The sequence below is a fragment of the Eubalaena glacialis genome, chromosome 4, assembly GCF_028564815.1.
Source record: "Eubalaena glacialis isolate mEubGla1 chromosome 4, mEubGla1.1.hap2.+ XY, whole genome shotgun sequence".
Taxonomy (NCBI): Eukaryota; Metazoa; Chordata; class Mammalia; order Artiodactyla; family Balaenidae; genus Eubalaena; species Eubalaena glacialis.
Window position 1 is genome coordinate 118,112,692 of NC_083719.1, and position 282,960 is coordinate 118,395,651.

At 41.2% G+C, this 282,960-nt stretch overlaps 16 protein-coding genes and 2 non-coding genes across 33 annotated transcripts; 9 read left to right on the forward strand and 9 right to left on the reverse strand.

Annotated features, from left to right (window-relative positions):
• The first annotated feature begins 4,408 nt into the window (after positions 1-4,408).
• Positions 4,409-125,139, forward strand: ANKHD1 (ankyrin repeat and KH domain containing 1). Of its 10 annotated transcripts, none has more exons than XM_061189683.1 (37): positions 4,410-4,836; positions 28,071-28,224; positions 32,262-32,418; positions 33,140-33,287; positions 34,024-34,171; positions 35,552-35,785; positions 38,299-38,393; positions 49,478-49,715; positions 49,943-50,134; positions 54,356-54,465; positions 65,035-65,091; positions 73,428-73,515; positions 76,223-76,350; positions 76,556-76,699; positions 78,371-78,473; positions 85,723-86,481; positions 92,329-92,474; positions 92,976-93,087; positions 93,574-93,719; positions 94,220-94,362; positions 94,802-95,015; positions 96,817-96,992; positions 97,211-97,373; positions 99,300-99,395; positions 99,860-99,976; positions 104,602-104,776; positions 105,570-106,026; positions 106,798-106,944; positions 108,841-108,990; positions 109,158-110,770; positions 113,724-113,900; positions 115,280-115,531; positions 116,088-116,236; positions 116,964-117,128; positions 120,203-120,312; positions 124,473-124,640; positions 124,797-125,139. In XM_061189683.1, coding segments are annotated over exons 1-37 (7,917 nt in total). In that variant the 5' UTR covers positions 4,410-4,551; the 3' UTR covers positions 124,798-125,139. The 10 variants fall into 10 exon arrangements, with proteins under 10 accessions (XP_061045675.1, XP_061045666.1, XP_061045667.1 ...); XM_061189684.1 differs by having other exon boundaries at positions 115,331-115,531; XM_061189685.1 differs by lacking the exon at positions 65,035-65,091.
• Positions 103,802-103,911, reverse strand: LOC133091577 (U6 spliceosomal RNA). Its single transcript, XR_009700918.1, has one exon. It is a non-coding gene; the product is annotated as a U6 spliceosomal RNA (small nuclear RNA).
• A 922-nt stretch (positions 125,140-126,061) lies between the features above and the next one.
• On the reverse strand, positions 126,062-131,907 carry SRA1 (steroid receptor RNA activator 1). The gene is made up of 5 exons (XM_061188250.1): positions 131,838-131,907; positions 131,587-131,712; positions 127,756-127,961; positions 126,683-126,791; positions 126,062-126,528 (listed from the first exon to the last, which is right to left on the reverse strand). The coding sequence occupies exons 1-5, from the start codon at positions 131,860-131,862 to the stop codon at positions 126,317-126,319; spliced, it is 678 nt and encodes a 225-aa protein (XP_061044233.1). The 5' UTR covers positions 131,863-131,907; the 3' UTR covers positions 126,062-126,316.
• A 552-nt stretch (positions 131,908-132,459) lies between these two features.
• APBB3 (amyloid beta precursor protein binding family B member 3) lies at positions 132,460-138,787 on the reverse strand. Of its 2 annotated transcripts, none has more exons than XM_061188251.1 (12): positions 138,237-138,787; positions 137,941-138,104; positions 137,782-137,858; positions 137,139-137,199; positions 136,789-136,935; positions 136,539-136,666; positions 135,998-136,112; positions 135,774-135,858; positions 135,445-135,528; positions 135,062-135,177; positions 134,732-134,923; positions 132,460-133,199 (listed from the first exon to the last, which is right to left on the reverse strand). In XM_061188251.1, the coding sequence occupies exons 1-12, from the start codon at positions 138,727-138,729 to the stop codon at positions 132,963-132,965; spliced, it is 1,899 nt and encodes a 632-aa protein (XP_061044234.1). In that variant the 5' UTR covers positions 138,730-138,787; the 3' UTR covers positions 132,460-132,962. The 2 variants fall into 2 exon arrangements, with proteins under 2 accessions (XP_061044234.1, XP_061044236.1); XM_061188253.1 differs by having other exon boundaries at positions 138,392-138,539.
• Positions 138,788-138,929: 142 nt separating this feature from the next.
• LOC133090979 (SLC35A4 upstream open reading frame protein) lies at positions 138,930-140,889 on the forward strand. The gene is made up of 3 exons (XM_061189701.1): positions 138,930-139,018; positions 139,995-140,093; positions 140,692-140,889. Exons 1-3 carry the CDS (start codon positions 139,004-139,006, stop codon positions 140,887-140,889), a joined length of 312 nt encoding a protein of 103 aa, XP_061045684.1. The 5' UTR covers positions 138,930-139,003.
• Positions 140,890-141,252: 363 nt separating this feature from the next.
• SLC35A4 (solute carrier family 35 member A4) lies at positions 141,253-142,294 on the forward strand. Its single transcript, XM_061189697.1, has one exon. It carries the CDS (start codon positions 141,308-141,310, stop codon positions 142,280-142,282), a length of 975 nt encoding a protein of 324 aa, XP_061045680.1. The 5' UTR covers positions 141,253-141,307; the 3' UTR covers positions 142,283-142,294.
• Positions 142,295-144,105: 1,811 nt separating this feature from the next.
• On the reverse strand, positions 144,106-154,974 carry LOC133090570 (uncharacterized). Its single transcript, XM_061188974.1, has 12 exons — positions 154,891-154,974; positions 154,231-154,308; positions 153,881-153,963; positions 153,261-153,347; positions 149,720-149,853; positions 147,735-147,943; positions 147,579-147,662; positions 146,421-146,472; positions 146,278-146,348; positions 145,671-145,835; positions 144,430-144,588; positions 144,106-144,351 (listed from the first exon to the last, which is right to left on the reverse strand). Exons 1-12 carry the CDS (start codon positions 154,972-154,974, stop codon positions 144,106-144,108), a joined length of 1,452 nt encoding a protein of 483 aa, XP_061044957.1.
• TRNAA-CGC (transfer RNA alanine (anticodon CGC)) lies at positions 151,407-151,479 on the forward strand. The gene has a single exon. It is a non-coding gene; the product is annotated as a tRNA-Ala (tRNA).
• A 1,432-nt stretch (positions 154,975-156,406) lies between the features above and the next one.
• On the forward strand, positions 156,407-184,887 carry TMCO6 (transmembrane and coiled-coil domains 6). Of its 3 annotated transcripts, none has more exons than XM_061189695.1 (12): positions 156,407-156,480; positions 179,742-179,854; positions 181,378-181,493; positions 181,600-181,783; positions 182,042-182,146; positions 182,323-182,408; positions 182,641-182,757; positions 182,974-183,085; positions 183,200-183,386; positions 183,530-183,624; positions 184,036-184,203; positions 184,454-184,887. In XM_061189695.1, exons 2-12 carry the CDS (start codon positions 179,834-179,836, stop codon positions 184,565-184,567), a joined length of 1,305 nt encoding a protein of 434 aa, XP_061045678.1. In that variant the 5' UTR covers positions 156,407-156,480; positions 179,742-179,833; the 3' UTR covers positions 184,568-184,887. The 3 variants fall into 3 exon arrangements, with proteins under 3 accessions (XP_061045678.1, XP_061045677.1, XP_061045676.1); XM_061189694.1 differs by lacking the exon at positions 156,407-156,480 and adding an exon at positions 163,987-164,677; XM_061189693.1 differs by lacking the exon at positions 156,407-156,480 and adding an exon at positions 179,427-179,607.
• CD14 (CD14 molecule) lies at positions 161,916-164,886 on the reverse strand. Its single transcript, XM_061189696.1, has 2 exons — positions 164,670-164,886; positions 161,916-164,580 (listed from the first exon to the last, which is right to left on the reverse strand). Exons 1-2 carry the CDS (start codon positions 164,670-164,672, stop codon positions 163,465-163,467), a joined length of 1,119 nt encoding a protein of 372 aa, XP_061045679.1. The 5' UTR covers positions 164,673-164,886; the 3' UTR covers positions 161,916-163,464.
• Positions 184,888-184,959: 72 nt separating the features above from the next.
• On the reverse strand, positions 184,960-186,739 carry NDUFA2 (NADH:ubiquinone oxidoreductase subunit A2). 2 transcript variants are annotated; one of them, XM_061189699.1, is made up of 3 exons: positions 186,607-186,739; positions 186,378-186,484; positions 184,960-185,160 (listed from the first exon to the last, which is right to left on the reverse strand). In XM_061189699.1, exons 1-3 carry the CDS (start codon positions 186,705-186,707, stop codon positions 185,069-185,071), a joined length of 300 nt encoding a protein of 99 aa, XP_061045682.1. In that variant the 5' UTR covers positions 186,708-186,739; the 3' UTR covers positions 184,960-185,068. The 2 variants fall into 2 exon arrangements, with proteins under 2 accessions (XP_061045682.1, XP_061045681.1); XM_061189698.1 differs by lacking the exon at positions 184,960-185,160 and adding an exon at positions 185,735-185,856.
• Positions 186,740-186,908: 169 nt separating this feature from the next.
• IK (IK cytokine) lies at positions 186,909-201,597 on the forward strand. Of its 2 annotated transcripts, XM_061188254.1 has the most exons (20): positions 186,909-187,028; positions 187,589-187,655; positions 191,551-191,643; positions 192,376-192,435; positions 193,260-193,427; positions 193,607-193,721; positions 194,194-194,264; positions 194,356-194,402; positions 195,293-195,456; positions 197,541-197,649; positions 197,997-198,036; positions 198,198-198,411; positions 198,661-198,679; positions 199,148-199,226; positions 199,486-199,566; positions 199,824-199,881; positions 200,718-200,806; positions 201,009-201,117; positions 201,293-201,327; positions 201,412-201,597. In XM_061188254.1, exons 1-20 carry the CDS (start codon positions 187,013-187,015, stop codon positions 201,437-201,439), a joined length of 1,662 nt encoding a protein of 553 aa, XP_061044237.1. In that variant the 5' UTR covers positions 186,909-187,012; the 3' UTR covers positions 201,440-201,597. The 2 variants fall into 2 exon arrangements, with proteins under 2 accessions (XP_061044237.1, XP_061044238.1); XM_061188255.1 differs by lacking the exons at positions 186,909-187,028; positions 187,589-187,655 and having other exon boundaries at positions 191,554-191,643; positions 192,376-192,434; positions 193,258-193,427.
• Positions 201,598-203,337: 1,740 nt separating this feature from the next.
• WDR55 (WD repeat domain 55) lies at positions 203,338-208,974 on the forward strand. Its single transcript, XM_061188256.1, has 7 exons — positions 203,338-203,619; positions 207,176-207,276; positions 207,370-207,457; positions 207,561-207,740; positions 207,837-207,936; positions 208,026-208,195; positions 208,277-208,974. Exons 1-7 carry the CDS (start codon positions 203,429-203,431, stop codon positions 208,596-208,598), a joined length of 1,152 nt encoding a protein of 383 aa, XP_061044239.1. The 5' UTR covers positions 203,338-203,428; the 3' UTR covers positions 208,599-208,974.
• DND1 (DND microRNA-mediated repression inhibitor 1) lies at positions 208,787-211,607 on the reverse strand. The gene is given in 5 exon segments (XM_061188257.1): positions 208,787-209,368; positions 209,371-209,760; positions 210,447-210,908; positions 211,295-211,412; positions 211,515-211,607. Coding segments are annotated over 5 exon segments (1,062 nt in total). The 5' UTR covers positions 211,539-211,607; the 3' UTR covers positions 208,787-209,300.
• Positions 211,608-211,952: 345 nt separating this feature from the next.
• HARS1 (histidyl-tRNA synthetase 1) lies at positions 211,953-225,011 on the reverse strand. The gene is made up of 13 exons (XM_061188258.1): positions 224,843-225,011; positions 224,474-224,563; positions 219,433-219,552; positions 217,148-217,243; positions 216,382-216,507; positions 215,648-215,755; positions 215,398-215,496; positions 215,075-215,168; positions 214,730-214,857; positions 214,395-214,637; positions 213,030-213,146; positions 212,683-212,829; positions 211,953-212,336 (listed from the first exon to the last, which is right to left on the reverse strand). The coding sequence occupies exons 1-13, from the start codon at positions 224,930-224,932 to the stop codon at positions 212,265-212,267; spliced, it is 1,530 nt and encodes a 509-aa protein (XP_061044241.1). The 5' UTR covers positions 224,933-225,011; the 3' UTR covers positions 211,953-212,264.
• Positions 225,012-225,089: 78 nt separating this feature from the next.
• On the forward strand, positions 225,090-232,826 carry LOC133090010 (histidine--tRNA ligase, mitochondrial). 2 transcript variants are annotated; one of them, XM_061188259.1, is made up of 13 exons: positions 225,090-225,379; positions 226,578-226,652; positions 227,051-227,170; positions 227,282-227,377; positions 228,072-228,197; positions 228,303-228,410; positions 228,670-228,768; positions 229,089-229,182; positions 229,510-229,637; positions 229,730-229,972; positions 230,131-230,247; positions 231,445-231,591; positions 232,006-232,826. In XM_061188259.1, the coding sequence occupies exons 1-13, from the start codon at positions 225,161-225,163 to the stop codon at positions 232,063-232,065; spliced, it is 1,632 nt and encodes a 543-aa protein (XP_061044242.1). In that variant the 5' UTR covers positions 225,090-225,160; the 3' UTR covers positions 232,066-232,826. The 2 variants fall into 2 exon arrangements, with proteins under 2 accessions (XP_061044242.1, XP_061044245.1); XM_061188262.1 differs by having other exon boundaries at positions 231,445-231,532.
• An 819-nt stretch (positions 232,827-233,645) lies between these two features.
• ZMAT2 (zinc finger matrin-type 2) lies at positions 233,646-238,601 on the forward strand. Its single transcript, XM_061188263.1, has 6 exons — positions 233,646-233,701; positions 234,032-234,125; positions 235,509-235,632; positions 236,878-236,951; positions 237,399-237,544; positions 238,183-238,601. The coding sequence occupies exons 1-6, from the start codon at positions 233,684-233,686 to the stop codon at positions 238,324-238,326; spliced, it is 600 nt and encodes a 199-aa protein (XP_061044246.1). The 5' UTR covers positions 233,646-233,683; the 3' UTR covers positions 238,327-238,601.
• A 37,256-nt stretch (positions 238,602-275,857) lies between these two features.
• On the reverse strand, positions 275,858-276,410 carry LOC133090013 (small ribosomal subunit protein eS19-like). The gene has a single exon (XM_061188264.1). It carries the CDS (start codon positions 276,347-276,349, stop codon positions 275,912-275,914), a length of 438 nt encoding a protein of 145 aa, XP_061044247.1. The 5' UTR covers positions 276,350-276,410; the 3' UTR covers positions 275,858-275,911.
• Between the last annotated feature and the right edge of the window lie 6,550 nt (positions 276,411-282,960).

The window sequence follows — 282,960 nt, forward strand, 5'->3', positions numbered from 1 at the left end:
CTTTCCTCTCTCCATTGTTGAGAACCTGAGTGATTCTACCACAAGAGGTATTTATATACTTGTTAGTTTTAGAAGTTTTATATATATATATATATATATATATATATATATATATACATACACTTTTCCCATTTTCAGGTAGGCTCAGTAAATTTTCTGAATAATTTGGTATAATTTTCTTAGGCTATGTGGTGGGGTAGTCCAGCTGCAGGCATAGCTCCTTGTTTTTTAAAACATGCCCACTTCCTACATCTTGCAGGTATATTCAAGTATAGCTCAAATAAGTGGTAGCCTTCAGCCTGGTTGCAATTTTATGGTTTTTCAATTGAACTAAGTTGTGCCCAGAACTTCCTGGAGGATAGAGAGTAGGTTAGAAAGTTAGACATCTGTAGCACTGTTTGTTTTACAAAAAAAAAAAACTGAAACAATCTAAATGTTCAACATTATAGTACTGGATAAATAAATTATAGTATGCCTGGTTAACAGAATACTATGAAGGAGTAAACAAGAATTACAGAGCTCTTTATATACTGACATGGAATATCTCTAGAATATATTAGGTGAAAAAAGCAAGATACAGAAATGTGTATAGTATGCTGCCATTTGTGTTAAAAAGGGAAAAAGTAGACAGGTACGAAATTGCTTATATATGTATAAACATTCCTAGAAGGAGACTTAGAAACCTGATAACGTGGTTTGCTTGTAAGAGCGGATCTGGGTGTTTAATGGACAAAGTAAAAGGACTACTTTCATCATATTTTTAAAATTCTTTTTGAAATGTGAACCATGTGAATATATTAACTATTCAGATTTTTTAATGTGAAATTACATGGTCTAAGAAACTAACAATATAGTTGGAGAAACCAGGAGATAAGTTTTAAGTTAAATGTTTCCAACTGTTACAAAAGACAGAGAGATCAAATTTGGTGGCAGTCAGGGATAATTTACCTAGAGTCCTAATTAGCAGGTTTATAAAGATATAATGGTTGAAGTATTATATCAGTTTACCTGATTGATTAAATTCCTCTACCTTTGAGGGTACCATGGAATCAACGTGATATAGTGGGAAGAGCATGGGTTTTGGGATCAGGCAGAAATAAATTCAAATCCTAGCCTTTTAATATACTGGCCTTATATGTTTGGGCAAGTTATATAACCTTTTTGGAGTTTCAATTTCCTTATCTGTAAAATGGGTGAAATCTTGATAGGGCTATTATAAAGGTTAAATGACATAACATCCAAGTGCAACAAATTTGTTGGTTTACTTATCCTTCTTTCCTTATACAGATGGGCTGAACTGAGATGGACTGACATGCAGAAATTAAATGTCTTGAGAAAATGCAGGTTGCGTGTAAAAGAACTACATGTAGCTAAAGTCCCTGTATCTACAATTTAGTTGTCAATCTCATATTTCTTATGAGGAATAAAGCCTTTTATTACCCCAAAGTTTAAAAAATCCTTGGACTATACAGTTTCCCTTTTTCCTTCCCTGTCTGAAAGATGATCAAAAGGAAGAGAGTGCTTTGAAACATGTTAAATTAGACCCTAATAAATATTCCCACTGGTTTTCTGTGGGAAAACATTTTATTCTAATGTTAATTTCCAACAAATATACTTTTAAGAGGGATTTTGTGCTCCACTACTTATTCAGCCTTTGAAAAATCAGTGTATTACTTTTCTTTCAGTAGTAAATACCATCTTAATATTTAATATATCAAAACCAAGGTTACCCACTAAATCACATTAGTACTTATTGATATTTTACACTGAATACATTGAGTATGACTTTATATATTCATCAAATGTATTACTTGATATGATGATTTCTCAATTAGTTTTCACATTTGTAAAACCACATGAATGTGGCATATATGGAAATATTAAATTATATTTAACATACAATCTATATAGCAGTCACCAAAATCTAGGAGATTGAGAGTTCCTAACTCCAATACTGACTGTCAAACTACTGAAAACAAGTGTCTTAGGTAAAGGTCCTGGTGAAACAAAGATCACTGCTTGATCATTATACTCCCAGTTATACTCAGGGTTGGTTGCTAGGGACTGAGTAGAGAGTGTATTTTTCTCTCTCAAATATACTGGGGGAAACGTATATATCCAGATTTCCTTTCTCTCTGTCCTTGAGATTCACGTAATGAATTTAAAGAGTTTGTTCAGGTAGCTGCATCAGAAATTATTTTTGTGATAGTGGTAGAAATGACAAGCAGTTCCTTTGTAATGTTGCACCAGTCAATACCTGTTTTTGCCTAAGGATGTAGCCATACCAATTCTGGATAATCCAGCTCTGAAGTGGGTTGGGCAGTGCTGGGTTTCTTTTGTTGGCGCTATTAGTTTGAGTTGTGACCTAGTCACACATGCCTACTGAAGATATGAGCTAATTAAGTTCCACAAATTCTAACTAAAGCCAGTGTACATGGCATTGACATCAAAGTAGTTTTCTAGAAAAGGTACTTTCCCCGCATTTTCTACAATGTATTATCTAGAAAGAACATTTACCTAAAATGTTCTGCTCATAGAAAACTGTCTCTTTTTGACATGTGAAATGCCAAAATGAGCATTTACCAAGCCAAAGAAATGTTCACAATCTTCGAATTGCTCTTTAAATAAATGTTTGGCAGAATCAATTTTTAAAGTCATTTTAAAAATCATTTTTTGTAGAATTTTCAGATTCCAGTTCAAGGGAGGTGAAATATTAAAAATTACACACTCAAGCTATACAAGGCCCTTTGTTAAAGTTGCAAGAGAGTAGACAATGCCAAAGCTTTTGCTTTTAGCCAATATCTCTTGGCTAAACTCGTATGGACATTCTCAGGGTCAAAGAACATTTGCCATACAAACTTCCCCAAATGCCTTTCTTGCGATCTTCGATCATAGGATTAGTTAGAGCATTAGTTCTTTTAAAGCCCTCTTTATTGACAAAGGCGATAGAGAGAGAGAACTAACAGAGGTACAGAGAGCTCCTTTGAGGGGGGAAGACCCCCTTAGCTAGCCTTGTTTTGCATCACAGAGACAACAATTAGTGTGGCTGGCAGGAGCCAGGGGCAGGTGGAGGACTCCTGAAGGAAGAGTAACTAAAAAAAGTTAGTCTTTTCTGTAAGTTTGGCACTTTGCTAAGCGCCTGACGTTATTACCATTTATTCATAACAACAACTCAACGAGGGAGGTATTAATATTACCCCCATTTTACAGACGGGCGAACTGAAAGTCACAGAGACTAAACAACTAACGCCCGGAGGTCACACAGTAAATAAGTGGCGGCACCAGAACTCGAAATTGCTCCAGAGCACGCACTCTTAACCACTGCGTTCAGCCCCGCGGTGTGATTCCGCGCGCTGTCCACGGCCTTCCCACCCTCCTTCGTGGGACAGTTCCCGGTACTGAGGCATGGCGCTGTCCAGCCCTCAGGCCCGCCGCCTTCCACAGGCAAGAGAACGCGCCCCCGAGGGGCGACCCCGCCCGCAGGTTGTAGAACTGCCGCGCCCAGCCACGTCCTGGCACGCGGGCTGGCCGAATCGCCTCCGGGCGGTCATCCTCAGCAGCTCTCTGGTTCCCTCAGCTCGGGGGGGTATGCTCCTCTCGGAAAGGCGGGAGGCACTCAGCCAAAACGGCCCCGCTCGATCGTCTCTCCCAGACCCCCTACTCCCGCCCAAAGAGCCAGAAGCAGAGTTTACACAGCCTCCCCTGTCCCAGAGGCGGTGACCTCTCTAGTTACTGACGCGCCGCTCCTCCAACCAGGGACGGGCAGGAAGGTGGAGCCTAGCTGAGACTGACAGCTTCTTCCCTCCAATCCGCGTGCAGCAACTCTCCGCGCCTGGCAGAGAGCGACAGGTGAGGACTGCGTTACCTCCGCGCCTCTTGCACCATTGACGTAGGAGTCTCAGTAAGCGCTGGGTGAATTCACTCCAAATCTCACCAATTCTTGCAGGTCGTCACCTTAGCCGTCATTTTAATCAAGAGTGGAAATTCCCCAACCCTTTCCCGTCACCTCAGATGGGGGCGGGATGAATGGTACACTTACCGGCCAATTGTACCACGCGACGTCCTGTGACCAAGTGACCGACACTTTCTGTCGCCAATGAAGTTTCCCATTGTCAGGGGTCACTATGACTGACCACAAGGCCAACTAATCCACTTTAAGGTCGTGACGCGATAGTCAGAGAGACTGGCCAATAGACATAGAAAAAGACCGGAAGTCGGCACGTGGGGAATAGGAGGCGGGTGTTCGCAACCGCCTAGGCCTGCGCGGGTCAAAGCAGCTTGGGGGCCGCGAGCCAGGGAGCGGCGCGTGACGAAGAGTCTGAGGGACGGCTCGCCTTGGCCAATGATCTGCAGCCGCTGGGGAGCTGCAGCCAGTGGCGAGTGTGGGGGCGGGAGGCAGCAGGTTAGGCAGTGAGAAGTTAGTGGCGCTGCTGGGACGGGGGGGAAGGAGACGCTTCTTCCTCCTGCTGGTCCTCTCGTTCCCGGGATTGGCGGCGGCGGTGGCCGCGGCCGCGAGTGACTCGGCAGCGTCTCCGGCTCCGCGTGAGAACCATGCTGACCGACGGCGGAGGCGGCGGCACCTCCTTTGAGGAGGACCTGGACTCAGTGGCTCCGCGATCCGCCCCAGCCGGGGCCTCGGAGCCGCCTCCGCCGGGAGGGGTCGGACTGGGAATCCGCACCGTGAGACTCTTTGGGGAGGCCGGGCCGGCTCCGGGGGTCGGTGGCGGCGGCAGCGGTGCGAGCGGAGGGGACGCGGCGCTGGATTTCAAGTTGGCGGCTGCCGTCCTGAGGACCGGGGGTGGTGCCTCTGGTAGCGACGAGGACGAGGTGTCCGAGGTACGGCTTGGGGACCCCCGCCTCCCACACAGCTTGAGGCACGAATTCTCTCTGGGCCGGCGCAGGGCCGGGGCCACCCTCCCGCTGCCCAGGCGGAGTCGTTCTCTGACAGCGATCGGCTCCATGGCGGCAGTGGCAGCGGTGCGGGCCTAGTGCGCCCTCGGTTTACTCTTCAGCCCGCGGCTTGAGCCGGACTGCTTCCCGTCACCATCCATAGAGCCACAATAGGGAATCCTTTGGTCTCTGAGCTTCGCGCGGGAACCAGGACTCCTCGGGCACCTCCCGCCCACCCCGCTTTGGAGATGGGGGGGCGGGGTCTTGCCAGAGTCCCTGCCCTTGGTACTGAGAGAGCGAGACAGAGGGTCAGGGTGAGAGAGGGAGAGTGAGACAGAGACAGAGAGATAGAGCTGGCTTGCCTAAAGAGCATTGCCACTGTACTGTGTCTCTCCTTAGAGTTGCAGGGTTGGACATTGTTTGCCTTATACCTTACTTGTGTGTTTAAGGAAGGGTCTTAATTCCCCTCTATAGTTTGAGACAGGTGAGCTCTCTGCTTTTGCGCTGAAAAATCACGTGGGTCTTGAGCCTGGAACTTTGTGTGAAGTTAGACAGGAAAAGAAAGTTCCAGTGCATCTTTGAGCTTCGCAACAGCTGGATAGCTGAACTCTGGAGACTTTTAGGCTTGGAGAAGATGAGGCCCTGTATGGACACCTTTTGCAGTGAGGGAAATTTGTTATCAGGCCCTTAGTTTCTTTTAGCTCTTAGGTGTATACTGGGCCTTTTTAGGTCTAGGCAACCTAGAATGGTAGGCATCAACTTTTGGGCTCTAGGGCAAAAGGAGATATTTTATATCTGCACTTTTTTCCCTTGATTTTGGCTTGGTTATAGTACTGTCTTGTGATGACTATTGTTCTAAGTGCTCAGAGTATTCTATTTTGGTTCTAAGGTGCCTGGTTCATCCGCTATGACGTTTTAACCTCCAGTGTTGGTCTTAAAGTACAGGGATTTCTATATATGTACAACTATCCTGGCTTTTGTATTTGAGAGGAATAAGGAGACACTGCATTTGTGGGTTGTAGAATACATTTAGTGCACAGTCTTACCATTCTTGGTCTGAACAGGAATTCCTTTAGATTTAAAACCTTAGTGTATTCTAACCCCAGTATTTTGCTTTGGAAAAAACTGTGTGGGTTGTAAAGGAGATAGTTCCTTGAATATCTGTATCTTTGAATTTCACTATAAGAGAAATAACTTCTAAGCCAAGGTGGGACAGGATTTTATTTGAGTAGGCAGTTACGGAGAGACTCTCTGGAGCACTTCCACTCCTGGGCTTGTGGAAGGCTTTCATTTAGACTTTGAATGAAAATTGATGAGAGATGAACCTAGAACACATTTACCTTTTACCTAGGAAATAAAGTGGGAATATCTTTAGGCTCTAAAGATTAGAGTCCATTTTTCTTTGAAACTTCTAAGAGAGACTGAAAAGGTTTGCTTTGGTCTGAATGTGATAGAAGGATGATGTCCTTGATTTTCTGGACCATTTTTGCATAATTGTCATTGATGAGATGAAACATCACACACTTGTTTTTACTTAAGTAGTATTCTTAAATTTCTTCAGAGGTAGAGGGCTAGTGAGCTTCCGAAGTTATGAATCTCTAACTCTATGGGCTCATGTGTTATATCTGGGTAAATGAGCTTTTGAAATAACCATTTATGTGAGGCTTGTTCACGCATCCATATCACATGGAGAAGAAATTCCTGGAATATCTAGTGTCTGTTGTATAGTTTGTGTGGTAGGATATAGTCTATACCTTTGTGAGTGAAATGACCTTTTTTTCCCAAGCAAATTTCTTGGATTGTCTTTTCTCTCTGACAAGATGAGTGTCTTCTCCCATATTATTAACTTTGAATTTCCAGTGTGAAAAGACCATAAATAATATTCTTCAAAAAACACTCACCTAACTGGCATTTGATGAATAATAATAGAATCTTTATTTTCATCATACCTAGATGTTTTAGAACCAAATATTTAGAATGTAGACATTCAGAGAGATGGGTTGGTTTGTAGTTTGAGAGTGAAGTTTGTCTTGTTCCCTGAATGGGGCAGGACTAGGTGAGAAATGAGTAAGAAATGTGGAGGCCTAGTGCATTTGCTCTAGAGTTAGTTGAAATTCTATACATTTGGTATACAGAAATGTAGATACTTTAAGGACCTCTTTTCTATTCATTATCAGAGCCTACAGCTGAGAAAAAACAAGGTGCTTTCCCTTGCTGGCTAAGTCAAAACACCTTTTAGTTTGAAGAAGGGGCTTGGATCTTTTTGTAAATTTTTTATATTAGAATTGTGCTAGCTTAGGGAATGTCACCATTTGGGGTCTTTGGTTCTTGTTGTTTTAAACAGTGGGGTGAATACCTGTTCTGTATTTCTTCAGGCATGCTGAGCATGTTCCTTAGCTGTCCAAGTCCTTGAATAGAAGAGTCAGAACTTGCATTGGATTCTTTTGAAATGTACCCATTTTTCAGAATAGAAGTCAGGTTGAAAATTCTTTAAAAATCTATTTTTAAATGTTAACTTTAGATTTGTAATTTTTTTTTTTTAAGTAAGGTAAAAGGAAAATAAAATTCCTAAAGAAAGGATTTTGGTGAGGTTTATGATCTTTAATTTTTTGTCTTAATGTATGCATATACTGTATGTATATGTGTGTGACATCTTCCTTTTAAAATTATAAAAGTAATATAGTCCTATGGTAAAAAAGTTCAACAGTGTAGATAGTAGATATAAGATGAAAAGTAAAAGTTCTCCTCACCCGTACTGACCCTTCAAATCCCACTCTTCAGAGATAACCAGTATTGAAATTTGACCCTTCAAATCCCACTCTTCAGAGATAACCAGTATTGAAATTTTTATTTTAGAAAAATTTCCAGGCCTATATAGGCCTATATGTATATGTATACATGTTCATATACACACTTAAAAGATAGATATCCAATTAGAAAACATTGCTGAGGATTTTTTCTTATCTTGAGACAGGTGCTATATTTACAATTAGGTAAAAGCACATGGAAATTGTGTACAACATTTTATAGCAAATTATAGCAAAAGCTTTGTAGGGATTTTTTTTTTTTTCCTGAAGATTATGTTAAAGAGTCAAAAGCACAGGCCATACAGAGGGTCCATTCTGATTTTCTCTAATAGGAGATGGATCATTTCCTTTAGGGTTACTTATGACCTACTATCTAGATAGAGCAAAGTTTCTCAACAGCAACATATCGACATTTGGGGCCAGATAATACTTTGTTGTGAGGGGCTCTCCTGTGCTTTAGCAGCCTCCCTGGCGTTTACTCACTAGATGCCAGTAAAACCCACCCAGTTGTGACAGCTAAAAATGTCCTTAGACAAAGCCAAATGTCTTGGGGGGCAAAATCACCCCTGGTTGAGAACCACTGGTCTAGAGGCCCACTCTTATCTGGGATAGCAATTTTGTCATGAATACTCTGTATTCAAAGTTCAGGTAAACAAGGTGAGTCACTGCTTTTAATAGCATCTCAGGGCTTATGCTTATAACCTGAACAAGAGAGAAATTGAAAGAGGGTACGGACAGATGTTTTGTTTTTTTTTAAATTTATTTTATTATATTTTATTTATTTATTTTTGGCTGTGTTGGGTCTTCGTTGCTGCGGGGGCTTTCTCTAGTTGTGTTGAGCAGGTTCTACTCCTCGTTGCGGTGTGCGGGCTTCTCATTCTTCTCTTGTTGCGGAGCATGGGCTCTAGGCGCGCAGGCTTCAGTAGTTGCGGCAGGCGGGCTTAGTTGCTCCGTGACATGTGGGATCTTCCCGGATCAGAGCTCGAACCCGTGTCCCCTGCATTGGCAGGCGTATTCTTAATCACTGTGCTACCAGGGAAGCCCCGGACAGGTTTAATGTTATAAATTTTCCATGGTAAATATATAATTTTAGGAAACTTAAAATGCTATATTGTTTTTGAAAAATTCATTTATTGTCCATGAAAATGAATTTCTAAAAATCCTTTATGGGGACTTTGTTCAAGGTAGAAAGGCTTTACTCCATAAATTATCATCAGTAGTGATAAAATAGGAAATATACCTTTGCATTCTAGTGAGCAAATTTTGGAGATGTGAAAATGTCGATTGAAGGAAAAATTACATGTTATTACTGTAACAATTTTTTTAAATTTATTTATTTAATTTATTTTATTTTTGGCTGCGTTGGGTCTTCACTGAAGCGAGCGGGCTCTCTCTAGTTGTGGTGAGCAGGAGCCACTCTTTGCTGCAGTGCACAGGCCCTTCATTGCGGTGGGCTCTCCCGTTGCAGAGCTTGGGCTCCAGGCACGCAGGCTTCAGTAATTGTGGCACATGGGCTCAGTAGTTGTGGTTCACAGGCTCTAGAATGCAGGCTCAGTAGTTGTGGCGCCCGGGCTTAGTTGCTCCGCGGCATGTGGAATCTTCCCGGACCAGGGCTCGAACCTGTGTCCCCTGCAGTGGCAGGCGGACTCTCAACCAGTGCGCCACCAGGGAAGCCCCTGTAACAATTTTTTATATTGCATGAGCATCAGCCTTGCACAAGTTTCATTCTATAAAGCCTTAAGACTTTACATAAAACGATTCGTTGGTGAGTATGGTTATATGAATGGTGGGTCGAAACAGAGTTGATTAGGTATGGGTAGAGGAAAACCTTTTTGTGAAACTCGAAGTATGTAGAGGTTTTCTTTTGGTTATTATTTAGTACATTTTCATAGGTGATTTACATTTGTACAGTTCATAAGACTAATATAAAGGCAGATACAGTAAAAAGTCTTGACCTTACTCCTGCTCCCAAGGATCCTGCCCTTTACAGTTTTAAATTTTTATTTATTTATTTATTTTTGGCTGCGTTGAGTCTTTGTTGCCGCGCACGGGCTTTCACTAGTTGCAGAGAGCGGGGTTACTCTTCGTTGCGGTGCGCTGGCTTCTCATTGCAGTGGCTTCTCGTTGCAGAGCACAGGTTCTAGGCACATGAGCTTCAGTAGTTGTGGCTCGTGGGCTCGGTAGCTGTGGCTCACGGGCTTTAGAGTGCAGGCTCAGTAGTTGTGGCGCATGGGCTTAGTTGCTCCGCGGCATGTGGGATCTTCCCGGACCAGGACTCAAACCCCTGTCGCCTGCATTGGCAGGCGGATTCTTAACCAGTGCACCACCAGGAAGTCCCCTGCCCTTTACACTTTTAATGTCTTAATGTCCTTTCAGAATTTCTTTACGGAAATACAGATATGTAGTTTTATTTTCCCCATTGTTATACAAAAGATAACATACTATTCATGTGAGATTTTTAAATGGTGAATTTGAGAAGAGTTTAGACTTTTTATCTAATCAAAAGTGATAAAACATGTTAAGAATGTAGCATTGGAGATGAGTTTAAGCACATTCTTTTCTGAGCCTATCTGGTAGTACAGTGATGACCTCTGAAAATCAATTCTGGCCTTCTGATTCAATGAGAGTTAAGATAAATAAAATAGCAGTTTTTAAAAAGTATTAGTCTTGAGTTGGCAAGTAAAAAGAAAAGAAATGAGGTGTCTACTTTTTTTTTTTTTGCCCAAATTTACCTTCCTACAGAACCAAAGTTTTAAGAAATAAAATAAATTCTTTTCTTTCTTTTTCTTTTTTTTTTTCAATCCACTATAAATGAACTGTTCCAATATATCTATCTTCTTGGACCTTATTATTTACAATTTTCCTCTCCTGTTGCTTGTCTACAAAGTCATAGAATCCTGGTGATAATCCTATTTCATCTCATTTTTAGGTAACTGCTACCATTCATTGAATGCTTATTATATTCCAGTACCATACTATATATTTTGGTTATTTTGTTTAATCACTCAACACCCCTTTGAAGTAGGTATTATCTACATTTTTATAGATGCATAAGTGTAGGTTCAGAGAAATGATGAATCCAAAAAACAAAAAACAAAAAAATGGTTAAAATGTTATACAGCTAGTAAGTGGTAAAGCTAGGATTTGAATCCAGAGCTCATGCTGCTATTTTGCTTCTTCTGATTAAGAACTAGGCAAAGTTTTTGGTTGCCAATGCTGTGTCTCCAATAAATGCTTGCTTAATCCCTATTGAAGTTTTCATAGATCTATAGTGAAATGAGAAAAGTAAGGATAATGCAGTGAATTTCTCATAAAGCTGTCTTTTCCCACTTTTTTCTTTTTTTTATAACAATGATTTTAAAAAATTTATTTATTTTATTTATTTATTTTTGCCGGCGTTTGGTCTTCGTTGCTGTGCGCGGGCTTTCTTTAGTTGAGGCCAGCGGGGGCTGCTCTTCGTTGCATTTCACGTGCCTCTCATTGCAGTGGCTTGTCTTTGTTAGGGAGCACGGGCTCTAGGTGTGCGGGCTTCAGTAGTTGTGGCACATGGGCTTAGTAGTTGTGGCACATGGGCTTAGTAGTTGTGGCTTGCGGGCTCTAGAGCACAGGCTCAGTAGTTGTGGCGCAGGGGCTTTGTTGCTCCACGGCATGTGGGATCTTCCTGGACCAGGGCTCGAACCTGTGTCCCCTGCATTGACAGGTGGATTCTTAACCACTGCGCCACCAGGGAAGTCCTCTCACTTGTTTCTATTTTGAGATAATGCCCTTCCAACTGTTATGAAATTAATTTTTTAAATATCCGTGTTTGACAAAATAGCAAATTGGAAAGTTCATGTTAGGACTCTGGGTAAAGCCTCAGCAGTCTGGGAACCATTGATCTGAATGACTTGCTCAGGATCACACAGCTAATTTATAGTAGAAAGTAGGTTATGTGACTCCCATTATAGTTATCTTAACTGCTGTATTGTCCTGCTGACTGTTTCTCTGCTGATGCATGAATTTAATTAGTTGCTTAGGAAATGCCTTCTCAAACTAGCATTTAATCCGTAGTTGACCCTGTTGGAAAACTTTTATATTATGAAATTGGTGACTGCCATGTAGATCAATCAATATATTAAGAAGGCAGTCAGGGACTTCCCTGGTGGCGCAGTGGTTAAGAATCCGCCTGCCAGTGCAGGGGACACGGGTCCGAGCCCTGGTCCGGGAAGATCCCACATGCTGCGGAGCAACTAAGCCTGTGTGCCACAACTACTGAGCCTGCACTCCAGAGTCCGCGAGCCACAACTACTGAGCCCGAGTGCGACAACTACTGAAGCCCACACGCCTAGAGCCCGTGCTCTGCAACAAGAGAAGCCACCCAATGAGAAGCCCACGAACCGCAAGGAAGAGTAGCCCCCGCTCGCGGCAACTAGAGAAAAGCCCGCGTGCAGCAACAAAGACCCAAGGCAGCCAAAAATAAAAATAAATAAATAAATTTTTAAAAAATTATTAAAAAAAAAAAAGAAGAAGGCAGTCAAAGGTGTGCCATTGAGTATTGGAGGAACACTACTTTAAGGTAATTTTGTAATTGCACTTAAACTCGGAAAGTTTAGGTCTTATTATTATTCATTTTAAGAGAATTAAGAAATATTAGAAGTACCAACATAGGAAGGCATACACCCAACTTTGCACCTTTGCCACTATGGGAAACATTGGTTTTAATTTGTGAAAATTAAAATCTGTGTGCTATTCTATTGGTAGTTACTTACAGTGTATGGTTCCTATGAATAAAGATCATTTGCCTTATGATGATTGACTGGTTTACCTTTTTTCTGGTCAACTTTACCTAAACCAGGAGGAAAGTAAAGTTGTATATAAAGCTTTTTTTTATTTGATAAGCTGAGATTTAGCAACAGTTTGTCAAAGAACACACTCTGCTCTTCCTCCCCTATACATCCTTCTGTTCTCACAAAGTTTTTCCCTTAATGGATGATGTTTTCATTAGTAGAAAGAGTTTGTTTGTTTGTTTGTTTTTTTAAAGTAGATATCCCACTGTATCCTAGTGGTTTGATTCACTGCGTAAGTTTGCAATTTTGAAAAGAAAAAGGCAAGTACACTCCCAGGGATTAGCCCCAAGAACCAGAGAGTTGAACAGGAGAACAGTTTATTAAATTGTCAAGTTTTGATGCTTTGTAATGAGGACAGTTAGGTTGAGAACAATTTTTTTTAATTGTGGTGAAACAAGGATAACAAAATTTACCATTTTAACCATTTTTTAAAATTGTGTTAAAATATACATAACATAAAATTTACCTGTTTTTTTTGGCCATGCCATGTGGCATGTGGGATCTTAGTTCCCCGACAAGGGATTGAACCCTCGCCCCCTGCAGTGGAAGTGCAAAGTCTTAACCACTGGACCGCTGGGGAAGTCCAGAATTTACCATTTTAACCATTTTAAAGTGGTTTTAAGTACATTCACATTGTTGTGCAACCATCACCACCAGCCATCTCCAGAACTTTTTCATCTTCCAAAACTGAAACTTTGTACCCATTAAACAGTAATGCCCTGTCCTCCCTTCTCCAGCCCGTTAGCAACCACAGTTCTGCTTTCTTTCTCTATGATTTTGACTACTCTAAGTATCTCAAGTGAAATCATACAGTTTTTCTACTTTTTGTGACTGGCTTATTTTACTTAGCATAATGCCTTCAAGGTTCATCCATGTTTGCAGCATGTGTGACACTTAGCTGAATACTATTCTATTGTATGTGTATACCATATTTTGTTTATTCATTCATCTGTTGATGGACCCTTGGATTGCTTCTCTGCCTTTTGGCTGGTGTGAATATGCTGCTGTGAACATAGGTGTATAAATACCTGTTCAAGTCCCTGCTTTTGCTGCTTTTCTGGTACATACCCAGAAGTGGGATTGCTGGATCATCTGTTAATTCTATTTTTAATTTTTTGAGGAACCACCATACTGTTTTCCATAGCAGCCGTACCATTTTACATTCCCACTGGCAAAGCACAAGGATTCTGATTTCTCCATATTCTAGCCAATACTTGTTTTCTGTTTTTGAGAATAGCCATCCTAATGGGTGTGGTGATGATGTTGAACATCTTTTTCATGTGCTTATTGGCCATTTGTGTATCGTCTTTGGAGAGATGTCTATTCAAATCCTTTGCCTCTTTTTTGGCCGCACTGCCCAGCTTGTGGGATCTTAGTTCCCTGATCAGGGATTGAACCTGGGCCCCTGCAGTGAAAGCACCAAGTCCTAACCACTGGACCACCAGGGAATTCCCCCTTTGCCCATTTTTAATTGGGTTGTTTTTTCATTGTTTAATTGTACGAGTTCTTTGTATATTAATCCCTATCATATGTATAATATGTATAATTTGCACATATTTTCTCACATTCCATTGGTTACCTTTTTTACTCTGTTGTCCTTTCGTGCTTAAAAGGTTTTAGTTTAGATGAAGTTCAGTTTATCTGGTTTTTTCTTTTATTGTCTGTGCTTTTGGTTTCATATCCATAAAGTTGTTGCCAAATCCTATGTCATGAAGATTTTTTCCCAATGTTTTCTTCTAAGAATTTTATCCTTTTAGCTCTTACATTTAGGTCTTTGAGCCGTTTTGAGTTAACTTTTGTTTTTGGTGTAAGGTCAGCGTCTAACTTCATTCTTTAGCTTGTGGATATCCAGTTTTTCCAGCACCACTTGTTGAAAACACTGTAATTTCTCCATTGAATGGTCTTGGTATCTTGGTTGAAATTAATTGATCATATATGGGAGGGTTTTTTCTGGGCTCTCTGTTCTATTCCATTGGTCTATATGTCTGACTTTATGCTAGTATCTCACTGTTTTTATTACTGTAGCTTTAGTAGTAAGTTTTGAAGTCAAGCAGTATTAATCCTCCAACTCTGTTCTTCTTTTTCAAGATTGTTTGACTAGCCAGGGTTCCTTGAGATTCCACGTGAATTTTAGGATGGGTCTTTGTATTTCTGTAAAAAATGCTGTGGGATTTTGATAGGGATTGCATTGACTCTATAGATTGCTTTATGAGAACAAGTTTGAATACAAATCTTACATAATTGTTTCACCACCGTAGATATTAGCAAGTCAAAAAGCTTGAGACTGACAAAACATTTGAAAGCTTCTATGACAGGAAGAGACTGAGCGCTCACTGATGTCCTCCCTGAAGCCATTTAACCCAGTTCACATGGAATACTGTGCTCTAAGTAGATGTTTCTTTTTTCTTTCTTTTTTTTTAAGTCTTTATTGGATTTGTTACCATATTGCTTCTGTTTTATGCTTTGGTTTTTTGGCCACGAGACACGTGGGATCTTAGCTCCCTGACCAGGTATCGAACCCGCATCCCCTTCATTGGAAGGTGAAGTCTTAACCACTGAACACCAGGGAAGTCCCTAAGTAGATGTTTCTGTAATATAATCGTTATTTTTTCCCTGTTTGTCCTCATATTGACTAATTTGTGATTGATCATGATGCTTCATATGTTGATTAAATGCTAGGAAGAATACTTTTTATCCTTTTTATCACTAGAGATGGGATGAGTTCCATTTTGGAAAAATTGTCTCAATCTGGTATTAAGTCTAGATAAATGAACCTGTAGTATTTTCTTTAATGATGTAGAATTTAAAAGTTTTCACATAGGCATTTTATGAAATCTGAGTCAGAAAGTAAAGGTTTGGCCGTGTCAGTTGATACTTTGAGTGGTACACTTTGAAAGTACTTCCAGCACTTATCAGCTTCTAATTGATTTTCTCCTGGTGTTTACCTATTCTGCTAAATCTCTACATTTCTATTTTGGCCTTTTAAAAATTGTACAGTTGATAAATTCAGTAACATATGTGACACAGACTGTCATTATCAAAGAGCAAATCCCCAAAGGGGCAGTAGTCCAATTATATTGGATACAGTCTCTCTTTTTTTAGCTACATTTTATTTTGATATAATTTCAAACTTACTGGAAAGTTGCAAGAATAGTACAAAGAACTCCTCCCATATATCCTTTATCTAGACAGACCAATTTTGTTCATTTTGTCCCATTCCTCTCTCTCTCCACAAACAAGTAATTTATTTTCTGAATCATTTGAAAGTAGACTGCATACATCCTGTCTCTTTTACCCATAAATTCTTTAGTGTATCTTCCCTAACAACAAAGGCATTCTCTTACATAACCACAGTGTATTTATCAAAATAGGAAATTTAATAAATTTCCAAAGTATTTTTCAAATTCAAATTCCCAAAGTTAAAAAAATTGAAATAGAATTCACATAATATAGAATTCACTCTTTAAATTGTACAATTCAGTGGTTTTTTAACACATTCAAAAAGTTGTGCAACCTTCACCGTTATCTATTTAAAAAAATTTTCATCACCCCCAAACAAAACCTTGTACCATTAGCAGGCATTTTCCATTCTGCTGTCCCTGCAGCCTTTGGTAATCACTATTTTCTGTCTCACTGGATTTGCCTAGTCTGGGCATTTCATATAAATGGAATCATACAATATGTGATCTTTTGTGCCTCACTTCTTTCACTTAGTATATTGTTTTCAAGATTTCTACATGTTGTATCATGTATCAGTACTAAATTGGAATAATATGTTTTGTGGATATACCACATTTTGTTCATTGGTTGATGATATTTGGATTATTTCCACATTTTGACTATTGTAAATAATGATACTATGAACATTTGTGTACAAGTTTTTTATGACGATATCTTTTCAGTTCCCTTGAGTGTATACCTTGGAGTGAAACCTTGATCATATTATAACTCTGTTTTATTTTCTGAGAAACCACCAGGCTGTTTTCTGTAGCAACTGCCTGATTTTACATTCCCAGCAGTGTATGAAGGTTCCAATTTTTCCACATCCTTGCTAACATTTTTTTTTTAAATAGCCATGCTAGTGGGTATGGAGTTTTTGGTTGTTTTTTGTTTTTGGTTTTTTTAAAAATAAATTTATTTATTTATTTATTTTTGGCTGCCTTGGGTCTTTGTTGCTGTGTGTGGGATTTCTCTAGTTGCGGCGAGCGGGGGCTACTCTTCGTTGCAGTGCGCAGGCTTCTCATTGTGGTGGCTTCTCTTGTTGCAGAGCATGGGCTCTAGGTGTGCGGGCTTCAGTAGTTGTGGCACGTGGGCTCAGTAGTTGTGGCTTGTGGGCTCTAGAGCGCAGGCTCAGTAGTTGTGGCTCGCGGGCTTAGCTGCTCTGCAGCATGTGCGCTGTTCCCAGACCAGGGCTCGAACCCGTGCCCCCTGCACTGGCAGGCGTGTTCTTAACCACTGCACCACCAGGGAAGCCCTTGGAGTTTTACCTCATTGTGACTCTGATTTGCATTTCCCCAATGACTAATGAAGTTGAGCATCTTTTCATGTGCTTGTTGTCCATCTGTATGTCTTTGGAGAAATGTTTATTCAGATCTTTCTCCCATTTCTTGGTTGGGTTGTCTTTTTATTGTTGAATCATGTTTGTTGTTTGTTTTTAGGAAAAAACATGTATTCTGGATACCAGTCCCTTATCAGATACATGATTTGGAAATATTTTCTCCCTTTCTGTGGGCCATCTTTTCACTTTCTTGATTGTGCCATTAAATTTTATTTTTTTAAGTTTTTTAATAAATTATTTATTTATTTTTGGCTGTGTTGGTTCTTCATTGCTGCACACGGGCTTTCTCTAGTTGCAGTGAGCAAGGGCTACTCTTCGTTGCGGTGTGTGGGCTTCTCATTGCAGTGGCTTCTCGTTGCGGAGCATGGGCTCTAGGCGTGCGGGCTTCAGTAGTTGTGGCACACGGGCTCGGTAGTTGTGGCTTGCGGGCTCTAGAGCGGAGGCTCAGTAGTTGTGGCGCGTGGGCTTAGTTGCTCTGCGGCATGTGGGATCTTCCTGGACCAGGGCTCGAATCCATGTACCCTGCATTGGCAGGCAGATTCTTAACCACTGCACCACCAGGGAAGTCCTGTGCCATTAAATTTTAAATTTTGGTTGGGCCCAATTTTTATATTTAACTATTTTTTCTTTTGTTGCTTGTGCATTTGGTGTCATGTCTAAGAGACCATTGCATAATCCAAGGTTATGAAGATTTACACCTGTTTTCTTCTTTTTTTCTAAGAGTTTTATACTTTCAGCTCTTACATTTAGGTCTTTGATCCATTTTGAGATTTTATATAAGATGTGAGGTAGAGATCTAACCTCATTCTTTTGAATGTGGATATCCAATTGTCCCAGCACCATTTGTTGAAAGATATTTCTTTCTCCATTAAATTGTCTTGACACCCTTTTCAAAAATCAGTTGACTTTAAATGTGATGGTTTATTTCTGGAGTGTTTATTTCTATTTTATTCCACTGTTCTATGTGTCTTCTCATGCCAGTTCCATACTGTCTTGATTACTGTAGTTTTTTGTAGTAAGTTTTGAAATTAGGAAGTGTAAGTCTTCCAATTTTGTTTTTTTTAAGATTCTTTTGGCTATTCTGGGTTACTGGATATGTTCATGCTCTTCATCTGGTCTTCGGAAGAGGTATAATAGAGGGTATTTTATATGGTACAGAATTTGTGGTCACACACGAAAACCACCCCTCCTCTATTAATAATATTCCATTTCTTGAAATTTCTGCTCCTCTTGTATACACTGAAGGTGGATGGTTGGGAACTCTTATGATTTAAACCTGTGTTTGCTAGGCTACTAGAAGAGGAAGTTGTTGTAGTGTTTGTTTGTTTGTTTATGCATCCCCTCCCTGACAAAGCCTGGATACATGTTTGAGAGGAGACAAAACTGAAGAGGGAGGAGGTGATTAGTTTGGGTAGTTGTAGTCTAAGTACATCTGATGTGGACTATATATAGCTTGCAAGAAGAATATGGACAGAATTTCTTTTTCCAGGATAATAAACAAATGGATAAGTGGAATAAAATATAAAACATAGCAACTAGAGTTTTTGCATCTAGTATCTTCTAACAATTGCTTAGGAGGTGAGAATTCAATATTTGAGTAACACACAATTAGCTTGACACCCAAGCCAGTGTTATCACCTGTGTGATTAAATTGCAAAAACAAATCTTGGATGTTACTGCTCAAATGGTCCCAATTATTTTAATTTACTAGTTATTTTGACTCTGAATAGTGAGAATCTGTACTATATTTTAGTACCTGTTTTGCTTGAGACTTGACTGACAAGTTAACAAAGAAAAGTTTATTTTCTTTTAGGTTGAAGAGACCATTATTTAAGGCTATACTTAAATCAGGTGCATGTATTTGACCTATTACCACCCCCCCAACAAAATTTTGAATAATATGATAACAGTATCAAAAGTACTTACTACCATGTATTATCTCCTTGTTAATCTGTTGAAAGCATGCTCTCATTCTCTACAGAGGAAAATCAGTGTTTAGTTTGGGGTAGGGCCTCTTTTTCGTGAACAGACATCTTGCATAATAAAATTATATCTTTCAGAGATTAGAGTCCTTGGCACTCTGTTTAAGAATTCTGATTGGTATCGTAGGGTAGATTCCACAATAATTTAACTAGAATCTACTATTTGTTAAGCTTAGTGGTGGGCTTTGGGATTACAAAGATGAAAAAATGTGGTCCCTGCCCTTAAAGACATCAGGCTTTTCAGGAACATGAACATTTCAGAGAATGTGAAAACAAGGTAAATTATTTATTCAAATTATATTTGCCCTTCTAAACTAGTTTTACATAATAACAAATTGTATTTGAGTATGTGTTCTAGGCATGTGTACCTTAATTGCATCACCTCATTTAATATTTTCCTAGTCTTCTGACAGTCCAAGATCCTAAACTCAACATATGGATCATTGCCCTGTGTTAGTTGGATGATCACTATAAAGGTTGATGTTTGGATGCCTTACTTCAGGAGTTTGATGGACTTTAAGTGACAGGTTTAAAGGGGCAATGATTTAAAATGAAAGGATACAAAGTTCATCAGCATAAGATATTTGAGCAAAACCACAACTGCTTCATTATGTTCTATAAACTCTCCAAGCATGTCCTGCTCCAGAGCCTTTGGCATTTGCAGTTGGCTCTCACAGGAGCATTCTTCTCTTAGATATCCATGTGGCTTCCCTCTCTCACTTACTTTAGCAGTCTGCTAAGAGCCCTTCCTACTGCCTACTGTATGTATGTTCCATAAACATCTCAGATTCACAATTCTAAAACTGAACTCATCCCTTCCCCTTCTACCCCTATCCCTTCCCCACCCCCACCTTTGTAAATTGCATTGCCCTAAAACTAGTCAGTGTAGTCAGAAACCTTGAAGCTTGCATCTGCTATCTCTTACCACACACATCCAAACAGGTACTAAGTCCTGTAGGTTCTTTCTTAGCATCTTGTTTGTCTCTTTCTCTGTATTCTCACTGCTTCTGCTGTAAATCAAGCCATCATCTTTCCCCTGAACTTATTGTAGTAATCCCTGGCTCTAACTACCTCTGTGATTATATCTCTAATTCTTCGTTTACCCTGCTATCACAGTAAGTTCTCTAATGCCAGTTCAATCATGTCACTCCTTTGGCAAAAAGGCTTCCCATTCCTTAGATAAAGAATAAATCAAATTCCTTGGTATGGCATACAAGGTTATTTAGGATTTGGCTTCTGTCTATTTCTATCCTTGCTGTATCCTACTTTATTTGCTTTTTATATTCCAGCCATACCAAATTGCTGTAGTTCTCTGAACACATCAAGCTATTAAACGTCCCAAGTAATTTGCTCTCACTGCTTTGGCTTCTAAAATCATGATAATAACTACTACATACTGAGTGTTTATTGTCCACTGGACTAAATGCTTACCTTTATGTTCTTAAATAAACTTTACAACTACCATATGAAGAAAGTGATATTATTCCCAATTTACAGATGAGGAAACTGAAGCTTAGAGACATTGTATAATATGCACAAAGTTGTACATCTAGTGATGGAGCCAGGATTTGAATCAGGTTTCTTGGAATGTAAAACCCATGCTTATAACTACTACTCTACACTGCAGCTGTCACTAATGGCTCCGTTCTCCATCCTGTTGGTTACCTTCTTGTTCCAGATCATCACCTCTGATTTCCTTCATTACTACCCCAACTGGAATTGACCATTTCTTCCTTCCTCTGTGTTCCCATGTTGTCTGTATATAACTCCCTGTTAAATAGCATCTGTAGTACTTTATTGCATTTATTTGATTATATGCCTTAATGAGCAGGAATCATGTTATTTATTTTTGTGTTTCCCATATACAGTAGAATGTCTGGCACTTAGGTGCTTATTAAATGTTGGGTTTAATAAGCCAATGTATGTTGAATATATGTATAGTGTTTAATATGCTCAGATTACTTGTTAGCCTAAGACAACATAATGGATTTTATATTTTTGTGGAGTAGAGAGTAAGAGTATAGGAACACAAGGTCCTTAGACAAAATGACCTTAATAATAGTAGTAGTGGTAATATTAATAGTAATAATAACTAATATTTGTTGAGTGATTACCATGTATTAAGCACTGTTGGTACAATTTTAGATATAGTATCTTGCTTAATCATCAATAACCCTGTGATGTAGTTACTACTATTATCCTTATCTTATAGCTGAGGAAAATGAGGCTAACAACGGTAAAAAGAGTTAGCTAAGATGGCACTGTGAACAGTGGGCTAGTGTTCTAAGAGTCCTTGCTCTTAGTCATTATGCTCTCCTCCCATTATTGGTATGAATTGGAGGTTTATGGGTGTTTGAGGCTCTTTTTAACTTATTAAAATTAAGTATTTCTTTGGTGTGTTTGATGCTTATTTTTTTATTTAGGGTAATGAGCAGAAGCCAGGACTTCTTTCTAACCTCAGTCTTACCCATTTATTATGATAGGGCAAATACAGAATAACATTTCAACATTAAGATTTTCTTGGACTTAATTGCCAGGTTCTTCATTCCTTGTGACTTTCCTAATGAGTATGTGAGGAGACTTCTCTTTTTTTAAAAGTATTGTGGCACAAATTTTGTTGTATGTATGTTGGTCAGAAATAATGTAGTTGTACTGCCAGAAATTACTAAATAAAAGCATGATTTGTCTGTCTCTCTAAGAACTCTGACAGAGAGGAGTTTGTGGGCTTGATAATCTATTACATTTAATTTAATTTAAAGGTTTTTCCTGACATTGCTGTTATTGTTAAACTGCAACATCATGATGCTTGTAGATTCTCTGTTTACTTCATTGGTTAGTACGCATTTGTTTTAGTCATACTACACTGTTTAGAAGAGTCACTTAATACAGTTTGGTGTGGTGAAAAGGGTGTGAGCTTTGGAGTCTGAAACATGGCTTCAGATACCTGTGTGGTTATGTGATCTTGGGTAAGTCACTTAACTTTTCTGAGTTTCAGTTAAAATGAAGATGTTAATCTACTTCACTGAGTAGTAAAGATGATGGAGTGGAATAATATATGGAAAATGCACTTAATGGTAACTATTATTTTTTTAAAAAAAGCCTTTCCTTTCTCCCATGTTTAGAAACTTCAAAAAATAATAGATTCTGTATTAAAACTATGGTTTAGAAATGAAGTTTTTGTAGTTGACTAAAGTGGAGTTAATTTTCTCCAGCTTTAACTGAGAATTAGGAAAAGCCTGATGGTTCTCTCTTGTGCTGTTTAAACTAATTAACTTCAGAAATCCCAAGGTAACAGTTACGTTTTTTGAGAAGAGGATTGTGGATCTGAAATTGGGCATACAGTTTCCCTTGTAGAAAGAAACTTGAACACTTTTTACGATGAGGCATATGGCCTTTGCATTTCATTACTTCCAGATGTTGTTGCTGATTATATTGGACCTTACAGTATCAGCAAAACTCGTTCCTAAGTTTATAATTATTTGGTCTCAAATTGCATCTGTATTACTTTTTCCTTTTGAGTGGATCTTGGAGCATGTTTGTGGTGGATGCAACTGTTGAAACTTTGGAGTACCACATTTTTTGCAAAAAGGAATTACTATGTCTTTCAGTAATTATCTCTTGGAATGCTGACGCACCCTTTTTGCTGCTCCAAGTAGAAATCAATAGTAAGCTACCTGCATTCTAAAATTGGTATGATTCTGATTTAAAGACTTTGGGTGGGGAAAGGTAAGACATGTTTATCTCTCCAAATGTTAACTAAGAGAGAAGAAAAATAATGGCAAGTACATTTTAAAAATATATATTTTTTAGATGTTTAAATGTTTTATTTGGCTTTTCCTTTTTAATTATCAAATCTGAATTTCTTGAGGAAGCTTTATTTTTGAAGGTTTATAAGAAGAGGTAGTGAAAAATAAAGATTTAGCCTTCCTCTTGAACTTTCTCATAGCTCTAGTTGGAATTCATGGGAGTGATGATGATTCTTTTTTTTTTTTTCTGGCTGTGTTGGGTCTTCGTTGCTGTGCGCGGGCTTTCTCCAGTTGCAGAGAGAGGGGGCTACTCTTCGTTGTGGTGCGTGGGCTTCTCATTGCGGTGGCTTCTCGTTGCGGAGCATGGGCTCTAGGTGCACAGGCTTCAGTAGTTGTGGCATGTGGGCTCAGTAGTTGTGGCTCACAGGCTTTAGAGCACATGCTCAGTAGTTGTGGTGCACAGGCTTAGTTCCTCCGTGGCATGTGAGATCTTCCCGGACGAGGGCTCGAACCCGTGTCCCTGCATTGGCAGGCAGATTCTCAACCACTGTGCCACCAGGGAAGTCCCGAAATTTTGGGTTTTTCTGTTGTTGTTTGTTTGTTTGTTTCTTGGTGGAAGTGAGTTTTGGCCAAATCATAGCTAGGTTAATAAATGATTTTTTCCTAATTAGATTTTGGCCAGGGTGACTGAGGTTTGTTTTTTGGTTTTTTTTTTAGGTGGTAATAGCTGAGTCTGTGGTTATTCTCCCTAGTAACTATTGCCATCCAGTGGTTCATTTTGAAATGTCATATGGGACAAAATGCTTGTTCCCCTTTTCCTCCCTTCTACCTTTGTTTAAATTCTAGTTGAAGCTAAAAACCACACATTTTTTTTAGAAGAAGGGAGGGAGAAAAGACTTTTGAGGAGGAAGACGTAAAGAGTTTGCCTTTAGCGTTTTAGAAGAGATAACCTATAAGGGAAAAAACGGGTAGTTTTTTGTGGGCCAGATTTCCTCTCATTCTTTTTCCTCCATGTTTTATTTTTGTACCTAATCAGAAGTAGGAAAAAAATCTGCCATGTTTAAGACTTGAAATAAACTTTCTTGCCATTGGTTAAAAACAGTACCACTATAGGTTGATGTTTTATGTTTGCTGCTGAATGTAGCTGCTGGATAGAGATGAGCTGTGTAACTACCGTTAAGCAATAAGGAAATTTCTGTGACCCTTTAGTTGTATGTAGGAAACTATGAGCCTTATATATTCATTTGCATGATGAAAACTAATTTCATTAGATATAATATTACTTTGAACTTATCTATTATTTAGACATTTTTTTGGTGTTATATCACTGAGCCTTTATATGAAATGTATGGTATTGGTCTTACTATTTCCATGTAGCTATAAATGGTTTCCATCTTGACTGGCCAGATACCTTTTGAGGTAATGCTGTTGCAATCGGCATTGCAACAATATGTGTTTCAGCAGGTTTATCAGGTAAGATATTTATGAACTGCCAGAAGCAATCCCCCAAATAGTCCCAAAGTAATAGGCATAACTGGATGTTTTATCCTTTTATTGAATCCACATTGAGACAGGCTTTTAAAAGTTTATGGAAAGTAGGACAAAAAAGTATGAGAATTGAATGCCTTTTGGCACATCTAATTGACACAAATGTATTCAAGTCATTTATGTGTATAGTTATGTATAACTCATTCTGGGAACTTAAGATTTTCCCCACAAGTGTTACAGATATTTCAAATTTGATCTTGTGGGTCAGAACTTAAATATAAAATGCCTAAAACTACATTTGAAAATTCAAGTGATTCTCACAAAGAAAAAAAATTGTAACTATGTGAGGTGATAGATGTTAACTAAACTTATTGTGGTAATAATTTCATAATATATACTGTTAGCAGTTACTCCCATTCTTCCTTTCCTGACTCTTCAGGAGACCATTAATCTTCTTTCTGTCTCTGTGGATTTGCCTGTGCTGGACATTTCATATAAATGGAATCGTACAATATGTGACTTTTTGTGTGTTCTTTCATGCTAAGCATGATATTTTCAACGTTTGTCAGTGTTATAGCGTGTGTCAGTACTTGGCTGAATAATATTCCATTGTATGGATATACCACATTTTGTTTATCCATTTACTAATTAACAGACATACGGGTTTTTTCCCACTTTTTGTCTACTATGCATAATGCAGCCATGAACTTCTATGTACAAGTTTTTGTATGAACATGTATGTTTTCAGTCTTCTTAGGTATATACATAGAAGCGGAATTACTGGGTCATATGGTAATTCTGTGTTTAATTTTTGAAGAACTGCCAAACAGTGTCCCACAGTGGCTTCATCATTTATACTTCCACTAGCAATGTACAAAGGACCTTACATTTTTTGAGAGTGGACCATTCGTCACTTTCTAAGTGCATCTTCAAGCCCATTTTTTATTTCATTCCTTTACTCTCCACCCACATGTCTGACCACCTACTGAAATTCTTTGCATCCTTCAAAGCCTAGCTCAAATGCTACTTCTTGTACAAAGTCTTCTTGGATTACTGGGGCTGGAAGTGATTTCTCTTTAATGCATATAGTTTTACCATTTATTTCTCTTGGAGGCCTTTTGTGATAGTTGTTGGTGTCTTTGACATTTCTCCTACCACATTTTTGTACTCTCTTGGTATTGTACTTTGTATAAAACAGGACTTCAATAAATATTGGAGAATGAATGGGAGAGAATTGGAAATCCTTAACTTGGATTTTTAAAAAGTTACATAATACATGTAATCTGTATTTGTCTCTGTAATATGTGTAATACTACATCAGACCAGTGCTTCTTATAAAATAGACATATTAACATCTAAATACCATATTTAATAAATTTCAGAATTTGGAATGGTGGTTTTTATTTGTCCTTACAACTGACAGGTATATGTATCGGCAAATATGTAATAATTTCTTGCGCTTGCAACAAACTCTTTGTTGTACAAGCAGTTACCTTTCAAAGCATTTGAAAACTGGTAGTCTACATTTGTCTGCTGGCATTGGTCTAGAATGACATCTTTGTCTGTAATTATATATTAAAGAATCTGTATTACAACATAGTACATGGCTCAGTGTTACTGGGTCTGAAGTTAAAGATTTATTTTATAAAAATAAAGTACATCACTAGATAATAAAATATTGTTATATCCACATCATTTTAATTTTACTGTCTTTATTAGGATATCTTTATTTGGTCTCCATTGTGAAAATTGATGACCAACTAGTCAAGTATTCCAAATAATGTAGTCCAAATACTGTGGTCCTTTGTTTATGAATTTGTTAGGTAGTATCTGTTGCCTAGTGTTTAAGAGTTATATGGCCTGTGTTTGAAACCTGGCTTTGCCATTTATTAGCTGGCAGAAGTACTTAACCTTTCTGATCCTGTTTTTCTATCTGTCTACAAGTATGTTAACCTCCCTGGTTAGACACTTTTTTTTTTATATAAATTTATTTTATTTTTGGCTGCGTTGGGTCTTCGTTGCTGCACGCGGGCTTTTCTCTGGTTGCGGCGAGCAGGGGCTATTCTTCGTTGTGGTGTGCAGGCTTCTCATTGTGGTGGCTTCTCTTGTGGCGCACGGGCTCAGTAGTTGTGGCTTGTGGGTTCTAGAGCGCAGGCTCTGTAGTTGTGGTGCATGGGCTTAGTTGTTCCGCGGCATGTGGGATCTTCCCGGACCAGGGTTCGAACCCATGTCTCCTGCATTGACAGGCGAATTCTTAACCACTGCAGCACCAGGGAAGCCCCAGACATATTTATATACTACAGACATATATAGGTATATAAATATGTACTCATGGTTATATATACATGAGTACTCATGTTCACGTTTGCATACATATACATACATACTTTTAGCAAAATAAAGATCATACTGTTTTAAATCTTGTGGTTTTCACTTAATTTTATGACTGTTTTCTTATGCCATTAAATATGCTTCAAACACATTGTTCTTAATCACTGCATAGTGGTCCATTCTGTGAATGTACAAAATGTACTTACCAAATCCCCTATTGTAGTTTTTTTCACTTCATTTCTGGAATTTTAATTAATGCTGCAATGAACACTCTTGCACATTTTTGTCTGGCAGTCAGATAATTTTTTAAGGATAGATTTTTTTTTTTTAATGGAATTACTGGGTCAAAGGGCATGTGCTTTTTAAAAATAAATTTATTTATTTATTTATTTATGGCTGCATTGGGTCTTCGTTGCTGCACATGGGCTTTCTCTAGTTGCAGTGAGCGGGGGCTACTCTTCGTTGCAGTGCGCGGGCTTCTCGTTGCAGTGGCTTCTCTTGTTGCGGAGCACAGGCTCTAGGTGTGTGGGCTTCAGTAGTTGTGGCACTCAGACTCAGTAGTTGTGGCTCTCGGGGTCTAGAGCTCAGGCTTAGCAGTTGTGGTGCACAGACTTAGTTGCTCTGCGGCATGTGGGATCTTCCTGGAGCAGGGCTCGAACCCGTGTCCCCTGCATTGGCAGGCGGATTCTTAACTACTGCACCACCAGGGAAGTACGGCATGTGCTTTTTAAAGCATTTTGATATACATTTCCAAATTGCTTCCCAGAAAGGTTGTGCATATTTTATTTGGTAAGAAAATTTAGAATGAACTTGATTTGAAATTAGAGGGTTGCATGTTTATTTTCGTAAGTTGATTTTGCTTGTAGTATTCATCTCAACAAATATGTATTGAATAACTACTATGTACAAGGTATTCATAGGCTCAGAGGATAGAGCAGTGAACAAATGGCTATGATTCCTAACCTAATAGAGTTTTCTTGTCTAGAGCACTTAGGATATTTGACAGTGGATTAAATCTTCTTTAGTTTGTCAGAATTGAATATATTAATTGGAAGAGAGGAGAAACGATACTTTAATGACCTATTTATGCTATCTAGCCTTTTTACTATCTACTCCTGCATACATCTTCCTAGGGGCTATGTTGATGTACTTGTTTCATTTAAAAAATGCTGCTTTTCAGGCTCTGTGGTAGGCACAGAAGATTCATTGCTCTCCAGGAAACTTGAATCTGGTGTGTCTGGGTTATAGCTGTAGTCGTGTCTGAAGATAACCAGATAGTCAGGAGGCTTCCTCAAAGTCCCTCCCCATAACCCCCTGTTTCTACAATAATTTATTTGGTTACATTTGAATTCCAAATCAGAAGTCATATTACCTTAAATTGCTGTTATTCTAACAATATTAAGATCAGCTTCATGGATATTGCATCTTTAATTCCTAAACAGGTTGAATCATTTATTTTGGACCAAGAAGATCTGGATAACCCGGTGCTGAAAACAACATCAGAGATATTCTTATCAAGTACTGCAGAAGGAGCAGACTTACGCACTGTGGATCCAGAGACACAGGCACGACTAGAAGCATTGCTGGAAGCAGCAGGTACTTTATTTTTTGTTTTCTCTTTTTCATCTTTTTAAAAGACTCCAGGGAATACCCTGGTAGTTCAGTGGTTGGGACTCTGCGCTTTCACTGCCAAGGGCTTGGGTTCGATCCCTGGTAGGGGAACTAAGATCCTGCAATCCGCGTGGCATGGCTGGAAAAAAAGAAAGACAAAAAAAAACACCCCAAGACTCCATCTCTATACAAAGTTATAAAAGATTATCCCCAAATTATATATATTATATAAAATTTGGAATCTGTAGAATTTGTTTTTTTTTAAATTTCCTGAAGAAAATGTTCACATTTTATGTTTAAAAAATTCTTGGTTGAAAGTTCTCAGTGAGTGATTTCTAAGCTCAACACTAACTTTTTTTTTTTAATTGAAGCATAGTTGATTTACAATGTTGTGTTAGTTTCAGGTGTACAGCAAAGTGATTCAGTTTTACACATACATATATTCTTTTCCATTATGGTTTACTACAAGGTATTGAATATAGTTCCCTGCTATACAGTAACATTAACCATTTTTTAAAAATTTATTTATTTAATTTATTTTTAGCTGTGTTGGGTCTTCCTTGCTGCACGTGGGATTTCTCTAGTTGCGGCGAGTGGGGGCTACTCTTTGTTGAGGCGTGCAGACTTCTCATTGCTGTGGCTTCTTTTGTTGCGGAGCATGGGCTCTAGCGCACAGGCTTCAGTAGTTGTGGCACGCGGGTTCAGTAGTTGCAGCTCGCGGGCTCTAGAGCGCAGGCTCAGTAGTTGTGGCGCATGGGCTTAGTTGCTCCATGGCACGTGGGATCTTCCCAGACCAGGGATCGAACCCATGTCCCCTACATTGGCAGGTGGATTCTCAACCACTGTGCCACCAGTGAAGTCCCAAGACATATATAGTATGTTAGGAATGTGTTTACTTTGATGATTCTTTTTATTCCTTTAACTTTCTCCTCTTATGAAAAAGCATAGGTAAAATTTATAGCAGATTGACTTTTAGTCCATCTAATGTGTCTTTTTGGAACTGACTGAAACTTAAAATTAGATTGAACAAAACAATTTAAGTATCTAGCAGAAGATGGTTTTAGAGCAGATGGTTTAATTTAAACCTTTTTTAAAAAAAGGTTCCATTGCAGGGGGCAGAGGTTCGATCCCTGGTTGGGGAACTAAGATCCTGCAGGCAGTGCAGTGTGGCCAAAAAAAAAAAAAAAAAATCACATTAGTAATTGCTTTGGTGTCCCTCCCTTCTTTGGATTTATTGTGAGTCTCCTACTTGTGATTTAGGGATAGTCTATGTAAGATTCCTGAAATAGGAGTGCCATGGCCACCCCATATATATATATATATATATATATATTTTTTTTTTTTTTTTTTTTTTTTTCCTGTGCTTTAGAACCAGCTTAGAGCAGAGAGAAATGTGGAGAAAAGGCATTTTTCTTCTCCATGTCTTCTCTGGACTAAGTTACTTTCCTTCCCTAAACCAAGCTTTGTTTACTGGTGATAGTACATCTCCTCTCTAGTTTAGGCTGACATTTCACTCATACCGTGAGTACTACTCCAAGACCCCTAATTAAGGATTTTAAACCTATTTCTCTTTTTTCTGGCCACCTCATGAGTCTCACTCAGGGATGGCTCTTTTCTGGTACATTGAGCATTTTTCTTTAGGTTCATGGTTAAGTATAAGTACTTATATACTTATACCTTATACAAGATACCTTAGAATTGCTTGCTTTTCTTACCTATACTGTGAGAGAGAAAATAAACCTTGAAAATCATGTCTTCCAGGAGGTGTCAGAAATTACTGAATTTTAAAATTTTGTGTGTTTTGACAATTTAAACTCCCAGGCATTGTTGGATATGATATTTATCCAAAGAAATTGTCAGATGTTTGTTAAAATGATGTACTCCTTTGAAGCCCTGTGCAAGTCAGTTGGCTTAATGAATACTTCTTTTTGTGCATTAGTATTTTCATTTGCTTTTTGGACATTGTGTTGAGCCTGTAACATTTAAGACTTATGCATTGTTTTCAATTATGAGAATGTGTTAGACGTTACTAGGCTTCTTAAGAAGATAGAATTCTTAATGCTATTTTAACCAAAAAAATTGAAGTTGAAAATATTTTTTTCTTTAAGATTCTTTGAGATTTTTAAAGAAAATTAAGAATTAAGGGCATTTCAAGAAGAATTTTTGAGAAGTCTTTTCTAAATTATAAATAATATATAAAATAGCTAAAACAATATGAAATATATTAAGTAGATTGTAAAGCCTGCCCATTGTAAAGGTTTACATATACTTCCAGACTTTCCCTTATAGTTATATAAATACGTGTATATGTTTGAATATACATGATTTTTTTAAAAATGAAATTAGATCATATTATAGAAATTATAATTTTCTTTTTTTCACTTAATTTATTGTGGCCATCCTTCCATAACAGGATATGTTGCTCTTTCTCCTTCTTTAAAGGGTAAGATAATATTCTGTTGCCTGGATGCACCACAGTTTATTTTACCAATGGCTTATTGAAGGATTTTTACGTTTTTTCCAATTTTTTTGATATCACAAATAATGCTGTAGTTCATATCCATGTATATCTATAACTTTACTTGCTTGTGCAAGTATCTTCATAGCACAGATTCCTAGAAAGTGATATTGCTGGGTCAGAGGACATTTTTGCATTCAAAATTTTGATAGCTTTTATCAAAGTGGTCCCTCAAGTTTATGCCAGTATACATTCCTATCAACAGCTTTCCTCCGTCTTCTTTTGGTCAATTTCATAGTTTGTGTTCATTCAATATTATCAATGAGTTGTGCGGTAGCTCTTTATAAATGATATAAATTCATTGGGTGTTAATTTTTCCAGTTTTTATTTTGCCTTAACTTTATTTATGGTGTCTTTAATTATATAGAAGTTTTTATTGGAATTAAAAATGTTTAATATCACACTTACTAATTTTTTACTTTATAGCTTTTGTGATTTGGTCTCATGCTTAGAAAAACCTCCTCTACATCAGCAATAGAAAAAGACTACATAGTATAATAGTACTTTTCAGATTTCATTTAAGTCTACCTGGTATTTATTTTTGTAAATGGTGTGAATTTGAGATCTTACCTAATTTTCAAATAACCAGTTTCTGAACAATTTATGAAATAAGCCCTCCTATCTCCACTGACTTGAAATGTCACCTTTATCATATATTGAATTCACAAATGATCTAAGTTCTTTTTTTGTTTGCCTCTATTATATATACTTGATAGAATTATCTTTTTTCTTTGCAAGTATCATACTATCATACTGTTGTAATTGGATAGCATCACAATATATTTTTTATCTTATTGGGCAAGTTTCCCTTCCTTTTTTTTGTTCTATAAAATTTTATTGACTGTTTCTCATTTTCAGCGGTAACAGGTGGTGATATTATCAACAAAATTTTGTTGCAGTAGTCACTGATTCCTCACTAAATCTAGAGAAAAAGATTTATTGGCAACTTAGACTTACCATATTGTGAGCTCTGTAAGGACAGGAACTATGTCTTATTCCTTTCTGTCCCCCTAATGTCTGGCACATCATAAGCACATAGTAAATACTAAATATGAGAATTAATTTATTTTAATTTACACTCTTGCCCCAGAAAATGGTTCTAGGTGGCTATTCAATCAAAGGAAGGAACTGTTGGATTGTTTGTTGTAATATTACAGAATAGCCCCTTCATTACTACTGAAAATAGATAGGATCCTATACTAGAGATCTTATGCTGTGATTGTACTTTGATAGAAATCTCATTCATTCATTACAGTAAGCATCATGTTAAGTTACGTTTGGAGTTAGGTAGAGGACAAATTAGTATTATGTGCACTGTAAAGATGAAAAGACTAAAACATAGGTGTTATGCAATGGCCTTTTGACATTAGTGACAAAATTGAAGTTATCAGCCTTGCATATGGAGATTATGCCATTTTGCCCTAGAGAATAGTGTTTAGAAATGTAATTACAGTTTACACATTTATGCTTTTTCTTTCCCCGAACTGATTGATGCACACTGAAGGAATTGGCAAATTGTCAACTGCTGATGGTAAAGCCTTTGCAGATCCTGAGGTACTCCGAAGACTGACATCTTCAGTAAGTTGTGCTCTGGATGAAGCTGCTGCTGCACTGACACGGATGAGGGCGGAAAACAGCCACAATGCAGGACAAGTAGACACGTATGTGTTTAATGACTTCTGCTGGGTATTCAATTCAATATCTGGTTTTCATTTCTAAGGAAGTTACTTATTCTGAAGGTTATAGTAGGAAACTCTAAACTGACTGCCTGAGTAATAATAAATGAAATGGGTTGTTGATGCAATAATCTAGGTCCTTGTTACTCAAATATGGTCCATGGACTAGCAGCGTCAGCATCATAGAAACTCAGAATTTCAGACCCCATCTTGGATCTATTGAATCAGAATCTACCTTTGAACAAGAAACATGGGCTATTTGTATGCACATTAAAGTTTGAGATTCACTGATTTTGTTAGTCATTCTGCAGTAAAAATTTTACTTAGATTTTTACCTTCTATTTCATCTAGTCACCTCACTGTTATCAAATAAAATTTTAAGACATAGGATTATATCCCAAATGTCTTTGGGAATCATTACATTAGTTTAAAAAATTGTGCATCTAATGCTGTATAAAGTTCATTTAAAATTTAATATGACGGTATGTTAGGACATTTTGAAAGATAAAAATGACAGCTGTTTTCATATTTATTTATTGCCTTTCTGGCTTGGTTCACATACATGAAAAATTAGTATTGCAAACAAATATTCAAATAATTTTCTTCTTACCATATCAGCATTTTTCTATATATGACTAACTGTATATATTTAATGTAATTCGTTATCATAGGACCTTGAGTCTTTCTTTGTTGGTTTTGTTTTCAGTCGCAGTCTGGCGGAAGCTTGTTCAGATGGGGATGTGAATGCTGTTCGTAAATTGCTAGATGAAGGCAGAAGTGTAAATGAACATACAGAAGAAGGAGAAAGCCTGCTGTGTTTGGCTTGTTCAGCCGGGTATTACGAATTAGCACAAGTAAGCAGAAATAATCTTTAGTGATCAAAATTGTGGAAGGGTTTTGATGTTTTGTTTATTTTTATCATTAATAAAAGAAATTATCATTAGAGGCCAAGGTCTTTCCTTTTTGGCAGTAGGTAAAATAGAAACTGATACATAATTAATTTTTGTTGTCTGTACATGCAACTTGGCATGGTCCGTTTTTTTCTGCCGCTTGCTTACTCAAAAATAGTCCTAATGAATAAGAAAAACATAGAAATAATAATAATATTTTAAACTTGCCTTTAGAAATAATATACAAGTATAATGAAAGATATTGATTTATTTTCATTTCATCTAGATTATCCCAACTCTTTTAGTTAGTTTGTTTTTTTTTTCCTGTTAGAGCAATTTTGGGAAATAGCCATGTGTTTACCAGTTAGTTTCTGTCTTGTGAGTATAGTTTTGCTGTTCTCTTGCTAGATAATCCTGAGCATAACACTAATTCTTTGACAGGAGCAGTTAAATTGTATAATTGGATGGTTAATGTGATTACCTACTTTACTTAAAGATTACTAGGTAATGGTATTGTAAAATATAACATCTAACCGGGTGTTTTGAGCAGTGAACATTGGCATATTTTCCCAAAAGGTGATTATTTTTTATTTTTCCTTGCCTCCACTCTAAATATCTTCCCAGATTCAGTATATTCTCTAGAAGTAATATTAATAGTAAGAATTGACAGTTTCTCTCTGTGTGCATATGTGTTTTAAAGGTGTTGCTTGCTATGCATGCTAATGTTGAAGACAGAGGGAATAAAGGAGATATAACCCCCCTAATGGCAGCATCCAGTGGAGGTTATTTAGATATTGTGAAATTATTACTTCTTCATGATGCAGATGTCAACTCCCAGTCTGCAACAGGTATGTAGAAAATGATGTGTTAATTTGAGGAAAACAAATTGATATAAATAACTATAACCTGAGAGATAAAAATTTGATTCCTAGGGAGAACTGGTTATAAACATACAGAAAAATCATAGCCCTTGTTTAGAATCTCTGAGTAAAATATAGATTAATTTGATATCTTTAAAAGTCTTTGAAACACTCTTACATTCTATTTGGTCAAGATTGACAGTTTTTTTGCTGGGGACAATTTCTTTTTTGCCACAATGATATATAATGTACAAAGAGGCAAATTTATGAACTGTATCTTTCACAATTTTTTATCTCATTTAAATACAACTCCCTTATATAGATTAACCTGAGAGTCAAAACCCTATAGAGTTTTTTCTGTCAGGTGTACAGAATGCATTTACTAATGAGATATTCTGTGGCAGCATGAAAGCTACTCTAGTAAGGTTCTTTATAAGCCTCGGTCATATGTCTTGAGTTATAGGTGTACATTTAGTAATGAGATTCCTTGGATTTAGTGAGGCAAGCACATGGTTTAAAATACAATTTCAATAATGAAAGCATATCAGTCTTCCATACCATTAAGTATATATTAAATGTAGCCTAATTTATTTTTTAAATGACCATGACTTCTTAGAAAGGATTGTAGGTTACTTTGCTGACCACTTCGTCTTAGTCGTAATATTAATATCCTCCATGTCTGAGACTGTTAAACAGTTGAATTCTGAACAAATTGGGTTTGAAATGATAGTTTTCTTGCTGAACCTTTAAAACAGTCTTCTTCAATCTCATACTGTTGGATGGTTAAACCATCTCCCTACTCCCTTTAATAAATAAAAGTCCTCAAAACAAAATCAGGAAAGGAATAAGTGGCAAGTCAGGGAATAATGACCTTTTAAATAAATTTTTCTTTTGAAGGAATTATGCTGAGGGGGATTTATATCTGTCTCCCTGGGTCTCATAAATGTAGACTAAACGAATAAATGTGTAAAGATAAAGGAGAGGTAAAAGAAAATTAAGAAATGAATATACATAGAAAGAAAATGTTAAGTGTTTCTAAGTTGTACGGTGTTGAAAGAAAAAGCAATAACTTTGAGTGGTACATTAAAATATTTTATATTAAAATATGTTGAAAGTGATTTTTCAAGATGGCACTTAATCTTATTTTACAAGCTAAGGAAATGTGGAGAGAGATGAATTGGTTTGTTTATAATAAGCCTTTTAATTAGTGAAAAAATTAAGATGATGCTTCTAACCAATACAACAAAAAAATGAGATAATAGTTCTAGTGGTTTATGTAAGGTAATTGAAGAGAGAACTAGAGCAGTAGTATAATCGTAATTATATCAGTTTTATCATAATTTTTAATTTCTTTTTGTTCTTTTTTAGGAAACACTGCACTAACTTATGCCTGTGCTGGAGGATTTGTTGACATTGTGAAAGTGCTACTTAATGAAGGTGCAAATATAGAAGATCATAATGAAAATGGACATACCCCCTTAATGGAAGCAGCCAGTGCAGGTCATGTGGAAGTTGCAAGAGTTCTTCTAGATCATGGGGCAGGCATCAACACTCATTCTAACGAATTCAAAGAAAGTGCTCTTACACTTGCATGCTACAAAGGTACTCTATAAATATATATATGTTTATAGGGTTTTTTTCATAGCAACTTTGAATATTTAAATATTTGAATATTGAGTATTTGAGTTAATTTTATATTTCTTATACTTTCCCTGTGCTATAAAATTATCTAGCTTCTAAGAGATTATACAGAAAGTCCATTTTAGCGTGTATTTCCTAAAGTATAGTTTCATAGTATTTTTTTTTATTATTTTAATTCAAATTTATTCAACTAGCTATAAGGTCAACCAAAACTCTTAGCACAGACTTAGAGGGTTTCCATTCTTTAATAACTTTTGTTTTATATGATTTTTCCTACCTTTATTTTAAAAATAATACACACTCAAATAATAATAATCACACTTGACATAGAAAACCTGAAAAACACAGAATAGTGTAAAGAAGTTTTACAATGACATGTAATGCTACCATCTAAAGATTTAAAAAGCATGTAAACAATATTTTAGTATATTTACTTCTAGTTTGTTTTTTAAGTACATTTATAAACAAATATATATACACTTGACTCTTACAACATGGTATTGAACTGCACAGGTTCACTTATACACAGACTTTTTTCAGTAAGTGTGTACTATAGTACTAAACAATCCAAAGTTGGTTGAATCCTCAGATGTGGAACTGTGGATACGGAGGGCCAACTGTGAAGTTATGTATGGATTTTTGACTGCACCCTAACCCCCCACATTGTTCAAGGGTCAACTGTATATATACATTTTTAAAACTAAACAATCATACTCTAACACTATTTTATAGTCTGCTTATTTTACTTAGCAGTACATCATGAACATATTCCCCATCTCAATAAGTATTTTTGTAATACAACTTTTGATAGACACATGGTATTTCACTATTTCAAAAGGAGTAGATTTGGCTGCATATGTCACAAAACCTAAATTAATAATGATTTGAACAAAAGAGAAGCTTATTCTTGTTTATAGAAAACAATTCTGGGAATTCCCTGGCCATCCAGTGGTTAGGACTCTGTGCTTTCACTGCCGAGGGCCCAGGTTTGATCCCTGGTTGGGGAGCTAGGATCCTGCAAGCAGTGTGGCGTGGTCTAAAAAAATAAAAAATAAAAAAGATTAAAAAAATAAATAAAACAATTCCAAGCATAGGCTATCTAGAGCTAATAAGGCAGTTCCATTGTTATCAAGATCTCAGCATTCTGTTTTTCTGCTCCACCATCTTAGTATGTGGTTTCTATTCTCAAGGTTACCTACTACCTATAATCAAAGATGGTAGCTAGGGCTCCAGCAATCCATATTCTAGGAAGGATGAAGAGGGTAAGGGCAAAATGAGGAATGCCTTCCAACTTAGTAAGCTACCTTTAAGGAGTCTCCGTAGAAGTTCTGCCTTATAAGTCCCTTTTACATCTCATTGGCTACACATAGCAGCAAGGGAGGCTGGAAAATGTAGTCTTTTAGTCAGGAATGTTGCCACTGAGATGAAATCGGGAGTTCTGTTATTAAGGAAAAATGAGAGAACGTATATTGGGTAGGAAACTAGCAATCTCTGCCAAATACATCAAATGGATGCACCATAATTGCCTATTGTTGGACACTTGAATTGTTCCCAGTTTTTCACTATTATTAAAAACACTGTGATAACATCCTTGTGCAGACATCTTTGCCTAATCTCTGATTATTTCCTTAGGATAAATTCCTGGAAGTGGAATTGCTGGGTCAAAGGGTATGGACATTTTTAAGGCTTTTGATACATATTGCCAAATTGCCTTCTAGAAAGGTTGAACCAATTTACACTCCCACCAGCAGTGTTTGAGAGTGCCCTTTACCCCACCCTACACCCTCACCAACACTGGGTATTATCATTCTTTTTAATATTTGCCATTTTGATAGTAAAAAATGGTGTCTTATTTTAATTTGCAATTTTTTAGTAGGAAGGGTTAATATTTTTTCATCAGTTTAATATTCATTTTCACTTCTTTTTTTGAATTACCATTTCATGTCCTTCATCCATTTTTCTACTGGAGTGTTTGTCTTTTTCTTATCGACTGTTATAAGGCTTTTTATATACTAAATGTATCAAGAGGGTTGAAATTATTTTGAATGGAGTTTTCTCTGCCTGCTCATTGCCACAGTGAGTTTATGGTTATTATTTTAAAGCTCTTTTTCTGAAAAATATGATCCAAACATACTTTACCTGGCATTCTATTTGATTTCAGTGTTTTGATTTATATTTTATACAGAGTAAATCAAAGAATAAGTATTATTACTTTATTGCTTTACTTGAATTAATGTGCTTTGGACTAATTCAATCTTTAAAACCTAGATAAGACCTTGACGAGAGCCTGCTTGTTATTTTGGATTGGCTTTGTAAAATTGTCATTGATTTCTTTATTGAACGCAAAATAAGTTCTCTTGTAAATTTTTGTATAGACACCTGAAAGAAAAAGATTCCCTATTTTAATACTTATATATTAAATCGATAGTTCTTGAGAAATATAGTTTTAAAATTTGTGTTCTTTTTTTTTAAAGGCCATTTGGATATGGTTCGCTTTCTGCTTGATGCTGGTGCAGATCAAGAGCACAAAACAGATGAGATGCACACTGCCTTAATGGAGGCTTGCATGGTAATTTTAAGTTGCACTCACATGAGATTTTATGGGAAAAAAGGGTCATATGTGTTTCAGCCTTTGAAAATTATTTTTATTCTTTTGGAAAAATCATTATTATGAGATGGTAAAGATCTTGAATATTTTGTACATTATCAGAGAGGGAAGGGGAAGTGTATGATGTTTTGTTTATCTTTTGATGGTAAATCTGTTAATGTAGGAAATCATACAAAAGGCAGGCTTGGCTATGTCATTTTCAACACACTGATGTACTTTTATTTTCTTCCCAGTTTTTTCATTATGGTAAAATACACATATCATAAAATTTACCATGTTAACTATTTTTGAGAGATATTAAGTATATTCATAATGTTGTGCAACCATCACTACCATCCATTTTCGGAACTCTTTTCATCTTTATAAAACTGAAACTCTATATCCATTAAACAGCAACTTTCCATTCCCCACTTCTTCCTATTCCTGATGATCACCATTCCACTTTCTGTCTTTATCATTTTGACTACATTAAGTGCCTCATATAAGTGGAATCATACAATAATTGTCTTTTTGTGACTGACTTATTTCAGTTAGCATGATGTCCTCAGGTTCATCCGTGTTGTAGCATATGTCAGAATTTCCTTTGTTTTTTAAGGCTACATAATATTTTATTGTATGTACCACATTTTGCTTATCCATTTATCCACTGATGGACACTTGCATCGCCTCCATGCTTTAGCTATTGTGAATAATGCTGCTGTGAACATGGGTGTACAAATATCTGTTTGAGTCCTGTTTTCAGTTCTTTTGGATATATACCCAGAAGCGAGATGGCTTGATCATATGGTAATTCTATTTTTAATGTTTTGAGGAACCACCACCATACTGTTTTCCACTGCAGTTGTACCATTTTATGTTCCCACCAGTAGTGTACAAGGGTTCCATTTTCTCCACATCCTCACCAACACTTGTTATTTTCTGGGTGTTTTTTGTTTTTTTTTTAAATTTAATTTTTATTTTTTTGGCTGCGATGGGTCTTTGTTGCTGCGCGCGGGCTTTCTCTAGTTCAGCTGAGCGGGGGCTGCTCTTCATTGTGGTGCGCAGGCTTCTCATTGCGGTGGCTTCTCTTGTTGCAGAGCACAGGCTCTAGGCGCATGGGCTTCAGTAGTTGTGGCACACGGACTCAGTAGTTGTGACTTGCGGGCTCTAGAGCGCAGGCTCAGTAGTTGTGGTGCATGGGCTTAGTTGCTCCGCGGCGTGTGGGATCTTCCCGGACCAGGGCTCAAACCCGTGTCCCCTGCATTGGCAGGCGGATTCTTATCCACTGTGCCACCAGGGAAGTCGCCTTTTTTTTTTTTTTTTTTTTTTTCTGATAGTAATCATCCTGATGTTTATAGTTTTGATTTTCATTTTCCTCACTGTAGTTTTGATTTGCATTTCCCCAATGATTAGTGATATTGAGCATCTTTTCATGTGCTTATTGGCCATTTGTATATCTTCTGGAGAAATGTCTATTCAAATCATTTACCCATTTTTTAATTAGCCTGTTTTTTGTTGATGAGTTTTAGGAGTTCTTTATATATTCTGGATATTAATCCCTTATCAGATATATGATAAATATTTTCTCCCATTCTGTGGGTTGCCCTTTTACTCTGTTGATAGTGTGCCCGTTTGTGCACAAAGTTATTTGTTGTTTTTCTTTTTCTTTTTCAAAAGTTTTTAATTTAAGTTCAATTTATCTATTTTTGTCATTGTTGTTGCCTGTGCCTTTGATGTCATATCCAAGAAATCATTGCCAAATCCAATATCATGAAGCATTAGTCCTGTGTTTTCTTCTAAGAGTTTTATAGTTTTAGCTCTTATATTTAGGTCTTTGATCCATTTTGAGTTAATTTTTGTATATGATGTTAGGTAAGGGTTAAATTTCATTCTTTTGCATGTGGATATCCAGTTTTGCCAGCATCAGTGTTGAAAAGACTGACTTTTCCCATTTGAATCATCTTGACACTTGCCAAAAATCATCTCACCAATCATTTGACCCAGGTTTATTTCTGGGCTCTATTCTATTCCATTGGTCTGTATGTTTGTCTTTAAGCCAGAACGACAAAGTTGTGATTATTGTAGCTTTGTATAAGTTTTGACATCAGGAAGTGTGAGTCCTCCAGCTTTATTTTTCTTTTTCAAGATTGTTTTGGCTATTCAGGGTTCCTTTAAATTGCATATGAATTTTAAGATGGTCCTTTCTATTTCAGCAAAAAACTCCATTGGGCTTTTTATAGAGATTACATTGAATCTGTAGATTGCTTTGGGTAGTACTGACATCTTTTGTTTTGGCAGGGGGGGCTGTGTTGGGTCTCGTTGCTGTGCAGAGGCTTTCTATAGTTGCCGTGAGCGGGGGCTACTCTTCATTGTGGTGCGTGGGCTTCTCATTGCGGTGGCTTCTCTTGTTGCAGAGCACGGGCTCTAGGCACACGGGCTTCAGTAGCTGTGGCACACGGGCTCAGTAGTTTTTTTTAAATGGAACTTTTACAATTTTTAAAAATTAATTAATTAATTTATTTATTTGGCTGAATCCGGTCCTAGTTGCAGCAAGCGGACTCTTTGCTGTGGTGTGCGGTCTTCTGTCTAGTTGTGCGGGCTCAGTAGTCTTGGTGCATGGGCTTAGTTGCCCTGCAGCATGTGGGATCTTAGGTCCCTGACCAGGGATCAAACCCGCATCCTCTGCATTGGAAGGTGGATTCTTAACCACTGGACCACCAGGGAAGTCCTGATCATGTGGTTTTTTTCCCTTATTCTGTTAATGTGGTATATTACATCAATCAGTTTTCATATGTTGATCCTTCCTTGAACGCCAGGAGTAAATCCCACTTGGTCATGGTGTATAATCCTTTTAATATGAGTTTAAGTCTTACCTCCTCTTTAATTTTGGGGGGAAAAATTTGAGAAGGATTGGTGCTAATTCTTCCTTAAGTGTTTAGTAGAATTTACCAGTGAAGCTATCAGGTCCAGGGGTTTTCTTTGTTGGGAGACTTTTTATTATTGATTCACTCTCCTTACTAGATATATGTCTATTTACATTTTTTACTTGTTTGTGATGTAGCCTTGGTAGGTTTTGTGTTTCTAGGAATTTGTCCATTTCATCAAGGTTATTCAATTTGTCGGTATATAGTTGTTCATAGTACTCTTTTATAATCCTTTCTAGTTCTATACTATCGGTAGTAATATCCCCTCTTTCATTTCTGTTTTTGGTAATTTGAGTCTCTTTTTCTTAGTTATTCTAGCTTTGTTGATTTTGTTGATCTTTTTAAAGAACGAGTTTTTGGTTTCATTGATTTTTCTCTCTTGTTTCTTATTCTTTATTTTGTTTATCTCTGCACTAATCTTTATTATTTCCTTCCTTCTGCTAGTTTTGGTTTAGTTTGTTCTTTTTTTTCTTTCTTTAATTGGTTTCTGGTTTGTATGATTTCTTAACCTGATTCTAGATTTAACACAATTATGATTAGGTATGTTTTTGGAAAAGGACAGTAACATGTAACCCTAAAGTAATGTATTTGGCTTTAGAGTTATTACTGATAAAACTCTAGTTTTGGAGATAACAGACATCTTTCTAAAGTTTTTGTAGCTTCATATTAAAACCTTATAAAGCAAATTGACTAAAATAATCTATGGATAACGTAGAATGCATTTATTTGCTTCTTTCCAGGATAACCTAGAATTAGATTTATCATGCAAGCATTTATTACCTTTAATGCTGTCAACATAAAATCTTTAGGTTAGAACCTTAAGTCAGTCTCTTTATTTCATAACTGAAAGAACTGAGAAACAAAGAAATTGGGTAATCTTGTCCCAAATCATGCAGTTAGATAGTTAGATAGCAGATGCTGGAGTCCTGGGCTCACCGCAATCAATTGTGTAGGTTGTGCAACAGTACGTGGTAGTCCTTTCTAAGTCTAGGTCTTCTTTTTTCAGCTGAGTGTTTTTGCCACTAACATTACCCTGACCCTTATTTAAACCAAATTTTAAAAATAAGAATATTCGTTAGAAAAATAATAGAAAAAATTTTGACACTAAACATGAAATATTTTACATATGCCAATAATTTTTTACTAACAGTTGCAAAATCTATTTAATGTAAATTTTCTGTTGACAGCACAAATTTTCAAAATAAACATGTTTCAAAGGATATTACTTAGCAAATATATTCTTTTGTTGATAAAACAGGGCTGGATTCCAAAAACGTATCCAACATATTTGGTCATAGATCAGTTCAGGAACCATTTTTCTTCTACATCTGTAAGCACTTAGATATCATAGATATATGTATATCTACGAAGCATACATCAAATTCAAAGAAATCAGAGCAATCTGAGTTTTTAAGACAGGTTTAATGACAAGAAAATTACCTGGAAGTACAAATGTTTTTTGAGATGTGATTAAGTAAAGCACATTTTTGCCTGTGTTCCTTCCAATTGTATATTACTGCATAACAAATCACTCAAAACATAGTGGCTTAATACAACGGCCATTCATTATTTTTTATGATTCTGTGGGTTGATTGGATGGTTATTCTGTTATTCTCTTTCTTTTCTTTTTTTTAAAAAATTTATTCATTTATTTCTTTTTGGCTATGTTGGGTCTTTGTTGCTGCATACAGGCTATCTCTAGTTGCAGGGTGAGTTGGGGCTACTCTTCGTTGCGGTGCTAGGGCTTCTCATTGCAGTGGCTTCTCTTGTTGCAGAGCAGGGCTCTAGGCGCGCCGGCCTCAGCAGTTGTGGCTCGCGGGCTCTAGAGCGCAGGCTAAGTAGTTGAGGTGCATAGGCTTAGTTGCTCTGTGGCATGTGGGATCCTCCCGGACCAGGGCTCAAACCCGTGTCCCCTGCAGGGGGATTCCCAACCACCGCACCACCAGGGAAGTGTCCGCTTTTTTAAAATTAATTTTTATTGGAGTATATGTTATTCTCTTTCAATGTGTTGTTTAGTTTTAAATGTTTGAATGTTTGAAAATTTTCCTGTTGTCTGTTAATGATTTCTACTTTGATTACATTCTGATCAGAGAACACACTCTGTATGATTTGAGTTCTTTAATTCTTGAGGTTTGATTACCATGAGTAAAATAGATAGCTAGCGGGAACATGCTATAGAGCACAGGAAGCTCAGCTCGGTGCTCTGTGATGACCTAGATGGGTGGGATGGGGGGTGGGGTGGTAGGGAGGTCTAAGAGGGCGGGGATATATGTATACATATAGCTGATTCACTTCATTGTACAGCAGAAACTAACACAACGTTGTAAAGCAGTTACACTCCAATAAAAAAAAAAAGAAAGTAAACACCATAAAAAAAAATTCTTGAGGTTTGTTTTATAGTCAGGATGTGCATATATATTCCATAGGCATTTGAAAAGAATGGATATTCTGCTTTTGGTCAGTGGAGTGTTTTATTAAGACCTGTTGACAGATGGTGGAGTTCTTCTACATCCTTTCTGAATTTCTGTCCATTGTTCTAACAGTTGTTGAGAGGGGGTGTTGAAATCTCCAACTATGCTTGTGGATTTGTCTATTTCTTCTTCTACTTGCTTCACTTTTCCCCCACGTTTTGGAGCTCTGTTGTTTTGGTACATGCCCTTTTTTTTTTTTTCCTCATCCATTTTCTCAATTTTTTCCCTCTATTTTTTTGGATATATCTAGTAGTTATTTTGAAGTTCTTTTCTTCTAACTACTATATTTGATTCACTTATGGGTCAGCTTTTATTATTTTATATCTTGATGATCAGTTACTTTTTCTTGCCTCTTAATATGTCTAGTAATTTTTTTTTTGTAATCCGTATGGTGGATGATACCTTTTCAAGGCCCTGGATTATCCTGTATTCCATTTAAGACTGTTAAATTCTGTTCTAGCAGGCAGTTAAATTACCAGTGAATCACCCTGATCTTATTGAGGCTTAATTCAGCATCACTTTTACTCCTAGGTCCTTACTCTTTGGTCTTAAAGATGTTCACTCTTTGTTTAGGATATATTTCCTTGGGCCATGGTTTGGAAGATGCCCAAAGAGAAAAAGTTAGAGTGAATGGAGGCTAAACAATACACTGCTTAATAACCAAGAGATCACTGAAGAAATCAAAGAGGAAATCAAAAAAATACCTAGAAACAAATGACAATGAAAACACGACGACCCAAAACCTATGGGATGCAGCAAAAGCAGTTCTAAGAGGGAAGTTTATAGCAATACAATCCTACCTCAAGAAACAAGAAACATCTCAAATAAACAACGTAAACTTACACCTAAAGCAGTTAGAGAAAGAAGAACAAAAAAACCCCAAAGTTAGCAGAAGGAAAGAAATCATAAAGATCAGATCAGAAATGAAGGAAACAATAACAAAGATCAATAAAACTAAAAGCTGGTTCTTTGAGAAGATAAACAAAATTGATAAACCATTAGCCAAACTCATCAAGAAAAAAAGGGAGAAGACTCAAATCAACAGAATTAGAAATGAAAAAGGAGAAGTAACAACTGACACTGCAGAAATACAAAGGATCATGAGAGATTACTACAAGCAACTATATGCCAATAAAATAGACAACCTGGAAGAAATGGACACATTCTTAGAAAAGTACAGCCTACTGAGACTGAACCAGGAAGAAACAGAAAATATAAACAGACCAATCACAAGCACTGAAATTGAGACTGTGATTAAAAATCTTCCAACAAACAAAAGCCCAGGACCAGATGGCTTCACAGGTGAATTCTATCAAACATTTTGAGAAGAGCTAACACCTGTCTTTCTCAAACTCTTCCAAAATATAGCAGAGGGAGGAACACTCCCAAACTCATTCTACAAGACCACCATCACCCTGATACCAAAACCAGACAAAGATGTCACAAAGAAAGAAAACTATACGCCAATATCACTGATGAACATAGATGCAAAAATCCTCAACAAAATACTAGCAAACAGAATCCAACAGCACATTAAAAGGATCCTACACCATGATCAAGTGGGGTTTATCCCAGGGATGCAAGGATTCTTCAATGTATGCAAATCAATCAATGTGATACACCATATTAACAAATTGAAGGATAAAAACCATATGATCATCTCAATAGATGCTGAAAAAGCTTTTGACAAAATTCAACACCCACTTATGATAAAAAACCCTCCAGAAAGTAGGCATAGAGGAAACTTACCTCAACATAATAAAGGCCATATATGACAAACCCACAGCCAACATCGTTCTCAATGGTGAAAAACTGAAACCATTTTCACTAAGATCAGGAACAAGACAAGGTTGCCCACTCTCACCACTATTAGTCAACATAGTTTTGGAAGTTTTAGCCACAGCAATCAGAGAAGAAAAAGAAATAAAAGGAATCCAAATCGGAAAAGAAGTAAAGCTGTCACTGTTTGCAGATGACATGATACTATACATAGAGAATCCTAAGACTCTACCAGAAAACTACTAGAGCTAATCAATGAATTTGGTAAAGTAGCAGGATACAAAATTAATGCACAAAAATCTCTTGCATTCCTATACACTAATGATGAAAAATCTGAAAGAGAATTTAAGGAAACACTCCCATTTGCCATTGCAACAAAAAGAATAAAATACCTAGGAATAAACCTACCTAAGGAGACAAAAGACCTGTATGCAGAAAACTATAAGACACTGATGAAAGAAATTGAAGATGATACAAACAGATGGAGAGATATACCATGTTCTTGGATTGGAAGAATCAACATTGTGAAAATGACTATACTACCCAAAGCAATCTACAGATTCAGTGCAATCCCTATCAAACTACCAATGGCATCTTTCACAGAACTAGAACAAAAAATTGCACAATTTGTATGGAAACACAAAAGACCCCGAATAGCCAAAGCAATCCTGAGAAAGAAAAATGGATGGAGGAATCAGGCTCCCTGACTTCAGACTATACTACAAAGCTACAGTAATCAAGACAGTATGGTACTGGCACAAAAACAGAAATATAGATCAATGGAACAGGATAGAAAGCCCAGAGATAAACCCACACACATATGGTCACCTTATCTTTGATAAAGGAAGCAAGAATATACAATGGAGAAAAGACAGCCTCTTCAATAAGTGTTGCTGGGAAAACTGGACAGCTACATGTAAAAGAATGAAATTAGAATGCTCCCTAACACCGTACACAAAAATAAACTCAAAATGGATTAAAGACCTAAATGTAAGGCCAGACACTATAAAACTCTTAGAGGAAAACATAGGCAGAACATTCTGTGACATAAATCACAGCAAGATCGTTTTAGACCCACCACCTAGAGAAATGGAAATAAAAATAAACAAATGGGACCTAATGAAACTTAAAAGCTTTTGCACAGCAGAGGAAACCATAAACAAGACAAAAAGACAGCCCTCAGAATGGGAGAAAATATTTGCAAATGAAGCAACTGACAAAGGATTAATCTCCAAAATTTACAAGCAGCTCATGTAGCTCAATATCAAAAAAACAAACAACCCAATCCAAAAATGGGCAGAAGGCCTAAATAGACATTTCTCCAAAGAAGATATACAGATTGCCAACAAACACATGAAAGGATGCTCAACATCACTAATCATTAGAGAAATGCAAATCAAAACTACAATGAGATATCACCTCACACCAGTCAGAATGGCCATCATCAAAAAATCTACAAACAATAAATGCTGGAGAGGGTGTGGAGAAAAGGGAACCCTCTTGCACTGTTGGTGGGAATGTAAATTGATACAGCCACTATGGAGAACAGTATGGAGGTTCCTTAAAAAACTAAAAATAGAACTACCATATGACCCAGCAATCCTACTACTGGGCATATACCCTGAGAAAACCATAATTCAAAAAGAGTCATGTACCACAGTGTTCATTGCAGCTCTGTTTACAATAGCTAGGACATGGAAGCAACCTAAGTGTCCATTGACAGATGAATGGATAAAGAAGATGTGGCACATATATACAATGGAATATTACTCAGCCATAAAAAGAAACAAAATTGAGTTATTTGTAGTGAGGTGGAGGGACCTAGAGTCTGTCATACAGAGTGAAGTAAGTCAGAAAGAGAAAAACAAATACCATATGCTAACACATATATATGGAATCTAAAAAAAAAAAATTGTTCTGAAGAACCTAAGGGCAGGACAGGAATAAAGATGCAGACGTAGAGAATGGACTTGAGGACACGGGGATGGGGAAGGGTAAGCTGGGACGAAGTGAGAGAGTGTCATGGACTTATATATACTACCAAATGTAAAATAGATAGCTAGTGGGAAGCAGCCACATAGTACAGGGAGATCAGCTCAGTGCTTTGTGACCACATAGAGGGGTGGGATAGGGAGGGTGGGAGGGAGATGCAAGAGGGAGGAGATATGGGGATATATGTATATGTATAGCTGATTCACTTTGTTATAAAGCAGAAACTGGTGCACCATTGTAAAGCAATTATACTCCAATAAAGATGTTAAAAAAATAAAAATATATTTTATAAAAAAAAAAGGGAACATTGCAAATGCTCCCTTCTTTAAGTTATCATAACCCTAGCCCTAGCTTGGTTGCTGTCCAGTGCCTCCAGTTGTTTTCTTTTTTCCCCAGTTTTTATAGTTGTTTATGATAGAGAGTAAGTCCAATCGCAGCTACTGCTCAAAGGCTAAGACTAAAGTCTTAGAATTAAAAAAAAATTCTAATAATGATATTAGGCCTTTAGGAGTGGATTATTCTTTTTTTAATTTCTTACTTTGTTATTTTTTCCTTTTTTAGAAATAATATTGTTCATTAACATAAAAAAAGTGCTTAGTACAATTCCTCTCTAAGGTCTGTACTCAAGATATGTTAGCAGAGTATATATAAAGACTCTTCAAAAATTAAAGTAAATTCAAGCAAAACAGTTTCTTGGGAGCCTAGAGAAGCTGGGCGCAATAGTAGTTCCCTGATCTGTGGGCATTCATAAACCCTTATTTTCTTTTCAATTAGATTTGTATATCAAACACCAAGTAACTCAATATAGGAATTTGGTTAAAATATATTTTATCTTACATATATTTGAAGTATTAGTAAAACTAAAATTGTAATGTGAAGTCATTTGTTTTTGACATCATGTCAGAAGTGGTTACAGCTAAGTTAGTCATTTAGTTAAGTATAATGAAACTCTAGATGGATACTGAAACCTAATATTTAATTAAGGTTTCTTTAATTAATTCTTTAGTAAAAGAATTGCCCAACCACATAAAACCTTATTTTTGTACTCAGTCTTTACTTTTCATTAGCAATATTTGGGTCATTTTTGAAATAAAGAACAATACCATTTGTCTTTATATGCACAACAGGAGTTAAGGAGTTACATAAAATTTTGAAGCAGAGAATTTGAAACTAAAGAAATGTATGTATGATGATAGAGGGATAGAATGGATACGCTCTATGAGAATATTTTATTGTTAATTGCCTTACTGTCTATGCACATGGGCTCATGGTAAAATTATTTACAAGTGAATATGACTTATTTTTACATCTTTGTAAAATTCTTTGCCTCATTACAACAAGTTAGTGATGAGAAAAAATATAGGGTAGTATCAGTCCACAGGGATTTACCTTGGTGACATAATCCCAAGTGGTAATGACTTCACAGAATTTGTTGTTATTTTTTGCCAAGTCTTTTTTTCTTAAATAGATCTAACACAGTTTCTACACTTAAACATGACACCTAAGTTTGAGGCTATAGCTATATTTGACCTTGGCTGTAGTATAAACAGTAATTATTTTATTTTGAGTTACTGTTGACTATGGATTTAACAATTTTTTAAACTTCAAAGAATGTGGAAATTCAAAATTATTCGGAGTTGTAACCGTATCTCACAAGTCTGATTCTTGTGGAAAATTTTGGGCTTGCTCAAAAGTAAGGTAAAATAATTTTAATGGACTTTTGGTAAGACAGATTTCAAAAATTGTTCAGATGGTCATGGTAATATATATGCCTCTAAGCTGCCTCTCCTTTTTTTTCCTCTTGTCTTTCCTCAATCTCTTGCTTTTCTTCTCCCACTTAAAAAATATCAAAACAAAACAAAAATTCCTTTCTTCTTGTTTTACTTCTGAAAATCTGCAGGATGGACATGTAGAGGTGGCACGTTTGCTTTTGGATAGTGGTGCTCAAGTGAATATGCCTGCAGATTCATTTGAGTCTCCGTTAACGCTAGCTGCCTGTGGAGGACACGTTGAATTGGCAGCTCTACTTATTGAAAGGGGCGCAAATCTTGAGGAAGTTAATGATGAAGGATACACTCCCTTGATGGAAGCTGCTCGGGAAGGACATGAAGAGATGGTGGCACTACTCTTAGCACAAGGTAAAATAGTTTTACTTCTTTAATTAAAAAATCCATTTCCTTTGGTTTTTTGTGTCAGTATCCCTGAAGTTTACTACAACTAAGATATTTTTTGCATTGATGATAAAATAAATTATCAACACCCTGGAAAGAACCCCAGAAGCAGAGAAAAGATAATTATCACAAATCAGAACACTTTATTGTAAGTCTTTTGTAACTAGTTTTATCTATTTTCATGCTTTCCTCAGGAGCAAATATAAATGCTCAGACAGAAGAAACCCAAGAAACTGCTCTGACGTTGGCTTGCTGTGGAGGATTTTCTGAAGTTGCAGACTTCCTGATTAAGGCAGGGGCTGACATAGAACTTGGCTGCTCCACACCTCTGATGGAGGCTTCTCAGGAGGGACACCTGGAGTTGGTTAAATATTTACTGGCTGCTGGTATGTGGCTTTAAAAATGCCTTTTAGAAAAAGACTTTTATATTGCTTTCATAACTTTAACAATTAACCATAACTTTTTCAACTTTCTACAAAAGTTGAAAGACAGCTCCATAATTTAACTCTCTTCTTAGGCTTTTAAATCTCCAAAAATGTCATTTTTTTAAAAGATTTCTTAGAGTTATTAATGTTTGCTTGGTGACTGTAAGGCTTCCTGTTGACCTCTTTCCATTGAATGTTTGTGGCTTTTGAGGGGAGAAGTTAGTTCCTCCTAGTGTCTGTTAATAAGAGGAGGTGGGGATGACATAGAGGTTATAATTTGATACCCTTAAGCCTGTTCATTTCTTGACATTTCTGACTTCTCAAAAAAAATAAGAAAGAATGAACGAACAAGTGGGAATCTTTTTTTTGGCAGAAGTATTTAGTTTTTTGGGTTTTTTTGTTTATTTGTTTTTAAATATTTATTTATTTGGCTGCATTGGGTCTTAGTTGTGGCATGCGGGATCTTCATTGCAGCGTGAGGGATCTTTGTTGTGGTGCGGGCTCTTCGTTGCGGCATGCAGGCTTCTCTCTAGTTGTGGCGCATGGGCTCCAGAGCGCGCGGGCCCAGTAGTTGCGGCACATGGGCTCTCCAGTGTGGCACGCGGGCTCTAGAGCACATGGGCTTAGTTGCCCCGTGGCATGTGGCATCTTAGTTCCCCGACCAGGGATCAAACCCGCGTCCCCGCGGAAGGTGGATTCTTAACCACTGGACCACCAGGGAAGTCCCAGAAGTGTTTAGTTTTAAAATAATTTGTGCTTTATATATTGTTAACCAGTGGTAAGAAGTAAGTTTTTTTACATAGAATATTTGTAGTTTTATATAGAGCAAGTTAAGGATATATCAGAAAAAATTGATCCAGACAGATGTAAACCTTTATATATCCCTTAGAAATAGTATAAAATTTTTTGTCCATATCTAATAAGTTGTTTAAAACTTGACATATAAGGAAATTAATACATAAAGGAAAATAAAATATTTAGCAAAACTTTATTTATCCTTTACTGTTAATATTAATTTGATTATAGCCCAGCATCAATTATTCCTTTGAATTATTATTGCAATAATTTCTTAATCCAGATCATTAATGGTTTGGATGATTATTTAGATTTTGAACCAATGCACAAACCAACCATACAGGCTGACCTCTTCCTTGACTCAAATACTATTATTTGCTGTAGTTAGTAAATGTATGTGCATTATTCAGTTATTTTTCCCTCATTATTTTCTGTAACTGTCTGTGTCCCATTCAGGAGTCTTTCTTTACCGATGCTTATCAGTCTTCATTCTCCCCACATCCCTCTAAGTGTCAAGATATTGTTAAGGGGCTTTTAAAAGAAGGAATAAATAACGTTAACTAAGAAATCACCGGACATTCTGCTCAACTCATGTGTTAACTCTATTAATTACCACTGGCCACTGGTATAGCAAATATTACACACATCTTATAGAAACTGATGTACAGTCATGTTACATAAGCAAATCAAGCTAATAAGTGACAGGGCCAATATTCAAACTTAGAACTCCTGACATTGTTTTTTCTATTGCGTCACCACTGATTCTCATATTTAGCTACTTTTGCTAATTTGAAGTAGGTAGTTTCTGGAACTGTCTCGGGGGCCTGAGAATCACTTTTTATGTGATCACTACCTAAAACAATTTTTTTCCAGATTAGAGTGTGATTTATTTACATGCATTTCTTCTTATAGTGTAGCGCTAAAGAAGAATCCAACAGGTCTTTTAATACACTGCCTATACAATTTTTAAAAAAAATTCAAAAACCTTTTGTTACGGCATTTTTTTCAAACATTTAGAAAATATGATGAATCCTAAGAACCCATCACCCAGCTTTAAGAATCTCATTTCATCTATACTCCCTCTATATCCCCCACTTATTTTTATATAATATTTATTAAAAATAATTAAACATTAAATTTTTTTTATTGAGAGATAATTGACATACAACATTATATTAGTTTCAGGTGTACAAAATAATGATTTGATATTTGTGTATATTGTGAAATCACCACCAGAATAAGTCTAGTTAATATCCGTCTCCACACATAGTTATAAAAACATTTTAAAATTAACATTTAAATTTTTTAAATTTGAAAATAAATTTGTTTTTACAAATTATCAATAAATATTTCAGTATGTATCTGTAAAAGACAGTCTTTTAAAAAAGTAACCACAGTACCATTTTCTTACCTAAATTTTTAAAATAATAATTCCTTGGTGTCATTAAATATCCAAGCAGTTTTCATATTTTCCTGATAGTCTTAAAAATGTGTATGTGTGTGTTTAATGACTTTTTTGAATTAGGATTCAAATAAGATTCATACAGTAACTCTTGATCAATACATCTCTTAAGTCCCTTTAATTTATGGGCCCTTCATCGTCTTTCTTTTCTTTTTTCCCTTGCAAGTTTTGGTTGAAGACATGAAATGTTTATCCTTTAGGCTTCCCAGAGTATGGATTTTGCTAATTGCACCTCCACGATTTCAGTTAACTTGTTTTTCTGTCCCTTGGATTTCCTATAAGTAGTACTTAGATCTAGAGACTTGATTGAATTCAGGTATGATGTATGTTTGTTTTGTTCTGTTTTGTTTTTAAGACTACTTCATAGGTAGTATTTGTGTACTTTCTTCAGGAGGTAGTAAATGTCTGATTGTCTCTCTTTTTGATTATTAGATATTGATGATCATTGCTTAGATCCATTAATTCGTTAGGGGTTACAAAGTGGTAATATTCTAAATTCTATTATTCCTTCCTTGTTTATTAGCAGGAATATGTCTATAAAGAGAAACTTCCCTTCATCAACTATTTGGTTACTCTTAGGTATAAATCATATAGGAACAGTAGTATAAATGTTTGATTTTTCCCCCCCTTTCTTCTCCCCCCATCACCCCAAATAATGAGGTGGACCCCTAGTATCCTTCACTGGTGACCAATGAAGTGGTTTTTTTGTTTTTGATTTGAACATCATTTTGAACTTCTAGATTTAAACATACATGATGGCTTTTACTCTATCATAGTCCTCATTCTTTTTGATGTAAAAATTGCTGAAAGATGGGACAGTTTCACTATCTTTGGTCAATAAGTTTAGCTCCTAAATCCTTTTGGTGTGACCTCATTATAGTCTCTGTTTCCTTGCTTTTTGATATTGCTAGGTGTTTCAGGCCCATCTTATACAGATTCTCCCCCAGTCTTGGAACCAATTATTTCTTTAAGAAGCCCTAATTTCATTTAGTAGGATATGGTACTTAGAGATCACAATCTTAGCTAGAGATGCTATTTCAGCTTGGTCTTTCATTGTCTCTAGGCCTTTTTAGTTGGTCAGAGTAAGGAAATATTTTTCTTACAGATAATAATACAACATGAATTCATGTCAGTACTTCCAATTCAGAACCGTACGGTTTTACTTACCTTCAGCAATCTTTTATCTGTGTTTTCTCTCAGCCATGCCCCGAATTTCACTCACCAAAGGATTACTCATTTGATTTTTACCTCAGTATCCATAGAACAGAAACCAAAACGACCATCAATATGATTTCTGAAAACTGTTTGATATTTTTTGCTTTAGCAGCCCTTTTATTTCTTAGGGTATATCTTACTGGGGATGTATAGGCAGATTATTATTATTATTTTTTTTTTTTAAATAAATTTATTTATTTATTTACTTTGGCTGCGTTGGGTCTTCGTTGCTGCGCGTGGGTTTTTCTCTGGTCACGTTGAGCAGGGGCTACTCTTTGTTGTTGTGCGCGGGCTTCCCATTGCGGTAGCTTCTCTTGTTGCAGAGCACAGGCTCTAGGCACGCGGACTTCAGTAGTTGCAGCACGCGGCTCAGTAGTTGTGGGTCGCGGGCTCTAGAGCACAGGCTCAGTCGTTGTGGCGCATGGGCTTAGTTGCTCTGCGGCATGTGGTATCTTCCCGGACCAGGGCTCAAACCCGTGTCCCCTGCATTGGCAGGCGGATTCTTAACCACTGTGCCACCAGGGAAGTCCAGATTATTGTATTTTTTAATCATTTGGTATAGTTCCTTTCTGTGTGGCTAAAAGCATTTTTCCAAAACATTTAAAGGAAAATTAGGATTCTTAAAATCTGATATTTTCATATTTAGAGTTTATGAGTTTCACCAAATTATAAAATTCACAAAGTAAATGTGTAATTTTTTTGTTTGTCAGGTGCTAACGTTCATGCTACAACAGCAACAGGAGACACAGCCTTAACCTACGCTTGTGAAAATGGACATACGGATGTTGCAGATGTTTTACTTCAAGCAGGGGCTGATTTAGTAAGATATTTTTAATTTCAAATATTTTTTGTGTGAATGTTAATACTCGTTTATTTTTAACATTTAGAAAACACTAGTAAAGAAGATCAATAGTTTGCATGCTTTGTATAAAATAACTTTTAAAAGTTTGGCTACTTGTTCTAGTTGTTGCATTTATTAAATGTATTTGAAAATAGTTTTTAAAAGGGCATACTGTTTCTTTTCCTAGGTAAAAACATTTGTTTCTTTCTTCCTCTCACCCCAGTCCCATTTGACATTCCTGAACCTTTTTAACTGCCCTTTATTAGACATATAAATTCAACGATATGTTTGTAGCATAGGATAACCTGTTAAATCACTTTGAGTGATTTCTTTTGTTTTTCTAATTAGTTAGACATTTAAAATAAAGCTACTGTCATCTTCCTAACAACATTATTACAGCATTTCATTCTTTTTCTGTTCTTTTAATATCTTCTATTTTGGCTTTTCAAAGTTTCAAATTAGATGGCAGGTTCATATGTGTAATAATCCTTACAACTATGGGAAATTATAAATAATATCCCACTTAAAGGTTTATGCTTCTTGCGGAAATGTTTGCTTTGACTAATTTTTATTTTGTGAGAGTATTTTGAACTGCTTTCTAGAGTTTCTTCCAGAATTCCCTTATGTATTTCTTAAAAATCTGTGTGAGACACGCATAGTTATAAATGCTGTAGAGAATCAACTTTATTAATTTCAGTTATTTAGAAAAAACTGTGCAAGTATTGTCTTTTAAACCATTTCCAATAACAGACATTCCCCCCAAAATACCTGAGAACATTGTTGGAAAATAATTAGACTATAATAAGTGTATAGTGTAATTATGCTATTTATTTATCATCATTTCTACTACTAATAAATATTGTAGTGATAAGACTAGCATTCATTCTTATTAATTAGGATCTGCCAGTTAGAATTTCTAAGAGGTGTACTTTTTTCGTTTGAAAATTATGACGGATATGTTAAGTAGATCTTAATCTTCTGCCTTCTTTCTTTATCTCATTCCTTTTTTTAAAGTTGCTTTGGGCCATCTAAAAATTAAGAATTGAAGCATTTCATCACTTGGAATAAACAGGGTAGAGCATAAAAGCTTAGATAATATAAGCAAAGTTTAATACTCTTATCCTCTGAATTCTTATCAAAATTCTTCCTTCTTCCATTTTTCCATAGCTAAGTCACTTTCTTGACTAATTTGCTAGTTCTTCTAAAAATGTTAAATAGGAAAAGAGGAATTATCTGTTAAATGCACTTTAAAGTATAGCAAAACCTTAGTGCTTTTTGACAGTTAAAAATTTGTTATGAAATATTTTTAAATGCCCTTTAAAACAAAGGGCATTTAAAAATAGAAAACAAAATAGTTGTTATTTATTTTTATAGTCCTCTGGAATTAGGTAAATTGTGATTAAAATTCCTTAGAAGAATTTCATTAAATAAGCAGATTGAAAGATTTGAATTTACCATACTGTTTTACATTCAAAATATAAGATTAAAAAATGGCTCAGATAAATATTTATCTTAAGTACAAAGGTAATACTGTTATTCTAACGTAACTTTTTCTCTTTTGCAAACGGTCTTTGCATTCATATATACATGTAATTATAATCATAGTATAGTACAGTTGTTTTCTATTTTCCAGAATGTGTGTTCTGTCATAATCTTTTCCATATTGCTACATATTCTCTATATTTATAACTTGTGCATAATATTCCATCAAGTTGATGAGCCATAATCATTCACTTATTATTGAACTTTTGACTTGCTTTTTATTTTTCACTGTTGTAAATACTGCTAGATTTAATAATTTCATGTGCATAACTTTTTCTTTTTTTCTCCTTTTGAATTATTTCATGTATTAATTTTTCACTTTAAAAAATATATTCCTATTTTATGCTTTTGCTATCTGTGGCGAGATATTTCAATTTTAATATTAGTTATTTTCCTGATTGTAAAAAGCAATTCTTGTTCTTTATAGAAAATGTGGAAAGTATGGAAAAGCATAGTAAGTTTGATATTTAAAACCTATAAATAATTTCAGGCTTTACTATAAGCCATAGGCGGGAAACAAAAGACCTAGTCAAAAACAAGAAGTGAGTAAAGCAGGCAGATCAGTCCCTGAGTCCTGAGGAAGAAAATGACTGATAATTCTTGCTAGCTGGACCTAAAAGGACAGTAGCACCTTTCTTGTCCTTCATTGTTTTCTGTCACCTCCTAGTATCTGTTTAGGACTGTAGTAATTTCCTCCAGTGGTTTGGAATTGGAAGACTACACTCCCATTGCGTGCAGTGGAGATGTATTCCATTTCTGGCATCCCATAGATGTATTCTTGATGTCTAGGTTTGGTAGTTCTTTAAGTTAAATTGTTTGTTTGTTTGTTTTCGTGGGCTAGCTGAGAACCTTCATTTTGGGGGGAACTATTTTTACCTTCGGTTTTAAATAAGAACGCACAAGTCAACCTTTGAAACACAATCTGGGCCATGCTTTGTTAGATTTTTAGAGCTTAACTTTTGCCACAATTTAAGGCTTTGTTATTATATATTTTTTAAAGAGCTTAAAAGTTGTCTCTCATTTTTAAAAATATTCTGTAGAATCAGGATATTAATTACAATTTTATAAAAATGTAATGCAACAATTTGGATTTCTTATATTGTTTCCTGAGATGAAACTGAGAGGTTTTTAAGGCTTTTCATTCTACATGTGTAGTAGGTATAGTTTAGAACTTAGTTTTAAAGGAAATCTAGACAGTTTCTTATTTAATGCTTTTTTAAAAATCCACAACCAGAACTGTTAGTATACTTGAGCATTTTCAGGTAGATCCTCAAAATATGTGCATGTTCTCATTTGAAACTTAGTTATTTGAAATTTTATTTTTTCTTGTTTTAAAATGAAAAGATATTTGATATTTCCAGTAAAAAAAACCCTGAATATCCATCATATTTAGAAGGTTATGGATTGATATGTAACTTGTCTACCTTTGTAATAATTGCATACATTTGAATAATCCGTTATTAAAAACCTTTGGACTAGATTAGTATTCTTAAATAAGCCACTTAAAATGTTCCTTTTGGAAATCAAAAATTAAATGAAATAAAAAATTGTCCATTAATTCCAGAGGTTTTTTTTGAAAATTCTTCCTATTTAACATGCAAAATCATTTTAACTACTCAATAAGCAGAGAGCCTTGAACAAATCACCTAATCCATATCTTCCATATAGTTGCACCTCTTGTTACCACTGTAATGGGAATCATTATATATTGAAATAAAGATTATTCCTTTATGTACTTTTTTCTCTGCATAGCATCTTTTGTTTATTGGGCCCAAATTAGTTTTTAGTATTTGGTGTGATTACAGGTATAATATGATGTAAACCCATCGTAAGAAAGTTTGTATTAAAACACATTAGCATTCTGTAGTATACTTAAAATCTAAAAGAAATTTTAAAAAAAAGAAAAAAGAAACAAATAAACCAGCCTTTGGAAACTAATCTTATTTCTCTGAAAAGGAATATACTATGTGTCCTTACAAATTTGTTATTGAACTGCTTGACCAGAAATAACCAATAAACACCATTTAAAAATCAAAGTTGAGTGACTCCCCTGGCGGTCCAGTGGTTAAAACTCCGCGCTTCCACTGCTGGGGGCATGGGTTCAATCCCTGGTCCGGGAACTAAGATCCCATCTGCCGTGAGGCGCGGCCAAAAAAATAATAAATAAAAATAAAATTGACATCTGCAATATTAAAAAAAACAAAAACTGAAGTTGATTCAGTTCCATTGTCTTTGAGTCACTGTCCTGGTGTCCTGTATAATTATTACTTTAGGCCATTCTCCCCAGTTACTGGTCTTTAGACCAAAAGGCAGAGTTTTAATATTTCATTCTTACTTGTATCTTGATAGCTTACTTCAGCTAAAGCATTTATATGGCTTGATTTCTTTTACCACAGTCCCCTAGCCCCCTCTTTACTATTACTTTTATGTTCAAGGTGGAGAATTTGCATAGTTAACTATTCAACAGTATAACTTGGATTGTAAAACCCTACTCTGCTTCTTTCTTTTTTTCTCTTGCTTGCTTTTAATTTTGACTTACTTTGTTGTCTATGTTTTCCTGGCTTCCATGCCCAACCATGTTATTGTTATAGAGATGATCCATCTCTATGAAAGATGACTGCATCAGGTCAGAGTTTCCAAAGGCCCTAATGATAGGATGTTTAGGTGGCAACAGTGTTGGTTAACATGTCAGTGTTGTTTTGTTTTTCTGTTTTTAAAAAAAAAAAAAAATATATATATATATATATATATATAGTAGGAGTTTTTGTTGTGTTTTATTTTTATTTTATTTTATTTTTTTCTTCCAGGTTTATTAAGATATAATTGACATACAGTACTGTATAAGTTTAACTTGTGATTATCACAATAAATTTAGGAACCTCTATCATCTCATATAGATACAAAATTAAAGAAATGAAAAAAAATTTATTCCTTGTCATGGGATCTCTTAGGATTTGCTCTCTTAACAACTTTCATATATAACATACAGCAGTATTAATTATATTTATCATGTTGTATAATACATCCCTAGTACTTACTTATAACTTGAAGTTTGTACAGAGTTGCTTTGATTTGGTGGTGTTTCTGGTTTTCAAACCATTTGTAAAGATGATGGAATCTTTCTCTTTTCATCATGACATGTTAATTTCAGCACTAAAATTTGATACATTTGTTGAGATAAAAGAAATATTTGTCATCTGTGGAATTTCCTTCACATGTATTTGCCAACAAAGCTAAGGTTGGAAAGGGAGAGTGATATATAAATCCCGTAAATTAGTATTCCTTCCTTGTCTACAGCTCCTTGGCCTTTCATTTCTAGAAGAGGAACTCAAGTAGTATTTCCCATAATAAACAACTGACATAGATATTAGAGAAGGTAAATACATTCTAGTTGTGTTCACATAAAGATTTTTTATGACCCACTTTAGCATGTTACAGGCCTTCATTGCTATTTGAAAGTAAATCTACTAAAAGGAAGAAATACCTGTGGAAGGCATCCTGTAATCCTGTATCTGAATGGAGGGCTAATGAGTGACAAAGGCTACACTTATTTATTTAGAAAGAACTCAACATTAGAGATGCTACTGAACATTAGACAAGACACCGGAATTTTCATCATAGCCATCAGATCACTGATGTATAAGTAAATAGTTGCCTCAATATTCTCATCTGTAAAATGAAATCTAGTGTTATTTTCTGGACTATTTTACCCAAGTCCTGTAAATATTCTTTCTTTGGCTATGCTGGGTGTCCTAGGGCAAATCACTTAGATTCCCTAGCCTTCTTTTGTTTTTCTTTCTCATCTCCCCCCTTTCCTTTATTTTATGAGGGGTTTGGACCAGAAGATCTTTAATGACGTGGCTTAAGAAATCTAATTTTATGATTTTTAAAGAACAGGTTAACTAGCTACCTGTTTGGAGGTATCAGATGGACTAGATGAGTACTTAGCCCAAGAATGTGTAAAGTGCTATGGGATCCTTGAAGAAAATGAAATTTTAAGGTGTGAGTCATAATTGATTATAGTGATGTGTTACACAAATTATTCTATCTCTTAAAATCTTTGGGTATATTAAATGTATCTTAAATTACTTAATTTTGGGCATTATTTATAATGAATAATTAGCAGATTTAGCTTATTATAAAATATTTTAATAGATAAAAGTTACTAATCCCTAGAAAACACAGTAATGTGGTAAGGCCACCCCAGTAAAGAATAATTTGGCATTATAATGCTAAATCATTCTCTCTCCCACCCTATCTTTTTACTATCAGTATTTTATCCTACTTAAATACTGTCAAAGAAGTAGGAAGAGTTTCCTTAACATGGATTTTTATTGTAAGTAAACTATTTTCTTAAGAATAAAATCTCTCCAGTTATCTTTGGAATTGTTCAATTACGAATTTATTCTTCTTTTCCTTCGGTTAAACTTTATTTTGAGTAGCAGAATAAACTTTTGTTACATCCTCTTCTTCTCATCTTATATGCCTTCAAACTTTTCAAAATTTCCTTTCTTTAGGATTGTTTTTTTCAGCTTTGGCTTTCAAGTATACATAGGTAATGCCCAGTGAGAGACAAGGAATTTAGAAATACCATTTTACTTTGAGATGTTAGCCACCTTGAAAATAGGGGTGGAAGACGGAGAGGTTTTTCCAAGGACAAGATAGGACATGGTTTCTTTCTTTCAGCTCATAATAAATCTGCTTTAGATGCAGTAGATCAAAGAAAATAAATAGAACCAACCTAAAGAAGTGTGGTGGGCACACAGTGTTGCTAATTCTGGGTCTTTGCCATATTGAGTAATAGTTGGTCCTATGCAAATCAGTTATATTTTTTCTTATTTTTAAATAGGTAATATATAACACTTTTACATGGTTCAAAATTCATAGAGTATAAAATGTCCCATGGGCACCCAGTTTCCCTCTCTGTTGGCAATCAGTGTTGTTCATTTCTTGTATCCTTCCAGAGATATTTTATATATGTATGATGAAAATTTACATCTTGAAAGAAACACATATTCTAATTAATGCTTAGTGCTTTGTAAAATTCCTTACTGAAATAGAATTTTGATTTTTAGTATACTAATTTTCTCTGTAGAGTTAATCATAACTTTTAAAGGTTTATTATTTTTAATGTTGGAATGAAAATCGAAGCACTTCTGCACTGAGTAAATTGCGCCCCTTGAATATGTTGTACTGGTCTATCACTGATTTTCCTCCCTAACCATAAAGTAAGCTCTTTGACCCTTGTTGCTTTTCTTAGACTGTGTTCTAGCCAAATGAACTTTGGGGGGTGTTTTCCTAGAATAGTTGAGCTAGTGGAAACTGGGTGATTTGGACATGGATACATTAGCACCCTCCGGTTCTTAATCCTGGAAATTAGATTTGATATGGACTTACCTTAAACGAAACAAAAATTTTGAAGGATCAGTTTGTTATCTATATTAAATCTTAGGAAATAGAGGCTTTCTATTTCTTTTCTATATCCTCTTTTGTAAGATTTTTTTTTAAATTTAAGCAATATGTTGTGTGTCTTTCTGAACATTTCTATACACTCAAGCATATATATATATTCTGTGTATGTGGGCTATATGTCTTTTTTATATGAATAGATTTGTTACCACATATACTGTTCTGAAACTTTTTTCTTTTTAATATAATATTTTTCTGTCAATTCCTAAGATTTCTCATTCTTTTTCACAGGTACCCAGTGTTCTATATAATTTATTAACCATTTATTTATTCATAAACATCTGGGTTATTATAATTTTTAAATATTACAAATGGTACTGCACTAAATATTGTTATGCACATTTACGTATCTTTGCTACTTTTGTGAATATAGGGATAAATTCCTAGAAGTGAAATTGCCGGTTTTCAGAGGGTCCACGTCTAAAAGTTTGATAGCTGCTGCGAAATTGTACAAAAATGCTGAACTAGTCTATTCTTCTACTAACAGTTGAGGTCTCCTGATTCTTATATTCTCATTAACATGAGTTAGATTTCCCCTTCCTTCCTTCCTTCCTTCCTTCCTTTCTTCCTTCCTTCCTTCCTTCCTCCCTTCCACCCTCCCTCCCTCCCTCCCTCCCTTCCCTTCCCTTCTTCCTTCCTTCCTTTTTTTATGGTTTAATTTTCTAATCTCTGATCATAGTCCCCATGTTTCTTTTATCTAAAAAAATCCCTGTGTTCCAAGTAGCCCTATGAGCTGCTCACTAATTGCTGAACTAATTGTTGAACTATATAAAACACAGATATAAAGTTACTTCCTGGAAAAGTATTTATTCAGACATCATTTACAAATGCAAATTTTGAAATATTTTGTTAATTTCTTTTAAAAAACTGATTTTTTAAAAATCAAATATTTAGACAATGTTTATTGACTCCATTCTGAAGAGGAGATTAATGTGTCTTCCACCATAGGATTTTCATGAGTTATTTTTTTATTACATTATCATGATTTTATAACATTTACATTCTGTTTTATGACCCTGTTATTTCTCAAAGTTGTTTAACTTTAACTGTATATTTAGGTGGATTCAGTGTTTACCTTACTAGTCTTTCATATTATGTAGACTCTGAATTCCTGATTTCCTGAACTTGACTCACCTTTTGGCTGGCTGATACTGGTATTTTGTTTTGAATTTACTTTCCTCAACCAAAAAAAGGAGTTCACAGGTGCTTGCATTTTTGATATTACTGTATGTTGTATTTGTAAATGAATGTAGCCAAATATAAAATTAATGAATCACTTGTTTTTTCCCCTCAAAATTCTAAGCCCTCTATTCTACTGTCTTCTGGTATTAAATATTGCCAAAACCTGCTAGAATATTCCCCATTATATGTAAGTGATTTCCTTTCTGCCCGGATTATCATAAGATTCTTTCATTATACTTAAACCTCTATGATTTCCCCAGGATGTGTCTTAGTGTTTATTATTTTATAATAGTTTTTCCTGGAAAACCGTGAGTGCTTTCTATTTAAAGATTTTAGTTCATCCTCTCTCCCCTCTCCTTTTCTTTCTCCTCCTCATCATCCTTCTCCAGTTTTTTTTCTATTACAGCCTTGAATACTTCTTTTTCTGTTCTGTTTTCTTCTGGGATGTTTATTATCCATATATTGAATCTCCCTTATTATCTTTATGTCTGATTCTTTTCATTTCTTTGTCCTTTTCCTCTGTATTGTTTCTTTTTTAAGCCCATCCACCAGGTCACTATTTTTTCTGTGTACTTGTTGCTGCTTCTAACGTGGTTTTCGTGGTTTCATCATTACTTGGTATCTTCTGCTCTTCCAACTCACTTTTTTCCCCTGATAAATTTATTTATTTATTTGTTTTTGGCTGCGTTGGGTCTTCATTGCAGTGCGCAGGCTTCTTATTGTGGTGGCTTCTCTTGTTGCAGAGCACAGGCTCTAGGTGCGTGGGCTTCAGTAGTTGTGGCTCGCGGGCTCAGTAGTTGTGGTGCACGGGCGTACTTGCTCTGTGGCATGTGGGATCTTCCTGGAGCAGGGCTCGAACCCGTGTCCCCTGCATTGGCAGGCAGATTCTTTTTTTTTTTTTTTTTTAATACATTCATCTGTCAGTGGACATTTATTTATTTAAAAAATAAATTTATTTATTTAAAAAATAAATTTATTTATTTAAAAAATAAATTTATTTATTTATTTATGGCTGCATTGGGTCTTTGTTGCTGTGTGCGGGCTTTCTTTATTTGCGGCGATCGTGGGCTACTCTTCGTTGCAGTGCACGGGCTTCTCATTGTGGTGGCTTCTCTTTGTTATGGAGCATGGGCTCTAGGTGAGTGGGCTTCAGTAGTTGTGGCACGCAGGCTCAGTAGCTGTGTCTCATGGGCTCTAGAGTGCAGGCTCAGTAGTTGTGGCGCACGGGCTTAGTTGCTCCGCGGCATGTGGGATCTTCCTGGACCAGGACTCGAACCCGTGTTCCCTGCCTTGCAGGCAGATTCTTAACCACTGCATCACCAGGGAAGTACCCCCAACTCACTTTTAAGTTTCCTCTTGCTGTTATATCACTTTGTTCCACTAGTTAAAGCGTTCATATTCTCTTTAATATTTTTGAAAGTACAAGGGAATATTTGACTAAAATTTTGTTTCTATTTTTGTAGGAACTTCTTAATAGGTTCTATGTTGGATACTTTGTGCTTATTTATTCTTATTTGAATGGAGCTTGTCTTTGTTGAAAATCATATGGGGATGAGGAAGGGAGAAGTGAGCTTTAACAGTCAGCTTCTTCAAATCATAGAGTTGACTCAGAATACTTTCTCACTAAATCTCTACCATAGGAACATGCATCCCCTTAGGGTAAGCATATCATCCAGGGTAGGAGGTAGGAGTGACTTAGGTGAAGCCTTCTCTAGGCCACATTTCTTTTATTTGGAGATATAGTTGATCCTGGTCAGTGATTGCAATTCTTATTACTGTTTCTTCAACCATCTCCCTGTCTCATCTTTGAGTACTTTCTCCCTGTCTCGAGACTAGATCTAGAGAAAATACAGATATTCCATCGCAAGTTCTTTCAAGTCTCCTGTTTTAGTTGAAAAGTGTGAGCGCTAAGTGCATTTATAATGGGGGGAGGAGGTACTACAGAACTATTTAATCATCTTACAGTATTTTTCCTACTTTTATCTCTCAGCTTCTGATATTCGCAGATCTTTTGATTTAATTATTTTCCTTGGTTAGATATTAAGATACTGCTCTATTTTCTGTGGTTTTGGTTGTATTTGGAGATAAAGGCATGAGTTCAAAAACTTTAGCAGAATTATGTCTGCATATGTTAAGGTTTATATTGAAGTTATATTGGTAGAGAACCATATTATCATACTTAAAAATCATACTCTGTTCATGAGATTATGGTCTCTACAGATGAGAATCTTTTTAGTTGAAGATCCTGAGTTAATAAAGCCCAGCACCTGAAGTACTGGTCACAAGGTCTTCATGGCCAAATGTGATTTTCGTTTTTGGAATAAGATCCGTGAGTTCTTCTTTTTCCTTTCACAGGACAAGCAGGAGGACATGAAGACTATTTTGGAGGGCATAGATCCGGCCAAGCATCAGGTGAGGGTGGCCTTTGATGCTTGTAAGCTACTACATAAAGAATAGATGATGTAGGTAACCAGAACTCTGGATATCTGAATTCCAGCCAAGAAGTTCCAGGACCCTGTTGGGTGACAAAGGAAATCCTCTTCGATTGAAAAAGATTATGAAGTTCCAATAAAAAGAGATTTACATTGCTAGTAGTTTGCTTCCTTAGTATTCTTTTTATGTGGTATTCCTAAAAAAAAATCTCTTAGGTCAAAATAGATTTTCTTATTCAGATAGTTTTTTTGCATTCTCCCTTATTGAGAGAGTTAAGATAACCCAGAGAGAAAGTCTCAGTCATAAAGCCCTTTGTATTCAACTTTGTTCAACAAAAATCTGAAACTCAGATTTAGGGTGATATATTGGATTTTTTTCTATATAATCCTCAAATAAACAACAACAAAAAAACAGTTTAGTGAAACATTTACTATATTGCTCATGCCCTAATTTCTATAAAATTAAAATTTTCTTCTTAAAATCCTCTCATGTAACCTCGTTCTAAGATTGTCTTTTAACAAGGTGAATACTAGTTGATAAACAAACATTTCTTTTGAAAAAAGAAATGTGTGGAATTTGTGCCTGATGCTTTTAGAAGTCAAGCAAATTTAATATCCATTGTAATGCAGAGAGATTTGTTTACACTCAGGAGCAGTGCTTAATTTTTAAATTAGGAATAAGTTGTGATTGCTTCACAATTAATTTAGGCCATCTAAAATAAATTTTTCAGTGTCAAGCCACTCTTAACCATAATGCTTATTAAGTATCTTTTTTATTGGCTTTTGGAATGAAATAAATTTCTTTCACAAAATACTATGTGAAAATGTAAACTTTTACTCAGTTTATGTAATAGCTGTGGCTCCTATCAAAAATGTAAAGCTGAGTGTTAGTTCAGATAAAGTTATTTTTTTCTCCCTGGATTTGTTAAAGAAAATGTGATTTTAAATCTGTCTCTCTAGCTGTAAGTCTCAAGACTTGGGATACTTTTTAAAATTGAGGTTTGTAGCCCCACTTTTAGAGGTTCAGATTGAGCAGATCTGAAATGGGGAGTCTGCATTTTAAATGATATCCCAAGAGATTCTCATAAGTCCTCTATATTCCACACTTTGAGACATTGCTAGAGTCTGTAGATTATTCTGCATCATTGCTGAGTTGTGTTCTTCTCCAGCCTTTGCTTTATTATCATTCTTCCTTCATCCAAACTGAGTAAGCTTGGTTTTTGTCTTTGTTACTTGTGGTTTTTAGAAACTGAGCTAAACACAAACCCTAAAACAGTGCCTCTTAATCTTTTTCCATCTCAGTTCTGCTGAGGGATATGAATCTGATCAGTAACAGATCACTAAATTAGTGATTAATATACAGTGGTGGGTTGGAAGAACATATCCCCTAGGGGAGAGTGTAAGAATCCTTTAGTTACATATATAGTATAAAACAGCCTCTCTCTCCTCTCCTCTGATTCTGGTCCTTCCCCCTAGACCATGTCCTCCTTCAACTCCAAGAAACACTGGCTCTGTGATATAGTTAAAATCTTCGGTATATACCTTGGTTGCCCAGGACTGTGGTTTTAAAGGAAATCAACTTATTTTAAAGAAAAAAAGCCTTAATCTAAAATTAAATTTTGTTATCTAAAGCCAAATAGAAAAAAAATGCACCTTTTTTCTCATAATGCTTATGCATCAGAACCAGAACTTTGCAGTGCATTTTTTATGGACAAGATTTTAGTGGGCTTATAAGCTCTGATTATCCACTTATCAATATATTTCAACCGTTGGTGATTAGTTTACCTTAATAAACTAAATAGGACCTCCCGCTTTTTAAATAACTTTTTATTAAGGAGTAGCATATATACATATTTTAAAACTTTACTACTTAAAGCTGGAACACTTTTATAAATTTTTTCTTGATCCTTAAAACTATCTGTGCAATACACAAAACTCCTAATACACTTTTTTTTTAAAGGTCAAGTTCTTTCTTTCTAGGTTATTGTATGTTGAATGAGTCCTATCTCAAAGTTGTTTAAATATAAGTAACAAATGACTTCCAGTCAAGAAAGTAAAGTCACTGTTAGTATATTTTGAAACCTCTCTGCTCTCTATCATTCAAGTACATAGATCTAATAAATAAAATATGGGAGAAAAGCAAACTAAACTAAAAATATATAGCTATACTCAGAAACAAGACCAATGAACTCTGTGGACTGGAAACGGACCCTGGATCCACAGCTGAAGCTGTAGGCCCAAGGAGAATTAAACCTAAAAAAAAATGGGCGCTGGGGGCTGGAATTTCATCATCTTAAAGGGAATAGGGACTGAATGCATCTCACATGGAACTGGCCAATAGATGTAGTCTTATTGCCCAGCCTGTGAAGCAACATGGAAAAAAAGCTCCAAGCAACTGCCCAGAGTGGCAGTTAGAAATTAGCAAGTTGTTCTTCATAGAGGGAAGCTGCAAAGACAACATTGTAACTAAGAACTTGGAGGGCATCATTATTTGATTTAGTGAGAAGAACAGAAATAACTTCATGGGATAAGAAGCTTAAGTTGCCAAGGAAAGAGCTACTTCTGAAATGGACCAGACTGAGGTAACTTTTAGACCATCTAATGAGAAGGGATAAGTTTGTGGATGGAAATAAAAGAAAAAAAACAACTCCCATGCAAAATGAGCTTTTTCAAATAAAAAAATTATAAAGCTCAGGAGCAAATCTACATGAAGAGAGATAGTCAAAATGCAAGCAAACAAAAAGCAGCAGCACAGGAGAATACAGGCCCAAGGAAATTGAAATAAAAGACTTGAATCAAAGATTTTAAGCATGCTTATTTTAAACTATGAACAATAGCCATAAAACAATGTGAGGCAATGAAACAAAAGCTGATGATTATGAATTAAGAACAGATAGATATGAAATAAAACATTTAAACTTTCAGGAGAAAAAATTGTGGAAATAAAAACTAAATATATAGGATAAACAGTATATTGGACAGTTGAATAAAGAATTAATGAATCAAATGATAAAATAAATAATATAGCACAAAGGTAAAGAGATGGAAAATATGAAAGAGAAATTGAGAGGCCATGTATATATTTGACCATATATATACATATGAAGTTCCTGAAAGAGAGGCTAGAAATAGAAGGCAGAGGCAATGCTTGAAGAGATAATGATGGAGAATTTTCTAGAACTGAAGCCTGACATGAATCCTTGATTGAAAAATAATTGCTAAGGAGAACAAATGATACTGCAGAATTTTAAGGATAAAGAAAAATCTTAAAAGCTATTGGAGGAAAAATGAATTATTCTCAAAGGAACAACAATTAAATTTTTGATGGTAGATTCTCATCAACAGTAATAATCACAGAAAACGATGGAGAGTAATATCCTCAAAACACCAGAAGAGAGACTTCCCTGGTGGCGCAGTGGTTAAGAATCCACCTGCCAACACAGGGGACACGGGTTTGAGCCCTGGTCCGGGAAGATCCCACATGCTGCGGAGCAACTAAGTCCGTGTGCCACAACTACTGAGCCTGCGCTCTAGAGCCTGTGTGCCACAACTACTGAAGCCCGTGCACCTAGAGCCCGTGCTCTGCAACAAGAGAAGCCACCACAATGAGAAGCCTGAACACCGCAACGCAGAGTAGCCCCGCTCGCCACAACTAGAGAAAAAGCCCGTGCACAGCAACGAAGACCCAACGCAGCCCCCCCCCCCCAAAAAAAAAAACAGAAGAAAATAACACAATATAGAATTCTATACTCAACTAACATTCCAAAGAAGGAAAAATAAGCACATTTTCAGATCTACAAAGAATAAGAGTTTACCACCTCAGACCCTTGCCCAAAGAACTACTAAAAGTTATGTACATCAAAAAGGAGAAAAAACCCTGGAGGAAGGCGTGGGATGCAGGAAGCTACGGTAAGCACAGAAATTGGTAAAATATATTATAAATACAAATTTGTGAGTATAAAACCTAAATTTTTATGCTTAAAACCAAAGTAGTACAAAAAATCTAGACAGCAATAGTATGAAATTCAGCAGGATATGTTAGAAAGTTCAAAAGCCACGCTAGAATCCTTGTGTTGTTCAGGAGTGAAGAATCAGGTACTGAATAACTTTAAAGATTCTTTTTTACAAAAATATATTATTAATCAGAACAAATATAAACCTATTGAACTCAGTTGTTAAAAGGGCACAGACTTGAATTAGATTCAAAATCAAAATCTAGCAAATTCTGTTTTCAGGAGAAAGATCTAAAGCAAAATGACAGGGAAAGGTTGACAAAGTAATGGAAAAAGTTATGTAAGGCAATATTAATATCAGGCAAAATGTAATTTTAAACCAAAATCATTTTTAGAGATAAATAAATGCTCCTCCAGCTAGTATAACAATCAGTTACTAATCAGTAACTAACATCTACCCTCCAATTAAAATAGAAAATTACAAAATTACAAGAAAATTAGCTCTACATTTGTAATGATAGGATTTTTTCCCACACTTCTCTATGAAACTGATAGATCAAATACATAAAGCGATTGTTAAGAATAGAAAAATCAAGTTTGCTCCTATAAATAGAGAGCTATCATTTTGTTTCCAATAAATATGGAATATGTTATTTTCCATTGCATTGAATATGTGTAAATCTGGTGCATGTTTTAGGCCACAAAAGAGTCTTTAAAACAAACTTCTTAATCATATGAACTACATTCGCTGATCTCTGTTTTTTTAAAATTACAAATTAACGATAAGACCTTATTTTTAAAAATCCCATATAACTAGAAAATGAGGAAAAATACTTTTACATAATTCATGAGTTAAAAAGGCAATCACAGTAAAAATTGCAAAATAGATGTTATCACCAAAACTACACATCAAAACTTGGGTGAGGGTACAGCTAAAGTGGTCCTTAGAAGGAAAAGTGTGTGTGTGTGTGTGTGTGTGTGTGTGTGTAATGAAAGTAAATGAAGCTAGTAAAAGAACAACAGCACAAAGAAGGAAGGACATAACATTTTTAAAAAGTTAATAGAATAGTAAACAACAAAAAAAATGGAGTTAAAAAAAGAAAAGGATAAACAGCAAAATAAAAGCTGATTTTTAAAAAATTCTGAAATAGATAAAATAAGCCCAGCTTTTTTCAAAAGGGCAAAAGGTATATGATAGAACCTTAAAGGGAGTTATAACTATATGATATAGTAGAGAACTTTAAAATTTGTAAGGCAATATGAACAATCAGTTTGAATACTTAGATGAAATGAATACTGATTTTTTTCTATAAATATAAATTATCAAAAATGATTCAAGGGGATTTCCTGGCGGTCCAGTGGTTAGGACTCTGTGCTTTCACCACCGAGGGCCCAGGTTCAATCCCTGGTCGAGGAACTAAGATCCCGCAAGCCTCGCTGCGTGGCCCAAAAAAAAAAAAGATTCTAGAATCGTATACCTCAATAAAACAATAACCGTTTCACAAATTGAGTCAGTAGTTCAAAACCATCCATCTAATGAAGGTAAGAGGATCCCAGATGGATTTATAGGTGAGTTTTACCAAATGTTCAAGGAATAGATAATCCCTATATTATTCTAGCTGTTATCCAAAAAGAAGAAAGAAAAAAGGTTAAACTGCACAATACCTAAGTTTGTAGCCTTGAAAAATAATTTTCTGTGTTTATGAAGGAAATAATCATAATTCGTATCCTAAAATTTTATTGATATTGAACAAATATTGGCTGAAATAATAAATCCAACATTCATAAGTAGCCAGTTGACCCTTGAACAACGTGGGGGTTGGAACGCCCACCTGTGCAGTGGAAAATCCGCGTATAACTTCACATCTACCCATGTTGTGCGGGGTTCTGCATCCCTGTGATCGTGTAGTGTAGAACTTAGGTATCAACATATAAATGGACCTACGCAGTTCAAACCCATGTTATTCAAGGGTCAACTGTATAGACAAATTTGATTCCTATCCTAAAAGAAGGATTCAGTGGTCAGATATTTTGGGACAAATGGTATGTGTTGTGGGATATACATTATTAATTTTAGGACAAGAAATATTATAAATACATTATAAAGTTGTAGTATTATCGTATCAACTGTTTCCTCAAACATATTGTTCAAAACCAAAGGAATGAATGTATATTTATAAGGAGGAAAATAAAATAGGCAGCTTTTAACACCTTTTATTTCCAAAATTTTATTAGTATGTTGAATTTTGAAATTTTACTTGGAGTGAGCATCTTGGGATTATACTTTCTGATTTCTTATTTTTAACAGCTATGGGAATATTTTAAATATACAGAACTAACAGTTACTTTAAAAGTTTATTCTAAACAGGGCTTTCAGAATCTTTTGTCTTTGCCACTACTAGTTGCATTGATGGGTGTCACTGCCAGGCTTAAGAGATAAGAAAGAAAAAAAAAGGAAAAGTGACATTAGTATTGCCCACCCATGATCTAGTAATAATGTATTATCAAATGAAGGTAATGAATGTCTTACTCTAAGTTTAGCTACCATTCTTAAAATTAACTTCTCTTTCTCTTATTTACCTAGTAGAAAATTTAAACTTCAAACTTCATTTCTATGAAAGGGAAGATTTGAGAGGTCAGATATGCTTAGGTTCCTTTTTGGTAAACAGTGTTCAAGTACTTCATTGTTTTAGACATTAGGTATATAATGGTAAGCAAAAATGGACATGATTGCTTTTCTCATGAAGCTTATACTTGAGTGGTGGACATGTTACCCAAATAGTTACACAAACTAATCTGTGATTGGAACTTATGAAGGAGCAGTTCGTAGAACTGTAAGTCAATAGTAGGAAAAGTGATCTAGTCAAGAAGGTTCAGGAACTTCTTCCTTGAGGAAATAACACTTAACTTGAGACAGTCAAGGATGAAAAGGAGCTAACAAAGAAGTGTTACAGGGAAGAGAGAGCAGCTTAAGCAAAATGGCCCTGAAACAGGAGGGGAAATAGCAGTTGCTAAAGGAGCAATTTCTTTCCAGTGTATAGTTGATACAACAACTCCAGCATGTAGTGTGTTGACACAACTTTCTAGGTCTTTCTGAGTAAGCTCTTCATGATGTGTATTCCGTTTTGTTTGAAGTAAATTGCCAGAATATTAGATTTACCTACATTTGAATATAAGTTCAAAATTCATTCTAAAGCCAAATTATGTTGGCATTATCTATAGTTATTCATCCTCCATACCTTAGAGTTAATAAAGATTGTTGTCTAATCAATATGCATAACAAAAATCAAAACATAAACTAGGAGGTTGAGAATTCTACACTATCAAGATAAAAGAAAAGAACTTCTTTTAGAGTGGAATTCCCGTCACTGCAGTCCAGTTTAAAGTTTCCATTGGGTTGACAATCTATTCTTATTGTTAGTTTGCCAAAGTTGTAGTGAGATATAGTTATGTAAGTAGGCTAGTTGACTGTGTGGTAGCTAAAGGATTCGCTGAGTTAATTAGAAGAAATCACTCTTCTTTATCAAGTTTTTCTTAGTAACAAAAGAGGACCAGAACAACAGAAATGAATGTTTGCATACATAGTGAGGGGATAGTTGAGAGAACTTTTCGTAAAAGCTGTGTGTCAGCTACATTTTAATACTTAGATGAATGTAGTAAGAGTTCACAGTACTCCCAACAGGCAGTACTACTTACCGTACAAGCAAGCTTTTTTTAGTGGCATTTGATATTAGGATGCTTGAGAAGCTGTTTTCTCATTCATTCCTCTTGCTGACAAACTTGCTAGGAAGGATAACAATCTTCCTACTATTGTAAGACTGCTTCTTTTGCCTTTGACTATTCAAGCATTTAATTTCTACTCTAAAAAATAATCAGCTCATTTGTATGTTTTTCTTTTTTTCTTTTCCCTTTACTCCTGAAATACCATAGTGTTTTTCTTCAGAGATTGGTTTCTCTCCTTTGATAGATCTCTTATTGGCTTCTGATATGATGAGATCCTCAAAATCACCTCACAAAATTAAGGTTCCTTTTTCATAGTTCAGATGAATAGTTAGGGAAATATCTTTTTAACCTTAGTATTAGAAAAATGCAGTTACTTCTCTTTGGGGATCAAACTAAACATAAGTCTTATCCTTAATGTTTATTGTTTGGTATGTAAAACTGAACTTGCTCTTAGAAAGTTACACCATCTAATGTGGACTGAAATTAATCCTGTATTTTGGAGGAATTGAGGTAGGTAACATAAGTGACTGCGTTGAGTAAGTATTAAATCTTCATTATTTCTTATGTCATTGATACTAAGTGTTAAAAATAGATGGTTAATGAATTGGCACTGATGGATTATTTTATGTTTCTTTACTAGGAACATGAATCTGAAGGTGGAAGAACACCTTTGATGAAAGCTGCGAGAGCTGGCCATTTGTGCACCGTGCAGTTTCTTATTAGCAAAGGTAAAGAAAGTACAAGTGTGCATTTCCAAGAAGGTACAACTTCTGAAAAAAGTTCCTAAACTGTTGCAATTTCTGTTAAAGCTACTTTATCTATAGTGTAAGTACTGTATTCCAGTCTTTTGTTGCTGTATTTTATTAGGAGGCAGAGTTCATAAGGTACTTTGCTGGGATCTTTATTAGGTGTTTTTTTTTTTTTTTTTCCTGGCTGCGTTGGGTCTTAGTTGCGGCACACGGGATCTTAGTTGAGGCATGCGGGATCTTTCGTTGCCGCGTGTGGGTTTTTTTTTTTCTCTCTATTTGTGGCGCGCAGGCTCCACGGCACGTGGGCTCTATAGTTTGCGGCACGCGGGCTCTAGTTGAGGCTCGCGAGCTCAGTAGTTGTGGCGCAGGGGCCTAATTGCCCCGCGGCACGTGGTATCCCAACTCCCTGACCAGGGATCGAACCTGCGTCCCCTGCATTGGAAGGCAGATTCTTAACCACTGGACCACCAGGGAAGTCCTGTTTATTAGTTTTGAGTTTGAAGTTTTCATCAACCAAAGAGTATATGGTTACTCCCCAAAGTTGGAAAAGTCAAAGGTAAAATGTCCAGCTATATTTAGTAGATACAGTATCGTTCAGCACTTAAGGCAGTTCTGCTAGAAATGGGGAAGGGTGGAGGAGAGAAAGTCTGCTACTGTTGTTGATGGTACAGTTAAATCAACCAAGTACACAAGGGTGTTATTTATTATTTTTATATTCCTCTAGAGATTCTATTATTAGAATATATTTAGGCAAAGAAGTTCAAATGATGGATAAGAGGTAGTTCAAGACTATTTACTATAGAAAAGTGAAATGCTGCTGAACTCAGTTTATGTTGAACCATATAAAATTGTCATTGTATATGTCAAAGATGGTAATATTAGCAATTTCTTTTGGTTCAGCCTAACTCTGTGTAGTGTTCGAGGTACTCTGGCATCTGATAAAAAAATCTTAGGATGTTAAACTGTAAGGAAGGTCCACTCAAGTGTTGTCACGTTATTCAAATAAACATTTTATATCTATTGTATATTCCAATAGAATTCTGACATTTTGTACCATTAAGGATGTAGTGTAAGATTTTATCATTTTAAATATACTTGCTTTCTTCTTTAATTGGATAAAACTAGGCCTATTTTCTTCACATCACATTTTGCTACCAAGTAAGGCATATCTTACATAATGTTATAACTTAGTCTGTAAAAGCTATTTACTTCAACCATGCAGCAGTAATAAACAGATGGATAACCTTTAGAGTTCTCTCATGCTCCTTTCCTAAAGAAGTTACCTAATCATACCCAGCAACTACCCTGCTAAGCATATAATCAGGCTTGTCAGGGATAAGAACACATTGATTATAGCCTTTCTAGGCTGTAGTAAGTGCTAAACAATCCCACCAACTAAATTTATTATTAACAACTTTAAAAATAATCTCATGTTGCTAATGTAAGGATGTTTATTGGTGTGCCTTGCCTTTCCCAAAGGTACTTTAATACAAGTTAGGATTAGGTTCAGCTGGGTATTTTTGAAAATTAAATAAATAGTAGTTTCCCCTAGGTTTATTTTTCCCTTCATAAAATATGTCGAATTAAGGAAGAAGGAAGAATGAACATTGCTATAGTCTTTTTTTTTTTTTTTTTTAATTTATTTGGTTGCACTGGGTCTTAGTTGTGGCATGCGGGCTCCTTAGTTGCAGCTCACCAGCTCCTTAGTTGTGGCATACGAACTCTTAGTTGCAGCGTGCATGTGGGATCTAGTTCCCTGACCAGGGGTCAAACCCAGGCCCCCTGCATTGGGAGCATGGAGTCTTATCCACTGTACCACCAGGGAAGTCCCCATTGCTATAGTCTTAACTATCTAGTTGAGTCCTTTTGGGATTGTAAAAGGTAGTTGAACTAAAAATGAGAGGTCTTTTTTTCCGTGAATCAAAATTAATTTACCAAAAAAAGAGGCTAAGAAAAGATTTTGCATTTAGACTTCTTTTAGGTCATGTTGTACAAAGCTATTGAACAACTTACTAAATCACCTTTCTGATAACATATTTGGATAATCTTTTGTCTTCTCTTCATATCCAGGTCTCTCTGACCCTTAAAATACACAATATGAAGAATTATATTTCTCGTAAATATTGTTTAAAAAAATCTGTTTTCTCTACTTTGAGACCTGGCTATACTGCCACATTTTAGAAGTAGATCAAAAATGTCTTTGAAGAGTTGCATACAATGGTGTTATTTGGTGCTCACATTAACCTGTATATATTTATTAATCTAGATTTTTCATTTTAGAAGTGATATTGAATGAACGAACTACAACTATGCACAGCAATGTGGATGAATCTCAAAAATATTATATTGAGCGAAAGAAGCCAGGCACAAAAGAGTACACTGTATGATTTCATTCATATAAAGTTCAAAAACTAAAACTAGTTTGGAAGTCAGGATAGTAGTTACCATTGGAGGGCAGGGTAGTGACTGAAAGGGTGCACAAAGTGGGGCTTCTGGTATGTGGATAATGTTCTGTTTCTTGATCTGGGTGCTGGTCACACAAGTGTGTTCACTTTGTGAAAATTTTTCAAACTATACACTTACGATTTGTGCACTTTTTTGTATCTATGTTGTACTTCAAAACAGTTTTAAAAGTCATATTGTCTGAACTGGCTTTGCTAAGATTGCTGTTTATTTTTCTTTGAAGGTGCCAATGTGAATAGGGCTACAGCCAATAACGATCATACAGTAGTGTCATTGGCATGTGCAGGAGGTCACCTGGCAGTTGTGGAGCTACTCTTGGCTCATGGGGCTGACCCTACTCATCGTCTCAAGGTATTCTACTTCAAAATAAGTAAATAATATATACATCATTATTAAAATATATTTCAGATATTTTAGTGCTTAATATTTATTAATATTCATTACTGTTTAAATGAGTTTTGATTTTATATGAGCTGCTAAGAAACTAAATGTGTTTAGTAATCATATTATGAAAAGCAATTAATAAATAATTAATTACGGTGTCAATTTTTCTCAGGATGGCTCAACAATGCTCATTGAAGCTGCAAAAGGTGGCCATACTAACGTTGTTTCTTATCTATTGGATTATCCAAACAATGTTCTGTCAGTTCCTACTACAGATGTGTCTCAGCTTACCCCACCTTGTCAAGATCAATCTCAGGTAATGTAAAACAGAGCTTATTTGTAAATATAAATATTCTTCAAATTGGGAGTTTTTGTTTAAAATTAGTCTTTAGTAAAATGGGCTTATTTCTCTCTCTCTCTCTCTTTTTTTAAATAAATTTATTTATTTATTTACGTCTGCGTTGGGTCTTCGTTGCTGTGCGCAGGCTTTCTCTAGTTGCCGCGAGTGGGGGCTACTCTTCGTTGCGGTGCATGGGCTTCTCATTGCAGTGGCTTCTCTTGTTGCGGAGCACGGACTCTAGGCACACAAGCTTCAGTAGTTGTGGCTTGCGGGCTCTAGAGCACAGGCTCAGTAGCTGTGGCGCACGGGCTTAGTTGCTCTGCGGCATGTGGGATCTTCCCGGACCAGGGCTCGAACCTGTGTCCCCTGCATTGGCAGGCGGATTCTTAACTACTGTGCCACCAGGGACGTCCGGCTTATTTCTCTTTTAAATTTGAATAAACCTGGTCCTAAATTCTTTAAGATTTTCTTCAAAAGTACATGGAAAGTTTTTTCACTGTCTTATTTACTGTAAAAAGTGTTTAAAAAGAAACACTTGGCTTCCCTGGTGGCGCAGTGGTTGAGAATCTGCCTGCCAATGCAGGGGACACGGGTTCGAGCCCTGGTCTGGGAAGATCCCACATGCCACGGAGCAACTAGGCCCGTGAGCCACAATTACTGAGCCTGCGTGACCAGAGCCTGTGCTCCGCAACAAGAGAGGCCGCGATAGTGAGAGGCCCGCGCACCGCGATGAAGAGTGGCCCCCGCTTGCCGCAACTGGAGAAAGCCCTCACACAGAAACGAAGACCCAACACAGCCATAAATAAATAAATAAATAAATATTAAAAAAAAAAAAAGAAACACTTAATACCAAATATAAATATAAGTATTCCAAGTTGTCCTTTTATTACAACTAGGTCTTTAAGGTTGTTTGTTTTTTAATGAATACATTAAGCATAATCTTGAACCAAGAGAATGATTTTCCCTTAATACCTCCCAAGACAATATTAATTATCCTAGAGATAGTTACTTTTGTCATCCAGGAAAGTGTGGGTAAACCAGGATATATGCACCAAAAATTCATTAAAGTAATTTTTAAACCTACCTAAAAATATGGAGAGAATATAGAGAGTATACTAAGTATACAAAGTTCAGTGAAATCTGAAATTCTTTTCTACAAAGTTATCCTGAGAACTACTGAAATACACCAATTCAGGAAATGTGTTGGATTTTTTTCTTTTGACCCATATAGAATTTGAACAAGGGTAAATTGGCCAGTTGAATATGTGACTTGTACTCCTAGCTATAACTGAAACCAGCAAAGATTTCTCCGTAACAAGAGAGTGATATTAATTCCATTTAGCTTATCATTGACTGTTTGTAGAATGCCTGAATTTGCCCAATCACTATTCTCAGAAATTACTGCTTGGTGAATAATGCTGCTGCTGCTGCTTCTCCTTTTCTTCTCCTTCTCCTCCTCCTCCTTCTTCCTCCCCTTCTTCTTCTTCCCCTTCTTCTTCTTCTTCTTCTTTGTTTTTCTCTTAAAGAAACAAAAAAAGTTAATTTGGTGGTATACGAAGAAAATCTAAAACAGGATCTCTGTTTCATTTATGGACCTTTGTTTTATTCTTTGGTCTGAGATTATTTTTTTCTGAGTTGACTTTTTAGGTTCCACGTGTACCAATGCATACACTCGCCATGGTTGTACCTCCACAGGAACCTGACAGAACTTTACAGGAGAACTCTCCTGCTGTTTTAGGAGTACAAAAAGGTTAGTTCTTGAATTATTTTTCTTAAAATGGGTATTTTATCACCTAAAGTATGAATTCGTAAAGGTACTTTAATGGTACACAGTTACTGTGTATCCAGAATTGAGGTAGGTAATTCTGACAAATGCTAATCATCTTACATACTATTTAAAATAGAAAAGACACAAGTACTAGGAAAAATGATTTCTTAAAATGCTAACATACTTCTAGGTGTAGTTTTCATCTGGCACAGGCAAAAATACTTAAGCATATACCAAGTTCTTCATTATGTTAAATAAAGTAGCAAATTATATTAAAGTAGCAAAAATTTATCAGGCATTCATTTTTCATTTCACAATTCTTTAGCTAAACAGTAATATGAGGAATGAAAATATGTTTGCTGTCAAGTCTTAGTAGCATTGATTCAGTTTGGTGAGTGAGAAGTTTAAGAATTATATTTAGTTTCTTTCATATAATGCTGAATATATGGCTTAACATCTGTCAGTATGTGAACACGGACAAATAACTATAAAAAAGTATATGAATAATATCCAAGTGAATATCAAGGTGTATACACTATTTAAAGGACTCAAGTTTTTGAGCTCTGTTATTTTTCTGCTGTATTTTCATTTGTAGATATAAAGTACCTTCACTTGGTAATAATGTATGGTTGTCCTACCTGAGTTCTCTGAAATAAAGAAAATAGGTAATATGTAAAGTATTAAAAACTATTATATGTAAAACAAATGTATAAGCATATTTCATTCATTATATGACAATGAAGTTCTAGATTTTTGAAATCACAGTGAAGTGTATAAGTATGTATTTGTATCTTTAACACAGCTTTAAGTGAAGTTGGTAAGGAGTGACTATATAGCAGCAAACAGAAGCTTCTTTCAAATTAATGTCAATTTTAGTAATTTAGAGTATTGTGGGCCTTCACCAAGGGCCACATTTCTTCATTACTACTTCATTTCTAAACTATTAATTTCAGAGATAAAATACCTGTAGTCTCTCTGACTTAAGCTAATTCTAGCAGTTTTCCATTGGACACCTAGCTATTCAAACTTCAGAAAATGAAGACTGCTATTTTTAGTCTTAAGAAATAAAAAACAAATTAAGCATGTACTTGTTAAGGAATCTGAGCATCCTAACCGGCTAACAGCCTTTAGTAAAATATTTAAACCTAAATGCCTCTGTTTTTGTTGCTCTTTGTTTGGCTATATCCTATAGAGGACTGTAGTAACTTTGGCTAGGGAAATTCAGTACTAAATAAGAAATCATTTAAAAAATATTTATTAACACAGAGCCACAAAATAACCAAGAAATAAGCTAGGAAGGACACAGAGTATGTACAGAAAGGAAGTAAAACATTTTAAATTTCGATTTAATATGTAAGTCAACTGAAACGTTTGGGTAGTGACTTTTTAAGTTGATACTCAAGTGAGTAATCATATTTTTGCTTACTGAAATACCTTCTTATACTGAGTAGCTACTTATTTTCTTCACTTTGATGTTTTTTGGGGTTTTTTTAAATTTATTTATTTTTGGCTGCGTTGGGTCTTTGTTGCTGCGTGCAGGCTCTCTCTAGTTGCAGCGAGCAGGGGCCACTCCTCACTGCGGCACGCGGGCCTCTCATTGTGGCAGCCTCTCCCATTGCAGAGCACGGGCTCTAGGCCCATGGGCTTCAGTAGTTGTGGCACGCAGGCTCAGTAGTTGTGGCTCGCGGGCTCCAGAGCACAGGCTCAGTAGTTGTGGCGCACGGGCCCAGTTGCTCTGCGGCATGTGGGATCCTCCTGGACCAGGGCTCGAACCTGTGTCCCCTGCACTGGCAGGTGGACTCCTAACCAGTGTACCACCAGGGAAGTCCCTGATGTTTTATTACTTACTGAATAGTGTCAAAATGAACTAACCTTTTAAGGAATCTTTCATTTTACTAAATTATTAGGGAAGGAAAAAATTAACACTTGTATCTAGACACTTGGCACTTGCTGTTGCCAGATGCCAAGTGGTATTGCCAACCCAACATTTATTTATGTGGGAGCAAGCTGTGATAATGCATTGCGTTAAGATTTCATGTTAGTATTGATATAAATAGTGTGCATAATAGAATATCACTATAATTTAGGAAAAATCAATTGATGTAAAAGTACATACACATTGAATCACCTGGGTAGATAGACAAATCTATCTTAAATTATTAAATATACATTATATTCTCCTTAAAGTGGCTTTTTCTTAAAATTTCTCATTTATATAGCTAAAGAAGTTCCTTTGAGTGATGAAATTGCTGTTTGACCGTTTTGCTTTTGTTTTTCCTAAGTCCATAGATTATACCTGCATTGCATATGTGGCTAAGGATGGAGGAAGGATTCTTACTCTCTAGGACTCTCTTCCTCTTCTAGCAATCATCTTTTCAAGTTTATAATATTTTACTCCTATCTGAAGTCTTTATTCATATCTGCATCCTTTTAAAATATATTCATGCCCATAAATCTTACCCAGGTGTTTCTTATATATCCTACTATGATATTCTTTTCTTTCATGTGCACCATTCGTCCAGGCTCCATCCATCTTGATGCATATTCTCCTGATTTAGGCAACTAATCTCACTTATCCATTGTTAGTTTTCAAGGATTTGAGATTCTAGCTGGCATCTGACAGAGGCCTCAGAATCACCTTTATAAACAAAATGTGAAACTAAGTAAGAGTGATATGCTCAGTTTTCTAGCATTGTTTAGCTTTATCATCTATAGTTATGAATATTCACATGGGAAAGGATACATAAGTAATATCAAACCTTTGTCTTTCCAAATTTAATATTGTAAATAAATTTGTTGATTGTAGCCACTTGTTGCATCTAATTCATTTGTAGTAACTGATTCTACAGAGATCCTAAAATAGGATTCTGATTATTCTCTGTAGTTATATAGCTTAGAACTAACTAATCCATTGCAAAGCATTAAAATGATGTCAAGATAAACAATACACATCTTTTGTGTGCACCTCAAGGCCCTCTTGAAGAGTCATTTCTTTTCTCTGAACTCCTATAGCACTTTATTGGATCTTCCTTCTGGCTCTGGTCACTCCTGCACCTTCACCTTCCCTTTGGACTTCAAGTGTGGAAGGTTGAGTTAATCATACTTAATTCCTGGACTTTGTCATCATGGCTCTGCTCTTGTTTTACTTTGTTCCTTTTTATCCCTCTTTCCATACCCATACTTCCCCTTAGGCAGTCATTCTAGTGTGTTTGATTTGCAGATTCTTTTGTTCTTACAAGTTCTTATAAAATGTTTACTACTTTATATATTTTTTAATTTACATAAATGGTATTATGCTATAGATCCTGTTTTGTTTTTTACTTTTTTCACCAACACTGTTTTTAAGATCTATCCATATGTCTACCTCTAGATTGTTTCTACCTGCAGCATACATAGTGTTTCATCCTGTATATCCTCTGTTTTTTACTTGTCCTTTCTCTCAGTGATGGGTACCCAGATTGTCTCTCATTCCCCACCACCACAGACAATGCTGTGGTGAAAATTCTTGTACAGTCCCCTTAGGATCTGTATGAGAATTTCTCTGGGATAAACTCAGGAGCAGAATTGCCTGTCATAGGAGTGTGTAATGTTTATTTGACAAAGTACTGTGAATACACTCTTTAGAATGCTACAGCAGTTTACACTCCCAGCAGCAATGTGTAAGGGTTACTATATTATACGCCCCCATCCCATTTCCGTATCTGCCAACGCTTGGCTTTATCCTTTTATTTGGATTTGTACATTTTTATCTCCCCTTTTAGACTGTAAGCTCCTCGAGGGCAGGGTTTAGGTTGCTTGTCTTTGTATGGTCCACCATGGCTTGCTTGTACTAGACGTTAAATATTTGTTGAATAAATTAATAAATGCCAGGCTAAGAATATAGATTATTCTGAAGGCAAAAGAAAATTATTAAGAATTTTTAAAAAGAGCGACATTGTGATTAAAGGGGATGTTTAAGAACTTAATCAAGAAGTACTATTTTAGACTGCTGGGGAACAGATTGAAAACAGAACTATAAATGTAAAGTAAGTATTAGGTTAACATGATGCTTTATATCCCAGAGTTGTTTATTGGAGTAGGTAACATGAAAAGTTCTCATTTTAATATCAAATCATTAAAATTGTATAGAAAAATTATATGTACAGTGAATGAGGTTGAGTGTTCCTCTGGAAATTTTACTACTAATATTCTCTAGTTCAATAGATTTCCATTAGTAATCATGCTTATGTGGATTTATGTATGCCCAAATTTAATAATGTCTTTTAACATATAACTGCTTATGTCCACCTCATTTCCTCACTGCCCATAAAAAAATAAAGGCCATGTTCTAAGCTGTCTCTATATCGTGGTTTCCTGTTGCAAACTTTTTTAATTAATGGAGGAAAAGTGAAAGTTGAGGAAGTAGGGTAGAAACCAAATCAAAGAGATAAGATAGTAACTTTACCTGTGTTTCTAAATATTAATTTATGATATCACTCAATGCTACCAATGAATAGACAATGAATAGATTTATATATTTCTATCTGACAGTGGGCGATATCTGAGGAAGATGGAACTCTTTTATATTCTGGTGTCTTATACTACTACCTTCCTAGAGACTGAAAATTTTGTTGGTAAAAGGACACTTGTTAACATTCTCTACTTTTCCCCAAAATGAAGGTGTTTCTTCAGCTTCTAGGAATAATTAGGTGACATTTGTTTTTAACCAACATGGCTTAGTCGTGATGTTATAGCTTGTATTAGTGCTTTGATGTGTATCTAGGCAATCCCACTAACTCCATGGATACAGATACTCAGTCATTGTCTATTTGGGGAAGAACTGCTTTTTGTGCATTACTTTCACCATCCTCTGTTCTTCCTGCTACATATATTTTGGGCTTTTTGTCTCTATGTTCAGTTAAATAAGTTACTCTTTGTAATCTTGTGCTCTAAGCTTTTTGTATTTTATTTGTTAACAAGATACAGCCATTTCTCTCTGTTATTATCCTCAAAATTCTAGCCTTATTTTGGATTATCTTACTATTATAAGATTTTAAATCTGTGAATGTCCAATGTGGTCATAATTAATTACCAGTCTGATTAGTGTTGAACTCTTACCTAGTTTTCTTAATCTTAAATACAAATTACGAAACACAAATTACAAAACACAAAAACTATACAAGGGTGTTTTAAAATAATGTTGGAGGAGCATTCAGAACTTCTTTGCAGAACTTCTGAATTTACTCTGCTGATGTCATTGAATTTGTTACACAACTGAAAATTTCCTTGCTGGGCTCGCAGATTTATACATTGCTATTTGTGGCAGTTAAACTCCCTTTTCCTACCAAGGATTGTCATTAGGTACTTTGAACAAGTAAAGCAAACCATTATTTCCTATGTGATCTTGTGGAAATAGTTGTAAAATTATCTCACAAACTAACGGCTTTTGCTCTGAAAGGATAAAGTCTATTCCCACCACTTTGCTCAGATAGAAGTATAAAATTGAATATGGACAATACATTTTGCTGAATTTTGCGTTTAAAAAATAACTAAGTCTTTAAAGTAATTGCAGTGATTTTGGAACTGTGGTTGTCTGACCTTGTTAAAGACAGTATCTCAGGGAAAACCTGTTAGACTTTTTTTGATAATAACATGTTGCAAATATTTGAGCTACCTGCAGTTTTGAGTTCTCCTATTCTAGCAAAAAAAGCAGTGAAATCTATTATTTTTTTGTCTAGTAGTTTTGTCACCCTCTTGCAGTTCTGAGCATTTAAACATCTAATGGATTATTTTTTTCCTTTGGACCTAAGAATCATTTTGAATGCATTGGATGAGCTTATTTTTAAAACTCTGAAGTTACATATATTATTCATATATTGTGACTACAGTCCTTAAGAATAGACAACTGTTTTTTACCCAGTTTTTTTTAAATAGCTTTATTGTTGTTTAATTTACACACCATAAAAGTTCACTCATTTTAAATGTACAATACAATGACTTTTAGCAAATTTACATAATTGCATAACCATCACCTCCATCTAGTTTTGGTTCCATCACTCCAAAAAAATCTCTCATGCCTGTTTGTGATCAATCCTCATTCTTACCACTATAATCCAGGCAACCACTATTTTCCTTTCTGTCTCTATAGATTTGCCTTTTTTCTCTATAGATCTGTTAAAAATGGAATTGTACAACATGTGGTCTTTTGTGTCTGGGTTCTTTCACTTAGCATAATGTTTTCAAGGTTCATCCACGTTGTAGGCTATATCAGTAGTTCCTTTTATTGCTGAATAGTCTCAGTTCTTCCTAAACAAGATTAAGCCTTGAATTTGCCTCTAAGTAGTTATTATATGTTTCCTCCACTTTATGCCCAGATGTTAGGATTGTTAATATTGATAATTATTTTGCCATGAGGGGAGTAAATTAATTTAAGTGTGATCGAAAACCTTAAATTAATGTACAGTTACTTCATTTTTAACATACACTGTCAATATGAGTAATCCTATATGGGAAGTCTGATTTTCTCCTAGGTAATATTCATTGTTTCTCTCATAGACTTTTATGTGAAGAGTTTATTTAAACTCAGAATAATTGTCCTTTGTGATACAAGTTTAATACAGTGTTCAGGTACAGAAGTGTTTAAGACTTAATTACTGAAAAATTTTAGAAGGTTATATCTTAAAAATTGATTTCAAATTATATTTTAATATAATAAAGAAACATTTTGGCAGTTTGAAAGACACTTTTCCCTACTTTGATCTATAAGTTACAGTTTCTTCCAGTAACCTGTACTTGCACAGTTAATATTGTAAAAAGAACAATTGGGCAGTTAAGCCAACATTAATGATACCCTCAACATTATTTTGATACTGCTTTAGATTTGATGGTCTTTAAAAAGTCCAATTAAATAAGCAGAATTTTGAGGTTCTTTCCTCTTTGATTTCCTTTTCTCCCTAATCCTGTCTTGTTTTCCAAAATCATCCAATCCTATAAATATTAGATTTTTTTAATTGAAAAAGTCACATTTTTTGAATTGGCAACATCCCTGTTTGTGCTATGTAAAATAGATGAGTCTGGTCTTTAATCTACCTACAACTGGTGTGAATCTGAACATTCATTCTATAGCATTAGTTATATGGGTTTTGGGAGGGAAGTATGTGGTGGGGGGGCGGAGGGAGGGCTGGGATTTTTTTTTTTTTTTTTTTTTTTTTTTTTAGCATGGCACATTTTCAAACATTTTTCATGTGCTTAGGTACATCCAAGCAGAAGTCCAGTTCCCTGCAGGTAGCAGATCAGGACGTACTGCCACCTTTTCACCCATACCAGCCTTTGGAGTGCATAGTAGAGGAGACTGAAGGAAAACTGAATGAACTGGGACAAAGAATTAGTGCTATTGAAAAAGCACAGCTTAAGTCATTGGAGTTAATTCAAGGTGAACCTCTGAACAAAGATAAGATAGAAGAACTTAAAAAGAACAGAGAAGAGCAAGTCCAGAAGAAGAAGAAAATACTGAAAGAACTGCAGAAAGTGGAAAGGCAGTTGCAGATGAAAACACAGCAGCAATTTACCAAAGAATACTTGGAAACCAAAGGTCAGAAAGACACAGTATCTCCACACCAGCAGTGCTCTCATAGAGGAGTCTTCCCAGAAGGGGAAGGAGATGGTAGTCTCCCAGAGGATCACTTTTCAGAGTTACCTCAGGTTGACACAATCTTATTTAAAGATAATGATGTTGATGATGAGCAACAGTCTCCACCATCGGCAGAACAAATTGATTTTGTCCCAGTCCAGCCTTTATCATCTCCACAGTGTAACTTTTCCAGTGAATTAGGTTCTAATGGGACAAATTCTCTTGAACTTCAGAAAGTATCAGGTAATCATCAGATTATAGGACAGCCTCAGATTGCTATTACTGGACACGATCAGGGGCTGTTAGTGCAAGAACCAGATGGACTAATGGTTGCAACTCCAGCCCAGACGCTTACCGACACTCTTGATGACCTGATAGCAGGTGGGTTAAGAAATATACCTGTAATAATTTCTCTTTAATCTTTGTGCTCAACTTCTTTATATGACTCTCCAAAAACACCAGCTTGGTACTTTTCCATTTTAGAACTATCTTTATAAAATTACTCATTTCTTGAGGTGTTTCGGAAGTGAATTTAACTAAACTCAACAACACTAACACACAAAAGTGTGTTTTCCCTCTTCTTTTTTGTTAATTGCGAAAGCAAAGAAATAAAGTTGCCATGATCCTTTATTTTAGACCTTTGGTATCAGAATCACCCTGTGTTGTATCTTGGGTAGGAGATCTCAGAATAGAATTTCTTTGTGGGCTTTAGAGATAATCATATAAGGTTAGACATTTAATTTTCCTGCTGGGGATTTTCATATTTGGAAATCAGAATTCTAAATTGCATTGCTTTTTCTTTATTTATAATTTTATTAGATCAATTTAAATATTTCTAATTAAAAGGGATGTTCAGAAAAAAACTGTAAGCATTCCATGTTTTTAAAATATTTGTGGTTAGAAGATCATTGTCAACTTGATAACGATTTAGAGATTGGGATTTTTGTATTAACTGTCTTGATGAAAGCAGACAGACACCACACAGACGCAGACACACACACACAGACACACACACACACACACACACACACACAGCAAAGCAAAAAAGTAACCAGCCTTATAAACTTACAGTATATGTTTCTGTTTATTGTGTGGAAAATTACAACTAGATATGAAATGAGGTGCACAAGTTTACTTTCCGTTTCATTGTCCTTGCAGCAGTGGGAAAACAGTGCAATTAATCATTTACCTTCCTAAAGATGGCTGGTGAATGTATCACCTCCATGAGAGCCCAGTTCAGAAATGCAGCCAGAATGGCTGTTGACAGTGGATGAAGACCAAGAACTAAGATGTAGCTGGAGTGATATTCAAAGGCAGGCCAGTCCTCTGTCTCTTGATTGCAACATTTTTTTTCTTTACTGTTGTCTGTTTCTTCTTGTCATATTCTCCTCCCCTCCTCCCATCCCAGTTATGCTATCCCAGTTTCCTTTCTTCTTTTGTGAGCCTTTAGTCTTCCTAATCTTTACTGAATCTTTTAAAATGTGGAGTAAGATTACTTAATTCAGGAATTTTATTGGGCATGTGTATGACTTCCAGTGGTTATAGAATTGTAATAGTGCCTTTGAGGCTCCTCTGATATGTAATAGGTATTGCTGTGCAGAGGAGGAATGTCTTAGTTTTCATAAAGAAAATAAAAATGCTGGGAAATGTTTTAAGGAGTTAGATTCTTTATTCTTTAATTTTGTTTTTTATATCTTCAGCCCATAGCCACTTAACTCAAATTGACTTTGTGTCATTAGCATTGCAAGTTGTTACAAATTTTGAATAAACTCTTATAGTTCAATTATGGTTCTGATTTCTAATCTGGTAAAAGCAGATATTGGAGTGTGAAGTATGATTATAAATAATAATGATGAAACTGGTGACCTGAGAGTAACATTTTTAAGACTTAGGGTTCTATAAATATCATTATAATGTTCCTAATTAAGTACTCAGTTTACAGTTATGAAACCCACATTATTGATCAGTTTAGTTTGTTGGAACTTAGGACCTGTCTTTTTTTTTTTTTTTTTTTTTTTTTTTTTAAAGGAGAAACAGCTCTAAAGGGAACTTGCAGGTGTTAACTTTATGGTAGTATTTACTGCTGTTTCTTGTAGAGGAGGTCAAATTCTGGTTATTTCACTGAAGTATTTGTTATATTGAAATGACCTTTTACAAAGTTCACATGAAACTTCAAAAAATTGGTTTAGAAAACATCTTTTAATTACATTTAACATTACTATAAACGAATAAAATTTAGTTTCTTTTAGACATTAATGTCTAGTGACAGTTGGCCCACCATATTGTACAATATTCTTTTATTAATATGCTTTAAAGTATAAATCTGTCAATACATTAAAAATTATACATTTTTTTCTCTTTTTTTTTTTTTTTTTTTGCTGCTTGGCTTGTGAGATCTAGTTCCCCAACCAGGGATCAAACTCAGGCGCCCAGCAGTGACAGTGCCTAGTCCTAACCACTGAACCTCCAGGGAATTCCCTAAAAATTATCTTCGTTTAAAAATTCTTTCATTTTGCTGAAGCTTACATTTTAAAATATATAGCAATAATTAGATTTTCTTTGTTCAAAATGATGACTTACCTCAAAATTTAAAACTTTATTAAGTCTAAGTTTCTCTTAATTTCTTAATTGAAGATGAAATAAATTAAATAAGAATGAATTAGGTAAATACCTAATTCTATGATTTTATGATATGTTAATATACCAGTAGAATTATAGATCAGACCAAAGATATAATTAATTTTACCTAAATTAAATCTAGTTATCATGCCTCATAGTTAATAAAAGAGAGGAAGAGAGGATACTGTACATCTTACAAGTTTACTTTAGATAATATTCATATATAATAGCAATAAGTTTCACTCTTTAAATATAAGAGTATTTTTCTTTATTGCTGTTCTACTCTCAAAATATTTGTCATGATAATGAGTTGGTTAGATACATAATTTATTAATGTCATAACTTGACTAGCTGACTGACAGCCATAACTATATAGTCTTAAACGTATCATACTTGATATAGTCTCAGCCAGAACATATGTATACTCTTGATTGGAAGCGTGGTTGTTCAGGTCCATTTCTTCTGAAATTAAGTGTCAGTCTTTTAGAAGTTATCATAATAGCAAGTGATTCTCAGTTCAGATGTCTAGAATTAAGGTCTGAAAATAAAAAGCAATTTAAAGAAATTCAAAATAGCTTTGACCATTGAGCAGTTCTAGAAACATCTAGTAAAATTTTCAGTCTTAATATATAAAGAAGCTTGGTTAAAAAATCAACTAATATCACTTTATTTACATTTATTGAGCGCTTACCATGCACCAAGCTCAGTGCTAAATGCTTTTATGTACATTATCTCATGGGCTCTTTATAGTAATACTATAAAATAAGTCCATATCCCATCTCTGTTTTTCTGTTGAAAACTGAGGCTAATGGAAATTAAGTTGCTAGTAAGTGTTAAGATTCAAACTCAGTTCAGCCAATTTAAGAACCTTAGAAGTAATATGCATGCATCTGATTCAACTTGAAGTTCTGAGTTTATATTAAAGATATTATTTCCTTAGACTTCTAAATTCTACTAAATAACAATTACCCTTATTATTTTTGTATTAAGATTTGATGTGCATGTAAGGTTTAATATAGTTTTGTGACTTGAGAACATTGTTACTGTTGTTGACATCTTAATAGGCTCTCTTCAAACAAATTCCAATTCTATAGTATCTTGCTTTAAGTAATCCTGTGGTAGTCATTTTAGGCTTAAGAATAAAAAAGTAATTAGGAAATTATCTTTGAGGGAATTTACAGTAAAATATCTTGAAGTAATAATTTCTTCTAATAGATGTTAATATTTTATTTATAGATTGTTATTTATATGGAACTATTTAATAAAGTTACTATTATCTAAAACAGGTTACAGTGATTTAATTTCTTAAGGCCTTGCAACATAGTTTACTTATACCTAGTATCTGAGATTTTTATGTAGTAAAGTTTATTACTGTCTTCCATATTGCCTACAAAGCTATCTTAAGTTGCATAAAGAATTAAGTAAAATATTGCACTTATTTAGTTCTTCTATCACCCCATTTTAGGATAGTGCATAAATTTAATTTGAATTATGTAGTGACTTTTGTGATAGTGATCTGTTTTGGTCATTTTCAGAGACATTTTGTTCAGAAATAGAAAACATTTTAGGATTTATGAAAAAAATTTCATAGTCCTGGTATAATTTTATCTTCATAAAACCTTTATTCCACATGTACTTTTAAAATCTGTGCTACTTTCTAGTTTTATCTTTAGAACTTTTCATATGTAATTAATCCTATTAAAGTCACTTCTGTGGAATGTTTCTGATTGTCATTATTGCAGGGAGGAAAAAATGTCTTGAGGATACTGTTGTACAAAAATGTACAATCAATGTGACAATACATTTTGGGTAACAGAGCTGTTAAATGTACAAAAGTATTTTTTAAAAACCAACTCTGTAAAAAAATCTTTTATATCGTCACATTCTGGCATAGCACTCTAGTCAACTATTTTAAATTTTTTGAATATCTGTTTTTCATAATAACAGAAAGAGATAACATGAATAAACAAATTTAATGATAGAAAAATAATTCTTTAGTAAGATATATGTTGATAATTATATGACTACTGTTAAAATCTTACTATTACAAAGGTGCCATATATCAATGTTTAGTGTCTTGTTTCTGGAACTGTTTCCAAACATATCAGCTGTTTTGAGGAGGCATAACAAAATACTATCTGCTTTTAATTCATTCAATGACAAAAATTTTTAAAGCTTTGTTTTCATTGTGCATGTTCTTACAGGCAAAAGAAATATTTATAATAATCATTTTTATTTGTAACCATACAGTTAAATTATGTATATTTATGTGGTGACAGAAGCTGTAGAAATTCATATTATCAAGATGTGATTTTATATATATTTGTTGCGAGGGGGGCGGGACAGCTCATGTAGAAACATATCTGAACATCTTAAAATTTGCTATTATTTAAAGCATACTATTAAATATAGTGTAGTACTATAATAATAGTGTAGTACTATTAGCATACTACACTTATCTTTCATACTTGTGATCAGTATCCTTGATTGGGATCCAGTCATATCAAAATTCTAGAGAGAAAGCATTCTCCAGTCCTTGAAATGCTTACATTTTTCTTTAAAACCTGTGTGTTTTTGATTGACTTTTAGTGTGGGTAAGAGGAAGTTATTGCCATCACTGTAACTTTGTTGTCTTTTTCTGTATTATTAATGATTATATGTTTTTTCTGAGTTTTTTCTTTCTTGAGTGAATTATAATGTTTTTATTTTTCAATGCAGTGATTAATAGTGCTGAAAATCCTATAAAATACCTGATAATTACATATATTAGGCACTTACCATACCAAACACTTGTGTTAAATACTTTTTGCACATTTCTCATGGATAATTCACAACATCCCTCTGAGATAGATCCTATTTCCCCCTTCATGGGGCAAACTCCATCTCATGTAAGAAAAGAAATATGCAGAAACATAAAGATATAATTTCGTTTAATTCAGTTTCAAACACCAGATTTTGAGGTCCCAAATAAAAGTTCCAATGTTCATTTTTAAAATAGTTTGATTTTCAGACATTGATTCATTTTAGTAAATTTTCAGAGTAAATATTGAATTTTAAAAACACATACTCTCTGCTATTTATGTGAGAAATATTCTAACTTGTTCTTCCCCTTTTTCTGCTTCGTCTGCTTCTTTTTTCTTTTCTCCTTCTTTTTTTTAATGCATCGTCCTCAGGATGTTTTTATCTAATTGCCTTTTACAAACTAAGATATAAAATTCCTTTTTTTTTTAATTGGAAACCGTTTTCTCCCTATTGACAATATAAAAGGCTACCATTTGTTGTATGTGCACTAAATATCAGGTACGATGCTCAATATTTTACTTCATTATCTCAAGGGATTTTCCCAACAACCTTACAATGGAGGTACTGTAATTATCATCCCATTTTACACATAAGGAAATTGAGGTTCAGAGACGTTAAATTACTTGCCCAAGATCAGAAAGTCATTGGTAGAACTGGGATTCAAACATATGTCCATCTGACTCAAGCTTGTGATTTAACTACTACATTATATTACTGCTATAGAATTTTCCGTTTTCTGTGTTTTTCTGTACACAAATGTCATTACTCTTTCAAGTAGAATTCAGCAATATGAATATTGTTTTTCAGCTGTGAGTAGCAGAGTGCCCACTGGTTCAAACAGTTCCTCTCAGACGGCAGAATGTCTTACACCTGAGCCCTGTTCGCAGTCTCCAAGCAATGTGGCTTCCCAGTCTGTGCCTCCTGTGTATCCTTCAGTTGACATCGATGCACATGTGAGTAGACTGCTTTATTTATTTATTTAATTTATTTGGCTGTGTCGGGTCTTAGTTGCAGCATACGGGGTCTTCGTTGTGGCATGCGGGATCTTTCATTGTGGCGCATGGGCTTCTCTAGCTGTGGCGTGTGGGCTCCAGAGTGCCCAGGCTCAGTAGTTGTGGCATGTGGGCTCTCTTTGTTGTGGCCCATGGGCTCTAGAGCGCAAGGGCTCAGTAGTTGTGGCGCGCAGGCTTAGTTGCCCTGCGGCATGTGGGATCTTAATTCCCCGACCAGGGATTGAACCCTTGTCTCCTGCATTGGAAGGTGGATTCTTAACCAGTGGAGCACCAGGGAAGTCCCTAGACTGCTTTATTTAAATTTATTTTGCACATTCTGATTTTCTTTGGAAAGGAAAAGATTCATTGTACATTAATTGTGAAAATAAATATTATTTGCTCTTCAATCAATAACCCCATTGTAAATAGAAAAAAATCTAAGTTTTTTTTTCCTTTTCCTAGACTGAGAGCAACCATGACACAGCATTAACACTAGCTTGTGCAGGTGGCCATGAAGAACTTGTATCTGTACTCATAGCGCGAGATGCTAAAATTGAACACAGAGACAAAAAAGGTAAGAAATGTTAGTGAGAAAGTTGGAGAGTAATTATATCAGAAAACAATTCGTTTTTTACTATCAATAAGTGGTTCCTAGACTATTCAGTGAAAAAATGGGTTCACATATTTCAATTAAGAATATCTGGATTTGTTAATCTTCAGAGCCAAATTATTCTTCAAAAATTCAGAAATTAGACTGTAGATCATCAAGGAAGCAAGTTGTGTTTAGCTTTCTCCTTAATCTAAAAGTAGAGCATGCAGAGGTATCAAAGTTTATTATGAGTATAAACTTTAATATTTTGTTTGACTTAGCATTTTCTTTTTATCAGGTGTTTATGGGGTTTTGTCACTAACAAATTAGGGTTTAAAGCAGTTTTATGTTAAATGATTATAAGTATCTGCCCTAAAGACCTTTTCCTACTAAAATAATAGAGAATTAAAAACAGTGCCTTAATATGTTAAAAAACACAAATTTGACTGAGATTTTTATTTCCTGATTTAGGTTTCACACCACTGATCCTGGCAGCAACAGCAGGACATGTTGGAGTTGTTGAAATCCTTTTGGATAAAGGTGGAGACATAGAAGCACAATCTGAACGAACTAAGGATACTCCGCTTTCATTGGCATGTTCTGGTGGACGTCAGGAAGTATGTTAATGTTAATTTTCATTTCGTAAACATTTTACTTGTATTTAAATATGCATATGCTTAGTAATTTAGCTACATGAATAAAACTTGCATGTGTTTTGACATGTTCTATATATTAAATTTAATGAGAATAGTAAATGCCCTTTTAAAGAATGTTTCTTGCCTTTCAGGCAAAATAAAAATTCTCATCATCCTTACGTTTATTGGGATTCAATAGAGCACAGTCCTAACACATGAAATGCAAATTTATCACTCAATAATTGAGGAATAGAAACAGTAACAACTTGTTATTTCAGTATAATTGGAATTTCATAGCTCTGAATTCCTTGATATGAAATTGAATTCATTTCTGTAGTGCTGATATTTGAATATTTAGGGTCTAATTAAAATGTTAGGTATTTAGACAAGGAAGTTATAGGTCCCATTTCTTTGTGCTTCCTTCATTATAAGATGGACCCTTGGTGTAAACTAGATTTCTCTGTTCATATTTTACTTTGTAGGTAGTAGACTTGCTGCTGGCTCGGGGTGCAAATAAAGAACATAGGAATGTGTCTGATTATACACCACTGAGTCTAGCTGCATCTGGAGGATATGTTAATATCATTAAGATTCTGCTTAATGCTGGGGCAGAAATTAATTCAAGGTATCTATCACCTGTTTATTTTATTACTCATGATTAGTAAATTATTACCTTGGAATTAAGTGCTTTCCCCTAAATATTTGGACAGATACCATTTTTAATTAAGATAGTACTAAAGTTGCAAGGCCAACAATTATTCCTATAATGTGCTTATAAGTAATCAAAGCTTATTTCAGCTAACGTTGCTGTTTTTAAAGAGGTTTCATTTCAGAAAACACTGTTATATATAGTTGGAAATTTATGGCCTCTGAATAGGGATTATGTTTTAAATTGTGAGATTTTCCTATTTCTAATTATTAGTCTAAACAAATAAAATCTATTCATTGGAGTTAGAAACCTTTCTTCTTACTGAAGCTTTTTCATTTTTTATGTTCTCTATGCTTTTTAAGAAAGCAATAGGCAACATATTATTTTAATTTTCTAAGCACATTTCCCCCCTTAGGACTGGGAGTAAACTAGGTATTTCTCCCCTGATGTTGGCTGCAATGAATGGACATGTTCCTGCAGTGAAACTGCTGCTTGATATGGGTTCAGACATTAATGCCCAAATAGAGACCAATCGGAACACAGCTCTCACCTTGGCCTGTTTCCAAGGACGAGCAGAAGTAGTGAGTTTGCTTCTGGACCGAAAAGCCAATGTTGAACATAGGGCAAAGGTAAGCATTTTATAACTTGTCATCTACTTCAGATATATTTTTAATAGAAAGAGCAACTTAAATTGAATGTACTATTTTAAATTGTCATAAGTTAAAACTGATGCCCCAATGCAGGACTGAAGAATAGTTCTATACAATGTGTCACTGACCATTGGTCAGTGGCAGACTATCACCATTCATGACTTTTATTAAAGACAGTGAAGAAAAATAGAATCAGTACTTTTTTCCACCTTCAGCCTTGAGTGGCTTTTTATTAATCCTCCAGTTTGCAACTTTTGAATGTAGTAAATTCTTCTGTAGTAAGATATGTTTGTAGTAGGATTATTTTGTATAGTCCTTTAATGTAGATTTTTAAAGAACTCCTTTAATGAGGCATGTGCTTACCATTGGTAAAAACTCCAATCAAAAAAATTGCTGCAGGGACTTCCCTCGTGGCTCAGTGGTTAAGAATCCACCTGCCAATGCAGGGGACACGGGTTGGATCCCTGGTCCAGGAAGATCCCACATGCCGCAGAGCAACTAAGCCTGTGCACCACAACTACTGAGCCCACGCACCACAACTACCGAGGCCGTGCACCACAACTACTGAAGCCCACGTGCCTAGAGCCCGTGCTCCACAACAAGAGAAGCCACCACAATGAGAAGCCTTCACACCACATCAGAGAGTAGCCCCCACTCGCCACAACTAGAGAAAGCCCGCACAGCAACAAAGACCCAATGCAGGGACTTCCCTGGTGGCGCAGTGGTTAAGAATCCACCTGCCAATGCAGGGAACACGGGTTCAAGCCCTGGTCTGGGAAGATCCCACATGTGCTCCACAACTACTGAGCCTGTGCTCTAGAGCCCACAAGCCACAACTACTGAGCCTGTGTGCCACAACTACTGAAGCCCATGTGCCTAGAGTCGGTGCTCCGCAACAAGAGAAGCCACCGCAATGAGAAGCCCGCACACCGCAACAGAGTAGCCCCCGCTGGCTGCAACTAGAGAAAGCCCGTGTGCAGCAACGAAGACCCAACACAGCCAAAAATAAATAAATAAGTTTGTTTTTTAAAAAAAAGCAAAAAACAAAAAAGACCCAATGCAGCCATAAATAAATAAATAAATAAAAGCATGACTATAAAAAAAAATTGCTGCATAGATTATACAATTAAGACAACTAAAACCTAATCTGACCACGACAGATTACTTTTTGTATTACAAGTATTCAGTGTGACCCATTTATATATTAGAAGTCCTAAAGAAAGCCATATTATTTTGGTAATGATACCAGTAGGAAGAGTCTTCTGGTGAAATGTTGGAGACTAATGAGCAAAGACACATGCATAAAATTTATAAAATGATATTTTAATCTATTTTACCCAAGTTTGAGTAGCATTTAAGGAATTTATCCTGGGTTATTTAGCAGACTGCCTTTTCAGATAGAGTATATTCTAAACAAGATAGAGTATATTCTAAACAAAGTTTTCCCATTGAACATTGTGCCATATTTAATTTTCTTTTTATTCGTTTTAATATTTCTGTTTGTTGTGCAGAGAAGTTATTGTCTCATGTAAATTTATAACAGTAGAGATGTTATGAAATTGTTTATTTTTTTAGCATGAGGGTAGTATAAGAGAAATCATTCTAGCATGTCTAACTGAACCTAACAATTTTCACTTGCTGTTTAGTAAAGCTTAAGAGTGAATGTTGCTTAGCTCTCTTGTGAGAGAAAATCAGAAATAGAATACACATATAAGTCAATTGTTTCAGTCCCTTAAAGAAATCAATATAATTTACTCACATAATTTTTTGGTTTAAACAGACTGGTCTTACCCCCTTGATGGAAGCTGCTTCTGGAGGATATGCAGAGGTTGGAAGAGTTCTCCTAGATAAAGGAGCAGATGTCAATGCCCCCCCTGTGCCTTCCTCAAGAGATACTGCTTTAACAATAGCAGCGGACAAAGGTCACTACAAATTTTGTGAGCTCCTGATTAATAGGTGGGTAAATTTTATATTTATTTATAGAATTTCTATGATCCCTTTCACTTTTCAGAGCCTTTACAGTTAATAAAATTGTTTTACTTTATTGACATTTTAAAGAACAGATTATTTGTTTGCTATTTTATAAAAGATGAAAGACAAATTAGAGAAAAATAGAAAAAGTCAGCCTCTTCCCATAGGAAACAAACCATATTAACATTATTTGATTTTTATAGGGGAGCCCATATTGATGTTCGTAACAAGAAGGGAAACACACCACTTTGGTTGGCATCCAATGGTGGTCATTTTGATGTGGTGCAGTTGCTAGTGCAAGCAGGTGCTGACGTGGATGCAGCAGATAACCGGAAAATCACACCTCTTATGTCAGCATTTCGCAAGGTAACTTGATGTGGGGGAAAAAGGGTAGAATTTGTTTAAAACTACTAAATTTTAAGTTGAAATCATGTGAGAAAGATAAATTGGTCTTGAGGAATTGACTCTGTTCCTATATACAAACCTTTGCTGTCTTTCCACTTTCTTTGTGGCCAAATCTAAGAGCTATATGGTAGTTCCCTATAAACAACTTCATTGTTAAATCACTTGGTGTCTTGACTAGTTTTGTTATGTTTTTGTACATAAAACGTGAGATTTAAGGACAGATATTATATGTAGATGAATGTTTTCTCTACCTAAAGAACAAAAACAAGTGGACTCTCATAAAAATTTATTATACCTCCTGTATATATTAAGGCTTACTTATCTGCTCTATTTTACAAAGCTTTCCCATTGCAATTGTGATAAAATGTAAACTACTTAACGTGGCTTACAAAGCCCTGCATGATATGGCTCATGCCAGCCTCAAACCAATCATTTCTATTCCCCTTCCCCTTTGGTCACTACACTTCAGCCACTGGCCTAGAATGCACTAAAATTTTAAATTCCTGAGGGCCTTTGCTCACTGGTTTTCTTTTCCTGAAATGTTCTTTCCCTTACTCTTCACCTGGCTCACTTCTCTTCATCCTTTAATCTACTCATCCTTAAAAATCACTTCTCAGAAAGTCCTTTTCTAACTCCCAATCTGAAAAGTTTCTCTTGTTCTCTTTTATAGTTCACTGTTATTTTCCTTATCTCATTTTGTAATTATACATTCAAACATGTATTACTTTTTTAATGCCCATCTCCCCAGTCAGACTACAAGATCTATGAAGGCTAAGATTCATGACTGTCTTTTTCACCAGTGTTTATACCCAGTTGTTCAGCTCAGTGCCTAACACATACTAGATGGTCAGTGAATAGCTATTGAATGAGAGCAGTGTAAGTTATGAGTCTTAAAAGAAATCTTAAATATTTCCCTTTTTTTTTCAATTTTTTTCTTTCCTTTTAATTGAGGTATAATTTATATATAGTAAAAACACAAATCTAAGGTACATGAATTTTGATAAATGCATTCACCTATGTAACCCACACTCCATAAAGATATAAAATACTTCCATAATCCTAGAAAGTTTCAGCATGCCCATTCTCAGTTAATTCCCTGCCCCAGAGGCAACCACTTTTCTGATTTTTGTCACCATCAGACTAATTCTTTTTTTTTTTTTTTTTTTTTTTGCCGCACCATGCGGCGTGTGGGATCTTAATTCCCCAACCAGGGATCAAACCCGTGCCCCTTGCAGTGGCAGCGTGGAGTCTTAACCACTGGACTGCCAGGGAAGTCCCCCCATCAGACCAATTCTTGAAGGTTAAACGAACTTTAGTAGGAGGGGAAACAATGCAAGTTTGGTTATGTTAAAATAGATGTACTTATAATTGATTACAGATCATCCAGCCCCTGATAATGGCATTTAGAAAGTGTTTTACCTAGATTCAAGTCATAGAACTCAAGATAAATATGACAACCTACCTCGTTTAGTTTTGTAAGATAGAGCCAAAATAATGCTTTGAAACCTAGAATATCCTCTTTGTTTTCGGACTAATTTCCCTTTTATATTGAGATTCATTTCACATCACCAATTTTTATTTTACTAATAGATTTATACTACTAATAGATTTATTCTAGGAGATATTTTTTTTAAAGTTTGTCTATTTTCAATGGGATGTGGGCAGATTAAATTCAGGAGAAATGTCGTTTGGTCCACCATATATTTCCCAGCATGTTGTACTTATCGTTTTCTGATTATAAACTCAACGCTGTTTTTATTTTCATAATTTCAATTTTAAGTTTCGTAAACTCTGAAGTGTTACTGTACCTTTTACCCTTAAGTTTTTAAGCATATGGGCCAATTTTCAAAGTATTCTTTTGTGTATTTTTCGTTATACTTCTTACAGGGTCATGTAAAAGTTGTTCAGTATTTGGTGAAAGAGGTCAATCAGTTCCCTTCTGATATAGAATGCATGAGATACATAGCAACAATCACAGATAAGGTAGGTGTAATATGCTGTTGAAGCACATTTTTGTTCTTTGTGGAATTACATGCCAGAGTATATGTTAGCAGCCCGTTCTTTTCATCCTCTATGAGACTGATCATCTGATTTTTCTATGCTTTAGTTTCCCCATTTGCAAATGAAGAATGGGTATAATATTCTTTATAAATTATTTTGAGATTTCTTTCCTATTATGGACCATAATTACAGTGACTGCAGCTAAAGTTTATTACTAGACTATTAGCCTGATTAGAAAATTTTCTAAGAACACAAACTTTTTAGAAAATGGTACCTTATTTTGATTTTTCAATCAAAGACTAGACTCAAAGGATAGCTTAATTTGGTTTAGTGAATATTCAGTAATTTGAGGTTTTAAGCCCTGAACTTTGGTATACTTATCAGCTCAAGTTTTATTGGCCTGTTTATGTGTTCCTATATTTATATAATTCCATTTTCCACTATAGGAACTGTTGAAAAAATGTCACCAGTGTGTTGAGACAATTGTGAAGGCTAAAGACCAGCAGGCTGCAGAAGCAAATAAGAATGCAAGTATTCTTTTAAAGGAACTTGATCTGGAAAAGGTGAGTGGGAAAAATAATTTTCCTTATCAGAAATGGTTGAAAATCTAGTAGAATAAATTTGCCACTGATATGACCATAATCTTAACAAAATCTCTTTTTAAAAAATGATTAATAGATTATCAAACTACCATCAATTTTTTGATTCTGACCTATACATAAAAAATATTTTTAACCATGTAAGTGAGGAATTAGTTTTTGAGCAGATCACAATTTTCCAAATGACATTACTGCCTAAGTGGTTTTAATATTAGTCTGGGAAGAAATTTTTTAAAACATTGGAAATCTTTTGTTTATTATAAGATCTGGGCTATAAGTGGTTTATTAGATCCTTAATTAAAGAGTAAGTGTCTAAGTTTCCTAGGATGTGTGGTAGTATAATGGAAAAAGTTAAAAAAAAAAAAAAAAAGGTCGCTTTTCTGAGGCTCAGTGTGCTTACCTTGAAAAGGAGGGTGTTGTTATGAACCCAGAAGTTATATTAAAAGAATAAATAGCATAATCAAGTAGAGTTATTATAGGAATGCAGGAGATAGCTTAACATTAAGATATTTTGTTGATGATAAAAGGAAGGAAAAAGATCATTTTGAGAGATGCTAAAATTTTGACATCAGTTTTTAGTTTATTTAAAAAAAAAACAAAACTTGTAAGTTAAAAACAGAAGAAAAAATTGCTTACAAATCAATGAGAAAGGGACTTCCCTGGTGGTTCAGTGGTTAAGACTTCGCCTCTAATCCCACATGCCTCGCGGCCAAAAAACCAAAATATAAAACAGAAACAATATTGTACAAATTCAATAAAGACTTTAAAAATGGTCACAAAAAAAAAAAACCATTGAGAAAAAGATAACTTGCCCAGAATGAAAAATGATCACACAAATGGGCAATTCACAGAAGAAATATAAATGTTCAATAAGTAGATGGAGAACGCTCAACTTCATGAATAAACAAAGAAATGCACAGTGAAAGAGTGATTTAAATTTCTTTTACCAGATTAGGAAAACTTAAAATTTAAAGGTTTGATAATAGATATTGATGGCTAGGGTGTGGAGAAATTAGCATTCTAGTATGATTTTTGATGTATGGTATAAATTAATATAACTATTAATGGAGATGATTTGACAAATGCATTAAATTAAAAAGGGTGCATACCTTTACTCCAGTCACTCCTCTTCTAGAAATTTAGCCTAAGGTAAATACTTTGACAAATGCTCAAAGATGTGAATATACAAAAGGACATTCACTGTTAAATTGCTTATAATAGGGGCAAGGGTATAAACCTTAAAGTTTTATCATTAGGAAATTAAATAAATTTTAATACCTCCATGATAAACTTGATTACAGTTAAAATCAGAAGGGGAAAAATAATATTCATTTTAAAATGAAGTTTGAAGTTTGATGACTACTAAGGTCCCTCCTATGTTCTATAATTTTTATTTTTGTGTAACTACCCAGGGATATGGTCAGCAATTCCTTAAACAGCCGTTTTGCTCTTATGCCAACCGAGTGATGAAACTGCATATTCAGTTAATAATTATTTTTTCTCTTAATCCTCAGCCCCTTTTTCATTTACATAGGGTGTTGACAGACTTTTTATTTTTTTATTCTTTATTTTTTTAATTTTAATTTTTAAATTTTTTTGGTTTCACCTCGTGGCTTGTGGGATCTTAGTTCCCCAACGAGGGACTGAACCCAGGCCCTTGGCAGTGAGAGCGCAAAGTCCTAACCACTGGACCACCAGGGAATTCCCAACAGACTTTTTCTATAAAATGCTGAAGAGTAAATATTTTAGGCTTTGTAGGCCCATACGATCTCTGTCATAACTCCTTGACTCTGCTGTTGTAGCACGAAAGCACCCATAGACAATGCCTAAATGAATGTGTTCCAATAGAACTTTATTTATGGACATCAAAATTTTAATTTCATAATATTTTCACATGTCACAAAATATTCTTCTTTTTATTTTTTCAACCATTTAAAATGTAAAAGTTAGTCTTAACATTCAGGCCATAGTTTGCTGACGCCTGATTAGATAAATAAAAATGTCAAAGAGTAACTTATGACTCAGAATGGTAAATTATAGTTTTGAGAAAAATGCTTTACTTAATTACCAGGACAACTGGACTTCATTGACAGATTCTTATGGTGAGCCTTTTTTAGATAATTTCCATACAAATATGAGTAATTTGATGTGTTTTCTGTTTGTTTCGCATTTTCATTATGATGTGAAGCGACCATTACCATGTTCCCCTGTCTGAAAAAAAAATATTTTCTAGTACTAACCAAAGCAAAACTATAAAGTAAGACAAAAATAATTTCTGTAATGGCCTCCTGTGGATATTTTCATAGTGAAATTTGTTAATACCTTATAAAGAGCATAATAGCTGCATTTTATTTTATTTTTTTTAACATCTTTTTTTTTTTTTTTTAAAGGAATTCCTTTATTTTTATTATTTATTTATTTATTTATTTATTTTTGGCTGTGTTGGGTCTTCGTTTCTGTGCGAGGGCTTTCTCTAGTTGCGGCGAGCGGGGGCCACTCTTCATCGCGGTGCGCGGGCCTCTCACTATCACAGCCTCTGTTGTTGCGGAGCACAGGCTCCAGACGCGCAGGCTCAGTAGTTGTGGCTCACGGGCCTAGCTGCTCCGCGGCATGTGGGGTCCTCCCAGACCAGGGCTCGAACCCGTGTCCCCTGCACTGGCAGGCAGACTCCCAACCACTGCGCCACCAGGGAAGCCCCCTTAACATCTTTATTGGAGTATAATTGCTTTACAGTGGTGGGTTAGTTTCTGCTGTATAACAAAGTGAATCAGCTATACATATACATATATCCCCATATCTCCTCCCTCTTGCTTCTCCCTCCCACCCTCCCTATCCACCCGTCTAGGTGGACACAAAGCACCGAGCTGATCTCCCTGTGCTATGTGGCTGCTTCCCACTAGCTATCTATTTTACATTTGGTAGTGTATATATGTCCATGCCACTCTCTCACTTTGTCCCAGCTTACCCTTCCCCCTCCCCCGTCCTCATGTCCATTCTCTACATCTGAGTCTTTATTCCTGTCCTGCCCCTAGGTTCTTCAGAACCTTTTTTTTTTTTTAGATTCCATATATATGTGTTAGCATACGGTATTTGTTTTTCTCTTTCTGACTTACTTCACTCTGTATTACAGTCTCTAGGTCCATCCACCTCACTACAAGTAACTCAATTTCATTTCTTTTTATGGCTGAGTAATATTCCATTGTATATATGTGCCACACGTTCTTTATCCATTCATCTGTCAGTGGACATTTAGGTTGATTCCATGTCCTGGCTATTGTAAATAGAGCTGCAATGAACATTGTGGTACATGACCCTTTTTGAATTATGGTTTTCTCAGGGTATATGCCCCGTAGTGGGATTGCTGGGTTGTATGGTAGTTCTATTTTTAGTTTTTTAAAGAACCTCCATACTGTTCTCCATAGTGGCTGTATCAATTTACATTTCCACCAACAGTGCAAGAGGGTTCCCTTTTCTCCACACCCTTTCCAGCAATAGCTGCATTTTAGTCAAACAAATGCCACATAAATCTATGGATTTGCCTATTCTGGACATTTCATATAAATGGAATCAGACAGTATTTGGTCCTCTGTGACTGGCTTCTGGCAATTCATAATGTTTTCAAGGTTCATCCATGTTGTAGCATGTATCAGTACTTCATTTTTTTTTTTTTTTAACTGCTGCATAATATCCCATTATATAGGTATACCACATTTTGTTTACCCATTTATTAGTTGATGGACATTTAGGTTGTTTCCATTTCATAGGTATACAAGTTTTTTGTTGTTTTGTTTTAACTTGGAATGCTTCATGAATTTGTGTTTCATCCTTATGCAGGAGCCCTGCTAATCTTCTCTGTGTTATTTCAATTTTTTTAGTATATATGGTGCTGAAGCAATCATGGTATACCAGTTTTTGTATGAATATGTTTTCATTGGGTATATATCTAGGAATGGAATTGCTAGATCATATGGCAGTTCTGTGTTTAACCATTTGAGAAACTTCTAGATTGTTTTCCAAGGTAGCGGCACCATTTTATGATCCTACCAGCAGTATATGAAGGCTTCGATTTCTTCACATCCTCACCGTGATTTGTTTTATCTGTCTTTTTGATTATAGCCATCCTAGTGACAGTGAAGTGGGTATCGCATTGTGATTTGATTTGCTTTTCCCTGATGGCTTGTGATATTGAGCATCTATCTCTTCATGTGTTTATTGGCCATATGTATATGTTGTTTGGAGAAACGTCTATTCAGATCCTTTGCCCATTTTTTAATTGAGTTATTTGTCTTTTCATTATTGAGTTATGAGTTCTTTATAAATTCTTGATACAAGGCCCTTACCGGATTAGCAAAAATTTTTCACCATTTTATGGGTTGTCTTTTCACTTTATTGATGGTCCCTTTGAAGCACAAAAACTTTTAATTTTGATGATGTCCAGCTTATCTGTTTCTTCTTTTGTTGCTTTTATAAATGTATGTTAAGACTGACATCTATGGGAAACCCCATGTATCATAAACAAAAATATAATTTCAGTATTTATTTTAAATTACTGCCTTATTGATAAAATGAGATACCTACTTTATTTGCAGTCAAGAGAGGAGAGCAGAAAGCAGGCTCTTGCAGCTAAAAGAGAGAAAAGAAAAGAAAAGAGAAAAAAGAAAAAAGAGGAGCAGAAAAGGAAGCAGGAAGAAGATGAGGAAAACAAACCTAAGGAGAATTCAGAGCTACCAGAGGATGAAGACGAAGAGGAGAATGATGAAGATGGTGAGAAATGAACCATCTGAAATAGTGATAAAATTCTTCTGTGTTCATCAACTTCATTTTGAGTGCTTTTTGCTCTCAAAACTCTCAAAACTAATTCTAGTTAAATATTCAGCTACTTTAATCTGAAATAGACAGTTGACTTCCATAGTAAATACTTCTAAATATTTTACATTGTAAAGTGACACAGAGAAACAGAAGGGGGAAGGCAAGCACATAATTTGAAGACATTCAGTTGTAATTTAAGTTCCCCTGTAAAAACATTATGTATGTCCTAAAAGTGATACAGTAAGAGGTTTGCCAGCTTTTCTTCAGGTTCTTCCCTACCCTCTCCTTCCCCAGATGGAAACTGGGAAGAGGTCCAGTTCCTCAATAAATTTTTAACTAAGGTTCAGTCTTGAAGCTGTATAGGGTTGGGGTCCATTACTCTCAAAGAGTTGTTTATTGTACAGTCTGGCAGTGGTTGTAGTAGGCAAATAATTTTGCTCTATTTGAATTCTAATTCTAAAATGCTATTTGAAAAATTTCTGAAATTCAAACTATATTGTGATTTTTGGTTAGTTTATGAGACTAGCATTTCAGATCTTAAGAATGTTAATGTTTTATACCAAGTTAGACATCAAAATATGATATAGTATATTTGTTCTCACAACAGTAAAGATTTCTTTATTTACTAGTGAATACTGGTAAAAGGAAAATATGACCTAAGGGTCTGAATTATTAGGTATATTCTGTCACAATTTGTTTTGAGATCTGTGGCTCTCAGTGTGATTTTTATCCTTTTTCATAATTTCAGTGGAGCAAGAAGTTCCCATAGAACCTCCTAGTGCGACCACCACCACCACAATCGGAATCTCTGCAACATCTGCAACATTCACAAATGTGTTTGGGAAAAAAAGGGCCAATGTTGTGACAACTCCCAGCACCAATCGGAAAAATAAGAAGAACAAAACAAAAGAGACCCCTCCCACTGCACATTTAATATTACCAGAACAACATATATCCTTAGCACAGCAAAAGGCAGATAAGAATAAAATAAATGGGGAACCCAGAGGTGGCGGTGCAGGTGGGAATAGTGATTCAGATAACTTGGACAGCACAGATTGCAACAGTGAGAGTAGTAGTGGTGGTAAAAGCCAAGAGTTAAATTTCACTATGGATGTGAATTCCTCTAGTGATAGGAGATACCCCTCACTGCTACTCCATTCCCAAGAAGAAAAGACAAGTACTGCTGCTTCCAAAACTCAGACACGGTAAAATTTTCTGACTTGTTAACTCTGCACCTACCTTTCCTTTTTCATGCCTGGCACAAGAACTTGAAGTAACATAAGTTGTGTTAAACAATTGAAGTCTACCATATTACCTGTCTTCAGCATTTAAAACTGAAATTCACCAGTGTCCTCCTTATCATGTGCTAGTTATGCAATGAGATTGTTAGAACTTTTAACATTCAACTTTGAAGCTGAAAATATTAGCGTTCCTTGATTTTAACTGTCATTTTTATTGATTATATATAGTCCTTCTGGCTTCTGAATCCATTTTAATACTAAAATAAATAATGGACTCTTTGCCCTATTTCTATTTTTCTGATTGTTAATAATTTGATGTGCCAAATTTTTTTTTAACAAGGTTTTTGGTTTTTTTATATAAATTTATTTATTTAATTTTGGCTGCGTTGGGTCTTGGTTGCTGCACGCGGGCTTTCTCTAGTTGTGGCGAGCGGGGGCTACTCTTCGTTGCGGTGCGCGGGCTTCTCATTGCGGTGGCTTCTCTCTTTGCAGAGCACGGGCTCTAGGCACGTGGGCTCAGTAGTTGTGGTGCGCAGGCTTAGTTGCTCCGCGGCATGTGGGATCTTCCGGCCCAGGGCTCGAACCTGTGTCCCTGCATTGGCAGGCAGATTCTTAACCACTGCGCCACCAGGGAAGCCCTGATGTGCCAAATTTTAATTCAGATACTTCAGCAAATCCCTTTGAGTTTCTATCTTACAATTTATCGTTTATTGGCCTTGATATTTCTCTTCTCAGACTTGAAGGCGAAGTGAATCCTAATTCCTTATCAACAACCTACAAGTCAGTGTCGTTGCCATTAAGCTCTTCAAACATAAAGCTGAATCTGACTAGCCCTAAAAGGGGGCAAAAAAGAGAGGAAGGGTGGAAAGAAGTTGTTCGAAGGTAAGTAGAATTAGTGTCGTCTTTTTAACTTTTCTCCTCTTGTGAGATGGTTATCCAGTTAATTAATGAATAATTTGAATGTGGTTATTATATTCAGTGGCAGTGCCATACTACATCCAGAGTAGGCTAAAGCAAAATTAGAAACAGTATGTAAATTTTGTATGCATATTTTATATGATACAAGAAATGTTGGCTTTAGAATAACAAAAAACATTTTATTAAAACATAAGACATACAGTTTACAGACAAACCATACAAAAAGGTCACAGGCTTCTTAAGGGGAAGATTCACTTGACAGCAAAGTCACAGTGCTATTTGTGAGGGCTATGATTGTTTAATGGTCCCATTTTGATTCAGACAAGTTTGTCCATCTACGGCATTTAAATAAAGTTAGACTTCGCTAGAGAATCTATATCTGCTTTTAACCAATGCAATTAGATCACCATAAAAGTGGGGGGGGGGAAGAGCCCATAAAATTAAAACTACCTTCTCCCTCAAAAAAAAAAATAAAAACAAATACCAACACCCCTGCAGCTAACTTTGACAACTCCCTTCATTCACACTGCTTTACACTTAAACCATGATGAGGGAAATGAATAAAAGCAGAGAGGAGCCACTGCTTTTAAATGTTTCACACAATCCAGAAGGTATTTCTAGCCTCTGCTCATGCTTTACAACAGGGAATCAGGATAAGATTTACGTTTGCTAATGTGCACTTAATCACCAAAGGACTAAGATGTCTGAGTTTTTGTTCTGTAATTTTTGTAAGACTTTGTGTCCATTAAAAGCAAACAAAAAAGGAAGAAGTCTTGGCAGAACAGAAGTGATGCACACTTGATGATCAGATTGATTTAAGTATTATTCATGGCCTAGTCTATGCTCTAGCTTTCAAAATAGCTAAATATATTCTTTCCAATTTGTCTACATTAGGATATTAAATTTTGATCATGAAATGTATTTTAGAGTCTACAATTGGGTATTCTTCTGGAAGGTATAGTTCAAAGTTTGAGGGTCCCTCCCTCAAGGAGGGAATCCTGGCAGCCAGCAGTGACCACATGAAAATAATGGGTGTTGCTCTCATTTGGTTCTGCCATCAAACACTGGGTTTCCGTGATAATCCTGCAGGACACCCAGGCCATCTTGTCAGATCCCAAAATCAGCCTCTTGTGTTTTCTCACACAAGTGGAAGTCCCAGGCTCCACTTGTGGATTGCTTTTTATGTACAAATCTGAGGCTTTATTTTTTATTGCTAAGTAAAGTTGTTGACACTGATAAGCTGCCTTTATTCATTTTCAGTATAGAGTTTAACAATGTGGTATGCATTATTTTAATTTTGAAAGTATCAATATATGATCATTGCAGTTTAGTTAACATGTGATAGTTTATGCAGATTTGAATGCTGAGATCATGAGTGACTTAAATATAATTTTTTTAAATGGCAGTGTGTTTTTTACCTTTACTAAATTAAATTCAATATAATAAGAGGTCAGTTTCTAAAATAAAAACTTATAATAATTTCCTCTTTAAGGTTTGAGAAATACTATTCTACAGATGTTCATGAACATACTTACTGAGACATCTTTTTTTTTTTTTAATTTATTTATTTTATTTATTTATTTTTGGCTGCGTTGGGTCTTTGTTGCTGTGCGCGGGCTTCTCACTGCGGTGGCTTCTCGTGTTGCCGAGCACGGTCTCTAGGCGCGTGGGCTTCAGTAGTTTTGGCACGCGGGCTTAGTTGCTCCACGGCATGTGCGATCCTCCCAGGCCAGGGATCGAACCCGTATCCCCTGCATTGGCAGGCGGATTCCCAACCACTGCGCCACCGGGAAAGCCCGAGACATCTTTTTTAATAGACATTTTGATTTCATAAGCTCATGTGTGGTCTTCATTTTGTAGGTCAAAGAAATTGTCTGTTCCAGCCTCAGTGGTTTCCAGGATAATGGGAAGAGGAGGATGCAACATCACTGCAATACAAGATGTTACTGGTGCCCATATTGATGTGGATAAACAAAAAGATAAGAATGGCGAGAGAATGATCACAATAAGGTAATTGTGAGATATATATATATTGTTAGTTCTATGAGGAAATTAAATTTTATTAGAAGTACATTTTTGTTAGGTATGGTACAATCAAGAATTCTATTTCATGGTAAAGATTACCTAGTTTTGTATATTTTTGATCTTGTTCTGTTTTTTGTTTGTTTTCTCCCCAGGGGTGGTACAGAATCAACAAGATATGCAGTTCAACTTATCAATGCACTTATTCAAGATCCTGCTAAGGAACTGGAAGACTTGATTCCTAAAAACCATATCAGAACACCTGCCAGCACCAAAGCCATCCATGCAAACTTCTCATCTGGAGTAGGCACCACAGCAGCTTCCAGTAAAAATGCATTTCCCTTGGGTGCTCCAAGTCTTGTAACTTCACAGGCAACAACATTATCTACGTTCCAGCCCACTAATAAACTTAATAAGAACGTTCCAGCAAATGTACGTTCTTCTTTCCCAGTTTCTCTACCCTTAGCTTATCCTCACCCTCATTTTGCCCTGCTGGCTGCTCAAACTATGCAACAGATTCGGCATCCTCGTTTACCCATGGCTCAGTTTGGAGGAACATTTTCACCTTCTCCTAACACTTGGGGACCATTCCCAGTGAGACCTGTGAATCCTGGAAACACAAATAGCTCTCCAAAGCATAATAATACAGGCCGTCTACCTAACCAGAACGGGACTGTTTTACCCTCAGAGTCTGCTGGACTAGCTACTGCCAGTTGTCCTATCACTGTCTCTTCTGTAGTTGCTGCCAGTCAGCAACTGTGTGTGACTAATACCCGGACTCCTTCATCAGTCAGAAAGCAGTTGTTTGCCTGTGTGCCTAAGACAAGTCCTCCAGCAGCAGTGATTTCCTCTGTGACAAGCACTTGTAATTCCCTGCCTTCTGTCTCCTCTGCACCTATCACTAGTGGGCAAGTTCCCACCACATTTCTGCCTGCAAGTACTCCTCAAGCACAGCTTTCTTCACAAAAGACGGAGTCTTTCTCTGCCATGCCAGCCCCCAAAGAGAAAGTGTCCACACAGGACCAGTCCATGGCAAACCTGTGTACCCCCTCTTCAACTGCCAACAGCTGCAGTAGCTCTGCCAGCAACACCCCAGGAGCTCCAGAAACTCACCCATCTGGTAGTCCCACTCCTCCCTCCAATAACACACAGGAGGAAGCACAGCCATCCAGTGTGTCTGATTTAAGTCCTATGTCAATGCCTTTTGCGTCTAATTCAGAACCTGCTCCATTGACTTTGGCATCACCTAGATTGGTTGCTGCTGATAATCAGGATACCAGTAATTTACCTCAGTTAGCTGTACCAGCACCTCGAGTTTCTCATCGAATGCAACCCAGAAGTTCTTTTTACTCGGTGGTACCAAATGCAACTATACACCAGGATCCCCAGTCTATTTTTGTGACAAATCCAGTTCCTTTAACACCACCTCAAGGCCCACCAGCTGCAGTGCAGCTTTCTTCAGCCATGAACATTATGAATGGTTCTCAGATGCACATTAACCCAGCAAGTAAATCTTTGCCACCTACGTTTGGCCCAGCCACGCTTTTCAATCACTTCAGTAGTCTTTTTGACAGCAGTCAGGTGCCAGCTAACCAGGGTTGGGGAGATGGTCCACTGTCCTCACGAGTTACTGCAGATGCCTCTTTCACTGTTCAGTCAGCATTCCTGGGTAACTCTGTACTTGGACACTTGGAAAACGTGCACCCTGACAACTCCAAGGCACCTGGCTTCAGATCACCTTCCCAGCGAGTTTCTACTAGTCCAGTTGGTAAGTTATTATAACTATCATTATGTCACAGTTTGGGGCTTTAACAACATAATCTAACCTTCCAAAATAATAAAGCATTTATTTTGCACATAATATTGCATGATCTTTTAAAGAAATGAAGGTGTGTCATAAATAGTAAAGACCCCTTAATGACTGCTGATTGAGTGGCCAAAATGTAGTTGTAGGTAAGTCACTCACATATGAGCTGCTTTATATTCTCTTTTATGATCTCTCTGCACCTCATTTCAAGGAAGTTATATCTTGTGTCAGTCCATTTTCTTAGAATTGGTATAAGATGATATTAATAAAAAAGGACTCATAGGATGCTTCAAGCATTCCAAATTTACAGACATTTTTAAAATCACAGTGATTGCCTGCATTTCTGAGATTAAAAAGTTTGGGTTACGAAGGTGTTTAGGTTACAGTCCATAATCTACATTCTTTGTTTTCAGTCTTGGGTGCTCAGAATGAATATTAAATGATGTTGTAACTCTATATTATTTACATTAGATGGAGCTGTTTGAAGAGATCCAGTCATGTATAGGTTCTTATTTAACAACAACAACAAAAAAACAATTTTGAATCAGCTGTTTGTTTCTTGAAATTAGAAATTAGCTGCTGAGGCAGTATAAGAAAGATTTAGAAAGATAAGAGGCTAGTGGTGGCTTGGAGATATTTGGAAAACCAGAATCTATTTTCCAGAGTCTAAGGGCCAAACTTTAGTCCAATCTCTTTGCTCTAGTCTGAAAAACAAATTAGAAATTGTGGCTGACCTAGAAAGGGGGTAAGAAGAACTAGTGCCACTTAGCATTTTTCTTCCAGTTGGAAAACTGTCCCGTAGCCCATCTTTCCTTTTTGCTAATTATAAACTGATCTAAGTTGTTTAAAATTTGTGAGTTTATGGATATGGCATAGCCTTAGCTTTTCTATCAGATATGTTTCCATTTACTTATCTTTTCAGGAAAACATAGCTGTTACATCATCTTCTGAATAGAAATAAAGCTTGCATAAGACAGTCTGTGGTCCAAAATATTCTCTTGGATTTTTTTTCTTCTTTTCTATAAATAGGTATCTATTTTAACTTTTCATTTTGGCAGGCTAATAAAAAGGTTTTCAAAGGCCCCAGAATGAAAGAAGAGCTCATTGCCAGTGCTCAGACTGTGGTAAAAATTAATTTTTTAATTAATCCTTGACTTGATTGGCACTAACTAATATGTGAATTTAGAGTGCCTTAGCTAGAGTTAGACTTCAGATCTCTCATATTCCAGTGTTTGAGCTCTTTGCACTCCACATTCTATATCCCAGAAGATGTGCAGATTATGAATGGCTGGAGAAAAGAAAGTCAAGGAGATCATCCATCTAGTTTGATAGCAAACAAGGTTTGGGAACCTTAATTATTCAGATCTATAACATCAAAATTATTTATTACTAGTTAAAAAATAATTTTTTAAAAAAGCAAGCATTAATCCTTGACCTTCCTTCCGGGGTCCAGGACTGATTAAGCTTGGCTTCATTTCTTAACTGCCTGGGTGGTTTCTTTTGTTGATGCTCTTCTTTCATGGATATAGTTTAGTTTTCCTAGTTTGCAGGTAAGAAATAGTGATACTTAAAAAGACGGGAAAGCATGTGGAGAAACTGGAACCTTCAAACACTGCTGGTAGAAACTTAAAATGGTACATCATTTAGAAAAACAGTTCAACAGTTCCTCAAAAAGTTAAAAAGAGTTACCATATGATGCAGTAATTCTGCTCCTAGGTATACCCAAGGGAAAACATGTTTCTACACAAAAACTGGTACATAAATGTTTATAGCAACACCATTCCTAAGAGCCAAAAAGTGGAAACAATCCAATGTCCATCAACTGATGAATGGAAAAACAAAATGTGGTATATCTATATAAGATATTATTCTTAGTATAATGTATATTCTATATTATGAGATACAATGAAAGAAATGAAGTACTCATTTGTGCTACAACATGGGTAAACTCTGAAAACATTTTGCTGAGTGAAAGAAGCCAGTCACAAAAGACCACATATTGTATCATTCTTTTTATATAAAATTTCCAGAATAGGCAAATCTAGAGAGACAGAAAATATATTAGTGGTTGCTTAGAGGTTCAGATATGGGGTAAAGGAGGATGGAGAGTGACAGATAATGCATACAGAGTTTCTTTTAGGGTAGACAAAAATGTTCTAAAATTGATTGTGCTGATGGTTGTACAACCCTGTGAATATACTAAAAGCCTTTGAATTATATACTTTATAGATGAATAAGACCTGCTTGAAAAGTTTTGAATTTTTTATGTTGATATTAACTACTTTTTTCTGAAATGAGCACCTATAATCCTTTTCCAGATCCTTGACCTCTTTCCCTAAAAATGTTCTCCAGAGAAAGCAATGGAATTTGAGAATACTGCTAAGTTCAGACTCATGCAAACTAGATAGAAACTTTGATGTAGTTTGCAGCTGTTGATTTTTTTTTTTTTAATCAGATGGAATACTGAAATTATCTTTAGTTTAATCGTATGCTTTCCTTCCTTGTTAGGAAGCAAACACTGGTAGGTTTTGTTACTCATCTTTCACAGGAAATGACTATAGTTATATAGATGAACAGCTATATTTCTAAGTGATGGGTACCACAACATGCTCTCATTTCATGTCCCCTCCAATGAAAGCTTTGAGATTTATCTAGAACATACTCCAGGTGACTGCCATTCCTAAACATTGGGCTCACATTTCTATATCTAGTCCTGCTTGGTGATATTCTTCTGGACTGTAAGAAAAAAATGGTTTGGGGGGACATACAGTATGATATAAATGGATTCTTGTTGCTGTGATCCACAAAATAAACTGCGTTCTTTCTGCTTTTTTAAAGAGGAATTAAGTAAACTTTGGACTTTCATTTTTAAAGCCTTGGCTAATTTGATGTCTTGGACCTGTTTTTATTTCAGGGTTACCGTCCATTGACCCATCAGGCAGCTCCCAATCTTCCTCTTCTGCTCCTCTGACAAGTTTTTCCGGCATACCAGGAACTCGGGTTTTCCTGCAAGGGCCAGCTCCCGTTGGGACGCCCAGTTTCAACAGACAACATTTTTCTCCCCACCCTTGGACAAGCGCCTCAAACTCATGTAGGAATCCTAGAGGAACTCTTCCCAAAGAGTCTTGAATAAGTTATTAAACCATTTGTTTCAGGGAACGCTGTATTGTAACTTTAGTAATCTAAATTGTATGCAAATACCCAAGGTTTGTTTTGCAGTCATGTCAAAAATTACCAGTCATTTATAGGATTGAAAACTTGAGAAGGGTCAGGCTATTCTTCCAAGCCAGATTTGAGATTACACTGAGACTTGGATCAAGAAAAGAGGCACTACAAGTAGTTTTATAAGACCCTTTGGGGACAGTATTGTGAAATAATTTCTTAGGTCTGAAAAGAAGTTGAATTTAAGTATCTCGTCAGTTTGGTATGATTCCTCATTTAGTTTTACATTTGAGGAAACTGTATGATTGCCATTTATAAGTGAAAATATTCCTCTGTTCTGACTTATTTCAATATTTAGAACAGATGAAGTTCTAAAAGGATTTGAACAGGATTTGATTTTTTTTAAATGAGCATCATGAGAAAATCAGTGAGTATTGGCCCTTTGGCAAGGAAAACTACCCATATTACCTGAGAGTCCCATTAAGAAACAAAGCTGTGAATTGACTCCTACAATGCTTCACTAACATTTAACCTTCCTTCCTTATGGGGAAGAATAAGGGGCTGTAGAAAGAGAAAAAAGAAAACAGCTAATAATTATAGAGGACCAGCAGCTATTTTCCAGACAATATGATAGTTACCGTGCAAACATTGCCACATTTAAAATGTGACAATATATGTTTTGAGAAGATTTTTTAGAACTACAGTAAGGGGAATTCCCTGGTGGTCCAGTGGTTAGGACTCTGCGCTTTCACTGCCGAGGGCCCGCGTTCAAACCCTGGTGGGGAAACTAAGATCCCGCAAGCCAGCAGAACTACAATAAGAATAAATACGGCCTTCTTCCTTTCTAGCCTTGTTCAGTTCAATTTGAAAAAATTCTTTAGACTAGTCTATACTTACTATATTTTTAGACTAGTTTATATTTACTACAGGCAGAAGTAGTACAGGATAATATTTATAGAACTTATATATTTTCTTTTTTTAATTTACTTATATATTTGGTTGCACCAGGTCTTAGTTGCGGGAGGCGGGCTCCTTAGTTGTGGCATGCGAACTGTTAGTTATGGCAGGCATGTGGGATCTAGTTCCCTGAGCAGGAATCGAACCTGGGTCCCCTGCATTGGGAGCATGGAGTCTTAACCACTGCTCCACCAGGGAAGTCCCTATATATTTTCATTTGAATGACCTTGTAAAATGAAATTTTTTTTCCAGAACCTATGTTGTGGAACAGATCTTTCCAACAAGGTTTCTCATATTCTTATAATTAGTTTTTATATGTAATAAAACAATAGAGAAATATTTTGCCACCAGGTGACTCTCCTATTCCATCTGTTTCTTCGGGATCATCTTCACCTCTTTCAGCCACTTCTGCCCCACCAACTTTGGGCCAACCGAAAGGAGGCAGTGCCAGTCAGGATCGAAAGATACCTCCCCCCATTGGAACAGAGAGACTAGCCCGGATTCGGCAAGGAGGGTCTGTTGCACAAGCCCCTGTGGGGACCAGTTTTGTTGCTCCTGTTGGACACAGTGGAATCTGGTCATTTGGCGTCAATGCCGTGTCAGGTACAGTTACAGCGTCCTCTGTCTGGAGGGATATCTTGAGTAAGTTGTGGGATTTTGCCATTTAAACTTAGTTCCTTACCTAAATAAATAAGCTTATTAGTTCCTGCACTTAACCAGTAAGGTTGTTTAAACCTTTGAGGAGTTCAGTCCAGTCTCAAAGTCTGGAATGTTAGTTTGGATTATACATAATAATAGATGTAATATGTATGATAGTAATATATATAAAATAATAAATACAGACTTGATTAGAAGTAAAAGATTCAAAGCATACTTCCTTTCCTTCTTAAGCTTTTCATTGTAGAATAGGACAATCATTTGATTTCTTTCAGAGAGCACTTAATCTTTTGAAGGACAAGGTAGAGTGTTTGGGGTATTCAGAGGACTCCACCCAGTTTTCCAGGAACTTGTATTTTGGTTTGCAAAGATTTTCATGAATGTGTCCTGAGCTTCTCAAAGGAATGCTTTTGATTAAATTTAGTATGAAAAAATCCAGTGGTAATGTTTTGTTATTTTATCCAAATAAATATCTAACTTTGATCTCAATTCTTCTTTCTAGAAGGCTTGTCAGGTTGGTCACAGTCTGTGATAGGGAACCATCCAATGCATCAACAATTATCAGACCCAAGCACATTCTCTCAGCATCAACCAATGGAGAGAGATGATTCTGGAATGGTAGCCCCCTCTAACATTTTTCATCAGCCTATGGTAAGCAGTTTTGTGGATTTTTCTAAAGTGAGCTGACAAACATCATTGTAACTTGTTTAACACATTGCCAGCCAATGTAGTCACATGTTAAGGAGTAATTTGTACTGAAATAATTCTCCCTTTTGGTATAACTAGTTTGTTTCTATGACTTTGCCAGATCTTTTATCCAATTTCAAAAGTGGATTATGTTGTTTACATTAGTTTGTCCTCAAACTATCCTGAAGAAGCCCCCATCTTCCCTCCAAAACCTGAGAGATTTGGGTTTTGCTGCTTTGCATTTGGCTGCCACAGCTTAGAGAGAGGCCTCTTCCTCTCTGAAAAGCTGGCTGTGAGCTCCCCATTGCCCTCTTGTCTCCTCTGAGAGCTTCCAGGCTGCCATAAAGCCAGATTGTGGCTGCAGGCAATCATGTAGAATTCCCCTTTTCTTGGCAGAAGCTTATTAGTAAATCCTAAATATGGGAAAGTTGAGGGTATTATATGTGTTCATCAAGTATTGGAAATTTCCTGATGATTTGATATTGGATTTAGTTGTTTTGTTTTTCTATTCTCATTGAAAAATGTTGCTGACGCAAATAACCACTTTTGGTTTCCCAAGACTGTACAATGGTGCTATACTTACAGGATACTCTGGAGTTCTTTGAATGAAGGGAAATAAGAGAAATCTATGCTGGTATTGTGGAATCATCATTTACAATCACTTCATGATTACACCTTTCTGCTGTTTTAGGGTCTACCAATTTCCATGTATGGAGGCACCATAATACCCTCCCATCCTCAGCTTGCTGATGTTCCAGGAGGCCCTCTGTTTAATGGACTTCACAACCCAGATCCTGCTTGGAACCCTATGATAAAAGTTATTCAAAATTCAACTGAATGCACTGATGCCCAACAGGTAAAATGGACTTAATGCTCTTTTATTTTTCAGATTTATGATGTCATTCTTTTAATTCTTTGGGTAGTGCAAGTTCTGAATATCAAAAGTCATGACATCTGACTATCTTGAACTGAATTAAGTTTTTCAATATCAAGATGATGCTACTTAACATTTTATCTCATGTATGTGTATTCTTCCTAGGCAGAAACAGTGAATTACCATTGCATTTATATATTCATTTTGTAAATGTCTAAAGATTCCTAATTAGAAATTCCAATTTTTCCTCCCCCTTTTCAGATTTGGCCTGGCACGTGGGCACCTCATATTGGAAACATGCATCTCAAATATGTCAACTAAGTTAGAAGGTCTTACTCTTTAGCCTTGTTTGAGAAACTTTTGACCTTGGAAGAACCCTGGGGATTTTTTTTAATGTGCCTAAGAAATACTCTCTGAGGCTTTAGCAATGGAAATTTGATTGCCCATTGTATATGAACAAAGTGATTTCCTATCCATCTGATTATGTTCTCTGGTTAGTTTAGCCATTTTGAAATTAGTGCTTTGGGCTAAACATACTGAATGCTACTTGTATGCAGAAGAGAATTAGATGATTACATGTTTCAACCTTTTAGGGTGGTAAATACATGTACAATTGTTTACATACTTAAAATGAAAAGGTTGAGTAAATTTCTTGTCATATAGTGGCTCTACTTAATGTGGCCTGTATTAATGTGAAATATTTACCAGAATATTCAATAAAAAGATGAACAGTGTTTAGAAGTGGGGTGTGATCCTTTGAGTGGTCATGCAGGTACTACCCAATCCACAATCATACTGAACCAGGTTGTTAATACTATATTTGTGATAGGCTTCTCACATTTTACACTTCAGAGTCCATTCTTAGACTGCCTTGAAAAAGCACTTTTAAGACTAGTTGTATATTTATTCTGTGTTAAACGTTCCTTGTTCTTTTGTTCTCTTCCGTATCGTTTTAAAAGTGAGAATGTTTCAAGCCCCTGCAATGTGTCTTATTTGACTTTAGCAGATAGGCCATTAAAAGGTTTAGCTCTTTGTGGATCATGAGTATGTCAATAAGAACAACAGGATTTCAGTCAGATGACACTGAAAAAACTTAGGGACACCCAAATCATTCTTCAGATTCCTTTTGTGCTTCCTAACTTTTTTATCTAAAGATTTATATTGGTTATAGGTGTTTAAGTTTTATTTGGGTTGGGACATAGGAGGGGGTAGGGGTGACTCCTTTAATTCTGTTGTATTGTTGCATCAGCTGAATAATGTTTATAAATATGTGACTAATTCTGGGCTTAGTTCCATGAAGAGCCAATATGGTCAACAAGCTAAACTCATGAACACTGGAATGGATTGCTTTGGCCAAACTATAGGCTATGCCAAGAATCTGACACAATAGAGAAGAAAAAACTAGCCCAATGAAAAGAACAGTCATCAACTTGACTGTTCATGTTTTAATATGGTTGAATTACCTGGTCTTAGATAAAAGCGAGCTAAAAAAGAAAACAAGAAAATGTTTGAGGTGATAGAGGAGCCAAAACACACATTAAGGCAAAGAAGGATGCACAGAAAAATAATAACTAGGGGCAGAACCATACCAGAAGCACTTTTCTACTCTCCTACCAACAGAAGTTCTTAATCTTCTCTGCCTTGCTCCTAGAGCTGCCACTAGATGAGACACACCATGTTTGTTCTGTGTTAGACATACCTGGTTGTTCTGTCTTCCATATCATTTTACATATGAGAGTGCTTCTGTAAGCTCATTTCTTATTTTCTATTTTGAATGGATTTGGAAGTTATCACTGGTGTTGAAGCTAGTGCCTTTGTAGTGCTTAATAACCACATCAAGTAGTCTCAAGAGACCCCCTTGAGGGGGACAAAGGACCCCTGGCATCACCTACATATCTTGCTGTTTCCACTTACCACTAATAACAACCCAAAAAATCACCTAATATTAGTGAAATGAATGAAACTACTCTTGATGAAACATATACTAGAGAGAGATATTACGTAAATTATTCAGTGGGACAAAAAGTGAGTTTTGTTCTATCTTAACTATTTAAAGGACACTTGAATTATTGGAAGAGCTCTTCCAATATCTTCTATACCTTGAGGACAACAGAATGAGAAATTTTATCTCAGATCAGGAACTAGAACCCATAAGAAGACACAGTTATGAGAAACCCCTAGAAGGATTAGGAAAAAACAGGAGCTGTGCAGTTTGTAGCAGTTATTTAGGATACCCTACTTCCTGCCCTCTTACCACCACTGCCTTCTTTTCTTTCTATTTGAATCCCAGTAGCCTACTCCCCACTCCATTTTGCCTGCTAATCTCTTCCTCTGTCTTGCCTCTTCCTGGCATTACTTTACTGCTATTTTACCAACCTGAACCTTGGACTAAACCTAGCTCAGGTAAGAACTTAATTACTTTCAGAATATACAAGGGATTTGTGGGGAGGCAGAACGGGTAGAGTGGAACAAGAGTCAGAAACCTAAATTCTGTTTTCATTTCTGCCACTTGAAGCTATATGACCATAGGCAAGTCATTTCTCACCTCTGGGCTTCACATTCATCTGTAAATGAAACAATGTAAATGAACTCAAAAGGGTCTCCTAGTTCTAACAGATTCTCTTGTCTTGTGAATGAGAATGTATGGTGTGGGACTACTAGAAGCCAATACATTGCTGAGATTTGAGGGCCCCTACCATTTGTTCTTACATGGAATCAAAAGTCTGCTGTTGTGAGAGCCATTATTGATTTTGGGGATTTAGTGGAGGCAGAAGAAAAGCTTGCATACCCATAGTGAGCCCTCAAGTCATTAAGAAACATCCTGCTGAAAAAAAAAAGAAAAAGAAAAGAAAAGAAACATCCTGCTGAGGCATAGATCAAGCCCTATGAGAATAACAGCTCATTCAAGGAATAAAACTGTATCATCAAGGTTTCTGGACCCACTTATTTCAAGTAGTGTTCAATGTAATAAAATACCACCACCAATAAAATTCTTGATGTTTTTAAGACCCTTTAAACCTATTGTGGCTACAGTGTGCTGACTTGCCCTTTTATAGGCCAGTCTGCTTCCTTCAGTCCCTGCTCTCAAAGGGGAAATCTCATCACCTCAGCTAACGAGACCGAAGAAGAGAGTTGGACAGCCAATGGTGGCCTCTCCTAACCAGAGGTAAGAAATCTCAGGACTTGGAACTGTAGTTTCCATCTTACAGATTCTGGCCAAGTCCTCTTTCCAACCTCAAAGTTAGTACAGGAGGGTACCATCCTTAGTTTGAGGTAGCTTTTAGAAGGGGAAAGGCTGGTCATATTAGAGTTTCAAGCCACATAGAGGAGTTCTTAGTATACATGGTTCTGTCCCACTGTTTAAGACCTTTGTACCACATTGTAAACCCAGGAAGAGGCAAACAAACTGTAGGAAAACAGCTTCTGAACATCTTGTTCTCTAACTAGCCCTAGAGCTCTTCTACTAAGAAGTGTGGATGGTTGTGACGTCTTCCCAGTGGACCCTGTCCTGGGGTGAGGGACTCTGATAATGCTGCATTTTCTATTCCTCAAAGATTTGTCACCGTGTGTCAATGTTATTTGACAGGTTACTTTACCTTCACTCTCTCCTGTAGGAAATGGGTGAGAGAAACTTGAGTGTGTTAAGACCACCTCCAAAAAAGGGCAGGAGCTTGGCCTTGAAGACCTAATTTGGAAAACAAGATCGTGAATCTAATGATCAGATTGCAAACCTATTTTGTGATTACTTTTCACCTCTTCCTGTTTTATCTTAATGGTACTGACGTGAGTTCAAAGTAATTTGCCTGGTGGCAGAGACCTGGTATTCCCCTACAGGTTTAGTCAGATCTCTGGGGTTGGGACCTGAGCATAAGTTTTTGGTTTTTTTCTTTTTTGGAAGCTTCTATACTGTAATGGGCAATCAGTGTTGAAAAACCTCTGATTTAAACTCTTGGTCCTTCATCCTGGTTGAATGGATGATGAACCTGGTTTTCTCTCGAAAACCAACTACCTATTCTCTAGTTCCCCAGCCCTTATAGCACACAGTGTCTCAAGAAAAGTACACTTCTAGTAGTACTCTTATAGTAGTAAGACTGCTATAAGTCTGTAACTGCTGCTGTTGTTTTATAATAGAGATTAATAGAAGGATCACTTCCACACTGATCCTTCTTGCAAACCTTTGACACTTCTAGTTCTCCTACTCACTGGTCTTTCTCAGTCTCCTTCCTCCACTATCCCTTAAATAAATGTTGATATGCTCAGGTCTCTTCTTTTAGTGTATCTTCTCCCCAGGTAATCTCATCCCACACTCTTGGATTTTACTCCACCCAAATCTGAATCACTTGCCCAGAGTTCTCCCTCTGTAGCTTCAGACCTTTATATCTGGCTCCTTACTGTGCTTCTCCATCTGAACATTCCACACACATTATATATTCCCCAATATAAGATATGCCCCTCCCCTTGTTTTCCCTATTATATTAGGTGGTACTACTAGCTACCAAGACTCTCAAGTCAGAAGATTGGGAATTATCCTAGCTTATCTCCTCTCCCACCCCACCCTGAAATCAGTCACCTTACCCTTCCTCCTCTGTGTATCTGGATCCCCTCCACTTCTCTCCATCCTCGCAGCAACTGCCTTTTTGCCTACCCTGTTTCACTAGGTTGGAGTCTTCACCTCCAGTCTCACTGTCCTCCACCCCATCTCCCATTCCCCTCACTAGACTACTTACCTTGCTTAAAAGTTGAGTTGTCATAGATGGTTCCTCCACAATCTGATCCCAAGCCTTACCCTCCAGCACTTCATTGCTAAGACACTTTATTTAGGCATACACCACTTTGTAAGAGGCTCAAAAACCTTTTTGGAACAATAAAATATACATATCCTTGCTACCTGAAGTGTGATTCTAAGGACATGCAGACCTAAGGGTCTGCATCACCTGGGATTTTATTAAAAACCCAGAATTTCAAGTCCCACCTACTGTATCAGAATCCTCATTTTAACAAAATCTCCAGGTGCTTTATGTGCACATTAAAATTTGAGAAGCAATGACTTGTAAAATAGTCTTTTTTAAAATGAGTCAAGAAATCAGAGCTGAGGGAAAATCTGATGAAGCCAGTGCTGAAGTAGTACTGATAAATGCATGAAGTCAGGTGGTCTACAATTAATTGGTGGTGGGGTGGCATTGCTGAGGGTATAGTGATTCTGAGGAAGCCAAACAGCAGACAACTGGGTCAAGTCGAGATTTTTTGTGTATACAGGTACTAGGCTTAGTACTTACTCTCCCACTACCTCTCTCCTGCTTCCTTTCATATCACTGTGCCTACATCAAAAAATCTTCTTTAAAGGCCAGACTCTCTGATCTTACTTTCCAGAGGGCTAAAGACCAAGCCCTCCTCACCAGCCCCCAGTCCTTCCTTAGTTTCCTGAGGTTAGCTGTGAGAGAGAGATCAAAGAACTGGCCTCTCCTATCTTCCAACCTTTATTCATCCTTTAATCAGTCCAGGTATCACTTCTTCCAGAAAGCCCACTCTCCCTCCCTGACCTACCCTGATGGCTGTGCACCAGGCCATCAAGGCACTTTTCACCCTGTACTGAAATTGATTAATGGGAGGCATTACACAGCTGTGCCTAGGGGCACACGCTTGAATCAGACACACTCAGGTATGAATCCCAGCTCCCCCTCCTACAAAATCCGTGACTTTGAACCATGACCTAACCTCTCTGGACTTTGGTGTCCTCACCTGTAAAATGTGGCTAATAACAGTGCTTTACTGTCCAAAACTGTTGCGAGGAATGGATGAATTAATACATGGCAATAACGTGTGCCATACCTCACCTGTCCCCAGCGCCCGCTGTAAACAGTAAATAGTAAATAGCTAAGTAGCTGCAGCGCTTATAGGTATAGGCAGGCTGGCCAATTTTGGGCCAGGAGGAACTGGAGGCCGGTGAGGCTCCTGGAACTCCTTCCAACTTTCGCTGTTTGGTGCTTCCTCCCGCGAGGGTAGGGCGGGATCATCGGGTTGATTGACGGCCGGCCCGCCCCCGGCTTGACGTTGTCCTGGTGGTGGTGCTGCGGCCGCACGTGGTCAACTGAGTCCGCCTCAGACTCGGCTGCGCCCCGCGTCCTCAACACCAGCACCAGCCGCTGCCTTCCTGCTCGTCCCGCCCGCGCTATGTCCACATCCACCAGCTGCCCGATTCCCGGGGGCAGGGACTGGCTGCCTGACTGCTACAGCACCACGCTGGGGGGCACACTATACGCCACTACCCCCGGAGGTCAGCGGCCAGGCCAGCGTGTGCGTGTCGCGGGACGTGGGCGGGGAGGTGCGAGCCTGGACTTGCCTGCAGGCCCCTCTGCAGGTTGTAGCTTTGAGGGGGGTGGGTGCTTGGAGCCGAAGCCCAGTTCCCTAAATTCTCAAAGTGATGCAACACGGCCTTGTGCCTAGTTTCCGAGTGACTGGGCAGAAATCATCACTATGGCCTGGGTTCTGGGCTCCTTGCTCACCCAGCCCTCCTGACTTGCCGCCTGGGAGCAGGAGCCGAGGCCCCAATTGAGTGTGGCTTCAGCAGGAAGCAACCGGGTCTTGCAAAGCTGCAAATGCAGAACTTTGGCAGTTGGGGGCAGGAGCTTCGGGTCTCTGCGCTGGCTGGCTTGACTAGTGGCAGATTGGTGGAGCAGCCTGGGATCATGCCTATTCAGGGGTTCCTGCCACGGAGGCGAAGGGGAGGGGTGAGAACAGGGTAGGGCCTTTTGAGGACATGATTGGGGCCAAGTTCCTCTAGGCTGAGCTGAGCCTGACAGGACTTGGGAGGGGTCAGGATAAGAACAGTGTGTCCCTGTATTTCACAGGAGGAACACCGCTCCTCCCTGCAGGATATCAGAGCCCAGGTGGCAGCACCAGCCTTCGTATATGCTCTTGGCTTCCTCATCCAACTGAGGCTGGAGGGCTAGGCCCTCCCTTGTGAACCAAAGCAATGAAGTTCCAGAGCCAGCAGAGCAGGACAGGAGCCTCCTGAAGTACTTGAACTCCAAGTTTGGTGCTCCTCCTAGAGCCAAGACCTGAAGCTCCCCTAAACTAAAAGCCCCTGCCTAAACCAGCTGGGATGCCCCACTTGCTCTATGGTGCTTAGACATATCTTGGGTAGGCCCAGGAGACTTTAAGTGCTGTGAAGCCTAGTCAGCTGAGATCCTGGCCGGGCTGCAGAGCAGTAGCCCTTTGAAAAATGGGAAGATGTGACCCCTTGGTCCCTAAAAGGCCTGTGTCTGGGGTCCCAGACAGCTCTGTACCCAAGCTCCTGCCTCTTACCTAGCCCCTACCCCTTGACAGGCACCAGGATCATCTACGACCGAAAGTTCCTGCTGGAGTGCAAGAACTCACCCATTGCCCAGACGCCCCCCTGCTGCCTCCCTCAGATTCCGGGGGTCACAACTCCTCCAACAGCCCCACCCTCCAGGCTCAAGGAGCAGAAGGAGCAGGAGACAGAAGAGATACCTGGTAAGGAAAGCAGGCCCCCAAATTTAAAAATGGCTTTGAGCCCAAATGCCCCAGTTAAGTAGAGTGGGGGTTCAATTCTGAGAGGGGCTTCTTCACTGACACTGAACCTGCAGACCCCAGCCCAGCAACCAGTCCTCCTGCCTTTTCTCTCTCCAGATGACGCACAGTTTGAAATGGACATCTAATCCAGTGAAGATGACCCTGTGTGTGGAGTAAGAGGAATCCCTCACGCTGCTGCTGCTACCTCCTTTTTCTGGGGTATCCAAAGGCCAGCTGGCCTCATCTAATCCAGAATGGGGTGATATGGTGGTTCTGGGCCTCCCTTAGCTCTGAGGCAGCTAGACCGGGGATAGGAATGGGCAACTTGCCAAGCCCTTAGTTCTACTACTCTTTGGTCTGTAGGCACTCCTCCCAACCCCTGGCCCTTGGCTCAGGCTGAGGCTGAGGCTGGGGGATGGAGAATGTCACTGTCTGACTGCTTAGTAAACATTCAAAGAAATGCCTTGGCTCCAGTGTTCTCCTCAATGCTGATCTTCCCATCTCAGCCATAAAGCTAAGGGTCCCAGCAAACCTGGTTAGGATCAGAGGTCCCAGGTTCCTTCCCAGCTCCCACTGGGCCCACTTCCAGCAGCACTTAGAGCCTGAGGCAGGCTTTGGGGGCAGGCCATAGGAGCTGCCAAACCATAAACAGCAATAGCCTGACCCCTGCCAAGGGCTGTTCCAGCCTTTCCAGGAAGCAGCCTTCCTGGAATCAGGCCTCTCTACCAGTCCCTCCTTAGCTTTTCCAAAGCAGGAGAAAAGAGGCACTGCCCCAGCCTATTATAGCCTTCTTTTGTCTCTCCCCATACCTTTTCTGCCTCCCACCTGTAAGTACCAACTATATTCCAACACTGGAAACCTGTACTCTCTTCTCACAGCATGATATGAGCCTCCTGGCCCCTTCCACCTGGTTCTGTTGTCCTCAAAGCGTTAGAAGACCTTAGGGCCCAAACAGAGGCAGAAGTTTATTTGGTGAGTCAAATAAAGAGTCATAATCCTACTCTCCCCGTCCCCTGAAAAAAAAAATCATGATCCCATATGTCAGCAATCAGGTCTTTTTCACCTTCAATTTATACAGCTAGGTTCTAATCTCTGTAGCACTTGCATACCTCAAGGGTGATGCAATGCAAATAGGTCAGTCTCCTTTTTTTGAGGGAAAAAAATCTCCCCATGCTATTTGAGCCTCTGCTCCCATACTGAAACAAAATCATCCAAACATAGGGTACTCAGCCCAGCAAGGGATGTATGTTTCTAATTTGGGGGAGAGTGGCAGGCAGTAGTCTACTCACGCCTAGCAAGGCCATTCATGATGAACAGAGGAAGAACAGAGGTGTGCACGGTGCACAGTGAGCAGGGCAGTTAAGAACACCAGAGGGAACCAGTTTGGCATAGGAAGGGCTCATCTCTCCTACCCAGGTCCCACCACATTGAGATGTTTTTATTGAAATGCATATGGTATGGGTAACAAGCGGCCTCCCTGTGGTCCAGGAGGGACCTCTTCCCCCAGAGATGGGTCAGGCCAAACACCCCAATGGGGCAGACAGTCTCCCAAGTGGTAAAAGGGAGCCAAGTTAGGGAAGGCCTCCCATGCCAAGGCATAAGAGATGGTGTGAGATGAGTCTGGGGAACCCATAGGATTAAGGATCGTGTTGGATGCCTGGCACGGTCTGGTTCTGCTCAGCTGTGGCTACAGATTTCTCTTCATTGGCCTCCTCCTCTGAAGACAGACTCCTCTTTTCCGCAATTAATCTTTTAACTCCCACCATCCACTGACTGACCTCAGTCACATGGTCAACCATGAGTGAGCGGTGGATGTCATCTGCTGCATCCCACTGGTGGCTTGAAAGCTCTGAGGAGAGAGAGGGGCTGAGCAAGAAACCTGGAGCAAAAAACATAGCTGCAACTCCTCCCCTCCCAACCAGTCAAAATCTCAGCACCTAGTCCAACTTGGACAACCATGGCAGGATGAGGGACTTAGGCTATACCAAGGGACCCAGCCACACCTTGCACCAGCAGAGCCATCCTCTTCTTTACAGGCATTGACAGCTTCCCTCCAGCCCACTGTTCCTGCAGCAGAGCCAGGCGTCGGCTGATGTCGTCACATACCTGCTTCTGAGAGACAGAAGCCCCCTCCAAGTCAGTGCTGCCAGCCCAACAGAGGCAGGGAAAGGAGCACCATATAGGAAGCACCTGCTTTGTCTGGCCCAGGAACTTTACACTCTAAGAGTTATGGTTCTTTACGCAAAGAGTAGAGGCCCCACTAAGAATCTGATGAAATCTATGGATCTTCTCAAGAAAAATGCATGTATGGCTAGAATTTTTAAATTTCTGGAGTTTCTCATATGCTCAGAAATTAATTCTATAGTGCTGCTTTACAAATAAGGAAACTAAGGACCAAAGAGGTGAAGATCACTCTGCTACTTTACTTTTTTTTTTAATATATAAACTTATTTATTTTATTTATTTATTTTTGGCTGCGTTGGGTCTTCGTTGCTGCGCACGGGCTTCTCATTGTGGTGGCTTCTCTTGTTGCGGAGCACGGGCTCTAGAGTGCAGGCTCAGTAGTTGTGGTGCACGGGCTTAGTTGCTCTGCAGCATGTGGGATCTTCCCGGACCAGGGCTCGAACCCATGTCCCCTGCATTGGCAGGCGGATTCTTAACCACTGCGCCATCAGGGAAGCCCCTCTGCTACTTTCCTTTAAGACTCCTCAGATCCCTTGCCTCCAGAGAACTTAGGAAACGTTATCAATAAAAAAAGGGGCTGTTGTTGTTGGGTTTTTTTTTTCCCCTCCCTAAGCATAATATCAGCAGGGTCTGTTCTCAGTGGCCTAGAGGTACGTAAATCAGGCTGTTATTGTCACTAATGGGAGTCGAATTCAATTCTTGTTCCTATAAGCCTCTTCTGAGGCTTGTGAACCCTCCTAAATCCTGTGTTCATTTTTCTAGGAAGTCCTCAGCAAATTCTGAAGGGGTTCATAACTCAGAAAGGATTAAGAGCCATTGCCCATAGGGTCAGAGGGTCTACCTTTGAGAGTCATACTTGCATCTGGCTATTGATGGGAGCTTTCCCACTTACCTTTGTGTGGCCACGGCAATCCTCCAATGCCCGTTCCAAAGGTCTCAGTACATCTTCCAGCAGAATCTCAGACTCAACGACTGGGAAATTTGTGGGCTCCATGCTGGAGGGAGGACAACTCCCCACAAATGGGGGTCTGGAAGCCTTACTTGACAGAGGTGGAGGCCCCATTGGGGGGGCCCCAGGAGATGTCTCTGAGGTGGGGACTGAAAAGGTAAAGCAGGATCAAGCAAACATGGCTTAAATAGGTACAAAGAAATAAAATGGATGATGTGATAAAGAGGAATAGTAGAGGAACCTACCTAGCCTGAGTGTTCAAGGAAGGCCTTATAAGATGATATCTAAGTTTATCCCAGCTCACACACTATGTGACATATGGCAAGTTACCTTTAACCTCTGAGCTTGGGTTCCTCTCCTGTAAAATGGGAATATTATAGGAATAGTACTTATTTCACAGGGTTGCAATGATGATTAAGTAAGAATATAGGTACAGCTGCTACATTAGTGTGTAGCAAAAAGTGCTCACAAAGTTAAGAACTTGGATGAGATAGATGCAGCCATAAAGAGTTGAAGGAACCATGAACTAGGGCAGAGGTAAGGGAAGGGCCCAAGAGGTGGCAAAAGTCCTGACTTGTTCAAGGAACAGAAACAAGGCCTGTGTGGCTGGAAATGATTAACACTGAAGAAAGTAGTATGAGCTTTCACTGGAGAGGTAAGCAGGGGTCCAGACCCTGCAGGGCTTTGGAGGAGTTTAGTCTTGAGCCATTACTCCATTAATGGTAACAGGAAGCCACTGCAGGTTTATAGAAGCAGGGACTGATGTCACTAAACTTGTTTTTTATGATGTTCACTCTGTATGGTCTGTGAAAAGTTGATGAGAATAGGTAGAGGAGGGCAGGTTAACAATAGTCCAGGAAAGAGAATGCTGGCATGGACTACAGTGAAAGAGTAGATATGGGGAAATGGAGTGGTCTGAGATATATTTAGGAGGAGGTAGAACAGATCTTGATGGAACAGGAGGTGAAGGAGAGAGAAGCCAAGGATGACTCTTGGTTTCTGACTTTAATGATGGGATGGTGGAATCACTATGGAAAATGAGAAAACTGGAGGAGAAAAGTCAAAAATTACTTTTAGGTATCAACATACACATGGATGATAATTCATCTAATTTGGTCTGTCAATTTGACCTTCTCACCTCCAATAACCATTTTTTCCACCCTACCTCAGCCTCCCATCCCCCTCTGCCTTGTTCTCAGCAACAATGACCACCCCTCCTACCCTTCCAGCTCAGCTACTCAGATTTTCGAGGTGCATTAAACTCACTCCCTTTAAATTCATAGCTACAGATTTTAAAAGGCATCCAACATTGCCTGGAAATCATATACTTTGCCTCATTTTTCCACTCTTCAGAACAACTATTTTCACATCTTATCTCCTCTAAACTCTTCTACCTTCTCCTTTTATTTTCCTTTCCCTGCTGTCTCTCTACTTCTGACCCTACCTCATATTTCACTGGGAAGATAAAGGTCATTGAACAGGAACACTCTCATCTTCTCACCACCAGTTCTACTAACCCACCTGCATCTGTGGCTGCTTTCCTTCCTCCTCTAATAGATGAAAGGTTCCTGTTCCTATCAGAGGCCATCTCTGCAGCTGTACTCTGCATCCCCGCCTCTCTTGCCTTCTCTAGGCTTCCCTCCAGTTATCCCTTTCCTCCTGTGCCATCAGTTCTCCCTCTCTACTAAACAATCCCATCAGCATACAGAACCATCCCTTACCTCACGCTGCATCCTCAGGCACTGCCCTATTTCTCATCTCTGCTTTACAGGAGAATTTCTTCAGTGAGCTGACTACAGTTACTCTCTCCACTTTTCACATTCTCTCCTCAGCCCATTCCTGCTGGGTTTCTGCTCTCATCACTCCTGACTGCTTTTGTTAGGGTCACTAGTGATTGTTATGTTCGTCAAATCAAGTGGTCCCTTTTCTCCATCTTATTTAACCTCTCAGCAGCATTCATCGGGGTTGAATCAAGATTTTAATCTCTCCCAGAGTAAATTTTACTTTTCTTCTTACTTCTTTTGCTCTTTCTCAGTCTCATTTGCTAATTCCTTCCCTGTTCAACCCTGAAATGCTAGAGCACCTTAGGGCTCTGTCTTGGATCCTCTTTAGGCCTCTATCCACACACACTCTTTATTCAAGCCCATGACCTCAAATACCATCCATGTGACAGTGACACATTTTTGTAATTCTGGCCTAGACCTCTCCCCAGAGTAGCAGCCCAAATTTAACATGGCCAAGACAGAAAGCTTGCTTTTTTCCTCACCCACCAAAACCCAGTTATCCCATATCAATGAACAACACCATCCAGTTCCTCAAGTGAAAAAAATGTATGTTACATTGCTGCTTCTTTCACTTCACCTACTATACCTACTCATTCCTACTGACTTTCTCCATAACATATCCTATATCCATCCAATTCCTACCACCTCTAGTACTCCAACCCTTGTCCAAATCTCATTACATCTTACCTATGTTAGCATAATAGCCTCTTAATTTATCTTTCCACTTCTTCCCTAAAATCTGTTTTCCACACAGGAGACACAGTGGTCTTTTTAAAGATATAAGTCAGTGTTTCTCAACCTGGGGAGATTTTGCCCCCAGGACAAATGTCTGGAGACACTTTTGGCTGTCACAACTGGGTGGGTGCTACTGACATCTAGTGAGTAGAGGCCAGGGATGCTGCAGACATCTTACAATGTATGGGACAGTCTCTCACAAAAAAGAATTATCTGGCCCAAAATGCCATTAGTGCTAAGGTTAAGAAACTCTGATTTATATTATAACTCTGCAATGTTACGGGTGTGGATAAGAGAGGAGTGAAAAGAGCTGAATTTGAGCTCCCTTTTCAGGGCCACAGATCCACCTATTGGCACAGGAAATGCTCAGGGGAAAAGGATGCCCTCCTCTACTTTAAATTTTTCCATGGTTTCCACTTTACGTAGATTAAAATACAAGCTCCTTATCCTGGTTTACAAAAACCCACTATGATCTGGCCCCCTGCGTACTTCTCAGATCTTAATCTCTATCCCTAGCCCACTGTGCTCTAGCCATCAGATATTCCTTCAGTCTCTGAATTTGCCAAACTTATCTCAGGGCTCCTGCGGTAGCTGTTTCCAGTGCCCTGAATGCTCTTGCACCTGATCTTTGTGTGGCTAGCTTTTAATCATTCAGATTTCAGCTTAAGTGTCAGCCCCTCAGGTACCTTAGTTACCCCGTCACTCTTACATCACCCTGTTTTATTTCTCTGCGAAGCCCTTACCACCATTTCATCTATCTCCAAAGCGATAGTGTGGACTCCCAAGAAAACAAAACTTTTTGTCTTGTTCACTGCTGTTTAGTTTGCCTTCAAACACAGTAGGTGCTCAGTAGATGATACTGATTAAATGAATAACACGTTAAATCTGAGATGCTTATCATACAGTCAAGTGACGAGGAAGAACAGACAAATGGGTATACCACGATGGGGTTCTGAGAAAAGATCCAGGTTGGAAATAGGATTTGAAAATAATTTGGGAATTAAAAACTATGTTAAAAACCGTAGGTCTGGATGAGATCACCTAGGGCGAAAGCACAGAGAGATTCTTTTGAGACCAACGTACCAATTATTTACCTGGGCAACAGGTAAGGAGCTCGGAAAAGGGCCAGAACTGGGCCCCTTTCTGGGGCTCCAACCTCTCTCCTCAGGAAGTCCTCAGAGAGCAAAAAAGTCCCACGGTACAAGCTTATCCCTGGCACCGCCCATTCTCGGCGGCGCACAGGGCCCCCACGCACCTCTGGGGGATCCATCCTGGGGAGCGGCGACCCTCTTGGTGAGCGGCGTGCGCTTGGGTCCGCCAGCCTGGGTCTGCAGCCCGTATGAGAATTGCGGCGGATCGTTCCAGCCGCGCTCCTTGTTGCCTGCGAAGGTGAGAGGACGTGTGAAGCGAGCCCGGGGGCGACAGAGGGTCCGCACCCCGCGCGGTAACCGCCCGCAGCCTGGGCCGGCGGTAGACCCAGCGCCCCAGCCCACCCGCCGCGCTCACCCGGTTTCACGTACAGCCCCGCCATCTCCACTTCCGCACGGCCAGCGGGGCATCACGTCACTTCCGGGGCGGCCGCACCCGAGCCGGCTGGGGCACGCCCCCGGCAGGGCCGGTTGCCTGGAGCCCTCCAGGTTGGACAGTTCAGAAACGCTGGGAATCGCCGTCGAGGCCCTGCTCCAACTCCCTAAGGAACTCTAAATCTATTCCAGCTAATAACGCACGGGGCCCTAGTAGGGTACCAAGTGGGGCTGTTTTCCAGGAGGTGGCGCTCTAGGAGCCCAAGTGGGTTCCCTCTCTCCAAATCTCACAGTTGCTCTCAGGAGCAAGTTTAAACCACCAGAAGCTCCTGCCCCACACATGCCCCCACTGTGATCTAGCCAGGTGGACTTCCAGAACCTCTGTCCACTTTCCTGAACGTTTACACTCTCTCGGCTGGAACGTATTTATCAGGAAGCCTAGCACACTGAAAGCACCTCAGACCACGTACTTCAGGTGTCTCACCTGAGCTCCCACAACCTTCTGAGATTTCCTAGTTGTACTACATATTATCTTCAGTGCTGTTTATTTGACTCTTGTTTTACAGTCGCAGAAGGTGGAACTCCTATTTTATTATACCTCCAGTGCCGACCTTAGTGCCTAGTGCCTATATATACATAAAAATATATTTCTTAAGTGAAGTCATTTTTCCAACACTCCCATGCCCTTATGTGACTACCTGCAGCCACCAACACCAAGCACAGACGCAGACACTCATCTCATACAGGTTAACTCCCAACCCAGTCCCAGGCCCAATATACTCACATCCAGTGAGGTCACTGAGGGATTTTTATTTGTACTGATTTTGCTATAAAGTGTTGCTGAGGTAGAGCCAACTGTCCAGGGCTGGACAGGGGCAAGGAACACAGGGACCCAGGGAGAGGAGAGCCCGGGGCCTAGGCTGTGGTACAGGGCCTCTCAATCATCCATATAAACAATAAATTGGGCAATAAATAGAGGGTGGGCAAGGGTCACTGGGGCAGGCAGAGAAGGCTCCAAGGGGCGAGAGGCTGCAGGCCCCTGGGGAATGAAGGGGTACAGAGTCGGGCATGGACCCAGAACCTCCTTCCCCAGTCCTCCCCGATTAATTTAGGGCATGTGGAGCAGAGAGGGTTTCAGCCGGAAGGCATCAAGAAAAGAGAAGACGCCCCGCTTTCGAGGGGCTGCCCCTGCACCCCCAACCCCTCCTTTGAGCAGGGGGAGGGGCAGGGGACCTCCAGGGGAGTCCACAGAGCTGGTCCGCTTGAGCCGCAGGCGGGCACGGGCCTGGGCACCCCAGGCCTTGCCTCGAGCCGCAGAGGCCACAAGACACTTCTGGTACTGAACCTAGGGAGAAGGGGAATGTGAGGATCCAGCTCCTTTCTGCCCCTGGACCCCCTGAAAGCTTCTGCAGGACAGGGACCCGGCCAAGGCTTCAGTAGGAAATGAAGCTGCTAGTCTGCCACGTTTGGAGCCCCTACAGCATTCACAGGTAGCTCAATAACAAAAGCCTAAAACCTGACATTCACTGAGCATTTAAGGAGAGCTTGACACTGTGTTAAGTTCTTTATATATATATAATCTAATCGATCTTGTTATTTATCGGGTGTTATAATCAACATTTTGCAAATGAGGAAGTGAGATTCAGAGAGAATACATGACTTGCCCAAGGTCACGTAATCAGAAATTGATAGAATTGGAATTCACAACTAGTTCTGATTGCACGGCCTGTGCTCTTAACCATACCTACCACTATGCTAACTCTCCTCCATCTCTCATTGCAGTGGACTGGACCCTGGCAAAGTGGACTCCCTAGTCAAGGGGATGTTCTACAACCCAGTCCCAGTGCAACTGCTCTGCTCCTCTCTCATTTGAATTCAACAGGGTTCTAAATGGTCTTCTTACTTCTCTTGCGTCTTCCAAATCTTCTACCCATACTATAGCTTCAGTGATCTTCCAAATCCACAAACTTGACTTCACTGTCCTGCTCAAAACCTTTCAATGGCTCAAAGTGCCTCAAGATAAAACAAATTCATCACCCTACCCTGTAAGTTCTTCCATGACCTGGATTCTGCCATTCTTTCTGCCCCTATCTCTCACTCCATCCCCCCCTGCACTCCAGATACACTAGATTCTTTCACATACTCTAATCCACTGACATCCCTCTCACCTTCACAGCTGGGGTTCCCTGTACTTGGCACATGTCCTGTCCCATTCCCCTTCACCTGGATAACTTCCCTCCTTGGACCTTCAACTCTCAGTTTTCTATCACCTCTTTCAGGTAGCCTTCTTGAACCTCTGAAGGGGCCATATCCTCCATCATCCTGTGGTGTACAACTTCTTTCTGGCCTGTCTCTGCTCTAACCTAAGTGTTCTGTGAGGGCAAAGGCTATGCCCTCTAAACCACTGAATTCCCAGGGTCAAGTATGGTTGAGTTTCAGCAAGCACTCGTATTTGAGTGAATAAGTGAACTGAACTGAGTGCAAGTGTCCCATACTCAAATGCCCACAGATAACCAGAAAACAATCTAAATGAGAGAAAACAGGAAAGACAATGCTCACCCTTCAAGGCACAGCCCTTACACAACTCCAGCTAAATGCTGAAATGTATACGTGTGGACCCAAGTGTCAGAGCTTCTGATATTTTACGAAAAACACAAATAGCAATTATTATGTGAAATGTCCTGGCCTTTAAATATTGGCAACTAATTAAAACCTATTAAAAACAGCATGAGGGTCAAATAAAATACTACTGAACCACAGTCAGCCCTGGCATGGCTGGTTTGTGATCTCTGGAGAGGTTGCCGATCCTGAACCCCAGTCACCAGTACAGAGCAGCTGCAGGGCAATCCCACCCACCCATTCCCACCCCTAACTCACCATGCAAGCAGCCTGCACAGCTTCGGAGAGTCCCCCTGCATGGGGCTGGCACCAGAAGGCCGCACACTGGAAGCTCTGACGGCCCAGGTCGGCAATGAGGCCAAAGGTGTGTGGGTCACGACCAACACCAATAAAGGTCACGAGGCGCACAGGGCACTGCCACAGTGGCTCCTCCTCTGCACCAGCCTTTGCCTGCCCAAATCAGGCCTAGTCACTAGAGGGCCAGGTACTAGCTGGACCCACTGAGCACTTCCAGTAGCAAGCAGTAACCCCTTGGCATCCCCGCCCACCCCTCCACAGCCCCCAACTTCACCTTCTTCTGGCTGGTACCTGAATGGGATGTGCAGTCATGAGAGAGTCAGATACGCTGAGCATGGCAGGGACCCAGGTGTCCCGGTCCCCATGGGTGGTGAGGGTACCAATGGCCTCGTTCAGCACGTCCATGCCTGGGGGGGAGACAAACCCACCATGGTGTCTCCCAGGCATAACAAAAGATCTGCAGGGAGTGTCTAGGCCCCTCTCACTGACTTAGGATTCAGAGAGATGGGAACAGAATAGCTGCAGCCAGGCTTAGACTCCTGAGTTGAGAAGGGTGGTACATCCCAGGCTATAGAGGGCCATGGGAGCACTCTTAGAAATGGTGGTAGATCCTTCCTTTCCCACCTTCCTCTTCTCTTATGCAGCCCACCCCCTCCAGCCCACTCAGTCCTCACCCATGGCTTTGGTGACTGGCAGGGTCCCCATGTACAGTGCCTCGTACTTCTGAGCAGCCTGGCTCACCGCATCCAGTAGCTCCACTGAAATATATACACCAAGTTGGCCTGGGTACTCTCTCAATGACCCCTTTCTCCACGCTTCTAAGGGAACTGGAACTAGCAGAAAAAAGGCCATGGATGTTCCTCCAATTTAGAGTTTGGGATCCCTGGGACAAGGACACCTCAGAAGTTCTCTCTCTCCAGAGAAGTACTAAATAACCAGAACCCCCTTCCCATCTTTCACCAAAGTAGCCTGTTGGTGCAGTGCAGCCCTTCCCTCCCCATACCTTGTCGAGGCAGGTCTTCAGGGGAGATGGGGTCTAGTGAGCAGCAAGGGGAATCACCACTGACCCCTACTCGCTCTGACAATATCTGAAACACAATGCAGCCAGCATGAGGTGTAGGGAGGGGGAAGTGAGGTAAGGGAGCCAATACCACCCTAACCCAACCACCTTAGCAGCTTCAGACCCAGCTCCATACCCACATTCCCTGCCCCACTCCTGGCCCTTACCTGGGCACAGAGCCCGTGTAGGGCACTGGCAATGGCCTTGGCAGGGACGTCACAGCGAAACACATGGCACTTGAGCATACAGCTGTCTTTGTCACCCGCCACAAAAGCGAAGTCCCTGGCAGGGTCAGAGATGGGGCTAGGGCAGGGCCAGGGATGGAGCTGGGGTAGAGGCTAGGTAGGGACAGGGGCCTGTAGTGCCTGCAGGAGGCTGGAAAGTCAGGGTTATGGCAGGGATGGAACAAGGAGATCAGGGCTGGGGCTCCAGGCGCCTGGCTGTCACTCACCTGTCACTGTTCCAGAAGCATGTGGGAGCACAGGAGAGAATCAGCCCAGCCTCTCAGGCTCTCCCCCATCTGTCCCTGCTGAGCTGGGCCACCCTCCCCAACCAGGGCTGTACCAGGCAGGGGAGGCAGAGCTTGGGTACATGTCAGAGGACCTGTGTCCAGGGGTTCAAGTACAGAGGGTCAGTATCAGCGGGGATCACGGCCTGCAAGGGGGAGGGAGGAGCAACTCTCACTTCGAGGGATGTAGGGGTCCTCACCGGCCCTTGGAGCTGCCCACACCCCATACACGAATGTGCACCAGAGGCTGGCGGTGGATCAGACTGTGGTCCAGGGGATTCACCAGGCTCATCACATCCTTCTTCAGGATCATCAGCATGTTCTGGCCCTGCCAAGGAGAGGTCAGCCCGGAGTTCAGGTGAAGGTGGTTGCCATGAGGAACAGGCAATTCAGGGACAACCACCTCTGCTGGATGCTGGGCTGAACCCCTTGAAGGGCCAGCCAGCTTACCTCGCCCCAGGCACCATCTGGGGGCTGGCTCTGGCTACGGGTCTGGGCCAGCTGCTGGATGCAGTTATTGACAGCAATACTGCTCTTCCCTGGTACCAGGTCCTCTTCAGGTACTTCTACCCAGCCCAGAGAGCGGACTGCAAAGCACTGACGGGTTGAGGAAAAGGACAGGAGGACCCTGAGTAAGTAGAGGTGAAGTAGGGTGGGAGGTGCCACAGGCTCCACATATATAAACCCTCTGAGACCTCCCTTCAGCCTTGATCACCTCTGCTCAGCCCAGTCTCACCCCTGACCTTTCCCTTGGGACCCTCCCCAATGCCCTGGGCTGGCCCTCAGGCCCAAGTCACTACCTTAGCCCCTGGCTCCATTCTCTGGATGTAGGATTCTTCACCATACCAGGACAGAGAATTACTGGAATAGAGCAGAGCTCGTAAGAGGACCACAATTCCTACAGAAGGGACAATGGTGAGGACTAGACTACTCGATGGGCACAAGATGTGGGATAAGACCCAGAATATAGTGTCCCAAATATAAAGTCAGAGTGAGACAAGGCCCAGGACATATTACATAAATGTAACATAAAGCATGGCTTAGAATTTGAGGGAAAATTCAACACACAAGACGCAGAATAAAACAAACATGGAACAGGGTCCAAAATCTGGACCAGAGCCCCAAATCAGGACAAGAAGACCCTAGAACACAGGATAGGAACCTCCGTGGACAGAACCTAGGGTAGTGACCAAGGCCTAGAACATGAGAGGTCAGGACCCAGAACACATAAAACAACATGTAGCAAAAAACAGCTTGGAACAAGGAACAAAACTCAAAACACTGGGAGAGTCAACAATATGGGACAGAGCCAAGAACACATAAAACCCTAAACATGGGACACAGGCCAGAACCTGTGCTGGAAAGCGGACTGTGGGTCCAGCTGCATCTTTGAGTGCCATGGAACCCCAAGCCTTTCATTTTTGCCTGGTCTATCCCTGTTACCTCCGGTCCAGTGAGCTCTCCAGGCTGGAGAAGGATCTCCCCTTGGGGGGCCGAAGTCCCCAAATTCCCTCCGTCTTCTGTAGAGAGGGGGCTAGGTCAGTGTGGCAGCAGGCTTAGATCCACACATGAGCTCAGGCCCCCACCTCACACTCCACCTACCGTGCCTGCGTCTTCTGCATCTCCTGACTCCCAGGTTGGGCGCTGCCACTGGGTGCTACCGCTGGGTACATGCCAATAATAAGTACCTGCAGCATCGCGGATCTTCCTCCAGCCAGGGGGCAAACCTGGCTCCCCCTCCAGACTCTGGTCCCCCCACAAGTCATCTACAGGAACGTGGGATTGGAAAAGGAAGGCATATATGTGCGCTAAGAATAACACTTTGTCATAACCCTTCCTCCAACCCAAAAGGCACAACTTAGCGCTGAAGGTTCAGCCTGAGGGTCCAGGCTTCCAACCTTGGATACTGCAGTGCAAAGATCGGGGTTCATTTGTTCCCTGGTCCTCACTCCGAGACGTACGGCCCTCCCTGTCTTTCAGGCTGGGGTAGCCTTTCGCGCTCCCTCGTCCCCCCTCAGCTCCCGATCCTCCCATCGGGACCCTCTGTGCACACCATCGCAGTTGACCAGAATGATGGCCAGCATGTAATCCTTGCCCAGCATAGCCCTGGTCGCGTCCCCAGCTCGCCTCCGGAGCTGCTGCGCCTACAAGTCCAGCCTCTCTGCGCTGGAATCGGCCTGGCCAGCTGGCGCCGCACAAATACGGGGCGGGGCAGGGGCCGGGTCCTGGGGGCGGGAAAGGACCCGCCTGAGCAGTGCCTCCCGTCGAAAGGTGGCGCGTGAAAACAGCCGTCTGGATCCCCCAGTTGCCGCGCGTTGGCGTGCGAAGGTCTGGAGGAGGAGCAAGGTCCGCGGCGCGCACGCTGACATCATAGCTCAATTGTGAGCTCATCAAGCGGCGGAAGATCCGCCAGGCGAACGTGCGCGGAGCGCACACGCGCACTAGTGAGATCATGGCGTTCAGGTAGTCTACGCGCGCGCACACGCAGCCTGGGTCTCAATGGGAGAGGTCACGTGGGAGTATCTGCGAAAAGAAGACCTTCAGGAAAGCGCCTTCTCCCGTTCCAGAAATGCCCCGGAAGTGCCTGCGCCCTCAGTAAAGATGGCAGTAGCATTTGCCAGGAGGGAGGCGGTGCTGCGCCTGCGCAACAAGCTCGGCAGGGAAGATGGCGGATGACAAGGTGAGGGAACTGCAGGGTTGTCTGCAGTCTGGGGTGGGCTTCACACTTTTTTAGTCTTGGGGAGAGGCGACAGATGGGGGGGCTCCTGGGTGGGGTTGCCCCTTGTTTCTCCTGGGAGCGCACTTTTACTCCTGTCGACTGCCTCAATAATGGGAAGTGGAGTGGCGGAGCATTGCGCAAGGCAAGCGGAGCCGGGAATCCCCCAGGTGTCTCCCCACCCCCCAACCCCGGACCATCATGATCCTTAGTTACTTGCAGACATTCCTCACTCTGCTCCATTCCCCAACCACCGAAATTTCCCTTCCAGAGACAGGAAGTTTCCAACAACACAGACACACCCGCATTCGAACACATTCCTTGGGCACACTAATTTCGTCGTTATGTGCGACCAAAATCCTGAATTCATTTACCCACACTCTTGCAGACAGCCACGTTCCCTCCCCCCGCACCAAACCCCAGCTCATCCAGTCACACATTCAGTTTGGGATGGGTTTGGGGAGGAAGGGGGAGAAGCCTAGGCAGAAATCAGGTTTACCCCCAAATTGTCCAAGGAACTGCCTCACCGTTAGTTTGGAAGTTCAGCACCAACCACACATTTGCTAAGTACTTGGAGTCCCTGTGTTAGGCCTCGGGACACAGACGACAAGACAGACTTTCAGGTAGTTTACTACTCACTAGCGCTTGCCGGATAAACCTAGGTCCCCTAGCTGCCCCTCTTGTCTTCTCTATTCACCTATTACTGTATAAAATTCCTGTAAGAGTTGCTGTAAGTTACTGATGCAGGTCCCATCGGTCACCCCCTCCCAGGCCCCCGTGTGAATTCTTTTACTTTTCTTCCTTTACCACTATCATCTCAGGAAGGTTTTATAGGAAGGGGTTTCTTAGGCTCACTGCCTCCTGCCCCCAGCCTCTGATAGACTTGAGCAGGGGATGGGGCTGGGTCAACCTTCTGGAGCCAACCTCTCTTTTGTCCTAGGATTCTCTACCCAAGCTCAAGGACCTGGCATTTCTCAAGAACCAGCTGGAGCGCTTGCAGCAGCGTGTGGAAGACGAAGTCAACAGTGGCGTAGACCAGGTAAAGGTGCACCTGCCCCCTGCCTCGTGCTTAGGCTTCATTGGCCAATATGCTTTTGAGTGGGTGGTAGAGATTTATTCAGCAAATGGTTGGCTATTGAGGGCCTATTCTCTGTGACCCCAAGGAAAGTTTCCCTGAGAAAATGGCCTTTGAACTGGGATCTTAAGTAGGGGTTAACTGGGTGAAGGGAGGAGGAGGGAACATTCCAGGCAGATGGAACAGCATAGGCAAAGCCCTTGTGGTCGGAGGTAGCATGATGAACATGCGAGGTGAAAGCAGTTCAGTTTGGCTGCAGTAGTGGGGGAGCATGCTAGGATATGAGACTGGAGAAGCAAGCAGGGGTCAGATTCCTCAGGGACATCTCTCTCAGTGGGATTCTGTGGTTAGAGCCTTCTAACCTCAGGGTTCTGACATTGTGTGATCACGACTCCTAGGTTCTTTTTCTGCCCAGGACCTTGAAAAAATCTTTGGTGAGCATACTACGGTTTTCCAGAGTGAGGAGGAGCAGGTAGTGGAACATGCTAAGCCCAGCTTGAGTAGCTCCTGGGTAGAGAAGGGGAGAGCCTGGCTGAATTTTCTCCTGCATTTTCCTCCACAGGATGGCTCGCTCTTGTCCTCTCCATTCCTCAAGGGCTTCCTGGCTGGCTATGTGGTGGCCAAACTGAGGGCGTCAGCAGTATTAGGCTTTGCCGTGGGCACCTGCACTGGCATATATGCAGCTCAGGCGTATGCTGTGCCCAATGTGGAGAAGACATTGAGGGACTATCTTCGATCACTGCGCAAGGGGCCCGACTAGCTCTGGATCCCATGGGGGAGGCAAGATGAGCAGCTGGGGCCTGCAGGTGGAGGCCTTTCAACCACAGATGCCATATCTGGCCTCCCCGGCTTTCACCCATGTGCTGTCTCCAGCTTTCCTGCCGCCTTCCTGCAGAGGCTGGACAGTGGCTCATCAGCCAGCACCCTGGACTCCTCGCCTCCATAACCCCATGGCATTGGCCCCAAGACAGTGGCTTCTAGAACCACCAGCCCCTTCCTCTTCTAGCCCTTACTGTGGAGTTTGCAGCTGACTCTGATTCTCAGTATTCTCTCTGGCGATGTACCAAGGCTCCTCTTCCCTGGGAGCCAGCTCCATAACTTGATTTTCCCCGAACGTGTCACAATCCCCACTGACCCCCCTTGCTAGCTGCACAGGCCACCCAGGGTCTAGTTTGGGCATGAGTGTAGAGGACGGGGGTGTGCCAGGCCTGGGCCATCCCAGGCAGGCCCGCTGGACCCTGATGCTACTCGTGTCCACTGCGATGTATGGTGCCCATGCCCCATTGCTGGCACTGTGCCACGTGGATGGCCGTGTGCCCTTCCGACCCTCTTCGGCTGTATTGCTGACTGAACTGACCAAGCTGCTGCTGTGCGCCTTCTCCCTCCTGGTGGGCTGGCAAGCATGGCCCCAGGGGACCCCACCCTGGCGCCAGGCCGCCCCGTTCGCACTATCAGCCCTGCTCTACGGCGCCAGCAACAACCTGGTGATCTACCTTCAACGTTACATGGACCCCAGCACCTACCAGGTGCTGAGCAATCTCAAGATTGGAAGCACAGCCCTGTTCTACTGCCTCTGCCTCCGACACCGCCTCTCTGCACGCCAGGGCTTAGCACTGCTGCTGCTCATGGCAGCAGGAGCCTGCTATGCAGCTGGTGGCCTCCAGGACCCTGGGAACACCCTTCCTGGGCCCCCTTCAGCAGCTGCTGCAGGCCCCATGCCCCTGCATATCAGTCCACTGGGACTGCTGCTTCTCATCCTGTACTGCCTCATCTCAGGCTTGTCTTCCGTGTACACAGAGCTGCTCATGAAGCGACAGCGGCTGCCCCTGGCACTTCAGAACCTCTTTCTCTACACTTTTGGTGTGCTCCTGAACCTAGGTCTGCATGCAGGTGGCGGCCCCGGCCCAGGGCTCCTGGAGGGTTTCTCAGGATGGGCAGCACTCGTAGTGCTGAGCCAGGCGCTAAATGGGCTGCTCATGTCAGCTGTCATGAAGCACGGCAGCAGCATCACACGCCTCTTCGTTGTGTCCTGCTCGCTAGTGGTCAACGCCGTGCTCTCAGCAGCCCTGCTGCAGCTTCAGCTCACGGCTGCCTTCTTCCTGGCCACGCTGCTCATTGGCCTGGCTGTGCGCCTGTACTATGGCAGTCGCTAGCCCCTCACCACCTCCACCCTGATTCCTGACCTGTAGATTGGGCGCCACCATCGGAGCCACCTCCCAGTGCTGACCCCTCCCCTCAGCAGCCCTGTAACAAGTGCCTTGCGAGAAAAGCTGGGGAAGTGCGAGCAGCCATGTCAGTCTCTGGAGGTAGGTGCATGGAGGGTTGAGCCTGGGAGACTTGAAGCCTGGGTTTGGTTAAGGAAACTCTTACACCCCCAGAAGTTCTTTCTGACTAAGGAATTAGGGGAGCATCAGTTCATGGGCCTGAGAAATGATACCGTGCCTGATGGGAGGAGGTGCCCTGCCTCAACCTGCATGAATGCAGTTTCTTAAAGTGGGGTGTGGGCAGCAGTTGGCTTTCCTTGCCTGCTGTGATCACCCCAGCAGACCCACGGCCCCCAGGCCTGGTGCTGGCTGCTCCAGCCCAGCCATGGTGTGTGACTCCCCCATAACATACTCACCCCCCACTGTCATGTAGGAAAGCCCAGTTTCTGCACATTATACGCCCATCACCCAGGCCTCTGCCATGCTCCCCTAGCGGCAGCAGCACCTGGAAATAATGCCCCCGCTCTCTCCACGTCCAGCCTTTGTTCTGGAAACCTCAGAGAGGACTGGGGCTTGACGCATCTCAGGGAATGTTGCCCCTGGGCCCTGGCTTAAGCTACACTCCTGACCTCTCTGCTCACCCTAAGGACTCTCTCAAAGCCCGCTGCCCCCTCTATAGCTCCTAGGAGGTACCATCCTTCCCACTCTGGGTCTTGCCCTTTCCTAGTAGTGTCCCAGCTCCCAACAGCCTAGGGAAACTCTACACAGAGTGACCTGGGACCAGGCACAGGGAAACTTGTACAGCTCAATCAGTGTCTGTATAAGCAATAAGGTCTTAATAAAGTGCTCTGGGGTGTAGGTGGTTCCTACAATTGGCCATAATTGTCCTGTGTCTTGTATGTTGCATAGCTCCTCTCAAACATAATTTTATTCCTCTGGTGCCCTGAGTATCTTAATCCTGGAGTGACATATGGACTAAGAGAAGAGGCTGTTTTCTCCCAGCTGTTGCCAACAGCATTGTTTCCTTTGCGAATTCCATGGAGCCGAGGCTATTTTCTGTCACGGAGCTTTGGAAGTTTCTCTGAAGCATAAAACTTGGGCCCTGGAGAATTTGGAAGGAGTCTTGGGAATAGAAAGTGCTGGGCCCAGCAAGGCAAACTGTAGACTGTAGGCTAGAGAACTCTTAGGACTCAAGGTGGTTTTGTTTCTCATCTGCTCTGGATCCCTCACCGATATTCCTGCCTGTCGTCTCTTCTCATGACCAGAGGAATGTCAGGCCCTGCTCCCGTGGTAGAATACCTGGTAAGCTTGTGGGAAAAAAAAAAAAGAGAAATCCCAGTCCTGCTGAAGCAGAATCTTAGGGAGTGAGGTTTGGGAATCTTTTTTTTCTTTATTCCTTTTTTTTTTTTTTCTTTTCAGTAAGCTTCCTAGGTGATTCTGATGCACACTGCAACTTGTGAACTACTATTGCTGGCAGTGTAGAACTATAGCCAACCAGGCTTGAGTTTTAATTCTGGCTCTGTCACCTATTGGCTGACTGTCCTTGAACAGTTACTTAACCTCTCTTAGCTTTAGTTGGCTTATCTCTGAAATGGGGGCGTCAAATGATACCTACTACTATAAAGGGGACTGGAAATGACTAAATCAAATAAGGGATATTAGTGTGCTCAGCAGGGACTGGCACAATGAGACCTAGTTAGTGGTGTTATTAATTATCCATAATGAAGGTTAGCTTGGCTGTTGTGTCCCAGCTCCTCTCCCTTCTAGGACCTTTACGAATGAGGAGAGAGGAAACTGCCCCTGAAGGATTCCTGATCCCCACATTTCTCCTCAGGGCCGGGATCCAGCATGCCTGCACCCAGCCTAGTCTGCTGAAGTCGCTGGCTCTGGGCTTGGAGCTCCTGGTTCTGCGTGGCCAGGTTGATGGTGTCTTGCAGGATGCCAGCCAGCAGGCTGCGATAGTGATGCTCTGCAGCCATGGCCTGTTCCTCCCACAGCCCCCGCCAGGCTCGGAATACCTGTGCGCAGATTCAGAGATCCCCATCAGTCAGCCAGCCTTGGAACCAATTCAAGGCCTGCCCTCTGTCCCCACTGACCTGCAGCGTATGGCACGTCCAAGCCCGGGCAGCCTGCACGTGCAGGTCATAGAGGGCTGTCAGGTCCTGCTCCGCCGTGTCCCGTTCTGCCTGAAGGGCCTCCAGCTGGAGTCTTAGCCCTGTCCACTCCCGGTGCCATCTCTGCCTCTCCTCGGAAACCTTCAGTGATAATACATACCCTTTGTTGAGTGCAACCTGTGTGCCAGGCTCTGTTCTACTTACTTTATATTATTATTTCATTTTATCTAATGATAACCTTTGAGGTAATTGCCGTTTTACAGATTTGGAAACAGTGGATCAGAGAAGTGACCTAACCTGACCAAATTCACATGGCTAGTGAGGGACAGAACTGACACATGCATTTCAAGAGTTCACCGTCATCCTTGGGGTAAAGTCCAAATCCAGAGGCGTGGCACACGCTGGTCTCTTTAGCCTTGCCTCTGACCATGCACCTGCCAGGCTCCAGCCAGATGGACAGTTCGCAACACCCAGAACCTACTTTGCCATTGCTTCCCTTTGGACTTTTGCTCATACAGGATTCTCTTCTAAGAGCATGTCTCCCACCTTCCCCTGATCCGACCTCTGTGCACACAAGTTTTGTTTCTTGTTTAAACAAGCTGTGTTTACTTAGTGCCTCCATGTGATGAGCACAAACTGCCCTGTGGATCTGAGTCTAGTGAATTTCTCTGGCTAATTTGTTTGTCCTTTAAGTCTCAGCTTAGATGCCATCTTCTCTGCTCCACTCCAGCCTGGGCCAGGTACACCTGTTTGTTCCCACGAGTCACTAGCTCCCTCATTTACAGCACTTAGCACTGAGAATTGCATCGTCTATCCCTCACAAAGCTGTGAGGGCCATGAGAGAGGCTGTGGTCCAGTCTGCTGTGATTGACGCTAGGTCCCAGCACAGTGCCTGGCCAGGTTAGAAGGAGCCTCAAGGGACTTCCCTGGTGGTCCAGCGGTAAAGAATCCGCCCTGCAATGCAGGGGACGCAGGTTTGATCCCTGGTCAGGGAACTAAGATCCCACATGCTGCGGCACAATTAAGCCCACGTGCCGCAACTACTGAGCTCGTGCACCTCAACTACAGAGCCCACGCTCCCTGGAGCCCACACGCCACAAATAGAGAAGAGAAAAACTCGCACGCCACAACTAGAGAGAAGCCCAAGTGCCACAACGAAAGATCCCACATGCCTCAACAAAGATCCCCCGTGCTGCATCTAAGACCTACTTGACCTTCCTCACCTCTTCAGCCACCAGGCCTTTGACCTGGTCCCCTGCCACCACCTCTTCCTCTTGTTCCAAATGCTTCAGTTCCTCTTGGATCCAAATTTGGTGCTGTTCTCGCAGTCTCTGCCTCTGGGCCTGAGCCAGGAAGAACTGCAGGGCCACATCCGGGGCCTGCGGGGCCTAGGTGGCATCATTCTAGGCTCAGCCAGAAGCCCATGTGTGTACACAGCCTTGGGACACAGGGCCCAACTTTTCCAACACCAACAGACCCCCATTACCAGGGCAGCTCCTAGAATTACATCCAGGAGACTAGCTGGCCTGAAAGAGCCTGTGGCCTGGACAGAGACTCAGAGGCCGTGAGGGAAGAGGAGAGGTATTGATTCTGCCAGTAGGTGCCATGGAGGCCCTAGGGACCCCATGCCCCTAAACCAACCCAGTAGGAAAACAGCCCCTTCCCATGCCCCTCCCTGAGGGATCCAGTAACCCTTCAGGCCCTTTATTTGCCAGAAGCTCCATATTTCTCCCTGATGTTAGGGCAAGGTAAGCAGGACACATATTATCAGGACTCTGCGACTCTACTCCCCAACAGCTTCCAGTTGTTCTGGGGTACATGAGGTGTTACCTGTTCCTCAGACTCCCTGAGAGGGTGCATTTGGTGGAGATCAGGTCCTATAGATGCTGTTCTTCCTTCCACTGGAGGAAAATGCAGTTAAGCACACCAAAGGTGGAGAAGACCTCCAGCTCCACCCCAAGCACCAGCCTCACCTTGAGGCTCTTCCTGGAGGCCTGGGCTGGGGCTTGCTGTTGAATTTGTCACCTGCTGAGAATACATTACGAGTGAGAATTCTGTTACCTTTCCTCCCAGGACAGTGTTGGTTTTGAAATCAGGTCAGGGTCCCAGCCCTTCCTTTTCTTAGCTGTATGACCTCAGGCAGGTGGCTAGTCTTCTGAGTCTCCATTTTCTCATCCATAAAATGGAGCTGGTAAAAGTTGTAGAGAGCATGAAATGAGATAAGGCACCCAAAGCACTAAGCAGTGGCCAGCTCTGTTCAATAACTTGGAGTTTACAGGCCTAATTCCCAAGGCCCAGGGCTGTAAAAACAAGTTATAAGTAAGAAAATGAAAGCACCAGGAGAAGCTGGACAGGGGCCACCTTCCAGCCACCCTGTGACAAATCATGGAAGACAGCGCCCCCTTCTGCATAAGGGAGGACATGCATCCTAAGGGGATGAAAGAGTGCCGTACTGAGTCTAAGGACTTGGATGTCTTTGCACCTCTGCTGCCTTTGATTATCCTAGTGACCCTGGTATACTCACATCACTTCTCGGAGCTTCAGTTTGCTGAAGCAATGCTGGGAGCAATGTTGTCTTCCCTGTTTAAAATAAATTGTGGGTTCCCCTTGACCTTCCATACAAACTCCAAACATCTCAATAGATTTACAAAGACCTGCATGACCAGGCCCCTACTTCATTCTCCAATCCTTCTCTCTGGACTTTCTTCCTCAAACTCTATCCTCCAGCAAATTGAGCTGCTTGCAGTCCCCCAAAGAGATCAAGGACTCGCTTACCTCTGACACTTCTCCTGTTATTTTCTCTGCCTGGAATGTTCTTCATTCATCTTTGCTAGCCACCTCCTTCAGGTTTCAACTTCCTCCATGAAGTCTTCCTTCCCTCTCTTGCCAAGACTAACTTAGATGCCCACATAGAGCCCTTTGGATAAGCTCTTCAGAGCACTGATCATGGTGTTAATTGTTTCTTTCCAGAGGATTATAAAAAGGCACATAGTGGTCAATAAATGTTTGGGAATCAATACATTAATGAATGAAGGAAGGGCCCCCTCGGGCCCCCTCACAGTGCTCTATAAACAGAGAAAAAGGAGGCAGACATCAATAGGCCTCCCAAGAGTTTGGATGGGAAGACGTACCTGTGGTTCTGGGAGCCCCGTAGCCTCAGTTTTGACTGCTTTGAGCATCCAGCTTCCTGAGCGCTGGCTCCAGGCTTTTACCACCTATGGAGAGGGGATTCTGGGTGGGCTCTGGCCATTGCTGGCACAGGCACCCCCAGGCCTCACCTTGCTCACCTGCAACTCCCGCAGTGCCCTGCCCAGCTGGCCGAGCCCACTATCTGTCAGGGCGTCCCCGAGGAGGCCTGAACGCAGGCTCTTCAGTCCAGCCCGCCGGGCCCGGGCCTCTTCTACTGCATCCCAGAGGGTGGGCCTCACCTGTCTCACCTTCATCCTCCTTCCTGCGGCCCCCAACAGAGCAGCCTGGAGCAAGCTCAGGGAGCTGCCTAGTAAGGGGAGACACAGAGTGAATCCCTCCTTCCTCTGAACTCCAGAGCACACTGCCTGTAAAACTTTTAACTTCTATTAACAGTACTATTCATAAAAATAGCTAACACCTGGGCTTCCCTGGTGGCACAGTGGTTGGGAATCCGCCTGCCAATGCAGGGGACCCGGGTTCAAGCCCTGGTCTGGGAAGATCCCACATGCCGCGGAGCAAGTAAGCCCGTGCGCCACAACTACTGAGCCTGCGCTCTAGAGTCCGTGAGCCACAACTACTGAAGCCCGCACGCCTAGAGCCCATGCTTCGCAACAAGAGAAGCCACTGCAGTGAGAAGCCTGTGCACCGCAACGAAGAGTAGCCCCTACTCGCTGCAACTAGAGAAAGCCCACGCGCAGCAACAAAGACCCAACTCAACCAAAAATTAATTAATTAATTTTTTAAAAAAATAGCTAACACCTATCCGGCATTTTCCATGTGTTCGACGGTACTATGCTAAGGCTTCTCATGGATTGTCTCTTTAGCTACACAGTACTCCAGTGAGGCAGCAACCCTAATTTACCCTGTCTCCCTCCACATTTTCCAGATGAGGCAACTGAACCTCAGAGAGGTCAAGCAACTTCCTGGTGAGTGGCAGAGCTGAAACTCAAGCCCAGTTCTGTTTGACACTAAAGCCTGTGCCCTTAATCACGATCCCAAACTGGCCTATGCATAAACACACTTCCTTCCCTCCCTGCTTTGTCCTTGAGAGTGTGAACTGCCCCAACTTATCTTCCTCATTCCACAGGACCTGACGTAGGGTGTGGTCTGGGAATATGTTGGCCAAGTGAATGTGTGTTTGTTGATTTTGAAGACAGAGGGCCAGACTTTTTCTTTTCTTTCTTTTTTTTTTTTTTTGGCTACGTTGGGTCTTCGTTGCTGCGCGTGGTCTTTCTCTAGTTGCGGTGAGCCAGGGCTACTCTTCGTTGTGGTGCGCGGGCTTCTCATTGCAGTGGCTTCTCTTGTTACGGAGCACGGGCTCTAGGCACGCGGGCTTCAGTAGTTGTGGCTCACGGGCTCTAGAGTGCAGGCTCAGTAGTTGTGGCTCACGGGCTTACTTGCTCCGCGGCATGCGGGATCTTCCCGGACCAGGGCTTGAACCCGTGTCTCCTGCATTGGCAGGCGGATTCTTAACCACTGTGCCACCAGGGAAGCCCCACAGACTTTTTTTTTTTTACTCTTTTATTAGTGGAAAACTTCAAACATATACAAAGTCTAGGAAATTCATCTACTTATCACCTTATCAGCTTCAACAAATAGCAACTCATGATCATTCTTGTTTGATCTATACCCTCCGCTTGACCTCCCCCAAATCTCTGACATCATATCATTTCACAGAGGCCTGATCTTTAATGAGTGTGTGAAAATAGGAAAATACCTTCCCTTCTCTGATCCTCCCTTTCCTTGTCTATAAATTAAACCTGCCTCTCTTCCCTCGCCCGTAGATTCGATCTGCCTCATGGCATTGTGGTAAGAATCAAAGGTTTTAGTCAGTGTAAAAATGCTTGGTAAACTGTTGAAGGCCTCTGAAAGGGTGAAGGGTTGCTTTTACTGTTGGCCTTACCTTTCCAGACGGTGGGAGCCTGGCAATTCTGGGACCTTTCTGAATCCTGGCCGTCCCAGAGGCTCAGGCTCTCTCTGAGCTCGCTAGGGTTGGGGCTGCTGCTGGTTGGGTGAAGGGGGGGCAGGCCTAAGGCCAGATCCTAGAGCTTCCCAAAGAAACCCGCATCCTCCCCCAGGCCACCTTGAGGGTCCAGGCGAAGAAGAAGGCCACTGTAGTTGTTTCCTTCCAGGAGACATGAGACAATCCAGGGCAGAGAGCCCTCCACCTCCTCACCAACAACTTTACCAGCCAACACCTGCAGCAAGGGACAGTCTCTGCCAGAGGGAGGGAGAGAGGAAGAAAAGAGATGTCCACCGGTAGATGCAGAAAGAAACTTGCCCAAATCACACTCTGATGGAAAGATTGACTATTTCCAGTCACTTTTGTGTGCCACCAGACAGATTTGCAACCTTGTATAGATCTTTATTTTATTTTATATTTGATTACTTTTTAGATTACACAAATAATACATTCTCATAGTAAAAACAATTTAATTGTATATCTGACAAGGGACTTGTATGCAGAATATATAAAGAGCTCCTACACCTCAATAATAAAAATACGACCCAGTTGTAAAATGGCAAAGCAAGGTGACATCAACAAAAATGGCAGAGTAGGGAACTCTGGGAGTCTGTCCCTCCCCAGAAACATCTGGCAAAAAAATGGTCAGAATCAACCTTACTGGAACTCTGGGAGATAGTCAAAGGTTGACAGCAATCAAGTGAATGTTTAAGCAGGAGAAAGGCAGCTTAAATATGGTAAGAGATCTTTGTGGTGTTTTTAACTTACCCTAGCCCCAACCTTCTCCCCAGCACAGCCCACATTTCTGGTGGGGGTACCTGGTTCTGAAAGGAGCAGAGTAAATCTTGTTCCCAGGGAACTGTGTTTGTCTGTTTTGATTGTCTGGGGTTTCCCACAAAGGACTGACAAAAGCTGCCTCCCTTTGTTTCACTTATCTTGGAATTCTCTTGGAGCAGAGGAACTATGCCAGAGGACAGTCCCCCAAAGCATTGAGAGATGAAAGAACAAGCAAAAATAACAGTTGGGGCAAACAATAGACACATGGAAAGACTGGGAGAAAAGGTGGGGAGTGAAATTTTGGAGGAATAAGGGTTTTGAAAAGTTCCCATGTGTACTAGGGTACCTAGAAAGCCACACGTATGTCCAGGACAGTATGTGTGGTCAGAAGAGACCTGAGAAGACCATAGGCTTTCACCTCTGGCTGAATTAGGGCTCAGTGCAAGCATCAGGCTGAGGCAAAGCTGTAAATGATCTTGCTAAGCATTTAAGGAGTGACCCAACACAGAGCCAGTCTGTAGAAACCTGGAGAATTTTTTTCTTCTTTTCTCCCTTTTTTTCCCTTTTCCTCCTCCTTGCCTCATCCTTCTTCTCCTTCCTCTCTCCTCATTCCCTTTCCCCTACCTCTCCTCCTTCTCCTTTTTCTCCTTTTCCTTTCTTTTTTTTGGGGGGGGCATTCTCAGAGGTTAGGGAATTCTATGTCAGGTCATTGGCTAATCACTGAGATAATAGAATGAAGACTTCAGTGACTGCAAGGAATACAGTCTTTGCAAAAATTGTTTGGAAAAGTAAGCAAATGGATGGCTGATGCCCACAACAAGCAACAAGGCAAACCCTGGAGAGGAGGGAGAATCCAGCTTTCAGAGTTACCAGATTATCATATCCAAAATGTCAGAGCACTAAGGAAAAAGAATGGAGACTTAAGAGACCAACACAATAAAGAATATAGTCTTTACAAAAAATACTCAAATTGGCCAGTTTCCAACAAAAAATTATTAGGCATGCAAATAAGAAAGTATGGCTCAGGACTTCCCTGGTGGTCCAGTGGCTAAGACTCTGCACTCGCAATGCAGGGGGCCCGGGTTCGATCCCTGGTCAGGGAACTAGATCCCACTTAGATCTCAACTAAGACCCAGCACAGCCAAATAAATAAATTTTTTTTAATTTTTAAAAAAGAACGTATGGCTCACTCACAGGAAAAAAGAAAAAGAAATTAATAAGAACTGTCCCTGAGGAAGCAGACACTGGATTCAGTAGACAAAGACTTTAAATCAACTGTCTTAGATATTTTCAGAAAACTAAATCAAGAATATGATGTCTCACCAAGGCTGGCTCCTCTGTCAACTCCCAGTTCCCTCTTTCCCACCCAACTTCTAGCTTCACTGCTATCTTGGGAATTTTCCTTAAAATTTTGTGGTGGGAGAAGGGGAATAAAGATAAAGAAAAAAAAAAAAGAAAGAAAATGATGTCTCAGTGACTATCAGTAGAACAATAGAAATTATAAAAAGGAACCAAGGGCTTCCCTGGTGGCACAGTGGTTAAGAATCCACCTGCCAATGCAGGGGACATGGGTTCAAGCCCTGGTCCAGGAAGATCCCACATGCCGTGGAGCAACTAAGCCCATGCGCCACAACTACTGAGCCTGCACTCTAGAGCCCGCGAGCCACAACTACTGAGCCCACGTGCCACAACTACTGAAGCCCGTGTGCCTAGAGCCCATGCTCCGCAACAAGAGAAGCCATTTCAATGAGAAGCCCGTGCACCACAATGAAGAGTAACCCCCACTCGCCGCAACTAGAGGAAGCCCGTGCACAGCAATGAAGACCAAATGCAGCCAAAAATAAATAAATTAAATAAATCAATTTTTTTAAAAAAGGAACCAAGTAGAAATATGGGATCTGAAAAGTACAATAGCTGAAATTAAAAATTCACTAGAGGGTAGATTTGAGCAGGCACAAGAATCTCAACAAACCTGAAGATAGGTCAAATAAAATTATCCAGTCTGAGGAGCAGAAAGAAAAAAGAATGAAGGAAAATGAGCCTAAGAGACCTGTGGTCTGCCATCAAGTGTACAAACATATGCATAATGGGAGTCCCAGAGGGAGAAGAGAAAGAGAAAAGGACAGAAAGAATATTTGAAGAAATAACGCTCAAAAATTCCCCCAAACTTATGAAAGACATGAATCTACACATCCAAGAAGCTCAACAAATTCCAAGGAGGATATACTCAAAGAGATCTACACCAGGACAGATTATAATCAAACTGTCAAAATCCAAAGTCAAAGAAAGAATCTTGAAAACAAGAGAGAAGCAGCTTATTATGCACAAGGGATCTTCAGTAAGATTAAAAACCAATTTTTCATCAGAAACTATGGAGGCCAGAAGGCAGTGAGATAACACAGTTAAAGTGTTGAAAGAAAAAAAAAAAAACCTGTCAACTAAGACTTCTGTATCTGGCAAGACTATCCTTCAGAAATGTAAGAGAAAGTAAGATATGCCCAGATAAACAAAAATTGAGGGAGTTCATTGCTAGTAGACCTGTCTTACAAGAAATACTAAAGGGAGCAAATCCTTCAGCATGTCAGAGATGAGGAAAGGAGGAGACTCTGATGCTGCCCTGGGCCTCTACATCCATATTTCAGCCACCTGCCCAAGCCTTCCCCAAAGCTGTTAAAAGGCTCCATCAGACTTACAGGGCTCCTGGGAGCTGCAGGATCCGCAAGGCTCCTCGCCACATGCCCTGGGTCCCAGGCCCCTCAGGAGGGTCAGGCCGTGGGCAGGACATGGTGACAGTGAGCAGAGAGCAGGCACTGTGGAGGAGATCAAAGGATCAGGCCAAATGGCTAGGGGGTGGGGGTGGGTGAAGGTGCCCGCCTGTCCTCACCTGCCTTCACCACCTGCAGCCTGCAAGTACAGCTCTGAGGCAGCTCTTGAGTCAGACACCTCCACTTCACTGGCATTTTCTACCACCCTGGAGGAAGGGAAGGCTGATCTCAGCTCCTAAGCACAAAGGTTCTGTCCAGCCCCCCAGAATCTCTGCATGGGGAGCCCATGGAGGGCCCAAGAGCCTATAAGAATCATCCCCAAGACTCCAAGCTCAGTATATCCCCTAAAAGCCTCTCATCTTCATGATCTTATTTTTTCTCCTATCATCTGCCCAGTGAGGGAAACAGGGTAGTTGGGATTGCTCCCATTTTATAGATGGAGAAACTGAAGTTCTGCTCAGTGAGATGCTCAGATCACCCGGGATGGTAATGACTGAGTTGAAGAGGTGTAAGTGGATGGGGTGATGAGAAGAGCGAGAGGTTATGGAGATATGGGATGAAGGGAAGACGGTGAGAGGGAGTCCTGGGGGCAAACCCAAAACCTGTAAGCATGACCCCAAGTTCATAACTTCCCTTCCCTGGGGTGGCAGTGGGGAGAAGCCTCCAATGGCTTGGTTTGGGGTGTCAGCCCTGCCTTAAGACAAGCAGCCTCAGACCCCATTGGGCTCTGGACACTCACAAGCCCAGAGGGGCCACATCCAGCACCGACAGGTTCTCTGTCCCTGGAGCAAGCAGGTCCCGAGTCCTCCCACTGGTGCTGAGCTGGGATCACACAAGCACAACATCTGTTACAAACCGAACCTTTCCCCAGCCTTTGGCTCATGTGGTCCTCCCGCTGGGGCCCTGTGAGCCAAGCAGGGCACCAAAATTCAGCCATCTCAGGCAGGAAAAAGGAGACCCCAGCAAGGCAAGCCGACAGTGGTGAGCAGCAGAGACCCAAACTCTTCAGGCAGCCCCTGAGCCTTGGGCTCTTTTGCAGCATCACCATGGCCTTGGCTCCCCAGGTCTCCCCTCTCCCCAGGGCCTCACCTGCACCAAGCTAAGAGTACTAAGCACGGCATCAGAGCCCCTGAGGGGCAGAGCTTCTTCAAACAGCATCTGCAGCAGCTAAAGTGGAGAAGGGTGAGTGAGGATTGAGAAAGGATTAACCTGTTTTTCAACATTTCCTGAGGGCAAAGTCTATGCCTGGCCCTGTGCTAGGTGCTGTGGACTTGGTGGCCAGGACAAAAATAGCCCCCGGCCTTGTGGTTCACAGCGAGCCAGACAAGTGAGCAGACATTTTTAGTGGGACCTCCTGTTTGCTAGGGTAGGGGCTCATGACAAGGTTTTGAGGCAACTATTTTAGTTTGGGGGCGTTTTGATGAAGCCTAAAAACAAAATGTTTATTATCATTATTAGTATTACTAAGAACAGTGAAAAGTAGACTTCCCTGAGTATTTGACCTTTGCACACCACCCCTCCTTGACCCTCACCTCATGGACCCCAGCCTCCCACCTTCCCTGACCTCTCAATAGCTTCGTGATTGACGCTGGCAAAACATCCTGTATGGACCACAGGGTGCTATAGGAACCCCAAGGAGGGGCACCTAGTCCAGCTAGGGTGGGGAGGGGAAAGTTCTCGAAGGTCTCCTGGAGGAGCCAACACTTGAGTCTCATAACAACTATGACTGGTGCATCCTCTGGGACTCACCCGAGGCACAAGCCGGGGTGCCTCTGTTTCTCGACCCCGAAGCAGCAGGGCCACACTGTACCCTCGGCCCACCGAGCCCAGCATGCACTGGACTCTCGCTAGCAACTCCTGCTCTGCCTCCTGCAGGGAGACACAAGCACATCTCGAACTCAGGTGCCTGCCCAGCCTGCCCTGACCAGAGAGCTTGGGAAGCACTCAGCACTTCAGGATCAAGGGTCCTGAGTGCTCCGACCCTCCTCCCATCGCCCTGCCAGACCCCCCTACCTGAGGAGCATCAGAACCCAGGACTCTGTCAAAGGTGATGCATTGTTCCTGTGAGCAGGACTGGAGTCAGCAGTGTCACTCCCATCCTCCCTGCACTTACCCACACCCCATCCCAGCCCATCCCATCTCTACCTGACTCTCCAGGATCCCACGCTGACACAGGCGGATGCTCTTGGGCCCCTCCAGGAGGAGCGTGGGACAACAGGTCTCCTCGGGGCCTGAGACAGGTGGGCTCCATATCAACTCTCATGGGGGAAACTGAACTCCCAGGACTCCTGAGTCCTGCCCTCAACCTTTGCCTCAGTTTCCTAATGTGAGATGGCCTCGCCCTCCCCCTCTCCCAAGAGGCTCTCCCAGGCTGCGTTACCTCTGAGATGAATGTGTGGAGGCTTCTTACCAGATCTTCTCCTTCGCTCTACTTCCACCACCACGGTCAGCCTGGTCTGTGGGTTGTCAGTGAGGACTGAAGGGGCTGAGCTGCCCCGGCCCAAAGCAGCCTCTGTGCTCATCGCCTCTCCACACTCCATGGCTTCTGTGCCTCTCAGATTCCCCTCAATAATTCATCTCCCTGATCTGAGGGCTCTGGGTGGGGCCTGTAAACAATAACTTACCATAGGAGGTGACAGACCTCTCTTTTCTGAGTGAGCCAGACTATTGCATGGAATTTTTCTTTTTTTGCTCTTATGAAAAATTGCAGACATATATAACTGCGGAGAGAATAGTTTAATGAGCTTCCACGCACTCAGCTTCAGCAGTTATCAACTTATGGCCGGTCTTATTTCTTCTGTTCCCCCTTCCACCCCAGTGGATTCTTTTGAAGCAAATCCCAGACACCTTATATTTCACATATAGCTATTTCAGTATGTATTTATAAAAGATAACTACCTTTTTAAAAAATGACAGCTTTGTTGAGATATAATTCACATACCATACAATTCACCCACTTAAAGTGTATTATTCAATGGTTTTTACTAAGTTTGCAGATATGTGTAACTCTTACCACAGTTAATTTTAGAACGTTTCCATCACTTTATAAAGAAACTTGCTTTCCTTTACTATAACCTCCCTAACCCCCACCCTATCCTGACCCTTAAACAACCACTCATCTACTTGCTGCCTCTATAGATTTGCCTATTCTGGACATTTCATATAAGTGGACTCACATAATATGTGTTCTTTTTGTGACTGGCTTTTTTCTGTTTTTCAAGGTTCATCCATGATGTAGCATGTATCAGTACTTCTTTCCTTTCTGTGGCTGAATAATGTTCCATGTAGGATGAAATTACTTCTGTCACCAACTACCCAGAGTTTGGCCAAACTTCACAGGTAAGAGCACAGTTGCAATAAGACTGCCCTAAATTCAGACGCTAGTCTCAAGCTCAGGGGTCCTCACTTTGACTAGCTATCTACACTCCCAGGTATTCCCACTACTCCTGCAGCTTCCATAATTTGCTGGAATGACTCACAGAACCCAGCAAAGCATTATAGTTACTGTATCTGACACCAATTCTCTAACACTGACTGGGTGTCCTGCATTTCAATCCAATTCTGATACTAATGTCGACTGAAAAAAACATGCACAACCTGTGAGTTGTGAGTTAAGTTTTATTTGGGGTAAAATTAGGACTATAGTCCAGTAGACAGCATTTCAGACTGCTCTGAGAAGCTGCTCCAAAGAGGTAGGGGGGGAAGTTCAGTATATATGTGATTTTGGTGCAGGGGGAGTACGTGCAATCAAGCACATATTTTTTTGCAGGAGGCTTCTGCTAGTCTCGTGAAGGTTACTGCTAGTCACTAGGAGCAGGTGTCACCATGAAGGACGATTTTAGTGCTTTTCTAGGTACAAGGAGATGCAACAATTGGACTCATAAAATTGTCTCCTGAAAATATGTATCTGAAGACCTGTTTTGCCAGTTTTTCCCAGAGCACAGAGTGCCTCATTCCTCATCTCCACCCTGAACTCCTTTCAGGGGGTGTTGAAGGTCAGCAGTTGCAGCAGCTCATAATTTGATCCTTGTAGAGGTAGATGGCAAGTGCCAATTTGTAGGTGACACTAACTACCTGGAGTTAGCGCCAGATTCCACAAGTTAAAATGCAAGGTCCTCAAAAAGACCCCTTATTTCAGGTTCCAGCCACAAGTGGGATCCCCAGGTTACTTGTAGTACTACCTGACTTGGCTACAGATTCCTGGGTTCCCACAACCAACCCTCAGGTTCAATAATTCACTAGAATGACTCACAGAACTCGGGAAAGTGCTCTATTTATGATTACCTTTTTTAAATGTTAAAGCATGCAAGTGAACAATCAGATGAAGAGTTATGTAGGACAAGGTCTGGAAGGGTCCTGAGTGTCAGGAGCTCCTCTGTTCCTGTGGAGTGAGGGTATGCCTTCCCAGTACATCAATGTGTTCGCCAACCAGGAAGCTCCCTGAGCCTCATTGTCTAGCGTTTTTCGATGAGATTTCATTATGTAGGCATGATTAATTAAATCATAGGCTATGTGATTGAATTCAACTCCAGCCCTTCAATCTGCATGTTTTTTCTTTTTTTGACCGTGCTGCGTGGCATGCAAGATCTTAGTTCCATGGCCAGGGATCAAAACTGTGCCCCCTGCAGTGGAAGCACAGAGTCTTAACCACTGGACCGCCAGGGAAGTCCCTGCATGGTTGTGTTTTTCTAGTGAGTAACCTCTTCCATCCTGAAGCTATCGAGGGGCCCTGCCAGAAGTCACCTCATTAGTATAACAGAGAGACTCCTATTGCTCAGGAAATTCCAAAGGTTTTTGAAGCTTTGTGCCAGTAACTGAAGACAAAGACCAGATAAGTTCTTTATTATATCACAAGCCACTCTCTGGTTTTTCACCAAGGATCCCTTATAGCCAAAAGAATCATACCTGTCTGATCATCTACATTTGGTGTACATCTATATAACAGGTAGAGCAATAGTAACAAGATGAATATGCCTAACATCTGGAGGAATCAGTGTGGGGTAGGCATAGGAGGCTTGTATTTTCCCATACATTTGACTATCAATATTGATATTGTAGTCTTACCAACAATGCCAGTGTTATATCTCATTGTGTAGCTGTTACGTGAAAAATAAGAGTAATTAGTTCAGTCCCTCATTATATCTTACGATCAAAATGTCTCCCACGGCAAGGCCACCCAGGTTTGCAGTCTTCTCCTATATCTCATCAGGTTCCAAAGCAAAAGTGGTCTCAGGATTAGATGGTTTCACCCTGAGACATCTGGTATAACTGAACTAAGGGACATACCATCTTTTTCTCTGAGCCCCTTTGAAGCATTAGTGTAATATTGGATTTCCTTCACTGCATAACCTATTTATTCGTTCCTTCACTCTCAGCTTCTGTTCCTCCTTCTAAAGTTCATACGGTTTTCAACAGATGCTGAATAGTCAGAGCAATCTTATAAAAGAAGAACAAAGTTGGAGGACTCACACTTCCTGATTTCAAAACTTACTGTGAAGCAATAGTAACCAAGACACTGTGGTACTGGCATAAGAACAAACCTAGAGATCAGTGAGAGAGCAGAGCAGTAAGGGTCCAGAAATAAACCCATGTTTCTATGGACAGCTGATTTGACAAGGACATCAAGAACATTCAATGAGGAAAGATTAATCTTTTTAACTAATGGCACCAGGACACCTGGACATCCAGATACAGATGAATGAAGTTGGACCCTTACCTCAGACCATATACAAAAATTAACTCAAATCGATCAATTTCCCAAATTTAAGAGCTAAGACTATAAAACTCATAGAAAATACAGAAATTAATCCTCATGACCTTTAATCTGGCAATGAGTTCTTAGATATGATACCAAAAGCAAGCACAACAGAAGAAAACATGATAAATTGAATTTCATCAAAGTTAAAAACTTTTGTGCATCAAAAGACATTATCAAAAATATGAAAAGACAGCCTACAAAATGGGAGAAAATATTTGCAAATTATACACCTGATGATGATCTAGTATCCAGGATATATAGAGAGCTTCTACAACTCAGCAACAAAAAGACAAACAACTCAAGTAAAAAATGAGGGAAAGACCTGAATAGCCATTTCTCCAAAGAAGATATACACAGTGCATAAAAAGATGCTCAACATCATTATACATGAGTGAAATGCAAAAAGACAAACAACAATTAAAAACTAGGAAAAAAATTTGAATAGATAGTTCTCCAAAGAAGCTATACAAATGGCCAACAAGCATGTGAAAAGATGCTCAAAATCCTTGGTCATTAAAGAAATGCAAATCAAAAACGTAATGAGGTACCACTTCTTACTCACTAGTATGGCTCTAATAAAAAGAAAAAAATGTGCTCTGATTCAGTTGATACACACAACTGAAAATATAAACTTTCAGGGCATGTATTGCTTTTTTTTTTTATACACATTTATTTATTTGTTTGTTTTTATTTTTGGCTATGTTGGGTCGTCATTGCTGTGCACAGGCTTTCTCTAGTTTCGGCGAGCGGGGTCTACTCTTCCTTGTGGTGGGCGGGCTTCTCATTGCGGTGGCTTCTCTCGTTGTGGAGCACGGGCTCTAGGCGCGCGAGCTTCAGTAATTGTGGCACGCAGGCTCAGTAGTTGTGGCTCACGGGCTGTAGAGGGCAGGGTTAGCAGTTGTGGCGCACAGGCTTAGTTGCTCCGCGGCATGTGGGATCTTCCCAGACCAGGGCTCGAACCCGTGTCCACTGCATTGGCAGGTGGATTCTTAACCACTGCACCACCAGGGAAGTCCAAACCCTCATACATTGCTGATGGGAATGTAATATGGTGCAGCCGCTGTGGAAAAGAGTTTGGAGGTTCTTCAAAACATTAAACATATAATTACCATATGATCCAGCAATACTTCTCCTAGGTATATATGCAAAAGAATTGAAAAGAGGTACATAAACAGATTTGTGTACTAAAATGTTCATAGTAGCATCATTCACAATAGCCAAAAAGTGTCCATCAATAGATGAATGAATAAACAAAATGTAGTTTATACATACAATGGAGTATCATACAGCCATAAAAAGCAATGAAGTACTGACACATGCTACAACATAGATGAACCTTGAAAACATTATACTAAGTTAAATAAGCCAGACACAAATACTGTATGATCCCACTTATATTAAATATCTAGAATAGGCAAATTCATAGAGACAGAAAGTAGATTAGATGTTCCCAGGCTCTAGGGGGAGGGGACATGGAGAGTATTTGCTTAACGGGTACAGAGTTTCTCTTGGGGTGACAAAAGAATTCTGGAAATTGCGGTGATGGTTGCACAATACTGTGAATGTAATTAATACCACCGTACCTTACACTTAAAAATGGTTAAAATGGCAAATTTTACTATATATATATTTTTTACCAGAATAAAGAGAAAAAATATATATCTTATTCCTGTCTGCATACAATCATGCTGTTTCCCTCATCTTAATGAAGATTATCTTATGAACATAACATCAATCATACTCCATGGTGAAAGACAAAACTTTCTAAGATCAGGAACAAGACAGGGATGCCCACTTTTGTCACTTCTATTTAACATAGTACTGGAAATCCTAGCCAAAGAAGTTAGGCAGGAAAAAGAAACAAAAGACATCCAAACTGGAAAGGAAGAAGTAAAATTATCTTTGGTCACAGATGACATGATCTTATATGTAGAAAATCCTGAAGATTCCACACAAAAAAACCTGTTAGAACTGATAAACAAATTCAGCAAAGTTGAAGCATACAAAACCAACAAACAAAATCCGGTGAGTTTTGTAAAAAAATAAACAGAAACCTCAATTAAATAGAGTTGGGAGACCAGAAGGGACTGCTTCATGCCCTGAGACCTTAGGAGAGCCCAACAGGAAGAAGAAAGACTCCTTTTTTACTGTCAAGGAGCCCTCCCACCTTCCTTTTCCTCTGTATAAAAGTGTTCTCCTACCTTTGCCATACAGAAACTTGCATGTATTGATAGCTCACCGTGGTTGCAGACCCCTGAATTGCAATTCTCTGCTGATCCCAAAGAAACCTGTCTTTGCAGAACTATCTGACAGTCTATTTGTTTCAGTTCAGCAGTTTCTATACACTAACAATGAACAGTCTGGAAACGAAATTAAGAAAAACAATTCCATTTACAATAGCATCAAAAAATAAAATAAAGTACTTAGAAATTAACTGAAGAGATGAAAGATGTACAATGAAAACTACAAAAATTGCTGAAAGAATTAAAGAAGACACAAGTAAATGGAAAATCATCCCATGTTCATGGATTGGAAGACAATATTATTAGGATATCAACACTCCCCAAGGCAAGCTACAGATTTAATTAAATCCCTGTCGAAATCTAATGGCATTCTTTGCAGAAATAGAAAAATCCATCCTAAGATTCATATGGAATCTCAAGAGACCCCAAAGAGCCAAAACAATCTTGAAAAAAAGAATAAAATTGGAGATCTCACACTTCCTGGTTTCATAACCTATTACAAACCTACAGTAACCACAACAGTGTGGTACTGACATAAAAACAGATATATGGACCAATAGAATTGAATAGAGAGCCCAGAAATAAAACCTCACATATATGGTCAAATGATTTTCGACAAGGGTGCCAAGACCATTCAATGTCTTTTCAAAAAATGGTATTGGAAAAACTGTCTATCCACATGCAGCAGTGTTGGGAGGCAGAGATACTGAATAATATCCACCGAACTGAGAAAGAACTTTGAGACCAAAAACAAAGCAGGCAACTCCATAAAGTGCAATTTTGAAGTTTATTGTGGGTACTGACACACTGCCATATTATATAATGCGTATTGTGAACTTACATACAGCTAGGATCCAGAGGCATTCACAGCTGCGCTCGGCGAAGGGGATACCTTGGATTTAAAGGGGCCAAAGCGAAAAACAGAATTTGACTACCAAGTAAGACGCACATCTGCATCCAAGGGAACCGGGGCTTCTTCCTCCTGGGGGGGTCTCATGACCATTAACCATCTGTGTCAACAAAAGGCATTCTTCCAGTTTTCATATCACATGAAGGCAAGAGTAAAAGTTGTTAGGAAAGTAATCTGGCTTGGGTGCACTCCTTGTGAGTAGACTAAAGCTCAGTTGTGCAGAAAGGGGAGGGGCAAGACTGTGGGCCTAAGATGGAGCTGACAAAATGGAGTCAGTGTGGTTCAGCCACGTAGATTGGCAGTTTATTTAGCTGTCCCTGTGACTCTTTGAGCCCATGGTCTGATAACCTGTGTAACTCTCCCATCAATGTTAATTTGCATTCTCCGTTCCTATCTGTGTGGTTCTGGACACTGGAGGGAGGCAGGCTGGAGGGCTATGTTTCCATGCCTCCTCCCACTCCTCTCGAGGTCCCCCTCGAGGCAGATACCTAGATCTCTGCTGGGTGTGGCTGCCTCCTTGATGTAATGAAGAAGGAACCCTTAGAAGGAACAGTACCTCTTGGCTGATGTCCTGGGTCGCTGAGATAATGTGGTTCAGAGGACGTATACTATTAATTGCCCTGTGCAGGGGTCCGAGAAGCTGTGAAGGGTCTAAGGTGTTATCCTGTTTGCAAATCAAAGAACGATTATACACACATATACTAACATAGTCACAAGATCTCTGGTTCAGAGATAGGCTGTTAAATGACAGCATCTTGTATCAGTTCCCCAACCCCAAACTCCCCATTACATGACACAGTGAAAGCCAATGTACCTGTGTGTGCAGAGGGGCTGTACGCTACAGGAGAGGAACCCTGAAATTATAAAACTCAGAGCTTATGTAGAACAAGTGGCATAGCTGTCTCTCCTCACTGGGGGTTGGAGGAAAAAAAGAGAGTGAGAATAAGCAAATGGCTCTGGGTTTTATTACCTTGGAAAGGGAGAAGCTGACTCTTGGAAAATGCACCAGAGAGGAAACATTCTGTATCCTCCTAGGCATGTTTACCATTCAAACATCCTTTAACACAGGTGCCAGTAATCTGTTCAGAAAGCCCGCATTGGGCAGAAACCCTTGGTTCTCCCACACAGCCCTAGACAGGCGACTTTTCCCTGCCCTTTCTGCCCCTGTAGTTCTTTTCTAAGGAAGGGCAGGTATGGTTTCTAGGGAGTTAGGATGAAGAAAGTTTAAGTATAATGGATTCGCTATCCAGCAATGTGCCCAGTAAACGTCTGTTGAGTGACACGGACCCGCTGTTTAAGATTTTAATGAAGATGGGGCAGAGGGTTGGTTGGCTGAGATGTCCTGACGAGGCTCTCCCAGAGCCAGGGCAATCTGAGCCAATTCATTCCTCTCCCCCCCTCTCCCCTGGGCCTTAGGCAAAGGCCCCGGCTCCCTGAAGCAGTGCCAGGGCTCCTGACACCCCCATGGTCAAGGCGGAACGCGCACAGACTGGGACCACGCCAGAGCTCTTCAGGTCTTCTTGGTGCTGGAGGGCTCCAGCGTCCAGAAAGGGATTCCCGTCCAGTGTCAGGTTATTTACCTCGGGCAGCTCATCTGGCCGCGGCGCCCTGCTTAGCCTGTTGCAGCTGAGATCAAGCACGCTGAGCTTGGGCGGCAGTCCTTTAGGCACTTGCTCCAGCCCCGCGAACGACAAGCTGAGAGAGCTCAGTGAGCTGGGCCAGACACACGAGGTAGCGCCCGGGGCGGTGGCGCGCAGCGAGTTGTGGCTGAGGTCCAGTCGGTGGGGTTGCACGCTCGCCGCCGCCAGCGCAGCGCACACGCTGCTGAGCGTCTCCATACCCGCGTTGCGTAGCGCTAGACCTTGGAGGGCCGGGAACTTGTGCGGACAGAGAGCCGCAATCAGCCCGCGCTCGCCGAGTCCAGGATTGTCAGACAGGTCTAGGCTGGTGAGGGCCTGGAAGGTGGGGAGCTGTGCGCAGGCAAAGGCAAGCGAGTGTGCTTGCGCGATGTTCAGTACCCTGAGACCAGGCTTGAGCCACTGCTGCAGTTCGCCGAGCCAGGCACCTCCTGTTGCCCACGACACGTTACGGAGACTGAGGGTGGAGAGCGCAGGCCCAGTGGCTTCCAGAGGCGGCGGTGGCATCGGGCCGGTTACCTCCAGGTCCTCAAGCGTCAGTTCCTTGAGGCGGGAATAACCGAGCGCACGCAGAAGGGCGACCAGAAGCAGAGCAGGAACCTGGGCAGCGCCCAACGTGAGCCGCCGCATGCGCAGAGCCTTGATTGTGTCAGCGTACTGCTTCGGGTCGGCGTCGGCGCTCTTTAGAAATTGTTCCAGGCTGCGGCCGCCGCCACGGATTTCCACCTCGACAGCAGCCACACACTGAAAGGCGCTAGACCAGTCAGGCTTCGGATCCGTGAAGTTGCAGACGCAGCGGAAATCTTCTTCGTCCAGCTCGCAGGGCTCTGGTGTGGCCGCAGACACACGCAGCAGTGGCAGCAGTAGCAGCAGCAGACAGGGCACGCACACCTGCGGAGACAGCGGAGGTCAGGGCGGATCCTGCCGGTCCCTAAGGTTCCCCGAGTAGCCCTCCTTCGGCCCTAAGAGCATACACTCACCATGGTCGGTAGGTCCTCAGAACCTCTGCCTCTCCGCCGGGCTCTGGGATGGGCTGTGGCTTCTTTCCTTTACAGCGGCTCTCGTCGGCTTCCAGGCTCCACAAACCTATCTGTCCTTACTCTTTGGCAGCCTCTGAAAGTTTATGTAACCCTGGAATGTCACTCCGTTCCCTCGTCTTTGAACCCTGTCACTCCCCACTTTTCTTCCTCCCAACCCCCCCATCCGCTGTCTTTCTGGGAAATTTTGCAGTGAATGATGTTGCCAGGAGAGGAACCATAACAGGAAGTATCTTGCAAAGAGTCCAGGGCCCCCTGCCTCAGGCAGTGCCCTGATGACTCAGGCGCCCCCAGCCTTGTCTGGGATGGGGAAAGGAAGATCCCCAGTGCCTCAGGCCAGGACTCTTACATCCCCTGCCTATAGCCCAGTGACTCAACCCGGATAGTTTCCTTAACATTTCCCTAGTCTTGGTAGTTACTGTTAACCTCCTGTCACCCAAGTGCAACTCCCTGAATATCCTCAGGTATTTAACTGGGTATTTTGTGGAAGAGACTGCAAACTTCATCTATTGACTCCAAGGGCTAGAATTAGGTTCAAGAGAAGGAAGTTGGTCTGAGGAACAGCTCCCCCCGCCCTCCTTTTTTTTTTGCTGATTTGTTCTTTAAATTTGTTTATTAAGAAATAATAGCTTTTTTTTTTTTTTTGGTCGCATGACATGTGGCATCTTAGTTCCCCGACCAGGGATCAAACCCGTGCCCCCTGCATTGGAAGAGCAGAATCTTAACCACTGGACCACCAGGGAAGTCCCCTCACAATTTTTTAAAGTGATAGCTTTCTTAAAAGTAGAGAAGTCTATGTGTTTAACAGAGACACATTGGCCAAGTCCCTCGCTCTCTTAGTTTCCACTTCCCCACCCTGAAATTTGAGAAATGAAATATTCCTAAATATAATTTTCCCACTTGTACCTAGCTCTCTCCTGCCCTTTCCCCAGCACAATTCCTATGCCCTAGGAATGAAAAGCTGGACCTATATTGAATGAGGATTAATTAGTAACTCACCTGCTTTGTCAAGAAAAAAAAACAAGTGTCCCAGAGGGTGGGGAATTGTTACCAAACCAGGTTTGTTTGCCCAACAGGCAGTAAGCCAAACACTGAGACGCTTTGGTTTGTAGCAGAGAAAGGGTTTATTCACAAGGCATCTAAGTGAGGAGCAGGGAGAACAAGTCTCAGATTCACCTCCCTGAAGGCAAGGGACTTGGGATATTTATGGGTGAAGGGTATAGGGTGGTTGGAGGAACAGGGGAAGGCGACTGGGGACAGGAAAAAGGTGAGGTAATCAGTATTCTACTCAGGTGTATCTGAGTTACATGCTTCTTCATGGGATGCATGTTCAGAAAGTGGTGGCATTAGCATGATCTGAGGGTGAAGTTTTGGCCTTCTGATGTCAAAAGGCCATCCATCCAACACACGCACAGGCCCAGTTGGAGGGTCAGTGGTTCCAAGCAGTCTTAATCAGCTGGAACACGACCTGGCAAGAGCTGACTCTAAGTTCCTGAAAATCAACTTAAGGAACCGTTACTATAGCAACCCATTTGTCAGAGGTGTTATCCACAGAGGGGCAGTTAAAGGAGTCTTGTGACATATTGTGTAAGCTACATGAGGGTATGTAATTTGCAGGAACAATTAAGGCAAGCTTGATCGGTGAAGGCAGTTTACACGATATTATTTATTAAGCAAGTTACAGTTCAAGGGATCTAATTGATGACTGCCCTCAATTTTAGAAGGGCTATGCTTTTAAAACAGCCCTAACAAGTCTGAACTTCTGGATTTCTGGGCAAAGAGCTACATGAAAAACATTTGAATTTTCACTTCCTGCCGCAGACCGGCTGCAGAAAGCTGGGAGTTCCTGGCGGTGAGGGGTAAGGAACTGAAAAGCACCAGTATGGGATCAGAAGGGCCAAGACAACTGATGGTTGCAAGGCAAGTTTATTCAAAGAACATGATCATATATATAGGTTAGTTAAGGAACAGAAAGAAGGCAATAAATCAGTAAACCTTGTTTTCCACATAATCCTGTCACCACCTGTCTATGCGTCAGCATGCCTTATGGGCCATTCTCTGGAGGTATAGACTTCCCCTTTAGGGCAGCACGTCCTTCTTCTGGGGAGCAACCAGGGGCTCTTAGATCCTGAGTAGGCTCCTGGAACGAAACTGGCCTCCAGCCATTTTCCTTTTTTACGCTCAAAACCACAGAGTCAGGAGTGCATACCAAGAAAGAGACAAGCAGTTCTCCGAAAAGCAGAAAGCTGATTAAGCTTACAGCTTGGGGGCTACCGCATTTCCCCCTTTTTTATTATTTTTTAAAGCTTGATAATGTAGCTTTAGGCCATGAACATCCTGACGCAAGACAGCAAGGCGCCCTGTCACAAATCTGATAATGCAAGGCAATAAAGTGATCACCAACAAAAGTAGCACACCAATTGATATCAGGCCCGAGAGCCCTCCGTGAATCCATTGCATCGGATTTAACCATTGTAGTTGATCTAATAGTCCTTGAATCAAATTTTGGGGTCCATCTTCGTCCAGGTGGGCCTCTTGAATGGCTTGTATTTCAGCATTTAACTTTTGAATATCAAGGCTAATGTGTCCATCAGTCCATACACTTAATATATGCATTTTAACCTTCTCCCAATCCCATAGCGAATCATTATATAGATGTTGAGTTACACAGATCCAAGTATATTTGGCATGACAAATCAAACGCATTTTTAGCTTTAAAGCCATAACTTGATCCCCTAATCCTATTAAAACATTTTTTAATTCATCTACTTCCGTCTTTAGTTGGGTATCAATATGACTTTGTAGGGCTAATGCTACACTAGTATTCTTAGATAATTGATTAACATAATGAGCCTGGTGAATGGTTTGTGAAAGAGCAATCCCAGCAGTAGCCGCAGTAGCAGTTAGAGCTGCCAAAGCAAGAATTGCACATATCAGAACACCAATAAATCTCTTTGGTCGTTTTAACGCTTCAGTCAATTCCAGCCAGGCTTGCATGCCAGTATTATGATACCATGGTTCAGATAAATTAACAGGTAACATTATATAAGAAGGTTGCTTCATAATCATAACAGATGCAGTTCCTTTAACGGGCAGAATACAACTACTAAAGATACAGTTAATACAAGTAATATTATAACCTATAGGATTCATAGTATATTCTACAATTAAATCTCCAATCAACAAGGCATAAGGAGGAGCGACACAAGTAATCACCGTCTATAAGAGAAGGATAAGGCAAGTTTCCAAAATTCCCATTGCTTATAAAAAACAAGGCTGTTATTATTAACAGGGACAGAAGAAACTAATATAGTGCCATTATCATAATCCAAAGTACACCAAACAGAGGCTTTAGTCCAAGTATCATTACAAACAGGAAAATCAGACTGCGGAATTCAGAAGCCATAAAAGCAGGGAATCGTAGTCCTTCGACAGTCTTTACGACAGTAATCTGATGGCCAGCTAACAAAGTCCCTTGATTGCCCATAGTAGTTTCAATACACAAATAATGTCCAGTATCTTCAATCCTCAAGCGATATATGCATAGAGAATGATCCAACGGAGTATTAGAAGCAAGCTTAGTTACTCTAGCATTCATGTGAAGGGGAACATTATCCTTATACCAAAATACAAAGGTGGATAAATCTCCTCGTTTAGAATCGGTTTGCTTACAGGGAAGACAAATATTAGATCCCACAGCTTTATAGTTTTTATGTAAGCGAGTAAAGAACTGAGAATTCACCGTGGTTTGATAAGAAATAGCATGTTCTAAAGCAACAGCTTTAACACAACCTGAATTGGTACTCATAGGACTTAAACAAACAGGGGGAGTATTGAACCAATTAGAATAATTAACAGAAGTATTAGTAATAGGCAGATTTCCCAGCACTCTTCCAAAAGTAGAATCATTATAAAAAATCGGGAGGTCAGCTTCAGACCATGTAACAGGTTGTAACAGAGGAGGATCGGGTACATAAGCCCAATAGGATTTAGCCTCTATCGGTGGGGCTGCCAATACAGCTATCAAGGCTAAAAACAAAGGGTGAGAGGAGAACGAGGATGAGCGCTTTCTTCCATAATTCTTCGTGCCTGAAACACTAAGCATTGCAATTGATACCAAGTAATCTGACTCTGATCTCCTCTCGCCTCCCTGACAAGTTGTCTCCTATTCCGTCGCCGCATTCTCCTCGTCCGTCGGGGGAACCTGTTGGACTGTGCTGCGTCCGATTGCGAGAGCCTCAGGCGACGCATTCTTCGAGTCAGGGCGTTCATTGGCATGGTAATGTCGAACCAAGCGCTCCGGGAGCCACCGAGGAGAGTCTGCTTCCCTAGGAAAAACACAAACATGGCCCCGTCCCCATACTAAAACAGGGTCTGGTCCATGCCAAAGATTAGTCATAGGATCTTTCCATTTAACAAGCGCCTTCTCAGGAGGGGTTCCAGAAAGACCTGTAAACAATCGTTCATAAGGCGTGTGGCTAAATGCATCTAGAGTTAAAAAATTTAAAATAAATAAAGCATGATTTAGCATAATCTGAGGGGATCTATCATATTCCCCCTTTTTTATTTTTTGTAATGTAATTTTTAATTGTTGGTTGGCACGTTCTACAATACCTTGGCCCTGAGGATCGTAGGGAATGCCGGTTTTATGCGAAATATGGAAAGTTGCACAAAAATTAGCAAAAGCTTTACTCGTATATCCTGGAGCATTATCTGTTTTTAAAGCTTTAGGAATTCCCATAGATGCAAAACAATGAAACAAATGAGTAATTACATATTTAGTAGATTCTCCAGCCAAAGGCGTAGCACATATAAAATTAGAGTAAGTATCAACAGTTACATGAACAAATTGTAACTTACCGAAAGAGGGAATATGAGTAACATCCATTTGCCAAAGATGAGGGAGTAAACCCCGAGGACTGACTCCAAATTGTGGAACAGGAAGGTGCGGTAAACATTTAGAGCAGGACTTAACAATGTATCGAGCTGTTTCTCTAGAAATAGAGAACTGTTTTTGTAGCATAGCAGCAGATTGATGATGTAAATTATGCGATTGTGTAGCAAGATCCTGAGGTTGAGATAAATTTAAGGCTATAGTCTTCGTATTTTCGTCAGCCAATTGATTTCCCAAAGACAATGGGCCAGGGAGGCCTGAATGGGCTCGAATATGTAATATGGCTACAGGAAAGTCATGCTGACGAATAACCTTTTGTAATTGATGGAAAGTTTGAAATAATTGAGAATCAACTGTATTGCCAATTATAGCGGTTTCCATGTTACGCAAAATAGTAACCAAATAATGGCTATCCGTATAGAGATTAAAAGAACAATGTGAAAAGATTTGAAAAGCTAAGGAAATCGCATGCAATTCAACTCGTTGGGCAGAGGTATGATCTGTTTGTTCTTTATGGATTAAGTCATCAGAAATAACCACAGCAACGCCATTAGCAGAACCATCAGTAAAAACATTTGGGGCATTGGGAATAGGAGTTGAACAAATAGTTTTAGGAAAAACAAAGAGATGTTGAGTGGCAAAATGAAGAAGCTTATTAGAAGGGTAATGATTATCAATAGTTCCTGAATACCCAGCAAAAGCAAGAGCCCAAAAATCAGAGGCAAACAAAAGCCAAGAATACTGATAAGCAGTATAAGGTATAATAATTGAATTTGGCTCATATCCAACCAACTGGATATTTCTTCTGCGACCTAATTGAACAAGGGTTGCTACTAACTCATAATAAGGTGTAATGACTTTATTAGGCGTATTTTTCATATGAATCCATTCAAGAATTCCTGTTTCTTGTCATAATAAGGCGGTAGGGGTATGTGCAGTAGCACAGATTATTAACAATATAGGTAAAGAAGGCTCAACTCTAGTTAGCTGAGCAGATTGTATCGCTTTGTTTACAAGCTTGAGTGCTTGCTGAGCATCAGAAGTTAAAATGCGAGGGGAAGAAGGATCAGGACTTCCTTTTAGGATATTAAAAAGAGGTTGTAATTGACCTGTAGTTAATTTTAATGAAGGTCGCAGCCAATTAATATCTCCTAATAACTTTTGGAAATCATTTAAAGTTTTAAGAACGTCAGTCCTTATTTCTATCTTCTGAGGTGTAATATTATAATTTGTGATATACTTACCAAGATATGAGAAGGGTGGGTTCATCTGTACTTTATCAGCAGCAATGACTAATCCTGATCGAGATAAATAACTTTGAAGGGAATTATAGGCCTTAAGTAGAATATGTTTATCAGAATAAGCAAGTAATAAATCATCCATATAATGAATAAAATATATCTGAGGGAACTGTTTACGAACAGGTGAAATAACTTGAGCTACAAACTGTTGACATAAAGTAGGACTATTAGCCATACCCTGAGGCAGCATTTTCCATTGATAGCGTTGCATAGGTTCTATAAAATTTAAAGAGGGTATGCTAAAAGCAAATCGCAATTTATCAGCTGGAAAAAGAGGAATAGTAAAGAAACAATCCTTAAGATCAATAATAATAATCATATAATTCTTAGGGATGGCTGCAGGAGAAGGCAAACCTGGTTGCAGAGCTCCCATAATTACCATAGTTTGATTAACAGCACGTAAATCTTGCAATAAACGATATTTTCCTGATTTTTTCTTAATAATAAATATAGGAGTATTCCAAGGGCTATTGGACTTTTCTAGTCTGCCCAAAGCAAGCTGTTCATTGATTATATTATGGGCAGCCATTAATTTCTCCTTAGTAAGGGGCCATTGGTCCACCCAGACAGGATTATCAGAAGTCCAAGTTATAGGGTCAGCATGTGGTGGAGGAGAATCCAAGGCCCCTAGGAAAAACCCAAGCCTGTTTTATCCCGTTTGTTATTAATCTGTAAGGGTAATTTATATCCCTGTTGATTTTTTCCTAAACCATTCCTAGGATCATATCCTTGATTTAATAACATATTAGTTACAGTAGGGTTGGGACTAAGCAATAAGATTCCCATTTGTTGTAATATATCTCTTCCCCAAAGATTAACTGGCAATCCGGGCAATACATAGGGTTTGAATATTCCTTGATTACCTTCAGCATCCTGCCAATGCAAGTATTGTGAACTTTGTTGTGGAGAATTAGATTGGCCAATACCTTGCAACTGGGTAATTGTTTGGTGTACGGGCCAATTTTTTGTCCAATGTATAAATGAAATAACAGAAACATCAGCACCAGTATCCAATAACCCAGAAAAGGGCCTTCCATTTATTTTTAATACCAGTTGTGGTCTTTCCCTACCAATTTGTTGAATCCAATAAACTGCATCAGAGGAACCGAAAGCCCTAGTTCCTCTTTTGTTATGTTGTAAAATTTTTCCTTCCGGTATGTATAGAATTAATAAAAGCTGAGCTATTCGCATACCGGGTGTGATAAGAAAAGATTCTTTTGATGTTTGAACCATAACTTTTAATTCCCCTTCATAGTCAGCATCAATCACCCCAGGAATAACAGTTAAGCCTTTCATAGACATACTGCTTCTTCCAAGAATTATACCAACTGTTCCCTGGGGTAAAGGCCCAAAAGTTCCCGTAGGAAGAGCCTGTGGTCCCATATCAGAGGTTAATAAGAATTGGGTGGAGGCACAGAGGTCCAGTCCTGCACTGTTTGGCGTGGCCCTTTGAAGGGCGGAGATTCCATTCCCTGAGGAACAAAGGGCTGGGCTGGAGATGGTGGAGCAGGTTGTGGGGGGATTATTGACATTGCTCCAATTGTTTGATGGGGCCGGAGCAGGCCCCTCCGGAAGTTTCCCGACAAGGGAGTTCCATCTTTATGAGTCATTGAACGACATTCCTTAGCCCAATGCCATCCTCTTTGGCATCGGGGACAAACTGTGGGAGGAGGAGGTTTAGCTTGAGATACTGAATTTGCGACAGGCATACCAGAATTATCAGCAGTACAACTTTTTGCAAAATGGCCTGGTTTCCCACATTTAAAACAGTTCTTGTTTTTAGCATTTGGTCCAAATCCGGCCTTAGTTAGGGCTGCAGCTATAGCTGCTCCCTGTAAGTAAGATGACCCAATATCAGAGCAAACTCGAATATAATCCTCTAAATTTCCTTTCTTTTTCCATGGACATATAGCTGCTTGACAAATATTATTAGCATTCTCGAAAGCCAATTGCTTGACAATAATTGTTCCAGAAGGACCATCAGAAATAATTCTACTAACTGCCTGTAATAATCTATCCACAAAATCAGCATAAGGTTCATCTGCCCCTTGCCTTATTTTTGCAAGGTCTTCAGTCCTAGCAGAGGCAGGTAAATGTTTCCATGCATGGAGAGCTATATGATTAATCTGGGCATAGGCCACAAAAGGGAAAGCCAATTGATCCTGTAAAGATTGATATTGGCCCTCTCCAATTAACATTTCATAACTTACTGGCACATTATGTGCAGTATTTCTTTCAGCTTGCTCTGCAGCCTTCTCGTAATATTCTGATTTTCAAAGTAAATAATCGCCACCAGTGAGACAAGCACGAGCAATAGATTTCCAGTCTGCCGGAGGCAAAGCCTCTGTCGCAATAGTATCCAACATAGTAATAGTGAAAGGGGCTATAGGCCCATATTGTGCACAAGCTGCCTTTAAATCTTTTAAAACCTTAAAAGAGAGAGGCTGATATTCCCGATTATTTTGTTGTGGATTTTGAGGATTGGGTCATTCCACCACCGGGCAGCAGAACAAAGGATCCTCCCCTCTATTAAGAGCTCCCCGTACTGCTTGTTGTAAAGGACTAAGCTTAGAAGGGATAGGGACAGAGACATGTAATTGCTGCAACTGAGGAAGAATATTTTCATCAGGATATTTCTCAGCCTCATATTTAGCTTCTTCATCCGCTAGATCAAAAGAAAAACCATCATCATCAAGTGAATTAACAGTCTTTACTCTCGGTGGCAAAGGAGGAGCAGTAGCTACTGCAGCAATATGTTCTACAGACTTAGCTGTTAATTTTGAAACTGAATCATAAATTGGATTAAAGCAATCTCTTATTAAATTCCATAAGCTAAAGGTGGAAACTGCAACAGAAGATGGTCCATGTGCTTCATGATATTTGGATAACTCATCTCCTACACGATTCCAAATTGCTAAGTCCACCGATCCTCCTTCAGGAAACCAAGGACAAGCATCATATACTAACTGCAAAAATTCCAGAAGTTGTGAGGTAGTTACCTTAATTCCACGAGCTTTTAACATTGAAAGCAGAACCTGAGCAAATAAATCACGCTCCTTAGAGCCCTTTTGTCCCATATTATTTTACTTCTGACTCTTTTTCGAGTTACCGTCCTAAAATTAAAATTCTTTTCTTTTTGTGGCCACACTATCTCACTCGAGAGTTCTACTTACCTGAAATCTTCCAAAATGCCTCACGCACTCAGGTCCCTGTTCGGGCGCCACTTGCCGCAGACCGGCTGCAGAAAGCTGGGAGTTCCTGGCGGTGAGGGGTAAGGAACTGAAAAGCACCAGTATGGGATCAGAAGGGCCAAGACAACTGATGGTTGCAAGGCAAGTTTATTCAAAGAACATGATCATATATATAGGTTAGTTAAGGAACAGAAAGAAGGCAATAAATCAGTAAACCTTGTTTTCCACATAATCCTGTCGCCACCTGTCTATGCGTCAGCATGCCTTATGGGCCATTCTCTGGAGATATAGACTTCCCCTTTAGGGCAGCACGTCCTTCTTCTGGGGAACAACCAGGGGCTCTTAGATCCTGAATAGGCTCCTGGAACGAAACTGGCCTCCAGCCATTTTCCTTTTTTACGCTCAAAACCACAGAGTCAGGAGTGCATACCAAGAAAGAGACAAGCAGTTCTCCGAAAAGCAGAAAGCTGATTAAGCTTACAGCTTGGGGGCTACCGCAACTTCCCTTTTTCCAGAAGTAGCCACATCTGTCCACAATCCAAACAAGGAAGCCCCATTGGACCACACTGCTCCCTTTGTGTCCTGTTGGGCATGTTCTAATACCCTAAGCCATGCCTAAAGGACAGACCATGTCACTGGGACATCTCTGAGGACCAAGATATGAGTATAGTTCAGTGTGAAATACACTGACTCTGCAGTCAGACAAAAAGGCTTGGAATCCCAGCTCTACGGCTAAGGTTGTAACAACAGCCCTTCATTGTTATTTTCTTCATCAGAGTCTCTGCATTCAGAAGACTCAGGCCACTGAAGCCTGGCTCCTCAGGAAATTCCATCACCTTAACAACAAGAATCTACTGTATAGCACAGGAACTATATTCAGTATCTTATAATAACCTATAATGGAAAAGAATCTGAAAAAGAATATATCTATCAGGTTGGCCAAAAAGTGCCTTCGGTTTTTAAATAAAAATAAAAGACACATTTTTTCATTTTCACCAAGAACTTTATTGAACAACATATTCACCCTTTTGTTACACTACCTTCTGCCATTTTTCAGGCAACTTCATAATTCTATCTTCCCAAAACTTTTTATCTTTTTGAGCAAAGAACTGTTCCAGGTGCCTTTTACAGTCCTCCAGGGAACTGAAATTTTTTCCATTAAGAGAATTTTGTAAAGACCGAAATTAATGGAAATCCGAAGGTGAATGTGTGGTGAATATGGTGGATGAATCAGAACTTCCCAGCCAAGCTGTAACAGTTTTTGTCTGGTCATCAAACAAACATGCGGTCTTGCGTTATACTCATGGAAGATTATGCGTTTTCTGTTGACTAGTTCCGGACGCTTTTTGTCAAGTGTTGCTTTCAGTTGGTCTAATTGGGAGCAGTACTTGTTGGAATTCATCGTTTGGTTTTCTGGAAGGAGCTCATAATAGAGGACTCCCTTCCAATCCCACCATATATGCAACATCACCTTCTTTGGATGAAGACCGGCCTTTGGTGTGATTGGTGGTGGTTCATTTCGCTTGCCCCACGATCTCTTCCGTTCCACGTTGTTGTACAGTATCTGTAAACCCACCTAACATGATTCAAAATGGAGTAACACCTGTCAAGGGCACCTATTAAGTCTCTTTCAGACACCCAAGACCTGGAAAATTACTGAAGACTGCAAGTCTATTCTCCGAAAAACCACATGCTATAGACACACAGCCAACCCCGGTACTGCTGTGGACCAGAATAGACATGAACCCACCTCCTTTTCCTGCACCTTGCCCTTTGAAGCCCAATAAAAGATTCAAACCCCACCCTTTGGGGCCAATGCCACCCTATGTGTCTGGCCCCTTTCCTCCCTTGGAAAGTGGAGGAGTAAAAACTTTCTTTTCTTCCCTGGTTAATATTTCTGTGAATTCTTTCACAACCCGCGTCGGCTCATCTAACAGTATCCACTTTTCATTGCCCGTCACAATTTGTTTTAAAAACGGAACGTTTTCATTACGTTTAAGTAGAGAATCACATGCGGAAATATGGTCAAGAAGTTTCTTCCCCCCCCCCCCGCTTAACTTATGTGGAACCCAAACATCAAAGTGATTAACATAACCAAGCTGGTGCAAATGATTTTCAACGCTTGAGTTGGGTATTTTGAGTATGTCGGCTATCTCCCGAGTGGTATAACATTGATTGTTTTTAATTAATGTCTCGATTTGATTGCTATCAACTTCAACTGGTCTACCCGACTGTGGAGCATCGTCCAGTGAGAAATCTCCTGCACGAAACTTCTCAAACCACTTTTGACACGTTTGATCAGACACAGCACCTTCTCCATACACTGCTCAAATCTTTTTTTGCGTTTCGGTTGCGTTTTTACCTTTCTTAAAATAATAAAGCATAATATGCCGAAAATGTTGCTTTTTTCCTTCCATCTTCAATATTAAAATGGCTACACAAAAATTCACCAATTTCGATAACTCTTTTTTTAAAATGCATGCTGATATGCCAGCTGTCACATACAATCTAACAAAATCGCTTTGAAGGAAGTTAAAGACAACTAAGTGCTACTGGAGCCATCTTACGGAAAAAAACGAACGAACCTTTTGGCCAACCCAATATATATATATTACACAACATTGTAAGTTAACTATACTTCAATTTTTAAAAAATGGTTAAAAAAAATTCCATCACCTTAGGGGAGACACTCTGGATGAGGGGTCCAAGCTAAGAGGGGCAGTAATGTTTCTGCAAAGGTCCCCAACTCACACCTTGATTCAAAAAATATCTATCGTTTGTCTAAACCAAGTGCCAGCGCTAATGCCAAGCCCTGGGATGCTGATGTGACCATCACATGGCTCCTCAAGTACTCTAGTAGGTGCGGGAGGCAAATGCAGATGCAGAACTACAGTCCATAGTGAAGAGGACTCTTACAGAGGAGACAAGGACTTGGGGGAGCTCTAGAGAAAGGAACAGCTAGCCTTGTAGTAGAGAGAACATGAGGCTGTTTCTTACAGGATTAACAGAGTTGCCAGGCAGATAAGTGCAAAAAACAAAAACAAAAAACAAACAAACAAAAACCCCAAATAAAAAACAATTTGGGCAGCTGTAACTGTTTGAACAGACACTCTGGGCAGAGCATAGATTTTTCCTGGGGACTTGCCTTATCTTCCCAACCAGGAGAAAGAAGTAGGTGTTAGAAGCCAGCCTGCCGCATGAGGAAGGGGACAAGACCCAGATCCTATCCCCAGCCAGAGCATGGTGCATTAATAAATGGTGCTCAGGGAATTCCTTGGTGGTCCAGTGGTTAGGGCTCTGTGCTTCCACTGCAAGGGGCACGGGTTCGATCCCTGGTGGGGGAACTAAGATTCCTCAAGCTGCACAGCCAAAATAAAAAAAAAATAATAATAAAGTTAAATAAATAAATGGTGCTCAATAAATGGCTGTCCAGAGGCTGGATGGATGCTGGACCTGGAGAGAAGATATGGAGAACAGGATGATGGTCTGCAGATATTTAACTAGATGTTTTGTGGAAGAAATCAAAGACTTCATCGATTGACTCCAAGAGGTGGAATTAAATTAAAGGGAAGGAAATGGGTTTGAAGAACAGTTCCCATTCCTGGATTTGTTCTTACTTGCACATTTGTCTAAGTAGTAGCTTTCTAAAGATTAGAGGCCTCAGTAAGAATTCTTTTTAACTTTTTTTTTGGCCGCACAGCTTGAAGGATCTTTGTTCCCCCAGGAGGGATTGAACGCGGGCCCTTGGCAGTGAAAGCGTGGAGTCCTAACCCCTGGACCGCCAGGGAATTCCCTCAATAAAAGTTCTTAAGTGCTACCAGGACTCTACTCTCTTGGAGCTGTGAAGGCGGTTTGCGAGGAGACAACGTCAAACAGTTACACTGTAACTTAATGTTAGCTGTGAAAAGCGTTATGAAGGAGAAGCGTACGGTGCTATATGCTCTCATAACGGGGGCACTGGTCCAGTAGTTCTGAGTAGGGGACACTGGAGATCTCGAGGACAGTGTTAAATAAGGGAAGAGTGCTGGCTGTAGTGAGGGTGGGGTGGCAGAGACAGGGCTCTCTAGGCAGTGGAACAGCCTGTGCAAAAGCCTAGAAGAGAAAAAGTGCAGGGCTTATTCAGGGAACAAAGATCCTAGGAGAGATGAGTATGGTAAGGCTAGAGAGGTATGCAGGGATTAGACCATATAGGGCTTAGTTGGCCACAATTCAGATTTTGAGGGTATGGAACACAGTTTTTGTTTGTTTGGCTGCGGCGGGCGGCTTGCGGGATCTAGTTCTCCGACCACGTATTGAACCTGGGGCCATGGCCGTGAAAGTACCGAGTCCTAACCACTGGACGCCAGGGAATTCCCCGGAGCACGGTTTTTAACTCACCAGTTTCCCCAATACCTACTAGATTAGTGGCGCTCAAAATTTGACGAAAGAACTACTTTATCCTGAAAATAATGCCATTCACTTTTTAAAAGTATTTTTAAAATTTTTATTTATTTAATAAATTTACTTTTGGCTGCGTTGGGCCTTCGTTGCTGTGCACGGGCTTTCTCTAGTTGCAGCGAGCAGGGGCTACTCTTTGTTGCGGTGCGCGGGCTTCTCATTGCAGTGGCTTCTCTTGTTGCGGAGCATGAGCTCTAGGTGCGCAGGCTTCAGTAGCTGTGGCACGTGGGCTCAGTAGTTGTGCCTCTCTGCCTCTAGAGCGCAGGCTCAGTAGTTGTGGTGCACGGGCTTTGTTGCTCCCTGGCATGTGGGATCTTCCTGGCCCAGGGCTCGAACCCGTGTCGCCTGCATTGGCAGGCGGATTCTTAACCACTGCGCCACCAGGGAAGCCCTTGCGGTTCACTTTTATTCAGAACAGTGACACATAATTGAATTTGTTTCCTTTTTCTCACCTGAAAAATGAGGATAATTGTCATGGCGAACATTCAATAAGGTAATGCACTTCCAGGGGTTAGCCAGCTTTCATCACTGAGAGCCGTGTTATTGGTGAAATGGCGTTCGACATCTTCCTAGAACTCGGGGTAGTTTTGAATGTTCGTTCAGAATCTTTTAGGGATGGGGAGGTTGTGTTTGCTGAGTGGAAGGTGACGCTAGGGGCCTGGTGCTGTCCGGGTCGAGGTTGAGTTACTTCCTTTACTAGATCGGAAGCCGAGAAGCCGCAGGCCACGGGGAGGGGCAGCTATCTGGAATTCGCTTGTCTAGAGATCCCACTCCTCCTCTAACCTTCCCTCCGCTCCGCCCCGCCCCGCCCGTGGTCACTTCCCGTAGTTCCGCCCCGCCTTCACTTCACTTCATGCCCCGCCCACTGGCACCTCCCCTTCCGCCCTGCGCTGCGGCTGCGCAGTCCGTACCATCTTCTAGACGCTTGGGCCCCGTTGCGTGCTTTGTGGTGCAGGTTTACCCCAGTTTCACCATGTGGAGCCGACAGCGGGGCGGCCTCAAGCCGTTACGCTGCGGGGTGGAGGAGCTACGGTGCCGCCGGCGGGAGCGGGAGGCAGGTGCGGGCGGGCGAGGGAACACGGGAGGATGAGGGTATGGCGGTCGGAGTAGGGGTGAGGAGGCTTCCAGGGTTGGAGATGGGTTCTGGGTCCTGGGTGCCCCTCCCATGATCAAGCGGCTCCTTTGCTCCCAGCACTGCGGAAGGCACGGAGAGAGCAGCAGCTGGTCAGCAAGAGGCTGCTGAGAGACGAAGCCTTGGAGGAAGCCGAGGAGGGATGTGTGGCCATGATCTTCGGGGAAGCCGAGGTGAGGGGGCAGGGTGCTTGGTGAGATCCACACCAGGTAGCGGCAAATACCTTCTCTTGTACTCGAGGTCCGCCCCCAGACCTGAACGCGGTCCCTTCAACACCTCCTTCCGTCTAGTGGGCCAAGCCGGAAACCAGGGAATCATCCTCGACAACTCTATCCCTTATCCCCACATCAATACATCATCAAGTCCTAGCCCCCCCCCCTTTTTTACCTCCTAAAGAGCTGTGGAGTCTTTTAAATGGCGTTGCCATCACGATCGCCACGACCCTCTTCTCTGAATAGTTAACAGCAGCCTCCTAACAGGTCATCTGCAGAAATTTTGCCTCCTCAAGTTAATTCTCTATACATCAGTCAGATGCGTCTTTTACAAACACAGAGACCAAAATCCTTCCTGTGATCTACACAGTCCAGCATGGTCTAACCTCTGCTACTTCCAACCTTATCAGTTCACTCATTTCAGCCAAATTGTCCTCTTTTCAGTTCTTGGAACAATATACCAGGCTCTTTCCTGTCTCAAGGCCTTTGCATTTGCTGCATCTAAAGTGGGTCTGCAGAGTGTTAATCATACTAATTGTTTGCTTGTTACCGTTTCTCCAACTAGATTTTAAATCCACAGGAACCTGGACCTTATCTTATTTGTCATCATTGAAAACTCAGATGCCTATACAGTATCTGGCATATAGTAGATGCTCAGTATTTATGGAATAAGTGAACAAAAGAATTTCTTTCAGCTCATTTATTCATTCAGCAAGCATTGGGCATCCCCTGTTAATATTATGTTTACATATATAGTTTACAAAGCACTTATAGCTAGGTTATACCATTTATTCATTGTGTGCTTACTTTATACCAAGGCACCTATGCTGGGTACTGAGGTACAGAAAGATGAAAAGAGAGTCCCTTTCTTTGACGTGTTCACAACCCATTGAAGGAGTCAGATGTGCTCCTACCTGTCATGAAGGAAACACGAGGCACAATAGAAACCCCTGAGTCTTCCAAAGGGAGCCAGAAAGAGCTAACTTCCCAGAGGCAGTGAGAGCAGAAATCTAAAGGAAGTGGAGGACCTGGGGAGTGTATCCCAGGCAGAAAGAATAGATTATGTGAAAGCTTGGAAGCATTAAAAAACACGTCATGTGATGTGCAGTGTTGTTGCAGTGTCGGTTGCATGGGGAGAATCGCTGGAGGGATAGGTTATGTCAGGCTGAGAGGTTTAAATGTTATCCTTGAAATAACACAGTAAAAAGGCAGAGTAGATGTTATGCCCATTTTTCAGGTGAGAAACTGGGGTTTAGTCCCCTGTAGCGTAAGTGGCAGGGCTTGTATTAAACCCAGTTCTGATTCCCTCTTCTGTCCACTGTACTGCAAGGTTGGTACTTACTGGCCATATTAGTGTGAATGACGAGTTCTAGGGATAGTGCCACATTGAAGGGCTCACAGCTGAAGTGGGCAGAGCAGAACTCATGCCTTGCTTTCTGGCAACTATGTGTTGCCATCTCTCTTCTCCCTGCCCTGGGCTCCAGATCCAGCAGTTCCTGCGGTTAGCCCAGCGGGGGACAGAGGAAAAGGAGAGAGAGGGGGCTCTGGTCAGCCTTCGGCGAGGCTTGCAGCGCCCTGAGACGCAACAGACCTTCATCAGGTCAGTGTGGGTGGTGTGAGTATGTGGCTGGGGCTCTGAGGGGTGGACAGGAGTGTGGGGGGGATGGGCCACTGGCTAAGCAGGGCTCTGGTGCTCACTCATGTAGGCTGGAGGGCAGCATTCGGACCCTAGTCGGGCTCCTGACCAGCAACCAGGCCCTGCTGCAGCTTGAGGCGGCTCGGTGCCTTCATGAGCTCTCTCACTCTGAGCAGTCTGCAGTAGTTGAGGCCTGCCTGCCAGCCACTTCCTACCTTCTCACCTACCTCTCCGGTCACAGCTCAGACTTTATAGTAAGCCCTGCCCTTTCCTACCTTATTCTTGGTTTGGATTTAAAAATTGTGCTTTTGGGTCCAGTTTGAGCTGGCAGGTAGGCAAAAGAGGAAAACCTGTTTCTCCTGATGCCCCCAGCCATACACACACCCATCATCTCCCATTCCCCTGTGCCCAGATCCTCAAGGACAGGTATGCTCCAGCTTCCCCACTCCCACCCCTACCGCACCCCGGCCTGAGACAGGCCAAGCCCAGCGCTTTTGTTGTCCCGCTCTCAGGAGCTCTGTCTGTATACACTGGGTAACCTGATTGTGGAGAGTGAGGCTGTGAGAAGGCAGCTCCTGCCACAGGGCATTGTTCCAGCCTTGGCTGCCTGCATCCAGGTAAGTGTCCACCTCCTTGCTTCCTCTCTGGGCACCCCTCCCCTCACGTCTCTCCACATGCCCCACCTGCTTTGGGTAGGCAGCTCCAGCCTCTGCCCTGTGCTAAGGGGTTGAAAGTCTCAGGAAATCTTATGGCCTAGGTTCCAGAGTCAGATCCCTACTCTGTCTGCTTCTAGTCTCCCCATCTGACTGTGCTGGAAGCTCTTGGATATGCCTTGTCCCAGCTTCTGCAGGCTAAGGAAGCTCCAGAGAAGATCATCCCGTAAGTAAAATTGAGTCTCCAGATGTGTAGGCAGGTGTGACCTACTTGGTAGTGTAGCCCCTGATGTCTGATCGAGTCTTGTTTCCAAAGCTGTTGCACATTTCAACTCCATGTGCCTGACTGGGAAGAGCTTTGGGTTTGGACGCTTTCCCACCTGCTCTCAGGGTTTGGGAAGAGTGACTGGCATCTTGCCTTCTGTGGTTCCTACTCACAGCTCTGCTTCTACTGACAGCTCTGTCCTGGGCTCCACTCTCCCCCAACATATGCTGCAACTGTTGCAACCTGGCCCAAAGCTGAACCTTGGAGTAGCTGTGGAGTTTGCCTGGTGCCTTCACTACATCATCTGCAGGTAATAGGCCAATTGGGAAAGTGCCACAAACCTCCCCTGGGGCTTCCTTCCATGACACTCAGGTTTTTGAACTTTGGTTTCTGGAATTGTTGTGGTGAGTTTTCTTTGTTCTATGGTCCTCTCTTCTTGGAGCTCAGGAAACCCACAGACCTAGGCCATTTGCCACCTTAAAGGTAGGATTGACCAGGTAGTGACTACTTGCTTCCTATTGCCCAGCCAGGTCAACAATGCCCTGCTCATCACCCAGGGTGCTCTGTCCACCCTGGGGCTGCTGCTGTTGGACTTGGCTGGGGCTGTCCAGAGAACTGAGGATGCAGGACTGGAGCTGGTAGGTGATGAGGACAGGTCAACATCTGGGTGACCTTTCTTTTTACTCAGCTCCTGCTCCAGTGTGCAGGTTGCCCCTTCCTCCTTAAACCTGAACCCTAACTCGTCTTTGCAGCTGGCATGCCCTGTGCTTCGGTGTCTAAGCAACTTGCTAACAGAGGCAGCAGCAGAGGCTGTGGGAGGGCAACTGCAGCTCCGAGATGAGCGTGTCGTGGCAGCCTTATTTATCCTTCTGCAGTTCCTCCTCCAGAAACAGCCCAGCCTGCTTCCTGAGGGCCTCTGGCTCCTTAACAACCTCACTGGTAAGCACCATAATCTGCCTAGGCCTGGACCTTTAGATACTGGGAATAATTCCTCATGGCCTGGGCTGAGGTGGGTAGGATTGGGAGTGGGTTGGTTTCATGCCCCAGTTGGAGGAACTTCACCCTGACATTTTCCCTTCCAGCAAACAGTCCTAGTTTCTGCACCTCCTTGCTCTCCCTGGATCTGACTGAGCCCCTCTTGCACTTGTTGTCTGTATCTAATGTGGTGAGCGTGTTGGTAGGTATTGGGGTCACTTGAGTCCAAGGTCTGGTGGCCAAAGTGTAAACAGTGGGAGCAGCCCTGAGCCCTCATAAGTACCCTTAGCTGAGAGCTGGCAGGTGGTGTGGTATGGATGGCTTCAGGGCCAGACCATCAGTCATAATCCTGACAGTCCAGGTGTGAGTCCCTAAACTGTAATTTACTAGTAACTAACCTTGGGCAAATCAACTAACCACCTTAAGCTTCAGTTTCCTCATTTATAATTGGGAATAGTAATCCTACCTGAGGGTGGCTGAGGGGATTACAGAATATGCATATAAAAGTGCTTGGCACAGTGCCTGGGCATGTGGTCAGCATTCCATAGAAGCTATCGTTAAAATCTTTGGTTTTCATCGTTTGTGGGGACTGTGTACATGTATCTGTCTGCAGGTGCTCACGGTTCTGTGCAACGTTGCTGAGAAAGGTCCTGCTTACTGTCAGCGTCTATGGCCAGGGCCCCTGCTCTCCTCCTTGCTGGACACGTTGGCCTTCTCTGACACTGAAGTAGTAGGCCAGAGTTTGGAGCTGCTGCAACTGCTGTTCCTCTATCAGCCAGGGGTGGGTTTCTGGCCTTAGTCCCCAGTCCTTCTGTTCTGAAGCCTCTGGTCTCACCATGGCCCCTTTCCTTCCAGTCTTAACTTTAGTCATTTCTCTGGGCCTGGCTAGCCTATGTGGGCTCCAGTTCCGAACTTCCATACTCTTGTTGGGAATGCATTCTTCCAAGAGGTGGGCTAACCCATAAGACTGTGGTAATTGCGTGTTAGGACTGAGGGACCCAGTGTTGAATCCTTTTCTTCCCTGCTCTCAGGCTGCCCAGGCCTTCTTGCAGCAGTCAGGGCTGCAGGCCCTACAAAGGCATGAAGAGGTGGCACAGCTCCAGGATCGTGTGCATGCTCTCCAGCAGAGAGCTCTTCATGGGTGACTTGACCTCTCAAAGTCATGTACTCCACTCCCCATCTCCCCATCTTCCTGGCCCACAGAGCCCCTTTGGGAGGTTTAGAACCATAATGACGTCATGCCCTCTGCTCCCACATCTAAGCCTAAGCCAAGATCTCTGGATCCCAGCTCCTCCAGTTTTACCCAGCAGTGTCCAGGTGGGAGGACCAGAGGGAACTCAGTGTGGCCTACTTAATCTGGGTCCATAGAATCTCATTTTTTCTTGTCCTTTCTCTTTTTTTTTTGCTTCAGCAGCTGGTGGCTTTTGATGGGACGGAATAAAATAAGTTTTATTTTTATATTCAACTGCTTTGCCTCATTTGATTGCACAATAAGGGGTAATCGGTGGAATGAGAAACAGAACATCCTGAGACAGCATTTTCAGCACAAGCTTTATAAAGAACAGAAGAACACGTTTCTCCACATTGTACTCAGTCCAGCAGAGCTCAGGCTCTGGGGCTCTTGCTCTTAATCCTCAGTGGAGGCTTCAGGCTTTGCCACTTAGCACATTCTCCAGGGCTCTGGTTACCTGATCAGCACTGAAGTTGTTCAGAGAGACATTCTTCTCTTGGCCAAATGCTGAAGAGAGAGGGACGTGATTAAGTATCCACTCTGCACTGTACAGGCTACCAAAGTATAATAAAAGGTCTCTGTCTTCAACTTACAGTCTTGGTAGGATAGGAAGGGCAGTAGAATTTCGGCTGATTCTGGGCAGTCATAATGGGAAGGAAAGTGTTGCAGGGACGTTTTAAGGGGCATGGTAGACATTTATTATTAACCATTGTGAGCAGTGTATTACATGAGCCTGCGTTTTAATGGTGCCCATTCAATGGCTCCCCTTGTTCATCTAAACTAAAGTTATTTGTGTCCATCTCCTTCTCTAGTCTACTGGCTTTTGGAAAGAAAACCTTTGTTCCTCCTCCAAACAATGTTTAGTGCATGGCATACTGCAGTTGTCCACTGTTATAACGGATCTGCCTTGGGTGTGACTCCCTGCCGTCCCCCAGACATTCCTAGGGCGAGGTTTAGTTAAAAGCCGTGATTAAAAATACCATTATTCAGTAAGTATAAATATTTATTGTGTGTCCCTATGTGTCAGGCAACATGACAGTAATTTTCAAATTGTAAAATGACACATAGGTAATATATTAATAAGTATGTGGTAAAATTAAATAGGGTAAAGGGGCAATGTTACATACCTGGCCAGGGAATGCCTTTTTGAGGAGGCTGAATTATAACAAAGAGCCAGCCATGGAAGTCTGGCAGAAGTGCAGTCTAGGAAGGGGGAACAGATGTAGAAGCTCAACCCTGTTATACATCCTAGCTGAATAACCAAAGAATCCACCCCTCATATTAATTAAGGTTAAATGAGATTTAGGCAGGAAAGCACTCAGCACAGGGCCTAGCAGTAAGTACTCAACACAGTCATTATTTTAGGTTTTTACTATTGAGATTCTCACACTCTACCTGGACCGGCAGTGACCACACAATTTGGAAGGACCTACATTGATGGACTGGACGAGCATCCCTTCTCCCCTATCTGAAGCCTGTTCTGAATTACAAAAACGACAGCTCCTGATCCCTATGCAGGACAGGGCCCGCCTCCACATAGATGTTACTGGGACACAAAGCATCCTGTAACCCTGCGGATGTATATTTCCTTATCTGCAACGAGGTCAACAGCAAGTCCGAATTCAGTCCCTGTACAGGTTTCTGTGTGACCTTGGGCGGCCCTTTCTCTTCTCGAACCCTTGTTACTCCACCGGGGTCTCAGGCCCCCGGCGTCCTGTGCTCACCGTAGCGGGCCCATAGCTTGGGCTGCACATCGGAGCACTCGCGGATTAGGATGGGCAGGTCGGGGTTCGCCTTCTTCAGCTCCACATAGCGTTTCTCGATGAAGTCCCTGCAGGGCCGGAGAGAGCACCGTGCGTGCGCTGTGGGCGCGGGCCTCCTCAAACACCCGGGAGGTCGAGGTCGTGACCCCGGCGACCCGAAGCCCGCCCGCCTCACCAGGCCGCGCCTCACCTGACTCCCTGGCTTCCGGGCGAGCGCTGGCATAAGTGGATACGAATCTCACGGAGGCCCAATGTGGCACGGATCCCCCGACTCGCTGCGGCAGCCGCCATCTGGGCTAGTACCAAATCATCCGCCCTAGACCTTCCGGCCAAGTGATCCTATCAGACCAGCCGCGGACGCTCCAGCCCCGGGATAGGTTGGCTGACGTAAGGGGCGGGGCCAAGTTTAGCCAATGCCATAAAAGCATTGCAGGTCAACTCTCACTCGGATTTCTCCGCCCTCCGTTGCGGCGGAAAAGCTGGGGCACGAAAGGCACTGTGGGTGGACTTCTGAGGTGCATTGTGGGGAGTCGCCTGTCGCTGCCGTGTTGTTGTGGATCCTCGGTCGTTGCTGGGGTTGAAACACCGCGGACGAAATGCCGGAGCGAGATAGTAAGCCTCGGGTCATCTGCCCTTTCTTACCCGCGGGACTCGGGACACTTGGCGCGTTTTTTTGGCCTCAGAATTTAAGCCGGCTGTGTGCGCGAAGGTGGAGGGGGGCCGGGAGTGTGACGCTTGGAGCCTGGCGAAGCAGTTGGGCCCCGAGCGAGGCCGGGCAGCTCCAGGCTGTCCCTCAATCTTGTCCTTGCCCCAACTCACGGCAGATGAGATTTATCTGTGAACCACCCCCAGCCCCCGTCACTTAATTTTCGGTTCCGTAAATTTATCTTTCGCGTAGTATCTTAGGTGTCATCTTCAAGAAGTCTTTGCTGATCCTCCAGCGCTGGTTTAGGGGCCCCCTCCTCTGAGCTCCCATAGCTCCTTGTATTTTCCTGCTTCAGCACTTGTTAAACTGTATTGTCAATGTCGACGTTCTTGCCTTTCTTCCTCACTAGATTGTGAGCAACTCGACAGGAAAAGACATCTGTATTGTTCACTACTAGATCCCCAACTTTTGCACAAGACCTGACTCTAAAGAGATTGATTAAATTAACATCAATTCCTTTTCTTAGGTGAGCCGTTCTCCAACCCTTTGGCACCAGATGGCCACGATGTGGACGATCCTCACTCCTTCCACCAGTGAGTGTTTTGATGTAGAACCATGGGAATGAGCTGGGTAATGAGTAAAGTGGTGGTGGTGGTGGTGAAAGAATTCTGAATGTCTTGTCAGCAAGGATGACCAAAAAATCATACCGCTTGCCTCTTTATCTTTGTGAACTTTAACTGGATCAGGCCAACTGCATAAGAATATTAGAGGGGAAATTATGGCAGGGAGAGTGCTAGTTTTTAAAAGTGATGTTTAATTACACATTATATAGGAATTAATTCTTGTAGAAAATTAAAACATCAGAATAAGGGTAATGTTGTCTTTGATAACATCCCCAGTTCCATCCCCTTTCTTAGAGGTAACCACCGTTACCTTCTTTACACTTATCTTTTTGTCCTACTCTTTTTAAATGCATTTGTATACACACATTCATATCTGAGTAAAATACATCATTGCTTTGTGAATTAAAATATTAAAATTAATCGGTGTTATATTGTCTTTATAACAACTTTGCCACCTGTGTTGGGTTTTTTTAGTAATTTATTTATTTTTGGCTGCATTGGGTCTTCGTTGCTGCGCGTGGGCTTTCTCTAGTTGCGGCAAGCGGGGGCTACTCTTCGTTGCAGTGAGCAGGCTTCTCATTGTGGTGGCTTCTCTTGTTGTGGAGCACGGGCTCTAGGCACGCAGGCTTCGGTAGTTGTGGCTCGCGGGCTCTAGAGCGCAGGCTCAGTAGTTGTGGCGCACGGGCTTAGTTGCTCTGCGGCATGTGGGATCTTCCCGGACCAGGGCTCGAACCAGTGTCCCCTGCATTGGCACCACTGTGCCACCAGGGAAGTCCCCCACCTGATGTTATTCCCTTCTCAATATCTTAGTGGTTATTTTCATGGCAGTGACAAGGACTCACTTCTTTTTTTTTTTTTTTTTTAAAGTGTATGTCTGTATTATTTTAAATTTTTATTTATTTATTTATTTATTTATGGCTGTGTTGGGTCTTCGTTTCTGTGCGAGGGCTTTCTCTAGTTGTGGCAAGCGGGGGCCACTCTTCATCGTGGTGCGCAGGCCTCTCACTATCGCGGCCTCTCTTGTTGCGGAGCACAGGCTCCAGTCGCGCAGGCTCAGTAGTTGTGGCTCACGGGCCTAGTTGCTCCGTGGCATTTGGGATCCTCCCAGACCAGGGCTCGAACCCGTGTCCCCTGCATTGGCAGGCAGATTCTCAACCACTGCGCCACCAGGGAAGCCCAAGGACTCACTTCTTGACCAAACTCTAGTCAGACTTCTCCAAGGCTTCTATTTTTGACCAGGCCTACTGAACCCAGTTTTGTTTTGTTTCGTTTTTTAATTAATTAATTAATTAATTAATTTTTGGTTGTGTTGGGTCTTCGTTGCTGCACGCGGGCTTTCTCTAGTTGCGGCGAGTGGGGGGCTACTGTTCGTTGCAATGTGTGGGCTTCTCATTGCAGTGGCTTCTCTTGTTGTGGAGCATGGGCTCTAGGCGCACAGGCTTCAGTAGTTGTGGCACGTGGGTTGAATAGTTGTGTCTCACGGGCTCTAGAGTGCAGGCTCAGTAGTTGTGGTGCACAGGCTTAATTGCTCCCTGGCATGTGGGATCTTCCCGGACCAGGGCTCAAATCCGTGTCCCCGCACTGGCAGGAGGATTCTTAACCACTGTGCCACCAGGGAAGTCCCTGAACCCATTTTTAACAAAGCATCCTGCCAAGGTATAGAGAAACCCATCAATCAATCAAGGAGATCCAATCACTCCTCTTCCCTTGATATCTAATCAAATTCCTCTTCCACTCTACCCTTGATGCCTAACCAAGTAATTCTCTATACATTCCCAATTGTCCCTGTTGTACTCAGAGTTTAGTTTCAGTCCTTCTCCCCTTTTGTAATAGTCTTGATTTCTATTACAGTAGTGTTGAATAAAGTCTTCCTTGGGGAGACCTAGCAGGATTCTTTGCTAAAACTGGGCTCAGCAGGCCAAGGAAGGGGCCTAGTCAGAAGAGGGCTCAAAGGAACCTTACTAAAATTTGGTCAAAGAGTGAGACATTGTCACTGTACCAGATAAAATTACGTCTTGTACTATCAGTGCTGTCTTTCCCATATTTGGGAAACACTTTCACAGTTTAGTTAGTTAATCTCCAATAATGGATGCTTAGGGTTTATGTTGTTCTCAAGTTTTTATTATTTTCAAAACTGTAATTGAACCTCTTTTACAGGCCTTCTTATACATATATGCCAGTAATTGGCCAGGTTAAATACAGATGAACGGAGTTGCTTGGTTATAGGATAGTACACATTTAAAATTTAAGATAGATACTGCCAAATTGCCCTCCAAATTGTTTATACTGATTTATATTACCATCAGCGATATATGAGAGTATCCACTTCCCAAATTCTCACTCATTGTTTTTTTTTTAATTTAATTTTATTTTATTTTTTACATTTATTTTTGGCTGCTTTGGGTCTGTTGCTGCGCACGGGCTTTCTGTAGTTGTGGCGAGCGGCGGCTACTCTTCATTGCAGTGCGCGGGCTTCTCATTGCGGTGGCTTCTCTTGTTGAGGAGCACGGGCTCTAGGCGCACAGGCTTCAGTACTTGTGGCGCACGGGCTCAGTAGTTGTCGTGCATGGGCCTAGTTGCTCCATGGCATGTGGGATCTTCCCGGACGAGGGATTGAACCCATGTCCCCTGCACTGACAGGCGGATTCTTAACCACTGAGCCACCAGGGAAGTCCCTCTCACTCATTCTTTTTTTCTAATTTTTAAAAAATTAGTTTATTTTTGGCTGCGTTGGGTCTTGGTTGCTGTGTGTGGGCTTTCTCTAGTTGCGGCGAGCAGGGGCTACTCTTCGTTGTGGTGCGTGGGCTTCTCATTGCGGTGGCTTCTCTTGTTGCACAGCATGGGCTCTAAGCGCACGGGCTTTAGTAGTTGTGGCATGCGGGCTCAGTAGTTGTGGCCAGTGGGCTCTAGAGCACAGGCTCAGTAGTTGTGGTGCACGGGCTTAGTTGCTGTGCAGCATGTGGGATCTTCCCGGCCCAGGGCTCGAACCCATGTCCCCTGCATTGGCAGGCAGATTCTTAACCACTGTGCCACCAGGGAAGTCCCAGCGTCTCACTCATTCTTGATTTATCAAACTTTTTTTTTTTTTTAACTGAACTCTTTTTTTTTTTTTTTTTTAATTATTATTTACTTATTTATTTTTGGCTGTGTTGGATCTTCGTTTCTGTGCGAGGGCTTTCTCCAGTTGCGGCAAGCAGGGGCCACTCTTCATCGCGGTGCGCAGGCCTCTCACTATCGTGGCCTCTCTTGTTGCGGAGCACAGGCTCCAAACACACAGGCTCAGTAGTTGTGGCTCACGGGCCTAGTTGCTCCGCGGCATGTGGGATCTTCCCAGACCAGGGCTCGAACCCGTGTCCCCTGCATCGGCAGGCAGATTCTCAACCACTGCGCCACCAGGGAAGCCCCCAAACTTTTTTTTTTAGTAGCCGCGAGCAGTGGCTACTCTTTGTTGCAGTGCGCAGGATTCTCATTGCGGTGGCTTCTCTTGTTGCAGAGGACGGGCTCTAGGTGCGCGGGCTTCAGTAGTTGTGGCACATGGGCTCAGTAGTTGTGGCTCGCGGGCTCTAGAGTGCAGGCTCAGTAGTTGTGGCACACGGGCTTAGTTGCTCCGCGACATGTGGGATCTTCCCGGACCGGGGCTCGAACTCGTGTTCCCTGCATTGGCAGGTGGATTCTTAACCACTGTGCCACCAGGGAAGTCCGATTTATCAAACTTTTTAATCGTTAACACTCTGATGCATTAAAAGTGGCATGTTCTTTGTTTTAATTTGTATTTCACTGATTTCTAGTAAAGTGAACCATATTTTTTACATACTCCTTTTCCAATTCTTACTGGGTACTAATTTTTAAAATTTTCGCCCTCTAGATCAAAACTCACTAATGAAGACTTCAGGAAACTTCTCATGACCCCAAGGGCTGCACCTACTTCTGCACCACCCTCTAAGTCACGTCACCATGAGTAAGTTCTGGGATGATCCAATCTGTTTCCCATCTCCTTCCTATGGAAAATTTATTGAACTAGATATCTTAGGAACTGGGAAGCTAGTTCTCTTTTGAGGTCCATGGTTCTGGTTCTCTGCCTTTTGAGATTGAAGCTCCAGGAAAGACTGGGATGCTGTATGGATCTCGTTTTTTTTTAAATATTTATTTATTTATTTGGCTGTGCCGGGTCTTATTTGTGGCACGCGGGATCTTTTAGTTGCTGCATGCAGGATTTTTAGTTGTGGCGTGTGAACTCTTAGTTGCGGCATGTGGGATCTAGTTCCTTGACCAGGGATTGAACCTGGGCCCCCTGCATTGGGAGCATGGAGTCTTAGCCACTGGACCACCGGGGAAGTCCCATGGGGATCTCATTTTTTCTCAGAGTATGTTCCATGGACCATTTGTACTAGAGTTGCTGCTGGTGCTTAAATAAGTAGATTTCTGGGTCCATTCCAGCCCCACTGACTCAGATTCTAGGGCAGATATTTGGGGATATATAATTTTAATAGTCCTTCAGGTGGTTGTGATGCTTTCTAAAGCTTGAGAACCACTCACCTACAAATACTGACATGGATCTCTGCCTGATTGAAACTGGTCAGCTATTGCTTTGGTCAGTATTCTAAGCCTTTCTTCAGTCCTCAAAGCTACTTCTTGGGGTTTCTGGGGCTGTGGCAATATTTCACAATCAGTGAATTTCTTTCTTTCCTAGGATGCCAAGGGAGTACAATGAGGATGAAGATCCAGCTGCACGAAGGAGAAAAAAAAAAAGGTAAAGGAAGGATGGAGGAGTGTTGGGTTTTATGGTGGATAGTGTTCGGGGAAAAGGAGTAGGGGCTAGTTATGAGGCAAGAGACTGAGGTTTTCCTTTCTCGTCTTGAGATTCTCTGCTTTCATAGTGGAGAGGAATGATATTTAGAATGGTCGTTTAGGGCTTTGGAGTCAGCTTGTGGTGTTTTAATCTCATCTTTACCAGTTTCTAGCTGGATGCCGTGGGCATTTTGCTTAACCTCTCTAATCCTCAATATTCTCATGGGTAGAATCAAGATAGTGATAATAACTTTTATCAGGTTGTCATGAGGATCAACTGTGATAGTCCATGTAAACACTTAGTACCAGTGCCTGGCATATAGTAACCACCCAGTTAATTTTGGCTGCCGTCATTATCATTGTCATTGCTATTATTTATATGATACTAAGCTTCCTAGACCTGGTACTTTGCTTTTTTCTCTCTTCTTGAGGAGGACTGGCAAGGAATGACATATTTTCAGGTGAAATTTGGAACGTGATAAAAATTCAGAGACTTCCTGGTTGCCGTATGGAAAAGTCTCATACTTGTAGAGACTCGGTGATGTAGAGTTAGGTGACATCAAAGGATTCTGAAGTGACAGATGGAGTATACTATGGTGGCATTAGAACAGTGTATCTGTGAGCTGGAAGATGCTGTAGTTCTGCTTTTGAGGAATATCAAGAGGTGGCCAGCAGTTCTATGAGGACATATACGAGCTTTCAGCATAGAGAGTTGGGTGAAGGTGTAGGGAAACAGGCAGGAACAGTTCTGCTGAGCCTTACACATTTGCCTTTCCCTGGTCACAGTTATTATGCCAAACTTCGCCAACAAGAAATTGAGAGAGAAAGAGAACTAGCAGAGAAGTACCGGGACCGTGCCAAGGAACGGCGGGATGGAGTGAACAAAGATTATGAGGAAACTGAGCTGATCAGCACCACAGCTAACTACAGGGCTGTGGGCCCCACTGCTGAGGCGTGAGTACCGAGTGGGCCAGGGCATGGTTCCCTCAGCATTGCAAAGTCATACAATGGCAGTATGAATTCTTCCTCACATTTTCCTTGCTCTGGAAAGCCATTTCCCCATGCCAAGCCATTTCAAGAGGCACTTGCCACCCACAAAGGATGGTTCTTATGTGGCCTCTTTCATTCTACAGGGACAAATCAGCTGCAGAGAAGAGAAGACAGTTGATCCAGGAGTCCAAATTTTTGGGTGGTGACATGGAACACACCCATTTGGTGAAAGGCTTGGATTTTGCTCTGCTTCAGAAGGTGAGCCTTGGTTGGTAGATGGAGAGTAATACTAGCATGCTGAATGCTCTTATAAGTGCCTTTTGGGGTGAGGAGGGAGACTGCTGTTAGTTCAGACCATGTAGAAGAACTAACGGTGCCCCCTCTGTAGGACTAATTGCTATTCATCCTTCAAGTCTCGGCCTCAGTTTTATCTTCTTGGGGAAACAAACCTTCCCTGATCACCTGGGTATTGTTAAGTCTCCCCACTCCTCACCTCCCACTACCTGCACCCTTACATAACTCTTCTGTTTTACTTACAGCAGTTATCACACTTTGTTGTTTAATTGTTTAATTTGTCTGTCTCTCTTTTTATAAGCTCCATTAGGGCAAGGACTATATTGTCTTGTTCAGTATTGAGTTCTTAGTTCCTGGCACAGTGTGGTATAATGGTGTTCAGTAAGGATATGTAAAGTGAATATAAATGTCTAAACCTTAATTGCTTTCCTGTTAGGTACGAGCTGAAATTGCCAGCAAAGAGAAAGAGGAGGAAGAACTGATGGAAAAGCCCCAGAAGGAAACCAAGTAAGTAAACATCAGGGAGAGCTTGAGAGTTTAGAAAGATGGGGCCAAAGTAGGAACACATTCAGCAAAAATGTTCTTTTTGCCTTTTCAGGAAAGATGAGGATCCTGAAAATAAAATTGAATTTAAAACACGTTTGGGTGAGTACAGAATTTCTACACTAGTGGCTCTGCATTCCAGGGGAATTGTAAGGAATTTAGTGCTCTGGACGGAATATGCTTCCTCTTTCCCTCAACGTACTTTTATCTCTTTTTTGTCCCCAAACCAGCTAGTTCCCACAAAATACTGTGATAGAACTCAGATGTAGACTTAGTTGTTTCATATATATTACTAATGTCCCCTCAGTTAGGTTGGAAGCTCTTTCAGATTTGGGCTTATCCATTAAGGGAGGTAGCATGGTTGATGATTAAAAACTCAGAATTCAGAAACCTGCATTTGAATCCTGTAATGAAATCACACTAAGCATGTGATTTTGGGTGCAACCAACTTAACTTCTCAGCTCCTGTTTGTCCACTTGCAAAAATGGGGTTAACGTTCACCTCATGGGATTACTGGGACGAAGAGAAATAATACATGCAACGTGCCTATCACACTGAGCATATAGTAGAGCTATTTTTTCCCATCTTCATCAGTATTACCTTAAACTTCATCCTTCTTCCTCACAGGGCCTAATACAATGCTAGGCACATAGTGCCATTGAGAAGGCAATGTAGGAAGGGTGGATAAGAGCTCAGGCTTTGGAGTTAAACGGCCGGAGTCCCATTCTTTGTTCTGTCGCTTAGTAGCTATAGGACTTGCAATAGTCATATGACTTAAGTGGTACTAAATCACTTACTTCTCAGCCTTAGTGTTCTTATCAGCTAAAAGGAGATAATAATGACCACCTCACAGGGCTGTTGTGAAGACTGAATGAAGCAAAGCATGCATAACACTTGGCATGGTGGCTGGCACAGAGTAACCACTTAGTAAACGGAGGCTGTTATTGTAGAAGTTTCTCACTGGCTACTTGCTGCTCTTTCTCTTTTTGTAGGCCGAAATGTTTACCGCATGCTCTTCAAGAGCAAAGCATATGAGCGGAATGAGCTGTTTCTTCCAGGCCGCATGGCCTATGTGGTAGACCTGGATGACGAGTATGCTGACACTGACATCCCCACTACTCTTATCCGCAGCAAAGCTGATTGCCCCACCATGGAGGTGAGTGACCCAGGTCCCGAGAGCCTGCTATGTGAGCCTCAAACCCGGGAATCAGCTTCACTTCTGCCCTGAGCCTCATCTACCACATTTAACCAAGTCCTGTCCATCTTTTAACCTCCTAAATCTCAGTTGAATCCATTCACTTTTCTCTATCTCCACCAATAACACAATAACATTCCAGTCTAAGCCATCGTCTCTTGGGACTTCCCTAGTGATCCAGTGGTTAAGACTCCGTACTTCCAATGCAGGGAGCATGGGTTCGATTCCTGGTTGGGGAACTAAGATCCCACATCCTGTGCGGCATGGCCAAAAAAAAAAAAACAAAACCATCATCTCTTGCTGGAACTATTAAAAGGGGCTCCTAGTTGGTTTCCCCACTTCCACTCTGGTTCCCTTCCAATATTCTATTTATTTTTAGTATCATTGAGATGTAATTCACATACCAAACAGTTCACCCCTTTAAAGTGTACAGTTCAGTGGCTTTTAGTATTTTCATAGAATTGTACAACCGGCATCAGAATCAATTTTAAAACATTTTCATCACCCCAAAAAGAAACCCTGTACTCTTTAGCCATTACCACTCCCCACATCTTTCTGTCCCCTTTTCCATTATCATTTTTACACATGGCCAGAGTGATCATTTAACAACATGACTTTTTCTCATCATGGTTTAGAAGCTTTTTTTTTTTTTTTTCTGCCTTCACTACTGTCATTTTTTTTTTTTTAAGACAATTTTTTAGAGCAGTTTAAAGTTCACAGCAGGGCTTCCCTGGTGGCGCAGTAGTTAAGAATCCGCCTGCCAATGCAGGAGACACGGGTTCGAGCCCTGGTCCGGGAAAATCCCACATGCCGCGGAGCAGCTAAGCCCGTGCGCCACAACTACTGAGCCTGCGCTCTCGACCCCACAAGCCACAACTACTGAAGCCCACGTGCCTAGAGCCCGTGCTCCGCAACAAGAGAAGCCACCACAAAGAGAAGCTCACGCACCGCGACGAAGAGTAGCCCCCACTTGCCACAACTAGAGAAAGCCTGCGCACAGCAACAAAGACCCAGTGCAGCCAGAAATTAGTAAATAAATTAAAAAAAAGAGTTCACAGCAAAATTGAGAGGAAGGTACAGAGATTTCCCATATGCGCCCTGCCCCCGGTTTAGAAGCTTTTGATGGTTTCTTTATTTTTAAAAAATATTTATTTATTTTAATTTTGGCTGCATCGGGTCTTAGTTTTGCGGGATCTTTTTTGCAGTGCACGGGCTCTATAGTTGTGGCTCACGTGCTCAGTAGTTGCGGCGCAGGGGCTTAGTTGTTCCGCAGCATGTGGGATCTTACTTCCCCGACCAGGGATAGAACCCGTGTTCCCTGCATTGGAAGGTGGATTCTTAACCACTGGACCACCAGGGAAGTCCCTTGATGGTTTCTTAGTGTTAGGATAAAGACCAAAATCTTTTTTTTTTTTTTTAAATTAATTAATTAATTTTTGGCTGCATTGGGTCTTCGTTGCTGCGCGCAGGCTTTCTCTAGTTGCGGTGAGCGGGGGCTACTCTTTGTTGTGGTGCCCGGGCTTTTCATTGCAGTGGCTTCTCTTGCTGCGGGGCACAGGCTCTAGGCGCGCGGGCTTCAGTAGTTGTGGCTCGTGGGCTCCAGAGCGCAGGCTCAGTAGTTGCGGCGCACGGGCTTAGCTGCTCCGCGGCATGTGGGATCTTCCCTGACCAGGGCTCAAACCCGTGTCCCCTGCATTGGCAGGCAGATTCTCAACCACTGCGCCACCAGGGAAGCCTAAGGCCAAAATCTGTATCATGGCTTATGAGGCTCTGTAACTCCTGGCCTCTCCAGCCTCTTTCTACCATGCTTCCCAGTTTGTTCTCCAGTCATCCTGGCTTTCTTGAATGTAGTAGATTCACTTATGACCCAGGCCTTTGTATGCTGTTTCATCTGTCTGGAATATCCTTTTACAACACCTCCTTTCCCTGTCTTCACCTTAATTCTCACTTATCCTTTAATTTGTTAATTTGTTAAGTAAATGAATGAGTAAATGAAGAGAGTCCTGCTCAGTGGGATAACATTCTTGCTCCTTGGGGGTTTTCAGGCCCAGACCACACTGACCACAAATGACATTGTCATCAGCAAGCTCACCCAGATCCTTTCCTACCTGAGGCAGGGTACCCGCAACAAGAAGCTCAAAAAGAAAGATAAAGGTAATCTGGAGAGTTAGGGAGAGAAACCTTACCCCTGGAGGGGCATCTGAGATGGAACCAAGGTCTCCTGGAGCTTCCAGAACATTGGGAGGCTCCTGGGGACCAGAGAAAAATGGGAGCAGTGGAGCATTAGCAAGGGATGGTTACATCCAGGTTCTGTCTGCGTGACCCACCCAGGAAGCAGTGGTCAGTTTTGAGGCTTGAGGAGGGGGAGTATGGGGTAGCTTTTGTTGTCCCATTTTTTAAACAGAAGATGTTTAAAAGGGCACTGAGAACTGAAGAGCATGGTGAGGCTGAGTGGGAAATAACTCAGGAGTGTCTTCCTCACTCCTCTCTTTATGTTACAGGGAAAATGGAAGAGAAGAAACCCCCTGAGGCTGACATGAAGTATGTATCCTAGCCCCTGCCCCCTGATCTAAGGGAGGAAGGGCCTCTGGGTTTCCTGTCTTTGGCATTTCGGGGAAGCCTTGGTGTGAGAATCTGGAGAAATGGCCGGGGGAAATGGAAGTTTGTGTGACTTTGTCATCTAGGGATCTCTGTTTTCCTAGTATATTTGAAGACATTGGGGATTATGTGCCCTCCACAACCAAGACACCTCGAGACAAGGAGCGGGAGAGATACCGGGAACGGGAGCGTGATCGGGAGAGAGACAGAGACCGTGACAGAGAGCGAGAACGCGATCGAGAGCGGGAGCGGGACCGAGAGAGAGAAGAAGAGAAGAAGAGGCACAGCTACTTTGAGAAGCCAAAAGTGGACGATGAGGTGAGATGTAGTCCTGGGCACTAGGTGGAGGAGCTGCCCATCTCTGTGGCTGCCCAGCCAGGTACAGAACCCCTCTGCTATATAGGTGGCTCATGGCTCCACAGCAGCAACTGGGTCAATTAATCCAGGGTAGGAACCATCCTGGAAATGGGGGCAGGGGGTAGGGTAGGGAATTGATTCAAACTTGAGGGAGATATGAGTGGACATCCCTCCTGGTGACACTCACTTCAGTTTCTGTTTTCTTTCCAGCCCATGGATGTTGACAAAGGTGAGTTTTACCCGTGGCATCTTGCATTGGCTCTGGCAGTGCTGCTTTCCTCTGGGCTGAGAGTCTGACCCAGAACTCAGAGTTGCCAAGGGTGGGACTGGGGGACTTCCTAGTTCTGGGTTCTCGGAAGATCCATGTCTTGCTTTATGGAATAGACAGAAGATGAGTCTGGAGTTCTGTCTGTCTTCCTGGGCAAGGGCAGGGCATATTTGCTCTGTTTGATATAATTCTCCCAGCTGTGGGGTTCTGAGGACGTGGGGCAGGTTGAGTGGACAGTATTCTGGGCACACTAGTGCATCTCAAGCAGAGTAGCCCATTTTGAATTGGAATTTGATTAAAACTTTTTTAGCTAAAGGGTTCTGTTGCTTAAAAAATGTTGTTGTGAAAGGCACAGGTGGGAAGTGTGTTGTGGGGAAGAGGTTGTAAGTTCCTTATTTCAAAGTCTGAACAGAGTTCTCTTTCACCCAGGACCCGGATCTGCCAAGGAGCTGATCAAGTCGATCAATGAAAAGTTTGCTGGATCTGCTGGCTGGGAAGGCACTGAATCATATCCTTTATTTCAGCGTGTTCATTCCAACTCCACCTGCCTCCCTGCTTCCCCACAACCTCCCCGCCCCCATCTTGCTCTTTCCCTTTTGTGCTGAATTTTGATAAGGATGAAGTCATGACTTTCCCCTTTCTCAGAGGACTCATTCACGTTCACAGCCCTCTCCTTAGAGTTTTCATGTTGGGGCTTCTAGCCCTTGGCCCTTCCTGCTTGAAGTTTTTCTGCTATTGGTAGAATTATTTTCTTTAACATAGCATATGCTGAAGAAGCCAGAGGACAAGAAGCAGCTGGGCGATTTCTTTGGCATGTCCAACAGCTATGCTGAGTGCTACCCAGCCACGTACGTGAGACTCTGTTAAAGAAGGGAGGCTGGGATGATTGCAGAACAAGGTCGACGGGGAGGGGGAGTGAGGTGGAAATTTGATTTGTTGGGACCCAGGGGTACTTCTTACTGGATAAAGTATTCTTTTAGGCTCTGAGTGGGAGGCCTAGGAGGGATGGTTGTTCCTAGGCATATAGCCTCTTAGTGGGTAGGTTTCTGCATGAACCATAGGAGTCTGGGTCTGCACCATCTCTTTAACTGTTGTTTCTCTTTAGGATGGATGACATGGCTGTGGACAGTGACGAGGAGGTGGATTATAGCAAGATGGACCAGGTGTGGAGCTGGAAGGATGGGTGGGGACAGTTACTCTTTAGCGCATATCCCCTTCCCTCCTCCCAAATGATCTGTTTCATTTCCTGGGCCTCATCTTCCTTCAGCTGCAGCAATAGGAGCAGCAGCATTGTGGGGTCGTGGGCAGCTTAACTGTTTTAAAGCGTCTGTACAAAGTCAAATGAGATAGGGCCATAAATATATTTCTTTTTATTTTCTGTAAAGTGCCAGGCTTTGATTTCCATCCTAGGGAGTAAGCAGGCCTTTAGTGCACATGTAGAAAGGGAAGAAGGAATTTCAGTTTTTAGAAAATAACTGGAAAACAAACAAACAAACTGAGTTTTATTATAGCCAGGATTGGCATTTTCCTCTAAGCCTTAAAACAAAAACAAACAAAAACACCAACAAACACTAACACCATTAAGGGTGAAGAAGTGTCATCTACTTTTCCTTGTTTTCTCTGTACTGCAATGCTTAATAGCATGGTTTAATTCTATCTTGGAGCCTTGCTTAACCCTGGCTCTGCCAGGTATTGGTTTTGTGACCAAGCCAACTTATTTTACTGCTTTTTCCTCAGTTTCCTCATTAGAAAAATGGAGAGATCTATAGTTCTCTCTTAATAGAGTTTTTGAGAGAATTAAATAAGATACATGTTTAGTGTTCAGAATGATGCCTGGCACATAGTAAGTACACAGTTAACATTTATTATTGTTTATTAGGGTAGGATTTATGAATGATAAAACCTGGGATTATGGGAGAGCCTGGCTTTAATCAAGGGCTAAAATTTCCTTTCCACTGACATCTCTTCCTTCCCCGCCCCCCATTCTGTCCTGCAACAGGGTAACAAGAAAGGCCCTTTAGGCCGCTGGGACTTTGATACCCAGGAGGAATACAGCGAGTATATGAACAACAAGGAGGCTTTGCCCAAGTGAGTCTTGGTACTAAATACAGCCAAGAGTGAGGAGAGGGATGGTGGTGGGGGTGGACTAGCGCACAGCGGGTTAGAGGGTGTAGTCTGGCTGAAACATTCTGAAATCGGTTCTCTGCTCACCGGGTCTCCTGGGAACACCTTGCTACTGCTATTCAACCTCGGATGCCTTCTTCCCTCAGCTGCCCTTTTTTTCCCTCAGGGCTGCATTTCAATATGGCATCAAGATGTCTGAAGGGCGTAAAACCAGGCGCTTTAAGGAAACCAATGACAAAGCAGAGCTTGATCGCCAATGGAAAAAGATTAGTGCAGTAAGTGGGACTGGTTCTGGGTGGGAGGGCTTCAGCTGGGAGGAGATACTGGCCCACAGATTCAGGAACAGGGAGGGGGTCGGAGAGCCATAGAAGTAGGAGAGAGGTCAGCCTTGGGTCTCAGGTGAGCTTAGACTGGCAGCATAACCATCAACTATAACTGTTCTTTTTGCAGATCATTGAGAAGAGGAAGAAGATGGAAGCCGATGGGTGAGCAGCATTATTCTTCCTCTGTGAGACTGGTGAGAATTGCTTAGCGTATTGATCTTATGCTCATTTCTCTTTCTATTGCAGGGTTGAAGTGAAAAGACCAAAATACTAATCTCTGGTTCCAGCCCCAAGAATAATCTCCACAAGGATGTGCTCTCCACTGCTCGCTTTCTACAATTCCAAAAATGTTGCACGATGTTTTTTTTTTTGTGAATGTATATAAAATTTCATTGTATAATCTTTTGGTTCCATTAAAATTGGTTAACCTGCTGTCTTATCTTCTCTATGTTGAGGGCCCATATGCACCAAGAGGGCTACTAATTCCATATACATGTGATTGTGTAAAAATCACATGGAGAAAGTCAGCTCAGTCCTTTCCTGAGCTGTGGCTCTAGATTCCTAAGCAGGATATGTACTAGCCAGGGTGCCCAGTGGAGGAGGGAAGAATGACCCTCACTGTCAGGCAAGAGGTGTATAGAGAAACATAAGGATGATTGGTCTTAAATATCAGACTCATCTGGGCCCATCCGGGGACCTAGTCTTAGGGCAGAGGTTCCCTGGGAATTAGGGTCAGCCCAGTGGGCTGCCAGTCTGATCCCAAGGTTGTGCAGGACTGGGCTCTAGGTAAAGGCACCTGATGAGAAACACTCCTGGGAACAAAAACCCTTCACAAATTTATGCCCTTCTGGGATCTTTAGTAATTCCAAGCACAAATCACTGCTTACCTGGTTGAAGGGGAAGTGCCTTGGAGAATCCCTGTCCTAGACCAGAAGAGTTTAGTGCCCTTCAACACACTGAAAGTTTGCCAAGGCCCAGGGTGGGATCCCTGGCCTCCAAATCACTCCATCCCCACCCTTTTCCTCTTGGCTCATTGCCAGCACTTTGGTACTCATCAGCAAAGGTCACCAGTTCTTTCTGGCTGGATCCATAGCTGCCACTGCCTGCCCTGAGCTAAGACCTGTGGGCTTACAAGATCCAAGAAGAGCTAGATGGCTACTTTAGCCATTGCCTTTGGTTACTTTCACCTTGACAGGGCAAGAGCTTTTTGAGGAAGCCAGCTTTATGCATGGCGCCTAGGAGGCTGAAATTGGGCACTGTCTGCAATAGCACCTAGAATGACTAATTTCAGTCAGTAAGTGACACCCTAATGTCATGGCTGTAGGCAGCAGTCACAATTAGGAAAAAGGTCACAGAGACCCACCTGGCTCAGATGAAGGTACCTAGAGGGTCACTAAGATCGAGACCTTCTGGGGGTTGACTGCCAGTTTAAAATAAGTTTCTGCAAGTACCACCAAGCCTTGTGAAAGTAACCAAGATCCAGACAGGAGCACATGCTCCTCCTTATCTGCCCCACCATACACAGTGCTCTCATCTTTGTGGAACATTTGGTAACCGGAATGTCCAGAATGTCAACTGTTGTGCCCATTTTTCCTTTTCAGCAACTCCTTGCCAGCTCTCAGCACTGCTGGCCCAGTCCCGCTGAGGGTCTGCAGCCAAACGGTAGGAACGGGCGGGGCGCTGTTGCTTTGGCCACGAGGATGTTCAGCATGGAGGGCTGCAGCTTAAGTGTGTGCGCGGACTGCCTGCTGTCTACGACCCCCGCAGGTCAAATTCTCGCGGCGTGGGCTTTTGTCGCTTACTGACCAAACCGGCTGTCGCTTGTCTTGGTCTTTCACCAAACCATGAACGACTGGCGTCCCGCTCTTCTCTCCCGAAGGCAGGCAGTCATCCTTTACTGATTGCGGGAGACACTACCAAACTGTCAGCACCGCTCAGGAAAAGGGGAAAGGACTTAAACGCAGTTCCCGACTTTACGTGAAGTCACCAAGGAGGGGACTGATGGTTGCGCCGTCTATCTGACACAGGAACCTCCTCCGCTGCAACACTGGGAAGTAGCGGGATTAGGAGGCCTGGCTCCTCGGGTCGGTCCCTCCCACCAGCTGAGTCAGGCCCCGCCTTCTCCGGGTTTCGGAGAACGCCTTGACGCCACTTCCTGCCTGGCCCCCTACCCCGGAAGCGGTGCCCTGGGCCACTCCTCCCGCCGAGTGACTGGTTCTTCGGTTCAGCTACCAATTGCTGCGCGGCTCGGATCCTCTGGTTCATGGACCGCACGTGTGAGGAGAGGCCCGCGGAGGATGAGAGAGACGAGGAGGACCCCGTCTCCACGGAAGCCCCAGCCCGGATCCGGGACACTCCGGAAGATATCGTGCTGGAGGCTCCGGCCAGTGGACTGGCGTTCCATCCGGCCCGCGATCTCCTGGCGGCTGGGGACGTGGACGGGGACGTGTTCGTGTAAGTGCGGGGCAGAGACGGGGGCGTGGTGAGCGTGGTGGGTGTGGGGCTGCTCGGTCTGGAAGCTCCGCAGCGATGGAGCTGGGATGAGGAGAGAAAGTTACAGGGAGACCAAGTTTACAAGACTCAGTCTTGTCCAATTCGTTTAATAACATTCGCCTTTAAGCAAGTTACCACACAAATCTATTGAAAGAACTGAGAGACAAAGTGGCTGGAAAGTCGTGACGGAGCCCGGACGAGCAGGCGTTCAGGACATTGTTATTTCCCACCGAAATATTGTATTGATCCTGAAACAGGACCAACGGGGCCCCCTGCTTTCGCTTCTTGCCCACTTTAATTGATCTTTCAAAAACACAAATCCAACCACCTCACTTCCTTGATTAAAACCCTTCAATAGTTTACCTTTGCTTTTAGAATTAAGTTGAAATTCCTTAATCCGGCTTTCAGGGCCTTGACCATCTGGCCCTTGCTCACTTTTATGTTTTGTTTTCTGTGCTTATTCATAGTTACCTTTTTAATGTACCTTGAAGCCTCAGCTCCTTTGCACATGTTATTCCTTCTTCCTGGAATTTCCCTCACTTGCACCTATTGTCCCAGAGTTCCCAGCATCTCTTCACTCTTCAAACATGCCTCAGACTAAATTAGATTACCTGTTAGATGCTGCCTTGGCACCAGATACCTTTTCCTCATAAACTACATAATGGTGTGTAATCATACATCCATTTGCATAATTATTTGAACACTGTCTCCTCCACTAAAAAAAATGTTTTTTAAACTTTTTTGACCTCGCCCCACAGTAAAAATAGCTTTTATATTATGTGTGATGCACTGTAATATTTTCTGATTTATTTTATTCTGTCGTTATTGCGGGCACACACAGAAAATGCTGATTGCAGCTCAGTAATGGGTCATGACTAGAGTTTGAAAAACAACGTTCTGGAGTGTAATCTGTAGTCTCTTTAGTTCTCCATTTTATCTCCTGCTTCTAGCACAGGGTTAGTGCTCAATACACGTTTGATTTTGAATAAAAGATGTAGGCTGGAAGCAGTGAAAAGCCATTGAAGGCCTTAACCAGGAGAGTTGTGCTATCAGATTTACTTAATGAATTTAAACCCCAAATCCCTCATTAGCTGCAATGGCCTTGGGCAAGTTAATTTCTGATTTTCATCTTTGAAAATGGGAACAGTAGAGAATTCTCTGGCGGTCCCATGGTTAGGACTCCGCGCTTTCACTGCCAGGGCCCCAGGAACTAAGATCCCGCAAGCCCTGTGGCTCCGAGGAAGGAGGGAGGGATGGAGGGAAAGAAGGAAGGAAGGGAGGGAGGGAGGGAGAAAGGGAGAGAGAGAAAAAAAGAGAAAGAGAGGGAGAGGGGGCTTCCTGGTGGTGCAGTGGTTAAGAATCCGCCTGCCAATGCAGGAGACACGGGTTCGAGCCCTGGCCCAGGAAGATCCCACATGCCACTGAGCAACTAAGCCCATGCGCCACAACTACTGAGCCTGAGCTCCAGAGCCAGAGTAACTAAGCCCATGCACCACAACTACTGAGCCTGCACTCTAGAGCCGGAGCAGCTAAGCCCGTGCGCCACAACTACTGAGCCTGTGCTCTAGAGCCCGCGAGCCACAACTACTAAGCCCGTGTGCCACAACTACTGAAGCCCATGTGCCTAGAGCCCGTGCTCCCCAACAATAGAAGCCACCGCAATGAGAAGCCCGCGCACCGCACCGAAGAATAGCCCCTGCTTGCCGCAGCTAGAGAAAGCCGCGCACAGCAACAAAGACCCAACACAGCCAAAGATAAATAAAATAAATAAATTTATATTAAAAAAAAAAGAGGGAGGGAGGGAGAGAGAGGGAGAGTAAGGCAGGCAGGCAGGCAGGGAAGGCAAGGCGGGAAGGAAGGACGAAAGAAAATGGGAACAATAATACATACCTTGCAGAGAGGTTTACTACTTTTATCCATGTTTACAGTGCCAGATACTTGGGAGTCACCCTGGACTTTTCTTCACACACACCCCTGGCTTCTGTTCGTCTCCTCTTCTCTACCCTCAGCCACTGCCTTCTGGAGGCCTCAAACTTCTCCCATGACCATTCCAGAGAGGTTCCTTTTTCCCAAAGGATTCAATTCACACTTCTGCTTGGCCTACATGGTTGTCTCAAGCCTAGTCCAGCCCATCTTTCCAGATTCAGCTATACTTCTGTCTGCCCACTTGAACTCTCCTCATTCCTCGTGTCTGCCCTGGGAGAGACATCAGCATCTGCCTCCAGTATCTGCCCTTTGTTCTCTGCCAGGTGAACTTCTTATTCTTCATGATCCAACTCACATGTCATCACCTTAGTTAGCTTTCCAGGGCTCTCTTCCCTTCCAAAGTATTCATTCAATCTGTGTTTATTAAGCAGCTTTTTCATGCTAGGCACTGGGACAGAGCAAACAATAAGTAGACCCAGTTCTGCCTGCCTGGAACTCACTAGCAAGCAAGCACTTATTCATTCAACGCTTTTTGAAGATCTGCTGAGGCAGGCACTAGGGATAATCTGACAGGTACTTGCCTCAAAGCTGAGCTTACAGGCTGGTGCCTCTCTGCTCTATCTCCCTTTTCATCCTTCCGCCCCACGTGTTCACGGTGAGCCGTAATTTTTTTTTTTTTTTTGGCTGCGTTGGGTCTTCGTTGCTGCACGTGGGCTTTTCTCTGGTTGCGGCGAGCGGGGGCTACTCTTCGTTGTGGTGCGCAGGCTTCTCATTGCGCTGGCTTTTCTTGTTGGGAGCATGGGCTCTAGGCGCGTGGGCTTCAGTAGTTGTGGCACACAGGCTCAGTAGTTGTGGCTCGCGGGCTTAAGAGCGCAGGCTCAGTAGCTGTGGCACACGGGCTTAGTTGTTCTGCAGCATGTGGGATCTTCCCAGACCAGGGCTCGAACCCGTGTCTCCTGCATTGGCAGGCGGATTCGTAACCACTGCGCCACCAGGGAAGCCCAATGTGCCGTAATTAATTGTGGCTTTCTTTAGCTGCTGTAGACCTGGAGTGTAATATCCCTGTCTTACTAATCTTTACATTTCCAACTTCTGGGCTGTTCTGTCATTTTTGGACCTCCAGGGTGATACAGACCTAATCTTTCCCCAGGTTAGGGCTTTCAAAGATGATGAAGAGGGGTGGGGTGAGGTCACAAAAATGTACATTGAATGAAAAAAAGACCTCACATTTAAAGCTCATTGAAGATGGGAAAATGGGGGACTTCCCTCGTGGTCCAGTGGGTAAGACTCCGCGCTCCCAATGCAGGGGGCCCAGGTTCAATCCCTAGTCGGGGAACTAGATTCCGCATGCATGCTGCAACGAAGATCCTGCGTGCTGCAACTAAGACCCGGCACAGCCAAAATAAATAAATATTAAAGAAAATAATAATATAAATACCTATTCATTTAAAAAAAAGAAAATGGGATGGTAAGCTCCTTGGGCTTGGAGGTGTGCAAGCAGGAACTCCTAGGTAGGTGGAAGCTTGGCTAGTTGGTCTCTGTACTCCCAGGTGAGGTCTGCAGTCATTCACTCTTCTTCCATTCTCCCCAGCTTTTCCTACTCCTGCCAAAAGGGAGAAACCAAGGAGCACTGGTCCTCAGGTCACCACCTCAAGTCCTGCCGAGCCATTGTCTTCTCTGAAGATGGGCAGAGTGAGTATTAGGAAAGGCAGCCACCAGTGTGGTGGTGGGAAGGGAGCAATGAACAACACCATGACCTGGGCATTTCCCCCTCCCTCCCCACAGAACTTGTTACTGTCTCCAAGGACAAAGCCATCCATTTTCTAGATGTGGAGCTGGGACGACTGGAAAGACGCATTTCCAAGGCTCACGGGTAAGGGGAAGCCAACTGTGTGTTGAGATAAAGGGTAAAGATTGATTGGTACATCCCTACTGGGACAAAGGTGCTCAAAGAAGTTCTGTATCTGTGTCTCTAGTGTCCCCATCAACAGCCTGCTGCTGGTGGATGAGAATGTTCTGGCCACTGGGGATGACACAGGTGGCATCCGCCTCTGGGACCAGCGGAAGGAGGGCCCCTTAATGGATATGCGGCAGCATGAGGAGTACATTGCTGACATGGCTCTGGACCCAGCCAAGAAGCTGCTGCTGACAGCCAGGTACAGCCTCAAAGCTGCGTCCCCTCCCTTCCCTGTGTTAAATGTTTCCCTCGGTGGGTACCTCCAGCCAAGCCTGCTGCTTTGCTCTCTCTACAGCGGAGATGGCTGCCTTGGTGTCTTCAACATCAGACGACGCCGGTTCGAGTTGCTCTCCGAGCCTCAGTCTGGAGACCTGACCTCTGTTACACTTATGAAAGTACAGCTGGGTGCGGCGGGATGGGGGTTTGCGATAGGGACTTGGTTTGATGTGGCTCCACAAACATGGTTTGCCCTGTTTCCCTGCAGTGTGGGAAGAAGGTGGCCTGTGGCTCCAGTGAAGGTACCATCTACCTCTTCAACTGGGATGGCTTTGGGGCCACAAGTGACCGCTTTGCCCTGAGAGCGGAGTCCATTGACTGCATGGTTCCAGTCACTGAGAGTCTGCTGTGTACCGGCTCCACTGATGGAGTCATCAGGTGAGAGGAGGCGGATGGCCCTCCAGTCACAGGAAGGGCAGACCTAACCGGCCCATACCGAACACTTTTCTTTCTGTCTAGGGCTGTCAACATCCTGCCAAACCGAGTGGTGGGCAGTGTGGGCCAGCATGCCGGGGAACCTGTGGAGAAGCTAGCCCTCTCCCACTGCGGCCGCTTCCTGGCCAGCAGTGGCCATGACCAGCGCCTCAAGTTTTGGGACATGGCCCAGCTGCGGGCTTTGGTGGTGGATGACTACCGCCGGCGCAAGAAAAAGGGAGGGCCACTACGGGCGCTGAGCAGCAAGGCCTGGAGCACCGATGACTTCTTTGCAGGACTGAGGGAGGAGGGAGAGGACGCCACAGCTCAGGAGGAAGAGGAGGAAAGTGAGGATGACAGTGACTGAGGGAATGAGCTGAATCTCAGGATGGGTTCTCAGTGGACAAGAGTCTTGCTTTCTGGGCTGGATCTCTAGAGAGGCTGGGAATTTAAAATATCCTATTGTGCACAAGAAGATGCTCAGGATCGGCACACTGATGTGGGGAAGTACTTGCCCTGTAGCAGCTGCTCACTCCACCAGTGTAAGACAAGCCCACAGCTGGGGCAAGACGGCACGGACACAGGTGTACACCAACCAGGGGTTTAATATAAATACAACCAGCATAGAAAAACTCAAAACTACGCATACACCAAAACCAGAATGCCAAGTGGTGGGGGCAAAGGCAGATTTCTGACCCTTTGGCTCAGCCAGCCCACCAAATAAAAACATCAACAAAGACAAATCAAGAAAATAAGAAGCAAAGATTCATGCTAAGCTGTGGGAGGAGAGAGGGGTGTGTGTGCGAGTGTGTGTCAGAGAACAACCCTGGGGTCAGGTTAAACCCCAGGCTGGGAGGGGGAAGGGAAGCTCCCTCACCACAACTTAGCCAAACTTGAGCTGCCCGGAGGTGCTGTGGGCCCTGCCCCAGCTGGGAGGCTGTGTCAGGCCTAGGGCAGTGCCCATGCTCCTCCCCTTCTTGGGATCAGATAGCAGCTGCCCAGGCCTGCTGGGCCAGGGACTGACACAGGCTCCGCCTACTCATTCAGGCTGCCTGGGGAGAGGATTAGGTCACTGCTGAACCATGGTACCTCCTGCCTCAGCCCCAGCAGACCGCAGGAGGCCGGCCCCAGACTCAATGCCTCCAGCAGCCGTGCAGACACAGCATCCTTGGCCACCTCATGCCCATCCTGCCCACTGGGGGCCAGCACAACCCAGATGAGGCCACTGAAGGGCACTGGATGCCCAGGGATCACCACCTGGTACCAGAATCGGTGCCAGCCAGCAGAGCCTGTGCCCAAACACTTGGTGAGGAACAATGGGCTGCCCAACTTCATCCGTTGGCACAGCAGCTGCAGGGCAGCCCGAGCCCCTTGGGACTCCAGCCCCTTGTCCCTGGCCAGGGCTACTTGGCTGCCCTCTGGCTGTAGGCACTGTAGAGAGGGATCCGTGAGCTGCTGGCGGAGTCGCTGCTTCAGGTCTGGCTTAAGCCACTCCACAGCCACCTGTTCTCCACAGAGGCGTGACTGCCCTGCAGGAAAAAGGCAGAGACAGGGCGGGGTCTAAGCCCTGGGCCCAAGCCCCCAGACCGGGAGTCCTCTGGAGTCACACAAGCCTGTTTAATTTGTAGCCTCCCCATTTCCTGGTGTGACCCCAGGCAAGTTAAATAACTTCTCTAGGCTTCTTTGTGTTTACTTACAAAGGGAGTGCAATAACTGCTACCTTCTAAGTTTCCTTGGAGTACTGGTTGATTGCAGGCTTTGTCTACCTCATAACCATCAGAATAGCTAACCTTTACAATGAATACTTGCCAAGAACTACAGAATGTGCTAAATGCTGCTTAATTCTCAGTTTCAGGAAGCAGGTTCTACAATGGATAAAAGGTAGGCTCAGTTGGATTGCCTTGGGCAAGTCAATTTTTCTTAAAACAGTCTCTTATCTAAAGAGGGACAACGTTCTATGTTTCACTGCAATGTGGAGTTTTAAGTCAGGAGATAGTGCATGTGAAGTGTGAAGTTTAGGTGAGTGGTAGCTGGTAGCACCGGTGGAAATTTAAAAACGTGAGGTCAGATAGTCTGTCTCAAACTCAAGTGTGTGTGACCCTAAGGTCTCGCGACTTAAACCCGCTATGCTGATCTACGCTGACGTGTTGAGGTAAAGTGCCGGGCAGAACGCGTTTAGCCCCAACCAGCGGCCCCTCGCAGTCTCCACCCCTACCTTCCACCAGGGCCTTTTTGGCCATGGCTGCGGCGCGGTGCGAGCTGAACTTGAGCAATGCGATCTGCGCGGGCGCCGGCCCGGGGCTGGGTAGCAGCAGCGCCTCCTGCAGGCCGGGACCCAGCGGCTGCAGCGCGAGCAGCAGCGCGCGGCGGCTCAGGCCCGGCGGCAACCCGTCCACACTCAGCTCGCACTTCTCGGTGCTGCGGCACACGAGCAGCGGGCAGGACGGCCGCAGCGGGTGGTTGTGCAGCGTGGCGATGGCGGCCTGGGCGCCGCGCCGCGAGCTGTAGCGGGCGTAAGCGAAGCCGCGGTTCAGGCCGCTGAAGGTCATCATCAGGCGGAACTCGTAGAGGCGGCCCACGCGCTGGAATAGTGGGATCAGCTGGTGCTCGTACACGTCCTGGGGCAGCCGCCCGATAAACACTTCTGACCCGGCCGGCGGCGGGCTGCCCACCCATCCTGGGGGAAGGCGGGGGGAGGGGCACCGTCATCCACCTGGATGGTTCCGGGGTCGAGGTTCAGGGACCGAGCGCAGGAGGGAGTATGTGTGCACACGTCTGTGAAATGGTTACAACACCTGTACGCCCCGGGTCGTTGGCATAACTGGGTGACTGAGCTACCAACGGGGCTGGCACCTTAAGACTGGCTCCCTTCCTCGAGGGGGCGGGTGGGTGGGAAGCCACAGACAATGAGTTTCATCAGCCGGGGGGGGCGGGTAACGGGGTAGTTAGAAGTTTCTGACTGTGGAGCCTCGGCGTAGGCCCCTCCCTCCCCCGAACGCGGCGGCTCGGGGCCGTCGAGGCTGCCCTAGCCCTCCCGTAGGCGTAGGGCTGGGGCTACCGTACCTGGGGGTGGCCCGCCATACTTCCTCTGCCCGTTCACCTGCACCAGGCGGATGCCCGTCTCCCTGACCCACGCCTCCAGCGCCGCCTTGTTCTCTGGATTCACCCTCTCACACCACAGCTGAGGGGAAAAGGGCAGGTTGGAATGCCGTATCGCCGCGTCCACCCCCACCTCGCCTGTGATGTCCAGGGCTCACCGACCCCCTGGTAGGCAAACACTTACCTCACACTCCCGCTTGGACTGCATTGCTCTCCCGCTGGCTCCCTCGTACCCCCTTTATAACCTCCTCCCTATCTGCCCATCTGGAAGCTTCCCTACTCCTCCACCCCCCAAGCTCTCATTGGCTCTGAGCACGACCCCGCCCACCAAGGGGGTGGGGGTATCCGCCGCACGTGCGCCGCGGGAACCTCAGACCCTCAGGTGAAAGCTAGAGACCCTAGTGGGTGGGTCTGCGGGCAGCCCCACCTCCTAAAAAACGGCTCGCAAAGCGGCAGGACGGAGGGTGGAAGCGAGAACGTCAGCGGCGCCCTTCCCCTGCGGAATAGCCCGTGGGAGCTACTGTAAGTGTCTCTCCCCATTTTCCACCTCTGAAGTGGTCGCAGTGGGAGGCCCAGGCTCTGACAGGGAAGGCAGGGCTAGGCAGTAGTGAAACAGGCAGGCTCCAGTGGTTGAGGCATTTTATTGGACCTTCCGCGGCGGCTGGTTGTGGGAAGCGTTCCCTCCACCTGGTTGTAGGGCCCTGCCGAGGAGACCATCTTGGGCCAGTTCCCCGTGGCCCACCCATTTTTGGGTGGCCATTTTTGCCTGTGATTACAAATAAAATAATCATAATAAAAATAAAAATGTCTCTGTTCTGACCACTCTTCAGGTCTTCCTGTTGGGAAGGAAACGTGCAAAGCTGTTGAAGTACGTATGCAGAGTTTTGTCTTAGCCTTAAATAGTGCCAGTCCCACTTTCCTCTGATAGTTCAACTCAGCAGATGCAAAGGGGCTGGCTTGTTCTCCTTTTGATTTCCTCCACAAGGTCTTCTCTTCGGACGTCCACCTGGCCAGGATGGAGGAACAAGGTGGTATGAGCATCTTGTGTTCCACTGCTCTCTGAGCACCCATGCCTTCCTCTAGTCATCAGGCCTGGCTCAGCTGGGCGCAGGAACCCAATCAAACACCTCAGGGGAGAGACAGCGCTTCTTGGGGGAGGTGGAGAGACACAGGGTATGTGTGGGGATGGAGATTTTACCCTGCCATGACCATAGTAACATGTTACCCCCTTAAGTCCTTTAGGAGTGGGCGTTAATATGAATGCCAGGCTTTTGCTTAGGTCTTGAATGGGCCTTGGCCTGCCGAAATGGCGTACATTCCCCATCCCTCAGCCCTCCTGTCCACCTACTTACCTCTTCCCTGCTGGCCACCGAGCGGAGCTTGATGACCCCGTCCTTGAGCTCTTGCTCACCAACGATGGCCACCAGTGGGATGCCTGCCTCCTCACAGTACTGCAGCTGGTTCAGTAACTTGGGGTTCTTCTTGTAGAGCAGCTCTGCCTGCAGGGGACCAGGGAAAGAGATGAAGGCTGTCTTCTGCAGTCCTCCGGGACAACCTCCTTGGGGCCCAAGTTGGCACCTTGCTCTGACCTTCACCCCAAGAAGTCACAGTAATGGCAGGGCCACTATGGATAAGCTTTTATTTCGTTTGTGTCCAGCACTCCCAAATTTGCTTCCACCCTGGGGCTTGCCTCCTCTACCTTGATCCCAGCATCCCATAACTCTGAGATGAGCTTCAGTCTCTCCTCCAGCAGCTTCTTCTGTGCAGATGCCACAAGCACCTGTGTTTCTGTGGTCCGTACCTTCTCCTCCAAGGCCTAGGGAAGAAGCAGTTAAGAAAGAACTGGGCTACCCTTTACAACACCTTAAAAGAGCAAACAAAGCAGGCTCTTGTCAGGATTCTGAGACCAGGCCCAACTCCACCAGGGCAGGCTAGTCTTCTCATCTAGCAACTGGGCAAAAAGTAGCTCTTAGAAGAATAAGAAATGAACTGACTGGCTTGTACTTATGACTTGCCAGAATTAATAATGGAGGGCAAAGGTAGCTTATGTACAGTAACTTCAAGCTTATCTCCATCTAGAACCTTATGCATCATAAGTGATATTCTGAGCTCACCCAGGCAATCCAATCACCCCTGGCAGTCCTAGTTCCCACAGTCAGGAGACTGTGTCTCTTATACGTCAGCCATAGGGCACAACTTGGGGGGATGTGTGGATGGAGGGGAGAAAGAATGCTGCTGCTGTCTCTTTTTCTGGAAAACTATTCCCATTGTTCTTACAACATAAGATGCCTACTGGAACAGTGACCTCAATTGGAAAACACCAGTGGGTTCCACTCTAGAGAAAAGGGTGGGAGCAGTGGGAAGGTTACTGCCAGAGCATTACCCGAGGGATGAAAGGCAACCAGCCACTTAAGAGCAGTAGCAACAAAGGTGGGCTTGAGGCCAAGAAGGGCTTTCTTCATGTTACTCTAGGTGCTAGAGAGTCAGGATAGCCATCTGAGGGATCCCACAGCCTCAGATACACGCTTCCCACTTAGAGACAATATCGCAGAGTGGTTGGGAGCAAGACTTTGGAGTTGGACTGCCTGCATCCAAATTCTGACTCTGCCACTTAAACCTTGGGCAAATTATTTGATCTATAATGTTCAGTTCCCTTGCCTAAGAAATGTAAATAATAAAAGTAGCTACCCTCCGAGGGCTGTTTAAGAGTTTGATTAGACAATGCGTGAAAAGCACTAAGCACAGTGCCTAGCACAGAGTAGTAAAGTATTAAGTGTTCTGTATTATGAGGAAGAGTCAGGTCTTTGGATATACTGGCCTAGATTCCTGACAGCTCTGAAGGAAGTAGGGAGCAAAGGATTTTGTGAAGAAAGAATGATCAAAGATCCATCAAGCTGGCCTGTAATGGGGTGGGAGTCTGGAGGACAGCAACAGTCTTCTCTCCATTTCTTTGCAAAGATGCAACTTGCCCAATGCAGTACTACTTGCCCCCTTAGAGATCAAAGAAGATAGCTCAGGTGCCACCATCTGCCCAGAATGTCTTCCACCCAGCCCGAAGACCTACCTCCAGCCTCTGCTCCACAGTGGAGAAGATCCGCTCTACCCCAATGCTGAGCCCCACGCATGGCACCTTGCGCCCTTTGGGATCAAACATGCCCACCAGCCCATCATAGCGCCCTCCAGCCGCCACACTGCCCACACCCAGGGGCTCTTCCCCTGCCTGGGCTGGGGGCTGTAGCAGCACCGCCTCATAGATCACCCCGGTATAGTAGTCCAGCCCTCGAGCAAGGCTCAGGTCGAAGGAGATCTGGAGGGATAAGAACATGGTCAGTAGCAGATGAGGATCAAAGGCCTCCAGCCCCGGAGCTCAGCTAAGGCTCCCATCCCAACCTGACTCACCTTGTCAGCAATGCCAAACAAGGTCAGATAGTCAAATAGCAGCTTCAGGTCTCCCAGGCCCTCCAAGGCCTGCTTGTTTTGGGACAATTTAGGATCCTGGAGCAGCTGTTCCACCAGGGATACCCCACCTGGGGAGACAGATTTGTGAGCCAGACTGACAAGAAGAAAAAGATAAGGGCTTTACCTTTTCCTCTGGATTACACATGTATGCATGTGTGCATACACACACATGCATTCCCTTTCCCTCTCTCTCCAGTGCATACACACACACACACACACGGAGGAGTCTGGCTTTAGCTTGAGGGCAGTGGGATGGCTGCCGGGGAGGCAGGGTTTGTTTCTCACCATGCTGCTGGACGTAGTCCCCAACGCGGTCAGCCACCTCAGGTGCCAGGCCCTTCTCTCCCACCATCTCACTCTTTACTTCCTCCCAGGACACCTGAGCAGACAGATACCAGTCAGGGAACCCTGGGCAGCTTCCCCAGTGCAGAGCAAGTGTGAGCCCTTCTCAGGGGATGGTCTTGAGCAGAAGCTGCCCGTCAACCTATATCCTGGGGCTAATCTTCCTCTGTGGGCATAGAGGCAGGGCCCTCTCTCTCCTAATCTTTTCCATTTCTCAGGGCAGGGTGGGATCTGGGAAAAGAAGAGTCAGGGGTTTGGGTCGTTACCTTGTCCAGCTTGTCCACCGAGGAGCAGATGGTGCGGAACTTGCTGTCAGGAACACCACAGACGGCAAACGTCCCATCTAGGATGCGCCGATCATTCACCTGCAGCGACCCAAGGCATAGTGAGAAGCGAATCTCTTTACAGGACCCTCGATAGCCTTGGACACTTAGGCGACTGGTTCCTCTGCACCAGGACCTTCTCCTGTGAGAGGCCAGGCCCACCTTTGCCCTCCCAGCCCCATTCAGCTCTGACCTTGACCAGGAAGTCGCCTATCTGGAGTGAACTCAGGATCTCACACATTATCTTCAGGCACTCTGCATCAGGAATCATGGGGTCAAATTGCCCAGCAATGTCAAAATCCTGTAGGGAGAGGGTTAGCTAGAGGTCCTCAGGGGTTTAACCTTGAGGGAGGACTCCTGGGAGCTCTGCTCTCTATGAAGGAGGCCTCTTTGCACTCATGCGCAGACCACATTCTTCATTCTCTGACTGTCAGCCCAGAGCAAAACCCCAGTATTCCTGGGTCTCTTACCAGTCCTGGTTTTCTTCCCATCCACAGGGCTATTCCTTCATTATCTCACTCATCTATTTTTCCTTATTTCCTTCCACTGTTGTGGGAGCAATTATACGGCCTTAGTCCTTTATTCATTCAGAAGCTGTGCCACCAGTCTGGGCGACAGTACCTCAAATCCAGTTTCCTCATCCTTTGCTGTGATCCTATCACTGTGGTTTAATATAAAAAGCACTGGACCAAGAGTTCTAGTCCTAACTTTGCCTTTCTTATCCCTATGATCTCTTCATCTTGCTGAGCCTCAAGTTTCCTCAGATAAAATGAGGAGAGTAATCCCTGTCCTGTATATGAAAATACTAAAGAAATCTTAGGGTTAGCATTATCTGGGGCATCTAGATTTTTCAGGACACCAAAAGTACTCAATAGATTCTACTGGCTCAAGGGAGGGCCTCCTTACCCATCCTGCCTCGATACTCACACACTGGTAGAATTCCCGATATCGGCCTCGGGTCATGGCTGGGTTATCCCGCCGATATACTTTTGCTATGTGGTAGCGTTTAATGTTGGTCAGTTTATTCATTGCCAAATATCGAGCAAAAGGAACCTGATGACAAAGCGTTAAGGGGAAAGCCCCACCTTTCACAGTCTGGAAGTTGATTATCATCACCAACAGAAGCTGGGGTCTAACCGCACCCTGTGTGGGTAAAACCACCATCTGTAAGATTAACAGCATTTCTGAACATCAGCAAGAATCAACTTTGTTACCATACTGGGCAGCTGAAGTCTCATAAAATATTAAGGCTCTTTTCTTTTTGGGCTATGCTGAGCACAGCAGGGGGGTGGGCAGATTGGCCAGGGAGCAGAAAAAGGGCCCCAAGTAGGGCTCTCTAAACAGATGATTCTCCGACATAGCTTGGAGATAAAGGAAACGTGCTGTTGGTCAATTAGGGAGAACTCTGTCCACCAGCCAGGGCAAGGGAGACATATTCTGAATCCAGGGGATTGTTGGCAGAGTCAGAACTGGACCCTGACATAAAGCTGAGGTCTCACTCAGGATTCAGAAGCCTTCGAAGGCTAGCTATGCTCTGTTTAGCCAAAGCCCAGCTCCTGGTTTAGAGAAATAACTTCCCTGACTGCAAGATGCATTATATTTGATCCCACCTATGTCTAGCTGCCCCCAAACCTGAGGCTAGAAAAAGCCCCAGCCCAGAAAGGGCCAATACATCCAAAGTTTAAAAAGATACAGTGAGGTCATAGCGAAGAGACAGCAGCTCCCCACCTTGGTCCTTCAGGTCATAGATAAGCTTAGAGTCTTCCCCATACTTTCCAGTCAGTGTTTCCTGGAGAAAACATAAAGAAATGTGATCATAATGATAAATATAACAATTTGAAAGGAAGTTTTAAAAACAAAAACCCACCATTCTAACTATGACTGATTTCAACTTATCTACATTTCCTCTGTTCTCTCTCCCAATGTTTCCTTATTTGATGTAGTTATAATCAAGGAAATACCAATTTGGTTTTCTGCTTATCACATTTCCATTTTGTGACAGCTGAAGTATTATTTTTAAAAGCTGCATTGGGAGTTCCCTGGCGGTCCAGTGGTTAGGACTGCGCGCTCACTGCCGAGGGCCTGGGTTCAATCCCCAGTTGGGGAACTACAATCCCGCAAGCTGTGCGGCATGGCCAAAAAAAAAAAAAAGCTGCATAATATTCTAGTGAGAAGAAGCTATTTCCTTCCTTCCTAGTGTTACACTGATAGATGTTTAGGTTATTCCAATTGAAAAAAAAATTCCATAGCATTTCAATAAATATATTTGGGTACACAGTTTTTTCTTCTGAATATTTTTTTGGAGGATAAATGCCTAGGAGTGGGTCATTAGATCAACAAAGATAAATGTTTTTATGACGGCCTGAGATTTGAACACTGTCAAAAGCCAAAATTGAGAGAGTCCTTGCCCTGTGATGTCTTCAACAAGATAACATATTTCACTATCAGACTGGCAAAGTTCAAAAAACCTGAAAATTCCCAGTGTGTAGAAAATAGAAACACTCATACAATGGTTGGTGTTATGGCCGGAGAATACAGTGGTTGGTATTATGGCCTGAATCGTGTCCCCTCGAAATTCATATATTGAAGCCCTATTCCCTGCACCCACCCAGCCCCCGTAACCTCAGATTGTGACTCTATTTGGAGACAGGGTCTTTAAAGAAGTAATTAAGGTAAAATGAGGTCATTAGGATGAGTCTTAATCCAATATAACTCATGTCCTTATAAAAAGAGGAAATTTGGACACAGAGGAGGGAAGATGATGTGAAGACATAGGGAAAAGACACCATCTAAAAGCCAGTGAGAGAGGCCTTAAGCAGATCCTTCCCTCATGACCCTCAGAAGAAACCAACCCTGCTGACAGCTTATCTTGGACTTCTAGCCTCCAGACAATAAATTTCTGTTCTTTAAGCCACCCAGTCTATGGTATTTTGTTATGGGAACACTAGCAAACTAATATAGTTGGTAGAAATAGGAATGAGTACAACCATTTGACCCAGAAATTCTACTTCTGTGAATTTACCCTGCAGATAAATGCCCACTAGTACCAGACATTGTTCTAAGCCCTGTGTATACATCAGTGAACAAAGGCAGTCCATGCCCTCATGGATCTTCTATGGTAATGAAAAGAGACAGGCAGTACATTAATGCAAGGAAACAAATTAACATAACTTTTGATAGTGATAGCTGCTTTAACGGAAATAAAATAGGTCAATGTGATAGACAAGGGCTACTTTAGACAAGGCAGTTGGAGAGGAGTATTTGAGGAATGGCATTTTAGTTGAAATCTGAAATTAAAATCTGTCATGTCTAATTTACTCTGGAATTAAAGTCATGCAGAGAGCTAGAGAAAAAGGGAGTTCAGCAAGAGGGAAGAGCAAGAACAAAGGCTCGAAGAAACATATTTAGTATGTTCCAGGAATAGAAAAAGACCATGGTAGCACAGTGGGCAAGGGGAAGAAGCGCATGAGATGATGTGGGAAAGGTAGGCAGTTGCCACATCATGTAGGGCCTTGTAAGCCTGAGTAAAGAGTTTGGATTTTATTATAAATGCATTGGGAGTCACTGGGTTTTAAGCAGGGAGGGATGCAAAGAACCATTTTTTAATAGCAAAGAACTAGAAACAACCTCAGGGTCCATCAATAGGAGACTGGTTGCATATTTATCCTTTATATGTTCGATTTACATGTATCTAGGAAACATCTCAAGTACAGGTGTCATGGAATTCAATGTAGACAGGAGCCATAACAACTTCCACTCCTGAGAAGGGCTCTCTCTTGGATGCTGCTGGCCACAACCAAGGTAAATAAAAAGCAGGGCCTCTTTCTCTGTGCCAGTCCTGTCCCCCTTCTCATGGAGAAAATGCCAATCTTTGTCTGCAACAAGAGAGAGACCTTTGGGCCTCACTCTCTTGCCATCCTCTTTGTTGTTTGTATACCCATTATTCCACCATGCAATTTCTCCTCATCCACCCCTCACCTTTAGTTCAAACACAGGTGTATCAATTACTTCTGCACCGTGGCGCTTGAAACAGCTGATGATTACATCAAACACCTTCTCCCGAACTGCCATCTGCCGGGGACTGTAGTCTCTTGTGCCCTTGGAGTCAAAATCAGCCAGAGAACCAGGGATGGGGTTTAAAAACAAAGAACAGTAAGGTCTAGAAATATAAAAGCATGACTTCAATGATGGCGAATGAAAACGCTGCCCCAAACTTAGGTTTTCCTACAGGTCACTGAGTTGTAAAACAAGTACAAACAATTCCCTATTAATTACCACACCCATTTGCTCTCACCCTTCTAAATTCCAACCCCTTTTTAGCTTGGTTCTATCTTCTAGAATTCTTGGAACTCTGTTCTCTGAGAAATTTTCCTAAACTCATTTTCTGGGAAACAGAACATTCCCCTGCCTAATAGAAAACATCTACCTGATGACAGGCATATAACCAACTCAAACTGGCTTAATGAATCTAATTCCAAATTTTACAAGTAACATTCTCTCCCAACATACCTTAAAAAAAAATCCTAATGAACACTATTTTTTCTTTCTTTTTTTTTAAAAATTTATTTAGTTATTTTTGGCTGCATCGGGTCTTCGTTGCTGCGCGCGGGCTTTCTCTAGTTGTGGCGAGCGGGGTCTATTCTTCGTTGCGGTGCGTGGGCTTCTCATTGCGGTGGCTTCTTTTGTTGTAGAGCACGGGCTCTAAGTGCGTGGGCTTCAGTAGTTGTAGCACGCGGGCTCAGTAGTTGTGGCTCGCGGGCTCTAGAGCACAGGCTCAGTAGTTGTGGCATTCAGGCTTAGTTGCTGCGCGGCATGTGCGATCTTCCCGGACCAGGGCTCAAACCCGTGTCCCCTGCTTCGGCAGGCGGATTCTTAACCACTGTGCCACCAGGGAAGTCCCCACTATTTTTTTCTTTAATTTTTTTCTGATAGCCCTATGACAAGGGCTAAGTAAATGAATTTGAACGTGTTGAGAAGTTAAATCATTACTTAAGGCCATTCAGCTGTTTCCTGGCAGTCAGTACTAGAACTCTGTTCTTCCAGGTCAGAGATTCTAGTTTGGGCTTTTATATGCTACTCACAAGTAGGACCTCTTTAGTCTCAGGACTCCTTTACAATCTTACTATTTACTAAGGACCCCAAAATGGATTATACCTATCAATATTTATCGTATTATAAATTAAAACTGCAAACATTTAAAAATATTAATTCACTTAACAAAAAGAAAATCCATTACATGTTAACATAAATAACATTTTAGGAAAATGTAACTACTTTCCAAAACAAAAACATTTGGTGACAAGAGTGGCATTGATTTACATTTTTGCAAATCTTTAATGCCTGGGTTAATAGAAGACAGCTGAATTCTCATATATGCTTTTTGCATTCAATTCTGTTGTGATATGTTGTTCTGGTTGAATATATAAAGAAAATCTAGCCTTACAGAGATGTGTAATTGTAAGAGGAGGAATATTTTTAATAAACTTTTCAGCTAATTGTAGATATTCTTTTTTTTTGTTTTTAATTAATTAATTAATTAATTTTATTTTTGGCTGTGTTGGGTCTTCGTTTCTGTCCGAGGGCTTTCTCTAGTTGTGGCAAGCGGGGGCCACTCTTCATCGCGGTGCGCGGGCCTCTCACTGTCGCGGCCTCTTGTTGTGGAGCACTGGCTCCAGACGCGCAGGCTCAGTAGTTGTGGCGCACGGGCCTAGTTGCTCCGCGGCATGTGGGATCTTCCCAGACCAGGGCTCGAACCCGTGTCCCCTGCATTGGCAGGCAGATTCTCAACCACTGCGCCACCAGGGAAGCCCCAGATATTCTCCTTAAACTACACCAAAATCCAAAGAGGGAGAGCTTCTTAAGGATTGGTTTGCAATGTGGAATCTGAAACTACATCGATGAACTTTTCACACTGTTACATTAAAATCCATTATAAGGTACCCAGAATTCACAGAGACAGAAAGTAGAACGATGGTTACCAGGGGCTGAAGGGAGGGTAGAATGGGGTGTTACTGTTTAATGGGTAAAGAATTTCAGTTTGGTATGATGAAAAAGTTCTGGGGGTTGAATAGTGGTTATGGTTGCACAGCAATATGAATGTACTTAATGCCACTGAACTGTACACCTAAAAATGGTTGAAATGGCAAATTTTATGTTATGTATATTTTAGTACAATTTTAAAAATATCTGTTACTCTATCTTGTACTTTGGATATTTTATGCAGGCACAATTTTATAACATCATGCATTGGTCATTTAGAAAATATTTGTTCTTTGATAACAGTTACACAGATCTTCCAAATGTTGATATGCCTCATTATACAATATCAAAAAACCGTATTTGTTCATGTCACCATAGATCTCATCAGGAAAGTCTTCAAGTATTGAGAACCTGTCAAGCTCATGGTGGAAAATACAAGTTCTAACTTTGACTTGAACACTTGAATTTTATCACTGGCAACAAATACCGCTGAATGTTTTCCTTGAGGTGACAAGGCTCACTTTGTTCATTTTTGTGAAAATGTCTGCCCAATATCCAAATCTTTAACACAATAGTTTATATTTCAGTTTTTCTTTGAAATAAAAAAGGTTTTCCATTAAAAAGGCAGCTAGTTCACCCTACAGTTCACACATGGCACAAGCATTTTTCCTACTTTGGAATGCAGCAGAAGTGCTTTATTTGTGCTTTCCATTTCATCATACAGAATATTAAAAAACAGTGTACTCAAGGGTCGATATTCAATAAAATTAATAATTTTTACTGTTTATCAAGGACATTCTTAAGTGAAACTGAATCTTTTTTTTTTTACTGTGAGTTCACGAAAGTAAAGAACATAATGGTTATTAGTACAGCTCAGTGCCAACATCTTAATTTGTGTTAAGACACCAGCAGTTCTACACACCAGTGCTTTTGCACCTTCACCGCAAATGAAGTGAAAAAGGCAAATAACATTATGAAAATAATTTTGACCAGGAAGGTCCCTTGAAAAAGTCCTTTCCCCATAATACTGAGCTTTCTGTTAATTATGAATCACATGTCAAGAAATGTATTTCAACAAACTAAGTGGATATTAACTCTCCAGTATATTCTCATTTTCTTTTTTTTTTTTTAACATCTTTATTGGAGTATAATTGCTTTACAGTGTTGTGTTAGTTTCTGCTGTATCTCATTTTCCTTTAACATTAAATTATGGAAATTTTCCAACACACATTATAGAGAATAGTAAACTGGACCACCCCACCCTGTGTTTATTACCTACCTTCAACAACTATCAACATCTGCTATCCTTATTTTATCTAAGCCCCAACATTTTTTTTTCCTGCAGTATTTTAAAGTAAATCCCAGATATCATATACTTTCATCATAAGTATTTCAGTATGATTGTCTAACATATAAGGATTAAAAAACAAAACACTACAATACCTTTCTTACAACCAATATAACTTAACAGCAACCCTTTACCTAGTGTCCAAACCATGTTTAATTACCCCCAACTGCCACAATAATATCTTTTTATGGTTGACTTGTTTGAATCAGATTCTTAATAAGTTCATAACTTGTACTTGGTTTATATGTCTCATGTCTATTTAATCTGCAACAGTTTCCTTTTTTAAAAATAAATGTCCTTTATTTGTTGAGGAAACTGAGTCATTTTTCTGAAAGAATTTTTCTCGTTCTAGATTTGGTTAACCGTTTATTCAATGTGGTCATTTAACATGTTCCTCCATTTCCCATATTTCCAGTAAACTGGTAGTTAGGTAAACTGGTAGTTAAGTCTGAAGACTGATTAGATTCAGGTACAATTCTTCTTGGCAAGAATACTTCATAGGTGGTGCTGTGTACTTCTTATTGCATCACGTCAAGAGGAACATAATGTCTGGTTGTCCTACTTTTAGTGATGCTAAGATTGATCATTGGGTTTAGCTGAGGTCAGCCTGATCTATCATAAATCCCCATTAATCTTTTCACCCAATAGTTTGAATAACTACTGATGGTCACTGCCTTGGGGTTTTACACCATCTCTTTAACCTTTGAAATGAGTTATATGTAGAAAGGAATAGCTCAGTGATTTTAGGAGCCCAAAGAATTGCTCTTAAACGGTGACATCTCAACATAAGGAAGACAGATCATCTCCCCTCTACTTTGGAATTAAATTTCACATACATTCATTGAATACCTATTTAGTCCCAGACTCTCAGGTTAAATAAACCATGTGAATAATGAAAAGTCAGCAATAAATGCAATAACAGAGATACTTATGAAGTGCCAAGGGAACCCAGATGATAGGTAAATAGTTCAGTTTATAGAACTTACAGAAAGTGGCATCTGAACTGAAATCATGGTGGTTGAGCTAGGAATCTCCAACTTCATTCCATTTTACTCTCCTCTATTTGGTTCTAGTCATAAAGGTCTTTTTATAGTTCCTGGAAACTACCAAGGTTCTTTCTCACTTCAGGATTTCCATACCCTACCTGGACTTATCTTCCTCACACTCTTCACCCGGGTGTCTTCCACTCATCTATTAGGTTAGCTAGTCTATCACTTCTTCAGACTTCCCAGTTCTCCCTTATTTTTCTCAGAGCATCCTTTTTACTTCTTTACATCACTTAACACAATTTGTAGTTACATATCCATGTGTGGGATTATTTCTCCTAAGTCTGTTTCCTTCAGTAGAATGTAAGCTCCCTGAGGGCAGGCTATATTGTTCACCATGGTACACTCACTGCTTTGTACAGTGCTAGGCACACAGTAAGCACTCAGTAAATATTTACTGAATGAAAGAAGGAATAGCAGTAGCAGGTAGACTCCCCTAAGCACCCAGCTGGTCTAGTTTCTGCCATCACTTTGCCATCCCAGAATGACTCAGAGTCCAATCCAGCCTGGCACCTACAGCCAACTGTTGTTTCCTCTGCAGGATTTCAGATCCTCCTCAATGACCTGATTCAGAGAAGCAGGCATATATGCGTCCTTGTGAGTGGAATTAGGGACCCTCTCAGAGGCTCCCTAAAGGAATATTTACCTTGGGGGTTTTGAGCACAAACTTCTGTTTCCCTTCATCAGGGCCCAGTTGTGCCTTCAGTTTCAGTAGTTTTGCCACCTCCTCCTCGATCTGTGGAGGGAAAGTAGGCGCTGGGCTACCACATCTGCCACCCCCTCCCTCTTCCATCATTCATTCAGTATCCCTCCCTCATCAGGATATGGGGCATATCTCTCTCCCAAGCCTAGCTTTGCTTCTCTCGGGTCCTACCGCAGCTACCTCCCCACCCAGCCCGTCCTCCTACCTACAAGTCCAGTTCCTTCTTCCACATCCCCATCCTCTGTGCAGACCACTCCCCGCTCTGTTCTCCCAGGCCTTCCTTTGTCCCCTCTCCTGCCTCCTGGGTCGTACCTGCTCGGCGCCGGCCTTCTGCTGCTTAAGGGCCCGCACGCGCTCTCCCTGAAGTCGCACAAGATCCTCCAGCGTGGCACGATCTGCCATACTGGCTGCCAACTGGAGCTGACTGCTGTCTAGGTAGGTTGTGGAGGCCACAGCTTCAGCTCGGATGACTTCCGGCTATCGAGTCGAGGGCCCGCACGCCTAGAAAGCCACCACTCAGTACAACAATCACTTCCGGCTCCTACCGGAAGTGCGGAAGCTGGGCGGAAGCCAGAGAGGACTGGAACCACCCTGCGGGATTCGGGAGGTGTAGAAACGCTCACCTCTAATATGGTGCTCGGGGTTCGCCTATACAGCGCCCTGTACCCTTCCTGGGGTCCTGTCTGCCTCCTTCCTAGGTCCTTTGCCTCGTGTTCCGGAAATCCTGCCTCCTGCTGCACGATGCCCCAGCTCGGACTCCTACATGGGAGGGCCTGGGCTGTGCTGTTTGGCCAGCTCCGGCAGCCGCCCGGTGCTGTATGCATCGGGGCAGTCCATTCTCATAGCCAGGTGAGCCAGACTGAGATAGCTCTGGTCTGTCGGGGCAGGATCTCCAGGTCTGAAAGCATAGACTCGCGGCCTGTACTCCCGCAGTATTAACAGTCGGTTTTTTATTGAGTGCCCACCATGTACCGACACAGAGCTAAGGCCTTTTGTCATTTAATCATCATAGCAATCTTGAGATGTTGGGGTTATTATTTCCGTTTTACAGTTGAGGAAACGGAGGCTCCAAGGTTAAATGACTTACCTATGGCTACATAGTAAGGGAGCATTTTAATATAGGTCCACAGTCCCTTATCTTAACCTTTTAGGATCAAACACATTTAAATTTTTTTAAGCAAAATATATGAATATTCCCACTAAGTGAGATGACTAACTACCATAAGTAGAGTGAGTTCACATTAGAATTTACCTCAAAATTTTTAGTTTTCAGAGATTATGGATTCTTAGGAGGGGTTGTGGGCTTCAACTGCTGTCCTTTGGAGCACAGAATCTGCCAAAGTATGAACTACTACACGCTCTATATTTCTGGAAGGGCATACAGCCTGCTGGTGATAATCAAAATCACAGATTCTGTTTTACCTTGGGAATGACACTATTGTGTTCTTAGTAGATGCTTTGTGCTGTCATGAACAACAGAGCTCAGATCTTTTGTTATTTGCAGTCACGGCATCCTACCAATCGGCTTTTTTTTTTTTCTTCAATCAGGAAATCCATTCCTTTTCATTCCACAGGCATGTTCTGTGTTCTTGGGCTGTTTCTCTTCTGTCTTCCAGTTACTTTTTCCCTATCTCCAAGCCTAATGACCATTGCTACCTGATTAACAATTCTTATTTTTCGCTCTTTGAGTAGGAACTGAGAACTGGAGATCATACTAATCCCTACTCCTATATGGTTAGTGGTGGTAGTCTTGGGTTGCTTTGTGCCTTCCTTGTTTTTTGCTGGTTAAAGTTTTTCATACTTTTAAAAACTCCAATTATAGTGAGGAAGCTTGTATGGTAAACATCTGATCCCATATGTATTACATATATATTGCAGATACAACTGGGTTTTTGGAAGTGGGCTGAGATTGGGATAGATAAAATAGTGTTCAGACTTCCTGTTGCTCAGGGCCAAAAGTATTTTCAGGTTGGTGGTACACAGGGCCAGAGATACCACAGGTTTGGCCAGTATTGAGAGGAGCCATATCTCACATTTTTTCTGCCAGGTTGCGGAGGCAGCGTTAGCAACCCAACTGAAACCACATCAAGAGAAATCAAATTTTATTATCAAGACCCCAAAGGTAATGCCCTTTGCCCCACCCTGTCCGTTAGAGTGCCTTGGAGTTCTGCCCTGTGCTTCTCTTCCTGACCACTTTTAATGTTTTTGTTTTTGTTTGTTTGTTTTGGCTGTCCCGCATGGCTTGTGGGATCTTAGTTCCCTGACCAGGGGTTGAACCCAGGCCCTTGGCAGTGAAAGCGCAGAGTCCTAACCACAGGACCCCCAGGGTATTCCCTATTTTTAATTTTTCACTATTTCACTAATTCTTCACTATTCTTGAGGTACTGGGTGGGGCTCATAGTCGTCTGAACTCAAAGAGATTTCAACTCCAGACCTTAGATTATAGATGTAGTTTAACTCTTTGTCTTAAATGGACTTGTCTTTGTCTTTGTTTTCACTCTGGCTCCTTTTGGTTTCTAGGGCACCAGAGATCTTAGTCCCCAGCAGATGGTTGTGAGGGAGAAAATTATTGATATGGTTGTTAGCTGCTTTAAACGTCATGGAGCAAAGGGGTTGGATACCCCGGCATTTGAGCTAAAGGTAAGAGGAGAAAAAAAGAGTGCAGGAACCCCATTTCTTTCCCAAAGGGCTTCTAGCCTATTTTCTGGAGTCCTCCTTTTAACCGTGGCACTTTCTGTTTGACCCCTGCAGGAAATGCTTACTGAGAAGTATGGAGAGGACTCTGGGCTCATCTATGATCTGAAGGATCAGGGTGGAGAGCTGTTGTCCTTGCGCTATGACCTTACTGTATCCTTCTAAGTACGGGAGCCTGACTTACCTCTTTCCAAACCCAGAGGGCATTCTCTGATAACGGGACAGGAGTGACTCTGGGACCCTATAGGTTCACTGGCAGCAGCCTTTACTTCAAGTTTCTTCCAGAAGGCAATTCTGCCAGCAGAGCCTGGCCTGGAGCTCTGTCATTTAAGTTTATAGTGTGTCAGAATCCGTTGAGGAAGCTTGCAAAAATACAGATTTTTGACCTCTAGCCCCAGATTTTCTTAATTCTGTAGCTGGAGTGGTGTTCAGAAATCTTCATTTTAAATAGGTACCTGGATAATTAAGATGCAGGTGGTCCTTGAACACTTGAAGAAACATTGATATAGAAGTTGTAGGCAAATCCAGGTTCTGAAGCTTGACTCTTCTGAGACAGTTGAGAATTGATCTGAATGGGAGGGAATGGCCCAGACTTGAAGTTGTTGGGTCATTTCTATCTCTGCTTCCCGTGCTTTCTACCAAACTTGCAGGGATTCCTTCATTTGACACTATTCAATGTTTATTGATTGCTATGCCTTGGGGATAGTGGGAAAGGAGACAGAGAAAGTCCTTGTTCTAATCCTAGTGGATGAGATCCAATTGATAGAGGCCCAGTCCTCCCTAATGTCTTTCCACTGGGGCTAAGCTCTGGATGTAGTATTCTTCCTCCTTAACCTATTTATGTGAGGTCCCTTTTGCTCGTTATCTGGCCATGAATAAAGTGAAGAAGATGAAACGCTATCATGTTGGAAAGGTGTGGCGGCGGGAGAGCCCAACCATAGTCCAAGGCCGCTACCGGGAGTTCTGCCAGTGTGTAAGTGACCTGATGGAGGCAGCATGGTTTGATAGTTCTGGGGACCACAACCTAGGAACTGGCTGCTCAGTAATTTTTTTTCGCCTGTCTTTTTCTTTGCTGTAGGATTTTGACATTGCTGGTCAGTTTGACCCTATGATCCCTGATGCAGAGTGTTTGAAGATCATGTGTGAAATCCTTAGTGGGTTGCAGCTGGGGGATTTTCTCATTAAGGTGAGGCCAGAGCCGAGGACTGAGGGGAGAAGTCTGGATTTGGCCTAATGCTGTTTCAAAACATAGGTGACCCCAGCCATTAAGCCTGTAGCTCTAGGACTTTCTTAGTACAGGTGTTGCATTTTATATCTATATCTATATAGTCACCCTGTGGAATTTCCTTTCTATCCCTTTTATGAGTCAGGCAAGTAGGGACTGCCATTGTTTTGAGGGAGAGGTCATTCATAAGCCACTTGGGTCACTTCCATTGAGTTCACAGGTCAATGACCGGCGGATTTTGGATGGGATATTTGCTGTCTGTGGTGTTCCTGAAAGCAAGTTCCATGCCATCTGCTCCTCGGTTGACAAACTAGACAAGGTAACAAAGAAGACATGCTTCAGTAGATCCTATCAGAGTTTCTGCCCTGCCTTCAAATCTATATATACCTTTAGAGGAAAATAAGGAGATGGTGGCTGAAAGTGAGCTATTTCTGGGAGGAAGGTAAGGAGACATTCTGAAACGAGAGCTGAGTTTTGCTGTGCAGTGGAGATTATGGCTGGATTTCCTAAGCTGCCTCTGACTTTGCTGAGTAGAGTGTTAGCTACTCGTGACATACATAATGAATGAAATGAGATGTTCTTTTCCATTAAGAGAAAGAAGGATCTTGGGGCTAGGCTAATGTTTGGGTGTTTGTGCAGATGTCTTGGAAAGATGTGAGACATGAGATGGTGGCAAAGAAAGGCCTGGCTGCTGAAATAGCTGATCGAATTGGGGATTACGTCCAATGTCATGGTAAGAATCAGTGTTTTCAGAGGTACATGATAGAACCAGAGTGAGGGTGATAAGTGTATAACTTCTACCTCTGAAACAGCTCCTTTTCATAAATGTGCTAAGTTCCAGAGCCTGGTTTGAATTTAATAACCTTTTTACTTACTGTAACCAGTTATGTCTTCAGGTGTCAAAGATGGAGGCAGAGGAGGAGAATCTGGTCATATGTGATCAGGATCTTTTTTTTTAAGAAAATGAGGAGGACTAGCTGGAGCATATTAGGGATAAATTTGGATGAAACACATCTGGGTGTATAACACAGACCGTATTTCTCCCCACATGTCTCCCCAGGAGGGGTATCCTTGGTGGAACAAATGTTCCAGGATGCCAGACTATCCCAGAACAAGCAGGCCCTAGAGGGCTTGGGAGACCTGAAGCTGCTATTTGAATACCTGACTTTATTTGGAATTGCTGAGAAGGTAAGCTGGGTAGGGAGTGGACCTCCTGCTGTGTCTAGGGCTCTCAGGGTCCTGAGTCTTGTCTAAGACTGACTATAACCTTGTCCCCACAGATCACCTTTGACCTGAGCCTGGCTCGGGGCCTGGACTACTATACAGGAGTGATCTATGAAGCAGTGCTGCTACAGACCCCAGCTCATGCTGAGGAGGAGCCACTGAATGTGGGCAGTGTGGCTGCTGGTGGGCGCTATGATGGGCTGGTGGGCATGTTTGACCCCAAAGGCCACAAGGTGCCGTGTGTGGGGCTCAGCATTGGGGTAGAGCGGATCTTCTCCATTGTGGAGCAGAGGATGAAGGTAGGTCCTTGGTAGGGTTAGAGTGGGGCTGCAGACCCTAAAAACTCTCATGTTTCTGGAGGTGCAGTTGAACTGTTTTTCTGATGATTGTTTTTGTTTTTTTTGAATTATTGGTGCAAAGGAAGTTTTTATTAGTTTTACTTTCTCTCTTTTACTAGACTTTTGGTGAGAATATACGGACCACAGAGACCCAAGTGTTTGTGGCCACACCACAGAAGAACTTTCTCCAAGAACGGCTGAAGCTAATTGCAGAGCTTTGGGATGCTGGGATCAAGGTATAATGGAACTAATATTCAAAACATCTAGGTATATGTGGAATTCATGCACCAGGCCCACTTCTACCTTATGCCTAAGGTGGAACTCAAGATCTTTCTAGTCTTCACTAGTGTGTCTTCTTAGGGTATGAGGGCTAGCTACTTACTTATTTGGATATGCCTGCTCCTGAGGTTTGAGTGGTATGGTCACTTCTTTTTTTTTTTTTTTTTTAACATCTTTATTGGAGTATAATTGCTTTACAATGGTGTGTTAGTTTCTGCTTTATAACAAAGTGAATCAGCTATACATATACATATATCCCCATATCTCCTCCCTCTTGCGTCTCCTTCCCACCCTCCCTATCCCACCCCTCTAGGTGGACGCAAAGCACCGAGCTGATCTCCCTGTGCTGTGAGGCTGCTTCCCACTAGCTATCTATTTTACTTTTGGAAGTATATATAAGTCCATGCCACTCTCTCACTTTGTCCCAGCTTACCCTTCCCCCTACCCACGTCCTCAAGTCCATTCTCTACGTCTGCATCTTTATTCCTGTCCTGCCCCTAGGTTCTTCAAAACCATTTTTTTTTTCTTTTTTAGATTCTATATATATGTGTTAGCATACGGTATTTATTTTTCTCTTTCTGACTTACTTCACTCTGTATGACAGTCTCTAGGTCCATCCACCTCACCACAAATAACTCAATTTCGTTTCTTTCTATGGCTGAGTAATATTCCATTGTATATATGTGCCACATCTTCTTTATCCATTCGTCCATCGATGGACACTTAGGTTGCTTCGGTATGGTCACGTCTAAGTCCCCTATTCTTTTTTTAAAAATTAATTAATTAATTAATTTTTGGCTGCATTGGGTCTTTGTTGCTGTGCGCAGGCTTTCTCTAGTTGCGGCGAGCGGGGGCTACTCTTCATTGTGGTGCGCAGGCTTCTCATTGCAGTGGCTTCTCTTGTTGTGGAGCACAGGCTCTAGGCGTGCGGGCTTCAGTAAGTAGTTGTGGTACGCGGGCTCAGTAGTTGTGGCTCACGGGCTCTAGAGTGCAGGCTCAGTAGTTGTAGCGCACAGGCTTAGTTGCTCTGCGGCATGTGGGATCTTTCCAGACCAGGGCTCGAACCCGTGTCCCCTGCATTGGCAGGCGGATTCTTAACCACTGTGCCACCAGGGAAGTCCCTAAGTCCCCTATTCTTTCTTTACCCTTTTCAGGCAGAGCTGATGTATAAGAACAACCCTAAACTACTAACTCAACTGCACTACTGTGAGAACATGGGCATCCCACTGGTGGTCATTATTGGTGAGCAAGAACTGAAGGAAGGGGTCATCAAGCTCCGTTCAGTGGCCAGCAGGGAGGAGGTGAGTGGGGGCAGGCAGAAATAGGAGGGACCAAGTGTTTCTACCTTTCTTAGATTCTTTAAGAAATATATATCTTTTGGCTGAGAAAATATCTCCAGGGTTAATCGTGATAGAGATGAATGAGCACCCACCCTAGGCAACCATTAGCCGATGACTGGTTGGGTGGGCAAAAGGACAAGCGAAATCTCTATGGGTATTTCAAGACTAATGAACAAAATAGACATAGATCAGGTGTTTGAATCCCTTTAGTCCTGAGGGCATACATTCTCCAGGTCAGGCTGAAGCACATACTCCTCCCTGCTGGTTGCATAAGTAGTGGGAGCAGTTGCAGAGTTAAATGAATCCAGAAAAGTAGTGGCTAAGGAACTAGTATCACTCTCTAGTTCATCACATGAGAGTTCTGTTATGTTTCAGGTGGCCATTACACGGGAAAATCTTGTGGCTGAAATTCAGAAGCGACTGTCTGAGTCTTGATCCTTGCCTGAATGCCATCTGCTGCCCTTTGTAGAAAGGTTTCATCTAGGACTGACTTCCTGAGGGACTTCACAACTGCTGGCCAGGATGGGTGACAAGTGCCTCTGCATCCTTCATCCTTCCTGGGTACAGAACTGTAGAAGGCCCTGAGGACTCCTGGGCTAGTGTGAGCAGCTATTCTGCATGGGCGCAGATGGCTGGTACGTGAAAGAGACATGCTCTAACATCCGAGGCAGATGGCGGGTTTGAAATGCCATTGAATGCTGCCAACAGGTGCTGAGATGGTTGCTATGAGCAAGTCTCTGGGAAAGTCACCTCAGGTTGAGAGGATTCTGACCACTGAGATCAAAAGTCAAATACTTAGCCTTCCACTCTGGCTTCTGAGCCCGTTTCTGGGAAGTTTGTCCATAGCCTGCCCTTGGCCTGTCCAGGGAGTTTTTGGGAAACAGCAAAGAGTTGGGCAATGACTCTTCTCTGTTTTGTTTGAGGACAGAGATGCTATCCCAAGGGCATAGCAGTGCCCATATTGATGTGGCATCTCTCTAGCCCATCCATTGTTAATAATAGCAGGGTGAGGCTGTCTGTTTAATAATCTTGAATGTTGAACTTAATAAGTGACCTGACAAGATTGAGATCTGATCTTTTGAGATTTTGGAGACCATTACCTGTGCCAGAATCACTGCTCTGACTTCCATGTCCTGCCATGGAGGTGCCTGTTCTAGAAGTGGTTGTATAATATATTAAATAAAATATTAAATATAGTAGTTTGGGTAATTTGTTATCAAGGGATTGGTTTGCATAGGCCATGGAAAACGCTTGAGTGTACACTGGAGGATTCTGTGAGCTAGGAGTATCCTCCCTGGGGTGATGTTTCTGTATTCAGTGAAGGGAGCAGCCACAGTTCCCCTTCCCCCCAACTTGGAGATACAGTCACGTCACTAAATCAATGTATAGTGAGATATCTGCTAGAGTTCTTCACCCTAGAGTGTTGCTGATGACCGACCTTCCCAAGTCCCATCATGTTGATTAAACTGTGCCCTATAGATTGAATGACTAATGTTTCTCAGCTGAAGGAAAAATGAGTTAACCAAAGGTTGATAGCATTGCTTCAAGATAAAGAGACAAGTTGCAAAAAGCGCCTTGCGTATGTGCGTTGGAAAGGCTGCAGCCTTTGCAAACAGTTCGGCGCTCTTGGGGCCATATCTTCAGTGCATACAGGTAAATGAAGCATCTAGAGCCCCTATTACGGCGCTTCAGCCTTAAAGAAGGTTTGGAAATTCTTGGCAGTGCACGCAAGTTGATTAGATTAGATCAAGAGAACTGATCCGAATCTCATTTTCCTCTTTGGTTAAAAAGACAAGTTGAATCTACGCTTGTTTTGAAAGCCACGGCAAAAACGTTTCCAGGCGCCCTTACTTCCGTGTAGCTTCATACTTTCCTTGCGCATGCGCTATTTCTTTGGAGCAGGGGCGGGGCCGACAAATCCTGTTTTAGAAGCCCTCCAGTGCTTAGCTCGTTTAGAACACGAGAGTCTGAGCTTATTGGAGGCAAGCTTGCTTTACGGCTCAAGGCCGCTTTTTACGGCATTTTCAGGCTTCCCATTCACTTCGCAGTGAAGATGGCGTCGGGCAGTGGGGTAGGTGTTGTGTGTGAGGAGGCTTGGGGTGGCGGGTAGGGGGTGGCTTCTCGGCGCCGAGTATTCTGCACCCGATTGACTTCCCGACACCTCCTCGCAAACTAATGGCCCCAGTTCAAGAGCTTCTTCGTAAGGCCCTGGCACAGGGTCAGTGGAATCGGGGAGGGCTCTGGTTGGGGTCCTAAGGCAACCTCAGCCTCCTGGTGCTGTCCGGAGAGGCTTCGCTCTCCCCAGGTCCCGGGGCCGCCTTGGCAGCGAGGACGCGCTTCCGTTTTTCCAGGAGTCGGACACGATTAGCGACGAATCTCAAGCGCTTTTTCCTCCCCTCAGACAAAAAACTTGGACTTTCGCCGAAAGTGGGACAAAGATGAATACGAGAAGCTCGCCGAGAAGAGGCTCACGGAAGAGAGAGAAAAGAAGGATGGTGGGTGCCTTCTCCATCAAGTGCTAAGTGCATTATAGAGGCGATGCAATGGTTGGAGAGTGGGTGGGGAGTTGAAATGCGCTGTCCTCCTTTCTTGTGTAACCTTTGGCAGAGCGTTGCCTCCCTGGTCCTCAGTTTCTTCAGGTATGAGAGAGAGGAGATGGACTGAAGTGCTTTTGAGGTGCTTTCCAGCTCTGTGATTCTGCTTCCTTGCCCTACCTTTGCTTGGCTTATTTCGTACTTTCCTCAAGTACAGAGAAGAGAGTGGGATCCTTACTAGTGACAGAAGAAGGAGTATTTTGCTGCTACGTATTATTGCTTTTGAAGAGCAGCAGGGGACATGGTATTGTTTAACCCAGCGCTTAGTGCTGTTCTCTGTGCCTTATACAATGTGAGGGAGTTGGTGCTTCTCTCCTAGAGATTCCACTGTATAAAAAGAAACGTCTTATTTTCTCATCTGTTTTCAAACTGTACATTTTTCTTTTGCTTTACTTATTTATGTGTTTTTATTTTTGACTGTGTTGGGTCTTCGTCGCTGTGCGCGGCTTTCTCTAGTTGTGGCGAGAGGGGTTACTCTTCGTTGCGGTGCACTGGCTTCTCATTGCAGTGGCTTCTCTTGTTGCGGAGCAGCGGCTCTAGGCGCGCGGGCTTCAGTAGTTGTGGCTTGCGGGCTCTAGAGCACAGCCTCAGTAGTTGTGGCGCACGGGCTCAGTAGTTGTGGCTTGCAGGCTCTAGAGTGCAGGCTCAGTAGTTGTGGCGCACGGGCCTAGCTGCTCCACGGCATGTGGGATCTTCCCAGGCCAGGGCTCGAACCCGTGTCCCCTGCATTGGCAGGCGGATTCTTAACCACTGCGCCACCAGGGAAGTCCTCTTCTGCTTTACTTCTACACCACATTGCATAATCTAACTCTTTTGGTTTTTATGTAACTTGTACAATAGTACTTGACATATAACAGATATTTCCTAAATGTTGGTCCCCCTTTAAAAGTTTTCCCAGCTTTCAGAAGATTCCTTTCTGTTTTATGCTTGGGATATCTGTTTGGAAGCACTATTGAGTGGTCTTACTCTTCTTTTAAAAGGTTGCTTTTTGTGAAAATTCAGAACTCCTCTCTTCAATTCAATTAATTAATGAATTAAAAACATTGCTTTTAGACTCGTCAGCTTTGAAGTGGAGGAAAGATATAGAGAGTTAAGGATTGCTTGTCATTTTTTCTGTGTTGAGCTTCTCCTTAGCTGCTGCTAGAAGTGACTGTTGTGTCCCTTGCTTCAGGTTTCAAAAAGACATGAAAGTAAACCTCAAGATTTTGGATTTCATGCGTTTCTTCTCCTTTCTGGTTAAGGAACTCTAATAATGAAGGGACTTCCTTCCCCATTATATTTCAGGAAAACCAGTGCAGCCAGTCAAGCGAGAGCTTCTCCGGCATAGGGACTACAAGGTGGACCTGGAATCCAAACTTGGGAAGACAATCGTCATTACCAAGACCACCCCACAGTCTGAGATGGGAGGGTGAGTGGCTTTTCGTCTTTCTCTGCAGCCAGGAGTAAGTCTAATAAACTGCGTTGGTTTTAGGAAGTGTTGAGTAGGGTACCTGGCCCTAGAATAACAACCTTGTTTCCTGTAATTCCATCCATTGTCCTCCAAGGTCTCAAGTTAACATAATAGTGTCTCTACGAGGGGTCACTCTGTAGGCTTCTTCATATTAGCTCTGTAACTACTTCTTAATATCTTAAAAGGGATTATTTGTTCTCCTGCCAGAGGAAGAAATGAAGAAAAGGACTACTGAGGAGATTTCTAGGGGAGAAGTTAGGTAAAGCTAGAATGGAGCCCAGGTGCTGATGATGGTGAATAAAGGGGGTTGAGGTTCCAGACTGGCTGCAAAGCTTGTAGCTGTTACGGATTTCCTGGTTGTGCACCTTCCTCCTAGACCAAGACTATAACCTTTAGGAAGAAGGGTCCCACAAGAACTCTTCATCTTTTTGCTCACCACTACCTCTCTGTCCAGTTAGGTTTTCCAGCAGGAGCATAACACAGATAACAATGAGTGACACTTTTCTGAGCTGCTTCTCTGAGTAAATCCACTGTTGTCTTTCCTCTTTGTGTTAGTTATCTATTGCTATTTAAATTAATACATTAAGCCAATATTTAGCAGCATAAAACAATAGATAGCTCACAGTATCTGTGGGTAAGTAATCTGGGAAAGGTTTACCTAGGTGGTTCTGGCTCAGTGTCTCTCACAAAGCTGTCATGAAGGTGTCTGCTAGGTCTGCATTCATCTGAGGTATAAGTGGGGCTGGAGGATCTGCTTCCAAGCTCTGTCACGTGGCTGTGGTTTGGAGACCTCAGTTCTATGCTCCATGGGCCGCTCCATAGTGCTGCTCACAACAAAGCAAGTGGCTTCCCCAGGGCACGTGATCCTCGTGAACAGACTAAGACAGAATCCATGTTTTTTAATAACCTAATCTTGGAAGTGACATAGCATCACCTTTGATATATTCTATTGATCACACAGACTAATGCTGGTGCAAATTGGGAAGGGCCTATATAGGGTAGGAATACCAGGAGAGTGGGATCATTGTGGGGGCCATCTTGGAGGTTGGCAGCGACACTCTTCCAAGAGCTAAGGCTTTGTGGAAATGAGAATGCTTCTTCTAAAAAGAAATTTTACCTAAAAATAATGAGTTTTTTGGTTGAAAACGATAAAATCCTTAACAACCAGATTTGACCCTAGTGCTATTTCTTTCTGTTTTCTAGATACTATTGCAATGTCTGTGACTGTGTGGTGAAAGACTCCATCAACTTCCTGGATCACATTAACGGAAAGAAACGTAAGGCTTGGAGGTAGTTTGCGATTGGGGCTGGATTTGAGTTTTGGAGGTGGGGTGCGGGAAAGGGTAGTTTCTATTGGGCCTCCTTTTTAATGTCTGGGGAATTCTCTAGTTGCTTCAGCATAGGTCATTCTTTACTTCATTATTTAATGTTTCTGGAGTCCATGAGGTGAGTATCTGTTCTAAGCTCTCAACAAGCCCAAACCATGGTCTTCTCCAGGGCCCAGCTGTCCCCACTGGTGTGCATCTGCTCAGTAAGGGTAGTTGAAAGCTGCGTATATCTTGTTATCTGGGGCTGCTGCCAGGGAAGTTTTTTTTAGCCCTAATTATTTTTACTGTGTGTTTTATGAGTCTGTTTTTTGTTTTTTTTTAATGTCAGGAAAAGACTTTTTGAGGGGCTTAGGATGTCTTAACAACCTTAACTTCTTCACTGTTGACCCTACCCAGATCAGCGAAACCTGGGCATGTCTATGCGTGTGGAACGTTCCACTTTGGATCAGGTGAAGAAACGTTTTGAGGTCAACAAGAAGAAGATGGAAGAGAAGCAGAAGGATTATGATTTTGAGGAAAGGATGAAGGAACTCAGAGAAGAGGTAGGCTCTCTTCCTCATTCCACTCCCATCCCCAGAGGAGAGTTGTATCTCCTGAATTTCTGTACATTAAGGGGAACATTTATTGCCCTTGTTTGGGACTCTCATAATCTGAAGGAAATGGCTCTAAACCTATCCTTTTTTTCTGGACTCTCTGGGCCGTACTTTTTTTTTTTTTTTTTACTACAGGAGTGATTAATTAAATGCACCTAGTCCCCAGGAGGCCCGTGGAACCAGGCTGACTGGGTCAGAATTCTTTTTCCTTCACATACTGGTTGTGAATCTTGGACAAGCTATATAACCTCTTTGTGCCTCTGTTTCCCCATATTCAAGATCTTAGTATATAATATACATAAAGCACTTAGACCAGTTCCTGGCTTGTACTATATGCCCCAGAATGTTAGTTCCTATTATGTGGCTTTACTCCCATCACCTTGTTAAGATGTAGGATTGAGAAATGCTCTCCATAGGCTAAAACTTCTCTTTCTTGTCCCTTATGATCTTTACTGTGGCTTTTCCTCTGCTCTTGAAATTTTACTTGTCTTTAATTATTTTATTCTAAAGATAGAAAGGAAGCTCACTTATCTCTTTCAACATTTGGCTCACGAGTCTGAACTGATTCTGAGTGATTTCCCTTCTAGGAGGAAAAGGCCAAAGCCTACAAGAAAGAGAAACAGAAGGAGAAGAAAAGGAGGGCTGAGGAGGACTTGACATTTGAGGAGGATGATGAGATGGCAGCTGTGATGGGCTTCTCTGGCTTTGGTTCCACCAAGAAGAGTTACTGAGGCTTTCTATGCTTGGCTTTTTGCCAGGCCTAACTTTGTGTTTGTGGGCGTCATCTTTTGGGAGGTACTGGGGAAAGTCCTTAAGAGTGGCAATGGGGAGGGCTAGAGGGTGGGTGTTTGTGGTTTCCCTCTACCTTGGGAGAGAGCACAGGATGCAAAGGAATGTGCTGTGGCATGTTCCTTCAGCCTCAGTATTTCACTGGAGACAGAGGACCTCTGATCATCTGAGTTCCCAATAAAGAAAAACCACCTCTTCTGAGGCTGCTTTCCCAAAACTCCCCTTGCATCTTTCCCTCTTCATCTGTCCATCTCATCTGAGCATCCTACATTTACCCTGTGTTCTGCCTTTGTTTTAATTTTTACTCTTGCTTAGCCTACAGCAGAAGGGTTCTCTGGGTCCCCAGTTTCCAGCTGATAACATATCCTTGACTGGCCCCTCCTTTTGCCATTCTCCCCCAGTCCCGCCCCGTGGTTCTCCGGCCACCTGTGCATGCATGTGTATTTCTGCCTGGGTCATTGGTATGTGCGGATGCGTGTGCATGAAACTGTCACATAGAGGGAGCCTAAGCTAGAGCCTCAGGAGCATTGCTGCCTTGGGGCCTGGTGTTCTCAGCTTCCTCAGAGCATGTAACAGGAAATTAAATGGGATGAGTGTTTGGTGTGGTTTTTGTCTGGTGAGTTTTTTAACCTTTGTTCTTCATATGTAAACTGTTCAGCTTTTCCTGTTTGTTTCATTTTATTGAGGATTACTCTGTTTTTGTCTTCCTTGTAAGCAGGCTCTTGGAAGAACCTGTTTGATGCAAAAAAGAAAAAGGAGAAAACCTCATATGGGAGCCCTTGGGTCTCAGAGGCTGTTCAACATGTATAATAAATAGCATTGACTGGGCCTATTTCACATTTGGTGGGAACATCCCATATTCTTCCCTGTGTATTGTTTTTTCTTCCCCATACTTATTCTTCTCCCTTCATTTGAGCCCTGTCACTTTTTTTCTAGGTGCCTTCAACACGAGTTATACTTTACTCTGATGTGATCTGTGTCTGGAGGAGTTTGAATATAACTTTTCCTGTAATTTTAGCCTCCTTTGATCTTCTGTTTATGGAACAGCAGAGCTCAGGGTTGAAAACTTAGTGTTTTCCTAACTCTCCGCAGTTAGGCTAGGCACAGGGTTACTCGGTGTTTGCACTGTTGACATATTGGGCTGGGTAATTCTTTGTTGTGGAGGCTCCCTTGTGCATTGTAGGGTGTCTAGAGTATCTCTAGCCTCTACTCACTAGTTGCCAATAGCACCTTCTCCCCAAGTTATGACAATGAAAGATGTCTGTGTCCCTGGAGGGGGGGCGGGGCATAATTCCTCCCCCCCAGCCCCACTGAGAACTATTGAGAAGCTGCCTTGCCTCAAGTTGGGTCTAACTTGAGAATTAGATGGTACAGACTGGCTAACTAAAGCAAAAACAACTTTGATGTTCCCTAGATCACGTACTGTGCCAGGCCCCAGGGATGCAGACAGAAAAAAAAAAGTCAGTTCCTTAAAGTAAAAAAACAAATGGCAGTTACACAAGCTTCAAGCAGGTGAATTCTATAACAACTTTAGTTGCTTCTGTTCCTTGAAAAGTGGGCTCTGCTTGGGCTAACAAGGCTGCTACCATATGGCTTGTTGACATTTTCTGCCTTATCTAGCCCTTTGGACACCTTTATGTAGCATCTGAACCACTTGTGGGTCCCCCAAAGCACCATACTCTTTCCTTTGGCCTTTTGTGCAGAATTCCCTTGCTGTCAGGCATCTCTTTGGCTGACTCTTCTTTTTTTGGGGGCGGAGGGGGGGGTGGGTGGACAGCGTGCTGTGAGGCTTGTGGGATCTTAGTTCCCTGACCAGGGATCAAACCTGAGCCCTCAGCAGTGAAAGCGCAGAGTCCTAACCACTTGACCACCAGGAATTCCCTGCCTAATTTTATTTCTGATGCTGTATCTTGCCAATGGAAACACTGAATGTGTCTTTATCTACTGGTGCAAGGACTGGCTCAAAATTTCTCATACAATATTCGTTGGCCAGCTGTGGACATATTAGTTGGTGCTTTCCTTGGCAGGATTATGTGTTCTACAGGTCCTTGGGTAAGAATCTACCCCAGTCAACTGGGTCCTTTTGTTCCCCCTGTCAAGGCAGGCTAGAGAATGTATTAATGAGCTGAGTTCCTTCCGTGGTTCAGTATTCATTCTTCAGGCAGCTAATTCAACTTGGCTTCAAGCGATTTCCCTCTTTTTGGTACCGGTGGAACCTGACTTCTGGTCACTTCTACTAAAAGCAATTCTGAAGTCCATTTTCTCTAAATTCTCTTGGGACTGGCAAGTGGTTTGAGTTTCCAAGGGGTCTGTCTAGGTCATGGCTGTTTGGAGGGGTTCAAGCTGGTGACTTAAAAAAAGCGGGGGGATGAAGGAGAAGGGATGGAAATTTAGGAGCCCAGAGCAATCCTAGAGAACTCCAAACTCTGGAAGAGAAGCTTTATTGATGTTTGTGGTCTTTCTAAAAATCCAAGGAAATTTTGCTTTCTGGTTGAGTCATATGCCTGTGACTGGTCTACATGAGTTCGTTCATTCAGTGAGTGCTGAGATGCTGAACATGTTCTAGGCCCTGGTAGTATCTTCTGGGGTAAGGCAACAAGGCCCCAAGTGTCATGGAATTTACATTCTGGTGGAATTGCCAATTAAAGTATTTAGGGAACAAAAAATCTGTATGGCTTCAGATGACTTTGTGACTTCAGGTGCTCCAGGGCCTCTCACATCTCTCCCATAACCTCCAAAAATTTAAATGTGAAGTCTTTAATTCAGCAATCCTACTCATATAAGTATGTGTCCTAAAAACAGACTTGCTTACGTGTACACATGCATACAAGGATGTTTACTACAGCTATGTTTATAACACATTTAAAATAAAACCGGTACATTTATATTTGAGTGTAATTCAGCCATTACAATATATATGAATTAGATCTAGTGTATGTACTGACAAGATCTCCAAGACATTCTGTTAAGTGTAACAGAACAATGCCCAACAACCCAATCCCCAATAAGCCCACCCTTCACCCCCGCCAGTCAAAACTATGTTGTGTGTACAGTTAAATATGTAGATTGAGGGAAAAAACTGGAGGGGTACACACTGAAATCGTAGTCATGGTTAACTGGAGAAAAGTAGGAATTGTGGCTGTTTACAGTATACATGCAAGGAATAGGGTGTTTTTGTGCAGTTTAGAATAATTTTTTAAAAATAGTAACAGAAGGAGTGACACTATATGACACCTGGGAACTGTATAACACCTGGGAGAGGAGCTGTGGGGTTTAGCTGCAAAGTTCCAAGATAAGGCCTGATGTAACAATTAGCAGCTTGTAAAGATTCCACTGTCCTGACTCAAGGCACTATGAAAGCTGTTTAGATCACAGAGTGAGCGGCCCTGTGTGGTTGTCGGGGGAGCGTAGAGGCTGGACCAGAAGTCCAGAGACTGTGGTGGACCTGGTGACTGCCGCGGACCTGGTGACTGCCGCGTGGTAGGAGGGAATAAGCCCGGAAGCAACTGCGGAAGAGCTCACTAAGAGGTAGGGGAGACCTGGGTCCTTCTCACTGCTCTGTGTCCGCAGATGGGCACTCCGAGTGTCTGGATTGGGGGTGGGGGAGCACGCTAAATCAGCCTGGATCGTATCTACTGTGGTTAGTTTGTTGTGACGCACCCCTTTCTCAACAGTCAAGGGGATATAATCCACAGCTTTGAGTGGGGCTGGCTATAGCTCAGCGGTTCCTTCGACTGCATCGTGATTCAACCGCTCTCCCCAGAGTGGTTCGAGACCCGCGGGCGCTCTCCAGCCCTTTTGCCGCTGTCCCAGCCTTCTTCATTTTCTCATTAATCCCTTTTGCTGTCCCAGCCTTCTTCATTTTCCCATTAATCCCTTTTGCTGTCCCAGCCTTCTTCATTTTCCCATTAATCCCTTTTGCTGTCCCAGCCTTCTTCATTTTCCCAGTGATCCCGCTTCGAGAAAGCATTTTGAGACTCCTCCCCTGACGAGAGCACCAAAGCGACCAGGTTTCCAGCGGGTGTTCAGCTCCCATTCGACTAGGAACCAGGGTTCCTTGGAGAAATGGCTGGTGCTAGGACTGGGGCAGGAAATACAGAGATGAACCCAGAGCATCTTGGATTCACCTAGTAGTTCCAGGAAGTAAGGAAGTGCTAAAAAACAACCTCCCCCCCCCAAAAAAACCACCCCACTTACTTTTAAAATTACTTTTGACGTTAAATAATATTTGCGTTTTTGTTCCAATAGTTATCAGTTATACTTGTATTTTTTCTAAGTCCTCAAATAACTTTTCCATAAGTGGGCTGTATTATTTCGTTTGTCAGCTCTATCTTGACTCGCTCCTATTACTTATATAACGATCAATTATTTTATTCCATTTTTCCCTTTCTCTCCTCCCTTCCAGTTTGAGTCATATTGTTTTTAGAAAACAATTTGCATACTCTTTTCCCAGCCTTGTCACCACCTTTATTTTACTTGCAGATCTACAACTTATTAGTATATTTAATACTCACCATCATGATGAGTATTAGTTGGATGAAACTCATTCTCTAGTAAATTCCTCAAACGAGGCTCCTGAGTACAGTATTCTGAGTTCTTGCATATTTAATACTGATTTTCTATAGCCTTGGTACTTAAAGGACAGATTGGCTGGATATAAAATCTTGGTTCTCATTTCTTTTCTTTTCCTTCCTAAATGACTTGGTCGTTTTGCCTGAGGCCCAGAGGATTTTTTTCTTTCAAATCTAATTGATTTTCTAAGATACCTCACAGTTGACCATTCCATATCAATTTTCTTTGGTCCTTGGGAGACCCTTTCGATGTGTAGATTGAAGTTTTATTTCCAGGAAGTTTTCTTGAATATTACATCTGTTTCATTATTTTGTTCTTCTTCTACAGGGACTGTAATATATGCTGGATCTTCCTTGCCTCTCTATCTAACACTTTCTCTCTGATCCTTCTTACTGATTTCTTGATTTTATTTTTATTTTCTTGGCTGTTTTAATTCCTTCCGTCAAAACCAGTTATTGTATTTTAAGTAAAATCTCTTCCCCTTGGACATCTTATAATTTAGTTTTTTTTTTTTTCCTGAGGTGATTTTTCTTTTTGATCAGTTTCTTTTGATTTTGACTAACTCTTGTCTTATATCTTTTTGTTTTTTGTCCATTTTTGTTCTGAGTTATTTTTCTGATTCACAGTATTTTTTCATATCACCAAATGACTGTTTAAGGTTATTTAAATCAGGTTGGAGTTTTCTTGTCTCATGGTTAGTTTTGAAAAAAAAATTTATTCTCTTTTTTTGTTGTCTTTATATAATATTATACCTACTACTTTCTGTTCATTTTGAAATGTCTACTTTCCAGTTTCAGCAATTGCAAATGACGCAGGCAGTTGGGTGTTTTATCAGGTTTCTTAGTTTGAGAGTGCCCTCTTCTGTTGGTAGAATGGAGTGCATTTTTTCCAAATAGAAGGCACTTTTTTGGGAGTGGAGCCCAGGTTGATGTGTCTTCTGATTTTGTGACTCTCTTTCATTTCTCTGGTAGTCTTCATCTTCACTCTTTGTTTCCTTCTTTCTCTTCACCATCAAGCCCTCAAGGGATACCTGCCCTTCAAATCATCTCTTTCCTCTGGACAAGATGCCTTTCAAAGATTTCCATTTCCAGTCTCATTTTCAAGAATTTCTTCTAGAGTCCTCAATTCCTCTCATCCACCAGGTCTCAGACCTATTGTCAGCATTTCTCCACTCAAGCTGGGACTCTTTCTGGTGGTGACTTTATCTGTCTTCCACCATTGGTAGGATTCTGCTGCTCTCTAATCTTCTTTACCATCTTGGCCTCTCTTCAGTAGCATGGCTTTGTAACCGGATCTGCTGATTTGGGTTGTATAGTTACCAGTTTATATATAAAATGAAGTTTATAATATTCTGTCTCCAAATTATGCTGCAGTCATAGGTGGTTTTATTAGTTTTGTTTGTTTGGGTTTTTTTTGCTGCACCAAATGGCTTACCGGAAACCCTAGTTCCCCAACCAGGGATTGAACCCGGCCCCCGGCAGTGAAAGCACCGAGTTCTAACCACTGGACCACCAGGGAATTCCCTAGCTTTCCTTTTTGTTCATTTGTTTGTTTTTAGGATGGGTGGAGAGATTCAAATTTAGGTGGCTGGCATTCTGCAGGAACCTGGAAGCCAGCTCATTTTTTCCTTAAACATTTTTTTCCTTCCAGTTTTATTGAGATATAATGGATATAGAGCACTGTTAAGGTTAAGGTGTACAGCATAATGATTTGACCTATGTACATCATGAAATGATTAGCACAATAAGTTTAGTGAACTTCTACATCTCATATAGATACAAAAATAAAAGAAAAGGGGGAAAAAAAAAGAAAAGGGAAACATTTTTTTCCTTGTGATGAGAACTATTAGGATTTACTCTCTTAGCAGCTTTTATGTATAACATAAAGCAGTGTTAATTATATTTAACATGTTGTACATTACATCTCTAGTACTTATTTGTCTTATAACTGGAAGTTTGTGCTTTTGACTACCTTCATCCAATTCCCCTCACTCCACCCCTGCCTCTGGTAACTACAAACCTGACCTCTTTTTCTATGAGTTTTGTTTGTTTTTGAAGTATAATTGACCTACAACACTATTTTATTTCCTGACGCGCAACATAGTGATTCAACATTTCTGTACGTTACAGAAATGGTGGTTCTGTACACCACCACCATAAGTCTAGTTACCATCTGTCATTATACAAAGATATTATATTATTATTGACTATATTCCCCACACTAAACATTTCATACCCGTGACTCATTCATTTTGTAACTAGAAGTTTGTACCTCTTAATCTCACTAACCTATTTCCCTCATCCCCCTGCCCCACTCCCTTCTGGCAACCAGCTGTTTGTTCTCTGTATCTATGACTCTGTTTCTGTTTTGCTGTGTTTGTTCATTTGTTTTGCTTTTTAGATTCCACTTATAAATGAAATCATAGGTATTTATCTTTTTCTGTCTGACTTGTTTCACTTAGCATAGTACCCTCTAGATCCATCCATATTGTCACAAATGGCAAGATTTCATTCTTTTTATGGCTAGTAATATTCCTTTGCATATATATATATATATATATATATACCACATCTTTTTGTCCATCTATCAATGGGCTCTTAGGTTGCTTCCATATCTTGGCTATTGTAAATAATGCTGCAGTGAACATAGGGGTGCATATATCTTTTTGAATTGGTAGGGTTTTTTTTTTTTTTTTTGATAAATACCCAGGAATGGAATTGCTGGATCACATGGTAGTTCTGTTTTTAATTTTTTGAGGAACCTCCATACTATCTTCCGTAGTGGCTGCACCAGTTTACATTCCAACCAGTAGTGCCCCAAAGTTCCCTTTTCTCCATATCCTCACCAGTATTTGTTTCCTGTTTTTTTTTAATAATAGCTATTGTAACAGATGTGAGGTGATATCTCATTATGGTTTTAATTTGCATTTCCCTGATGATTAGTGATGTTAAGCATGTTTTCATGTACATGTTGGCCATTTGCATATCTTCTGTGGAAAAATGTCTATTCAAGGTATCTGCCCATTTTTAATTTTGTTTTTTTTAATGAGTTGTATGAACCACTTACCTATTTTGGATATTCACTCCTTATCAGATATATGGTTTGCAAATATTTTCTCCTATTCTGTAGGCTGCCGTTTCATTTTGTTGATTGTTTTTCTTGCTGTGCAGAAGCTTTTTAGTTTGATATAGTCCCACTTGTTGATTTTTGCTCTTGTTTGTGCTTTTGGTGTCATATCCAAAAAATCATTGCCAAGATCTATGTCAAGGAGTTTTTACCCTATGTTTTCTTCTCAGAGTTTAATGGTTTCATTGCTTACATTTAATCTCTTGGTCTACTTTGAGTTAATATATGTGAATAGTGTAAGAAAGGGGTCTAATTTCATTTTTTTGCAAGTGAATATCCAGTTTTCCCAGCACCATTTATTGAAGATACTATCCTTTCCCCATTGAGTATTCGTCATTCCTTGTCAAAAGTTAGCTGACCATGTAAGTGTGGGTATACTTCTGGGTTCTTAATTCTGTTCCATTGGTCTGTATGTTAGTGTTAATGCCAGTACCATACTGTTTTGATTACTATAGCTTTGTAATATAGTTTGAAATCAGGACGCATGATGCCTCCTGCTTTGTTATTTCTCTAGATTGCTTTCACTTTTGGGGTCTTTTGTTGTTTCATATGAATTTGGGGATTGTTTTTTCTATTTCTGTGAAAAATGCCATTGGAATTTTAATAAGGATTACATTGAATCTATAGGTGGCTCTGGGTAGTATAGACAACTTAAAACAAATTAACTCTTCCAATCTATGAACATGTGATGTATTTCGATTTACAGTAAATCCCCTACATATGAACCTTCAAGTTGTGAACTTTCAAAGATGCGAACATGCGTTCGCATGTCCAATCACATAAATTAGTTCACGTGTCCGGTGTACATTGTCACGTGCGTGCATCCTCTACAAGTGGTTGTGCTTTTGTGTACTTTACTGTGCAGTAATGTATAGAGTATAGTAGTACAGTATCTTTATCTCAAGCCCAGGATGTCCGGAAGCAAGCATAAAAGCAGCCGCGATGTAGCTGATAATGTACTGTACTTTTTAGAGTACTGTACTGTAAGATTAAAAATGTTTTCTTTATTTTTTTGTGTTTGTTTGTTTTTTATGTAATTTGTGTGAAAAGTACTATAAACCTATTACAGTAGGGTAGTATATAGCCAATTGTGTTAATTGGGTACCTAGGCTAACTTGTTGGACTTATGAACAAATTGGACTTACAAATGCGCTCTTGGAATGGAACTCATTTGTATGCAGGGCACTTACTGTATTTGTGTCTTCTTCCTTCTTCAGTTTCTTTCATCAGTGTCTTATAATTTTTAGTGTATAGGTCTTGTACTTCTTTAGTTAAATTTATTCCTAAGTATTTTATTGTTTTTGATTTTTTTAAAAAAATTTTTTGGCCACACCACACAGTATGTGGGATCATAGTTCCCTGACTAGGGATCGAGCCCACGCTCCCTGCATTGGAAGCACAGAGTCTTAACCGCTGGACCACCAGGGAAGTCCCTGACCCTATTTTAAATGGGATTTTTTCCTTTTTCATATAGTTTATTGTTAGTGTATAGAAATGCAACTGATTTTTTATGTTGATTTTGTATCCTGAAACTTTACTGAATTTGTTGATTAGTTCTAACAGTGTTTGAGTGGAGTCTTTAGGATTTTTTATATATAAGACCATGTCATCCACAGAGACAATTTTACTTCTTCTGTTCCAGTTTGGATGCGTTTTGTTTCTTTTTCTTGCCTAATTTCTCTGGCTGGACTCCAGTACTATGTTGAATAGGAATAGTGAGGGTGGGCACCCTTGTCTTGTTCCTCATCTTAGAGGGAAAGTTTTCACTCTTTCACCACTGAGTATGATGTTAGTTGTTGGCTTGTCATATATGGTTTTTATTATGTTGAAGTATGTTCCTTCTATACTCAATTTGTTGAGAGTTTTTATCTTGAAAATATATTGAATTTTTTCAAAAATTTTTTGCATCTATTGAGATGATCACATTGTCTTTCATTCATTTTATATAGTGTCACATTTATTGATTTGCATATGATGAACTGTCTTTTCATCCCAGGGGTACATCCCACTTGACTTTTTTTTTTTTTTTTTTTCATGCCTCTTGGCTTGTGGGATCTTACTTAGTTCCCTAACCAGGGATCGAACCCACACCCTCAGCAGTGAAACTGCAGGGTCCTAACCACTGGACCACCAGGGAATTCCCCCACTTGATCCTTTTAATGTGCTGTTCAATTTGATTTGTTAGTACTTTGTTGAGGATTTTTGCATCTGTATTCATCAGGGATATTGGCCTGTAGTTTTGGGGTTTTTTTTAAACATCTTTGCTGGAGTATAATTGCTTTACAACGGTGTGTTAGTTTCTGCTGTATAACAAAGTGAATCAGCTCTACATATACGTATATCCCCATTTCTCCTCCCTCTTGCGTCTCCCTCCCACCCCCCCATCCCACCCCTCTAGGTGGACACAAAGCACCGAGCTGATCTCCCTGTGCCATGCGGCTGCTTCCCACTAGCTATCTATTTTACATTTGATAGTGCATATATGTCGAGGCCACTCTCTTACTTTGTCCCAGCTTACCCTTCCCCCTCCCTGTGTCCTCAAGTCCATTCTCTGCATCTGCGTCTTTATTCCTGTCCTGCCCCTAGGTTCTTCACAACATTTTTTTTTTTTTAAGATTCCATATATATGTGTTAGCATATGGTATTTGTTTTTCTCTTTCTGACTTACTTCACTCTGTATGACAGACTCTAGGTCCCTCCACCTCACTACAAATAACTCAATTTCGTTTCTTTTTATGGCTGAGTAATATTCCATTGTATATATATGCCACATCTTCTTCATCCATTCATCTGTCAGTGGACACTTAGGTTGCTTCCATGTCCTGACTATTGTAAATAGTGCTGCAATGAACATTGTGGTACATGACTCTTTTTGAATTATGGTTTTCTCAGGGTATATGCCCAGTAGTGGTATTGCTGGGTCATATGGTAGTTCTATTTTTAGTTTTTTAGGGAACCTCCATACTGTTCTCCATAGTGGCTGTATCAATTTACATTCCCACCAACAGTACAAGAGGGTTCCCTTTTCTCCACACCCTCTCTAGCACTTATTGTTTGTAGATTTTCTGATGATGGCCATTCTGACTGGTGTGAGATGATACCTCATTGTAGTTTTGATTTGCATTTCTCTAATGATTAGTGATGTTGAGCATCCTTTCATGTGTTTGTTGGCAATCTGTATATCTTCTTTGGAGAAATGTCTATTTAGGTCTTCTGCCCATTTTTGGATTGGGTTGTTTGTTTTTCTGATATTGAGTTGCATGAGCTGCTTGTATATTTTGGAGATTAATCCTTTGTCAGTTGCTTCATTTGCAAATATTTTCTCTCATTCTGAGGGTTGTCTTTTCGTCTTGTTTATAGTTTCCTTTGCTGTGCCAAAGCTTTGAAGTTTCATTAGGTCCCTTTTTTGTTTTTGTTTTTTTGGGTTTTTTTTTCCGTTTTTATTTTTTATTTATTTATTTTTTTGACCACAACAAAAGCAACAGTGATTGCAATTACCAAACATGAAACACACTCATACTATGTCATAATATTGACATTCAGTCCAGTAATCCTCCACTGTAACAGCTCCTTTACTTTGCAGTGAAAATTGATTTGTATATTCTTTGCCTCTGAGTCCTTGTGGGATTTTTTCTTTTTTTAAATTCAAACAGAAAGTCACAAAAATTATACTCATCCTCATCAGTTCACTCAGTCCCATGTAATTAATTTTTTTTTTCATCTTGATCTTTTGTTAGCACTTTTATGAGCTCATCAGTTTTACATTAGAGTTCTGAAAATGCTTATTCATTCAGTTCAGCAGTACAGTCAGGTACCAGAAACCTGTACTTGTCAAAGTCTTTTCCATGAATTTCCTGAAGATGAAACCCTTTTATAGGAGCATATTTACAAAAGCATCAGAGTACACCCAGAACTGTCTGTAAATGACAAAAGACTTAAAAATGACCACGGTTAAAGATTTGATGAAAGTTCATAATAATGCAGTTGACAAGAAAATTAGTTATTTCTGAGATATACATTTTAAAGTAATAACTAGGATTATGACTTATAACATTATACCAGAACATATAAGATTTTTAGAAATTTCATGTAATGTCTGAAACATTTATATTAACATATTTCCATACAAATAACCCAATGCAAGTTTAGTATTAGTTGTTTTGTTTGTTTGTTTATACTGCAGGTTCTTATTAGTCATCAATTTTATACACATCAGTGTATACATGTCAATCCCAATCACCCAATTCAGCACACCACCATCCCCACCCCACTGTGGTTTTCACCCCTTGGTGTCCATATATCTGTTCTCTACATCTGTGTCTCAACTTCTGCCCTGCAAACCGGCTCATCTGTACCATTTTTCTAGGTTCCACATACATGCGTTAATATACGATATTTGTTTTTCTCTTTCTGACTTACTTCACTCTGTATGACAGTCTCTAGATCCATCCACATCTCAACAAATGACTCAATTTCGTTCCTTTTTATGGCTGAGTAATATTCCATTGTATATATGTACCACAACTTCTTTATCCATTCGTCCGTTGATGGGCATTTAGGTTGCTTCCATGACCTGGCTATTGTAAATAGTGCTGCAATGAACATTCGGGTGCATGTGTCTTTTTGAATTACGGTTTTCTCTGGGTATATGCCCAGTAGTGGGATTGCTGGGTCATATGGTAATTCTATTTTTAGTTTTTTAAGGAACCTCCATATTGTTCTCCATAGTGGCTGTATCAATTTACATTCCCACCAACAGTGCAAGAGGGTTCCCTTTTCTCCACACCCTCTCCAGCATTTGTTGTTTGTAGATTTTCTGATGATGCCCATTCTAACTGGTGTGAGGTGATACCTCATTGTAGTTTTGATTTGCATTTCTCTAATAATTAGTGATGTTGAGCATCTTTTCATGTGCTTCATGGCCGTCTGTATGTCTTCTTTGGAGAAATGTCTATTTAGGTCTTCTGCCCATTTTTGGATTGGGGTGTTTGTTTCTTTAATATTGAGCTGAATGAGCTGTTTATATATTTTGGAGATTAATCCTTTGTCCGTTGATTCGTTTGCAAATATTTTCTCCCATTCTGAGGGTTGTCTTTTCGTCTTGTTTATGGTTTCCTTTGCTGTGCAAAAGCTTTGAAGTTTCATTAGGTCCCATTTGTTTATTTTTGTTTTTATTTCCATTACTCTAGGGGGTGGATCAAAAAAGATCTTGCTGTGATTTATGTCAAAGAGTGTTCTTCCTACGTTTTCCTCTAAGAGTTTTATAGTGTCCAGTCTTACATTTAGGTCTGTAATCCATTTTGAGTTTATTTTTGTGTATGGTGTTAGGGAGTATTCTAATTTCATTCTTTTACATGTAGCTGTCCAGTTTTCCCAGCACCACTTATTGAAGAGACTGTCTTTTCTCCATTGTATATCTTTGCCTCCTTTGTCATAGATTAGTTGACCATAGGTGAGTGGGTTTATCTCTGGGCTTTCTATCTTGTTCCATTGATCTATGTTTCTGTTTTTGTGCCAGTACCATATTGTCTTGATTACTGTAGCTTTGTAGTATAGTCTGAAGTCAGGGAGTCTGATTCCTCCAGCTCCGTTTTTTTCCCTCAAGACTGCTTTGGCTCTTCGGGGTCTTTTGTGTCTCCATACAAATTTTAAGATGATTTTTTCTAGCTCCGTAAAAAATGCCATTGGAAATTTGATAGGGATTGCATTGAATCTGTAGATTGCTTTGGGTAGTATAGTCATTTTCACAATGTTGATTCTTCCAATCCAAGAACATGGTATATCTCTCCATCTGTTGGTATCATCTTTAATTTCTTTCATCAGTGTCTTATAGTTTTCTGCATACAGGTCTTTTGTCTCCCTAGGTAGGTTTATTCCTAGGTATTTTATTCTTTTTGTTGCAGTGGTAAATGGGAGTGTTTCTATAATTTCTCTTTCAGATTTTTCATCATTAGTGTATAGGAATGCAATAGATTTCTGTGCATTAATTTTGTATCCTGCAACTTTACCATATTCATTAATTAGCTCTAGCAGTTTTTTGGTGGCAGTTTTAGGATTCTCTATGTATAGTATCATGTCATCTGCAAACAGTGACAGTTTTACTTCTTCTTTTCCAGTTTGTATTCCTTTTATTTCTTTTTCTTCTCTGATTGCCGTGGCTAGGACTTCCAGAACTATGTTGAATAATAGTGGTGAGAGTGGACATCCTTGTCTCGTTCCTGATCTTAGAGGAAATGCTTTCAGTTTTTCACCGTTGAGAATGATGTTTGCTGTGGGTTTGTCATATATGGCCTTTATTATGTTGAGGTAGGTTCCCTCTATGCCCACTTTCTGGAGAGTTTTTATCATAAATGGGTGTTGAATTTTGTCAAAAGCTTTTTCTGCATCTATTGAGATGATCATATGGTTTTTATTCTTCAATTTGTTAATATGGTGTATCGCATTGATTGATTTGTGTATATTGAAGAATCCTTGCATCCCTGGGATAAATCCCACTTGATCGTGGTGTATGATCCTTTTAATGTGTTGTTGGATTCTGTTTGCTAGTATTTTGTTGAGGATTTTTGCATCTATATTCATCAGTGATATTGGTCTGTAATTTTCTTTTTTTGTAGTGTCTTTGTCTGGTTTTGGTATCAGGGTGATGGTGGCCTCATAGAATGAGTTTGGGAGTGTTCCTTCCTCTGCAATTTTTTGGAAGAGTTTGAGAAGGATAGGTGTTAGCTCTTCTCTAAATGTTTGATAGAATTCACCTGTGAAGCCATCTGGTCCTGGACTTTTGTTTGTTGGAAGATTTTTAATCACAGTTTCAATTTCATTACTTGTGATTGGTCTGTTCATATTTTCTGCTTCTTCCTGGTTCAGTCTTGGAAGGTTATACCTTTCTAAGAATTTGTCCATTTCTTCCAGGTTGTCCATTTTATTGGCATAAAGTTGCTTGTAGTAGTCTCTTAGGATGCTTTGTATTTCTGCGGTGTCTGTTGTAACTTCTTTTTCATTTCTGATTTTATTGATTTGAATCCTCTCCCTCTTTTTCTTGATGAGTCTGGCTAATGGCTTATCAATTTTGTTTATCTTCTCAAAGAACCAGCTTTTAGTTTTATTGATCTTTGCTATTGTTTTCCTTGTTTCTATTTCATTTATTTCCGCTCTGATCTTTATGATTTCTTTCCTTCTGCTAACTTTGGGTTTTGTTTGTTCTTCTTTCTCTAGTTTCTTTAGGTGTAAGGTTAGATTGTTTACTTGAGATTTTTCTTGTTTCTTTAGGTAGGCTTGTATAGCTATAAACTTCCCTCTTAGAACTGCTTTTGCTGCATCCCATAGGTTTTGGGTTGTCGTGTTTTCATTGTCATTTGTCTCTAGGTATTTTTTGATTTCCTCTTTGATTTCTTCAGTGATCTCTTGGTTATTTAGTAATGTATTGTTTAGCCTCCATGTGTTTGTGTTTTTTACGTTTTTTTCCCCTGTAATTCATTTCTAATCTCATAGCGTTGTGGTCAGAAAAGATGCTTGATATGATTTCAATTTTCTTAAATTTACTGAGGCTTGATTTGTGACCCAAGATGTGATCTATCCTGGAGAATGTTCCGTGTGCACTTGAGAAGAACGTGTAATCTGCTGTTTTTGGATAGAATGTCCTATAAATATCAATTAAATCTATCTGGTCTATTGTGTCATTTAAAGCTTCTGTTTCCTTATTTATTTTCATTTTGGGTGATCTGTCCATTGGTGTAAGTGAGGTGTTAAAGTCCCCCACTATTATTGTGTTACTGTCAATTTCCTCTTTTATAGCTGTTAGCAGTTGCCTTATGTAATGAGGTGCTCCTATGTTGGGTGCATATATATTTATAATTGTTATATCTTCTTCTTGGATTGATCCCTTGATCATTATGTAGTGTCCTTCCTTGTCTCTTGTAACATTCTTTATTTTAAAGTCTATTTTATCTGATATGAGTATAGCTACTCCAGCTTTCTTTTGATTTCCATTTGCATGGAATATCTTTTTCCATCCCCTCACTTTCAGTCTGTATGTGTCCCTAGGTCTAAAGTGGGTCTCTTGTAGACAGCATATAGATGGGTCTTGTTTTTGTATCCATTCAGCAAGCCTGTGTCTTTTGGCTGGAGCATTTAATCCATTCACGTTTAAGGTAATTATCGATATGTATGTTCCTATGACCATTTTCTTAATTGTTTTGGGTTTGTTTTTGTAGGTCCTTTTCTTCTCTTGTGTTTCCCACTTAGAGAAGTTCCTTTAACATTTGTTGTAGAGCTGGTTTTGTGGTGCTGAATTCTCTTAGCTTTTGCTTGTCTGTAAAGCTTTTGATTTCTCCATCGAATCTAAATGAGATCCTTGCCGGGTAGAGTAATCTTGGTTGTAGGTTCTTCCCTTTTGTCACTTTAAGTATATCATGCCACTCCCTTCTGGCTTGTAGAGTTTCTGCTGAGAAATCAGCTGTTAACCTTATGGGAGTTCCCTTGTATGTTATTTGTCATTTTTCCCTTGCTGCTTTCAATAATTTTTCTTTGTCTTTAATTTTTGCCACTTTGATTACTATGTGTCTCGGCGTGCTTCTCCTTGGGTTTATCCTGTATGGGACTCTCTGCGCTTCCTGGACTTGGGTGGCTATTTCCTTTCCCATGTTAGGGAAGTTTTCAACTATAATCTCTTCAAATATTTTCTCTGGTCCTCTCTCTCTCTCTTCTCCTTCTGGGACCCCTATAATGCGAATGTTGTTGCGTTTAATGTTGTCCCAGAGGTCTCTTAGGCTGTCTTCATTTCTTTTCATTCTTTTTTCTTTAGTCTGTTCCACAGCAGTGAATTCCACCATTCTGTCTTCCAGGTCACTTATCCGTTCTTCTGCCTCAGTTATTCTGCTATTGATTCCTTCTAGTGTAGTTTTCATTTCAGTTATTGTATTGGTCATCTCTGTTTGTTTGTTCTTTAATTCTTCTAGGTCTTTGTTAATCATTTCTTGCATCTTCTCAATCTTTGCCTCCATTCTTATTCCAAGGTCCTGGATCATCTTCACTATCATTATTCTGAATTCTTTTTCTGGAAGGTTGCCTATCTCCACTTCATTTAGTTGTTTTTCTGGGGTTTTTTCTTGTTCCTTCATCTGGTATATAGCCCTCTGCCTTTTCATCTTGTCTATCTTTCTGTAAATGTGGTTTCTGTTCCACAGGCTGCAGGACTGTAGTTTTTCTTGCTTCTGCTGTCTGCCCTCTGGTGGTTGAGGCTATCTAAGAGGCTTGATGGGAGGCTCTGGAGGTGGGTAGAGCTGACTGTTGCTGTGGGGGTCAGAGCTCTGTAAAACTTTAATCCACTTGACTGTTGATGGGTGGGGCTGGGTTCCCTCCCTGTTGGTTGTTTTGCCTGAGGCAACCCAACACTGGAGCCTACCCGGGCTCTTTGGTGGGGCTAATGGCAGACTCTGGGAGGGCTCACACCAAGGCGTACTTCCCAGAACCTCCGCTGCCAGTGTCCTTGTCCCCACGGTGAAACAGAGCCAACCCCCGCCTCTGCAGGAGACCCCCCCAACACCAGCAGTTATGTCTGGTTCAGTCTCCCCCAGGGTCACTGCTCCTTCCCCTGGGTCCCAATGCACACACTATTTTGTGTACGCCCTCCAAGAGTGGGTTCTCTGTTTCCCCCAGTCCTGTCGAAGTCCTGCACTCAATTCCCACTAGGCTTCAAAGTCTGATTCTCTATGAATTCCTCCTCCCGTTGCCGGACCCCCAGGTTGGGAAGCCTGACGTGGGGCTCAGAAACTTCACTCCAGTGGGTGGACTTCTGTGGTATAAGTGCTCGCCAGTCTGTGAGTCACCCACCCAGCAGTTATGGGGTTTGATTTTACTCTGATTGCACCCCTCCTACTGTCTCACTGTGGCTTCTCCTCTGTCCTTGGACGTGGGGTATCCTCCTTGGTGAAGTCCAGTGTCTTCCTGTCGATGATTGTCCAGCAGCCAGTTATGATTCTCGATTCTGTAGTTTCTATTGATGGCAAGGGCTTTGTTCTTTCTTTGCTTGGACTATATCAATACGTTATCCCCATTTGTTTATTTTTGTTTTTATTTCCATTTCTCTAGGAGGTGGGCAAAAAGGATTTGCTGTGATTTATGTCATAGAGTGTTCTGCCTATGTTTTCCTCTAAGAGTTTTATAGTGTCTGGCCTTACATTTAGGTCTTTAATCCATTTTGAGTTTATTTTTGTGTATGGTGTTAGGGAGTGTTCTAATTTCATTCTTTTACATGTACCTGTCCAGTTTTCCCAGCACCACTTATTGAAGAGGCTGTCTTTCCTCCATTGTATACTCTTGCCTCCTTTATCAAAGATAAGGTGACCATATGTGCATGGGTTTACCTCTGGGCTTTCCATCCTGTTCCATTGATCTATATTTCTGTTTTTGTGCCAGTAGCATACTGTCTTGATTACTGTAGCTTTGTAGTATAGTCTGAAGTCAGGGAGCCTGATTTCTCCATCCACTTTTCTTTCTCAGGATTGCTTTGGCTATTCGGGGTCTTTTGTGTTTCCATACAAATTGTGCAATTTTTTGTTCTAGTTCTGTGAAAGATGCCATTGGTAGTTTGATAGGGATTGCATTGAATCTGTAGATTGCCTTGGGTAGTATAGTCATTTTCACAATTGATTCTTCCAATCCAAGAACATGGTATATCTCTCCATCTGTTTGTGTCATCTTTAATTTCTTTCATCAGTGTCTTATAGTTTTCTGCATACAGGTCTTTTGTCTCCTTAGGTAGGTTTATTCCTAGGTATTTTATTCTTTTTGTTGCAGTGGTAAATGGGAGTGTTTCCTTAATTTCTCTTTCAGATTTTTCATCATTAGTGTATAGGAATGCAAGAGATTTCTGTGCATTAATTTTGCATCCTGCTACTCTACCAAATTCATTGATTAGCTCTAGTAGTTTTCTGGTAGCATCTTTAGGATTCTCTATGTATAGTATCATGTCATCTGCAAACAGTGACAGCTTTACTTCTTTTCCAATTTGGATTCCTTTTATTTCTTTTTCTTCTCTGATTGCTGTGGCTAAAACTTCCAAAACTATGTTGACTAATAGTGGTGAGACTGGGCAACCTTGTCTTGTTCCTGATCTTAGAGGAAATGGTTTCAGTTTTTCATCATTGAGAATGATGTTGGCTGTGGGTTTGTCATATATGGCCTTTATTATGTTGAGGTAGGTTCCCTCTATGGCTACTTTCTGGAGAGTTTTTTTTAATCATAAATAGGTGTTGAATTTTGTCAAAAGCTTTTTCTGAATCTATTGAGATGATCATATGGTTTTTATCCTTCAATTTGTTAATATGGTGTATCACATTGGTTGATTTGCGTATATTGAAGAATCCTTGCATTCCTGGGATAAACCCCACTTGATCATGGTGTATGATCCTTTTAATGTGCTGTTGGATTCTGTTTGCTAGTATTTTGTTGAGGATTTTTGCATCTGTGTTCATCAGAGATATTGGCCTGTAGTTTTCTTTTTTTGTGACATTTTTGTCTGGTTTTGGTATCAGGGTGATGGTGGCCTCGTAGAATGAGTTTGGGAGTGTTCCTCCATCTGCTATATTTTGGAAGAGTTTGAGAAAGATAGGTGTTAGTTCTTCTCTGAATGTTTGATAGAATTCGCCTGTGAAGCCATCTGGTCCTGGGCTTTTGTTTGTTGGAAGATTTTAAATCACAGTCTCAATTTCAGTGCTTGTGATTGGTCTGCTTATATTTTCTATTTCTTCCTGGTTCAGTCTCAGAAGGTTGTGCTTTTCTAAGAATTTGTCCATTTCTTCCAGGTTGTCCATTTTACTGGCATATAGTTGCTTGTAGTAATCTCTCATTATCCTTTGTATTTTTGCAGTGTCAGTTGTTATTTCTCCTTTTTCATTTCTAATTCTATTGATTTGAGTCTTCTCCCTTTTTCTCTTGATGAGTCTGGCTAATGGTTTATCAATTTTGTTTATCTTCCCAAAGAACCAGCTTTTAGTTTTATTGATCTTTGCTGTTGCTTCCTTCATTTCTTTTTCATTTATTTCTGATCTGATCTTTATGATTTACTTCCTTCTGCTAACTTTGGGTTATTTTTGTTCTTCTTTCTCTAATTGCTTTAGGTGTAAGGTTAGGTTGTTTATTTGAGATTTTTCTTGTTTCTTGAGGTAGGATTGGATTGCTATAAACCTCCTTCTTAGAACTGCTTTTGCTGCATCCCATAGGTTTTGGGTCGTCATGTTTTCATTGTCATTTGTTTCTAGGTATTTTTTGATTTCTTCAGTGATCTCTTGGTTATTTAGTAGCGTGTTGTTTAGCCTCCACGTGTTTGTATATTTTTACAGGTTTTTTTCCTGTAAATGATGTCTAGTCTCATAGCGCTGTGGTTGGAAAAGATACTTGATATGATTTCAATTTTCTTAAATTTACCAAGGCTTGATTTGTGACCCAATATATGGTCTCTCCTGGAGAATGTTCCATGAGCACTTGAGAAGAAAGTGTATTCTGTTGTTTTTGGATGGAATGTCCTATAAATATCAATTAAGTACATCTTCCTTAATGTGTCATTTAAAGCTTGTGTTTCCTTATTTATTTTTATTTTGGTTGATCTGTCCATTGGTGAAAGCGGGATGTTAAAGTCCCCTACTATTATTGTGTTACTGTCGATTTCCCCTTTTATGACTGTTAGCATTTGCCTTATGTATTGAAGTGCTCTCTGTTGGGTGCATAAATATTTACAATTGTTATATCTTCTTCTTGGATTGATCCCTTGATCATTATGTGGTGTCCTTTGTCTCCTGTAATAGTTTTTATTTTAAAGTCTATTTTGTTTGATATGAGAATTGCTACTCCAGCTTTCTTTTGATTTCCATTTGCATGGAATATCTTTTTCCATCCCCTCACTTTCTGTATGTGTCCCTAGGTCTGAAGTGGGTCTCTTATAGACAGCATATGTACGGGTCTTGTTTTTGTATCCATTCAGCCAGTCTATGTCTTTTGGTTGGGGCATTTAATCCATTTACATTTAAGGTAATTATCGATATGTATGTTCCTATTACCATTTTCTTAATTGTTTTGGGTTTGTTTTTGTAGGTCTTTTCCTTCTCTGTGTTTCCTGCCTAGAGAAATTCCTTTAGCATTCGTTGTAAAGCTGGTTTGGTGGTGCTGAATTCTCTTAACTTTTGCTTATCTGTAAAGCTTTTAATTTCTCCATTGAATCTGAATGAGATCCTTGCTGGGTAGAGCAATCTTGGTTGTAGGTTTTTCCCTTTCATCACTTTAAATATGTCCTGCCACTCCCTTCTGGCTTGCAGTGTTTCTGCTGAAAAATCAGCTGTTCACCTTATGGGGATTCCCTTCTATGTTATTTGTTGCTTTTACCTTGCTGCTTTTAATATTTTTTCTTTGTATTTAATTTTTGATAGTTTGATTAATATGTGTCTCAGTGTGTTTCTCTTTGGGTTTATCCTGTATGGGACTCTGTGTGCTTCCTGGACTTGATTAACTATTTCCTTTCCCATGTTAGGGAAGTTTTTGATTGTAATCTCTTCAAATATTTTCTCAGACACTTTCTTTTTCTCTTCTTCTTCTGGGACCCCTATAATTCAAATGTTGGTGCATTTAATGTTGTTCCAGAGATCTCTGAGACTGTCCTCAATTCTTTTCATTCTTTTTTCTTTATTCTGCTCCCTGGCAGTTATTTCCACCATTTTATCTTCCAGCTCACTTATCCGTTCTTCTGCCTCAGTTATTCTGTTATTGATTCCTTCTAGAGTACTTTTAATTTTAGTAATTGTGTTGTTCATCACTGTTTGTTTGCTCTTTAGTTCTTCTAGATCCTTGTTAAATGTTTCTTGTATTTTCTGCATTCTGTTTCCAAGATTTTGGATCATGTTTACTATCATTACTCTGAATTCTTTTTCAGGTAGGTTGCCTATTTCGTCTTAATTTATTTGGTCTTGTAGGTTTTTAACCTTGCTTCTTCATCTGTAGCATACGTTTTTTCGTTTCTTTTTTTCTTTTTCTTTTTTTTTGATGGGTGGTGCTGTATTCCTGTCTTACTGGTTGTTTGGCCTGAGATGTCCAGTACTGGAGTTTGCAGGCAGTTGGATAGAGCCCGGTCTTGGTGCTGAGATGAGGACCTCTGGGAGGCCTCACTCCAATTGATATTCCCTGGGGTCTGAGGATCTCTGTTAGTCCAGCAGTTTGGACTTGGAGCTCCCACCACAGGTGCTCGGGCCTGACCTCCGGCCTGGGAACCAAGATCCTTTAAGCTTCGTGGCGTGGTTAAAAAAAAAAAAAAAAAAGGAAGAAAGAAAGAAAAAAAAGGAGCAGTACAATATCAAAGAATAAAAAACAAAATAAAATTAGAAAGATAAAATATATATTAGGAAAAATAAAACTATAATTGAAACAACTAAAACAAGGTAAAATAAAACCACAACAGAAAAAAGAAACAAAAAAGGAGGGGGGGAACAAGCCAAAAGGAGAGATCACTAACAAACTATAAAGAATAAAATAAAATTAGAAAAATAAAAGATTTATTAGGAAAAATAAAAATATAAAAGAATCAACAGCAATGAATCAACAAGGTAAAACAGAACCCCAATGTAAAATAGGAAAAAAGAAAAAAAAAATGCCTTGGCTATGGGGGTGGAGTCTGGGGGGGTGTGGAATTTAGTCAGGAGTGGGGTTTAGGGTGGGGCGGGACCTAGGTTGGTGGGGGCGGTGACGTTTGAGCGTGGGGTGGGGCCTAAGCGGGGCAACGTTCAAGCGTGGGGCAGGGCCTCTGCTTAGGACCTGTGCACAGAAGGGGAGAGGCAGCAGGTTGAAAGGAGGGTCTCTGGAGTGTGGAGTTCCGGAGTTTGGAGGTAGGGCCCTGAGTGAGGGTGTGTGGGTGGGGTTTAGGCCCAGCTTGTTGGAGGGGGTCTCCGAGTGCAGAGGTAGGGCCCTGGGTCAGGGTGTAGGGGTGGGGCTTGGGTTCTGTGTGGCAGGAGGGAGGCTCTGGGGCAGAGGATTAGGCCCAGGAGCCCAACAGGCTTCCTGGTGCCTAAGTGGACAGGGAATGCACTGGCCCTGTTCCCTTCCATTCCTTCACGCCCCTCCCCCACCATCTCCCCCAGGGTCTCCCCAGTTGCTGTTGAACCCGTAACTGTGGGTGGGTCCCACTGGGTGTAGGAACTCCTCCCCTCCCCCAGCCACCCCTCAGGTGTGCTGGTCCGGAGGTCCAGCCTTTACTTTTGCTCCCCCTTCCCTCCCTCCCACTCCCTCAGGACCCACATGGCTGGAGGGGGCCTCCGTGGGCAGACGATCAGGCCCGGGATCTCAGCAGGTTCCTGGGGGCCCAAATGGGCAGGGGAAACCTGGCCACACTCCCTTTTGATCCTCTCCCCTCCCAATGGTCCCCAATTTCCCCCTTTGTGTGTGGGATCCCTTAACTGGATTTAAAAAGTTCTAAAGGGATAAAGGCTAGAATGTTAACAGTGGTTAACTCTGGAGAAGGAAGTAGAAATTGACAAAATAAATTTTGTCAATAAAATTTGCCTCTCTATATTAATTTATATCTTGTTTATTTTCAAGAAGCAGATATACTTTAAATTAATTGAAATATTTTAAAAATAGAGGCAGAAAAAATTAACTATTGCTCTCAACCATCATGTGTAGTCTCTGGACCTTCAGTGTAGAATAGTGGTCTATTATATTTACCCAGATACTTAACACTTCTTTTACTTTTACTTCTTTTCTGATGTTCCAAATTTCTCTCTGGTATAATTTCCTTCTATCTGAAGAACTTTCTTCAGCATTTCTTTTAGAGCAGGTCTAGTGGCATTGAAATCTCTTAGTTTTTCTTCATCTAATAATGTCTTTATATCACCTTCCTTCTTGAAGAATATTTTTGCTGGGTACTGGAATGTGGGTTGAAAGTTCTTTTCTTACAGTGCTTTAAAGTGTTTCACTTCCTTCTGACCTCCATTGTTTCTGATGAGAAATCCACAGCCACTTAATAGTTGTTCACCTAAGTAAAATACACTGTTTTCTCTAATTGCTTTCAGGTTGGTTTGTTTGCTTGTTTTTCCCATCAGTTTGATAATGATGTGTCCGGGAATGTATTTCTTTGAGCTTATTCCATTTGTGGTTTACTAAACTTCTTGTTTATATAAACTTATGTCTTTTGATGAATTTGAGAAGTTTTCAGCCATGAATTCTTCAAATATTTTTCTACTTCGTATTTTTTTCTCCTCTTCTTCTGGGACTCTGATGACACTAATGTTGGACATTTTGGTATTACCCTTCAGGTCTCTGAATTTTTGTTTTCTTCTTTTTTCAATCTTTTTTTCTCTCTGTTGTTCAGATTGGATCATTTCCCTTGGTCTTCGTCATGTTCACTGGCTTTTTTCTCTTTCATCTCCCTTCTGCTATTGAGCCCATCTAATGAATTTATTTTGGTTATTGTATTTCCGTTCTAGTATTTGCATTTGGTTCTTCTTTATATCTTGTATTTTGTTGCTGTAGCATTTCGTTCATTACAAGAGTATTCACCCGTAATTCTGAGAGTACAGTTATAATTTCTGCTTTAATATCTTTGTCTGATAATTCCAACATCTGAGTCATCTTTGAGTTGGTGTCTGTTGATTGAATTTTTCCCTTGTGATTTGAGAGTTTTTTGGATCTTCATAAGCCATATAATTTTGGATTCTATCCTAGACACTTTGGATGTTATATTATGAGACTCTTGGTCTTTTTTATAGCATAGGGAGAATATTGTGGGGTTTTTGTTTTGCTTTGTTTTAGCAGATGATTGACCAGGTTAGGTTTAGGCCTCAAGTATTAACCTGCCTTCTGTTGGCTGTGGTTCTAAAGTCAGTTGTTTAAAAGTGATTGCAGTGCCTGCAGGTGTGCCACCTTGCGGTCAGTCTTGGAACTGGACAGTCCCTCTACTCTGTAGCTTATCTCTTAAACCATGTTGTTTGCTGTTTAGAGTGAGATCCATACAGTTTGGAGGTGAACCCATGAGTTCATACATGACCTTATGGGATCACTCCTCTGATCTCCCTTGGTCTCCATGGCTCTATGGGGCCTCTATTTCTGGACCTTCAGTCTGAAAGCTGAGGTTTCAGTTTCCCTTCTCTGCCACAGATTTCCGATGATGGTGTCTGCATTCAGGACCAAGTAGACAGATGACAGAAAGATTTGTAAAAAGCTACAGGGATTTGCTCCATGTTCTTGGGATCACAGATCCTTTCATTGCAGAGAAGCTTTACCCTGCCTCAGAGTTTTTGACACCTGTGGATGAAACAAGAAAGAGGGGAAAAAGAAAAAGAAGAGAATTCCCCTACTACCTCTGAGGTGTGGTCCTCTTAATTCTGGTTCCAAGACTAGAAAGAGAAAGATTCCATTGGAACTCTTTGTCTGCAGCTGGTGTGCACTTCTGAGTTTCAGGCTGCCTTTGAGTCCAGGCTGGGCAGTATCAGAGAGGAAAATGACAAGCACTACTGATTCAGTGGAACTTCAAAGTTTTGGTACTTTCACAAATCTGCCTGCTACTAACTTTTCAGAGATCTAAGATAGCCACTCCATGCATTTTATATAGGATTTATAGTTTCATTTGGTGTGAGAATGCATCTGTACAAGGTGGAATGTGATTACTTCACCTTCCCTGGAACCAGAATTTCCTTTTAGTTTTTATGCAATAGCTTCCATCAGAATCTGTCTTTTTAAAAAATATGATTTTTAAAAACTGGATAAATCAAATTATGTTGACAAAAATTTTGTGCAATCAAGACTACACTGAAAGTATCATATTTGAAACCAGATTTAATTTTATTAGGTTTGACAATACTATCATCAAGAAAAATGAGTTGGGCACTTCCCTGGTTGTCCAGTGGTTAAGAATCCACCTTCCAATGCAGGGGACCTGGGTTAAATCCCTGGTTGGGGAACTAAGACCCCACATGCTGCGGGGCAACTAAGCCTGCACACCACAACTACTGAGCCCTCATGCCGCAACTACAGAGCCCACGTGCTCTGGAGCCCACGTGCCACAACTAGAGAGAAGCCCATGTGCCACAAGGAAGAGCCCGTGCACCCACAATGAAACATCCCATGTGCAGCAACTAAGACTCAACGCAGCCAAAAATAAATAAATAAATAGATATTAAAAGAAAAAAAAAAGAAATATGAGTTGTATTTCATATGTGGAATTAGTGCCTAAGAAGCTCATCTAAGAATCTGGTCTGAGGTCTATTCATTTGGGCCTATGGATCCTAACCTCACAAAGAATAAGGAATGTTACTTACTGGCAGGCCGGGAATTTAGCAAATTTTGGAAATCTAGAGGAAAGGAGAATTTACTCACATTTACTGGTGCTAAAGACAGAACTTGATTGAGATAAACATCTTGGTTTTGGTTTTCTAGCATTGGAATAGATGAGCAAGCAAAAGTAATAACAACATCTCTGAAAGACAGAGGCTATTGAAAATGCAATCTTAGATTCCTTACGTAATGTCCAAACAGCAGTTAATTCTGTGGACCTAGTAGTTGCTCAGCGCTGTATGGCTGTGAATTTATTGACCATACAAAAAGACTTATGTGTGTTAGTAAATACCCTTTGATTTATCTATGCATTTGGTCAAGCCATCATCACAACAAAACCTGCAATTGGACCACTTTTAATGATGAACAGTATTTTGGAATTATTCATAATCACATGGAGGGATTAAGAAAAATATCCAAAACATGGTAACATAGCAAAAAGATAACCTTTAAAAATAATTTTTGAGCACTTTCTATAAGGTTCCCTATTTTTTTTTTGTTTTATTTTTTAATTAATTAACTTATTTATTTTGGCTGCTCTGGGTCTTAGTTGTGGCATGCGGGATCTTTGTTGTGGCATGGGGGATCTTTTTTTTTTTTTAGTTGCGGAACGTGGGATCTTTTAGTTGCGGCACTGCAGACTTCTTAGTTGTGGCATGTGGACTTCTTTTTTTTAAAAAATCTTTTGGCCACACCACATGGCATGTGGGATCTTAGTTCCTTGACCAGGGATCGAACCCGCACCCCCTGCACTGGAATTGCTGGACCACCAAGGAAGTCCCCATGCAGACTTCTTAGTTGCAGACTGCGGACTCTTAGTTGCGGCATGCATGCGGAATCTAGTTCCCCGACCAGGGATTGAACCCAGGCCCCCTGGCATTGGGAACACGGAGTCTTACTCACTGGACCACCAGGGAAGTCTCTAAGGTTCCCTATTTTGTATAGAGATGTTTGCACAGTTGATTAGGGCTCAGAATTTTTTCAGTTGTGCAAAACCAATTATTATATGATGATTTATTATCTGTCAAGCAGAGCAATTAATCACCAAAGTTTTTTTGGTCTTCGTGGACATTAACCAGTTTGGAATTTAACTTAGCAATCTTATTTTAGCATTCTTCCCATCCCCTGATTATAAAATTCACACTTATCATATTATCTTTGGCTGGCTTTGTCATGTTACTGGTTCCATTATCAATGAGTTAAATAAAACTGACCAGCTTACTATCAGTTTGTATAAGAATTATGTTTTTAACATTTTGAGAATCATTATTTGACAAAATGCAGAAATTAACATCCTTATACTTGTATCCCTGTATGTACCTGTATAAGAATTTCTTTTATATATAATGCTGGAATAAAGCTGATGGCTCATAGAATATTTTATTCAATTCGATTAAGTAGTTCCAGTTGATCTTTATCAGAATGGCTGCATCAGACTCTCAATAGCAATTCATGATGTTTCCTTTATCTCCACATTCTTTCTCATGTTGGTAATTACTAGCTTTCATATTTATGCCATTCTGATAGATGTAAAGTGTTCTATCATTTTATTTAAATTTTCATGTCTGTGATTATTAATCAATATTAATAAAGAGGATTACATGGGAAGATTTTATTTTATTTTACATATTTTCTTTGGATTTTTTTTGTTTTGGTCAGCTGTCTGTATCACCACTGCCATTCCTGTCTTTTTGTTGTTGCTTTCTTTCATTTTTTCAGATATTAGTTGCTTGTTTTTTCAGACATTGCAACTATATTCTCCTTAACTGTTGTCTGTTAACTTTGCCATGGTTTCTTCATTGGACAGAATTCTTCATTATTATGTGTTCTAGGACTCGGTCCTTAGTTTTATTATCTACTTTATCTACACTCATTCCTTTGGCAATATCATTTAGACTCATGATTTTTTAAATTTTAATTTATTTTTTATTGGAGTTGATTTACAATGCTGTGTTAATTTCTGCTGTACAGCAAAGTGATTCAATTATATGTATATATACATTCTTTAAAATTTTTATTTATTTATTTATTTTTGGCTGCGCTGGGTCTTCATTGCTGCGTGCAGGCTTTCTCTAGTTGCGGCCAGCAGGGGGCTACTCTTCATTGCAGTGCACGGGCTTCTCATTGCGGTGGCTTCTCTTGTTGTGGAGCACGGGCTGTAGGTGCGTGGGCTTCAGTAGTTGTGGCACGTGGGCTCAGTAGTTGTGGCTCATGGGCTCTAGAGCGCAGGCTCAGTAGTTGTGACACACGGGCTTAGCTGCTCCACGGCATGTGGGATCTTCCTGGGCCAGGGCTTGAACCCATGTCCCCTGCACTGGCAGGTGGATTCTTAACCACTGCACCACCAGGGAAGTCCCCTACATTCTTTTCCTATATTTTTTTCCATTACGGTGTATCACAGGATATTGAATATAGTTCCCTGTGCTATACAGTAGGACCTTGTGGTTTAATCCATTCTATATATAATAGTTTGTATCTGCTAACCCCAAGCTCTCAATCCATCCCTCCCCCACTCCCCCTCCTCCTGGGATACCACAAGTCTGTTCTCTATGTCCGTGAGTCTGTTTCTATTTCATAGATAGGTTCATTTGTGTTATATTTTAGATTCTACATATAAGTGACATCATATGGTATTTATTTCTCTGACTTACTTCACTTAGTAGGATAATCTCTAGGGCCATCCATGTTGCTGCAAATGGCATTATTTCATTCTTTTTTTATGGCTGAGTAGTATTCCATTCCATATATGTACCATATCTTCTTTATCTGTTCATCTGTTGATGGACATTTAGGTTGTTTCCATGTTTGACTATGGTGAATAGTGCTGCTATGAACATAGGGGTACGTGTATCTTTTTGAATTATAGCTTTGTCTGGATATATGCCTAGGAGTGGGGTTGGTGGATCATATGGCAATTTTGTTTTTTAAGGAACCTCCATCCTGTTCTCCGTAGTGACTATACCAACTTACATTCCCACCAACAATATAGGAGGGTTCCCTTTTCTCCACACCCTCTCCAGCATTTGTTATTTGTAGACCTTTTTTAAAAATTATTTATTTATTTATTTATTTATTTGGCCGCATTGGGTCTTAGTTGTGGCAGGCTCTTTGTTGCAGTGTGCCAGCTCCAGAGCACGCAGGCTGAGTAGTTGCATCACGCAGGCTCTCTAGTTGTGGTGTGTGGGCTCTAGAGCATGCGGGCTTAGTTGCCCTGTGGCATGTGGGATCTTAATTCCCTGACCAGTGATCGAACGCACGTCCCCTGCATTGGAAGGCGGATTCTTAACCACTGGACCACCAGGGAAGTCCCTTGTAGATATTTTAATGATGGCCATTCTGACAGGTTTGAGGTGGTATCTCATTGTAGTTTTTATTTGCATTTCCCTAATAATTAGCAATGTTGAGCATCTTTTCTTGTGCCTGTTGGCTATCTGTATATGTTCTTTGGAGAAGTGTCTATTTAGGTCTTCTGCCCATTTTTCTATTAGGTTTTTAATTTTTTTTTGTTGTTGAGCTGTATGAGCTGTTTGTATATTTTAGAAATTAAGCCCTTGTTGGTTGCATCATTTGCAAATATTTTCTCCCAGTCTGTAGGTTGTCTTTTCACTTTGTTTATGGTTTCCTTTGCTGTACAAAAGCTTGTAAGTTCGATTAGTTCCCATTTGTTTATTTTTGCTTTTCTTTCTATTGCCTTGGGAGACTGATCTAAGAAAACACTGGTATGATTTATTTCAGAGAATGTTTTCCCTATGTTCTCTTCTAGGAATTTTATGGTATCATGTTTTATATTTAATTCTTTAAGCCATTTTGAGTTTATTTTTGTGTATGGTGTGAGGGTGTGTTCTAACTTCATTGATTTACATGCGAATGTCCCACTTTCCCAACATCAGTTGCTGAAGAGACAGACTGTCTTTTCTCCACTGTATATTCTTTCCTCCTTTGTTGAAGATTAATTGTCCATAGATGTGTGAGTTTATTCTTGGGCTCTCTATTCTGTTCCATTGATCCATATGTCTGTTTTTGTGCCAATACCATGCTGTTTTGATTACTGTAGCTTTGTAATATTGTCTGAAGTCTGGGACAGTTGTTCTCCTCCTGCCTTGTTCTTTTTCTTCAGGATTGCTTTAGCAATTCCAGGTCTTTTATGGTTCCATATAATATTTAGGATTATTTGTTCTAGTATTGTGAAAAATGTCGTGGATAATTTGATAGGGATCACATTAAATCTGTAGATTGCTTTGGGAAGTATGGCCATTTTACCAATTTTAATTCTTCCAATCCAAGAGCATGGGATATCTTTCCATTTCTTTGAATCATCTTCAGTTTCCTTTATTAATGTTTTTTTGTTTGTCTGTTTTTTTTAAATTTTATTTATTTATTTATGGCTGTGTTGGGTCTTCGTTTCTGTGTGAGGGCTTTCTCTAGTTGCAACAAGTGGGGGCCACTCTTCATCACAGTGCGCGGGCCTCTCACTATCGCAGCCTCTCTTGTTGCAGAGCACAGGCTCCAGACGCGCAGGCTCAGCAATTGTGGCTCATGGGCCTAGTCGCTCCGCGGCATGTGGGATCTTCCCAGACCAAGGCTCGAACCCCTGTCCCCTGCATTGGCAGGCAGATTCTCAACCACTGCGCCACCAGGGAAGCCCCTATTAATGTTTTATAGTTCTCAGTATATAAGTCTCTCACCTCCTTGGTGAGGTCTGTTCCTAAGGATTTTGTTTGTTTGTTTGTTTGTTTTTGTTTTTTTGTTTTTCGGATGCAATTTTAAAAGGGATTTTTTTTTTACATTTCCTTTTGATATTTCATTGTTTGTGTAAATAAATGCAACCAATTTCTGTATGTTAATCTTGTATCCTGCTACTTTGCTGAATTCATGTATCAGTTCTAGTAGTTTTTGTGTGGAGTCTTTATTTTTTTTATTTCTTATTTTTTATAAATTTATTTATTTATTTATTTTTGGCTGTGTTGGGTCTTCGTTGCTGTGCACGGGCTTCTCATTGCGGTGGCTTCTCTTGTTGCAGAGTACTGGCTCTAGGCACGTGGGCTACAGTAGTTGTGGCACGCAGGCTCAGTAGTTGTGGCTCACAGGCTCTAGAGCGCAGACTCAGTAGTTGTGGTGCATGGACTTCGTTGCTCCACGGCATGTGGGATCTTCCCAGACCAGGGCTTGAACCTGTGTCCCCTGCATTGGCAGGCAGATTCTTAACCACTGTGTGACCAGGGAAGTCCCTGTGTGGAGTCTTTAGGGCTTTCTATATATAGTATCATGTCATCTGCATATAATGACAATTTTACCCTTTCCCTTCCAATTTGGATACCTTTTATTTCTTTTTCTTGTCTGATTGCTGTGGCTAGGACTTCCAATACTAAGTTGAATAGATGTGGTGAGAGTGGGAATCCTTGTCTTGTTCTAGATTTTTGTGGAAAGGCTTTCGGCTTTTCACCATTGAGTATTATGTTGGCTGTAGGTTTGTCTTAAATAGCTTTTGCTATGTTGAGATATGTTCCCTCTACACCCACTTTGGTAAGAGTTTTTATCATGAATGGATGTTGAATTTTATCAAATGCTTTTTTTGCATGTATTGAAAAGATCATTTGTCTTTTCTTTCGTTGATGTAGTGTATCACTTGATTTGCATATTTTGTACTATCCTTGTGACCCTGGGATGAATCCAACTTGGTCATGGTGTATGATCTTTTTTTTGTGTTGTTGGCTTTGGTTTGCTAATATTTTGTTGAGAATTTTTACATCTATATTCATCAAAGATATTGGCCTGTAATTTTCTTTTTTGGTAGTGTCTTTGTCTGGTTTTGGTATCCGGATGATGGTGGCTTCACAGAACATCTTTGGGAGTGTTCTCTCCACTTTGATCTTTTGGAAGAGTTTGAGAAGGATTGGTATAAGTTATTCTTTGTATGTTTGGTAGAATTAGTCTGTGAAGCCATATGGTCCTGGACTTTTGTTTGTAGGGAGTTTTTAAATTACAGATTCCGTTTCACTTCTAATGACCAGTCTGTTCAAATTATCTATTCCTTCTTGATTCATTTTTGGTGGGCTGCGTGTTTCTAGGAACTTGTCCATTTCTTTAGGTTGTTGAATTTGTTGGTATATAATTCTTCATAGTATTCTCTTATGGTTTTTTTGTATTTCTGTGATATTGGTTGTTATTTCTCTTTTTCATTTCTTCTTTTGTTTATTTGGGTCCTCTCTCTTTTCTTCTTGGTGAACCTGGCCAGAGGTTTGTCAACTTTGTTTACCATTTCAAAGAACCACCTCTTGGTTTTACTGATTTTTTTCTATTGTTTTTTACTCTCTATTTTATTTATTTCCTCTCTGATCATTGCTATTTTTTTCCCTATGCTGACTTTAGGTTTTGTTTGTTCTTCTTTTTCTAATTCTTTTAGGCAGTAAGTTAGGTTGTTTATTTGATATTTTTCTTGTTTTTTGAGGAAGGCTTGTATCACTATGAACTTTCCTCTAAGAACTGCTTTTGCTGCATCCCATAGATTTTGTATGGTTGTGTTTTTATTGTTATTTGTCTCAAGGTATTTTTAAAATTTCTTCTTTGATTTCATTATCGACACATTGGCTTTTTAGTAGCATGTTGTTTAGTCTCCATGTAATCTTTTTTTTCTCACTTCTTTTTCTGTGGTTGATTTCTAGTTTATGCCATTGTGGTCAGAAAAGACACTTGAAATAATTTCTGTACTCTTAAATTTATTGAGGCTTGTTGTGTGCCCTAGTATGTGATCAATTCTAGAGAATGTTCCATGTGCACTTGAAAAGAATGAGTCTTCTGGTTTTGGGGGGATGTAATGTCCTGAAAATATTAATATCAATTAAGTCTAACTGTTCTATTTATCATTTAGGATCTCTGTTGCCTTATTGATTTTCTGGCTAGAAGATCTGTCCATTGATGTGAGTGGGGTGTTAAAGTCTCCTACTGTTATTTTATTCCCATACATTTCTCCCTTTATGTCTGTTAGTATTTGTGTTGTGTATTTGGGTGCTCCTATATTGGGTGCATATATGTTGGTGAGCGTAATATCCTCTTCTTGTATTGATCCTTTTACCGTTATGTAGTGTCCTTTATCTTTCTTAATGGTCTTTGTTTTGAAATCTATTTTATCTGATATGAGTATTGTGACCCCCATTTTCTTGTCATTTTTGTTTGCATGAAATATCTTTTTTCCATCCCCGCACTTTCAATCCATGTGTGTCCTTTGCCCTAAAGTGGATCTCTTGTAGGCAGCAGATTGTAGGCTCTTGTTTTTAATCCAATCTGCCAGTCTATGTCTTTTGATTGGAGTATTTAGTCCATTGGCATTTAAGGTAATTATTGATAGATATGTATTTATTGCCATTTTAAACCTTGTTTTCCAGTTGATTCTATATTTCTTCTTTGTTCCTTACTTTTTCTTTTTGTGGTTTGATGTGTTCCTTTTATATTATGCTAGTGTTTTCTTCTTTTTGATTTTTGTGAATCTATTGTATGTTTTTGATTTGTGGTTACCCTGTTTTTCAAGTATGTTAACACCTTCCTATATCTGCTTTCCTTAGACTGATATTCATATAGGCTCAAACACATTCTAAAAAAAACTCCCATTTTGGAAATTCCCTGGCAGTCCAGTGGTTAAGGCTCTGCACTTTCACTGCTGAGGACATGGGTTCAATCCCTGGTCAGGGAACTAACATCCCACAAGCCACACAGTGTGGCCAAAAAAAAAAAAAAAAAAAGGCATGTAAAAAAACTACACTTTCTGGGCTTCCCTGGTGGCTCAGTGGTTAATAATCCACCTGCCAATGCAGGGGACACGGGTTCAAGCCCTGGTTCAGGAAGATCCCACATGTCCCAGAGCAACTAACCTGTGTGCCACAACTACTGAGCCTGCACTCTAGAGCCTGTGAGCCACAAATACTGAAGCCTGAACACCTAGAGCCCATGCTCTGCAACAAGAGAAGCCACCGCAATGAGAAGCCTGCGCACTGCAACAAAGAGTAGCCCCCACTCACTGCAACTAAAGAAAGCCCGCACGCAGCAGCAAAGACCCAACGCAGCCAAAAATAAATAAATAAATAAATATTTTTTAAAAGCCCTACACTTTCTTACTCTCCTCCTCCACATTTTATGATTTTGATGTCCTCTTTTACATCTTCATGTTTATCCTTTTGCTATTCATTTTGGTTATCATTGTTTTCACAAGAAATTTATTTTTGTTTTTATTTTTATTTTTAATCTGTATACTGGCTTATTGAAGTGATTTATTTTCCAGTTGTGATTTTCTCTTTCCTATAGCTTGTTGCTTCTTTTTTATTTAGAAAAGACCTTTCAGTATTTCTTTTAGGATAGGTTTAGTATTGCTTTTTTCTTTTAGTTTTTGCTTGTCTGAGAAATTCTTTATCTCTCCTTCTATTCTAAATGATAATCTTGCTGGGTAGAGTATCCTAGGTTGCAGATTTTTCCCTTTCAGGACTTTGAATATATCTTGCCACTCCCTTCTGGCCTGCAACATTTCTGTAGAGAAATCAGCTGATTGTCTTATGGGGGTTTCCTTGTAATTAACTCTTTGTTTTTCTCTTGCTGCCTTTAGAATCCTCTCTTTATCTTTAACTTTTACCATTTTAATGATAATATGTCTTGGTGTAGGTATATTTAGGTGCATCTTGTTTGGGACCCTCTGTGCTTCCTGTACCTGGGTATCTGTTTCCTTCTTTAGGTTTGGGAAGTTTTCAGCCATAATTTCTTCAAATACATTTTTGATCCCCTTTTCTTTCTTATCCTTCTGGAATTCCTATTATGCATAGATTGGCATGCTTTATATTATCCCATAGGTCTCTTATATTGCTTTCATTTTTTTTTCCATTTGGCCTTCTGTCTGCTGTTCTGATTTGGTGATTTTTATTAGTCCATCTTCCAAATCACTTATCCATTCTTCTGCATTATTCAATCTGCTATTCATTGCATTTAGCTCAGCTTTTGTCTTGGCAAATGAGCTTTCTAATTTTTCTTGGCTCCTCTTTATAGTTTCTAGTTCCTTCTTACAGTAATTTGCATTTCTATTGATAGCCTTTCTTAATCCATTCAGTATTTTCCTTATCTCCTTTTTGAGCTTGATGTCTATCAGAGTGAAGAGGTCTGTTTCACTGTTTGTTCTTTTAGGGCAGTTCTCTTTATCTTTTAACTGGGAGTGGTTCCTCTGCTTCTTCGTTTTACTTATGTTTCTCTTACTCTGTGTGTTTAGGAGAAACAATTATCTACTGCAGGCTTAGAGGGCCATTTTATGTCAGCACATCCCTGTATAGCCTGTGTGGGTTTAATATTTTTGGTGCAAGGGCTGTTTTTAGTATGGATGCCTGCCGACTCCTTTCTCAGTGTGTCCTGGCTGTTATCCCCTTGGTACAGGGTGTGACTGGTGTAGTGGTGACCATAGCCTACACTGTTTAGCAGGACCTCCTCTTTGCTCTGTGGTTGTCACAGCTCTGTCGAGGGCAGGGTTTGCTCCCTAGTTGTTGGAGTAGAAGCCCCCAGATCCATTTATGAGCTGTCTCTGAGCTGTGGTGCAAGGTAGGCAGGATTGGAGCACTCTCGCTGGGAGAGGAGCAACTGATTATTCCTCTGCCTGAGCTGTCCACTGGTGAGTGCACCCCATTGTGTCACCTGTCAACTGTTGTGTGGGCTCACAAAGTACACTGTTGTTGTCACTGCCCTTGGGCTTCCTCAACCATAGGAATTCTGGCAATCTACCCTGGTGTCCCTCAGGCATTGTTTTCACAAGAGCACCCCTGCAGATCCACTGAAGTCAGGTCCTAGGACTGCAGTAGTCATGCACCTGGACCCACCGTGGGAGGTGTGGAGGCAGCCCAAGTATCATGATTTTAAATGGTATTTATATGTCAACAATTCTCTTATTTACAACTCCAGTTTATACATTTCTCTCAAACAAATATATCCAACTGCCTACTAGACATTTCCACTGGGAATGACTGATAGACATCCATAACTTAATATATTTGGATTACACACTTGATTTTTCTCCCACAAATCTGCTCTTCTCACATTCTTCGCCATTTGGTTTGAAGACAACTCTGTTATCTTCATTGCTGAAGCAGTAAGTCATTCTTGGCTCATTTTCTTTCAAATCTCAGGCCAAAACTAATATATAAATTTTATTATAATATTTTTTTCATCAACAGGTATGTATTGAGCACATACTATGTACTAGACACTCTTCTAGGTAGTGGATATAGAGTAGTCCCCCCTACCATCTGTGGGGGATATGTTCCAAGACTCCCAGTGGATGTCTTTAACCTCAGATAGTACCAAACCCTATATGTACATTTTTTCCTATAATAATAGGCAGATACTGTATAGAGCATACACTGGACAAAGGGATGATTTACATCCTGGGTGGGACAGAGTGGGTTGGCAAAAGATTTCCTCATGCTACTCAGAACGGTGCACAATTTAAAACTTATGAATTATTTATTTCTGGAATTTTCCATTTAACATTTTCAGACCATGGTTGTCCACAGGTAACTGAAACTGCAGAAAGTGAAACCATGTTATCATAAATGGGAGACTACTGTATATTACTGAACAAAATAGACAAATAGCCCAACTCCTGAGAAACTTATGAGGACAGGCAAAAAATAAATAAGAAAATAAGTGAACTATATTTTAAAAGGTGAAAATAATATATGATTTGGCATAAAGAAATAGTGAAACAGATTAAGAGGATAAAGAATCTGTGAGGAATGGGAGGTACACATTGCAATATTAAATAGCTAAATAGGATAAGCATGGTAAGTCTCATTAGGAAGTTAAATATAAAAAGACTTGAAGCATGTGAGGGAGTTAGCTTAGTGATTTTCAGGAGAAAACATTTCAGCCAGAGGGAAAATCTAGAGCAAAAACCCTAAGGAAGATATGTGCTTAGTGTCCTCAATGAACATTACAGAGGTTGGTGTAATTGAGAAAGAATGGTCAGAAGAGCAGTAGGAAATGAGGTCAGGGTGGTAATGGGAGAACCAGATACTTTGGGTTTTGTTAAGGTAAGACTTTGCCTTGTACTCTGAGTGAAATGGGAAGCTAAATCTTCTCTTTTTAGGATAGGAGTGACATGGCTAAGGTCTGTCTGGATGCCATGTTGAAAATATAATATAGGGAGGGAAGGATAGAAGCAGGAAGATATGATAAGAATCTGTTTCAGTAATCCCAATGAGAAATTATGATTACTTTAACCAGGGTGGTAGTGGTCAAGAAAATAAAATAGTCAGATACTCAATATTTTTTCAACTGTTGAAAAATTTCAAACCTACAGAAAACTTGGAAGAAAAGACCAATGAATCTTCATATATTTTCTACTTAGGTTCACTCATTGTTAACACTTGCCACATTCTCTCTCTCCATATCTATCTATCTATCCACCTCTCTATTGCTATACAGATATAGCAGAGAGAGAGAGAAATTTTTTTTTTTTTTTTTTTACGAATGAGGCAATTTATTAACCCAGCATCATTTGTTCTAATGCTTCTTGTTGGCAGCTGCCACCTGTCCAGCGATTCTGTCCAGATCTCTCTGTCCCTGAGGTGTTAGTTTGCGGCCCCCATCTTGGTCCTTTTCCACCATTTTCAGCCCCTCCAGGGCTTGGAGGACCCGACGGGCCACGCTCTTGGAGCCTCTGCTGAAGTGGCTGGGCATGACACCATTTCTCTGACACCCCCCATAGATCTTGGTCATGGAACCAACCCCAGCGCCGCCCCGGAGGTACAGGTGCCGTGCTGTGGAAGCAGCTCGTGTGTAGAACCAATTCGCATCGTAGGGAGCGAGCTCTTTATGCTTGGCCAGCTTGACAGTGTCCACCCATTCAGGGACTTTAAGCTTTCCGGACTTTTTGAGGAAGGCTGCCAGAGCTCTGAGGAACTCCTGCTGGTTCACGTCCTTTACAGTAACTCCAGGCATCGTGCGGCCTCCAAGCTGCCAGCCAGGGAAAAGGGAGCAACGGGGTTTCCTGGGCGCACAAGTCGGGCGTTGGTTATCACGAGAGTTCCCAAGAGAGAAATATTAAATGATTTTTACAATGTTACACAAATTTTACAAATATTTAACTATTTTATAGTTAATTAAAGACATAGTAACAATTTTCTGCAATACCTCACATACCTGTCTCCTAAGAACAAAGGCATACTGGGATGGTTAATTTCACGTGTCAACTTGACTGGGCCATGAGGTGCCCAGATACTTCATTAAACATTATCCTAGGTATGCCCGTGAGGGTATTTCTGGATTAGGTTAGCATTTGAATTGGTAGACTGAGTAAAGCAGATTGCCTTCCCCAACATGGGTAGGTCTCTACCAATCTATTGAAGTCCTCAATAGAACAAAAGGCTGAGCAAGAGCGAAATTACACTCTGCCTGATGATCTTTGATGTGGGAACATTGGTCTTCTGCTTTTGTACTGAGACTGGAACTCACACCATCAGCAGCTCTCCTGGTTCTTAGGCTTTCAGAATGCAGATCTTGGGAGTTCGCAGCCTCCATAATCACAGGAGACAACTCCTTATTTGTTATTTTTTCTTTATTCTTCTGTTTAAATTTTAGATTAAGATTATCTAGTTTTCTTAAAAATCCAACTGAAATTTTGATGTCAATGATTTTTTTTAAGATTTTTTTTTTTGATGTGGACCATTTTTTAAAGTCTTTATTGAATTTGTTACAATATTGCTTTTTTTTAATGTTTTGGTTCCTTGACCATGAGGCATGTGGGATCCTGGCTTCCCAATCAGGATCAAATCCACACCCCCTGCACTGGAAGGCAAAGTCTTAACCACTGGACCGCCAGGGAAGTCCCTGATGTCAATGATTTTTAATTCATGGATTAATTTGGGGAATTTTTATTTTATATTAATGAATGTCATCTAAGCACAGAATGTTTCTGTATAATTTTCTCTGTACTTAATGGTGTATTATATTTTTCTTCATTGACATCTTGTATATTCTTAGCTAATTCCTAGATGCTTTTTAGCTTTTAAAAAAATATTGTGAAAGATATAGTAAAATGTTTTCTGCTTATTGATAAGGTAGTGAAATACTTGAAAAAAATATTAGAGTCACTCCATCTGACTGAACTTCATTAACCAAAAATCATGGAGAAAATAAAGCAAGATGAGTACCAAAGAAATAGAAGGAATTTAAGAAGAAATGGACAATAGGTATAAATGAGAGAGTAAAATAAGCAGTTAATCAAAATAAACTTAAAGCAGAATTCTTATACATTAGACAAACTACTGGAAGAACTAGATTCTAAACCTCTGCACTAGTGAGCCACAGACCTTACAACTCTCACCCAGCTTGTGTGGGAATGAGTTTCTTCATTTATAAAAAAGGGACTAAACTACATTATCTTCCAGGTCTCATTCAGCTCTAAGATTCTAAATAGAATTGCTTTGAACTGGATAATACTAATAACTTAAGTCTTTTTTTTCTTTTTCTTTTTGTCACACCATGCGGCTTGTGAGATCTTAGTTCCCCAATTAGGGGTTGAACACACGCCCCTCAGCAGTGAAAGCATGGAGTACTAACCACTGGACAGCGAGGGAATTCCCCAATAACTTAAGTCTTAAAATCAAATCCAAAGCTTTAAAAATTCCTATTTCTTTAAATTATGTTAAGCAATAGAAGTGTAATCTTTACAAGTAGCAGTACTTCTACTCTTTCATGCAAAAGTTTTGCAGAATTCAATTTGAAAGACCATGGGCAAATACAGGTCATTTCTCCAAAGTCAAACTGATGGTGGCTGTTGACCAAGAAAAACATTATGGAAGTCCATCTGCTACAGTTCATGCAGGGGTCTCAGACTCAAACTATTCCCTGATAGGATGTAGAGTATCCTAAGTAACTGTGACTGCCTGGAGTACCTTTCATTTGGATTTTCCAGGACAAGGATACTGCCAGATGCAGTGAAATACTATTAATATTTTAAAGTTGATCTTGGTTATAGACACTTGCTGATATTTGCCTTTTGCTTATGTTGGTTTTTCTAGGTAGATTATCATCAGTAGTAAAAAATGATAGCTTTATCTCTTCCTTTTTCTATCATTTTCTTTCTTTATAATAATGCATGTAAAATTTCTATGTTAAGTGTAATTTCTGCTGTAGTTTTGTTTTTGTTTATTTGTTTGTTTGTTTTGGCCACGCCATGTGGCTTGTGGGATCTCAGTTCCCTGACCAGGGATCGAACCTATGCCCCCTGCAGTGGAAGCGCAGAGTCCTAACTACTGGACCACCAGGGAATTCCCTGCCGTAGGTTTTTAATATGCAATTTTTCCAGGTAAAGAAGTTTTCCTGGGACTTCCCTGGTGGCACAGTGGTTAAGAATCCACCTGCCAATGCAGGGGACATGGGTTCGGTCCCTGGTCCAGGAATATCCCACATGCTGCAGAGCAACTAAGCCCGTACACCACAACTACTGAAGCCTGTGCACCTAGAGCCCCTGCTCCTCAACAAGAGAAGCCACCACAATGAGAAACCTGTGCACTGCAACAAAGAGTAACTCCTGCTCACCGCAACTAGAGAAAGCCTGTGCGCAGCAACAAAGACCCAATGCAGCCAAAAATAAATTAATAAATTAATAATAATAATAAATAAAAAATAAATTTAAAAAGGAGAATATTGGCCTTTCCTACAAATGACCTCCAAAAAAAAAGAAAAAAAGAAAAAGAAAAGAAATTTTCCTGAGTTATTTTTTTTATAGTTTTTTTAAAAATTTATTTATTTATTTATTTAATTTTGGCTGTGTTGGGTCTTCGTTTCTGTGCGAGGGCTTTCTCTAGTTGCGGCAAGCAGGGGCCACTCTTCATCGCGGTGCGTGGACCTCTCACTATCGCGGCCTCTCTTGTTGCGGAGCACAGGCTCCAGACGCGCAGGCTCAGTAGTTGTGGCTCACGGGCCTAGTTGCTCCGCGGCATGTGGGATCCTCCCAGACCAGGGCTCGAACCCATGTCCCCTGCATTGGCAGGCAGATTCTCAACCACTGTGCCACCAGGGAAGCCCCTCCTGAGTTATTTTTAATCAGAATTTAAAAATTTGAATTTTACTGAATGCTGTAGTGGGTTGAATGGTGGCTCCCCAAAACAATGTGTCCATGTCTTAATACCTGGACCCTCTGAATATTACCTTTTTTGAAAAATAGTCTTTTTAGACGTAATTAAATTAAATTAATGATCTGAAGATGAGAACATCCTGGGTTACTGAGGTGGACCCTAAATGCAACAGCTAATTTCCTTATAAGAGACAGAAGAAAACACAGAGAAGGGGAGAGATCCATGTGAAGATGGAGAAAGAGACATTATAGTGATACAGCCACCAGGAATGCTGACAGCCACCAGAAGAGGTAAGGAATGGATTCTCACCTAGAGTCTTTGGAGGGAGTGAAGCATTGATAACACCTTGATATTATAATCTGGCCTCTAGAACTGTGAGAGATATATTTCTGTTGTTTTAAGTAATCAAGTTTGTGGTAATTTGTTACAGCAGCCCTAGGAAATTAATACAAATGCTTTTCTACGTTATTTGGCTTTTATCTTTTATTTATGTAATCAATGTTCAAGGCCAGAATCAAACAATTGCAGGTACTTTATTTTGGGAGGATAGTCATAAGGGAAATTACATGCTTAAAAGATTATCGGGAGGATTAACCAAGATGGCGGAGTAGAAGGACGTGCTCTCACTCCCTCTTGCGAGAACACCAGAATCACAACTGGCTGCTGGACAATCATCGACAGGAAGACACTGGACTTCACCAAGGAGGATACCCCACGTCCAAGGACAGAGGAGAAGCCACAGTGAGACGGTAGGAGGGGTGCAATCAGAGTAAAATCAAATCCCATAACTGCTGGGTGGGTGACTCACAGACTGGCGAGCACTTATACCACAGAAGTCCACCCACTGGAGTGAACGTTCTGAGCCCCACGTCAGGCTTCCCAACCTGGGTGTCCGGCAACGGGAGGAGGAATTCATAGAGAATCAGACTTTGAAGCCTAGTGGGAATTGATTGCAGGACTTCGACAGGACTGGGGGAAACAGAGAACCCACTCTTGGAGGGCGTACACAAAATAGTGTGTGCATTGGGACCCAGGGGAAGGAGCAGTGACCCTGGGGGAGACTGAACCAGACAAAACTGCTGGTGTTGGGCGGTCTCCTGCAGAGGCGGGGGCTGGCTCTGTTTCACCGTGGGGACAAGGACACTGGCAGCGGAGGTTCTGGGAAGTACTCCTTGGTGTGAGCCCTCCCAGAGTCTGCCATTAGCCCCACCAAAGAGCCCGGGTAGGCTCCAGTGTTGGGTTGCCTCAGGCAAAACAACCAACAGGGAGGGAACCCAGCCCCACCCAGCAACAGTCAAGTGGATTAAAGTTTTTACAGAGCTCTGACCCCCACAGCAACAGTCAGCTCTACCCACCTCCAGAGCCTCCCATCAAGCCTCTTAGATAGCCTCAACCACCAGAGGGCAGACAGCAGAAGCAAGAAAAACTACAGTCCTGCAGCCTGTGGAACAGAAACCACATTTACAGAAAGATAGACAAGATGAAAAGGCAGAGGGCTATATACCAGATGAAGGAACAAGAAAAAACCCCAGAAAAACAACTAAATGAAGTGGAGATAGACAACCTTCCAGAAAAAGAATTCAGAATAATGATAGTGAAGATGATCCAGGACCTGGGAATAAGAATGGAGGCAAAGATTGAGAAGATGCAAGAAATGATTAACAAAGACCTAGAAGAATTAAAGAACAAACAAACAGAGATGACCAATACAATAACTGAAATGAAAACTACACTAGAAGGAATCAATAGTAGAATAACTGAGGCAGAAGAACGGATAAGTGACCTGGAAGACAGAATGGTGGAATTCACTGCTGCGGAACAAACTAAAGAAAAAAGAATGAAAAGAAATGAAGACAGCCTAAGAGACCTCTGGGACAACATTAAACGCAACAACATTCGCCTTATAGGGGTCCCAGAAGGAGAAGAGAGAGAGAAAGGACCAGAGAAAATATTTGAAGAGATTATAGTTGAAAACTTCCCTAACATGGGAAAGGAAATAGCCACCCAAGTCCAGGAAGCGCAGAGAGTCCCATACAGGATAAACCCAAGGAGAAGCACGCCAAGACACATAGTAATCAAAGTGGCAAAAATTAAAGACAAAGAAAAATTATTGAAAGCAGCAAGGGAAAAATGACAAATAACATACAAGGGAACTCCCATAAGGTTAACAGCTGATTTCTCAGCAGAAACTCTACAAGCCAGAAGGGAGTGGCATGATATACTTCAAGTGATGAAAGGGAAGAACCTACAACCAAGATTACTCTACCCAGCAAGGATCTCATTTAGATTTTTTTTTTTTTTTAAACATCTTTATTGAAGTATAATTGCTTTACAATGGTGTGCTAGCTTCTGCTTTACAACAAAGTGAATCAGTTACACATATACATATGTTGCCATATCTCTTCCTCATTTAGATTCGATGGAGAAATCAAAAGCTTTACAGACAAGCAAAAGCTAAGAGAATTCAGCACCACAAAACCAGCTCTACAACAAATGTTAAAGGAACTTCTCTAAGTGGGAAACACAAGAGAAGAAAAGGACCTACAAAAACAAACCCAAAACAATTAAGAAAATGGTCATAGGAACATACATATCGATAATTACCTTAAACGTGAATGGATTAAATGCTCCAGCCAAAAGACACAGGCTTGCTGAATGGATACAAAAACAAGACCCATCTATATGCTGTCTACAAGAGACCCACTTTAGACCTAGGGACACATACAGACTGAAAGTGAGGGGATGGAAAAAGATATTCCATGCAAATGGAAATCAAAAGAAAGCTGGAGTAGCTATACTCATATCAGATAAAATAGACTTTAAAATAAAGAATGTTACAAGAGACAAGGAAGGACACTACATAATGATCAAGGGATCAATCCAAGAAGAAGATATAACAATTATAAATATATATGCACCCAACATAGGAGCACCTCATTACATAAGGCAATTGCTAACAGCTATAAAAGAGGAAATTGACAGTAACACAATAATAGTGGGGGACTTTAACACCTCACTTACACCAATGGACAGATCACCCAAAATGAAAATAAATAAGGAAACAGAAGCTTTAAATGACACAATAGACCAGATAGATTTAATTGATATTTATAGGACATTCTATCCAAAAACAGCAGATTACACGTTCTTCTCAAGTGCGCACGGAACATTCTCCAGGATAGATCACATCTTGGGTCACAAATCAAGCCTCAGTAAATTTAAGAAAATTGAAATCATATCAAGCATCTTTTCTGACCACAATGCTATGAGATTAGAAATGAATTACAGGGGAAAAAGCATAAAAAACACAAACACATGGAGGCTAAACAATACGTTACTAAATAACCAAGAGATTACTGAAGAAATCAAAGAGGAAATCAAAAAATACCTAGAGACAAATGACAATGAAAACATGACAACCCAAAACCTATGGGATGCTGCAAAAGCAGTTCTAAGAGGAAAATTTATAGC

What these genes read in the sequence shown, in the direction of transcription:
- ANKHD1 (XM_061189683.1), top strand. Translation starts at nt 4,552, where the DNA reads ATGCTGACCGACGGCGGAGGCGGCGGCACCTCCTTTGAGGAGGACCTG. An exon ending in TGAACACAGAGACAAAAAAG is followed by an intron (nt 93,088 to 93,573) that starts GTAAGAAATGTT and finishes TTCCTGATTTAG; the next exon opens with GTTTCACACCACTGATCCTG. An exon ending in AATGCACTGATGCCCAACAG is followed by an intron (nt 117,129 to 120,202) that starts GTAAAATGGACT and finishes GCCCTTTTATAG; the next exon opens with GCCAGTCTGCTTCCTTCAGT.
- SRA1 (XM_061188250.1), bottom strand. Translation starts at nt 131,862, where the DNA reads ATGGCGGGGCTGTACGTGAAACCGG. An exon ending in ATTGCCGTGGCCACACAAAG is followed by an intron (nt 126,792 to 127,755) that starts GTAAGTGGGAAA and finishes TCTGTCTCTCAG; the next exon opens with AAGCAGGTATGTGACGACAT. An exon ending in GATGGCTCTGCTGGTGCAAG is followed by an intron (nt 126,529 to 126,682) that starts GTGTGGCTGGGT and finishes CTCTCTCCTCAG; the next exon opens with AGCTTTCAAGCCACCAGTGG.
- APBB3 (XM_061188251.1), bottom strand. Translation starts at nt 138,729, where the DNA reads ATGAGCTCACAATTGAGCTATGATGTCAGCGTGCGCGCCGCGGACCTT. An exon ending in CAGATGGTGCCTGGGGCGAG is followed by an intron (nt 136,667 to 136,788) that starts GTAAGCTGGCTG and finishes TCTCCTTGGCAG; the next exon opens with GGCCAGAACATGCTGATGAT. An exon ending in GCCAGTCACCAAAGCCATGG is followed by an intron (nt 135,178 to 135,444) that starts GTGAGGACTGAG and finishes TCTCCCCCCCAG; the next exon opens with GCATGGACGTGCTGAACGAG.
- LOC133090979 (XM_061189701.1), top strand. An exon ending in TCAACAGTGGCGTAGACCAG is followed by an intron (nt 140,094 to 140,691) that starts GTAAAGGTGCAC and finishes TTTCCTCCACAG; the next exon opens with GATGGCTCGCTCTTGTCCTC.
- SLC35A4 (XM_061189697.1), top strand. Translation starts at nt 141,308, where the DNA reads ATGAGTGTAGAGGACGGGGGTGTGCCAGGCCTGGGCCATCCCAGGCAG.
- LOC133090570 (XM_061188974.1), bottom strand. Translation starts at nt 154,974, where the DNA reads ATGCTGGGCTCGGTGGGCCGAGGGTACAGTGTGGCCCTGCTGCTTCGG. An exon ending in GTACTCTTAGCTTGGTGCAG is followed by an intron (nt 153,964 to 154,230) that starts GTGAGGCCCTGG and finishes GTGTGATCCCAG; the next exon opens with CTCAGCACCAGTGGGAGGAC. An exon ending in TCAGGGAGTCTGAGGAACAG is followed by an intron (nt 145,836 to 146,277) that starts GTAACACCTCAT and finishes GATGCCACCTAG; the next exon opens with GCCCCGCAGGCCCCGGATGT.
- TMCO6 (XM_061189693.1), top strand. Translation starts at nt 179,523, where the DNA reads ATGTGGAGCCGACAGCGGGGCGGCCTCAAGCCGTTACGCTGCGGGGTG. An exon ending in GCTCCAGAGAAGATCATCCC is followed by an intron (nt 182,409 to 182,640) that starts GTAAGTAAAATT and finishes TTCTACTGACAG; the next exon opens with CTCTGTCCTGGGCTCCACTC. An exon ending in CTAATGTGGTGAGCGTGTTG is followed by an intron (nt 183,625 to 184,035) that starts GTAGGTATTGGG and finishes ATCTGTCTGCAG; the next exon opens with GTGCTCACGGTTCTGTGCAA.
- NDUFA2 (XM_061189698.1), bottom strand. Translation starts at nt 186,707, where the DNA reads ATGGCGGCTGCCGCAGCGAGTCGGGGGATCCGTGCCACATTGGGCCTC. An exon ending in CCCGGAAGCCAGGGAGTCAG is followed by an intron (nt 186,485 to 186,606) that starts GTGAGGCGCGGC and finishes CCGGCCCTGCAG; the next exon opens with GGACTTCATCGAGAAACGCT. An exon ending in CAAGCTATGGGCCCGCTACG is followed by an intron (nt 185,857 to 186,377) that starts GTGAGCACAGGA and finishes CCCCCTTCCTAG; the next exon opens with ACTGCACTTCTGCCAGACTT.
- IK (XM_061188254.1), top strand. An exon ending in ATTTTGCTCTGCTTCAGAAG is followed by an intron (nt 193,722 to 194,193) that starts GTGAGCCTTGGT and finishes CTTTCCTGTTAG; the next exon opens with GTACGAGCTGAAATTGCCAG. An exon ending in ATTATAGCAAGATGGACCAG is followed by an intron (nt 199,882 to 200,717) that starts GTGTGGAGCTGG and finishes GTCCTGCAACAG; the next exon opens with GGTAACAAGAAAGGCCCTTT.
- WDR55 (XM_061188256.1), top strand. Translation starts at nt 203,429, where the DNA reads ATGGACCGCACGTGTGAGGAGAGGCCCGCGGAGGATGAGAGAGACGAG. An exon ending in GTGGACGGGGACGTGTTCGT is followed by an intron (nt 203,620 to 207,175) that starts GTAAGTGCGGGG and finishes CATTCTCCCCAG; the next exon opens with CTTTTCCTACTCCTGCCAAA. An exon ending in CGCATTTCCAAGGCTCACGG is followed by an intron (nt 207,458 to 207,560) that starts GTAAGGGGAAGC and finishes CTGTGTCTCTAG; the next exon opens with TGTCCCCATCAACAGCCTGC.
- HARS1 (XM_061188258.1), bottom strand. Translation starts at nt 224,932, where the DNA reads ATGGCAGATCGTGCCACGCTGGAGGATCTTGTGCGACTTCAGGGAGAG. An exon ending in CACCTGTGTTTGAACTAAAG is followed by an intron (nt 217,244 to 219,432) that starts GTGAGGGGTGGA and finishes TGTTTTCTCCAG; the next exon opens with GAAACACTGACTGGAAAGTA. An exon ending in ATCGGGAATTCTACCAGTGT is followed by an intron (nt 215,756 to 216,381) that starts GTGAGTATCGAG and finishes CTCTCCCTACAG; the next exon opens with GATTTTGACATTGCTGGGCA.
- LOC133090010 (XM_061188259.1), top strand. Translation starts at nt 225,161, where the DNA reads ATGGTGCTCGGGGTTCGCCTATACAGCGCCCTGTACCCTTCCTGGGGT. An exon ending in CAGTCCATTCTCATAGCCAG is followed by an intron (nt 225,380 to 226,577) that starts GTGAGCCAGACT and finishes TTTTTCTGCCAG; the next exon opens with GTTGCGGAGGCAGCGTTAGC. An exon ending in CGGTTGACAAACTAGACAAG is followed by an intron (nt 228,769 to 229,088) that starts GTAACAAAGAAG and finishes GTGTTTGTGCAG; the next exon opens with ATGTCTTGGAAAGATGTGAG.
- ZMAT2 (XM_061188263.1), top strand. An exon ending in CCACAGTCTGAGATGGGAGG is followed by an intron (nt 235,633 to 236,877) that starts GTGAGTGGCTTT and finishes TCTGTTTTCTAG; the next exon opens with ATACTATTGCAATGTCTGTG. An exon ending in TCACATTAACGGAAAGAAAC is followed by an intron (nt 236,952 to 237,398) that starts GTAAGGCTTGGA and finishes GACCCTACCCAG; the next exon opens with ATCAGCGAAACCTGGGCATG.
- LOC133090013 (XM_061188264.1), bottom strand. Translation starts at nt 276,349, where the DNA reads ATGCCTGGAGTTACTGTAAAGGACGTGAACCAGCAGGAGTTCCTCAGA.